The sequence below is a fragment of the Apus apus genome, chromosome Z (genome assembly GCF_020740795.1).
Source record: "Apus apus isolate bApuApu2 chromosome Z, bApuApu2.pri.cur, whole genome shotgun sequence".
In the NCBI taxonomy this organism is placed as follows: Eukaryota; Metazoa; Chordata; class Aves; order Apodiformes; family Apodidae; genus Apus; species Apus apus.
Genome location: NC_067312.1, coordinates 37,635,278 through 37,923,635, shown reverse-complemented (window position 1 = coordinate 37,923,635; position 288,358 = coordinate 37,635,278). Strand labels below are relative to the sequence as shown.

The 288,358-nt window shown below is 38.0% G+C and overlaps 1 protein-coding gene and 1 long non-coding RNA gene across 4 annotated transcripts; one reads left to right on the top strand and one right to left on the bottom strand.

Annotated features, from left to right (window-relative positions):
* Positions 1-137,004: 137,004 nt before the first annotated feature.
* Positions 137,005-145,631, bottom strand: LOC127395532 (uncharacterized). 3 transcript variants are annotated; one of them, XR_007891821.1, is made up of 5 exons: positions 145,492-145,631; positions 145,158-145,208; positions 144,143-144,253; positions 141,050-141,302; positions 137,005-140,015 (listed from the first exon to the last, which is right to left on the bottom strand). It is a non-coding gene; the product is annotated as an uncharacterized LOC127395532 (long non-coding RNA). The 3 variants fall into 3 exon arrangements; XR_007891822.1 differs by lacking the exon at positions 144,143-144,253; XR_007891823.1 differs by lacking the exons at positions 144,143-144,253; positions 145,158-145,208.
* Positions 145,632-145,971: 340 nt separating this feature from the next.
* Positions 145,972-284,487, top strand: RORB (RAR related orphan receptor B). Its single transcript, XM_051643430.1, has 10 exons — positions 145,972-146,305; positions 248,212-248,297; positions 252,667-252,808; positions 255,832-256,233; positions 273,587-273,708; positions 274,962-275,094; positions 277,115-277,222; positions 278,341-278,451; positions 283,414-283,526; positions 283,995-284,487. The coding sequence occupies exons 1-10, from the start codon at positions 146,299-146,301 to the stop codon at positions 284,148-284,150; spliced, it is 1,380 nt and encodes a 459-aa protein (XP_051499390.1). The 5' UTR covers positions 145,972-146,298; the 3' UTR covers positions 284,151-284,487.
* The last annotated feature ends 3,871 nt before the right edge of the window (positions 284,488-288,358 follow it).

Genomic DNA, 288,358 nt, shown 5'->3' with positions numbered 1-288,358 from the left:
TTTCTTTCTTTCTTTCTTTCTTTCTTTCTTTCTTTCTTTCTTTCTTTCTTTCTTTCTTTCTTTCTTTCTTTCTTTCTTTCTTTCTTTCTTTCTTTCTTTCTTTCTTTCTTTCTTTCTTTCTTTCTTTCTTTCTTTCTTTTCTTTTCTTTTCTTTTCTTTTCTTTTCTTTTCTTTTCTTTTCTTTTCTTTTCTTTTCTTTTCTTTTCTTTTCTTTTCTTTTCTTTCTTTCCTACATACACATTCCTGCAAGCGAAAATGAAAAACGAAGTTTAACTCACAAATATGTGTAACTTAAAAATTTGATGGATTTTCACCCATCTTCTCTTTGGACATAACACCTATGCACAGACAAGCAACAAACACAGCTTAAACACTGTATAAACTGGTAGTGGTTACAAACACTCTACAAAAAATGTGTGCTGTAAAACCTGCACTCTCTCTGCATAAAAGTTTCAAATAGCATTTAAGTAAATCTAGAAGAGCTCAAGGGGAAACAGAAATCATCAGATATTTGCCAAGCTTCTCTACAAAGTGATGTTGCAAAATTGCTATAATTGAAACCAAACAAGGCCAGACTTGACAGCAAACTATTAAGGATCAATTAGGAATAATTAAATCATGATTCATGGCAGAGTAGATCAACTCTTCCAACCAGGTGATAATAACATCATTTCCACTTTAGCCCACACAACCAATTTTAGGGCTCTGATACCATTAGGAAAGCAAATTGGTTATATAGACCTGGAATATTCTTTGGTGTAATGAAGTTTATTTGCAGAGAATGCACCTAGTCCTGTTGGTTTGAGCAAAGTAGAAATAAACAATGACAGGCCACTTTCTTGTAAGCAAATCTCCAAGTCTACTGTTTTATCACGTTTCTTTTCCACAAAGCAAGTGAGCACATTTTCCTCCAGCTTGCTTCTATGGGATGACCCACTTACCTTCTGGTTTTCAAATGCTTGAACGCACTCAGATAAACACACTGTCTCTCCTGCATACAGAGTTTGACGGCTATTCCCCACCATGCAACTCCAGACAGCAGCATATCCTTACATCAAACAGCAGCCTACTGTGCAGGGATATTCAAGCTAGTGAGTTCTCATGATGCAGAGCTAAGTGACTGTACACGGACATGCTGACAGCACAGTCATGTTCACTGAACCTTCCAACAGTCCCAGGTTGAGTCTGCATTCAATGCTTTGGCTACTGGGGCCGGGTCATGTAAAACTGACCCTGAAGCATTCACTTGCATAGTACACTTGTAATATTCTGTGTGTGTCTGTCCATGCCTGTGGAGTGCACATGCTGTTCAGATTATTTTAAAAGGGGCTTCAACTTCCTTCAATACACTTGCAACAGGGAGTGTTCATGTGGGTTTTCACACTTTTATCAGCTGTTCATAAAGACCAAAAATTTAATTATGGTAGATATTAATGCCTAGCATAATATTTTTTAAGACATAATAAGAGAAATGCATTGTTAAATAGAAATCATGATCCTTAAACATTGCTTTGTGGGTAGAGAGTAACCTGATATTCTGAAGTTACAGCTTTTGTTTCGGGCTCCAGAATAGACTCCTGCATGGTGATAGTGAATTAACTTAATCTCTCTGAGCCTTAGTGTCTGTAGGTGAAACAACCAGAACTATACCAAATCTTTTTTAGATACTCAAGGTATGGCAGGTTATATTGTGTATGAATCTGATTCAGTACTTAAGGAGGTCAATCAAAATACTTCCATTGATTTACCCAACAAATTAATAATAATTTTATGTGCTTTCTTTTTTCTTTTTTCTTTTTTCTTTTTTCTTTTTTCTTTTTTTTTTTCTGAGAGAGAAGGATAAAGGTTACACTTTCTGCCCAAATAACCCGAGGTAGTAGATTCTCTATAGATCCAGGGAATCAGGGGGGAGGGTAAAAATGGAATGCAAACAAATATATCACCTTTTTAAATTGGCCAAGTTTCCAAATCTTCAGATAGTAAATTGGAGGAGAACCAATGTAAGAAATTTGTTAGGAAGTCTGGCCTAGTGGATAAGTAAACTTTGGGCAAAGAACATCCTTTGTCATTCTTCTTGCCCCTTCCCCTGTCTTCCTCCACTCGTCTCCCCCCTTAAGATTTCTGTTTAAAGTACAAGGCATAATAGGACTCTGTTCTGTACACTTTGAACGATGTGTTTACTTTTGTGCACGTGCATAAAATGCACAGAAGGATTATCACATTCTAAAGAGCTGAGTTTTGTGAATGCTACATAAAATACAAAGAGAACGCACTCTAAAAATTTTAAATTACATTTTCTGTAGTAATGTGTAAAATTCATTATAAAATTAATCCTGTATCTTCTATTCCAAGTAATATTTAAAGATGCTTGTCCAAGCTCTTTTTATATTACACCCAGCCTCCTGCAATTCAGGTGAAACTTGTGAAAACATGCATGCACATTAATAGTTCTATTGCACAACATTCAGTGTGCCTGGACTTACTTTCATGCACAACTGTTTTCTAACTCAGAGCAGGAGAGATGGGTGCAAAACACAAAACATGGGCTACTCAATTGATTGTTCATCTCCTGAAAATCAGCTTTCCTCAAAAAGCTAGGAGTTTTCCTTTCTGCCTTAAAATGTATACAATTTATGTTCTGTCTGAGTTTGAGCTTAATGAGCTCTTACGTTTCTGTAACACAAAAAGAACAAGGTGAAGAAAAATAATGTAGAAAAGTAACGTTTGAATTGAAAGAGAAACAAGAATTGTTACCCATATGCAGGAGGATTATGGATATCAAACATATCAGTAATTCAGTCACTTTTTTATTATTATTTATTAAGTACCTGTTAAATAAATTCCATAGGTCAACAGAGCAACACAAGGTTGCATTAATTCTTTTGGAACTGTAAAATCAGTTTGAAGTTGAGAAGGATGCTGCCTGTCAATGACACAATAGAAAAACTATTGTCAAGAAAAGGCAAATGAAATTGTTACTATTTTCTTCTTTTTAGGGTAACCTGGAGTGCCTAGGGGATATATATTGGTCTGAGTATATTCTCCATCCATGTAAACTTGAGAATGCTTGCCTGTTCAGATTGACAGTGAATATGCATATGAAAAGTAAAAAGAAAATGGAGGTGAACAGAATTTTTTCTCAGATAGCTAGCTTTTATATAAATATTGAACCCATTTCCAAGGTGTAGGTCTATATGCTACTAAAAGAAAAACAAACAAACAAACAAACAAACTGCAAAACCTTTCTGATTCAGGAACACAATGTGCTAGAACCTTGTTGAAATTCCAGTGCCCTATATTGTGCTGGACACATTAGATAAGTGAATTACTCTTATAATGCGTGGAGAAGTGAAGAACTGTTAAGCAACTTTTTAAAAATTCCTAACTTCTCATTTCTGTCCCAGGTATTAACTTCAGTAGCAATATGGCTAGCTTGTTCTCTGGCCTTTCTGTTGGTAAAGTAGAAAGTAAATGTACAATTATTTATTCTAGAGAGAGCTTGTCTTCTGCTGAATACAAGAAGAAGAAAGTAATCACCTGAAACAGATTAACATTACACTCAGATACTCCTGTGATAGTGGTTCTTATTCAAACTGGATTTTTAAAAAGTACCACAAATGTACGGAGTATTAGATAAAATTCGTTTCTGCAAGTCATAACCTCTTTTGTCTCTTAATCTTACCAAGTTTACAATAATTCCAATGCTTGTGAATACATAGTTTGATTTCTACAAAGACTCCTGGCAGATCCCTAGAACATTGATAACTCATCTGCTCCTTTTTTTTTTTTTTTTTCAATTTGAGAAGGAGATCAGAGGAGAAATTTACATGCAGACATTGCTTTTTAACTGTGCAGTCCCAGAGACAGTGAAAACTTAAAGATCATACTCCAAGGAAGGAAAAATCAGTTTGTGACTCATTTTGACTATATTGACATGATCAATAATAGCCATGCCTATCTGCAAGATGCGTGCATATAAGTACTGTATAAACATTGTTAAATAAAACACTGCAGCATTAAATAATATGACCTTGCTACTTTTTAGTTGCAGTCTTAGAGTGCAAACTTGTTTTAATTAGCAGTCAGCAAGCAGACTGTAACTTCACTGAAGGAGCATTGAAGAATCACTGCCTATTAACAACCCAGCGGTAAGTAAGCCAGTACAAATACTTATAACCAAATAGTGTGCATTTCAGGAGTGGAGAGGATTAGCTATTGGGCACACAACACAGTGGAGGAAATTGCTTTATTCCCAGTACTGCTGGGTACCAGGAGGCAATCACTGTGCCTCTAGCCCATTAACAACATTCAGAGTGTTGCTTCCCATAGAAGGGGTTATTGGCTAACCACTGGGTGACCAATTAAATGCTATGAATAAGTCCCAAACCAAACAGCATGGGGCCTGTTTGTGGCACAGTGGTATCATTACTAAAGTGAAAAACTTGATGAGAAAGGAACATATTTAATTATAGAACTATACAAATGGCTAATTAGGACCATAAAGTGAAATGAATTACTTTCCAGTGGATTTTTGAATGTTAGTGATAACTGCACAGCTTCTTTGGAGACCATGAAAGTGATCTACAGTCCTAGCCTGCATGTTATCGCAATGGATGGATCTTCATTACTGGGGACATGTTTGACCTGGTTGCTCAGGTAGCATGGGCAGTCCTTGATTCTTCTCCTGGTAAGGGTTCTCCCAGTGCAGCCCCTGGTCTGCTACGGATTCTGCTTGCTTTCACTCCTCTTCTCCCAGGTTTAAAGGCAAAAGCGTTACCTACAGTAGAAGCCCCATCTCACATTGAAATCTAACATCTCACTAATTTTTCTGCAGCTGAGACACACGCTTAGTTTTGGCCTTTAAAATCACTAATGGGATTGAAAGAAAGCTTTCCCCTTCGTATCCCTCCCCAGGATCTTACAAATTTCTGCACTTGTACTAGTTATTTTAATCTATACCACACAAAACAGAGATTCCTTTAAATTACTTACTCTGCCTTTCAAAAGAGACCCTAGAGCTCAATGATTTCTTAACGAGTAGCAATCTCTCCATTTCTTCGCTACATGTATCTTGAAAATGAGAGGAATGTTTCCACTTCACGAAAACAGAGGGACCTGATTTTTTAACTGAGCTTTTTTTCCAGCTGTGTAGGCACTCTGAGGCCCAGAGAGCATGCTAGTCCTTGTAAATGACCCATCCAGTTATTTATTGACTCGATTAGTGGCAACAGTAAAAGGATAGTCTGAGTGTTGGTTAGTACAGTGTGCAAATTGCACTGCAGTATAAGCATTATGTGTTATGATGTATCCATACCAACACAGAGTAGTAAACACGTAGCAAAGCCCAGTCGTCAGAGCCGTTTAAGGCTGACAAAACTTGTAAGTGACCCGCTTTAGCAGTATCAAGGTTGTGCTGAGATCTGGTTTGATAGTGCCCCTAGATGTAGTGATGACAGACATCTTGCACATTTTGCATACAGGAAGACCAGGAAGGCCTGGGAGCAGAAAATTTTGCTTGTGTACAACCTTTGCCAGAAGCAGAACTAGTTACATCTCTGCTGTTTTACTTTTGGTGAGCTTTGTATGCATTTCTCACTCTCCAAAAGATCACTGTCCCTGCTCCCTGATATTCAGTTTTTCACCATAAATTATCAAAAGTTTTAACATTACTCTTAATGCTTTACAACCTCACCTTTCAGATCATACATCATCATTTAAGTATACACTATTTTATTTTTTTTCTAGTGTGCACAGAAATTACTGTAATTCCTTGTTGACAACTGGAAATACAATAAATATATTCTCATAAAGAGCATTTTCAAGTAGATCAACTTGCTTAAGATAATTTTCTACCCTAATTAAGTGATGTAACTCTGTGGGTCCTATTTTGTAGCTAGACTATGCACCATAGAGGCATAAAATACTACACTGAAGATTAAGTTAAAGTTTGACTAATCATTGTATGAATCTACTTCAAAATGACATTAATTACTTTCTCAGCTTTGACACCTCATCAAATAAAAAAATAGGCTATAATAATGTTGGTTGGGTTTGGGTTTTTGTCGTGTTTTGAAGTTGTTGGGTTTGCTTGTTTGTTTACTTTTTCACCAAGGGGAGGCTTCCAGACAGCTAGATCTGGTGGTTTTGTGAGACTATAAAAGAGTAAACTCAGTAACAGGAGACTTACTGACTTTACCTATAATGTCCAAAGACCTTGGTGCAAGAATTAAGAAACCTTTCAAAAGCAGCAGAAAATTATCAGCAGAATCCACATTCTGTTACAGAAAGCAGCATTCAGAATATATTAGATCCCAAATGCATCCAATGTTTTCCCTGTAAAATCTACCATGTTGCAGTCTGGCAAAACATAAAAAAACATCATTTCCTTGTACACAGTGATTACTATATTTCTTTGTAATTTTTATATGAACCAAATAAAGAAGCTGGTTAGTGATTGTTTAGTACATGATGATATTGGACAGGGAAGCACCAAAAAGAAACTAATTTCTCATGAGCCTTTCTATGGGCTGGAAATAATACTATTCTGAATCTGAAGTTTAGCTATAGATGCTTATATTGCAAGATGAAAAAGCTTCCTTTCATTGAATAAAATTATATTCTCCATGTTTTCCTTCTGAAGGCAAGATAAAGCTGAAAAATAGTTCTTGCACACTAATGCTAATCACTTTCCGTTTCACTAGAAAATCAGGCAAATCAACAATCATGGTGTGAGTTTTTCATCACTGACCTGGAACTGTGGCAAAAGATAGATCTTTGGAGCTGGAATATTGTTTGTAAATATGTCTTGTATTGATTTTATTTATTAATTGATATTTAATGAGAAGCAGACAATAAAACTGTGATGTAACTAAATTTAGTAGAAAGTGTGGGAGTATTTCACCTTACCATTAACACAGGAATCACTGTTCTAATAGTGCTATTGTGAGCAAGGGTAGGTGTGTACAAAATAATAAGTGTTCAGGTATTAAAAAATCAAAATTCTATCTACAGCACAGAGAATAATTGTGTTTATTTTTACATTAAGGAGAAATTATAAATTATGAGTTTTTCTGATTTTTCTTATAAACCTTTCATTTCTAATATGTTATACATGAAGAATAAGGCTGGTAAAGTTTGTTGTCATCTTTATAGAGAGGTTCCTGTTACCCTTTCATAGGAAACTGATATGATTCTATTCTGAAATTAACTGTATCAATGCTTATTTCAGAATATCAGAAATATTTCAGTTATATTATGAGACAAAAAAAGGGTTCTCTTTTTATGCTAAACAACTGTAGTAACAGAACAGATTGTGCAAATGACAAATTCTTAAACAAAATAATGGCAGCAAACATAGTAATGTGATCTGGCATTCTACTTTAATCTGAACATACAGACATAATTTATAGACGTAGTATTGTGCACATGTTAATGCATTACCAAACTAAAGCATGCTATTGTAAGTTCCCAAGCTAACTTTAGATTCTTAAGATTTTTCAGACATTAGGAACACTAATCAGAATTTTTTTTTAATCCTCTTGGATCAGTAACACAATCTCATAATATTTTGTGTTTTGAAACATAATTAGCACACATTAAGTTTATGCTTTTATATGCATTGTTATCACAAATTAGCAATGCCCTAGTTAGACAGTCTCCTGACATTTATGGCCAGGAGTTCTCATGTAGTTTTGTAATCTATGAATGGAATGGAAGAAGTAATATAAAATAGCCAACAAGTACATAAATACTTTAGGAAAATTTTGGCGTTTATTAAAATGATAATTCTTAAAAAATATGTTGTGTACAGCATAAAACCATAGTACAGAAACCATGTAGCACTTATATACTGATTTCATACCTAAGGCTAAAAGGCTTAATACGCTGCTTATATTCTATGCTATATTTGCTCCAAAGCAATACCATGTCTCAGTGAGAAAATACACTAACTTGCATTATCCCAGCATGAAGCTGCCACTGCAGTTTCAGGCCTTAATTTCTGGTGGGATCCACTGATCGAATTGATGTACGAAGTATTTAATTTCCATTATTTTTAAGACACGGGATCTTTAAAGTGACATTTTTTCATTCTTGTAACATTTAATCATGTTTGAGTTAATTTTTGTCAGGTTAAAAAAAACCAACAAAACAAAACATGCTGCCTTCAAGTTGAGAATAAAATCAGAAGACTGCAGGACAGAGAGACCTTGCTTGACAAATCAGAGGCAACTTTGAAACGATCAAAATTGAAACTGATGTTCAATTTTATACAATTATCCTTCGGATTAACATTTAATTAGGAGACGAGAGAAAATCTATTAGGTCCTTGGGGGGGGGAGGGTGGGGAAAGAAAAGTGAGTTTTGTGGATTTATCTTCACTGTTGCAGACATTAACATTTTTCTGAGGGAGCCAAGCAGTTGCTGTACTCCTTGTCACCAGTGGTTTTGACAGGCTTCATGTGATCTTCCATTTATTGTGCTGGTATTTCTTAGGAGGGAAATCACTAGGTAAGAACCAGGTAGCATCAGACCTTGGCAGTTCTTTTTCATCACAGGAACATGCTTTTGCCTTTTACAAAATAATTAATTCTGTATTTTGCAACAATGTAGTGTATTTATAGGCTTTAAATATCAACTGGTGAGACTTCAGATTTCCATCTAGCCTCTTACTAAGTCCTCTTCGTGCAAACACTTATTGTGGTGGAGGCATTAGTAGTGGGGAACAGATAAACAGAGGACTGCACCCAGGATACTGCATCCACGGCCAGTGAAGAGACTGACTTGTCTGCTTTTTATCTCTGTGGGAGTTTTATCTTTGGAAAGAGATATGAGATGCTGATTAATTGGATGCCTGACAACATTTTGAGTGGTGCAATTGGGAAAATGGCATACAGAAGTTTACATAAGCAGAATTCATTCCTGTAGATCAGCTTCCTTTCCTTCTCTTGAGTTTTTTTTCCCTGAAAGAGGATTTTTGGGAAAAGGAGAAATTGCACCATTCATGGGGAAGGATTGCCTTCACCTTCTCATCACCTCAAAGCAAATGGATTTTTGATCCTTTTCTCCTAAAGGGGCCAAAGAGACAATGAACTTCTACTACATGGCCTCATCAGCATGAATTATATAAATGCAGCCATGCTATTTCTTTCTTACTTGTGCAGAGAGTGTCATAGCTGCCGGACAAATCAGTGTTCCTCTTAAGCCAGACAGAAGTTTTGGAAGAACAATCAGGATCCATGTGCATGCATAGTCAATGAGAGGGACTCCTTATTTTCTGTAGGCGAAGAGCTAGGTGTCTGTTCTTCAGTAAAAATAAAGAGCTGGGTGTTTTAATTTACATGCTGAGATGCTGCTAAAGCTTGATGTCTGGCTTTACTTAGAGCACTGCAATCATGTTAAAGGACTGATGACAAGCATGAAACAACTAAATGCTCTAAGTGTACTGTGAGCAGCTATCAACAAAGGAGCCTTGAATTAAATCTGTGCCCCTAGACTTGAGCAGATCTCTCAGTTATCACTGAGGAAGCTTCTCTGCTCTGCTTTTACTCATCCCTTTTGGAACATGTTTTATGAAAGCCAAGAAAAGGGAAGAAAAAGCAAGAAGGGGAGAGAGAGGAAGGATGAGTTTCTACTACTTTATGTATCTCCAGCTACTGTTCTAATAAGCTACTTCCCATTATGTCTTAAAGCCTTCATAAACATCAAAATCACAGTCATTTGATAGAAGCCAAATAGCTGACTATGTGCTTCTGAATGTTTTGTGTGACATCTGGAATTTTGAATATGGTGAATGATAACAAACAAACAAACAAACAAACAAACAAAACCAAAAACCAAACCAAACCAAAACAAACAAACAAAAAAAAAACCCACAAAAAAAAAAGGGCTCCTGCCTGAATGTCATTTCAAAGAGACATGAAAGAACAGTACTAAAGATGCACTGAAAATGTGATGGTATTTTGCTACTTGAACACAGGTTTCAGATAAAAGTCACCGAAATCTTCTTGAAGTGAGGGGAGGGGATATGAAAAGAAAAAATTGCTGAATCAGTCAGTTGGAGAAACCTTTTGAGAGGATAGTGAATCTTTAAAAGGCCACACTTTAGTGTTCGGAGTGGTGTCTCAAGCAATTGGTGTCATTTCTTGGTGGGAATTTGACAAAAATATAACCTGGGCTGAAATCGTCACCACGACTCAGCTTTCACAAAGCTCTCTTACTAGAGGCAGAGCTAGTCATATGTGAACAGAAGGTTGGTATCTGGTTCAAATCCCAACACTCCATCTGTCAGCTTAAATATTAAGAAATTGGTAATGTGAGGTCAGTGGGGGCATTTCATACAAAGCATAAAACAGTGTTGTGTTTCAGGTGATTTCCAGAAGGAAAATGTAAGAGAAGAATTGGAGATCATCTCTAAAAAAGATGTCAGATTTTGTCTGATGAGATTATTTCACAGTCTGTCAGTATTTATTGTGAGTTTGTTTTGTTAAATCTACTTTGTTGTCTTAATATTTGCCGTGAAATAGTGAGGTTAACAGCAGAGTTAGCTGGTTGCCACCGTTTGACTCAAAATTGACAACAACACTCTCAATCCCCTCCCCCTGCCACCCAGGTAAGGAAGGAGAGAGAGAGAAAAAGAGAGAGACTTGGCTGGATTGAAAACTCAACTACACAGCTTTAATTAAACACTAATGGTAAAAGAAAATATATACAATTATATACAAGTGTATTCAGGTATGTGCAGAAGCCTCTTGCCTCCCCTCACCCCCAGCAACTCCCACAGCTCTCCCCTGAGCTGTGAACAGTCCCAAAAAATCCCAGAGCTGCTGCTGGAGAAAGCATAGAGTGATGAGGGCCAGGAGAGCTCGAGCCTGGGGCTCGACGGTAATGGATGGATGGAATCCTCCCAGGATGCTGGCCATGGATGGAAGAGAAGGGAAGAAGAAGCAGGAAGGAAGTTGTCTTCTGTGATCTCTGACCTTCCTCTGAGATTACGTAGATGTATGGAATGGAATATCTCTGGCCAATTTTGCTGCCTGACTCGAGATAGTGTCAAGAACAAGTTGCTCCATCACCTTTCCAGGGATGAGGCTGACCAGTCTATAGTTACCCAGGTCCTCCTTCTTGCCCTTCTTGTAGACCGGAGTGACATTTCCTATCCTCTGGTCCTCAGGCACCTCTCCTGTTGCCCACCACTTCACAAAGATGATGGAGAGTGGCCTAGCAATGACCTCTGCCAGTTCCCTCAGCACCCATGAGTGTATTCCATCCAAACCCATAGATTTATGGATGTCCAGGTTGCTTAACTGATCCCTAACCCAATCCTCATCCACCAAAACAAACTCCTCCTTCACTCTGACTTTTTCTGGGGCTTTAGGGATCTGGGGCTCCTGGGGAGAGTCTGCAGCAGTAAAGACAGAGGCAAAGAAGGCATCGGTACCTCTGCCTTCTTTGTATCGTCTGTCACCAGGGCACCCACCTTGTTCAGCAGTGGGCCTGCATTGCCTCTAGTGTTAGTTCTATCTGCACTGTATTTGAAGAAGACCTTTCTATTGTGTTTGACCTCCCTAGCAAAGTTTAGTTCCATGGAGGTCTTAGCTTTCCTTATTGCCTCCCTACATCCTCTGACAACAGTCCTATATTTCTCCCAACTGACCATCCCCTCCTTCTATGATCCATAGATTCTCTTTTCCACTTGAGTTTGCCCAGCAGTTCTTTGTTTACCCATGTGGGTCTCCTGGCTCCCTTACTTGATTTCCTAGCCTTTGGGATGCTCTGATCCTGAGCTTGCAAGAAGTGGCCCTTGAATGCTGACCAAATATCTTGAGCCCCTCTACCATCTAGTACCCTGTCCCATGGGACTTCTCTTGATAATTGATTGAAGAGGCCAAAGTTGGCTCTGCGGAAGTCCAGGGTTCTGGTCCTGCTGGGTATCCTGTTCCTCCCACACAGGATCCTGAACTCCACCATCTCGTGATCACTGTGGCCAAGGCTGCCATTGACCGTCACTGCTTCAACCAGACCCTCCTTGTTGGTGAGCACAAGATCCAGCAGCACTCCTCTTCTAGTTGTTTCATCCACCATTTGTAACAAGAAGTTATCATCAATGCATTGGAGGAACCTCCTAGACTGTGAATGGCTGGCTGTGTAGGCCTTCCAGCAAATATCTGGGTAGCTAAAATCCCCCATGAGGACTAGGGCCTGTAGTTGTGAGGCTGCTTCCAGTTGCCTGTAGAAAGCCTCATCAGTTTACTCCTCCTGATGAGAAGGTCTGTAATAGACCCTCAAAACTGTATCACCCATGCCAGCCTGCCCCTTAATTTGTACCCACAGACTTTCCACTTGGTTCTCATCAGCCCCTGGACAGAACATCTGTTTCAGTATCTGTTTCTGCTGGTTTTCTTTCAAGGGGACAGTCATCTTGCATGGTTCAATTTCTGACACCAGCCAGAAATAGTCTTCAGTAATCTGAAAGGGAAGGCAACTTCAAAGAGAAGCACAACACCCTTCTCTCCTTGTGTGTACACAAAGCTCTTCAAATGACACTCAGTGATTGACATCTTCCTGTGTGTACCACAGTGCCTTTTCAAAAGTGATGGAAATATACTGTGAATTCTGAATTCTCTTTGAAAATCTAATTTATTACTTTAAGTTCTAAGTAGCACAGTCAACCTACAATATCCCATCTAATACCAATACAGTTCAGCCTGACAGTAGTCACAGTGTCTCTTAAAGTAAGCAGAATACCAAGGTTGAGATAAATGAGATCTTTCATCAGTTCATCACTCACTCAATTTGCACAATTATTACTTCAGAAGTGCTTTTAATTTTGCCTTTGAAATCTATGATTTGGTGTTTATTATTGATAGAGAACTATGAAATGTGTTTCAATATGTAAGGGGTGTTTTTTAATATTTTTTGTATCATTTCATGACAAGCAAATTTTGTCTTTGGTGTTGATACAGTTTTGTTTCATGGCAGACGAGTTCTAACCTATTGTCTTTGACTGCTGGATGGTGATGGTGTTGCTGTTTCATTTCTTGGCACCTCTGATAGGCACATATAATAAAAGGGTTTGTGTTGAAAGTTAAGTCACTGATAATTTAAAGGGAAATTATTGCTGCATCCAAATGTCTCAATCTGCTTGTTCTGGCTCTTATTTCTACGTGAGGGAAGGACTAAGATTTTCATCAAAATATCTGACATTGGACAGTCAGATAAGGTATCGTATTTCTTCCTTAAACTTTCACTGAAGACCTGATATTTCATGCTAAATCTTTATTTAAAACAGCAAATTTAAAGCCTATACAGTGGGTTCCTTTGCATGTCAAGCCATGAAATAGAGTTACTGACTAAATAAAAGGGCTGGTTTTTAGTGCAGCTTTATGGAATTTGGTAGTATAAAACAAAGCAAAATTTACCTCTGAACAAGGAAACACACCTGAAGTTTCAAGCCACTGTGCCTGCTAAAGGAAGCACAATGGTAGCCTGTAACACTTACATTTCACAAGTAACAGATTTAATTATTAATTTTCTGTATCCTCAAATCAAGGCCAAGTGGTAGAGCTTCTGGCATGGAAACTTGAGTTTTTTCTAGTTGTGGAAAAATGCTTTATGCACTGCAATACACTGAGACTTTGCATTATTTCCAAATGAGAAGAGTTACTTTCAATTTAGTGCAGCAGCAGTATCATCAGGAAGCTTCCATGTAGCGAAAACAAGGCAGATCCTACAGAGTAGCACAGTTGTTATGAGTTCTGGTAGTTTCAGGTATGATGAGATTTTTCATTGTCAAACGTTGTGCAGAGTATGGGATATTAATTCAGCAGGTTTATTAAAATTTAGCAAACCTGCAGTTCCTGGCTCCTGCTTTAAAAGGTAAGAAGCCATGAGCCTTGTATCTGTATTGCTTTAAACAAAATTGAAGGACACAGCTGTAGGGCCAGACTAGGGAACCAGGGAGCAACTGTACTATAAATCCCCCTTGTTCTCAAAGTGAACTTAGAAAGACCTCACTTCTTCTGAAAATCCTTTGGTATAAGAGATGCTGAAATACTTCATTTGTATTAACCATTCTGGTACAGATACATACAGACTGCTCTGTAAGATAGTTTTTAGTAACAAATCCCTCAGATGTCTGTAACAGGTGTCAGTAAAGGTGCTGCATTCATTTGAGGCTATGCATTTGGGGGTTAGACAAATTAACAACATCTACGATGTACTGCATATTATGTTAAGGATAGCAGATGGACCCATAATACTTGTTTCAGCCTGAAATGAAGTAGAAATAGCTTTAATTAGCATCAGCTATCAAAGAGACTGATTAAACTCATAGTCAGCGTGCTCTACAAGTCTGATAGCAGCAGGAAGAGACCAACAAAGCACACAGGACAAGGCACAATACCTTCACCAAAGTCATATTTAGAAAATTTGATCAAGGAAAATGCATCAACAGTAATTTTCCACTGTGTTTTGACAATAAGAATTTGTACACAAATAATAAAAGCTGTGCAACAAATAAAAACCAATGGACCAATTTCAGTACATGTCAGTCTTTAGGACTATAGTAGTGGATGATTACTTGGGAAAGAAGTAACACAAACAACACTTGTAGAACTGGATCATCAAGAAGCCAATGCGTTTAGCATTCAAGCATTTAGCATGTGCAGTTAGAGCAGTTAATCACAGCAAATCTGGCATGACTCAGTTCTGAAAGGCATTTATCCCTTGAAAACATACATGAGATGAAGATCTGGAGTAGTAAAACTATATTAAAGTCTTCAGGTGCATCAGGCAAATAATTTCTGGCTAATGCCAAAGTTATGTTACTAGCAATTGTAAGATTGCATCACCATTTGTTATTATTCTGTCCTCATGTTTTCTCCTGACTGCAAATGAAAAATAAATATTAATCAATTCAACTATAAGTTATTTCATGCCTAGCATATTATGTACAAGCAAAATGAAGGTACTTGAAGGGGCTATGTACTCTATCAAAATGAAGAAATATATTACTGCTTAGATGCAGTAGAAAGCATATGAAATACTGTCGTAAATGTGAAATATATGCATAAAATTGCATAAATTATCATCTATACATTAGCATCTATAAAAGTAAAATGAACTCAATTTTTAAAGTTGTGATTTTCATATTAAGAGTTGACATTCTAGTTCTGCACTGAAAATGTCATTGCAGAAGTAGATCCAAAACAGGAAAGGAGAGTGAAAGCTGGAGTCCAAAGAAGTATAGTCAGTCCTATAGGTACACATATCTTTAATATGTTTGTTACGAAGGATATTCTGTTATTTTTCTGAACTGCCTTCTCTTCCTAAGTGAGTTGTGCTGTAGAACTTAGGGGGTTTTTATTTGTTTTATTATGTTAATACCAAGGTACATGCCTAGGAAACAAATACACCAACAAGTGGTATATGCTTGTTCTACCACTCTCCCAGGCTAAGGAATTACAGTTTTATTGTAGCCCTTAACTTCCATTTTGCCTGGGAAAAATGATAACCAGATGGCACATGGCTATTTTTACATATTATGTGGCATGTTTCCAGCTGATAATTATGACGTTACTGCAACAGCCTATGTTTTGTGTTACAAATATTTGGCACTTAGTTTAGTAACCACTCTTTAGAAGTAGTTACTACTCCTGCTCTCTTTCCTCCCCCACCTTTCTCTTCTCTCTTCACCTATTTGCCGCTGTCATGCTCAGATGAGACAGAAACAAACTTAAGGAAGCACTGCCTAAGAAAGCAATAATCTTTTCCTGAGTCTATAATTCAGGTAGGAAAAAACAGACAACATGCAACTAAAAATCCCTTCCATTAACCTATCCTCACTGCCAAAACTTACAATTTTTGATTTTGCATAGTTTTTTTCTGTTTTCCTGCCTTAGATTCTATGAAGGGTAAATCAGAAGAAATCATCTCATTCACTGAACATCAGAAGAGCCATGTACCTCCGCAGTCAATTTGCTGCTGTTGCTTTCAGACCTGTCATATGACATCTATGTTACAGCATTCAGGCATCTATTTTATAAGCTATCTTGCTTTAAAGCCTCCAAGGAGACTGTGTGAGAGAAACAGAAACTGAAAGCAAAGGCAATTTCAGTTACAGTTATTTTATATTATTATAATATAGTAATAAACCTAGAATTGCAAAGTAACACTCCACAGTAGAGTCTTAAAGCGTGCTAGAATTAACAGCTGTATTTTGTTACTGCGCCAACTTCCATACACAGAAACAGCAAATTTCAGAGGTGTGAGTGAAAAACAATATTTTATTCCAAGTGTGGAAGCCAGTCTTGATTACCTTAAGTCTTCCGAGGGTCATAAAATTTACCTTGAATTATTTAGAATCCTGCCTCATTCATCCTTTTAACACTCTTTAAAGCATATTGTATTTTTAAGGAAATGTATTCATAAATGCAACAAAAATGTGAATATATACAGTGGTATGTGTAAGCAAAAGATGGGGAGAGGTAGCAAAATAAGAAAATGGAAAGTGTGCAAGTTTCAGGACTATCATTATAGAATGTTTTTAAAATGGTTAATTAAGATTCATAAATATTTACCAGCTTGTTTCACAGCTTCAGTGATAAAAATAAAATGATATGTGGCTTAAGTGAGAATTAGTCCCTTGTGTATAATGGACTTGGTGGAAAGCTGTGCATTTCCAAATGGTATTTTGCTGCTTAGACCAACTGAATGTGAATCATACATAATTTGTCACAGGTGTTTTGTTATTTATTTGCTTTTAGCACATACTTTGAGCATATTAATCATGGAGTATCCTTCTTTGTTAATCACCCAAATAAATTAACAAATCATTTTCCTGGAGACCAAATGCAGTTATTTTCTCTGAGTGATCTGAAAGTACAAAGGAAAGACAAACAGGAAAAACCTTATTTGAAGACCTGCTTAATTCTGGTTTAACAATAAATTAATAAATACATATATTGAATCCAAGGACTAACACTCTGTGCTTCTCTCAAGTATCTGATCTTCAAGGGGAGAGCAGCAGCCAGTATATGCTCAATCTAATTCATTGGCCAGAGGTAGAGAAATATTCTGAGAGAAATAAGGAGCTCTACTCAAAAAAGAGCTGGAAAAAGCATGTTTCAAAATGAGATAAACTTTTTGAACATTAAACAGAGAAAAATCTGATTAATCATATGAAAAGTCTATGCAGCCAGGTTCCTATTCTCATTAAAATAAAAACAACAACAAAAAAAATCCCCGAACAACCAAAAGCAAATCAAAACTGGTGTCTGCATAAATTGAAGCTACAATGCAAGTATCTGCAGAACACTGAGAGGTTTTTTAACAACTTAGTTAAGTTATAAGAATAAAATGAATATACTGGGAAAATGTAACAACAGAACGATAATTCTAAATTCCTGTGCTAATGCAAATTTGAAAGCAGAAGCAATTACACATAGTAGACATCTCATGTCAATGGACTGTGTTCTGCCTTTAACGATGGATCTCATTACAATTGAATGTGGATTTAATGCTCTTGTCTTTTGCTACACTGATTTTAAAGATTAGCATTCTGGGAGACTGAGTCATCGAGTTATTCTGAACAAGTTTTGCAATCATTGACTTCGAGGAGACTTCTGATCAGTGTAGTACAAGGTTAAGATAATCCCTTGCTCTTCTTGACATTTTGCCTCTCATTTTCTGTCAGGGAGACAATCAGCTGGCTGTGAAAGATTTAACAAGTTAAGGTGTTTTAAAGTATTCTTTAAAATCAAGTTAATGTCACAAAATAATGGGGAACCAACCTATTATAAGGCCTAATTTAAACATACTTTGCCAAATTAAAGTGTAGCCTTTCACCTGTAGTGCTGAACATCCTATCCACATTTGTCTTTTAATTTACCTTCTGCACGACAGCTCAGCTTGAAATGTCTAAATACCTGAGGCTGAAAGTAAGACTGCTGTCAGACTATATTTTTTCTCCAGTAGCATGCTCACATAGTGGATGTGTGTGAAGGAAGTTCATGCAGTTCTCATTTTCCAAGTCTGAGACACTTGTGTGGTGAGGGTTTATGCAATATCTTCTCATTCCTCATGTTTTAAAGTTGAATCTGCTTTTTCACTTTCACAGAAAGAGTGGTTAGACACTGGAACAGGCTGCCCAGGGAGGTGGTTGAGTCACCATCCTTGGATGTGTTTAAGTTTCATTTGGATGTGGTGTTGGTGGCTATGATTTAAGGGAGAACTTTGTAGAGTAGGGATGATGGTTGAACTCAATGATCCCACGGGTCTTTTCCAATCTAAATGGTTCTATGATTCTATGATTCTATGATTCTATGATAAACATCTTAGAAACAATTATTTAACAATTATTTAACAATTGTTTCACTGATTTCAGTGGCTTATTATGTCAGAACACAATCTGTGAACATCAGAATTACAAATATGTATGTCATTACATTCACAGAATCATAGAATCATAGAATGGTTAAGGTTGGAAAGAACCTTATAGATCATCAGGTTCCAACCTCACGCTAGACCAGTTTGCACAAGATCTCATCCAAACGGGCCTTAAACACCTCTAGGGAGGGAGCTTCAACAACCTCCCTGTTAATGCACTTATTATGCTTATTACATTATTACTCTTAATATTCACAAACCTGTTTCAGACAACTTAGCAGAGACAGTAAAGCATCTTCTTTCTTTAATTGCCTTTTTGGATAACTTGAACATATTTGGTAGTACATAATTCAAGACTGAGTTGGAGTAGCAGGGGACATTACAACCTCCCTGGGCAGCCAGTTCCACAGTTTTGTCTCCCTCACCATAAAAAAGTTTTTCCTCATATTTAAATAGAACTTCTGATGTTCCAGACTGTGCCCATTGCCACTCATCCTGTCAGTGGGAACTATGGAAAAGAGTCTGGCTCCATCCTCCTTTCACCCACCCTTTCAGATACTTATAAGCATTAGTAAAGTTAATTAGTAATGCCTAATAAATAAGCCTGCTCTAGGCTAAAAAGTTCAAGCTCTCTCAGCCTTTCCTCATAAAAGAGTGTCACCATTTGACTCAGGATCAACAACAATGCTCTTGATGCCCTCCCCCTCCCACCCAGGTAGGGAAGAAGAGACAGAATGAGAGAGAGACTTCTCTGAATTGAAAACTCAACTACACAACTGTAATTAAACACTAATGATGAATGAAAATATATACAATTATTTACAAATGTGTTCAGGTATGTGCAAACCCCTATTGCCTCCCCCCACCCTCAGCAACTCCCACAGCATCTCCTGAGCTGTGAACAGTCTTGAAAAGTCCCTGAGCTGCTGGAGAAAGCACAGAGTGATGAGGGCCAGGAGAGCTCGAGCCTGGGGCTCGAGGGTGATGGATAGATGGAGTCCTCCCCAGATGCTGGCCATGGATGGAAGAGAAGGGAAGAAGAAGCAGGAAGGAAGTTGTCTTCTGTGATCTCTGACCTTCCTCTGAGCTTACATTGGTATATGGAATGGAATATCTCTGGCCAATTTTGCTGTCCGTCTAGTACATCTCCCTGTAGTACCTGAGCTGGCAGGGCAAAGTTGTGACCTTGAGTTCCTGGTAGTAGCATAAACATTCCAGTGTTATCAGTCCTAGGTGGAGCGTTTTCTGCTAGTTAAAAGAGAGCTTAGTGAAGAAAAAAACAAAACAAAACAAAACAAACCACAAAACAAAACAAAACAAAACAAACAATAAAGGAAAATTGTCTTCATCCTGGCTCAAACCAGGGCAGGGAGATGCTCCAATCCCCCAGATATCTTTGTTGCCCTCTGCTGGACTCTGTCCAGTAGTTCCCTGTCTCTCTTGAACTGGGGAGCCCAAAACTGGGTGCTGTATTCCAGATGTAGCCTCACTAGAGCAGAGTAGAGGGGGAGGATGACCTCTCTCCACCTACTGGCCACACTCTTACTTCTGCAACCCAGGATTCCATTGGACTTCTTGGTGGCAAGGGCACATTGGTGTCTCATGGATAATTTGTTATCTACCAGGACTCCCAAATACTTTTCAGAATTGCTTTCCAGCAGATCCACCCTAACCTATATTAGTGCATGGGGTTTTTCCTCCCCAGGTGCAGGACCCTACACTTGCCCTGGTTGAACCTCATCAGGTTCCTCTCTGCCTAGCTCTCTAGTCTGTCCAGGTCACACTGGATGACAGGACAGCCCTTTGGAGTGTCACCACCCCTCCCAGTTTGGTATCATCAACAAACTTGCTGAGGAAACACTTTGTCCCCTCATCCTGTTCGTTGATAAATATGTTGAACAATACCTGACTGAGTACTGAACCCTGGGGGATACCACTGGTTACAGGCCTCCAACTTGACCCTGCTGCACTGATCCCAACTCACTGAGTTCTGTCACACAGCCAGCTCTCTGTCCGCTTCACTGTCTACTCATGTAGCCCACAGTCTCTCAGTTTCCTAATGAGGATATTATGGGAGAAAATGTCAAAAGCCTTTCTGAAGTTGAGGTAGATGACATCTACTGCTCTCCCTTCATCCAGCCAACCACTAATGTCATCACAGAAGGCTAGCAGATTGGTCAAGTATGATTTGCCCTTGGTAAATCCACATTGATCAGTCCCAATATCTTCCTATTCTTTAATGTGTTTAAAGATGAAATCCAGAATGAGTCACTCCATCACCTTCCCAGGGACAGAGGTGAGACTAACGGGCCTGTAGTTCCCTGGGTCCTCTTTCTTGCTCTTTTTGAAGATGGGAGTGATACTGGCCTTCTTCCAGTCCTCAGGCACCTCTCCTGTTCTCCATGGCCTTTCAAATATGATGGAGAGTGGCCCAGCAATAATACCTGCCAGGTGCATCCCATCAGGGCCCATGGACTTAGGAAATTCCTGTTTGGCCAAGCGGTCTCTAACCCAGTCTTCCTCTACTGAAAGAAAGTCTTCCTCTCTCCAGGTCTTTTCCCTTGCCTCCAGGGTCTGGGATTCATGAGGGACAGCTTTAGCAGTGAAGACTGAAGAAAAGAAGGCATTCAGTACCTACACCTTCTCTGCATCTTCCACTACTAGGGTGCCCACCTTATTCAACAACGGGCCTACATTTTCCCTAACCTTTCTTTTTCTACTGATACACTGAAAAAATGTTTTCTTGTTATCCTTAACTGAGTTCTGCATGAGCTTTGGCCCTTTTAATTTTTCCCCTACATAGCTTCGCTACATCTTGGTATTCCTATTAAGTTGACAACCCACTTTTCCAAAGGCCATAAACTTTCCTTGTGTTCCTGGGGTACAGCCAAAGTTCTCTATTTAGCCAGGCTGGTCTTCTTCCCCCTCAGTTTGTCTTTTGGGACCCGGGGATGGCCTTGTCCTACGCCTGTAAGAGTTCCTCCTCAAAGTATGACCAGCCTTCCTGGGCTACTCTGCTCTTCAGGACTTTCTCCCAAGGGACATTCTCAACCATGCTCCAAAGCAGGCCAAAGTCTGCCCTTCAGAAGTCCAAGGTGGTAGTTCTGCTGGCTTTCCCGCCACTTGCTTCTCCAAGAATCAAAAACTCTATCATTTTATGATCACTCTGCCCAAGATGACCTCCAGCTTTTACATCCCTGTTAACAAGCAGCAGGTCCAGCAGGGCTATGTCCCTAGTTGGCTCCCTCATCAGATGTGTTGGGATGCTGTCTCCCACACACTCCAGGAAACACCAGGACTGTTGCTTTTTTGCTGTGTTACATTTCCAGCAGACATCTGGAAAGCTGAAGTCCTGGACAAGAACAAGAGTGAGCAATAGCGAGACCTCTGCCAATTGCTTATAGGATATTTCATCAGCATCTACATCCTTTTTGGGGGACCTATAATAAACTCCCACCAACTGCCTTACTTGCCTTCCCCTTAAGATATTAGTCATTCCTGATTTATTTCTCAGTGCCATTTCTGTATTCAGATGTTGCACATTTCTTCTTAAAGCTACTTCACAGAAAGACTCTACTTTTGAGGGTCATTTCAGTGCAATAGAGAGAGCTGAACTCCAGTCATGGAGGAAGACAGAACTGCATCTCAACCTGACCATTTGAGTTGTGATAGTTTTGTTTTAAAGGGCACAGATAATGTAGGGGCTTAGAAATTACTGTTGTCAAATATTTTTTTTGTCAATTTCTCATATCTACAGCCATCATAAGAATCTTTCAGCTGAGACTGGCAGAGGGTAAAAGTGAGTATCTGAAGCACACTATTCCAATTAATATGAATGAGAACTAGGTGGCTAAACACCCTATGTATCTTTCTGCATTTCCAGACCCTTTAGCATTTGCCTGTAATACAGACAACATTGATATACCTCATTTCTTGTACAAACATTGCAAGTAATACTGCACAGCATTAGGAAAGACCAAGAGCTGTGAGTGAAATGATGCTAAGTAAACCAAGATAGCTGAATTTATTAGCCACAAACATTATAAAGTATTCAGGATAGATAAAATAAAATTAAATCATTAAGATAAAAAGCACTTTTTTTTCTTTTCTTTTTTTTCTTATAACATCCAGCTGTCTTCCCGTTTAGAACCATGTTATAAGACAAAATTATGTTTGTTTGTTACTTTGTAAGAAAGTTTTATCCTTGACTGGAGACTAAGAAGTTACTTTTGCCTTCATCCAAGATGCTTAGCACTATTTTTCAATTATTAATAGGGCATTTATTTATTCACTTTCTCTTTGCTAGATATCCTTAACCAAATTCCAATATATAGATGGAAAGACATACAGAACTTACAAATAGAGAGAGATGGTGATTTTAAGCTACTTAGTACATAACAATGCAATCTCTGTAAATTGGATCTAAATTCTGAATCTTGTTCACTGTTCTAGAGCTCTCTCTGGACTGAAGTTCACTGGATTTCACAAACATTCTGTCTCTTTGTATCCGTTTTCATAGCGCTCTGCTTACAGTTCCTAGTCAAATCTTCAGAAATCTTTGGCCAACAACTAAGACTGTAAACAGTGACACATTATATTAATGTAAAAAGCCTAACGTTTGGCATTAACACTCATTTCTTTTTTCCTTCTTCTCACAGATTACTCCTTTTCCATCAAAAAGATCTTCTGAAGATCTATGACCAAGTTATGTATTCAGAAAATTAACAGATTTTGGCTTAGGTAAAGTTGATTAACAGCATGTCCCACTAAACCAAAACAGCTACTCCTACTATAAATCCATAGAGCCTTCTTTATTGGTTTTAAAGTGTCAAAAAACTACCTTTGTATAGTCACTCCTGATATAAAAGAAATCTGAAGTACATGTATAACCACCACTGCATGCTAGTGATAATTGATCATTGTAAGATACTACTGCTTCAGCTAAATTTTCCTATGCCTCTTCTCAAGGTGGCACACCAGTCTTCTTCAGATGCACATGTTGAGTGGTTAAGACATAAAATATCCAACCATTTGTTCACCGACTTCAAAAACCTCAGCTTAAAGATTTAGGCCAGACATGAGACATAGATACTGTGTGACAGAGAAGTCAGATACCTCATCCTTCACCAAATAAAAATGAAAACGAAAATGGTTAAATTTACTCACCTACAAATTAGTCTTAAGTAAAACACAAGACAGTATTAACATTACATTAACTATCACTTCACTACTTCAAAACCTCTGTTGAAATCCAACTCTCTTAAGGAAGGGAGCATTAAGTAGTTTCTTTCGCAAAAGAAATGTTTTTCATTTATGCATTTAAATATAGGTATCTTTGTCTAATTATTGATTGCAGTTATGATTGGTAAGATAAGTTGCTGTTTCCTCCATTCTTTCATAACTCCTCCCAAATAATATCACTGGCCAGTCTCTGGAATTTCTGTGTGGATGGATTCCATCCATCTTTTAATAGCACATCCACATAGCTTTTATTGATTGATACTTACAATCAGGGTTATAATTGTAGAAAACGGGCAATTACAGACCTTATAAAAGTTGTCTCACTTCTTTTTTTAACCACAAAATGCAATGACAATTGCATGGTAACAAATTTAAATAAGAACAGATTATAAACTAAGGTATTTCAGATAACTGCATTCTTCCTCTCTCTTCTAGTTTGACAAAATAAAACTTCTTTATGTGTTGACAGGCAGAAAACATAAATTATTTTTTCCTATGACTTCAACTTTGTATATAAAACTGAAATAAAGATCTCCTGGAGTGATGATCCTGTAAGAAGAAGAAATACTAGCCTGATGCACATGACTTTCTGTAAGGTGATTCTTTTCATTCTACATGGCTACTGACGTGGTTGCCAGCAAGAAGATGTTCAAAGCACATAGAGATGGAATATATCAATATTATCAGAAGTGGATCTGAAAGAAAAAGCTGAGATTTGCATATGAATATTAACTCCTTGTGCTTGGAAGTTGTCATGTGTCCTGGTTTGATCTAGAAAAAAATCATCATCCATTTCATAGCCAGACCAACCTTAAACCATGACATCCCATTAAAAAATCCAATAAATGCCCCTTTCAACTACTGCAATGCACAATTTAAAAAAATTAAAATAAAAATATCTTAAGAAAGGAGTATCCTTCAGTACACATAAAGTATTTGTCATTAAAAGAGCATCCTTTGGTATATATGAAGTGTCTGACATTAGAAAATCCTCAGAAAAAGTGGCAAAATACTCTCTAAAAAAATAATTGAAGGTAGCTTTTAGTGCAGCTGTACTTTCTTTGGAATGGTGAGCTAACAAAATTATGAATGGACCACAGTACTGTTTCCATAATCTCACACTCTAACATCAGCAAAAATTGTTAAAGCAGGTTTTCAAAAGAACTCATTCTCCATTTACATATGTAAGAAAATATTCAGATTACAAACAGCAGCCCTTCCAAACAGAATGGGATGGTGATGTTTCATTAACATGCAATGAGACTGTACAATCTATAGGTAGTACCGGTATGGTACTGCCCCACTTGACACAAAAAAGTAAGATTTTCTTCCTTCTCTGCAGGAATTTGATCTCAAAGTTCTTAAGTCCTTTCCAAAATACAATGTTACATTTTGTCCTGTATTTTCCTTCTGGACTACTCTGCTCATCTTTTGTGTGTGCTTCAGTGAGTTGTGCCTGTTTTTTCCAAACTTTTGGTGGAAAAGTTGTTCTGATGTACACTTCTGGATACTGCCTAGCAATTAACTGTAGCCCCAAGATTTCCATTTTCCACATCTGATAGTTCTATCCCTTGGATCCCAGATTAATGTCTCAGCTTCATCACAGAAAGTATGACAGTTGGATACATATGCTACTGTGGAACATAATTCACTGATGTCACCAACTGGGCTGACATAGAAGTTTCCTTTGTTGAAATTTCTGTAGTTGAATGTTTGAGAGAAGAAGAGAACTGAATTTCCATACAGTAAAGTTCCAGTGGTGAAAATGAACTATTACTGCTCTTCAGTGTACAATGGGTTCAGCACAGGCTAAGACTAATGAAGCATCACTCTACTAGGATTTCACTACTCCAGCAAGAAGTGTGCCTACAGCACCCACACAGAGTGATGTCTAGACATACAGCTGCAGGAAAACCACATCTGGAACACAGGGGAGAAGCGTTACTGCCTCTGTTCTTTCTTACCTGTGAAGCACTCAGCTAGATTTCTTCTATTGCCTACACAGGGTGCTTCAACCCATTTCCTTAACAGGAAGGTTTGTTTTATCTCCTGAAACATGAAGGTGCATTTCTTTTCACTGTGCTGAGCTTCTGCATTTTCTTGAACCTTTCTGAGATATGCAGGCAATGCCACCACTACTGCAATGACCCTGGAAGAAAAAATGCTTTCTATATTTTTATCTAAGGGAAAGCAATGAAAAAAAACCTACAAGTCAGGCTTCCATGGCATAAAGACACCACTTTCTCTGTGAAAGAATGCATGTGAATTCAGCTGGGAATGGAAATGCCCTACATAATTGGAAGACTCCTAGAAATTTAGATCTGTGATATCTGAAGGCTAATGTTAACAGCTGTATAGCTGTGTGCTCCTAGTAAGGAGATAATTCTGAAAGGGGCACGGTTCAGTACAAAATCAAAGTAAAATAAATTAGAAAAAAATAAATTTAATCTGCCAGAAAAAAAAAAAAAAATCTAGCTGTTAGCAAATGCTTACCTAAGTATAGCAATTAAGATGGCAGAGTCAAAATTAAATCATTATGTAATTAAAATCTTTGTATGCTGTAAATTAAAATCACATCAGGGAAAATTTATACTTATCTTTCACAAACCATAGTCAACAGCTGTGAAGGGTAAAGATAGCTGTATAGTCATGAAAGGGAAGACGACTCAGATTTAATGAGGGTGAGTGTGAACTCAAAGGCAATTGTGATGTGTATAAGAAAAGCCTTCAGAGAATGCTTTTATCTCTCTGAAGGTAATAACAAATTTCTTATTGACATGCAGTTTCTGACCATGTTTTGGGGAAACAGGGGCTGGATTTCAATTAATTTTTTGCTGTGTTCGTTCCACAGATCCTTCTTTGACTCACCTATTAGTACATCCAGTCTTATTTCCTAGAAATGCACTTTGTTTCTTAACTTTAAGAGCAATCAGGGATAATGGGTTCGACATCACTGGAGTCGGTCACTTTCTTCAGTGACCGACTGACAGAGGTCAGCCATATATGATATAAAGATGCATGTGAAAACAAATAAAAAAGTCACTTAAATTTTTTGCATACGAGTACATGTAAAACACACTGCTATGGAAAAATTACAGAAAAAAAATAATTCATTGATGCTTCACAGTTGAGAAGCATTTCCAAGTTTTTTCTCAGTCATGTTCTTTCATTTGCATGGTACACTCTGTTATGATTTTGATGGGAACTTCAGCCTGTCCCTACAGTTTCTGTGACTTTGTGGCTTCCCTTCTACATATGTCAGAGTAATAGATATAAACACCTGAAGAATCCTAAGGATCTATTGCAAGAGTTCTTGTTCTCTATTTCATTGCAAGGTAGATGAAATTATAGGTACATATTTTGCATAGACGTTATCTGAAATATCTTTTCATAATGAGTTGGCTTTAAAAGATGAAGGAACTTTTTCCCCCAAGATAAAGAAGAACCTTGGAGAATGTTTCATTTTGCTTCTGCTACATTTTTTGTGCTGCTTCTAACACAAGTCCTTAATAAACACAGTGGTTCATAACCACTGGCCAATAAGCACCCCTAGTGTTTGGAGATGCCAACTTCAAAGACCGCCTTGCCTATACCGAGTATGAGATCTTAGAATCAAAGAATCATAGAATTATAGAATTGTCAAGGTTGGAAAAGACTTTCAAGGTAATCAAGTCTAATCATCTACCCTACTACCCCTAACCACTAAACCATCCCATGAAACACTCTGTCTACCCCTTTTTTTAACATCTCCAGGGATGGTGTCTCCACTACCTCACAGGGCATCCTGTTCCAATTCCTTACCACTCTTCTGAGAAGAAATTTTTTCTAATATCCAGCCTGAACCTTCCCTGGCACAGCTTGACCCCAGGCCAAAAAGCAAGATAACAACTTGGAGATTCGGTACAGCAGAATTCAGATTCTTCATGGATCTACTTAAAAGAGTCCCATGGGATAAGGGCCTAGAAGGAAGAGGAGTCTAAGAAAGCTGGTTGATATATAATGACCACCTCCTCCAACTCAAAAGCAGTGCGTACCAATGTGCAAGTTGTCAGGAAAAGTGCTAGGAAGCTTGCATGGATGAACAAGGAAATTGTGACAAAATTCAAACATAAGAAGAGAGTCTACAGAAGGTTGAAGCAAGGACAGGAAATCTGAGAGGAATGTTGAGACAATATTTGAGCACAGAGAAATCTGTTTAGGGAAGGCAGAGTTCATCCTTAGTGTGGGATGTCTAAGGCAACAAGAAAGGCATCTACAAGCACACTCGTATCCAAAGGAAGACTCAGGAAAATGTGGACCTACTGCTGAACTGGGTAGGGGCCCTGCTGATAAAGAACATAAAGAAGACTGATGTACTGAATCCCTTCTTTGCTTTAGTCTTTGCTAGCAAGACCATCTTTCAGGAATACAAGGTCCTGGAAATTGAGGGAAAAGTCTGGAGCAAGGAAGGCTTACTCTTGGTGTAAGATGATCAACTCAGGAAACACTGAAGCAAACTGGACACATGTAAGTCCATGGACCCTCATGGGATGCACTAATGAGAGTCCATGGAGTTCCCTAATGTCATTACAAGCCCACTCTTGGTAATCTTTGAATGAACATGGCAACTGGGAGAGGACTCTGAGGATTGGAAGGAAGCAAATGTCACTTCTGTCTTTAGAAAGGGAAAGAAGGAAGACGCAGGGAAATACGGGCTGGCCAGCCTCACCTTGGTCCCTAGGAAGGTGATGAAAGAGCTGGTCCTGGAAATCGTTCACAGATTCTTGGTGGACATGCAGATGACCAGGAGTAGTCAGTATGGATTCACAACATGGAAGTCATGCCTCACTAACCTGATAACAACCTTCTATGATGGCTGGGTTGGTGGATGAGGAAAGAGCGGACAATATTGTCTGCGTTGATTTCAGCAGGACTGTCGATACTGTCACACAGAAGAACCACATAGAAGAGCTGATGAAGTATGGATTAGAAGAGCAGAGAGTGAGATGGATTGAAAAACCAGTGAATGGTCAGGCCCAGAGGGTGGTGATCAGTGGTACGAAGTCCAGTTGGAGGCCAGTAAGTAGTGTTTTATCCCAGCGATCAATAACGAATTGGATGATGGGACAGAGTTTGCTGATAGTACAAAACTAGGAGAATGGCAACTGGAAGGACAGCCCAGTGAGCACTCACACATGGTACTGCAGCCTTATTTCATCTACTGCAGTGGAAACTATACTATCAGGTTCTGCCCAAGTGAAGCTGGGAGTCCATGATCCTTAATAGTCAAGTGGAACAGAATTATGCCTTCCTAAATGATGCTGTACTGAGAATTTCTTTATTCAAATGTGTTTTCTTTATTCAAATGTGTTTAAACAGCACATTGATAGTATATAAGTACTATTTTAAAGAAGTTCAATTATACCAGCTTTACTTCACTGCTCATTTTGTATCTTAGCTTTTACTTTAATATTCCCGAAAGCAAACAATGATGATGTGCAAAGCATTTGACACTGTTCCGCACCACATTCTTGTCTCCAAACTGACAGGCCATGGATTTGACAGATGGACCACTCAGTGGATAATTAGTTGGGTGAGTGGCCACACCCAGAGAGTTGTGGTCAATGGTTCAGCGTGCAAGAGGAGGCAAATGACAAGCGGTGTTGCTCACTTGTCGGTGTTGGGACCAGTGGTGTTCAACATCTTTGTTGGAAACATAGTCAGTGGGATTGAGTGTATCCTCAGAAGTTTGCTGATGATACTGAGCTGTGTGGAGTAGTTGACACCCTAGAAGGAAGGGATTCCATCCAGAGAGACCCTGACAGGCCAAAGAGGTGGGCCAGTGCCAACCTCATGAAGTTCAACAAGGCCAAGTGCAAGGTCCTGCACCTGGGTCAGCACAACCCCAGGCACAAATACAGGCTGGGGGAAGAATGGCTGGAGAGCAGACCTGAGGAGAAGGACTTGGGGGTGGTAGTTGATAAGAAGCTTGACATGAGCCATCAGTGTGCGCTTGCAGCTCAGAGGGCACATTCTAGGTTGCATCAAAAGCAGTTTGTCCAGCAGTGAGAGGGAGGGGATTCTGCCCCTCTGCTCTGCTCTGGTGAGACCCCATCTGAAGTACTGCATCCAAATCTAGAGTTTTCAGCACAGGAAAGACATAGAGATTGTTGGAGAGGGTCCAGAGAAGGGCTACAAAGGTGATTAAAGGTCTGGAGCACCTCTGTTATGAAGACAGGCTGAGAGAGTTGGAGCTGTTCAGCCTGGAGAAGAGAAGGCTCCAGGAAGACCTTATAGCAGCTTGCCAGTACCTGAAAGGACTACAGGAGAGTTGGAGAGAGTCTTTTCACTGGAGAGGGTAGAAATTGGACAAGGGGTAATGGTTTTAAACCGAAAAAGGGTAGATTTAGGATAGACAACAGGTCTAGTGTGAGGTGTCCTGGCTCACAGCAAGGATGTTGGGACCTGGTGATCTTTACAGTCCCTTCCAACTTCAGACATTTTATTATTATATCATTTTATCATTCTATGATTCTATAAGTATTTAATGTTAATAAAAAAGTATACAATGTTCTGGGCTCCCCAGTTCAAGAGAGACAGGGAACTACTAGACAGAGTCCAGTGGAGAGCAACAAAGATAACTGGGGGATTGGAGCATCTCCTTTATGAGGAAAGGAGGAGAGAGCTGGGACTCTTTAGCTTGGAGAAGAGAAGGCTGGAAGGAGACTTTATTAGTTCTTGCAAGTATCTAAAGGGTGGGTGCAAGGACTCTTTTCAGTAGTTCCCAGTAACAGAATGAGGGGAAAAGGGCAATATAAGGAAAAACTCATTATATATAAGGAACAGGCTGCCCAGGGAGGTTGTGGAGTCTCCTTATTTGGAGACATTCAAGACCCACCTGGATGCAGTCCTGTGGAGTGTTCTCCAGGCAATCTTACTTTAGCAGAGGAGTTGGACTAGATGATCTCTAGAGGTCCCTTCCAACTCTGACAATTCCATGATTCCATTATTCTCATCTCTGTTTGGTAAAATAAAAAAAGTCTAGTAAAAACCAGCATTCCTCAGTTTTTGCAATTGTGTATGTCCCATTATCTGTGTTTGACAACTTCTGAATGTCATTTACATCTCCTAGGCTACTTTTACTTGTTACACACTCATGTGACAACATGACTAACAAGAAAAGCATGCAGATGACAATCAGAATGGATACATATATTTGGGAATGTAAAAGAAACACTGTGACTTTGCATGAGGGTTCCCTGTCAACATTTCACAAATTGTAGATCACTGCTCCTTGAAGGATTAAAAAAATGTTGAAAAGCAGCCTCAAAAGGTTAAATAGCAGGAAACTGATAACTAATCCTGATTGCTGACAGCCCCCAGTGTGCTAGTACTGCACTTCCTGATTCTGGCTATGTTCTCATTTTTCCAACATGGACAGGTAAGAGGAAACCCAAAGCTGTAAGGAAGACTGATCTAGGATTGCTTTGAATGTTGTTTTACATTCCCAGTATGTTTGCAACTTTCCTCTGAGCTATTGATTTTTATGTATTCAGTAGTCATGCATGACTGCGTGCTTAAGCAAAGTAACAGAATACACTGTCATTCCTCTTTCTCTTGTATTTGGTCTCATGCAGCCCCTTTTGATCCTTTCTGCATAGCTTTGTTCTATTTATTTATATATTTATTTCATGTGAATTACAGGGTTCCATTATAGCATTATTCTGGCTCAGTTTCTCTTATGTTATGCATTCTAGTGTAGGACCTGACTTGTCATGTTTTCTTCATTTGGAAGAATTCATCACAGCCATTTTGACTGTTCTCTTTCATCTTTCTTCACAACACTTATATGTGATTATTTTCTGGTCAGAAGTTGTTGAAGATTTACCAATGACATCTCCTTATGAATGCCTGGAATTTAGATGGTAACATTTTGATAAATAACCATTAAAAACTATTACATTAGAATTAAATATACCATTTACTTAGGGTTATGAAAAGATATCTGGCTTTCTCTTTTCAGACATAAACTTCTTTTTTTGCCTAACAATATTGCTGAATTATATTAAATTCTGCCCCTCATCTGTGTCAGTCCAGGATATTGTTTAATGATGTTCTTGCCTGACTGCATGTTCTCACAGTTTTAGCTTAAGCTGTTGTTTCAGATTATTTTTAATCCCATAATTTAAATTAATTCATTTTGGTTCACCTGCCTCTCAAGTATATGTGTTAACCTGTACAGTCTGTGTGGAAGCGTACCATACTCCTCGTAGTTACCCAGTTTCTCTCTTTGATTCATTTAAGTCATTGTGTGCAAAAAGAATGTACTCAGGCTAAGATGCTCTTTTCTGCAATTGCCTGAAATGCAACCAGTCTTATAGAATACATCTTCAGCAGTCTGCAAACCAGCAAATATGTGGCTAAACATAAGATTGGAGTAAAATCTTAACATATCAGTCTGAAGCAACATTGGAATTCAGGGTGTGAGTTTTTATTACTTTGAAAATCTTTATTTCAGAGAAAAGGCTGTTGAGAAAATCTGTGACCATACAGAAGCAGACATACTTCATTGTGCTTCTACCTTTCAAGACAAATTGTCAGCACTTTTCAGAGTTATCTAGACCAGATAGTCTAAACAAGCAACAACAAAACAAAACAAATCTAGAAATAGAGCAGAGTTAAAGCAATGGGATGGACAGGTTAGTGACTTAAATTAACTAGTACTGGTTTACTGAGCAGAACACTTACTATAACACAGAATGTTGGAGAAAGCTCCTTCTAGTGAGCAGAGTGCTTCTTCTCTTTCTAACTTATTGCACCTGAGACGTTAGATTGTACATCAGTGTACTGTACAATGTTGTGCCTCCACCACATAAATTTGTAAGTTGTTGTACCTGACACATTTAGACACAATGCATCAGTTGATGTCTAGGCTAAAGAAGAAAGCTTAAACAGAGATGAAATTACTCAGAACCATCACTAGACACTGTGCTGGCCCTTTGCTTGAAGGTGAACTTCTCGCCATATGTCTTAAAGTACAGTTGATGAACCAAAGAACCGAAGCTTAAGCAAAAGTTCTTCAGCATACACACTTCAATGTTATTCATGGCCTACATTTGTGTGTACATACATTATGCAATGTCTCTCTGTGTGTAGATATATATATGTATAAGTGTCATCTATCTATTTTCTGAGAAGTATCAATCTCAGTCATTTGAATGGTAAAGATAATAGAAAGAAGATTCCTTAATTATTTTTTTTTTCATAAAAGCATTAATCAAAAGATCAAATCAACGTGCAGCCATGGAGAATTTTTTAATGCAATCAGTTTATGTGGTGATTTCTGAGCCAATGGGATACAGTGCAGAGTCGAATCTCTCACCTTTATTTTAATTATCATTATTTGAGCTTCTGAGGGATTTATTTACCCCTTGTTGATCCACACATTGACCTCTAACTTTAGAGAAAGTTGGACAAGGTAAGTCCTCATGGTCTGACATCACCTTGGTTTATCTCACTGCCTGTCCACATCAGGGAACCACCAAGAGGTCAAGAAATTCTACCCTCAATCACAAGGAAGGTGAGACACTCTCCACTACAGAAAGCAGAGGCAAATCTATTTAAATACAAGCAAAATGCAATTACACATCTGGTAATCAGTGTTGGTGCAGGTGTTGCTGGAATAAGATCCAGGCAGATTAATTATTTACACAGATTATGTCTATGATTTGCAATGGACTTAAGGGAGGCTTCCTGGCAAGGATTGGGGGAGGATTGTTTGTGATTAACTTAAAAGCAAGGATAAAGCAATGCCATTATTAAGTAAATACTGCAGTCTGAATCAACATTTACTAACTGCTTGGTAAAGTCTTGCATGCTGATTGGCTTCAGCAAGCAGGCTGGTGAGGAGGAAGACAGTGTAGGGAGGGTTGGAAGGGCAAGGGAGGAATACCTCTGCTGAGTATGCTCAAATTCCATGTTTATGTTTTTTGTATTGTCTAAAAGTGACTGTCTCACAGCAAGAGAGTAGGAATGAATTAAAATTCTCTAAACACTGAGATTCTGTTGCCATAATGTGCTTATAGGCATTATAGTGGAAATGAGTATCTGGAGGCAGATTGAAAGACTTGACCTAATGCCCTTATCTCTCAGTCCTCCAACTCCAATCTAATGAACATACACCCATAATTATTTCTCAAATAGTTTTTATCTAATATAAAAGTGGATAATTTATAGCACTTGTAGAAAAATGCTCAAAGTTTTATTAAAATATGCAGCATTAGGACAACTTTGAGCAGAATAGATTTCCTTACTGATCTACAAAGTCATACATATTCATAATATTAAAAACTCCTCAGTTGCTTTAATAATAGCATTCTGTTCCATAAATCTGAATTCTAATGCTAATATATCGGCTGCATGCACTAGAAGGCTGTGCACAGGATAACATACCTTCTAGACTTCCAATTTTTTGTATTTGTAGTTCTCATTTTCACTACTTTGCCTTAATTAAGATTTGTTTTGTGATAAAAAACATATTGAAAGCAAGAAATAAAAAACATTGGGAAGAAAATCAGTATTTTCACATAGTTCTTTCAGGCCCCACCCTAGTACTGGTCAGCACTTAGAATCATAGAACCATTTAGGTTGGAAAAGACCCTTGAAGTTCATCAAGTCCAGCTGTGAACCTACTACACTGTGAAGTCTAAACTAAACCATGTCTCTAAAGATCACATCTACACATCTTTTAAATACCTCCAAGGGTTATGACTCAGCTACTTCCCTGGTCAGCCTGTTCCAATTCTTGACCACTCTTTTGGTGAAGAAATGTTTCCTAACATCCAATCTAAACCTCCTCTGGCACAACTTGATGCCATTTCCTCTCATCCTATCCCTTGTTACTTGGGAGAAGACACCAACCCCACCTCACTACAAACTCCTTTTAGGTAGCTGCAGAGATCAATAAGGTCTTCCCTCAGCCTCCTTTTCTGCAGGATAAACAACTCCAGTTCTCTCAGCTGCTCCTCATAAAGCTTGTAGTCTAGACTCTTCACCAGCTTTGTTGCTGCATTTTATTATTGTGAAAAGCTGCAAGGCTGAGTGCTGATAGCTGAAGATGCTCTGCACCTTGCAGAATCAGACCTTTGGTTACAAACTGACTTTACTCAGCACAAAGGCAGGACAGTGGCAGTGTGTTTTCATTGAAATCCCCTTCAATTCACTGGGTGTCTATTGGTATGTGTGAACATGTGCTAGAGCCAGTGACTAGGTAGATTGCTTCACCATGTCAAATGGTAAATCTAAAGGCATGAACAAATGCAAAGGCAGAAGTGGACATCTTCAAAGTAGAATCTTTAAAGATATAAAATTGACTAATTTATGTTAGCTTATTTTTACCAAAAAAAGTTAATACTTTCAATTTGCCTCATTTATTTTTGGTTTAGTTTTTTTTCATGAATGTGAATCTATGATCTCTTGGCAATGCTATCGTGAAGCCAACAGTACGAAATCAAAAAGTGAGAAGAACTGGGTAGAAAAATCATTAAGGAAAACAGAGAGTGTTGGAAGAAAAATATGTGTGCAAAGCCAAGTGTTGTTTAGTAATAGGCACAGCAGGAGTAAGAAGACCTGCAATATATTGCTGAATAAGAAGCTTCACAAGGGGATTAAGGGGAACAAATCAGCTTAGCACAAATATAAAATATTAGAGTAGGATGGTGAAAACATAAACATCAAATGAGGGTTTACATAAGTGTATGTCCACCCCTCACCCACCTATCTGTTTATGTAGACATGAACAGGGTACACTATATTTTTTAAAATGCAGGAAATGTTGAAAATATTTTAAATGCAATTAACTGAACAAGAACAGTCAGTAGGAAACCCTGTCACCATTTTGTATACTCAAGCTGTCTACACTTGCAATTTGGCAGCTAGCAGCAACAGGAATGGAGTGGACTGAGGTGGTCAATTCAATAACACTGGCATTTTCTTAATAAAGTAAAAACACTGTGGAATAATTTTGTCATTACATACCATTGGATAAAATTTTAGAAGTAATTGAGAAATTAATTTCAGCTTTTCTTAAGTGAAAAAAGGATTTTATACCTTAGTAATGAATTAAATTTAAAACACTGTATTTCAAATAAAAGCAGTAGAAATATAAATTAACATCTTCTCAAGGGATCAAAAAGGAAAAAAAATATTAAAGGAAATAAAACTGCTTTCTTTCCATGTCCTACATAGTTTTGTGTTTGTTTGTTTGTTTTTTTCTTCTGAAACTCCGTTAATAATAATGTATCTTCTGAACTTAGGATAGAAAGGTTTTAGGATGAAAAATTTGGGGATTTTTTTAGACTCATTGTTCTTCACAGACAAAAATTACTTTTTCATACTTCTAATCTCCACCCACTGCTTTAATGAAAGCAGCTGTTGCTCTAGGTGGTATTTTTAAGTAAGTGAATCACAGACGGAAAAACTGATACAATAACAAATACATCTATGGTGCAAGATAATAATAAAACTCCTGTTATTAAAAGAACTGGTGAGATATTTTTTTGTATTGAGGATTAATTTAATAGAAAATGCACTTGTTGAAAAATCAAATATGAAACATATGATCTGCTTTTTTTGTGAGGGCTGTATTTTGCTGTGGATTTTTCCTTTATTATTCCAGAAACTTTGCAGAAAACACAGCTCTCAAGCAGAAGTGTAGCACTATGGAAAAGTAAAAATTTTAAGGATATGTTAATAAAATAGAACAAACCACAAAAAGTACATTTTGAATGAGACGTGCCAAATCAAATTTTTGATGTCACTTTCTCTTTGCAATTTTAGGAAATTTTCATTTTAACAAAAATAATTCATAGAATCATAGAATGGTTTGTGTTAAGGGACGTTAAAGATCATCTAATTCCAATCCACCTGCATGGGCAGGGACACCTCCTGCTAGATCAGGTTGCTAAAGGACCCGTCCAACCCGGCCTTGAAGACCTCCAGGGAGGCGGCATCCACAACCTCCCTGGGCAACCTGTTCCAGCATCTCACCACCCTCACAGGAAAGAACTTTTTCCTCACGTCCAACTTGAATCTCCCTTCTTTAAGCTTCAGACCATTACCCCTTGTCCTCTCACTATACAGCTGTGTAAAAAGCACTACCCCAGCTTTTCTGTAGGCCCCTTCAGATATTGGAAAGTTGCTATAGGGTCACCATGTAGCCTCCTCTTCTCTAGGCTGAACAACCCCAACTTCCTCAGCCTGCCTTCTCAGGGGAGGTGCTCCAGCCCTCTGATCATATTTGTGGCTCTCCTCTGGACCCACTCAAGGAGTTCTATGTCCTTCTTATGTTGGGGACTACAGAATTGGACACATTAGTCCTAGTGGGGTCTTACCAGAGCAGAGTAGTTTTGTAACCCAAAAATAGAACAAAAATAAATGTCCAATACTAGATTTTACACCAGATTGAAAGTTGTGGTAAGCATAAGGAATATTGACCTCTAGCATCTTTTCCATTTAGTGGAAAAAAAAAAAAAAAGTTAAAGTTTGAGAGCTTTAGCTCAGGTATTCAATAAGGCATGATGACAGCAACAACACAGAGCAAGCCCAAGATAACACAACACCCAGCATAAAGGTTCTCCATGTTACAATGGTCAAGAAAATGATAATTGTAGATAAAAGCATCATAGTCAGAGTTTTATATTTTTTAAATGTAGGACCAACTTCAAGAACTATAACAAGATTGAAGACAGCATCAGCAGAGATTTCTGGCCATGTTTCTTACCTAGAAAGGAAAAGTCAGAAACTGTAACACTGACCTAACCTATACTGAGTACAGTATCAATGTGCAGTGTCTAGTTTTCAAGAAGTACAAAAACTTTGGCTTTATGTAGATCCCTAAGGTCTCGAAATTTATCTCAAAGCAGCTTACAAAATAATGATGAATCAAAACCAATACAATGCAGAAGTTATTTGAATGAATAAAGTCCTTGTGGGAGCAGGAGAAATATATTTATAAATACATTTAGGCAACTCTAAGCAGTCTATTGGGCTAACCAATTAATCCATATTCGTATGGAGTACTTCAATTATTTATTTTTTTTCCCCCACAAGACTCATTGCTTTAACATTTGGATGCAGCACAAAAAAATGTAGCTGTACAAGAAAACAGAGGACTGCTCAGAAAAGGGTGAGCACTAAATTATTTTCTGCTACTACAGAAAGACAAAGAGTCTGCTGTAAAAAAATCTTTAACTGCCCTGTTTATATTAACATAGATGACACCAAGTACCTGCATTTCTGCCAGATCATTAAAGCTGCATACAGGAGAACAGCTGTTGCAGATGAGGAGTGTCTCCCAAATGTCTCTTTTTGTCACGATTGCATTAAGAACAACCAAGGCAAGAAACTCCTGTATGCTGAGCTGTTGTGTCAAGCGAGGGCTTTTTCAGATGTTTTGCATTGCTGAATTGATGTAAAGAAGAATCCATCTCCTATGCTTGTATTGTAACTTTTTACCTGTAAGGCACAAAAAATAAAAGAAACTTGTATTAGTTGATGAAAGAAGTTTAAAATATTTTAAACCAGCGAGAGCACAGATCTAAGCAAAATAGGGCTCTAATTAGGATCGTGTAAAATCCTGATGGAAGAGAAGTGGATTGTAATTAAGGTAGTGTTTGAGATGATAATTTCCTCAAAAACAGACATAATGGATTTATGTTAAAGAAAGGATTAATGTATAAACAGTTCAAGCAGAATTTCTTCATGCAGAGGGTTACTGAATAATGGAACAAATTGTCAAAAGCAGTGATAGAAGCAAGTGTGAATTATTCTGACACATTTCTGGAAGAGAGAATTGGAAAGTGTAGTTGCAAGCTAGATTTCCAAGTTGATAAATGGTGATATATGAATTGATTTAATTTCAAGCTGGGAAAGCTAAGAGTGGGAGAAACTGCATAAAAAAGTCCTAAGGTTAGTTATGAGAAATCTTAATGGACCATGTGCTCCTCCTGGTTCTTTTGTGCTATTATGGGGCAAAGTTTTATATAATTGATTATGAAATGGACTAGCTAGGAAGTAGGAAACCAGCTAGTTCTTGGTAAAGATTTGAAAGATTAAAGGATCACAAAACATTGAGTTGCTTTGCTTTTTTCAGACTCTTTCTACTGAAATACATTTTCAGGTATGATCTGAGAACTTCAAGCATATAAACAGAGAAAAATATGCATAAAAAACCCAACAAACAAACAAAAACAAACAAACAAAAGTAACCAATATTAACACCCAAACCCTAGATAGGTAAAGCACTAAATAGTTCTTTTAAATCCAATATGGATAGCCCTGTAGTCATACTGCCACTTCTGTCGAATCCATTAGCACCATCACTAATTGTTTTGCAAGTGTTCTTAACATTAAAAGAGGCTGTATGCAAAATGGCTTAGAAAGTTTAATTTCAGAAAGAACATATTAATGTTTAAAGCTAAAACAGAAGTTAATCTCTTTCAAAGACAGATTGATGAAGGAGTAGAAAATGGGGCTTTAGTTTGGCTCCTTTACTCTGAAAGCCTGAAAGTCAGCTAAAAATACTTAAAAGTTTTACCAGAAGAAAATAAAACCTGAATGCTTTGCTTGGAAGTAAATAAAAATTTTATATGCACCTTATGGAAAGAATTATATTCTTTTTCAGTTTTCAAGTTAAAAAAATGCTTACTAACAAAGGTTTTGCAAAACCTGAAATAGCACACTGAAGAGCACAAGTGATACATACATTTAGCTGTGGAAGAAAACTCTATCGGAAACACCTTGCTTGTCTATTGTTATTTCTTCTTAAAATATTTATGCTGGTGTTGATTTTTCCTTAGGTTATTTTTGGCATGTAGATCCCATCACTGGGAGAAAGTGTATTAGCATAGACATGTCACTGCTGCAACCTCTGTAAAATCAAATCTGACTGTGTCCCAGAGGACTACCCAAAATCTAATGAAGTCTGAGTGTGAGAATGAATGGCTGTGCAGTCCTTGCCTGAATCATTCTTCTGTTGAATTACATAAAATCCAGAGTGTTCAAATTTGTCAAAGGGAAATTAAATGTGTAACTGTTGAGGATGGTGTGCATTTTGTAGTTCTCATATAAGGTTTACTACAATGTCATTAAATGCTTTTAAATAGACTTAATATGCACAAATTTGCAACCAATCTATGCTCATTCAGAAATAAAACTATTTGTTAAATTTAGCAATGGTAGGTTGGTGGAATGTAGATATTTATCTAAATCTTCAAATTACCATGGGAGGACCCTTTGCTGTTTCAAGAACAATTTTCAGTGATAGTGATCAAAAGGATGGGCTTCAGGACTTCTGCATGGTTCTGTGAGCATTGGAGATATCTCATTAGATCCAATACAGGTTTAATGAGGCAATCTCACAAGCTAGTGCAGCTAAAGAGGCTAGTGATCATTAAATGCCATTCTAAATATATATTTTCTTATTCAATCTACACTTATTCTACTAATAAAATACATGCTTTTTAGTGGTATATAGATTTTTTGTTCTAAACTTCTTCTCATAAGAGGTGCAACTGGATCACCTGCTTCAAGTGAGGTATTCTGGTCTCCCGAAGTTGACAGATCTACTATTCTGCCACACAAAGGGAAATATCTAGAGACTGACTAACCAAACAGATTGTTAGATATCCAAAAGTTATTTGGACAGTCAACTAATAAAATGAAAGCACTCAATAGAAAATGAATAAAATTCAATATTGTGGGGAGGCCTCTTGAATAAATGTCATCAGTGCCTCTTGATTGTACTTGAGCTTTTTCTTCACAAGCATTGAATACATGGAATACCTCCAACATTTTTCCTCTCCATTAGTTTACAAAACAAACCCATCTATTAGGGGCTCCTCTAACTGCAATAATTCTTGGTGAGCTGAGTCAATTGTACATTGTCCCTCGGTCTGACCTAGTGACAGCAACACTGAGGATAAGGGAAAGGAAAACCAGGATGGGGCTGTCCTTTCCCAAGGCCCTTCAGGTTTTTGCTCTCTTTGTGGGATATATTTCCATATCCCAGAGAAGCCTATTATCTAGTCATTATTTATCATATCAAACATCTCTTTTTAAATTCTACTTCAATAGATTTTTTCTTTTTTCTTTTTTTTTTTTTGTTCTGCACCCTCCACCCCTCCCCTCTGTTTTTATCAAGCTACACAACCTTTAGAGAAAAAGGAAGTTGTTTACAACTTGTAATTATGGTACTAAAAAATAAATCAAACCATAAATTGATTGCAGCATTTTGATTCAGTATATTGTTAGAAACATAATTAATAGCTGAAAGCATTTGAAACAACACTCCTTAACTTAGACATTAAACACCCAGTAAAGGCAAGCCTCAAGCTTTTCAAGTTTTAATGTATTGGCATTTGTTTTCCATGTCAGTATTTGAAGAGTTAATTTAGTGCATCATTTTTTTGCTGCTATGGTGGAAAACAGGTAATATTACCACTTTGTAATCTCAAAATACTGTATTTTTTTAAGGGTTGTTAATAGGGAAATTTTTTTTCTTTCACTGAAGGCTCTCATTTTGCAAAACACATATTCGGCTCTTCAGATGGCCTTCAGACCCTGGAAATATAAGCGGAACAAACACTGAACAGAGTTTGAATTATGTGGAAGCAGCACCATTTTTTATGTGGTTCTATGTCTAGTGCTAACCAGTGTAGCTCCATGGATTTGTGCACTACAGGGTAAACTTGGACAGTGGCAGAATATGTTTCTTCACTGTTTCTTTTCAAGTCTGTCTTTGTTGATTTTCATAGTTTTCCAAGGTTTTCTCATGTTTATTATAGCAGATCAGTTCACACTCTGGTACTTTAACTAATTTTTTGTTCTTGTCATTTATTTTGTTTTATTTTGTCTTGAATTTAGACTATATATAGGTGAGTCCATCTTAACAAGCCCCATTAGTTCAGAGGAATTATTTTCTGCTCTTTTACTTTCCTCCTTCTGCCCTTGCTTTCCTTGGTTCATTCACATCACAGTGGTTACATCTTCATGGAAGAGTGTTTCAACGCACAGAAGAAAAGTGTGGTTGAATCATTATCTCCTAGATACAAGTAGCTTAAGTTTGTACCTGTTATGTTTGTGAAGGCATAATGCTGTCAATTGTGTACTGAGGAGGGTGGGACATGTCTGCAGTTGTACAGGTCCACTGCAATACTGAAGAACTGGAGCAGGAAAGAGGCCTGGCACAGTGTCTGGGAACAGAAGCTGAGCTCAATCACTTCAACACGGAATGAGATCTAGAGCAGGTTTCCTAGTGCCCAGATACAATTTTATTCACACTTAAAGTAGAGAATGAGGAAGTTTTTTCCTTCCCTGTTACTCATCCTGTGTAAAACCTACATTCAACCATGTTTTCAAGGTAATGGATACTTTTTAGTATTGATCCACTGCTGCGAGAAGACTGTAGGCGTAACATGCTACCTTTGTGCCTGGTGTTACACGCAGGTATTGCCACAGAAGAGCAGTTTGCTCTCTGCTACTCTGTCCAAGTTTGCCCTGCATGCATGGAAAGTCCATCCTGCTACTGGAGTTGCACATCCTTTCAGAATCCACTACACAGCATAGATTTAATCACAGCACTTACCAGGAATTTTCAAATTTCAAAGTTTTAATTATAAACAGAGAGAAGGAGAAGGAAACTATAAAAATGATGATGTTCTAAAAAAATTTTCTTTCTTCAGTTTTGAAATGTGTTTTTCCATCTTTTTAGCAGCATTCTTGATAACAGTGTTTTGTCACAAAAATCTGTATTGTGATTGGGGTTGCAGGGTTTATTATTTAATTTACAGGGTAGAGATTCTAAGTGATCATCATGTTTCTTACCCATTTCCATTTCAGTTCATCTCAAAATAGCCCATATATTAGGATTAGAAAACTGATGTTATTTAGGATGAGCTTCTGTTAATTAAGTATCTGAAAGTACAATGATTTGAGAATTTCACCTTGTACAAACCAGCTAAACTTTAATCACCTTCTAAGCTCAGCTTGAAAATGCAGATGCTTCTTGCCTTTGTCAGAATGCTTTGTTTCAGAGGATCACCAATAAAGATGACATAAAAGCTCAAACTATAGTTAAAATTCAGTTGCAAGACAAGTTTGCCTACAATGTAAGTACACTAATGATGATCTTGTGTGTGTAAGTTATAATGATTCAAGTGTTCCACTGGGATTTTTTACAAGCATGGCTGAATGGCCTTTTACTGGTGCAGCAACCTGATGAGAAGTGCTCCTGTTTGTTATTAAACACAAGCAGATATTGTTATACAGCTGAGGCAGGAGTTGGGTTACCTTCTGCCTCTGACATTGCCCCACCAGCAAGCAGGAAAACAGTGTGTGCCTCCTAGCTCTCCTGTCTGTTAATCAGAAATCTGGGGTCTAAACATCCTTATGCCTCAGTAAGACACTTAAAGGGGTCTAAACCAATTAGCAGAATCCTCCAGCTGGTGCTTTTACTAATTCTAGTCCACACCCTGGCTGTTTGTACTGGAAAAGAGAGAAAATCCCACAAGCCAGTTAACACGCCTTCTGTGGGTGTCAGCCATACACAGTGGACTTGTCAAATCCTGTGCACATTTGGATGCTCTATTGCAATAGGTAAGAGGCCATGCTGACCAGTGAGGCTGGAATATACATTTCTTGTCCTCCAACCTCCACAGGACAAGAGTGTCAACGAGAGAAGCCTTTTTTTTTTTCCCCCCCCCCCCAATTTTTTATGTCTCTAGTTCTACAGGTGGCTTTAATTACAAGTTGAATAAGACCGTAACTCCTAGCTAGTCTTAGAACGATGATGATCTGTGCCTGGTGAACAACTCTATCCTCTTAGGGAAATGATTAATAAGGTGGTGAAGAGAGCATTTCCATGTCTTTTTTAAAAGGTATTTCTTACAGAGTGAATTATTTTGGATGCCATTTGTATCACAAAATGTATGAGAACTATGAAATGTGGCAAAAGGACTCTTTATTTCCCATTTTTTACTTAATTTAATGACAGTGCTTTATTCTTTCAGAAATGAACCAACAAGCAGGTACTCATGTTGCTGTAATTAGGTGCTCTGTAATAGATACTATCTTTATATCATGGAGTTGAGCTGGATGAAAAATAATTTCTGAATAAAAGTGAACTTTGCCATTCCACCCCAAACTTAGAGAAACAATTCTGCCGCCTTTATCCTTTCTCTATTTTACTTGCTTTCATTTGTAGCTTGTGCATTATTCATGCTGACCTTTCAACCAGAAAGCTTCTGCTATCAGACTTGCAAATAAAACACAAACAATATTCAGTGAGGAACATCTTGGACCAATGATTTTTTACCCAAGAGGTTTGCAAGAAGCTTTATTATGGTCAATATAAAGCTGTTCTGCTGAAGTAGTATCCAGCACGAGGACTAAAGGCTAGCCTTGCAAATCACTGTCTACCTATAACTGCCATTGCCTCTGTCACAACTGAATTATCCTAAGAACACTGCAAAATTTCTATATAAATAACTCTCAAAACTATCTTCTACGAGCTGACTCCATTCCTTATTCCAGCACAAGTTATTTTTCTGTTTTTGACCTGCATGCTCTCACCTCTGTGGGTCCAGTGAGTTGCTTCCCTCATTCGCTACCTAAACTCCATTAAATCTTATGTTAAATCTTCTGTAAAGCAACTGATGGAAACGGCGGGCAGGGAGCAAAGGGAGGGAGCAGGAGTATGGACTAATATGCAAATAGTATGCAAATGATAGGAAGTATGTTTGCTTCCAGTATTTTCTATGAGAAAGTGTAGCTCCTGGAAGTCTTTACTTCAGCTGTTAATGTATTAGGTATAGCTACTCTTCAGTTCTGTAAAAAGAAATGGATTAGTAAGTTGCACTGTGTCTGAAGAAGTTCTTGCAGGACTTTGTTTGGGTATTTATTATCTGGTCATTATTTGCCATATAATTAATATGTGCCCTTAACATAACTCAAGCAAACAACATTATAGGATATTGATCCCCTAAGCAGATGTATGTGTTTAAGAACGTTTTTCTGAAACAGAGTATTTTTTATTAGATTTGATTTATAAGAATTATGTTGATCTCAATCTAAACTGCATGAAAAAATTAATTATATCCTTAGTTTTCTATTTTTAAAAAAATCTTTGTTGCCAAAAACTTTATAAGCTATTTAGACCTTTAACTAAACATAATATTTTTTAATCTATTGGCTTTGAACAGGGATACTATCTCCAAATAATTCTCTCAGCTTTCATTAAAGCATCTTCACAAATAAGTGCCTATCTTAACCACAATTGGGTCTGCTTGTCAGATGCCTCATATTTCACCCAAATCCAGAAGGCATTTTCAGGAAGAAAGAACAGAACATGTAAAGTAAGTGCTTTACTCTGCAGAGAGGTAAATAATTGATGAAAAGGAATGCAGAGTATAGTTCCTCTGTGTCTTAAAAATACGTAAGATCCTAAAGTGACTGATTTCATTGGATAAATTAAAATTAAATTCATGCTTCCATAAATAAATGGCAGGACTGGGCAATGCACAGAACAAATATTCCACTATAATAACCAGGGAAAGAAAGATTCTCAGAATGTGTGGCTGGATTTCAGGAGGGTTATAATATGTTTTCCATCCTATAATGTTTATTCTGGCAAAAATATATTGGCAAAAATAAGAATTTTTTCCCCTTTCTTCTTTTAGCTTACATATCCATGACTATTAAATTCACAGTAGTGCTGGTTAAAAGTGTAGGAAGTCATTCAGTGTATTTAGCTTAAAATTTTATTATGTCTGAACAGCTTAACTGATAACTCTTTATGAAGCAGGTTTTAATAATGCTTTTGTGTTTCTGCTTTATGATGCCATTAAAGTCATCTTTTGTCATAGTAGTAATGGAGATATTCTCAAAATAAACCAAGCAGGAATTTAGTGTATCTTTTAATGTCAGCATAAATTCCTGTATTACTAAACTTACTTGAAATATTAGCAGTGTTGTTTGTATTTCCAAACACATGTTTCATGTTTTTATGGAATGCAAATCCCTTAGGCTAACAAAAATGTCAGTTGTCTGAAAGTCACAGGGAAATTCAGTAATACTTTAGGCACATGATTCTGGGGCAAAATTTACTGAATGAGAAAATTATGGATTTGATGGTTGTGTATAGATCAAGTAGATACTTATATGAAAAAGCTCAGATTTTAAAAATGCAGAGCACCTAACAATTCTTTTGAGAATATTCAAATCAGGTCATGTAGTCTAAACTTGGAGCCAAATGTGTCAATAAACACATTTCTCTGATGCTGGTTTATAATTAATTATGAGGAAAAATAAAAGGCTTAATAGCATAGAATTAAAATTTATTCCATGTTGGTTTATTCTGATAAGCCTATTAAAGGGCCGGTAACTGTATGTGATGTTTGCCTCCTTCCTGTCAAGAAACATGTAGGATCCAAACATTTGTTTTAATTGAATTTATGTATGGTTTCAATATTCTTTCCTCTTTGCTAGACTGCAATCAGAGGGCTGAGGAAAAGTCATACATAACAAGATGATCTAATGCTTAAAGAAAAAACAGGTTTTGAACAGAGTGTACCTTTTATTATCAAAGCTGTTTGCTTCACTGATTTCACAGGGAAAAAAATCCTCCTGCAGAGTGAAAGCAGACTGGATAATACTGTCCTGGCTGGGGGGAAGAAACACAAGCTGCAGAGGTGTGTAAAGTATCAGCTGCAACTTTACAAATCACCGTACTCATTAAATATCAAGATGTCAGCATGAGCCAAATTCTGCCCTTAGTTTGCTTCTGCTGCAAATGATGAGAATTCTGGCCTCAGTCTAACAGGAAGCACACACGTAAGTTTGAGATTGTGAGTAACCCCACTAACTTCAGTGACCTTCTAAAGGGAACTCTTGGTGCATACCCTAGAAAATGAAAAATGGTATCAAAGTGGTCTCCACTAGATAACCATTCCTTGAAAAAAATCTGGCATTTTTTAAAGAAAAATTGTTTTAAAACCTCTCAACTAAGAAAAAGGATATGCATAAACTAGCCACACTTCAGACAATAGAAAGCACTACTTTAAGTCAGTGGAGTTTCCTTAGTGTTGCACATGGCAGGACTTGCTCCAATAAACTAATAAACAGGAAAAAGGATATTCCCCACAAGAAGACAGGACGTCTCCCATTTTCCCCCATTGAATCAGCACATTCTGTTCTTCTTGAAGCTGAGAACTTAAAATAGATGTTCTAAAAAATGCTTATTTTTAAGTGCTAAAATAACTGGATGACAATGGTGGAATAAATTCAACAGTAAAATTATAAGGCTGCTGAATAAATTTTATGAGGAAAAGACCTATATTTTGTGCTTCTCTAGAGCATGATTCCAGTCTTGAAGCAGCAGATGTTTTCACCAGCAACATAAACATGTAGAATTAGAGTTGCTTTAATTAAATGTCACTTGTCAAAAATTTAATAGTATAAAAAGATCATATGATACCAAAGAGGGGAAAAAAACTTTTTGGTTTGTTTTTTTTTTTTTTCTCTTTCTGTATGCATTCTGATATTTAAAATGCATCATATGACCATAGAAAAAGATTTTAAAGTACTATCAAAATACTGTCTTGAACTTGAAGGGAATAGATTCAGCCTATCTATCTTAGTGACATCTGCAATATAATTTATATTAAGAAACTTGCCCTGTATTAGATGAGAAAAGTATAAATAACCAGAGAGTACCATATCCTGTATCTTGCTGCTCTCACTTACACTATGTTACATAATTCAATATTCCATATATATTGATTTTATTAACATTTAAATTCTGTCTGTATTCTCAGTCTTAGAACAGCTGACTTATTTCCAAGATTCATAGTTTTAAATAAATGTTAAAAAAAGACAATCAAATACATTTTAGTCCTCATTTTAAGTTTAAAAGTCTTCAGTGAACAGATGATTGTACTAAATTCCATCAAAACCTCTGAATGGTTGATATTCTGAAGTGTATGTACTACCTTATTTTACAGAATCGTCTTGATCAAGGGAAATCTGTACATAAACCAAGTAGTTATCGTTAATGTTACTGATTATCAGAAGACACTCCTTTGTTTTAAGCATTACTTACATCATTGTATAACACCTCACAAAGTATGACGCCTCTGCAGGACATTATAAACTGTAAAAGGTGTGAATTCTTTGCAACCTTTCATACATCTGAGACCTGTACTACCTTGTTTTCTCTGATTTTGATACATAGTACTTTCTGATGAAGACTTGTCAGCTAGTTTCCATCATGACAGGAATGAACAAAGGCTCAAAAAAAAAAAAATAATGACACTTCATAAATCCATTTTGTATGTGAAATAAAATATGGTATCAGATTTACAATGGAAGATTATTGTCTTCAGAAAAGATACACTATTACAGCTGTCTACAATTATCTTACTCATGTTTTACAAAACTATAGGTGAAAAAAATGCAATAATCTCTATGTATCTTAGGCACTGGTAAACACTATAATGTGAAAAGGGGAATGATTATCTAGGTTAGACAAAACAGAACAGAATTTACACTGTGAGTAAAAGCTTCTGCAGAACAAGCAACAGCTGTTCAACAGGTTCTTTCAGTTCAGGTTTGAAAGAGGATACCAATAGAGTTCATCAAAAACAAATTCTGGAACTGATCTTGCCAAGTTTTTTTAATAGAGATAAAAAGTAGATGTATCCTCATACACAGAAAGAACTGGGTGACCTTGAGTGCCATCGTTTTATATATATATGGATGAACTAATGAGAACTACTGTTGTAAATTGTATGCCCATCATTGGGAATGGCAAAATAAGAGAAAGAGAAAAGTGTAACTGGTGTTAACAAGATTTTACAATTCACCTAAATAATGAAGGTGTGAAAGGTGATCGTAATCAGAAAAGATGCATCACACAGTACACTCCCAGCAGAAAAATAACTTGGTAATACTATTGCAGAGATTGTATTAGGCATCTTTGGAATGCCTATTGTACAACTCAGAGAAAGATCCAAACATCGACAGAGACCAGAAGATGACTGAGGGATTCCCACTAAGAAAAATAAAAGAATCTGGCTATGTTATCCTAGAAACTGAAGACCAATTATTAAATACATTGGCACACTATTAGTGAGTTTATTGTACAGGGGACAATAAGGCAAAATAAATATTTTAGATATTACATATATACGTTTTGTAACAAGAAATATCTATTTTCCACTCTTGAGGTCACCGAGGTGGGCAATTTCCTGCAGGGCATTGCAATCTATGGAGAAGATCCCATGTTTGCTTGAAAACAGAACTGAAGACCTATTGTATCTATGAGCTTCAGGTGGTTTAGGACAGAGTTTCTTCTCTGATGTGGTCTTGAAAACAAGTTTCCAATAGAAAAAAATAACTTTAACAGTTGAAAAGACTTTCAGATAACGATGGTCAAGATACACATTTTAATGTGGTTTTAGCCACCCATTTTAAAATCATAATTATTTTGCAGACATACCACACTAAATTTATGCAAATGTTTCAAGATGCTGAAATTATGAAGTCATGCATGCATAGTCCTTATACATGCTTATGCACACTGTTTCATTTAAATTGAGAATGAAGTGCTTATGCACAAAGATGCATAGTCTTCCCCAAGATTTTTCTGTGGGAGCATGTAATGCACTCCACAACCTGTGAAACCAGTGCATAACACTCCTTGATAAAGATTGTGATTCCTAATGTGTATTGAGTCACGTATACATTCAAGATATTAATTAATCATTAAGAACATCATGTGAAGCTCAGTGAGAGCATTTTACCTCAATTCTTAAAAACTGAAACATTTGAATACAGGAAAAAATACGAATATATGAAGTAAATTTCATTAAACATCAAACTATGAAATTAGGTGATTACAGTAGATCTTGGAAGCTCAAATCTTTGAGCTACCACTGGGACATTACACATTTCTGTTTCAACCGAAAAAACTAGACTAAAAATAAGCTAGCATTGAAGATGCACTGCTGTTATTTATTACGTCTTGTTACTTATTCAATATTTTTTAGCTTTCTTCATGGGAAAAAAAAAATCTTCTGTGATATCTCTGAGGATGTTTTGTTATATTTGGAGAAAATTAATTCAACTGATCCAAGATCTAGACAGTGAGAAAACTTAGCACTTCTGGAGATCACTGTAACCATATTTTAGGAAAACAACATATCCTATATAGTCCTTTTCAAGTGTCATTTCCAAACTGAAAGAGTTATTATGCTTTCTTATTTCTGTTATGCCATAATTTTAATAAATCCTCAAACATACATTCAAGATTCTTTGACTCAACTGTGAAAACAAATAAACATTAAATATAATTTACTGCATGAGGAAAAAGCTACTTCTGCATCATGTAATAATAGATGACAAGAGGATCATTCTTCTATTTTGATAGAGAAAAATAATGAAAATTGCAATACCAAAATGAGAATAGAAAATAAATAAATAAAAATGCTGTTGCTTTGTGGATCACTTCTCACTTGCTTCCTCTCTAATTTTTCCTGTATTCTCTACAGAGATTAGTAATTAATGGGCAATGGAGGGGATGGAAACTTGCAGAAGCTGAAGTCAAACTATAAAAGGAAGGCTAAGAGATACATAGCTATGTAAATGAACAGTGGCTTCAGTGTAGCTTCAACTTTTGATGTCAAATGAGATTGGCAAAAATCTTAAAGGATATATTTTAATTAAAGATGGGACAAGGAAGGTGCACGAGGCTCATTTTAGAGTCTGAGTAATTCTTTCTTATTCATCTGTGGTATAAAAGTCTTTGTTGAGGGATAAGGAAGAAGTTGACTTGTGAAGCAAGAAACAGTGGTCAAGTTGAATTCAGATGCACTTAGTGCATTTTTGTTCTGCATGAAATAAAGAACCATTTCAAAACTACAAAGCTTCTACACTGTTTAAATAAAGTGCTATTCCATTTGCCAGGCTTTAATCAACAAGTTAGTGTCTGGCATAGAAGGTTAAAGGTAAGAATCTACCTTGGGCCATTTATTTACACATAGTACAACCTCAAATTGAACTTTCAAGTCAATGAAAGAGAGCAAGAGATGAATGACAGTCACACATGCATTGTGTCTAAAGACCCTATTTAATCTACCCCCCTGTGAAAGCTATGGGTTAGCAAATCTCTAAACAGCAAAAACAATAAGCTTTCATACCAACTTACGTGATTGTGTTTCCCCTGACTGGGTACAGAATGTTTATTACACTTTATTAGTCAGAGTTAAGAAAAGAGATTGTAGAAAACTCTTTCTGTGGTGAAGACGAATCTTGAAACTATGGGCCAGTTAGATTTCTGTCATGTTAAGTCTTGCTACTGCTCTCTTATTCACAGTATTCAGACGCATTTAAAAATATTCAGCCTGCAGTTTCTTCTGGAAAGGACAGTCCTCAGACCTAGAGCTAAGATGCAGAGCAGAGCTGAGGGGCAGAGAACAGCTGACCTTGGAGAGAAGCTCTTGTCCACAGGAGTGGCTGTACTTCAGCAGAGGTGATGTGTCTCTTGGTGAATTTCAGAACGCAAGTCACCCAGCAGCCCATGAGTTGAAGCAGGGAGGCCCATTCTCAAATTCTAAGACTGTTATTCAGCTTTACTCAAAGCTCCTCAGGTCAAAAGGCTATGACCTCTGCACGTCATTTTATAAACTGTGTAAATAGACCCATGGTGTATTTAATCTTTTAATTTAAAAGGATAATTATTTGTTTAAGTTAATAAAACATCTATTCCCAAAATATCAACATTATGAATGCTGCCAACAATCCTTTTTATTGTCTACTGAGAGTTAATAATGTGTGTGTTCAAAAGCAAATGGGATTATGCACGTCTTCCCTGAGAAGCTTGTGCTTTGTTCCAAATACAAAGTGTTTAAAAGATGGACAGTCCATGGTGTGCCAGTACAAGGTGTTTGGAGGTAAAGTAGGAACTGGCCTATTCTTGTTCTAGCTCTTCTCTGTGTGCTTTCTGATTTCCTCATTAGTGCTGAAAGAGTGCCAAAGCAAAGAGGGATCAGTAGTTCCTCCTTTTTATTAAAAAGGTGTAAGAAGTAGCTGAGGTGCAGGGAGAACTAGAGGTACTGCGGGTCAGAGTGTTACTGTGGGTAGTTACAGAAAACAGCATTGACACATTCATCCCTCTGCAATTTTTTCTTTGTAAAGCCATGCAGTTAATAGTCATGTCAACTTTCTAATTGCAACACTTGAATGAATGGTTTGAAAAATGGGTTCAAAACACGCATGAAGCTCTCAGTTTGGTCTTAGGACTTGTAATATCTCATTAAATTACAAAGAAATGTCTAAGTTAGACAAAAAGTGTGGCAAGTGTGTACAGCACTTGAACACAAAAATGTACCTGATACTCAGAATTTTTTTAAAGATCTTGTCTCATACATCTTTAGTCCAGTCTACTCATAAAGCATCGCTGCTTGTTGGGGACACTTTTTTTTTCAGCAGTTAAACTGGGGCTTATGCATGGGAAAATTCAGCACATCTTACACAGACTCTCTTATCCACAGGTCTCCAAACTGTTTAGCAAAGAAGTATAACCTTCATTAAAGACAACAATAAAAAGAGTCTTTTTCTAAGCTAGCCTAATATTATGGCTGACACTAGGATAGACTTTTTTGTCTGTATCTTCAAAGTGTACTTGTAATGACAAACTGACACTGATGTGACACTGCACAGACCATGACAATCACAATTCATTTTAACACAAACTCTTAAGATCACATTATAAATATTAGCTCTGGTCCTTTTATCACAATAAATGGGAAAAAAAAATACGACAGACATTGTACTGGTTAACACTTTCCCTTATGGTTTATAATAATTATACGTTTCATCTATCTGGGGAGGGGCTTTTCATCAGAGAAGATAGTGATAGGACAAGGGGTAGTGGTTTTAAACTGAGAGAGGGGAGATTTAGGCTAGATGTTAGGAAGAAATTATTCACTATAAGGGTGGTGAGGAACTGGAATGGGCTGCCCAGCCCCAGTTGATGCCCCAATCCCTGGAGGCTTTTAAGACCAAGTTGGATGAGGTTTTGTGCAACCTGATATAGTGGTAGGATTCTGTGCTCATGGCAGGGGCGTTGGAACTAGATGTTCTTCAAGGTCCCTTCCAATCTCATTGATTCTATGATTCTCTTATTCTATGATCTTTTAGGAGGAGGCACATGTAGGCTTTGTAACCCTCTGCACAACTGTACTTTCAGCTGACTCTTGATAGAGTTTGTACTTATTTGTGAATGAATCCTCATGGGGAAAAGAGCAGTTCAGCAGAGCAGACCTGCTCTATTTATAACCAAAAAAAACCCCAACAACACAAAAAAACCCCACACAACCACAAGCAAACCAAAACCAAAACAAGTTAAAAAGTTGCCGTTACATAACATATATTTTTGTCTAAAAGTATGTGAGGTGAGAATGCTGCTTCAATTACAGGCAGTGAAAAAAACTTGGTAAAATCACACAGGAAGTCCTTATTCAACACTTTCCTTTGCTCTTTCCATTTCTTTGAGTAAATCTGACGTTATAAGCATAACTGACTCTCTGAGGACCTCTTAAATAATTTAAAGATGCTGAGCCTCATATTCTACAGGCAAAAGATGCTGACATTATTTTAAATTAGGTTTTTATACTTAAAATATATTGAAGTGCATTTTGGGGAAATGAAGTTTTGCTACCTGTGCTGTTTCTGAGAGCTACTATGTGTATAGCAACACAGGCACTGTGGGACGAATAATGACCACATATATTTTTTGCACAGTTTAAAAAAAAATGTTAAGCACAATGCTCTACTTTTCAGAGATTTGCTAAAAATATCTCTGTCTTTCAGAAATGTACTAGATCTGGGTTTGTTTGTGGTTTGGGGCTTTTTCATGTTTGTTTAGTTGGGTTTTTTTGCAAGTGGTTGTGTCTGATGAAAGTCAGGCAATGTTTAAATCAAGTTTTGTACATTAAAAATGTACACCAGGTAAAACTGTACACTAGCCCTTCTGATGGATGCTTTGACTTCAAAGTTCCTTTAGGCCTTTTCTGCTAGTAGCTTGAGTGCAGTATCCTCACTGTTATTTATGCTTCTAACTCTTGATGCTTTAAGGTATTTGTCACAAGCAGTTGGCCTCTACCTTACTCTCCCACATTGCTCTCAGATGTGCTTCAAATCACAATCCAAGTAAGAACAAATAAAGAAGAGACAAAATTTCATCTTCAAAATATAGGGAAAATTATGAGGAACAGAGTGGAAGAGCTGGCGTTTGTAAGTCTTGTCAAGTTTATTTTCATTTTCTTAAGACTGTTGAATAATACTAGTTTAAAGAACAGATCACAGATAAATTCATATTAATCCTTCTGAAACAAACCAGAGATGAATGTGCCTCCATATTTTTCTGGCTCTGGTGCCCGCTAAAATCTAATGTATTCTAGGATTGGGCATTTGCCAGATAGTTTATTGATCACATCTGATAGTGCATCTCATAGCCAAGAGTTGTGTATCTCCATGTCAAATGCCATTGCTTCATTTGTGAAGTCCTAGAGATGAGAGTAAACCACAAAAACTGTGGTTTACCCTGTGCCTCTTCTCACACATGGAGAGAAGCTCAAAACAAGAAAGCTTCTAAAATCATAGGCAAATCATCACTACTGTATTTGGTGTCTGATTTTAGAGCCATTGGAGTCTACTTGCTCTACATTTTCAAGATTTGTACTGAAATTTGGACAGCTAAAATTAAATTTCCTTTCTTTGCAAGGTGGTGCAACTCTCCTGTACTCATTGCCTCATTAGCAAAGACATAGGAAACACCGCTACAGGACTAGTTTCCATACTGGAGAAAGTGAACCTTCCAGGAGACGAGAACTCATTATTCACCTAAACTCATGTGTTACTTCATGAAATAGTGTAATTAATATCCTATTTGGCCACAGGACTTTGGGAAGTGAAATTCAGATAGTAGTAAAGACACCTCCTGGGCAGTTTAGTCATGCTACACCTCTGGCACCTTGCCAGCAGTCTTCCAGCTACCTTCAATTATGGTCATTCTTGGTGCTAGGTGTGTAAAATAAGTGTGACAGAGAAGGAGGTAGAGACCAACATCATTTTGGAGGCTTTGGTAATATTCTGCCCATATTTAATGTTTAGTCAGTTTACTGAAATCCAGAACTACTTTCCTCTAGGATGGTAGAGCACTCACAAAAAAAGAACTCAGAGCACTGCCCTGTTAATTAAGTTGGCAGAAAAGGCAATGGGAAACTTTTTCCTCTTTTTTCTTCAAACAGAATATCCTAAGAAAAAAAGAGACACTATTTTTTTCCAGCTTTAATGGTGATGGCAGCAAGCTCATAGAAAATATGACATAAACTCTCCTACGGACCAATGGCTTTGTGTTCAGTCAGTTCTAGATTACACTAATGACTGTCGCCCCTTTTTAATGAATTTGAAGAAAATAATTACTTTCATCATAGCAACAAATATGTCGTGCCCACTGCATGCTGGCTAGACTTGGACTAAACAGATTAAAGAAGCACTATGATTGAAGGTTGCAGACTCAGTGACCTGTAAAACACAGCTTTCTGAAGCCATCCAAAATATATTTCCACTGTGGTCAGTGCAGCAGAGCTGCAATAATAATGTCTTGGAAGGAATTCACTTTTTCTTGGTGGGTTGGCTAATACCTCATACACATGCACTCACATAAGCACACACATAAAAACAGCATTACCAGAGGTAGCCATTCATCCTGGATATACCATCTGGCAAACTGGAAAGGAAAGCAATCAGCACTTTTGCACAAGGCTCTGATCTTATGATGGAGACCATCAAATCAAGAGGGCATGCTAAAAATTTCTCTGAAAATCTTGGAAGTCCAGGCAGGGAGGGCAACAAAGAAATTATTGGATCCTTTTGTCATTTATTAAAGTCAGCATTAGAGATGGGAATAAAATAAATGTTTTTGCCCTAGGCATGCTTTCAATGTACTTTTATTATGTTGTTTCTGCTCGGTTCATTGGGGTGGCTTGCTTTTAATGGTTCACTAAGCTTTGACTACTGTAGAAATTATGGTAGTTTACTGTAGTTGTGTCCTACACTGGAGCACCAGTTTGTGCTTTAAAAGCACCAAATTACGTAAATACCCATAATGAAAAAAAGTTTTCTCAGCTGAGACTACCCCTTGGACTACAAAATCACATTTTTAAGTGGCAGGTGCCAGTCCAGGAGGAGAGGACAAGGAATATTATTAATTCAGGAACATATGGACTGTTTTGGATGTCTATTGTTTCAGATAATTTTATTTGGGGTTTAAATGGGTTCTAAAATGCAGAAGATTTTCTGAATCAGGATCAAAATACAACCTTCTGGTCATGCTGAAATCATGGGCTAAGTGACACGCATAATTCTGATAGTCTTATGGCTCTGTCTCATTTCTCATTCTACTCTAACCAATACATATAATTAGTCTTAGGCCCATGTGATTGATGTCGTTAAAAAGATTTAAGTAATTTTATTTCTTATAGTGATTTCTCTGCCTTACAACAAGTAGGACAAATTTTCAAATAAATTTGTTGTTTAATATACATCGTGTGAAGATTTTGGTTGATTTTGCCCTTTCAAATGTTTGACTATTTGCTGCTTGTATCTCATCATTGTAAACAACAAAGATTTTGTTTTTCTTACTTTAAATAATCCTCTGCTTCCTTTTGATCCTTAAATTGCACTGGAATCTGCTGAAGATTTTTAACACTATTTTCAGTGTTTCTTGCTCTCAGACATTACTTGCAGACATTATGAGAGCAATTTCCCTGTTAGCAATTCAGATTTTGGAGTCCTCGCTGAACTTTACAATTCTCGGCTATCTAAGATAATTCATATTGTGTAAAGATTAAGCTTTAGAAAAAATATAATTTAAAAAAAATAAAACATGGGTATCAGCAAAGTGAACAGTTTAGCAAAACTCTGAGGACTGAAATTCTGCTTGAGTTCTGGGAATTCATTCAGTTCAGCTGTCCAAACCTGTTTCTCATTATCATGTCTGTCTTAAGAGTATTGAGTCAAGTTTAAATAGATATTTAAGTTCTGAGCTGAAATGTTTCCAAAAATTTTGTAGAGAGAAGGGAAAAAATTGCATTAGTATCTTATAAGACTGCTTTGCCTTTTTATATAGAACAGGAAGTAAGTGTGGTAAATGACACATTTTTGTGGTGCCTAACCAGGCTGTCCAGTATCCCAGGACTATTGACTGCTTGTAGGTTCCAGTTTTCACAACCCATACATTTTTATTTTTTTTTTTCCCAGAGGTTGTTTAAAGGTGTAATGTCAATTACCAGAATTCCCAGTTTGTTACCAGAATTACCAGAATTCCCATCCTTGCAGAAGTCTGTAGCACATTTTTAACTTACCATAAGTGTTGGAATATATTTCCTCCAAAATTAGTATGATTACTAATATGCTTGATTCTGGTCAATGTGTTTCAAAATATTTATGAGTGATTTGTCCTGAATAAATAAAAAGGTAGCCTTGCAAAAGTAATCTCTAATAAAGCCAACTTCAAAAGAATATTCTAACTGTCTCACAAGCTGCATCAACAATGTGGCTTTGAATATGTGGCATAGCTATCATTGAATATGATTGTATAGCTATTGCACCAAAATACATTTCCTACCTTAATTATACCTTAAGTATAATTGTCCCAAGGAAAAAGTAATAGTGAATCAGTTTTCTTAATCTCAAGATCCCAGGAAATCATGAAAGAATACAGAAATAAATGGAATAAAATTCATATATACTTTTGATGTCTTTTGCCTTTTTCCAGCCCGCTTCATTGCTACCCTTAGAACTCGGTCATGATGGGTTTGGATGGTATAATTGATGCCCTTGTGCCATTTGAAGCCTTTCATTTTATAAAAGAGAAACTACAAACGGGAGGTTACATTCTCTTGTTTTGATTTTAGAAGTAAAAGTTTAGAACAGTGCAATAGGCAGCTGAAATGAGTTTTGAAGCTGCAGTGGTGTTGACACTAGATCTTCAGGAATGATCTTGAAAGATCCTCAAAAATGAGATAAGTTTAGAAGTAGAATCTCTTTCTTCTTCATTTCATTTTCAAGTTTAACTTTTGTTTTGAAGATTTAGCGTTCGTTAATTAAATATTTTATGCACTAATACATCTTTTCTGCTTGAACAGGAGTAGATTTCAATGACTGGTACACCACAATCATGCAAATCTACTGCTTTTCATATTCATAAACTATACATCTCATATATCCAGCTTCACAGCCTCACTAGCACACCTCAAGGGTGTACAACAGAAAAAGGAGGCAGAGTCAGCAACTACTTTACATGATTTATTTTTTTTTTAAGTCTTGGAAAGTTTTTAAAAAATTGAGGAGTGCAAATTATTTCTGCTAAGGGCAGAATCAAAGTTTGTAGATTCTTAAACACTGGAAGAAACAAATTATTAGTGCTTTTCTTCCTGGAGAAGAGTAAGATAAGAGCTTGGCTGGTGCTTTGAAATGGTTTCCAGCACCAGTGCTATACACAAAGATGTTTCTTGCTGTTCTTTCCCTTCTCTGTTTTTTTCTTTATTTAATTGCTGGTTTACACAAAGACAAATCTTGGCCTCAGTGAGTTTCCATAGAGATTTAAATGGGATCAGAATTTTACTCACAGTCTTCCACTACATGCTTTAGAGGAAGAGAATAGCAATTAATCGTCTGCTTAGTAAATGTCTCTGAACCCTATTTGAGCCCATTGAAGCTAATGATCCTATTGACTTCTTCAGGCACTAAAAAAGGACATAGATTGAACTGCATCAGACTCACAGATCATAAAACTATAGATTACAGTCCTAAGGACTCACACAAAATAATGCCAAGCAAAGGGCTCCAAAAGTAGATAGAATAACTAGGAAAAAAAGTAAACAAATTATATCCAATTTTAAAAAAAATATTTATTTCTTTATTTTAAATCAGCCTTTAATTGATGGTAACAATTAACAATCTTAGTAGTTCCTAGACTGAGTCATGACATTTCTGATACACAGCTCTGGTAAGACTTTGAGGCCATGTGTTTGGATTTGTGTCTTCCAGTCTTTACCAGTGAATATTCAAAGTCTGACCATGACCTCAAATAAATCAATGATCTCCTCTTACTAGGCCATTCTCTTTCAATGATACATCCTTCTAGATTAGATGAGATAATATTTCAACTTCCAGGGAATATGAGGAATCATCCTCTGTGGATGTTTCTGTCATGTTTATCAAGCATGGCAGCCCTTGAATTAAAAGCTAAGTGCTATATAGGTTAAATTGTACTTTCACTTTTTTTCAGTAGTGTTCTACCTTCCAAACTTCTGTAAATGCAAAATAGGACTGAAAGTCATGCTCTGGAACAGCAAAGCAGAATCATTCTGCTCATTGTTGTTTTTCTTCTGTGTAGTATTCCAGTTGATATAGCTTTTTAATTTGATTTCCCATCTCCCTGCTTGCCATTCCAAATTGTCAGAAGAAGATTAAATATATATATTATTTTTAAGAAATTACACAACTAGCTCCTGAAGTTTTGATGAGAGCACTTTTCTTGTGTGTGATGAATGTCCAGAACCAACTAAAACGAGTGAAATGTGCTGAATCTTGCTATCAGATGTAATTCTAAAATGTTTTGATAGCAGACAAGGTTTCCATAATGGTTTTCAAAAGCAGCGTTGAACAGTTAGGGAAGAGACTCTCCTTTTATGTTAGACTGAGGTTTGACTCTTAAATCCTGAAAGGAATGTCAGTTTTTCCATATTAGAGCAATGCAAACATGTCTATGTTTATTTTATACTTAAGTGAGTTTAGAGATACTTCAGGTATCTATGCTTTTACTATGTCATACAGGTTCTTCATAAAATTTTGTCAACCACCTCAGCTGGCTGGTCATATAAGAAAATGGAGTTTATAAAATACAGAAAGCCACTGAAATTAAGTCTACAGATACTTCATTTTCTTTTACAAGGATTTAACTTTTTAATATATATAAACGGAAAATGTGAAAACGGGAGAGGGGGAAAAAAAAAAAAAAAGGTCTCCTGCCATCACACCCATCCTCTTTCACCTTTCATATCCTTCTGGACTAAAAAATTGAATAATTAGTCTTCTGACCATTGCTGGTATGGTAATCAGGAGAACTTCTAGCTAGAATTTTCCATTTTACACTATAAAATTATTTTAATACATTCATAGAAAAATGGGTAAAGTGTAGTCTGTTAAATAATAACTCTTTCTAATTTATCTTTTGTATCCTAATGGTGACAGCTCCTGATGTAGTAGGTATAAAGCTCCCTTCCCTCTGCACAAACCCACACACATGGATACATGGATACATGAAGCTGTTAGAGCTATAATTTTTTTAAAAATCCATTTACTCTCCAGCAAAGCGGAACAATTCTTCAAAGGCATCCAGATTTTGGTTTTTTAATCAGAAGTACTGAGTGATAAATTTGTTTGAGATCAAATACATTCAACTACATGAAAAAAACTGTGATAGAAACTTATTAATGCACTACATGAAAGAGGCAGAGAAGTGTTCCAATTCAAAAGAAGACCAGACACAATTCCAGGTAAAGTGGAAGATGTAAATGTCAAGATGAATGTGACAAAATGCTCTGCTTCACTAATGAAATGAATAAGGTGTAGAAAAATCTGGTGCCTTTTGTCTGCTTTAGCATGCGATGAGCTAGTACAACCAAATTGCTCATGGAAGCCAATATTTTTATCATAAGGCATTTCTGACTTACATGGGCCATTTGCTTTCTCTCTCATCACTTATTCTATTACCAGATACCCAGAGCTCTGTACAAGCACATGCATAGCCTGGTAATGAACGTCATATTTATGCAGACAGATATCAAGCGTCTCATGATGGTCTTGACTTATGTGACGGTCAATGTCCTCTCGCATTTCAGTAGCATGCCTTGACATTGGAAAAGGTGAGCCCTTTACTCAGATTACTCAGAGTAAATCACCAGATATTTTAACAGGACCAGTTTGCCACTGCCAGTTCCCATTTAAAATTATCTTCAATAAATTCCATAAATACTTCCCAAATGTTACCAAGTATCACTTCAAGTGACACCCCACATTTCTATGTGGCCTGATTTTAAAAATGTTTGCACAAATATGAAGATACCCATGCTGGCTTGACTCTTAAAACAAAACTAATGAAAATATTGCAAAGTATCATTTGTTTGCACAGATTTTTCTTTGTTGTTTTGTTTGTTTGTTTGTTTGATCAGTAATGTTTTATTATTTTAAGATAACAGTCAGATTTTACTGGTGATAGTAATCTAGTGGATTTCACATACAGCAGTTTCAATAGTCCATTGCTTCATTGCTTAATATATAGAATAAAAAAGGATGGTAATTTTTTTTAATTCTGCGTAGCTTCTTGGTTGTGGAAGCCCATAGTTTTCAGGCAAGTTTTTTCAGCCAAGTTACTTCTGAAGTTGTGCCTTTTTGGGTTTGAAAAACTAGGATAACATGAGAAAGCACGGCCCAATCCTGAGCAACTGATGTCATCTTTCTGGACTTGTACAAGCGTTTAACACTGTCCCGCACAACATCTGTATCTCTAAATTGGAAGGACATTTATTCAATTGATTGATCACATGGTGAATAAGGAATTGGCTGGATGGTCACAATCAAAGAGTGACAGCTTGATGTACAAATAGAGATCAGCTTCTCAGGGGTCAGTAATGAAACCAGTGTTGTTTAACATCTTTCTTAGCAACATGGACAGGGGGATTGAGTGCACCCTCAGCAAGTTTGCTGATGACACCAAGCAGTGTGGTGAAGTTGACACACTGGAGGGAAGGGATGCCATCCAGAGGGACCTTGACAGCCTTGAGAGGTCCGCCATGCCAACCTCATAAAGTTCAATAAGGCCCAGTGCAAGGTCCTGCACCTGGGCCAGAGTAATTCCAAGAACAATTACAGGCTGGCAGGAGAATGGACTGAGAACAGCTCCGAGGAAAAGGACTTGTGGTGTTGTTTGATGAGAAGCTTGACAAAGCCTGACTTGGTGCACTTGCAGCCCAGAAAGCCAACCATGTCCTGGGCTGCATTAAAAGAAGTGTGGCCAACAGGACAAGGGAGGTGATTCTCCCTCTATACTCTGCTCTCATGAGACACCACCTGCAGTACTGTGTCCAGTTTTGCGGCTCCCAACACAACGACATGGAGTTCTTGTAGCAAGTCCAGAGGAGGGCCACGAAGGTGACCAGAGGGCTGGAGCAACTCTCCTATGAAGACAGGCTGAGAAAGTTGGGTTGTTCAGCCTTCTCTCTTTAGAAGGTTCTGGGAAGACCTTATAGCAGCCTTCCAGTACCTGACAGGGGCCTAAAGGAAAGCTGGGGTGGGGCTTTTTATCAAGGCAAGTAGTGATAGGACCAGAGGTAATAGTTCTAAACTGGAAGAAGGCAGACTTAGGTTAGACATGAGGAAGAAATTCTTTAGTGTGAGGGTGGTGGAACAGGAACAGTTTGCCCAAAGAAGTTGTGGATGCCTCAGACTATGAGCAACCTGGTTTAGTGGGAGTTGTCCTTGCCCATGCAGGAGGGTTGGAACTAGATCTTTAAGGTCCCTTCCAACAAAAACCATTCAGTCATATGATTCTACAATTCAGAAAATTTTAACCATAGGCTGGTGAGATACACTGTCCTGCCATAAGTTTTCTGTATCACCTTGGCCAAGTCACTTATGCATGTGAATACAAATTCCCATTTAAAAAAGTCTTTCACTGATTTCAATTGAGAACAGCTGAACACACTTGTGAAATTGCCTTAGTCTTTCTCTGTACCTATTTTTCATCTCTAAATGGGGATTAGCAGCCTATTTCTAACCCTCAACAGGTCTCCTATAGGAGACCTATTTGATTATAGTAACACATGGTTATGCCCAGTTCATTTCATATGCCAGTGTTCCCACATATTCTCCAAAGTGGAGTCAGCTCCAAAGTACCTAAAAGAAAAGGGGAATGAAGTGGCAACTGCATGCACCCTGCCAGGTAAACCTGCCCTTGGATGCTGGTTATATGAGTGAAGATATTCTCATCCAGAGTGGAGGAGCGCAGATTCTTGAAATAGGTTCCTTTTATAAAAATTCAGGGAAGGGAAAATGTTACAGAGAAGGAAGTGTTTGGTGCTTGATGCCTGTTGTAAGTAAGTAACTTGAACAAAATTATCATCAGAGTTCAAAAAAAGGCAGATCTTGTGCAGAGGACTCTCTGGAGGTACTTAGCACTATTCAGTTAAACTATCTCAAATCAGTCAATAAGATTTTTTTTCTCATATTGTTCTTATTTTATAAAATAAAAATGCCATTAAAGTTTTCTGCAGCTGCTCTTTTTCTGTCCTTTACATTGGTGATGTAATTCTGCAGTGTACTCTGAGTTAAAGCTTTCTTCAAAGGTAGGAACATAAGAATTATTACTAACTAATTGTAATCAGATCATAGGTCTACTGTGCATTATAAGGGTATTAAACCAGCTTAACAAAATAATGTAACCAGAGTCTTGCACCTGCTTGATGCCATGGTCAGCTTCCAGGTGCCAAACCTTGCTAGACAGCTGATAGTAAAATTAATAATGTGCAATGCCCCTAAACTCAGGATGCCATACGTATACTCCGTAGTTGCTGGCAAACACAGACAGTTTCATGATCTGAAAGTAAATGAATTAATTTTAAAGAAACACATACCCTTTTCCCACCTTAAAATGGCTGATGAGCTTTTATATTAACATGCCTTCCATTCGCACAGATCTTTCACTGGAAGTTACCAAACTGTGATAGTATTAGGGATAAAAAATAGGGGACAAAAGGAGAACATATTCTGAAAATAAAACCATGATTTCTAAGGGTATTTCTTTTTTGATTCTCATATCTAACAAAATGTTGTACTGCAGCTAGGCTAAAGTTAATCAGATCTCATCATCTGTATTCACAAACCTTAACCACATAGAGTGCAACTTAATTGAGATGTTAAATTGGGAACTGATTATCTATCATACAGAATTAATCTATTATGAATTTCACATCCTTCTCCCATCCAAACCTAGCCCAAAATATCATAATAGATTTTATTAACCCCATGCATTCTATATGTAGGTTCGAGTCAGGGCAGTGGGGAAGGGTTTGCTTTTTGCAGAAGTTCTTATTAAAAGTGGTATAGCAATATGTGAAGTTGATTGTCCCACATGAGTTAGGTTTACTCTTCTAATAAGTATGTGCTGGGTCTAGGGTACATAAAAGGTTGCACAGAGGATTTGGAGATAGAATTATTTTTTCTTAAATTTGGCTGCTTGTATCCTGAGTGAGACAGAACTCAAGGCCTTTGAAATAAAAAACGGAAAGAGGAAAGTATTAATCTTCTTACAGAAATGTATAACTCCCTTTTAAACTAAGTAAAAAAATGACTTTAAATCCTTTTCTGTAAGATCTTCTCTGGCACTTGAAATTCCACATTTGCATGATAACAGTGACAACTATTTCCAAATATAAGAGATACAATCAGGCTGGATCCTGCTAAAGCAAGACTGCTGGGTTTTCCAGTTTTAAGAGTTTGTCAAGTAGAAAATGTCAACTAGTAAAGTCAAGGTATCTGCTTGAGCTGTTGGAGACATGATATCAATTCCTTTAATTCCCACCAAGCAAAAGTAATTCCACAGAGTGTTTTCAAGGATTTATGAATTTCCCTGGGTATTATGTACCTAGAAGAATCAAATACCTTTAGCTACTCTCTGTACAGACCAGTGAACTTCTGACTGCCATATTACATGGTCATTAGGGGATAGAAATACTGAGATTAATCCTCCTTTCAGTTCCTTCAGACTGACTGAGGAATCTTCTTTTGGATGCTACAAACGAAAATATTGTATATAAGGAAGAAATGAAAATGCGTATTTTTTTCTTTCTCTAAAACACGTGTACATGCATAGCCACATGCATATTAAAGTCTAGTATTTATGGGACCAAATCTAGGAGTTTAATTTTTCTGTACTAATGATTATTTCCATCCAATTAATTGGAAGTTTTCACTGGCTTTTCCTTAAGGATAATTTTTTACGTCTTCCTAGTGGTTTGAGAAGAATAAATCATACTGATAATATTGGAAATGGCATACACAAATGACTGAGTAGCAGGAAAACAGAGCTAATTTCATCCCTGGCCCTATCACTGATAGAGTTACACTAAGCACATGTTTGGCATCACACAGAATGATCAAGGAGATGTGATGAAAAAGTAGCTGTTACTAAGTATTTGTACTATTTATCAATATTCAACACCTTTCAAGCGGAGTGCCAATGCTTTTGTGAGTGGCACAGTTTCTCAGCATTCTCAGCAATAAAGCAAAGGTGATTAAAAAAAATAAATAAAAAAATTCTTGTTAACATAGTACCGCTGAAAGCACATTAAGCTCTCCCCTCATTCTTTCACAATAAGCTACTGTTTTGCACTGGGAACAAATCTCTTAAATAGCATTGTCCACCATTTGCTACAAATTTTCTTGCTGTCTCCACATTTTCCAATATTCCATCTAAACATAAATATTTGACAATTGATTACTTAGTATAATAATAATAATATTATACTCCAGTAGGAATAAATGTTGATGGTTATTTGCTTGATCTTTATTAGCAGACTGTGTCTCTTCTCCATAATCATGCTTTTTAATACCATGTTGAGAGACAGCCTCTCTTTCTGAGGAAAGAAAGTGAATAGCTGTGCTATTTTCATTGTTTTCTTTGAATACCATAAATCTTCTAAAGGGTGTCATTGTACACACTTGCCCATAGCACTGTATGTTTATTGCTGACTGTGTCTAGACAGGTAGAATCATAGTTGTAATGCTATGGCTTGGTATTGGCTGAAGACTAGTATGAATGAGAAGGAACCCATACTAAAATGGATGATCGCATAAATAATTCTGAATATGCCTGAGATATCTGTTAAATACATGGCAGACAGCCCTCAGAGTGGTGAGTATAACAGTGACATACACCCTGCAAAAAGCTCCTTTCCAATACTGTCTTCTAAATGTGCAGGAGAAGCTTAACTAAAAATGTGTCCAGAATAGAGAGAAGCTTTAGAAATGGGAGCTCTTTATATTTTGGAAAATCATTCACATTGGATAGGATAGCAGTGGAAAAGCTACAAAATTATTTAAATACTCTCCTTCCCTTAGTCTTCAGAGGAATTTTCCAGTGTTTATTTGAGACAAACTGAGAGAGTTATCTCTCAAGTTGCCTAGTGCTACTGTAGAGAATGTGCTGAATGATGCAGATACCAAAAGTAAAAGCAAGCCCTAGCTATGTAAAGACAGTTTTACTACTTAAGTACCATAATCACTTAGTACAAAGAATAATAGCTAGCAAATAGAAAGTCAGGTCGGACCTGTTCTCACTACTGCTAAGAGAAAGTTGCCAGCCCTGGACTCATTAAACATATTTATTAATTACATCAGAACTGCATTAAAAGAAAATTAAGACAGTAAAGTAAAGCAAGGAAAAGTTAAGAAGTGCCAGAATTAAAGTGGTATGTGCACTCTAAATTCATCCCTCATGTGTGTGGCTTAATTACATGATCACATGCCATATTTTTTCCACTGGACTCCAGTTCCATTCAGTGTTCATGGCTCAGGTGCCAAATCCCTAAGGACTGTCTTCAAACTGAGATTTTAATGGGGAAAAAAAAAAAAAAGGTGTGTTGAGGGGGAAATCTTCTTTAATTGCATGTGTATTTGAAAATGTAAGACTGGCACAAAGGGTATCCCTCTCCATCTGTAACCTTTCTTGACCCATTTTTAAAGATGAGGTTTCCATAATTTTTTCCAATAATTGACAGCCTGCTCTTAACCTCAGTGAAGGTATTCATTTCTCCTGTGATAAATCTTCCAGAAGTAAATATGACTTGCTGCTGAAGAATATACTTCTTTAAAAACCTGGTAAAGACTTCAGCCTGAATTGTTAACATTTGGCAAACTCAAAAGCATTTGCAAACCCATCATGTAATGGGGTGATAAACTTAACAATTGGCAGTATTTCTATCTTTATGATAATTATGACTGCAAAAAAGGTAGAATTAAACACAACTTTTTAACTAAGGCAGTAAACCTATGGAAACTCCTGTCAACAGTATTGTATCAAAAAGTTTACTTGGGTTCCACAGAGAGTGGAAAAATACTTGGAAAATGCATCTTTTAATATTTGTTAAACTGGCAAACTATACAGGGATCAAGAAAAAAATATATAAATAATATCCAGGGAGAGCATTTGTTGTGAGAATATTGTGTTTTCTTGCTCTGTTCTTACCCGTTCCCAGATCTCCACTTCAGGTTCTTGCACTTTGGCCATTTTTCTTCAGACTAGACTAGTCTTTCATTTTTGCCAGCTGTTTGCTTTGTGGATCTGCATTTCTCTTGGTAACAGTATAACCTGAATAGTAGGCAGAGCACACTTCAGAGGGAGAGTGATTTTCACCCAGAGGTTGTTCAGACCGTTACTGGGGATGGTGCCCTTCTTGTCACCAGATGTGTCCCATCCAGCTGGAGGCTATCCATCTTCAAACTCTTAGTCATGGTGGATATGCACACCTGGACACTTCCCACACACATTCCCTATTGTTTGATTTGGATCTTTGTCCTAGCAGAGCAAGAAGTATATCTTGGACAAGGAACTGGAACTGCAACTCTTTAACCTCACTGCATCACAGTGACATGTATCTTGTCATCTGTGCCTTATCTCTTGGAGATGATAACTGTGATATTGGTCTCTGTATTGGTCTGAACAGGGACAATTGCTCTTAGGTTGCTAGTAGTAAAGACTCGCTTAAAAAAACTCCTGTTTGAGAGAAATGGTCATTATAGTACAGCCCCAGCAGAAATTGTGCAGAGAGTGATGACCTGTAGCTAGAAAATGAAAGACAATTAATATTAATGTGTGGACTTTCTGATGTTCCACTGTTCCCTTTCAGATTTCTACCACTATATAGTAAACAAAAGGTTTTCCTAAGATTTGAAGAAAGAGTACAACTATCTAAGTGCCTCACTGCTTTTCTGAATGCCTCTAATCAGTTTTATATATTTTATTTCCAGTAAATTTCAGTGGTGGTACAGAATTCCTGGACCATTGCAGAATAGATTAGATGCTTGGTATGCTTTACCATAAACCTCATCACTGTGCATCACGCCCCACTCTCTCACTCCCACCCATCCTCCTCACCATCCCACCCCCCCAATTTCCCCAAGTATTTTGACCTATACCTACAGGAATAATCATAGAAAAAGCATTCCACATACTTTACAGTGGCACTAGATCTGTAGTTAAAGGCACTTTGAGAGAGGGATTTGCTGTATGAAGGTAATTTTGAGAAGACGAACTTGCAGATCAGCAGAAAAAAAAAATTAAGAGTATTACAAGGAAAATTTGAACTACCAATTTCATATAACTTGACTAAATAAGTGCTAAACAGAGAAAAAAACAAACAAACAAGCCACAATTTAAGACCACTTGATGTTTGTAACTACTGTCACAGAATTGAAGTTGTCCTTTACAGGTGATGAAACATAACTAATTTAAGAGCAGTAGAATACAGATGAGAAAAGGATCAGGAAGTCTGCTCCAGGAGTGATGCCAATTGGACTGCAAGTCTCCCAAAGATGTGGGAGAGGCTTCAACATATAAAGAACTTCATATTGAACTGGAAATATTCTGAAGAATATTCTGTCATCCTGTGTTAGCTCTTAGCAAGATAGGAACACCTTACAGAGATTTTTTCAATATGCTAATGTGAGAATTTTTTTACCTCACATAAGAGTATTCATCAGATACACCTTGAAGCATGTTCCATTAGGAAATGATGGCTATGTGGCCCTTCTTTTGAACCAATCTATTTGCAAAAAAAGTGTCCCTATTTAAATTCCACTGTCCTCCCATATGTATCATTTCACCCCATTAAGTACTATACATATATTGAATATTTCTATTACAGTGTAACAAAATTTATGTTCAATGTATTCTAATAAATTGCAGCTTTCAAGTAAAACTCACGTATCATACAAGACTCTGTGTGTGCTTTCTGAAAGACACTGGTGGAACTATAAAGTGACAGCAAGAAAGACAGAAATGAATGGGATGTTTTCATTAACTTTCAGCTCTGAAAGCAAGAGAAAACTCCAGTTTACAACAGAAGAAATTACTGCTCTTGTCTCTTGTGTAAATAGCCACATTTCGAATTGACCACAAGGTCCGAGCTCAGAACTGACTTGTGATTATCTATGACAAGTTAATAACAGTCAAAATTCACTGCTAAGACACAGCAACCACTTTCCCCTGTACTTACTCGCACATCTTTTTAGGACTTCATTCCCTCAAGTGGCCACTAATTGTTACTGCATCTCTAAGGCAAAAAGTTTGTTGTAAAGGACAGAACAGATTTTGAATGGCCCCTGCACTGTTTTGTAACAGCTTTTTCTGTGAAAAGACTGAACTAGCATAAACCCCCTGAACTGCAGGGTAATTCCAATGCAGTAAGTAAAATTCTCCAATTCTTCTGAGACAGGATTTTAATGTTAAATCATCATTTTATTCAATAAGAAATTGCCTCATCAGAGGTTTTCTCAATTTAGGAAGATTTTAGGTTTTCAATTTTAGTAGTTTGTGAGTAAAAGCTTTAAACACACTGAAAGAGAAATTACAATATAGACATATGTTTTCTTAGCTCCTTTAAAAAGGGGATATAGTGGCCTGGTGTGGATATACTCTTGGGTGAAACTGGCTGTCTTGCTAAGACACTCAAAGCGTTGATCACATATCTATGCTCAACAGTCCACAGATCTCTCAGGTTGAATCAAGTCCAGGTTTCCACATGTGCACTTCTGTCACTGTTTTTTGTTTAACTTTTGACATTTCTTTAAGTTTCATTTTACACCATTCTAACCAGCCTCTAAGAGAATGTGCCTTTCTGTCATGAGTCATAGAAGATGAAAATATCCACAGCATTTTTTATTATAGGGAAAAGTAATAGCATTTGATGCGAAAAGCCAAACTGTTACATTCACCTAAATGCTTAGCAAAATACATGGAATGCACATAGAAAATGATCTTTGATGTTCATACCTTAATCTATGGAGTATAAAAATTTCTTCTGTATTTATCCTAAATTAGTGGTAAATTAATACTTTTTTTCAGTAATATAATATAAAACAAGAAATCTGCAAGTTGCGTGTTACTGGTTTTGTATGTGTGATAAATAACTTAGAATTTCAGATTTGGCTACTTTCTTCAAATACTCTGAATTAAGAATTTGCATGCTGCTATCAATGTGTATGCTCAGCATACACACAATTCATTGCTTCAATGAACATCCCTGGCAGTAAACTCTCTGCCCGGGATATAAATGGCAAGCAATGATACAGTGGTGCTAGTTCAGCCAAACAAAATGTAGTGAGCCATAAGCTCAGTTTGCTCATATGAACATAGCACTATCAGAGGCAATAGAGTTAAGTTAGTTAATACTGGTGTACAATGTGCAAAAGCTTGAGGTGTTCACAAGATTTTAATTAAGATTATGAGAGCTACTATCTAGTAATACCATTTATTATCAACCAACAGGGCTTGGTACCAATATTTGTAAACTGCTTTCCAGTCATGTGGATGTACAGTTTCACCAACTGTGCTGTTTTGTTGTGGTTTTTTTTCCACACAGAAATGTATATTGTATGGCTGCTTTTCTCTCTCAAAGAGTACTTCCAGGCTGAAGCTCTCTTGCAGATGTCAAAGGTAAGTACAAAACCTAAACAGGACTTTATCTGCTGTTCCAGATGGCATAATTCCACTATGAGGTCAGTGCCATCAGCACATTGATTTTGAAGCTAGCAGGCCCCATAAAAGTGGTCAACAACAGCTTGCTTCACAGACTACCAGGCACCTGAAAGCCTGGCACCAAAGAGGTGGATTTTTTTGCAAACATTTCCAATTAATTAGCAAAATCTTCTGCTGCTCATAATGAATAAGACTTGGACCATGAAATGCTCCTTACCAAGTTGGAACTTGTGATTAATGTCTCAAGGTTATTTTTAGAGCCCATGATTCTTTATGTACCATTTTGCTGGACTAATGTCAGACACACAGAGAAGTGGAGTTATTTGTGAAAGGGTATCATCCTTGAGCATGGCTGTATTGCATTTGCAGAGCATGCAGAACTGTATTTTTGCATAGCCATGCACGATTTGCTATAAACAAAGCATTTTATTTCAGAGTGCCTGGGGACATTTCTCCCTGCAACAGCAGGATGTATCATGGACTATTTCAAGTCTCCAGCTTATGTGATCAGGAAAGCTCCATGTGTTTAGCAAAACTATGCCAATTTAGTCAAAACTGAGAACGGAGTCCTAAAAGTTTGGAGGTTTTGCCTTTCTGATTTGGTGTTCAAAGCACTCCCTGATTCTACTCACTAGCTAAAGAAACAAAAACTGCTTTTAAGCACACATTGCATCTTGCATTAGGAACCATTTTATGCCTTTACATGAATACCATTTGGATGAGGTTAAAGCTATTCCAGAGTGTGTAGACTTCCTGAGAAAGGGCATCCCAGTGATGCATAATAATATATAGTCTGGTTCACGTTGAATCAATGAAGTAATTTAACTGTTGTGACCCTGCGGCTAGTGATGCATAAATCAAAAGATGGGGCCTCACAACATCCATGCTCATACTCTGTCAACATGATCGATCACTACTGCATTCCCATTGCTTATTGTCATTGGTTTCAGGACTGAGTGACCATTTGCCTATTATAACTACCCAGAGATTGTTTTTCCTAAAAATAGTCCCCTTCAGACTACAACGCATCACCAGTTTCTGACTGAGAAAATACTGGCATTCATAGGTTACAATTTGTTGATTTTAGACACTCACTGGTAATTCTGCTGGTTTGGCAATTGGTTGTCAGCACTGAAAGGTCTGCGGTGCAGAGGGCTGTGCAACTTTTTCAAGCTGTGTCTTGATGAGATGAATTCTAATGAATTCCTCGTCTACATGCTGGAGCTTAATCCCTATTCAGAAGGGATTAGTATTCAAATTTATCATAGAATCAAGAGTGATTAGTGGTATATCACAGACAGTATGTCATGGAATATTCACTGGAAATCTTGGGATATTTCTTTTTTATTTCTCAATTTTTCTTATATTCCTACATCTAGCAAGGTGGTCTTTCTGGCTGTCATAATTTTCCATTAGAAATTAGTGATTAAACTGTTGCAAGGAGCTGGTAGGGAAAACTTCAAACCCAGCTTCACTAAGTGATAATTCGCAGCTGTATGCAAATGATGAGAAAAGTTGTTCGTTTCCCGGGGGAAGGTCAGTATGAATTCTGATTGGATGCATTGGCTCAGTAGACAGTTTTGATCCTGCGTGACTAAAGAAGTTTCTAATGGACATTTGATCACAAGCATGCACTACAGGCTTGTAATGCAGCATTTGACTGAAGAAGACTTGCAGATGCAGGTCATGGATAAGTCAGCAAAAGCACTCAAAGTTCCTCCCAATAAAATGGAGATAGGTTTCTTCCAAAACTTAGATAAGATTGAATCTTCTGAGGTTTTAGATGAAACTAGTTTGAAGAAAACAGGAAGGGCAGTAGAATTAAGTAAGTGCACCACCAATCATTTCAGACTGGCATTGGCTGTAGCTGTGAATTAAGTAGTTCCTGATTTCAGGATACTACTTAAGTGAAATTTCAGCACAGGATTCTATGTCAACTAATGACTTGATAGTGGGCTGCAAGATCACTTCTGTGCATTTCAAGAGTGCCTTTCGGTCTCCTTCTTTTCCTCCCCAGTCCACATAAGATAAAGAATAGAAAAATATTTCAGATTATCTCATGACAATATGGGTTATGAAGCATAAATAAAACCAATATTTCCTCTCATTTATTTTAAAAATGTAAATGCATCTTATTTTCTGGCATACCTGTTACAAATGTTTCATGTTAGCTCCTGATTTAAAGACCACTGAAATAAATGGAACTGCTTCCTCGATCTCAGTGTAGTGTGGAGTTTTGTTCTTAAGAATGTTGAATGAGAAGCAGAAGAACAGGGAACATTTGCAGGTAAGAAAACATGACAAAGCACCCAATTAGTGTATAATCACTGGATTAAAAAAAGGACAATCATATTGTGGATTTATAAGACAACAGCTCAGTGTTTATTACTTTATTACTATCAAGAGTTGTGTCTCAAACCAGTCTCCTGCAGTACCAGCATGCATATAACCAGCTGGATCATGGAGGAGTCCAGTACCTTATAGATATATGAAACATTGATACTGATATGAATATGAAGTGTGAGCAAGGAGCACTGAGGGAGGGCCTAGAAGCATTAATGGTTGTTTATTCCCACTTCAGCTGGAAGTTGTGTCTGTCTATAATGTGATACTACTTTGCAATATTTCATACATACCTTGGGTGTGTGATGTTTCCTAAACTCAGATGTTAGGCGAATATGACTTCTTATGGCATTCTGTTATGCTGGCATTGTGCTTACAGGAGCAGTAAGGGGTTAGTTGAAAGCTTAAATAATGAAATGTATTACATAAGTACCTTAAAAATTTAGTTTGCACATATATATTTAGCTTTTACTAACTCTTAAATTAGATGTAGGTCATGGTCAAAATGAACTGCTAGTTTATGTACAGGGAGGGAAATCATGTTTTTAGGAGGTGCAAACTGTGCTAAATATTTTTTTTGCAATGAGTTTCATCTGACTTTGTGATCTCTTAATTTAGTATCAATACTCTTAAAGCAACAGAGTACTCAGTGTCAGGCTCTCAAGTTGTGTAAATCAGGTTATATCAGCTGAGCATGCGTATCAATGGCTGGCAATATCACCTTTGCAAACAGCTGATTATACTGAAGGAAGAAGGACAATCAGGCAAATTGGAAGCCATAAAATGGATCAGAAAAGCTCCAGGAGATGTGACATTCCTATTATAGCTAACCATGCTGTATTGGCTCCCCAGGCACACTGAAGCTAAAGCTAAGTATGTGTGGATTAGACATGTCCCCTCCCTCAGCCTGGTCTCCAGTTGCGGCCTCACTCCAAAGCTATGTTTAGTGAAATTAGAAATATTGTACAGTGGGTGATGGATCTGGGGGGCTATTCCCTGCCACTAGCAAGCAGTCATTTCATATCTCAGAGAGTAGAACTGGAACACGTTATCTGCTTAGCTTCTTGCATGTTGGGTTCTAGTTGTGAAAATTCTTCTAAAAATCTACTGAGAGATGGATATTTCAAAATAATTTTTCATTTATGGAAGATTCCTGATGAAAAACATGAGTGATCAAAAATATGAGTATGCACAGGATATGGAGGAGAGAAGACACTAGAGCTACAAATGGCTTGGAGGACACTGTGGCAAGAGATGAAAAAAAAAAAAAAAAAAAAAAGGAATTTTAGTTGGAAATCCTTCCCTTTGAGAGTAAAGACAGTCTGAATAAGCCTCAGGAAAAAAAATAAATAATGGATGCACTGACAACAACTGGTTTCACAGTGGACAAAGACATAGCTCACCTATCCAGTGAGGCTGAGCTTTGTATTTGTCTACTGTAAGGCCATACAGTTCAAAAAGATGATGTTTCTCACTAGTGTTAATTGCCTCCATCTTTATGAACTCTAGCAGGAATAGATATTTTGATCCATCTCAACACACAGGTCAGTGACAAGACTGTGCTCTTCTGTTTCAAGGGAATAGACTAGAAGCTGTAGCAAGTGAAAAGGATGACAACAGGCGTATACCTATAGCAAGAGGTTAGTAGGGAGCTCCTGGTAACTGCTGAGGTATGGTGAACAAAAGATAGAGATCTGATTTTTCACTGAAACCTGCTTTTTGAGCACAGGCTGGCTAAAACTACCACTCCTGACGGCTCAGATCACTCAGCAGCTTCATCCCTCTCACTGGAGGCTTGTACCTGGCAAAACACATTCTTAATGCATGTTGAACTTCTGTTTTGTAAAAACAAAACCAAACAAAACCAAACCAAAAAAACCCACAACAACAAAAAGCACACCACCATACCGGCCTGTCCTGTGTGCCCTCAAAGCATCCTGTTCAGGCACTGTCTCAGAGAATCTCTTATCCTGCACTGCAGTAATTTTATTCTTATTTATAGTGCTTCTGATCATATAAACCTATAACCAAATAATAGGGACTTAGCAAATCCCTTTTCTGAGTAATTATTGATTAATCATGGTAGCCTGAAGTTAGTATAGATAAAAAAGGGAAATGAAAGAAAAAAGTTAATAGTGAGGTGTTTTAATTTCTCTTTTATATCTTAGAATAAGAGAAAACTTCATAACTTTTTAACTCAGTTCAGAGTTAAAACAGTAGCTGCTGTTAAGACAGACTGTAAAGGAGAGATTGTGGTAAGAAATAGCAAAAGCAAAATCTGCAATCCTATTTATCATCCAGTCAGAAAGTTTACCCCAGTATTGTATTCTGTTTTATTTTCATGTGTTTTAAGCAGTAATCTTGTTCCTTGCATAAGGGTTACTGACTGCCTTTCAGGTGCCTCACATTATTTGGAGTACTGTTACCTAAGACTTGGTTATGTTACAGCCTGTTGGCACTGCAGCTGTTTGTGCTACTGCTAGCTGTTATGGATTATCCTTTCTCTATCTCCTGACCAAGTATTAATAGAGTTTCCTCAGTAACCCACATGTGATTAATGAGATGAGAAGATAAAATACTCCACCTGCTGCAACAGCCATGAAAACTGAATTAATGAGTAGGGAAAAAAGGGAAAATGAGTCTCAAGGCTTCAGTTTACTGAACAAGCCAGATCAGCTACTTGTTTGCCTCAGCTCCTAATGATGTTGTTTGCAAATGAGTTGGTGCTTCCTGAATTAGACCACCAGCAGACAGTCAATCCAGCAAAAATTATGTATTACTATAATTACTGTATACCATAAAAAAGCCTATCCATCTTCAAGACTGTAATCTTAGAAAAAAATGCCTTATACCCATTACTCCATTATGTAGTGCTTAAGTACAGTAAATTGTCTATTAAAATATACAATGAAATAAATTCATTGATTAGAGTTTAATGGGATGTAGAGAATGTGCACTGGACAGAACGTGTTTATATATATATATGTTTACTATAACGTGTTTACAAGGTTTTGTTTGTAATATGAAGAAGGAAAATGGTTTATTATAGTAAACAGTTTACTTAACAGCCATGACCTTGTGTTCGAACTGTGTGACTCTGGTAAGTAGAGAAAGATTCTCGATCTTAATTTCAAATGTATTAATAATCTTTTTTTGAAAGATATTATTTTGAAAGACCTAAAATGAGATCCATTAATTTTCCCTGTTACTTTTAAATTCATGTAAAGTTAGCAATCCAAAGCAAAACAGAATCCATAAGTACCTCGCTAAATAAACAAGTAATCCTGTGCCCACTTTACATAGGTAAAGCCTTTTGGCATACTTTGCCAAAGAATATACTCAGACTGTTTGACCAAAAGGAAATCCAGTCATGAAAGATAATGAAATTGTAGTCACCATTCCTGATGCCTATAAAAAGAAATGTGTCTCAGCAGCCAGGTGGATAAAAATGTAAAGACTATCTACATTTTAAAATGTCCCGTTTTAAAACTCATTTATCAACTTCAATTTTTTTTTTTAAGAGCTGCAGACTTTTGAAGACATCATTTGCAGCTGATTTTTTAAACCAACACTTGCAGTTTTCAGCGAACAGTCAGGAACTGACATCTGCAAGCGAGAGTTCTCACACCCAGCTACTGACTGCCAGCAGTCTTTCCACTTTCATTTCCATGGAAACTGGGCAAGGAAAGTTTGCAGAAAGTTTTATTTTATTTTTTTTTAATTCTTATTATATTCACCCAACCACTAAACTTGCAAAGACAGGAATCACCCCACAGCATCCAGGGGAGTTCATATATGACTGGTGATTTTAGCAGGTGGAATCTAAAGATGCCACAAGATCTACAGCTCATTGACTGGTGCTTCCTTTTTTGACATTTTTAACCTTTTTGGTTTTGTTTATTGGTAAGTCTCAAAAGCTTTGGTGTTTCAGTAGCAGTTTTGATCCTTAGATGCATACTAAACAGAAGGCTAATAAAAATATGTAGACTACTTGGTAGAATTTTATATTCAGTCTCTAGACTCCAGCTAGATTACTTGGGTAGAATTTTATATTGTCTCTAGATTCCAGCCACTGACTGGATAGTTCATTGTAAGTGTATGTGTATTAGAGATAGTAGTTATTGAATTCAGAGTTTTCTGTCATCAGAAAGAGAGCCTGCACTTACAGAGACTCTGAATCTCTTCTTGTTCACTTCATGTTATAATTGAGCACAACTGAAGATATGGGTTCTGATTATGAATTTATTTATTTATTATTCAGCTAATACAGTCATACATCTTCACTGAGCTGAATTAATTCATCCTGGGTTTACCTGAAAACCAGATCCACTTTAATTCCATTTAACATGAATGTCAGTGAGTACTTCAGAAATCATAGTAGAACAGCATTTAGTAGTCATCTTTATGAAAATATTGAAACTACCCAAGCATAGTATTTCTGAAAGTTCTAGAAACCTATCTAGTAAAACCAAATTGTTCACTTTGAATCTACTTAGTTCTGTACAACAGGGAACACTGTTTGCAAAACACAAATACATTTTAAAAACTCCTAAAAAAAAAAAAAAAATTGTATTCACTTTCCATAACAGTCCATAAGAGTGCTGGATCTCATTAGTCCACTGTTTTCAGCAGCCTAAGATATCGAAGAATTCCAGAAGTGGTTGGATTTATCAGGTGTCAGTGAGTATCTTAAGATGAATAATGTAGAAAGAAACCAAGAACCTATGATGGCATTCTGATGGCTGGTAATACGATGTTCAGCAATTATTTTATCATATTGCTGAATAATAAAAAAACAAACAAACAAAAAAAAAACAACCAAACAAGCAAACAAAAAACCAGAAATTTATTCAGGAAAAAATGCCAAAATTTGTATTATGAATAATTCACAATGAATGATTCAACCACCTCTGCACTATATAGAAGTGTTCTTGCTATTCTGCACATACATTTATACCATTACTTTAAAGCTTTAGTTCCAGTGGCTTGTGACAGCCCAATTGAAATTCTCAACATGTTAGTCTGATCTGATCCTGGGTGAACAAGAGCTCTCGGACCTTTGCAACGGTCGTTTTTGGAATCTCCAGGAAGAGCTTCAGCCACAACTAGTAACAAGATTTCTGAGGTTACATCCTCTATTCACATGCAGAAACTTTTTAAAGACATACTTCTCCTCTCCAGCTTAGACCGGCACAGCTTTTATTTCCCTCCCCAGAAGCAGTATCTCTCTTTGTATCACAATGAATTGAAATGGCCATTGTTTCCCTCCCTACCATGTGTTCTTTTCTGAGTTTTCTCTGGACACTCACAGACCACAAGTCCACCTGCCATTGTGTAACATCTTGTATGCAGTCTTGTCAAATATGGGTCTTCTACTTGCTACTAAAGTTCAGTACACTCTTGTCAAACATTTTTTTTGGTACAGTAGACTGTGGACCTCATCCTTTAGCTGTACAGTCTTGAAAAAGAAAGTAATACTTCAGAATTGCTTTACAGTTGCTGTTACAGTTTTCACAGTTTCAGTTCTAGGAGAGCTGCAACTCAAATGTCTCCCAGGAAAACAGCTGTAGCTGTAAAGTCCACTGAAATGTTCTGACTTTTGCTCATTTGTCTCATTACTTTAACTAACATACCCATGAAGCCCCATACACGCAGTAGTGTAAAACATGACAAGCATTTTATTTACAAGAGTTAGGTTAGCGCAGGTAGTGCATGCAAGGAATCTTTTCTAGATGCACAACAGCAGACAACAGAAGCCCCCAGGTACTTCCTTTCCACACTGATGTTGATGTTTCAGTGACTATTCAGTGGTCTGGATAATTATATTCTATCAGGTTTAAAGTCTGGCCATTTTCACTTCCTTTTGAAAAAATGTAACCTGTAATTATGGTGTTCTCTGTCAGTATTCCCTTTTATGTAATTTTATACGTTTATTGTGATAGCATTCAAAAGACTGCGCCTGAAAAGTTCTATAACATATGGCATATATTTAACATTGCTTGTGAATTAAAAATAACAGCCTGCCATCTGCCTTTGTGAGCAAATCTTATCAAAGCCTAAATGAAAATCTCAAAGATGTGAATGTTGTCAATTAAAATATGAAACATTCAAGTTCATGACAGGGTGAAAGTGCTCAGACCTACCTTACTTGAACCTGAGTTACCGATGGCTTTGCCATCATGTTTGAGTTGTCACTTTATACAGGAATAAAACATCATATTGAGCATCAAGAATATGTCTTGTTTTGACTAAATGTAATATTAACAGCCTATTGTCTTTTGGTCTATCAAATATGAACTATTAGAAACTTTGTGATATTTGTAATTTTCACTTATGCTAGTTACTTAAATGAGCATTTCTATAAAATCTCATTAAATCTTTTAAGCTGCTGTTAGCTAATGGGTTCATAGTTTTAGCTGCACTAGAGCAATACACTATCAGCAATACCTTCCCCTAGTCTTCCCTTCCGATTGAAGTTAGAGCTATTAATAATAGAAAAATGGTTCCATTTTAGCGTCAAGGGTTTTTTTTTGCCATGTAGATGTTTTTTACTTTCTTAAATGAGGTAAATCTCTAAATGAAAGGCTATTTTAAAATAGAAATGTAAAACATTTCATTTTGAACATTTCAAAATGAATGAGACTTTTAAAAGAAATCTCCCTCTCACTCAATCTCACATATTTCTGTTTTTAAATTACTCACTAACTTGTCAAAAAATATAATGCTAACCAGGCTGACACTGCCTGCCCATGGCATTCTGTATCTTATGACCTTCTGATCTGATTATTGCCATTTTTTACCTGAACTGATTTCAACTGGTGTACACTACATGTCAAGAGAGAGTTGTTCCAGAGTTTTGTCCCCATCACCTGCCAGGACTTGTTGAATCTAGAAAATAACTCAAAATATGCACGGGGACAGTGTGCAACAATAAGACCAACATTTCAACTTAATTCTGCGTGTACTTTCTTTTAGATGTAAATGCTTTTTTCCCAATTTAACACTCACTACTTAAACACGCACTTTTTAAACTGATCAAGTTTTCTTATAAACTAAAGAGGAGAGAGACAAAGCACCCCCTGTTTTTCTATATTGAACATAGAACAGGACTTCAGTCACACTTATGCTGTGCAGCACCTAACAGGGTTTATAACATCCCACAAGGGGTGTCACTGAAAAGACAGAAGCTGTTCAATGTTTTAGTCAATTGATCCATCTTTTGCTCAAGCATGACACCATATCATACAGAAAGCTCCTAATTTCATTTCAAAGAAACTAAAATTGCATCTGTGGATAGTGTGGAACTGAACCTTGTCAGCTTTAGTTGTCCTGAACTGCTAGATGCTCTGAAGAAGAGGGATTCAAGAACAATGTCTGATTGCTCAATAAAGATAACTTAAATTGAGTGCTCAGTTTGCTCTCAGCATTTTTAGTAAAATTTCAGTGACTTCAAAGCATGTTGTGAAATCAGACTAGTATAAAACAAGAGTAAGCAAGATTTTAGCTCATGATTTTTTCACACAGAAAACCCTGAGTTACCCTTTTGAGTACCACCAAGAAGTAGGGAAGTATTGATTTGCAACCAACATATGACCTAGTCCTAGACAATGGTTAACAAGGCAAAATAGATTTTATTGAGATTAAACTAGGGAAGTATTAGAGGAAATTTTATGCCTTATGTACGCAAGGGAAAAGCAAATCTTACAATCTTGTTGTCTATAACATGTAGAGCAAGGATCAATACTCCAAATATGTATCATTAAGGAAAAACACAACTTCTTTATGAAAATTAGTTTTGTCTTTGTGAAGTCGCATTGGCAACAGAAGGTGTCTGGCAATAAAAATCTTTGAATCAGCTACCAGAAGACAGAAAAAAAAAAATTCTTTAAAAATGATGAAGAACTCAAAATTCACCCTCAAAGTAAAGGAAAAAAAATGAGACATTAATAAATAGGATGATGTTATGTTAGGCATTTCACATATATTTTTTTTGCAATACATTTTGATAATACATCGGATCAAATGCATTGTATTTTCAAAGCCCATCAAGTTCGCTCTCAGATACAGTGAATTTGGCTTGTAGCAAACATTTAACAGACCCTCTATAGGATAGCATGAACTTTTGGAGTTTTAGGTTCCTCTGGCTTAGACCTGTTCACTTATTTATCATTGTCTTGCTCTGTTCCACCAGTTAAACAAATAAAAAAAAATCAGAACTAAAATAGAGCTGCGCAAAATTTTTTCAATGATGCAGTGAAGATCTTACATTCTGTGCAAGAGAGGAAACAGCAATTTGAGGCAATGATGGGTTTTGTGGTTAATGCACAGCATTGAGAGTCAGGAGACTGGTTCATTTCCTCCATTGTCACAGATGTCTCATGTGACCCCAAGCCTGGATTCTGCATGTTGATACTAGCATTGACATAGCATTGATTCATATGGAAGTGGAAGCAGGCTTCTAATTGTGCTCTGTTTTACTTGTCATTTGGAAAATGGGCATCATCTTTGATCACATAGAACAGATGGTGATCCTCATAACTGTCCTCAAAGGGCTCTGGGAAGAACAAAAACATCTGTGCTAACAAGTAGGGAGTTGATAAATGTAAGTTTATATAAAGGATTCTTTCATGTATATATAATTTCTAATGCATTCTACACAGGCCTTAAGTAGCTAAACAACTTTTTGAAAAAATGGAACTGCTTTTACCTCCTCAAAATTTTTCCTAAGGATTTCTTCCACATTTGCCTCCAAATATCATGCCTGCTCTGTTTCTATATAAATTTTTATTTAACCATCCAGAAAACACAAGTTAAATTACAAAAAGCAATTGTAATATGTATTTCCCAGGCACTTCTGCCAGAAAAAACCTAGCTGTAAACCAGGAAGTATTTTACTTGGAAGTCCTCTCCTTCCACTCCATATTTCTCACAATTTGCTGGGAAACTGGAAGCCTAATTTTTCACATGTTCTTCATTGCAAAAGTTTGATGTCTCCTTCAGTTGCACACTTGCAACTAAACAAACTCTTTCATATATTCTTAAAACTTCCATATATTCTTAAAGTTTGGATGCTAATTTAAAAAGCCATATCAGCTGGATCAATCCTTTACATTCTGGGCTCCCTGGACAAAGCTGGAGTGGTAAAGGATCTGGAGTAATACTATGGACTTATATAAAGCAGCAGCAACAATTGTGGGCAATTAGAGGTCCTCATAGATGCGAGCTGACACTGGTCCCTTTTCTTAGTTACCCCAAAATGGATCATCAAACATTACAGCATTAAAGTATGGTTTAAATGGAAGGTGTCGGGTTTTTGGTTTATGGGGTTTTTGTGGTTCTTTTTCCAGAATGTTGCAACTTTCAGGAAGTCCTCTGTTACAGTACTGAAAAAGAAACATTCACAAGTGTGTTTTCAAATCACACTGAAATTTGAATATTCTTTATATTAAGTGCTGGTTGCTTTTTTTAATATTATTTAAATAATATTGAAAACATTTTACACAAAGATAATTTAACTACAATGCATCTGTAGGTGAAAGACAAAAGGTTATCAATCTTTAAAATAGTAAAATATCAAAAAGAACCCAAATAACCTGGTGTCGGCAATGAGAAACAAAAGGCTTCATTTTCACCACCAGCGGTTCTTAGGTACACATCTGTCAAAAAAAAAATTAAAAATAAAATAAAAATGAAAAAAAAAATCATATTTAGGTGATCTTGGATCATTAGTAAGAGCATGCTTCAGGCTCCAACAGCTCTCAGACTGCCTGCTAGCATCTCTTTGCTTTTTTCATGTTAAGTATGTCAACTAATTCATGTTATGGAGAAGTGGGCTCTCAGGCGGTCTCTGTTGAAAATTTCAGCCTAACATTTTTTATGCAAACAGATGGTTAAACTAGAAAATACTTTTCAGGTTTATACTGAATTAAATCCTGTTGCCTATTTACAGAAAGATATTGATGTAACTACATTCCCAATAATTCTAAAAGTAAGTGAACAATACTGAAAAAAAGAAAAACCTCAAAGAATGCAGCATTCTGCTGTGTTTGTTCTTACTTTGTCCACAGGCTGCTGACTAATAAAACTGATACACAAATGCTAAATCCCAATTGGTGGATCACCAGCATGTGAGAAATATCATATGATCCCTGTTTCTCAAAGACTCTAGAACCAAGAGATCAAAGAGCATACTACATATAACTGCATATATAATTAAGGATTTAGCTACTCCTGCCAACCTTCCATATGTAAATGTTTGTTCTTCTTTAAAGGAATCATAGAATCATGGAATCATAGAATTGTTTGGGTTGGAAGGGACCTTAAAAACCACCTAGTTCCACCCACCCTTCTTGGTCAGGGACACCTCCTGTTAGAACAGGCTGCCCAAAGCCCCATCCAACCTGGCCTTTGCCTGGGAAAGGATATAAGTTTCACATTAAAAAAACAATAAAATGAAAAATTATGTTCTAATTATGTTCTGAAATGGAAACCTAAGCACCCAGTGATCCTGACTCTTTCTTTACCTAGCTACTGAGAAAGTCAAATGTCAAAATGCAAAATGTCATTTAGCTGGTGCAAGAGCATAAAATCTGCTTCATGAAGCAGCGGATAGAAGAGATGGAGAGCACAACATGTATGTTCTGCTGCTGACGTTAGTTCTCCCACAACAAAAAGCCAATTTGACTGCTGCTAATACTGGGACATAAGCTGGAGATGCCATGCACCAGCAGTCGTCTCCAGTCCCACTCATTCTCTTTCCCTGGTAAAGCCTTGGCTTTCCCTATAGCAAAAGGACCTGCAACCTTGCATCTGCCTCTTTGAGGGGCACCAGCCTTTTCTCCAGAACAGAAAAACCCCAACCTCACCCTGAATCTCAATCATGAAACACTTTACATTCAAGTATTTAAAAGTAGCAGTTAATCACAATTTATTAATATGCTATAAAATAAAAACTATTATTTTGACAATTTTCAAGAAAATTAGGAAAATTATTCACTTTTCTCTCATGGTGTCATTTTTGCAGCAGTCAGCAAAATGTTCCATGTGGGGTTTTTTTATTAAACTGCATTATTTGATGACAAAATGTTTGTTGTCAATTTTTTTTCACAGCATTCTAGTAGTACATAAAGAAAATCTTCGGGTTCAAAAAGAGAAAAAAAACAGCAAAGCCCAACTTCCTATTTATGTAAAAACTACAAGTTTACAAAGTGGAAGAAAATTTCTGTTTAATGCAAGACTATTATGATGATTATTTTCTCTAAGTGAGCCTAATTTCTGCCAGTGCCTATTATTGCCAGCTGTATCTATGTGGTTTCTTTACTGCATTCTTCTTACATAATTGGGAAAATGACAGATATTCTTTTCATCCTATTTTTTTTCCCTTTATAGTGTTAATGAGAACTCTGATACCTTTAATTGAAGAACAGATCTTCCCATGCTTTTCAAAACAGAGAAAAGGGACCTGTTTTCCATTGTGCAGTGAGCTCTGATGCTCCTGGTAGTCTGTACAGGAAGCAGAGGATGCCTGGATCCATGTTCCTCTTGCTGTGCCTAATTAAACTGCCAGCCATCCCACCTCTCAGTACCTTTACAGTGCTGGTGGCCCTGCAATACTTTTCAGTGTAAAGCATTCTGTGACTGAGATTAACTTCTGTAACCATACAGAAAATCTCAGGGTAGTGGGATATGACAGCTATGAGACTTCAAACTGGGAATGGTTTTGGCTAAGGAGAGCTGGGGTGTCAATGCTATAGTCCCCATTGAAGAAGGCCTGAAGAAGCAGAGCAGTGTGACCTGGGACGCAGGCAGGGCTTGGCAGTAGGACAACAGCTAAGCTCTTTCATTTCATCTTTGAAGATGCCTGTGGGGTCCTAGCACATTACTGAAGTGAGTGAGAGCTGCCAGGTGTTGCTGACAAAGCAAGGCTTCAAAAGCTGCAGAACCCTGTGCAGCAACATCCTTGCCACATGCCTAGAGCCACCCCTGCCAAGCAGCTGATAATCCAGCCTCCAAACAAAGCGAATCAAGAGGCCAGAAATGCACAGCTTTACAACCATGGGCAGAAAGCAGGTGCCAGCAATCCAAGAATGATAATAATAAAACATCTGAAGCTCAAGCCTCAAGACAAACTGCATTGAAAAGGAAGGAAAGAGAAAATAATCCCAACAGCACAGTAAATCTATACTGGAAGACAAAGATATCAAGAGATGCCAGAACTCCTACAGAGACAGAGTAGCATAAACCACTCTGTCACCACCTCCTCTTGATGTGGTGTACTATTAGTTACAAGGCAACCGCCTGGCTTTCTTGTGCCTACTTTCTGTAGTTTACCTGGGGAGGTGGGGAGGGGGGTGCTGTGAGGGGGCAGGGATTTTGGGGGTCTGTACACAATGGTATTGCAAAGGGACTTCTGAGACGATGCATGTTGTTTTAAACCCTGCAGCCATTCTGACAAAAAAAGCTTGTGATTAAGAGATCAGTGCCTAGCAATAGCGACAGATTTTATTGGGGTTTGACTGAGTAAAGTGTCCTCTCTCTTTGAAGCAGTTTCCATTAAAAGATAAATCTAGGAATTCATGATTTCTCTTTTGAAATCTACCCGAAAAGCTAGAGGACTAGCATAAGTAATTGCTGTTTCATGAAATTTGCGAAGACTAGTTTGAAGCCACAGAAATAAATGGAAGGCTTTAGCAGGAGCTGTGTAAATCCTTTGCTATATAATTCTGTATACTTCAGCCCTTATTCTCTGCACAGTCTTCTAATTCTACAAGAGCATGCTTGGGCTATGTTAAGACAAAGGGAGAAAAAAGAATAAAGATCTGATGTGGGATTAAGTGAACTGGGATTTCGTATTAGGAACAATATTATAAAAAGATATTAATTTCCCTGTTGTTGCTATATTGCAGATACAGATGCAAGACATGTTAGGGCTTGCCCTGGACACTGAAAATTTCTGGACATGTTACCCGTCTATACAAGGCAGCAGAAACAACTCTTGCCAGCTACATATAAAAGACAGGTAAATTCTTTTAAGAAAAGCACATATTAAGACTTAGTGATGTATTGTTGTAGAGAGACAAACATAACCCATATTGATTATGCTGTGAGAAAAAAGATGATATCTTTAGGTCTCCTTAGCTGTCCTTGTTTAATTTCCTAGAAATATATTTACCTATTTGATGCTGCTAGTGTCCAGAGATAGCCAGAATCTAGCCCACAGAAATTAGTTGATGCATACTGCAGCATGAAATTGTAAAATAACTTTGTGGTGAAAGTACTAATTCCAGCTTCAGTTGCTAGTTTGTTGTACAGGTAATGTTCACTGCATTTCTTTTTCCTTCCTGTAGCTCTGATTCATTTTGTACACACCAGCAAGGGCTAACAGTGACCATTCAGTGTTATCAACACCATTCAAAACACAGGGACATTTAAAATATACTTTGTTTAAAAGAAAACAGATTGAAGCATGTCACCTGTTATTTCATCCCTACTGATGAAAATAAATCAATTGAAAGTTTTTATAGAAATATCCACCATTGGTTTTACTAATGTGACTTAACCACAACAGTAGAGTAACCCTATGCTCTGTGATTGGTATATAACTTCAAGTGCCAAAAGAAATATGTAATTGACAGGACAGGTAAATAGAGTGCATTTCAGTCAAGTCACAATGTAGGATTGATTTCATACATAACACAGAAGAAATGCCAGTAGTTGATGATCAAATAAGATTCATAACAGGACATCTGAGGCTTTTAAATTTGTTTTCATGTGCTAAAGAGCTCCTCTAGGGACAAAGCATAGGTTATGACCTGTGTCTAACTCAAAGAGGAAAAGTGAAAGAGGTCTGTTCTGAGGGTTGTCAAAGTATTTTTCTTTTGTAAGACAATGAAATTTTGGTATTTGCCAAACAAAAGTCACAGGTTGGCTTTCTTGAACCAAACACCTAAGCACACTGATGCACTGGCATACAACGACAGAAGGAAAGTAATGAGGCAGGAGTGCAACGCCCTTTGTACTTACTCCTACCAGCTTGGTTCTTGAGGATAAATATAAAATGGGAATGATATACACATTATCTAGACAGGTCAAACAGCTGCAATGCTTTTTGCAAGCTGCACTGCCAGCTAGTTCATTAAGTCGCACTGAATTTGACTTCAAGAAAGCTATTTGCTCTGAACCTGCTAACTGCATCCAGTGGCACAAGGAAATTATGAAACTACTCGAGTGAAAAGTGGTGGTTCCATAGAAAAACCTGCAATAAAATCCTGTGAAGGGAAATTCATACGTAGCCTGAAGAAATCCTTACAAGAAACTCTTTTAAAAGATGAAATATTAAGATAAAATCTCCCATTCTTCCCCATTCATCCTAGAGACACAACGCAGGCAAACCACTATCTTCCTCCCTATCCTCCTCCATTGTTAGCATGCCAGTCCTCAGTACAGAAGCTTAGGACAGGAAACAGGAAAGTACACAATACTCAGCTGAAATTAGGTGGGGAATTCAGTTAGCAAAATGTGATTATCCAGAAAGGAATTTTGCCAGAACTCTTAATGGATCAATAGTATAAGATATGAATAGCATTTGTATTTTTTTTTAACATTTTGCCTCAAGACAACAGGCCTGTGATCTCCAACAGTGAAAATACAGAGTATAGGCACCACAAGAAAGGTGAGCATTTTTCAGAGACTATAAAATAGTAATATTTTTCATAGCAACTCTCTAAGCATAGTCCTTCCAATGCCTTTCTGATACAGAAAAGAGATTTCTAAACAAGCTGCTACTCCTGCTTTGCATAAGTTTCTGGACACGTCCAGAAACAGTCTTTCTCTCCTTGAAAAAAACGTGCTGCTGATGGGGAACTATTGGGCAGGCATGGGAAAGGAACAAAGACATACAACAAGGACAGACCAACCAGAGAGTGAAGAACTTCTAACATGGGACATCACTGACATTTTAGTTCAGAGATTATCCTAGATAAAGGAAGTCATCAAGTTATCTTACACAGTGTAAAAGTGCATGGTCCAAGCTGATGAAAAGTATATCTTGTCTTTAAGTGTTACAACTCAGGACTTTTGTACAAAGATGAGAGAAATATCCTGTCCCTTACACAAATACTTCCCACCACACACCTCCCAGAGAGATGGCTTTCAGACTTCATCTAGCAGTCTAAGATGTAGCCCAAATGTGTTGCATTTGTTCCCCATTTTGCATCTGGCTTTTAAACTGGACAAAGGAAATTAGGGAACTTTAAAATTTGGTAACTGTTCAGCCCAGAACTGTAAAGCGTCTGTTCATCTTTGGCTCAGAACAGTGCCATCTAAGCAACAAAGACAGTTTCCTCAACTGGTCTCTGTTCTGGTTTGAGCCAGGTTGAAGCCAATTTTCTTTTTCTTTTTCTTTTTCTTTTTTTCCTTTCAGTGAACTCTTTTCTAATGTGGCTGACTTGCTGAAATTAGCAGCAAGTTTTCCAGCTAGTGGCCTGGTAACGCTCAAATGCATATAGTTACTGCTGAGAGGTCAAGGCCACTTTTCTCTGCTTGCTGAATTTGCTGGTTTGGACACTAAAGGAGCAGAAGAGTTGAATCTACAGTGCTCCCATAGGGAGGAGCAGCCTAGACAGACAGCAAAATTGGCCAAAAACATTATTCCATCCCATATACATAATTATGGGTATAAATCCATAGATCACAGAAGTCAAGTCCCTTTTTCCCCCCTTCTGTCCATGGCTGGCATTCATGAAGGACTCTATCTATCTATCTATCTATCTATCTATCTATCTATCTATCTATCTATCTATCTATCTATCTATCTATCTATCTATCTATCTATCTCCTTTGATTCCTAGGCCTGTGCATTCCTGACCCTTTTGTTTCTACCCTCAGCTCCTGTTTGCTCTGCCATTATCTCTAGAAGAGGCCCAGGACCTTCTCAAGACTATGCACAGCTCAGGGGAAGTGTCATGGGAGTTGCTGGGTGGAGAATGAAGTGATAGGGGTTTGCACATTCCTAAGCATACTTGTATATATTCATATCTATTTTATGACTAGTATTTCACTAAATCTGTCTAGTTTAGTTTTCAATCCAGAAACTCACTCTCCTTACTCTCTATCTCCTTTCCCTATCTGGGAGGGGGAAGGAGGGGACAGAGAGCATTGGTGTCATTAGTTTAATTGCCTATCCTTTGTTAAACTGTGACAGTGCCTCAATCAAATAATTGGACAGATTGTTGTACAGTAAATAAGGTGACAGTGGTAACTAATAGAAGCATTAGTCTGAGAGGTTTGCTTCCATGGTTATGGAAGCACTACACAATATCGCCACTGTATTTCAGAGTTTTTGTGCACCCCTGGGAAGATAGCTTCACAATTCATATTTCCAGATTCTTTCTGTAGGAGCAAAGTAGAGATTTGCTGTTCACTGTGCTTAGGGGTAGCTGTATGCTCTGTTCCTCCCTTGTGTTTTGATCTAGAAAATATTAATGTGGATTTTATTCACATGCAACTGGGAGCAATTTTAGTAAGGATAATCATATATTTTTTGCATCATTTCCCCAAAATTCTTTGTTAATTATATTAAACAGCAAATTTCTTCAGTTTCTTCTGCAGTTTCTTATTACTAAATGTGTCCTGAGAAATCTGCAGCTCTAGAATAAAGAAGCTAAAGGATGTCATTTTCCAGGCTGATAGGTGCATACTACTCTGTCCACTGAAAAATGGAAAAAGTTTTCTGTAAAGCATGTTCAGTGGCAATGGAAAGCGTATCAATGAAAGGAATAAACACTGAAGTGACAACCTGTTTTTCATTCAGACCAAATTCTGGTCTATCCCTGGTTCTTTGGCTGCACTTCAAAGGATACATAAAGAAAATATTGATATTACTGAAAAATATACAAATGGCAGTTTGTGGTATAGTAATGATTCACATTTTCCTTCCTTCCTTCCTTCCTTCCTTCCTTCCTTCCTTCCTTCCTTCCTTCCTTCCTTCCTTCCTTCCTTCCTTCCTTCCTTCCTTCCTTCCTTCCCTCCTTCCCTCCTTCCCTCCTTCCCACCTTCCCTCTTTCCTTTTTCAAATACATTTAAAAAAATCTCCTTTAGGAGGTTTCTCTGTTTCCTTTGGAAATTGCAAGAAGTAAATTTGTCATCAAAAGCAGCAGTGTTTCATGTGGTCTTGTTTCATGACATTTTCCTGAGTACTTCTCTGATCCCTTGTTTGCCTAATGCAGACACCTTGACAATGTCAATACAGACAGTAGAGAGGACTAGAAGCAATTTATTTATTTTGTGACAGTAATGTGTTGGTGTTGTAACAATATAATCCTTACAGTAGAGGAAGTAGAGAATAGAGAATGATAGTACATTTGTCATAGTACCATGTGATTTGAAGGGGTATGTATTTGATCTCTAGTAAATCATGACAAGCCTCTGAGACCAAAGTCAGCTGTTTTTTTCCTGTCATGTTCTACTATGTGGCTCTAGATGTATTGTTTACTGTAGCAGAACTTTACTATGGGTTTTTTCCTTTTATCAATTACTTCAGGATTTTTACTGTTGTGTTTTTGGGTTTTGGAGGTTTTCTGATTTATTTTTTTTAATCAGTGACTTTGGGATTTTTTTGTATTGTAGCATACTTTTCCAAGCATTCACAATTCTGTACAACTGGAAAAGCACAACATTAGGCCAAAAAGCTGGAGTGGCTAAGTGCTGAACAGACAAAGAGACTTCAAATCCATTCTTTATAGAAGGGAATTCAGTTTTCTGAATTAGAGTCAAATTCCTGTTTTCTTGTGCTGTCAATAGGCCCACACCTGTTAGCGTCAGTGGTATATCCTGTTCCTGACACAGCACTAGGCTACACTGTGCTCATCCCTTTGTGCAGTGCTCCTGAGTGTCTCACTGGCTGTACTGGGACAGCTTCTCATGAAAGATTATGTGTAAGGGTTCATAATGTGACTTCTAAAAAAATACCACTAAAATTATAAGTGACAGAAGCATGACAGGAATGGGGCGTACTGTGTGTTCAAAACAGTAACAGAATCCTGACAATTTTTTAAGTCAAACATGAAGAAATCAGAGCTCCCCCAGCTCCCTCTGTTCCTAGGCCATTGGAACAGTCACACTGTCATATTTTCCATTTGGTGAAACTAAGTGAGCTTAGAAAACAAGACTGATCATCACACTTCATTTCTGCCTGTTTAGCTGCTAGCGATGGTCCCTCACGTCACTAGTACAACAAAGGAAGGAGATCTTCGCTGAAGTCAAAAGCTAAAGCATGTGATGCTTATAGGAATGGGGGATAGCAATTCAAGTACATTTGTGCTCTTAACAATGCCAAAGTTTTTAGAAACAGACAAGGGACCTATGGTAAGAACAAAGGTGCTCCAGCTCCATGTCTAGTTGTACTAGTAATTTCCTTCACAATGAGATGGCATGCCATAGTGATTCAAGTAAATAAAAGCCAGAGAACACTTCAATTTGTTAATTTCACAGAATCACAGATTCACAGAATCATCACAGTTTGAGAAGACCTCTAAGATAATCATGTCCAAGTGTCAACCCAGAAAAAAACACCATGCCCACTAGAGCATGTCCTGAAGTGCCACATATACATGATTTTTTAGTACTTTCAGTGACGATGACTCCACCACCTTTCTGGGCAGGCTGTTCCAGTGCCTGAACACACTTTCAGTAAAGAAATTCTTCCTAATACCCAGTGTAAACCTTCCCAGCCCTGACTACAGGCCATTTCCTCTGGCCCTGTCATTATGTGTTTGGGAGAGGAGGCCAACACCCACCTCACTACAAACTTCTTTCAGGTAGTTGTAGAGAGCGATTAGGTCTCCCCTCAGCCTCCTTCAAACTAAACGATCCCAGTTCTCTCAGCCTCTCCTCATATGACTTATTCTCTAGACCCTTCACCAGTTTGACTGCTCTTCTCTGGACTCACTCCAGTACCTCAATGTCCTTCAAAAACAAACACAGTACTCAAGGTGGGGCACGATTACTTCTCTGCTCCTGCTGGCAACACCATTGCTGATAGAAGACAGAATGCTGTTGGCCTACTTGGCCACCCGGGCACACTGCCGGCACACATTCAGCTGGTTGTCAACCAACACCACCCAGTTCTTTTTCCACTGGCCAGCTTTCCAGGCAGTCTTCCCCAGGCCTGTAACAGTGCATGGGGTTGCTGTGACCCAGCTGCAGGACCTGGCACTCAGCCGTGTTGAACCTCATACAATTGGGCTTGGCCCATCGATCCATCAGCTTCTTGTGGTGGTCAGAGCTCTCTCTCATGTACACGTTATATGTATCTGCTCGGCTTGATGGATAAACGTTAAGACTTCTTATTTCTTCTGAGGAAGTGGCAAATGGTTCTCTCCTCTGCTTTTTAGTTGCATAAGAAAATTGCTGGACAGAAATGAACCACGGTCCACCTAACTTTCAGGTAAAGCAAGCATCCTGTTGCTTTGAAGCGAGGCGGCATATTTGATTAGCTTGTATGTCAGCCATTTATTTTGTCATTGAGAAAGGTATCAGTTAGTATCAGACTCTTAAGCAAATGACAGTTTTAGTGTTCTGTAACTCGATCTTATCTATGATCATAAAAGATAAGTACAAAGCTCTGGCTAAAGTGCTTTCTATTACTTATAAGGTAGAAAAAAACATCCCTCTGTCCCTCCCACCCAAAAGGTGTCAGCTATGCCACATGCAGGACAACAGAAAGCAAACTGAATGTATTGCCTTAGACATTGAATATATCTGAGCACCATTAAATATTAAATACTTTAAAGAACATAATCAGGATTGAACAGTTCTGCTACATTATAGGCAAAGAAATCTCCATAAATATAGTTGTGTAGCTTCAGAGATATCCAAAGTGTATCTCCAGAGATATTCTTTATTCAATCAAGGAGTCCAGAACTGGACACAGTACTCCAGACGTGGTCTCACTAGAGCAGAATAGAATTGCAGGATAATCTCCCTCAACCTACTCTTCTTAATGCACCCCAGAAGGCCACTGGCCTTCTTGGCCACAAGGGCATATTGACGGTTCATGGTTAACTTCTTGTCCACCAGGAATCCCAGGTCCTGTTCTGTAGATCTGCTTTCCAGCTAGTCACCCCTAAACTGTCCCAGTGTGTGGGGTCGTGCCTCCCTAGGTTTAGGACCCTGCACTTGCCTTTGTTGAACTTTATTAGGTTCTTTTCTGCCCAGCTCTCCAGCCTGTCCAGGTCTCTCCAGATGGCAACACAGCCCTCACGTCTATCAGCCACTCGCCCCAGTTTTCTACATGTGTACGTTTGTCCAGGTAATGGATGAATACGTTGAACAATACCACACCCAGGGCTGGCTCTTGAGGGATCACCACTAGCTACAGGCCTCTAACTAGTCTCCTCACTGCTGATCGCAATCCACTGAGCTCTGCCATTCAGCCAGTTCTCGATTCACCTCACTCTCCAGGCATCTAACCCACACTTCCTGAGCTTACCTATGAGGATATTATGGGAATCGGTGTCAAAATTCTTGCTGAAGTCGAGGTAGACAGCAGCCACTGCTCTCTGTTCATCCACCCAGCCAATACTGCCATCACAGAAGGCTATCAGATTGGTCAAGCATGATTTCCCCTTGGTGAATCTATGTTGACACTCCTGATAGCCTACTTTTCCTCCACATGCTTAGAGATGACCTCCAGAATGAGCTGTTCCATCAACTTTCCAGGCACGGAGCTGAGGCTGACTGGCCTGTAGTTTCCTGGGTCCTCCTTCTTTCCCATTTTGAAGACTGAAGTGACATTGGCTGTCCTTGAATCCTCAGACACCTCTCCTGTTCTCCATGTCCTTTCAAAGATGATAGAGAGTGGCTTAGCAATAATATCTGCCAGCTCCCTCAGTACTCATAGGTGCATCCCAGCGGGGCCCATGGATTTGTGGGCATCCAGTTGGCCTAAATGGTCAATCTCAACCATGCCCAAGGCCTGGGACTTCTGAGGGGCAGCCTTAGCAGTAAAGACAGAAGCAAAGAAGGCATCCAGTAACTCTACCTCCTCTGGATCCTCCATCACCAGCACACACCCCTCATTCTGCAGTGGGCCCACATTTTCCCTAGTCTTCCTTTCGCTCTTCTTGTTGTCCTTGACGTCCCTTGCCAGATTTAATTCCAAGTGGACCTTAGCCTTCCTTGTTGCACCCCTGCATACTCTGACAAGGTTCCTATATTCCTCTCTAGTGGCCAGTGGCCTTTTTCCACATTCTGTAAGCTTCCTTCTTCCATAGGAGTTTTTCTAGGAGCTCCCTGCTCATCCATGCACATCTTCTGCCTCCTTTGGTTGCTTTCTTACTTACAGGGATGCACTGATCTTGAGCTTGAAGGAAGTGGTGCTTGAATATCAACCAGCTCTCTTGCATCCCCTAATTTCTAGAGCTCTAACCATAGAATTCCTCCAAGTAGGTCTTTGAAGAGGCCAAAGTTAGCTCTCCTAAAGTCCAGAGTTGTAATCTTACATAGTGCTCTGCTTCTTCCACTCAGGATCCTGAACTGCCTCCAACCTCCAAATCCCCAACCAGCCCTTCTTTTTTTGTTAGTACAAGGGCCAGCAGCACATCTCTCCTCGTTGGCTCCTCCACCACCTGTGACTAAAAGCTGCCACAGATGCTCTGCAGGAATCCCCTGGACTGCGTGTGCCTGGCTGTGTAGCCTTTTCAGCAAATTTCTGGGTAACTGAAGTCCCCATTGAGAATCAGGGCCTATGATCATGACACTGATTTCAGCTGTCTGAAGAAGGCCTCATCAGCTTCCTCTTCCTGATCAGGTGGCCTGTAGTGAGCACCCACAACAATGGCACCCATATTAGGCTGCAGCTTAATTCTGAACCATAAGCTCTCGATATCCATAAGCTCTCCCCTGACAGAGCTTGATACACTGCAGTTTCTCTCTTATGTAAAGAGCAACTCCCACAGCTTGCCTTGCTGGACTTCCTCTTCTAAAAGGTACGTAGCCGTCCATCACAGCCCACCATGTCCCTGTAATCACCTTGAGCTTAAGACCTTGCGATTGCACTATCACGGTTTAGGCCCAGCCGGTAACAAAGAACTGGGTGTATGCACATTCACCTGTCCCTGCACTGTGGGATGGGCAGGAGAAAATCCAACTAAAAGCTGATGAGCGGAGACAAGGACAGGGAATGTTTCACTCACCAATTATCACTGCAGGCAAAAGAGACTCAACGTGGGGGAAAAACATCAATTTATCTCTCGTCAAAGCAAAACAGGACAAAGACAAAACAAAACAGAGCTTAAATACTTTATCCCACTCCTCCCTTTTTCCTGGGCCCAAATTACTTTTCTCCCAATTTCTCTCCTCCCAGAGGCACAGGGGGACAGAGAATGGGGTTTACAGTCAGTTCATCACATGCCGTTTTCTGGCACTCCTTCCTCATTAGGAAGAGGGATTCCTCACAGTCTTCCTGAACTCCAGAACTGGATCTCTCCCATCGGATAGAGACCTTCATGAACTCCTCAGACATGAGTCCGTCCCACGAGATGCAGTCCATTAGGAACAGACTGCTTCAGCACAGGCTTCCCACAAAGTCACAGGCTGCCTCAGCAGCAGCTGCCTCACCTGGTGCTGGGTCTTCCACAGCTAGAGGTCCACATGTGCTCCACTGTGGTCCTCCATGGCTGCAGGTCTCTTTCTGCTCCACCATCATCCTTCACAGATTGCTCCACAGTGTTTCTCCATGGGCTGTCTTACAGCCTGCAATCTCACCCTGGGCTGCAAGAAAACCTCTGCTTGAGCACCTACCTCCTCCCCATCCTTCCTCACAGACCTTGGTATCTCTGCTCCAGCATTGCTCTCACCTCCCTTTCTCTTGTGCCCTGCAGGTCTTATACAATTATATAATTTCCCTTCCTAGAGTATATTGATTGCAGAGGTGTATCCACCATTGCTGATGGGCTGATCCTTGGCAAGAGGCAGGGCTAGATTTTCTATCTAGGGGAGCTTCAAGAAGCTTTTTTTCAAAACTTCCTCAAATGGCCTAGCTTCTCTTTTTAAATTGTACTTCTCACATACAGACTAGGCTTTTCAGTTTGAATACACCTGGCTTAATAAGGCAACAAACCTGGCAAATACTATCGTGAGTGGCTTTGGGACTTTTTTCCCGTATTTTTCCTGTTTTTCTTGTGCAAGATGTTAAGTAAATATACAGCCATAAATCAAATGTTTGGGGAAGGTATCAGCTCATTATATCTCTGAGTCCATGAGAAACTTCTGGGATTTATTGTAACTGTGGCAGAACAAATTCAGAGCCACTTGCTGTGTTTTAGCACATAAACATCGTATTTTTCTGATCTTAGATTGTATATCCAGCGAAAGGAAATGCCTAAGCTAAATTCAACAAAAAAGCAAGGTGCTGACAATTTGAGAACTTCATGGCCTCCACAGAAACATCAAGAAAGGAAAGAGTTCTCACTGGATAAGAAAATATTGAATACTGGCATTTGAATAGATTACATTGAATTATACAGTAAATGAGCAGGTAAGGAGACAGTTACGTGCTTGTCTCTGGCTAATTCCTTCTACAAACATTTATTACATGCCAGTTCATTCATCAGATAAGACAGAAAATAGGTTTGATGTTCAATTAGGGAGTGATGTTTTACTGTTTTTCCTAAAACCATCAGCTAAGTGACCTGAGCTTCATTACCAATAAGTTTTGAGGGAGCAGTGCAAGGGACAACAGTGATGCTTTTACCTACTTTGCCATACATCAGAAGTGAAGTCCTTCAATGATATACTCAGACTGTAAGAGGCATCTGAAGCCATCTCATTTTGTAACAGTAGCAGAAATGTCACCTTTGTAGAATGAATCTCACATTATTTCCTCAAATTTTTGTTGGCTCCTAAAAATTAAAAACTTACTCCCCCAACACTTTTAAGAAATGTGAAGAGTTTTTGGTCTGAGAACTGGGGGAAAAAAAACAACAAAAAAACAACAAACTTGTAATAATGAAAAACTGTTCCATAGTACATACAAACTTGCAATTGCTTTAATTCCACTGCTTGTATAGATCAGTACTTACAGACAGATTCTATGTTTTTGTAAGATAGGTATGTATTTTTTTTAAGTTCCTAGACATGTCTTCCATGAAGGGGTGTTTGGTTTCTTCCTTAGCTTTTGCTATTACCAATTTTAATTCTGAGAAGATGTGTAAAACAAATGGTTGTAAAAGGCCTAAATTGTAAGTCTGATCTCTTACCTAATGCCTTATTCTGACTACTGCAGTAGTCCTAAGGAGTTGGCAGAACTAGTACTGTGTTGTATGTTTGTGAAGCAGCACAAGCCTCTATGCCATGCTGGCCTAAGGAGCATCACCAAAGCAGGATAAACATGAACTACTGGTGTCATTCGGTACAGCTATGTCGGAAGATGATTTGTTAAGAAATGAAGCATGTAAATATCAAACAGTGAGTTTCAGACACAGAGTTAAGAACCTAAGTTGAAAAGGCAACTGTCATCTCATTGACGTTTGGAATTAGACTGAAAGTAATGATAGAGAAATTCCTGATTTATGCTGTGAAAGTGGGAAGAGGAACAGGCCATATAATTTTCATGCCTTTTCTTATTAACCTGGGTATAAGACAGGAAGTGTTCAGTACTTGTCAGGTTTTCCGCACATCTGTCAATTCTCCTGCCCCATGCTTTTTTGATCCACTAGACTAATGAAAGAGAGGTTCATGGAGGACTCTCTCCCATGGGAGGGACCCCGTGGGGAAGCAGGGAAGGACTGTAAGGAATCCTTCTTCCTGAGGAGGAAGGAGCAGCAGGAACCACCAGCCTGTGAACTGTCTCTAAACCCCATCCCCTGTCCCCCTGTACTGCTGGGGGGAAGGAGGGAGAGAAACTGGGAACAAAGTGATTTGGGCCCAGGAAGAAGGGAGGGGTGGGGTAACATATGCAAGCCCTGCTCTGTGTGTTGTCTGTGTCCTGTGTGTGTTTGATTAGTGTGAAATTAAATTATTATTTTTTCCCCAAGTTGAATCTGTTTTGCCCAGGACCTTAACCAGTGAAGAACCCTCCTCCTCCTTTGTCTCAGCCCAGGAGCTTTGTCCTCCTTATCCCAGAGTGTGTGTGGGGTGGGGGGAGTTGAGTGAGCAGCCATGGGGCTCTTCCTTTGTTGTCTTGTTGGGCCCAAACCATGACAAACAGTAATACAGCAACAATCATATAAAGAAGAAGCAAATACTCATGGTATAAAGTAGATAGCAAATACAGGTTCTTCAGAAGTCTGTACTGTTAGGTTTAGACATGAGCCATTTGACAGTTAAGCAACCAAACATCATCTATTAAATTAAAAAATCAGTAGAAAACCAGGCATTAAATGAGGTGTGAATTTTAAAAAGCACTTTAAAAAAATGTTGAACTTCAAGTCCGCTTATAGCATCCTGATTTAAACTTCTATGAAAAAAAATTACATTTTCTCCATTTCAAAATCATAAACCTTTCAATCACAAATCATCTTTTGTAGAATGGTTTTTCAGCTACTTTACTTACAAGCATAATAATTTTCACTTAATATTCAGAATTCTTGAAATATTCTTCTTCAGTCTTGAGCATACAAATAACTTGTGCTAAAAATTTATTCACAAAAGGTAAGTAAAGTAGTTTGAATGTTGACTAATAGCTATAATTTCTGATTATGTTTTCAGAAAGCATTGTAGACAGTGAAGTTATTTTATGGCTGGATATATAAGCACTGAAAGAGAATACACAAAATTGTTTCCCAACATAATAGCAGTGGAACAAAGCCAGGCAGAAAATACATACAATTATAAAAGACAGTTATTGGGATTTAAATAATATGCACTGCAGGATATTGTAAATATATTGTCAACAATATTGTGACTATGACTTTGAGTGGTAAACATCAGAGCTTGAACTCCCTTAGGTTTCTCTGTGGTCAGAAATACTTCTTCATTTAGATTTAAAATACATCTTCTTAGTCTCTAAATTTTAAGCAACTAAGTTCGCTTAAGTGATTCAACATCAGGACTGATCTTCCTGAATTCTCGACTTACAACCCCAGCTGCTTCCAGGGCCCTGCCACACAATCACTTAAGGAAAACGAATCACTTAAGGTGGATGCTTGTCGCGAGCTGATGCCAGGGGGGCTATCGGCTGTCGGGACGCTTTCGCGACTTTCCCACCCCTAATTTGGAGGGGCTGTTGAATAAGACCGAGGGTCACACGCGGAGTTCGCCTCTCACAGAGGAACGGCCGCTGAGGGACTGTATTTTAGAGTATTTTAGAATACCCCTCCTCACTATGCTCACAGATTGTTATTGAGACCCATGTTTAGTTTACGAAACAACCGGTTTATTAAGGGTTAACACAAACTGTGGGATGAGGTTTAGGGAAAATGTAAAATGGCAAATGGCCACGGGGATATATCTCAGGGAAGTAATGTGTCCTTTAGGGAGGTACTGCAAAAATTACTGTGCCCTTAAGGCATTCTCTCCGAGAGAGGGTTGTGGGCTAAAGGAGAGGGAGGAGCTGAGCCCGGCAGGACAGAGAGAGGGGCGGGGGGTGGGGTGGGTTGTGTTGGGTATGTGTGTGTTTACTCTTGCGCAGCGTGTGGCTCCCGGGGTGCGGCTGCTTCTCCAGCCGGCAGGGCTCGGCTGCAGGTCCGTGGGGGTTCGGCTTCCCGGCAACAGGGCCGACCGCCCAGCAGGAGCGGCAGCAGCGGCAGCAGCGGCAGCCGGACCGGGCAGGCCCCAGTGCCGGGGCAGAGCGGACCGGGCAGGCAGCCCCGGCAGGATCTCGAAACCCTGGTTTCGGGGGGCAGCCCCTCGCGGCGGCAGCGGGTTGGTTTCCCCGGCAACCGGCAGCAAAACATGGGGGGGCTCCGGCCCCGACGGCTGCGGGAAAGCCCCGGTGCTCCAGGGGCCGGATCCCGGCAGGCAGGGGCCGGATCCCGGCAGGCTCACTGCTGAGGCTCAGGCTCGATCCCCGGGCAGGCAGGGCAGGGCAGGGCAGGGCAGGGCAGGCAGGGCAGACCCGCAGGGTCCCAGGGCCAGGCTCCGCAGCAGGGGAGTGTCCCACGCAGGAAGGTCCGAGCAGGCCTTGGTCTCACCTGCTGAACTCGCTGCCTTTTTACACCCCCGTGACCCCCCTGTCCAGCCAGTGTCACTGTCCAGAGCCGATGGGCACCCGTGAGTCCCAAGTTAGGGCAGTAACTAGCAGGGCAATGCATCACTTGTTGCCCGTCCTTCCCGCCTTGTACCGCATTTGTCGTTTGTCCTGGAGCAGCAGGCCTGGGTTTGGTCCCTTAGCTGGGAATAATCAGCAGAAGGCCTTGCTGGCTTCAAAGGCATTTTGTTTAGACTGATGTGGGGAAGAAGAAGAACCATTTCATACAATGCTTTTGTGCTCCAAGTGAGTAGAGGCAGAGGTTGCAATAGCGACCACGAAGTCTCACTCACATTGGCTGTGTGGGCTCTATATCTGTGTAAAGTAAATTGAGATGGGTTAGCTTAAACCAAACCTGAAAGTGGATTATTATGTGCTGAAGTGGGTTAGGATGGCAAAACGAAGGTAGCTTTTTGTGTCATTTTAGTTGGAAACCCAAGATGCCTGGGCAATCACTATTTGTAGGTACACCAGCATCTGGGAGGAAGGCAATGAATTTCAGACCTGTCCTCCAGAAGGTTTGTGTTAGCTTTCTTCTCTCGTATCCTCTGTGTTTCAGTATTACAACCACTGGCAAGTCCATAGTGAAAATGACAAAATCAGAATCGGCTACATGGGAATCTTCCCTCCAAATAACTGACTGTCTTCATTTTGGTTTAGCAAGGCAAGAGTCTTTTTTCCCTTAGAATAATCTTCATGCTGCTATTGCAATATGAAATAAAGCAGACAGAGAACTGAGATCAAAAAGTAGATGAAACAAGTAGAGTACATGAAATTAAATACCTTTTTTGTAATTAATTATTACAATTTTGAGTTTAGACTTATAGCACATACTGATAGTGTTAAGGGAATTAAGTTAGGATCAGGCAGAGCTGGTGAACTGTATTTCTCTTTGAACTTAAAATTCTGCTATTTGAAGATGGTTTGGGGAAAAAAACTTTAGGGAAAAACAATGGGCCATATTGATAGTTGGTATAAATCAGCTCATCTGAAGCCTGTAGAGTATGATGATTTAAACATTTTTTTATTTGCATCACTGTTCCTAAACCATAGTTTCTATCTTGCTTCAGTTGGAAATATATTTGTTTGATGTAGTAAACTATTTTAAAAATTTTACTTATTTGCTAAGTATGGATTGTTATTCCTCTTTTATTTGTGCTTTTCTGTTTTTTCTTTAATATTTCCCATCAGTAATACAAACTATCACAACTTGTATCAGGTTATTGTTAATATGTCAACTCTTACCTGTTCTTTCATATGCTGTGTTTAGGCAGTTGTCAGCTGATGCATTTCCTTTGTAATATGAAGATACTGTTTTGTTAAGGTCCTTGGTGAAAGGGATCTTGATATAGTCCCAGGTCTGCAAAGATGGCAACTGCAAATTTTTTTACCACTATCTAGGCCCAGTGCATTCAGTTGAACTTCTGAGCAGCAGAGTATTACTTATATGTACTTCTGTGTTTTGTGCAGCACTGTCAGTAGCTTGTGGGGTTGTTTTTACAATAGTGACTGATTCTTTACACACGATTTATAGAGTATCGGTCATGCTATTTTATTTTAAGGAATGGGAAAGTCATATGGATCTCAGAGGGGGGTCTCCTAGAATGGTTCCTGCCTTATTTTCTTAGACAGACTCCACAAATTCTCTAAAAGAGTGTAAAATTCTAGTGGCAAAATCTTGGCAGATTTTTAATCTTACTGAACTGCTCAGTCTTAGTACACGGGACTGCCAAGAAGACGGATTATGTCACCACAAGTTGTTAGAAGCAGGAAGGTTAAACAAATGACAATTTATGACAAGGATTCCATTTGTTTTGACAATATCAAAAAGTGTCATTAACTTCAGTCTTCTCATCCAGTGAATGGGTTTTACTGTGTTTTCTTCCATTAAGGAGTCAACTGTGACAGAAAAAAATACAACAGGAGTAGGCTGGACACCAGAGGAAGTAATAATTTAGCAACAATATGTGCAAAATAACAATGTTCTGTTTATACGCAGGTGCCCACACACACAAATACACAGAAATTTTACAGTATGTTCTTATTTTTAGTATTTGATCAATACAGAACAGATTGGTTGTTTTTCCAAAGTTACTTACTTTGACACTGAAAAGAGGAATTTTACAAGCAATGAAAAAAATATCATCACCAGACAAGTGGAAATGTTATACACATTTTATGAATAGAGATAAACATAGACATCTGAAGTTCCTGACTCAATGTGATGTACGAGATACATGAACCTACAGAGGTACAGTTCCCGTTTTAAGTAGTTTCAATCTTGAGAATACCCCAAGGACTAATAAATAATGAATAAAATATCACCAACAGTGATGAGTTATTCATGATGCTGTTTCCTGCCATAAACTCATAAAGTCTTTTCTGCTGAAAAGATATCAGATATTGGAAGTGTAACATTGTTCATGTTTTTGGCACTTCTAGCATGTATGCAGCTAAAAACTCCATTGGAGCTTTATCTCTGCAATAGCAGTATCTTTTCTTGGTAAAGAATGCATGGTAGAAAGAAAACATGTTTTTTCTTTTGCAAAGGTTAATCCAAATAATATTTCAGTATCAATAGGAGATAAATTAATTCTCTCTGTTTCATGCATTTAGGTCTACTGTTCACTCACATTTGCCTTTTCACAGTCAGTTATACAGATTCCTCGGCCCACTAGCTAATAGCTGTTGAAGCATAATGCTCAAAAAAGAAGGTTGCAGGAGGAAATCTTGCCTGTGATAGAATCAGCCAACTTAAGAAACTAAAAAATTTGGAGCTAGGACTTTAAGCCAAGCAAAGTAAAAATCCCAGAGTGTTTAGAAGACTATATTCTGTGGCTAGCAAGTTTACTGTCCTTATATTATACTATTAATAATAGTTAATAATATTACTTTGAAGTTGCCGAAGGCATACGTTTTCAGAATATGAGACAGATGTGAACCCATATTCTTCCACAGACACCTGACAATTGAAGTTTAGTTTCTTTATGTGAGTAAGGTTGAACTTTAGAGCCATTTTGGGGATTGGGCCCATTGTAAGCTAATTATGCTCTCAGAGTTGCAGTGCAGATGCAGGGATTGCTAAGAAGTTTCCACAGCTCTTCTTATGTTAGAGTGTATAATATTTTTTGAGCCTCTCTGACTTTTTCACTTGTCTAATGAGTCTATAGTGGGAAATGGTAAGAGATAGAGACAAGGGAATTATCTGCCATTACATCTTCCTGTGCCTTTGGCTACAGCTCTGATATGCCCATAGTCACATATTATTAATGATTTCTATCTGAAGTTATTCCTGTAGTACCCAAAATGGGTTAGATATTATATGAAGATAAGAGAAGAACACAGTTTCCACCCTGATTATTTTAAAAAAACACAGGATCATAAGATGATTTATGATAGAATCACGACTAAATGTCAACTCTAGTGAACAAGCAACAGTTTGGGTCATACACTGTCCTGGTTTAGTGGTCAGGGTGAACCACAAACCAAAGGGCAGAATTGCTCTCCATTGCCTGCCCTCTACCCCCACCCCAAGCCCTCCCAAGGGAAGGTGAAAGGGCAATAATGAAAAGAGACTTAAGGGTTGGAAATTGAAACTGGACAAAATTTACTGTAACACAGTATATATATACAGATATATACAAAACCAATCTTGATAGCGGGAATAGCTGGGTGAGAGTCCTTTGCAGCCAAGCTACCTCAGGAAAGCATTCCATGGCTCCTCAACGCACCCAGTAGAGTTGGATTTCACAGAGCACGTGAAGAACTGGAGAAGCTCCAAGCAGCAACAGCAGCAAGGAAGGAAGGCACAGGAAAAAGGAACTCATCTTCTGGTTCGCTGGCTTTATTATAAAGTATGGCAGAAAGTGGGAGGGAATACTGACCCCCTCCCTGTTCTGATCCTCTGGAGTCCTTCAGGGTCCTAAAGATCCTCTCTCTCTCTACTTCCTCTTATGTGTCAACAACTTGTTAGGTTCACTTAAACCTTAACATACAGAAGTTTTTTAATGTGTCTGTGAATATTTTGCTGTTTTCCTCCTGTAGTGTAAAAATACTGATAAAATTAATATTTGTGAAGTTATCAAAGGAGATTGAAAAGGTCATGTTAATTTTTCTTTTAAACTATAGAAACTGCTCAGTTTTTGTTGAGTAAACGTGTTCTCTGAGACAGTGTGGAATGAGTAGTTAAGATGACTTTTTTTTTTTCATTAAATAGAAAAAAATGTCCTTGAGCAATTAGAAGAGAAATATTATGAATTTCTAAATTCAGGGTAGCCTCTTTACTATAGTCAGGGAAAAACAAACAAAGAAACAAAAAACACACAAAAAAGCACCCCAGGAAAACATGGCTTTTAATTTTTTTTTCTTTTACTAGTAGGTATTAATTTTTCTCTTTTTCCCTTTCCCTGTCTTTTAGGGATTCTGGTTTTACTCTCATATTAGTCAATTAAAATTTCTTATAAATTACTTAAACCCATTAATGCTAGAGTTTGCATTTACAGTTTTAAGTGGAATGCTCTCAGTTCCAAGTTACAGGATAAACATAGTTCCAAAAATTTTTAAAAGACAACAAAAAACATACAGAGCTTATGTACTAGATTGTCTAGTAAGACAACCCAGTGCTTACTTTGTATCATAGACATAAGCAAAATGCTGCTCATTTTGCAAAATCTACACACAGAGGTGTTTGTTTTTTGTTTATTTGCTTTTTGTTGTGGGTTTTTTTTTAATTGTCTGTCTGGAGGCTATGTTTATCTTTCCTTCAGGATTCACTTGGATCAGAGTTAATTTTCTCAGAGATGGTTGTTTTCTGCCTCTTGTCCTGCATTTCAGGGCAGTAAATCAAATGGGACTGCAGTGCAACTCACATTCTGTGGTTAACAGGCTAGGGCTGTAAGGAGTAAGGAAGACAAAAATGAAACCTGTGGCACACTGTCTCAGTTATCCAGAGGTTGTGGCCCCTGCTAAATATGATCATGGACACACACAGCAATTGTCATTCAGTGCTGAACTCCTGTGATACTCACTTGGCTGGAAAAGGAAAAGGCAGTGAAGTTTGAAAATGCAGACTTCTCTGGGAGTCAAGATGCCAAAATCAAGAGCAGTGAATGTATGACTTGAAGGGAAGAAGGCAACCGTGAAACTTACAGAGCTGTAAATACTTAATTTTATTTTTGTATATGCTTTTTTTCATAGATCAGTCTTTCCCTTATTCTTCAAATTCAGTCCTTTTTTGTCTATCAAAGGCTTCTGACCACAAAATGATAGCTAAACTCTGGGATTAAATGTACTCTGGTCAGAAAAGGGACTCTACTGCCTCTCAAAATACAGTGCTGCTCTCATGATGGCAGTGCGTGAAGGTGGTCACTCTTCCCTGTGGCAGAAACCAGCATCACTGTTGTCCCTTGCACTGCTCCCTCAAAACTTATTGGTAATGAAGCTCAGGTCACTTAGCTGATGGTTTTAGGAAAAACAGTAAAACATCACTCCCTAATTGAACATCAAACCTATTTTCTGTCTTATCTGATGAATGAACTGGCATGTAATAAATGTTTGTAGAAGGAATTAGCCAGAGACAAGCACGTAACTGTCTCCTTACCTGCTCATTTACTGTATAATTCAATGTAATCTATTCAAATGCCAGTATTCAATATTTTCTTATCCAGTGAGAACTCTTTCCTTTCTTGATGTTTCTGTGGAGGCCATGAAGTTCTCAAATTGTCAGCACCTTGCTTTTTTGTTGAATTTAGCTTAGGCATTTCCTTTCGCTGGATATACAATCTAAGATCAGAAAAATACGATGTTTATGTGCTAAAACACAGCAAGTGGCTCTGAATTTGTTCTGCCACAGTTACAATAAATCCCAGAAGTTTCTCATGGACTCAGAGATATAATGAGCTGATACCTTCCCCAAACATTTGATTTATGGCTGTATATTTACTTAACATCTTGCACAAGAAAAACAGGAAAAATACGGGAAAAAAGTCCCAAAGCCACTCACGATAGTATTTGCCAGGTTTGTTGCCTTATTAAGCCAGGTGTATTCAAACTGAAAAGCCTAGTCTGTATGTGAGAAGTACAATTTAAAAAGAGAAGCTAGGCCATTTGAGGAAGTTTTGAAAAAAAGCTTCTTGAAGCTCCCCTAGATAGAAAATCTAGCCCTGCCTCTTGCCAAGGATCAGCCCATCAGCAATGGTGGATACACCTCTGCAATCAATATACTCTAGGAAGGGAAATTATATAATTGTATAAGACCTGCAGGGCACAAGAGAAAGGGAGGTGAGAGCAATGCTGGAGCAGAGATACCAAGGTCTGTGAGGAAGGATGGGGAGGAGGTAGGTGCTCAAGCAGAGGTTTTCTTGCAGCCCAGGGTGAGATTGCAGGCTGTAAGACAGCCCATGGAGAAACACTGTGGAGCAATCTGTGAAGGATGATGGTGGAGCAGAAAGAGACCTGCAGCCATGGAGGACCACAGTGGAGCACATGTGGACCTCTAGCTGTGGAAGACCCAGCACCAGGTGAGGCAACTGCTGCTGAGGCAGCCTGTGACTTTGTGGGAAGCCTGTGCTGAAGCAGTCTGTTCCTAATGGACTGCATCTCGTGGGACGGACTCATGTCTGAGGAGTTCATGAAGGTCTCTATCCGATGGGAGAGATCCAGTTCTGGAGTTCAGGAAGACTGTGAGGAATCCCTCTTCCTAATGAGGAAGGAGTGCCAGAAAACGGCATGTGATGAACTGACTGTAAACCCCATTCTCTGTCCCCCTGTGCCTCTGGGAGGAGAGAAATTGGGAGAAAAGTAATTTGGGCCCAGGAAAAAGGGAGGAGTGGGATAAAGTATTTAAGCTCTGTTTTGTTTTGTCTTTGTCCTGTTTTGCTTTGACGAGAGATAAATTGATGTTTTTCCCCCACGTTGAGTCTCTTTTGCCTGCAGTGATAATTGGTGAGTGAAACATTCCCTGTCCTTGTCTCCGCTCATCAGCTTTTAGTTGGATTTTCTCCTGCCCATCCCACAGTGCAGGGACAGGTGAATGTGCATACACCCAGTTCTTTGTTACCGGCTGGGCCTAAACCGTGATAGTGCAATCGCAAGGTCTTAAGCTCAAGGTGATTACAGGGACATGGTGGGCTGTGATGGACGGCTACGTACCTTTTAGAAGAGGAAGTCCAGCAAGGCAAGCTGTGGGAGTTGCTCTTTACATAAGAGAGAAACTGCAGTGTATCAAGCTCTGTCAGGGGAGAGCTTATGGATATCGAGAGCTTATGGTTCAGAATTAAGCTGCAGCCTAATATGGGTGCCATTGTTGTGGGTGCTCACTACAGGCCACCTGATCAGGAAGAGGAAGCTGATGAGGCCTTCTTCAGACAGCTGAAATCAGTGTCATGATCATAGGCCCTGATTCTCAATGGGGACTTCAGTTACCCAGAAATTTGCTGAAAAGGCTACACAGCCAGGCACACGCAGTCCAGGGGATTCCTGCAGAGCATCTGTGGCAGCTTTTAGTCACAGGTGGTGGAGGAGCCAACGAGGAGAGATGTGCTGCTGGCCCTTGTACTAACAAAAAAAGAAGGGCTGGTTGGGGATTTGGAGGTTGGAGGCAGTTCAGGATCCTGAGTGGAAGAAGCAGAGCACTATGTAAGATTACAACTCTGGACTTTAGGAGAGCTAACTTTGGCCTCTTCAAAGACCTACTTGGAGGAATTCTATGGTTAGAGCTCTAGAAATTAGGGGATGCAAGAGAGCTGGTTGATATTCAAGCACCACTTCCTTCAAGCTCAAGATCAGTGCATCCCTGTAAGTAAGAAAGCAACCAAAGGAGGCAGAAGATGTGCATGGATGAGCAGGGAGCTCCTAGAAAAACTCCTATGGAAGAAGGAAGCTTACAGAATGTGGAAAAAGGCCACTGGCCACTAGAGAGGAATATAGGAACCTTGTCAGAGTATGCAGGGGTGCAACAAGGAAGGCTAAGGTCCACTTGGAATTAAATCTGGCAAGGGACGTCAAGGACAACAAGAAGAGCGAAAGGAAGACTAGGGAAAATGTGGGCCCACTGCAGAATGAGGGGTGTGTGCTGGTGATGGAGGATCCAGAGGAGGTAGAGTTACTGGATGCCTTCTTTGCTTCTGTCTTTACTGCTAAGGCTGCCCCTCAGAAGTCCCAGGCCTTGGGCATGGTTGAGATTGACCATTTAGGCCAACTGGATGCCCACAAATCCATGGGCCCCGCTGGGATGCACCTATGAGTACTGAGGGAGCTGGCAGATATTATTGCTAAGCCACTCTCTATCATCTTTGAAAGGACATGGAGAACAGGAGAGGTGTCTGAGGATTCAAGGACAGCCAATGTCACTTCAGTCTTCAAAATGGGAAAGAAGGAGGACCCAGGAAACTACAGGCCAGTCAGCCTCAGCTCCGTGCCTGGAAAGTTGATGGAACAGCTCATTCTGGAGGTCATCTCTAAGCATGTGGAGGAAAAGTAGGCTATCAGGAGTGTCAACATAGATTCACCAAGGGGAAATCATGCTTGACCAATCTGATAGCCTTCTGTGATGGCAGTATTGGCTGGGTGGATGAACAGAGAGCAGTGGCTGCTGTCTACCTCGACTTCAGCAAGAATTTTGACACCGATTCCCATAATATCCTCATAGGTAAGCTCAGGAAGTGTGGGTTAGATGCCTGGAGAGTGAGGTGAATCGAGAACTGGCTGAATGGCAGAGCTCAGTGGATTGCGATCAGCAGTGAGGAGACTAGTTAGAGGCCTGTAGCTAGTGGTGATCCCTCAAGAGCCAGCCCTGGGTGTGGTATTGTTCAACGTATTCATCCATTACCTGGACAAACGTACACATGTAGAAAACTGGGGCGAGTGGCTGATAGACGTGAGGGCTGTGTTGCCATCTGGAGAGACCTGGACAGGCTGGAGAGCTGGGCAGAAAAGAACCTAATAAAGTTCAACAAAGGCAAGTGCAGGGTCCTAAACCTAGGGAGGCACGACCCCACACACTGGGACAGTTTAGGGGTGACTAGCTGGAAAGCAGATCTACAGAACAGGACCTGGGATTCCTGGTGGACAAGAAGTTAACCATGAACCGTCAATATGCCCTTGTGGCCAAGAAGGCCAGTGGCCTTCTGGGGTGCATTAAGAAGAGTAGGTTGAGGGAGATTATCCTGCAATTCTATTCTGCTCTAGTGAGACCACGTCTGGAGTACTGTGTCCAGTTCTGGACTCCTTGATTGAATAAAGAATATCTCTGGAGATACACTTTGGATATCTCTGAAGCTACACAACTATATTTATGGAGATTTCTTTGCCTATAATGTAGCAGAACTGTTCAATCCTGATTATGTTCTTTAAAGTATTTAATATTTAATGGTGCTCAGATATATTCAATGTCTAAGGCAATACATTCAGTTTGCTTTCTGTTGTCCTGCATGTGGCATAGCTGACACCTTTTGGGTGGGAGGGACAGAGGGATGTTTTTTTCTACCTTATAAGTAATAGAAAGCACTTTAGCCAGAGCTTTGTACTTATCTTTTATGATCATAGATAAGATCGAGTTACAGAACACTAAAACTGTCATTTGCTTAAGAGTCTGATACTAACTGATACCTTTCTCAATGACAAAATAAATGGCTGACATACAAGCTAATCAAATATGCCGCCTCGCTTCAAAGCAACAGGATGCTTGCTTTACCTGAAAGTTAGGTGGACCGTGGTTCATTTCTGTCCAGCAATTTTCTTATGCAACTAAAAAGCAGAGGAGAGAACCATTTGCCACTTCCTCAGAAGAAATAAGAAGTCTTAACGTTTATCCATCAAGCCGAGCAGATACATATAACGTGTACATGAGAGAGAGCTCTGACCACCACAAGAAGCTGATGGATCGATGGGCCAAGCCCAATTGTATGAGGTTCAACACGGCTGAGTGCCAGGTCCTGCAGCTGGGTCACAGCAACCCCATGCACTGTTACAGGCCTGGGGAAGACTGCCTGGAAAGCTGGCCAGTGGAAAAAGAACTGGGTGGTGTTGGTTGACAACCAGCTGAATGTGTGCCGGCAGTGTGCCCGGGTGGCCAAGTAGGCCAACAGCATTCTGTCTTCTATCAGCAATGGTGTTGCCAGCAGGAGCAGAGAAGTAATCGTGCCCCACCTTGAGTACTGTGTTTGTTTTTGAAGGACATTGAGGTACTGGAGTGAGTCCAGAGAAGAGCAGTCAAACTGGTGAAGGGTCTAGAGAATAAGTCATATGAGGAGAGGCTGAGAGAACTGGGATCGTTTAGTTTGAAGGAGGCTGAGGGGAGACCTAATCGCTCTCTACAACTACCTGAAAGAAGTTTGTAGTGAGGTGGGTGTTGGCCTCCTCTCCCAAACACATAATGACAGGGCCAGAGGAAATGGCCTGTAGTCAGGGCTGGGAAGGTTTACACTGGGTATTAGGAAGAATTTCTTTACTGAAAGTGTGTTCAGGCACTGGAACAGCCTGCCCAGAAAGGTGGTGGAGTCATCGTCACTGAAAGTACTAAAAAATCATGTATATGTGGCACTTCAGGACATGCTCTAGTGGGCATGGTGTTTTTTTCTGGGTTGACACTTGGACATGATTATCTTAGAGGTCTTCTCAAACTGTGATGATTCTGTGAATCTGTGATTCTGTGAAATTAACAAATTGAAGTGTTCTCTGGCTTTTATTTACTTGAATCACTATGGCATGCCATCTCATTGTGAAGGAAATTACTAGTACAACTAGACATGGAGCTGGAGCACCTTTGTTCTTACCATAGGTCCCTTGTCTGTTTCTAAAAACTTTGGCATTGTTAAGAGCACAAATGTACTTGAATTGCTATCCCCCATTCCTATAAGCATCACATGCTTTAGCTTTTGACTTCAGCGAAGATCTCCTTCCTTTGTTGTACTAGTGACGTGAGGGACCATCGCTAGCAGCTAAACAGGCAGAAATGAAGTGTGATGATCAGTCTTGTTTTCTAAGCTCACTTAGTTTCACCAAATGGAAAATATGACAGTGTGACTGTTCCAATGGCCTAGGAACAGAGGGAGCTGGGGGAGCTCTGATTTCTTCATGTTTGACTTAAAAAATTGTCAGGATTCTGTTACTGTTTTGAACACACAGTACGCCCCATTCCTGTCATGCTTCTGTCACTTATAATTTTAGTGGTATTTTTTTAGAAGTCACATTATGAACCCTTACACATAATCTTTCATGAGAAGCTGTCCCAGTACAGCCAGTGAGACACTCAGGAGCACTGCACAAAGGGATGAGCACAGTGTAGCCTAGTGCTGTGTCAGGAACAGGATATACCACTGACGCTAACAGGTGTGGGCCTATTGACAGCACAAGAAAACAGGAATTTGACTCTAATTCAGAAAACTGAATTCCCTTCTATAAAGAATAGATTTGAAGTCTCTTTGTCTGTTCAGCACTTAGCCACTCCAGCTTTTTGGCCTAATGTTGTGCTTTTCCAGTTGTACAGAATTGTGAATGCTTGGAAAAGTATGCTACAATACAAAAAAATCCCAAAGTCACTGATTAAAAAAAATAAATCAGAAAACCTCCAAAACCCAAAAACACAACAGTAAAAATCCTGAAGTAATTGATAAAAGGAAAAAACCCATAGTAAAGTTCTGCTACAGTAAACAATACATCTAGAGCCACATAGTAGAACATGACAGGAAAAAAACAGCTGACTTTGGTCTCAGAGGCTTGTCATGATTTACTAGAGATCAAATACATACCCCTTCAAATCACATGGTACTATGACAAATGTACTATCATTCTCTATTCTCTACTTCCTCTACTGTAAGGATTATATTGTTACAACACCAACACATTACTGTCACAAAATAAATAAATTGCTTCTAGTCCTCTCTACTGTCTGTATTGACATTGTCAAGGTGTCTGCATTAGGCAAACAAGGGATCAGAGAAGTACTCAGGAAAATGTCATGAAACAAGACCACATGAAACACTGCTGCTTTTGATGACAAATTTATTTCTTGCAATTTCCAAAGGAAACAGAGAAACCTCCTAAAGGAGATTTTTTTAAATGTATTTGAAAAAGGAAAGAGGGAAGGAGGGAAGGAGGGAAGGAGGGAAGGAGGGAAGGAAGGAAGGAAGGAAGGAAGGAAGGAAGGAAGGAAGGAAGGAAGGAAGGAAGGAAGGAAGGAAGGAAGGAAGGAAGGAAGGAAGGAAGGAAGGAAGGAAGGAAGGAAGGAAGGAAGGAAGGAAGGAAGGAAGGAAGGAAGGAAGGAAGGAAGGAAGGAAGGAAGGAAGGAAGGAAGGAAGGAAGGAAGGAAGGAAGGAAGGAAGGAAGGAAGGAAGGAAGGGGAGACCTAATCGCTCTCTACAACTACCTGAAAGAAGTTTGTAGTGAGGTGGGTGTTGGCCTCCTCTCCCAAACACATAATGACAGGGCCAGAGGAAATGGCCTGTAGTCAGGGCTGGGAAGGTTTACACTGGGTATTAGGAAGAATTTCTTTACTGAAAGTGTGTTCAGGCACTGGAACAAGCTGCTCAGGGAAGTGGTTGACTCACCATCCCTGGAGGTATTCAAAAAATGTGTAGACAGGGAGCTTAATTTAGGATATGTTCTAGTGGGCATGGAGAGTTTTATTTTGTTGGTGGTGGTTTTTCTGGGTTTTTTTCTGATTTTGGATGGACAGTTGGACTTGGTAATCTTCAAGGTCTTTTCTAAACATGATGGTTTTCAGTAGTAAAATTCCTATAGTGCACAAAAGCAATTCTCTGAGAAAGACAGTGTGGGTTACTCCTTTCTTGGGAAACAGCAAAACCATAACTGGGATTGCTTTTTTTCAAGGACCTGGGTACAATTGGTGAATAACACAAAAGGATGGGGAAATCCAATGTGCACATCAAGAACATTTAACTTTGAATGAAAATAACCTATGATCTGAGTTGTATGTTGCCATTGCTGTATCATGTATCATTGATGTATCATGCTATGGCATGATAGACACCCAAATCAGAAGACACCCAAATCAGAAAAACCTTGCAAGGCACTGAGCAAAAGCAGCAAATCCAGCTGTTCAACACAGCATACTATCTTTCTTGTCCTGAATGACCATCACAACAGGTAGAACCCAACTCATGGACTAAATTAACTGAAGGGACATTTGAATGGATGCTTGAATTGAGATGGTACATAGATGAAGGGAATGATATCTCAGTATATGTCAAAGGATAGAGAAGGGAGTGGCAATGGCTAATGAAAATATATTGATAACGTAGTACCTGAGCATGATGCAAAATTTATGGAAAAAGGTAGAGACTGTACCAGGATAGAGATAACTTTCTTCATAGCAGCCCTTATGGTGTTGTGGCTTTTGTGACAGAAACTGTGTTGATAACTCTCTGATATTTTAATTGTTTCTGAACAGTGCTAGCACAGCATCAAGACCTCTCCTATTTCTCACTCTGACCCCCCAGCAAGTAGGCTAGGGCTGTGCAGGAGGCTGGGAGGTGACACAGCCAGAACAGCTGACCTGGATTAACCAGTGAGATATCTCATGCCATATAACATCATACTCAGCAATAAGGACTGGAGAGCGGCAGGAGTTTTTCCACAGTTGGTTTTGCTTGGGAACTGGCTGTGCATCAATCTGCTGGTCTTGAGCAATTGTTTTTGCATAAATTGTGCTTTTTCTTTTTTTCCCCTCACTTACTGAAATGTCTTTATCTCGACCAAGTTTTGCCCTTTGACCAAGATTGTGTCCCCCATCCCTCTCGGGTAGAGTGAGTGAATGAGCAGCTGTGTGGTCTTTAAGTAGCTTGCTGTTGAAGGCACACATCTGAGTGGGAGACCTGTGCTTCAACTACTTATTGTATCATTTTAGAAAAGGATGTAAAGTGAAAACCTATATTATATGGAGAAATTTTACATGCTGTTTGTAGCCATCTATATATTGCATAAGTGTCATTCTCGTTTAAACTGATGGCTGTTCACTGGATAAATATTGAATATTGAGTTCTCTCACTGCAGGAATGGAATTTTCAGAAATGAGATTTTTTAATTGTTCTCTTCTCCTCTACCCCAAGAAAAGCTAATATACTTTATATAACGTATAAGTTTTAGAAAAATAACAAGCTTAGAGTTATAACAAATTAGGGTCAAATCTTCACCAGGAGAAAAGTACATTTGTATTCTGAACACATTTTTTTTTTTGTTAGGACTGCAGAGTTAATGTCTAGAGGGGTAGGTGGCAATAGTGGTGGTGAACATGTTCTCCCTTTCCTTACATAGCACCTTTTATTTTACACACACGGGAATAATTCAGATTCAGCTAAAAAAAGTTGTAATTGCCAGAATGAAAAAAAAACAACAACAACCAACAAAACAAAACAATTTGGGCACTAATCCAAAAAGTCCATTATTTATAAAGGTTTATCTAGAAGGAAATTACTCAAAAGCAGAACACTCTAATGAAGATGTTGTCTCTAATGGATAAAGTAATGCCACACTTACAGGAAAGGAATAATTTGGAGTTTGAAAATTACACTGGAAATAGTTAAATGAATAAATTATTTTTTTAAAAAGTAATTTTGTCCCTCTCAAAGGACCAGTTCACACACAGACCCACACATATATATTCATATATGCATATGAAATTAAGACTGAAAACTTTCCAGGAAGTTATTTTGGACTTGCAGTACCAGGGATTGTTTAAACAAACTTTTCTACCTGATGGAGTTTAACCTGCTGGTGTAAATAGTTTAGCTAAATTAAAGTCAATAGATAACATGTGAGAACCTGGCCCAAGCTCCTTACACTAAAGCTAACAGACAGCGGCTGTGCTTCTAATAGATCATTTTCAGGCTAATTGGCAACTACCTTGAATAAGTAGATTATCTCCATTTATATTATGCTGTGTAGCAACTGGAGGAAGTCCACCATATATTTCAAGCACCAAAGCATCAATGTTGGTTTTTTTTATCTTAAGCTAAAATGGGTCAGATTTTTAAGAATCTCTGTTGCAAATGTTCTTTCAGACTCTGATAGCCCGTTTCTAGAGCTGTAAAATGGATTAAAAACCCTTCTTCCCTACAAAACAGGAGTTGTTTTGTCCTTTTCCAGGAATCAGCAACTTCTAATTGAATTCAATGTAAACATTAGAACATGCAAGAGCAAAGTTCTTTGCCTTCAAATTTGGAAGTGGAAAACTTCCAAGAGAAGAGAGAGACAGATCTCTCACAGCAAATTTTCTTGTGGGTCTTCTGGATAACACATAATAAAATTTTTTTTTAAAGACTGCAGAGAATCTATTGAATATGTTAAATATGAAAAACCTGGGAAGTAAGAATATTCAGTTTGATTGGGAAGACCATGCATAGTTTGATCTCACTGACATACTGCAGTTATGATCTCCCTCATATTTTAGTATTTGTGCTATGTTTTAACTATAAGACTGCCACTTATGGGTCTCTGTAAAGTGGACAGGAGAGTTCTAGGACCAGTCTAGAAGTAGAGGTCTGAAGAAGTGCAACAACTATTACATACAAAGAGAAGAAAGAACCTGAACTATTTCATTTAGCACCTTTAGGAGGATCATAAAAGATAATGTGATGCTCAATGAAATAACAAGCAGAGGTCTGACTGTTCAGAAATCTCCTGGGCTATGGGGGGAGGACAATTCCAATATCCAGAATAGACATGATAGAAGAGTAAGAAATACCATCTTGAGAACCACATAGTTTGAAATAATATCCTCAAAATTTCAAATACAATATTTTTCAAGGAGAATGATTTCATAAAAGCAGAGGCTGTGGTAGGAAAACTGAAATGAAAAACTAATCCAGAAAAGCCAGGTTTGAATTTGAATTGACAGAAGCCTATCAGAGGACCAGCAATGGCCAATCACGTAAACTATACCTCTTCCTTTCTACTGTCTGCTGCCGAGATCAGCAGACAGGCAAAAGACCAAAGCACGCACTTGCATTTTTTCCATCTCCAGCTAGGCCAGCTGCAGATTATCAGTGTGTTCTAGTAGCAGAAGAAGACACAGCGAGGAATGGCCTTTTCTCTCCATTATTAATTTGGGGTTTTTTTGAGGACCATGTGTCCAGAACACTAAGGAAAAAGTATTTCCACTTTCATAAGGTGATGCTGGAGCATCTCTGACATATTGAAGGTGACTGGTTCTGGTGGAACATCAGAATGTAAGAAAAACTGTAGTGATCTAACCCATTGTAAGAACCACTTCCCTTCCACAAACAGGGTTCAATATTTTAATTTTTTTTTTTTAATTATATTATTTGCATTGCCCTAAAATCCAAACACAGAATCACAGAATCTTAGGGGTTGGACGGGACCTCAAATGATCATCTAGTCCAACCTCCCTGCCAGAGCAGGATCACCTGGAGCACATCACACAGGAACGTGTCCAGGTGGGTTTTGAACCTCCCTTGACCTTCTAACCACACCCTTTCTAATACAGCCCAGGATGCCATTGGCGTTCTTGGCCACGAGGACACATGGCTGGCTCATGGTCATCCTCCTGTCCACCAGGACCCCCAGGTCCCTTTCTCCTACACTGCTCTCCAGCAGGTCAGCCCCCAACCTGTACTGGTACATGGGGTTGTTCTTCCCCAGATGCAAGACTCTACACTTGCCCTTGTTGAATTTCATCAAGTTTCTCCCCGCCCAACTCTCCAGCCTATCTAGGTCTCTCTGAATGGCAGCACAGCCTTCTGGTGTGTCAGCCACTCCTCCCAGTTTAGTGTCATCAGCAAACTTGCTGAGGGCACACTCTGTTCCCTCATCCAGGTGGCTGATGAAAATACTGAATAGTACCAGTCCCAGTACTGACCCCTGAGGGACTCCACTAGTCACAGACCTCCAACTAGATTTTATCCCACTGATCACAACTCTCTGACTTCTTCCTTTCAACCAGTTCACGATCCACCTCACTACTTGACCATCAAGACAACACTTCCTCAGTATATCTGCGAGGATGCTGTGGGAGACACCTTCACTCACAGCATCTGGAAGTTAGATTAAGAAGTGGCCTGTATGTTCTTAGACCAAGGAAATTTAGTCATAAGATTGCATATCCTGGCATTACCCTCAATAATCAATAATATCTTCAAGTGTGGGTTTAAATCAGATTTTTTTGTCTTATTTCATAATGGATTCATATGGTCAATGAGAGTCTATAGGCTTTTGAAACTGAAAAATAAAAAGCTCTGATTAACTGGATCTGCCAAAACCAAAACAAACCAGAGAATATGCTGTAGCCACTCAAGACTGTGTATAATTCTGATTATTTAATTGTAATGAATAGTGAGAGGGAGACTGGTTTTTCTTTCTGTTCTACCTTTAGTAGAATGTCATTTTTTCCCCAAGGGCCTTTGAAAGAGCTTAAGATTTAAATCATCATTTTTCTCTGGTGAAAAGACTTTACACCTTCCTCACTGTATTCAGTGACCTCTGTATTCACTATATAATAAATTTATACTTGCTTAAGAGCTTTGATTCAGGTTGAACATAGTAAAGAGGTGTCTTACTCTTAATTGACTTAGGTGTGATATTTCCAGCCCATTCATCCAAAAATGTGCAGAGAAAGGCATTGTTTAGAATAAAAGATACATATTATAACCTCTTACTTAGGTATGGCTTACTTATGTCGCTGTGTTCCCTTTTCTCTTAACTTTGCACATCTTTTTCATTTTGCCTTTTCTTCTCCTCTTTCTCCTCTTTTTTTTCCTTCTTACAATAGCTCTTTCGTTAGCACAGTGTTTCTTCAATTTATATATAATTTATTTTAATGTGCCAAAAACACATACAGCAGAATTCTTGTGCAATACAATCAATAAAATATTCATTGCTCAAAAGCAGTCTAGTTGTATACATTGTATCAGATAGTTGCTCAGATAGTATACTGTTAGAGGAGTACTTTACAATACAAAAAACATGTGACAATAGAAGCTATTTTCTTCATGGTGGACATTTAAGATACCATCATCAAAGTCACCAGAGTTATTTCACATTTATTCAGGTTTTTATGAGAAACGAGTGTGCCAATACTTTAATTTAATTAAGCTTTTGCATGTAAAATCAAGATGTACTACATTTCCTTCCTGTTGTGTTTCAGTCTAGTCAGTGACAGTACACAGGCAATAAATCTGGCACAGTGTGTGTAGAATATAGAAGGCTCCAATGAGAAACTGGCAAAACCAGACATAATTCTATTGATCTTCTGCAAAATTGGAGCCAGGATTTGGAATGTAGCATATGCAAAAAAAGGAGGATCGCATCGATTTCAGAATAACACAACTCCATTTGATCTAATTGTTCACTCATTAACCATGTTTATGGAAGTGTATCCCAGATGAATCCTGCATTTACCCTAATCCGAGCCAGCAGGGAATTTGTGCCAGTGATTTTACCAGAACCCTTACCCATGTAGGCAAGATAATTAACTTCACATCTATATCCAGAGGTTTATTTAAAACAATCAAAATAATATTTTAGAGCAGTTCTTTATTTAAATAGAGTAATTTTAGGAATCTGTACTCAAATTTTAGGGAATAATTGTCTCAAAAATGGTCACCAGCTCATATTCTATTAAATTCCTTATGCTATCTGTGTATTCAGAATAAGTATTTTCTGTCCTGGAGTTCAGTTTTTAAAGGTACTATTCTTTGTAGCTGATACTTACAGAAGTCAAGTTTTAAAAGTATGGTGAATTCCCAGATCTGGCTGTCACACAGGTAATGATATCAGCAGAGTGGCTCTAGGGTAGTTTCTGTTTTGACATTTATGATTTTCCTTCCTGACTTCAGAGATACTGGTCTATTCACCACTTAAATTCACATCAGATAGCTGGTTCTTTTACAATGTGTGTGTACACCCTGCCATTTTTTCTATCACAGCAAAAATAATGTTCAGACGACTGATGAATATGCTGTTAATCATCTACTTGGAGCATTTTTTTACCACAACCTTAAACATCATAGGGATTTAATGATATGTTCAGTTGTCCGTTGCACTAATCTAAACCCAGAATCATTCCTGTGAAAATAACCCAATAGTACATACATGACAGACAAATATTTCCTACAACATCTATTCTTTTAAACACTGTACCTACCAGGCTGGAATTTTGCAGATTACTCCTGCAAATCAAAATTTCAGTGGCATATAAAAATATTCAGCATTGTCACAGTTTGATTGCATACTACTGAATGCTTCTAAAATTTAGCAACATGTCATGACCTCAGAGTGGCAGAATGGTCTGCTCTGGAAATTTATGGTTTCATTACCTAGAAAATCTCTGAAAAACCTGACTCACACTTGCTCTAAGTCAGTCCCTTCTTCCTCTCCAAGATCACAATTTTCAAAGCCTCTACCTACCACTGCTATATGAACAAAATAAAGATATTGCAGGATAGTTTTAGGGCACAAAATTAAATACAGCTCTGGTGCACAAGGCATAATATAGCCCTAGCCAATTCTTACTTCATCTTTTTACCTTCCTGCTGTGCTGTTGACAGTGGGGACAATTACTTAAATTGTGTCATAGGTAATACTACTCTAGAAGGAATAATTTCAAAATGTACTTCTCTTTCTTGGGAAAAAGTTCATTTCTAGAGGTATTTCAAAAAACAACCTTAGGCAGGTCTGTAGGACTGGATAAGACAGACAAATATTCTGCTGATTAAGCTAATTTTGCTCTTTAGTACCTAGTTGCTGAATAGTGTTATGGTGAATAATGTTATGGTCCATGTTATGGTGGATGATAAATGTGGCGCCTTTGTTACATCCTTATTTTAACTGGGTGGAAAAAGATAAAAGTCTGCAGGTGCGTTGGCAAGTTGTTTACAAACATGTAAATAAAATTTTGGTTATCCAAGCTACTTTAAAAATCTCAGCCTGCAGAAATACAGCACAGAAGTCCAGCAGAAGATGTTAATATTGAAGGTTATGAAATGGAATGTGAACAAGCCTATACATTTTTCTCTGTCACACAAAATTTTTTAAATTATAACTAACTGTTTTGCATGGAATGAGAAATGCTGGGGGGAATTACATTTAAATTCAGCTTGGAAAACTGGTTAAAACATTTCTAAGGACCCAAAATAGATGACTGGTCGATATCTGCTGATTGAGTTACTAGTGTTCTTTTCAAAAACTTGTCATCCTTTTGATTGAATTGATAAATCAGAATATTTTATTTTTAAATAGTTTTATGAAGCTGTAAAAATATAAGCCGAGAGGCTACTAGAACTGTGAGAACAGTAATTTTTCAATTATAGGTGGAACCTAAGTAACGCACAGAATAATGTTGAAATGCAGCAGCCATAAGCTATCATTTGTGCCTTTTAGATATAAAATACTTAATGTTAGGCATACAGTGCAGGACTGTGTATTTGGCTGGAAAGAAAACTAATGCTGCCCAGTATCTATGCTGCATGCTGTAACTGTAAAATGCAGAACATTCTTATGTGATGAGAAAGCACTAGTGAAATTTCCAAACAAAGGTGAAAATGAAATAGAATTATATTTCAGTTCCCTGTCAGTTAAGAACTTCTGGGCACAAAATCATCCTTATATTTTAGGTAATCATGTAAATGTATTAGAATATCATTCAGAGTAAGAAAACAGTGTAACAGATATTTAAAACTTATTTACTTCAGTATACATTTTGCTATGAACATTTGCTGACAGAGAATTTCACTATATAGGTGAAATTCAGGTTTTCAGCATAAAACTCCCATTGACTTTCACAGTGAAATATTAAAAATGTTGCCATCCAAGCAGAGGTGCGTTTTTTTTGTTGAGCTGGATTGTGGTGAAGATATAGATGTTGCTAGTAGAAATGCTTTAAAACACCAGCCAAGGTGTAAGGGGGAAATATCCCAATCATAACTATTTCACTTTCCTCAAAACTTTTGTTCAGAAACATAAAAAAGCAAAAGAAGCCCAAAATAAGAAAAAAAATATTTTTAATCTGCTGCATGTTAATATCTAAAGTGTGATTATCTGCCTGTATGCTTCTGTGATGTGTGTGCTGAGGAGCATATAGAGATTTTCTTTAAAAAAAAATGTCTTTTGTGCATAATCTATAAACCTCTACGTTTATATTTGGTGTATTTCAACAGAAGAACCCCTGCAAAGAATATCCCTTAAAAAGGACTGCCTAAAAGTAATGAAAAAAAGTGGTTTTCAGAGAAGAATGAAAAATGAGAAAAAGAATAAGCTGTGGCACAAAAGAGTTTTACTGCTGTTGAAATAAATGCCAATACTGCAGCTCATTCACAAGACATTTTATGAAAAAGCCATGTCACTGTCTAGTAGCCTAATCATTTTTTAACAACAAAATATTTACAAAATAAACTTTCTGAATTTTGTAGCTCATAGTAACTTATTTAATGACTGCGATAAAATTAATAACAAGGGACTGTGAACTATTTGTAACTCTTACACACAATACTTAAAGTCTGTAACATCTGTTCTTAAATTCTGTTTGCTACTCCTAATAGATTTCTCTATCTTAACAAACTAATAAGATGAGACATATTTATCTGCAGTTACCTTGACCAATACTAACTGCCATACCTGTTATATAAGAACTCGTTAATGATTAAATTAACATCACAGTGTCTTGGCATCCATTTTTGTTAAGGCTGGAGCCCTAGATGATATTTAAATGATTATTCTGTTTCCTCATGCAAGTAGTAGAAGTGGATCTATGCTCTTCAGCATCAGTTTTTGGGACACAGAACCTTTAGCAGAATATTATACCTTGTAATTATGTTCATTAAAGTTGTAGCATTTTAAGGAAAAAAAAAATAAAAATCAGAAACCTAGTTTGCACTGGAATGCCAACATGTGTTACAAGGGAGAAATCACAAACCCCACATATAGTGACAGGAACGAGAGACCAACCCAACCGGCCCCCAACAGTGTAGACAGGTGATGTTCATGGGACTAGTTCATGGTGACTGGTTTTCTGCATCCAGGAGGGGACAGACACACAATGGTGCAGGTGGATGAAGAAGAAAGCTTGGTGCAGGGTTGCAGATCTCAGAGAGCCACTGGAAAATTGCTGTAGCTGCATCAGGGAATGATGGTCTTGGCCTGCAAAGACTTGTGATGTCAGGAATGTCCTGGCAAGCGATAAAGCATTCAGTTGTATCCCAGGCAGTGCTATTTTCTACAGTTAATCTCTGTGCATCTTTCTCTTCTCCCATGCCAAAGCATGCAAAAAATTCTGATGTCACACTCACTAAAGTCTTCTCAGGCTTTGGAGAAAATGATGTGATTTTAAAGCCTAAGGTTTTTTTCATTCCTTTCTTCTTTTAACTGTTGATTTTAGTCGGGACACTTGGTTTATGGTCCCATGGGTTTTTAGGCAGCAATCAGGACATCTTTACTTGTATTTTGCATCTGGTTTGTCTTGGAATAAAATCTGGGGGGGAAAAAAAAAAAAAAAATCCAACTAGATCCTAGATTTCTGTTATCCCAGTATTGAAACATGCTTCTCATATTTATAAGTATTTTTTTCCTTTGTGGTAAAAGAGAAAAAATATGTAGTTGTTGCAATATGTAACTACCTATCACCATTATTACTGCTGCTTTCTTAAAATCTCTCCTTTTTTTATAGTCCTCTACCATTACTTGCTAAACGCATTTTGCACAGCTATATTTTTTTCTTAGGGAATGGTGATAGTATCCTGTCAATTTGCTATAGTAATCACTGAAAAATGTCCATCCACCAATGTTCTCAAATAACCCCTGTTTAAAGTATCTTTTGTGATCCTTTCTTGTGTTCATTGCCCTGGGAATTCCTGTAGCAGTGGCTATCCTGAAGGCAAGGGTCTGCTGCCTGTATGAAGAGGTGGCTGTTATTTTCTGAGCTGTTGTTGTTCCCCTAAGAGACCAACTTACTAATGCTATGGTTTGTTAGTCACTTATAATATCTAGCTCTTCCAAACCAGACTCAGACAAATACAAAATAGGCTTTCCATGCAAGCCAAGTTCAGCTTCTGAAGAGTAAACAAACATTTCATTAAAATGGTCTCACTAAAGAAGGGGAGAGAGATCTGAACTGAGCTGTCACCTTTTATTAGTCACAGCCGTAAGTTCTGCCATGTTACAGTGCTCACTTGCTGTATCCCAGAGAGCTTGGAAGAAGTAATTCTTCAGGTTTCCCTCCCTTTGTTTTGGAGTTTTGTCTGGGGGGAGGTTCTCATCTCCTTTGCAATGTCCAGTATGTGTTTGCTTCAGTACTGCCACACTTGCTTTGTGAACATGTACTCAAATACTGACATTGACAGCAATATTTTCTAATAGGCCACTGTGAATAAATATTTTCATTAGCAAGACCACTTTTTCTGTATCAGCACCTCTCCTTTCATGTCTAAGACACAGCATTTCTGATGCTGATGGTTTCCTAGACTTTTGGATTATTTTTTCCCCAATAGCAGTGACAACAAGTTCTGTCCTCACATTCCCTCTGACAGGCTGACAACTGATATCACCAGGCCACAGTTGGAAGTGGTCTATTACTTTTAGTAGGATTTATTTAATTCAGCCTCCCAGCCTAAGGGGGTCGGAGAAGAGATTTAGCTTAAAATTAATCTATTATAGGAGTCCTCTTAATGTAAAAAAAAAGAGAGAGAGGAGGAATATGGAGAGAGGGCAGAAAAGCAATGACTGGAAAAGCATGTTATGTGAACATGATAATTAAATGCAATGAGTTCTGGAAGTGGGCTTGGTAAAACATGTATGAAGCAAAAATAACAGAGGAAAAATAACAGTAACATACTTTGTATCACATGATAAGGTATGAATAAAACCTCTGTGTCTGAGATTTTAATGGAGAACTGGCTGGATTTTTTTTTTATTTTATTTTTTTTTTAAGTATAGCTTTGAAGAAGAGAATTTAAACCGAAGCCTAGACGAATAATTCTTGGAAGTTGTCTTTCCAACAAAAAAAATCCAATAGAAACAGCTTTTTATTAAATAAGTATTACTTTGCTTTCCATGACCCTAACTCCATACTATTTTCCAAATTAATAAGGAAAAAAAAAATAGTGATGTTTTAAAAAAACAGCCATAAAAGTAAAGAAGGATTAAACTGAGTTTGTCATGGTTTACTTCTATGAACCCTTATTAAAGAACATTGTGTAAACAATGAAACTACGAGAGCTGCCTACTGAACTCAAGTACTCCAAATTCAGACACAGTTCTCAGCCCAGCTCTCCTGCCTGATCAGGAATTTTCCTCTCAAACCAGGGCTGTCAGAAGGCAATAATTTCCTCCACACAAACTTCTGAGTGCCAAACAAGGCATTTCTTTGAGGCTGACTTTCACTGCCTGTGGTGAAACTAATTTATTAATTAAAAAAACCCAGAAAACAAATGAGATGGAAATAGGTGAACATAATTAGGAAATTTGCTAATCTCTACCTTTACAAAATTGGCATTGGTGGACTTTTGTGCCTCTTTCCCACCAAAGCTTTTTTTGAAATGGTGAAGGTTTCATCTTAGTACACCACAGATTATCAACTATTTCTTTAACGGTTGTTTCTCATGCACATGGACCATAAAGTCTTTGGGAGAAATACTTTAAACTTCTGCTTCTACCAACTGTAACTTTTTTACTGTATGTCAGCAGGCCATTCATTTTTGAATGACCACATGAAAAGGCAAATTAATCTGATATATTTCTGCAAGAAGCTGTGAGCATAGACTAAGACATGTTAAAAACAACTGCAGATTAAAGGAGACAATCTTGGACATGTTATGAGTTTTCAACACCAGTTTTTAAACTGCTGCTGGAGAAGTAGCAATGACAATGTGAGTACCCTTGCTTTGGCCATTTATTTTTATTGAACATGATCTGTCAGAGAATCAAAATGCTTTAAGACCTCTCATAGTCACCTTCTTTATGGGTGAAACTTCATAGAATCATAGTACCATTCACGTTGGAAAAGACCCTTGGGATCACCAAGTCCAACCATCATCCCTACTCTAAAGTTCTCCCCTAAACCATATCCACCAACACCACATCCAAACAACCCTTAAACACATCCGAGGATGGTGACTCAACCACTTCCTTGGGCAGCCTATTCAAGTGTCTGACCACTCTTTCCGTGAAATTTTTTCCTAATCTCCAGTCTAAACCTATCCTGTTATATCTCAAAGCCATTCTTCATAATTTTGCCTCTCCTCTTAAGAAGAAAATGGCCCATTAATGATCAATAAGTACTTAAACATTAGCATATTGCTCAGAAGCAAACAGAGGGGTCGCCTGGGAAACAAATGACTGAAGAAGAGGAAGCCAATACACAGCAGTTCATCATCTGTGTATTACTGCACAGAGTCTATGTGCTTTAACAATGGTTACATTTAGAGAGTTGAGCAAGAAATCTGCAAGAAATCTGAATAAATCAGGATTCTGTTAAAATTGTATTCAGTATGCACATAAACATCATTAAGAAATCCAGATGTATAACCTAAAAAACACCTTGAGTCAAATAGTGCATGAAAAAGAGCCATCACTGCCACAAATCTGGAAGTCCACTATTCAGACCTTGCAACCCATACATTTATGTACCTTATGCCAGCTTCTTTAAAGCTATTGCCCTCACATACAAAGTCAAAACAAGCTAACTTCAAGCTTTCTGTTGTATATTCACAAATAATGTCAAGACCTCAGGTAATCCTTCTAACTTAAAATACAAAGTTTACAGGCAATACGCCTTCTCACAACAGAAACAGGTGCTTGCAGGGGGTAGAATTCAGGCTTGCAAGTGTAATTTCTGCCTTGTTTGCTTCTCTGGCTTTACAAAAGTCACCACTTATATAATTTCAATGTAACTGTGGTATGGTCTTAGAAAGGTAATTATTTGATTGTGTAAATACTTTAAGCTCAAGTGACTTAATCTGCTACAATAACAAAATGACGTATTTTAAAGGCCATCTTTCTCTGCTGTACATGCATTTCATTTAACTTCAAACATTTCAGAATAAGACAACTTCTCTGAGCTTAGCCAGCACCTGGATTGAGTGTGTTTTGCCAACCCAAATAACTGTTAAATCCACTGCCAGTACCAATCTGGCTTGACCAATAGTTCTCTGAAATTATGATGAATAAAGTTAATAGATGAATAAGCAAAGGAGAGCATGTGGCCCAACTGAGTAAAAGGTATATAGAGCAAGTTGCACCTTTTTTGCATGAGGAAAAAATAAAGATTTTTTGCACCATCAAATCAATTTTTATTTGGAACTCACACCTTCTTACAAGACAAATCAACTCGTGACAGGAAACTCGTCCATAAAATACAACTCTTATCTCCAGGTCTCAGAGAAGTGCTTACAATTTTTCATTTGTTATGCAAAATTAATGGGAGAAAGGACAAGCTCCACAAAGAAAAGAACCTTCAGGCTTACTAAATTGTGCACTTTATTATGCAACAGGTATTTTTGGAGGGGAGGAGAAAAAGCAAGGCACTACTTGAAAAAAAAATTCTCCTTTCATTTCACAAATGACTGGCAGCTTTTTACAATATTGTACAAAATAATTTATCTTAAGACTTTAGCCTCTGAAAGTATATGCTTATAACGGATTCCTTAATTGAGGCATTATGAATACAACTCTTTAATGCCATGTGTGCACAATGTAATTACTGGAGCATTAACTTAGATGCTCTATTCAAGGCTGAAGAACAGTTTCAATGGATCCATGTTTCATGAGCTGGACTAACGACTATGAAAAATCCAACATTTTGTCAAAAATATCTTGTTCTGAGTCACTGAGTAAAGACCATAATTGTATGTCTTAAAGTTGGAGCAAAGTCCCATTGGTTGCACTTAGATACTCTGAGGTTGAAAATAGTCTAAGGTGTAAGAGATATCACAAAAAGAAAAGATTTCTGACATTCACAATAATGGGAGTATTATTTGACCTAATTCCATCAGCTTTTCAACACTTAAGGTAGTTAAATGATACTAGGAGAATCATCACCTACACCCATATCTAGTGCTCTTTCTTAGCCTCACAGTGGACTGTTCTTTACAGCAGAGGTACCTATGTTTGTGTGACTGATGTGTGTTTTTCTCTTCCAGTTATGTAACACGAATAAAAAGTTAACACACTGATAGGAAAGCTGAATAATTTCTAAATATATATCTTTCCTTAACAAATTTTCAGTGTAATTGAGAAATTAAATTACTGCACTGAAATTCAAGAACATTAAGATAAAAGTTTGGCTCACAAGCCATCTTGGAAGATGTTGGATGTGTCACACAGACCAGCATTCGGAAGTACATAAATGCTCCCACACCACTATGAGGAAGGAAGGTGCACAATTCAAGCTTCTGGTTTAGATATTTGGACTTTTTTTTTGCTTATCATCCCTCAGCTAAGATGTTTAAGGACATCCATACTGCTCCATTCTCTCCTATTATTTTTATATATTTATTTTTACATTTAGCTCTCAAAATGAAGTCAACGGCTATTTTGATTAGTGAAAATACTGAGTTAAGTGATTTTCATTAATTTCTCACTGTTAGGTGAGGTAAACATAGTTTTTACTCTCCACTGATCTCTGTCTTTAGCACAGCTTACTTCTTTGCAGTGGTGCTCTCTGGAGCTGACAGTCACCTAGTGCCACGTTGCTGCAGCTAGAGCATGGTGCATCCCACACCTAAGAGAACCCAGAAACTCACCAGGGCAGTGCACAGCATCTGTTGTGGAAGGTGAAAGAGTCATTATTGTATTGACTTTTAGAGCCTGAAATTAATCAGTATCCCCCAAATTGTTTATTCTGTAAGAAGTAAGGGTTGTAATTTTAAAATGTATTTAAAGTTTTTTACCTCAATCAGGAATTAAATAAGCAAGCTGGCATCCTACTTCATGACCTCCATGTGGTTTGTAATATGATGATTCTGATATGCGGAAATCATTGTGGGTTACCGCAGGTCTCCTAAGTTAGAAAAGTGTGGTAATGGAAGACCTCTTCTGAAAGTAATAGATGTGTAGTACAGACTGATAGAGGCCCAAGCCAAATCATAAAGAGGGCAGGTTTGGGAGATTTTAGTTACTAAACTCTGCCAAATATTTACTTAGCCAGGTACCAACAACTAAGATAAATTTGCATGCAGATGGCAAAAGTTAACCCTTGCCAATTGCAAATACTTGTTCTGTAGTGCAGGGACAGTAAAACTTTTTAAAGATATGATCTGTAGAATTTTGCACTGAAAAATTAGTATTTTGCCTCTGTAGTGTTTGAACCAATTTAGGTGAGTATGTAGGTGAGTATAAAGTAACACCTAAAAAGCTTTATGTCTTTAGCAAAATGTTTTAACAAACCTCTATGATGCTGGCTATGACTTCCACAGTCACCTTCCCATATCTGTGAAAAACAAATTCTCTTCTGTGGTTATAGCTTTAATCTACAGGATTACAGCAATTTGTTTATTTTCAGTGGTTTTGGAGCAAGGCTTGATTAAAGAAAGAGGTTGAAAACTCCATAAAATTCTGAAAATTCTGGCTTTTCTTAATTCTGAGTGTATGTTATACCTGAAAAAAAGGAAAAAGTTGTCATCTAGTACATTTCTTCTAGGGCAACTGAAGAACAAAAATAACAAACAAACTACAGCTGATCACATGGCTAATCAGATACAAAATAATAGATTTGGGACCCTATCATTCTTTTTGTCAGAAATATGTTTATGTAAAATTATTAGTAACTGAGGAAGGAAAGCATTACTTAAAAATTAACTCCTTGCAAACAGAGGCAAGTAAGTCGCTGGTAGCAATGCCTGGTTTGACCAGGTCTATTTTTATTGGCTTTGGGTGACATACATTTCTACACTGCACCCAGGGGCATAAACTTATATGTACACACTTAGAACAAATATTTTTAAAAGAAAAGGACAGAGAGAGAAGGAGACAACTCCTCATGATAATATGTCAATAAGTTATTTCACAAACAGATAAAAATGTCACTTCTTCACTTAACTGTTCAAGCCTTTTTTTGTTTTTCTCCTTTACCTGATTATTCTTGTTCCTAGTTCTTCCTGGTTTCCCCTGTTTGATATAAGAAGCTGAAGAAAGGGAAAGAAAAAAAGGAGGTGGAAGAAGACAGACAAATGTATGATTTTGAAATGCTTATTTCATTTGTCTCTCTGTCTAGTGTGATGCCAGGAAATACTGGTTGAGTTTGTAAATGACTGGAACAGAGAAGGAAAGTTAAGAGGACATTTCATCATTCTTCTCAGAGTGTTATACCCCCAGCCTTCTCCCATGAAAAGTGGTCCACCTCAAGGAAGGTCACTGGCCCTACTCAATCTGTGGTTTCACAGTCACGTCTCTGCAGTCAGCTCCACTCCCCAAAAGGGCTGCCTGTTTTGTCCCTACCATTTGCCACTGTTTTTGTGAGGCTAATTGCTAGCCAGGGAGGTAACCTGATCCATCTCACTGTGCAGCTGCAACAGCACATCAAGTAAGAGAAGGGGCGAAATCAACCATTTTACTAGCAATCCAGAAATTTTCTGGCTGGAAGTGCCACTTTGCCCACATTTTCAGTGCAAGCCAAGACTGCAAAATAAGTCCTTCAATGTTTTACAACTGGAAATTCCTTTCCCAACAGAAATCTATCCTTTTTTTTTAACAAACTTGAATTACTTAAATATTGTCATGTCTTTTCTACAGCTGTGAAGCAGTTTATGAGAGATGCCTCAAGCTAACCTGAACGGCAGTGCCAAAGGAAAAGTAATAATTCAAAGGATCCTGTTTTTCAGATCCCTCCCAACTCATTAGATTATGTTACCTTCAAGAGTTCTTTGGTGTCGCTCAACATTAGCAATAATGCTGTAGATATTTTTAAATTTGACTTAATTAAAACTAATATACTGACATACAGCTCTAAAGATCCATTTCACAATGAACAAGGAGCTTTTTAAGAGTATTTGATGCTAAAATTTTTTCATTAAAAATATATATATATTGAGAATTATATTTAAACAAATTTCTGTTCAAGGAAAACGCAAATGTGTATTTTTCATTATACAATAAGCAGCACTTGGTTTTCTATTTAGAATAGATTGCTAAATAAAACATATGGAAATAATTCTAATTAAGATGAAGTCTTGTGTCTGTGCTTCCCCACTTCTGGTGTTTGCTTTTTTTCACGTATTTTTTTTCTCCTCCTCATTGATATTCCAGATTAAAGCAAACATTCTTTACCTAAATCTGAGACCAGGTATGGGTAATAATCTAACCTTTTTGAGAGGACAATGATAGTCTTATTTATCAAAGAAATTCTCCCTAGACATTACAAACACCAGAGTTCAAATTTATTTTTGTAACCTGTGCCAGCAAAGGCACCTTGTTAGTTTTTCATAAAGCAGAGGATTGTATTTGGTTATTGATATATGTAACTTCACTAACAAGACTGAAATTTTAAAATTCTCTTTCATGTAGCATTTCAAGACATTTTTCCAATATTTTATATACAGATTAGCATATAGGTAGCTATAAGAAGCTTACAGTTATGATTTATTACTGTTCTGAATTAACATAAAAATAATCTGAGTAATATCTGATATGTAATTGGCAACATCATTCTGCATAACTTATCTCTCTCTTTTTCCATCATGTGAGTTTCCTAGGCATTGCTAAACTATGAAATTAATTTGGATGCATCTGCTGCTTCTTTGGTTAAATGGCAAAAATTTGTGGAAGAAATCAGTTTAGTTTCCCAACAATTTTCACACCCTCCCCCCCAAAAAAAAAATAATTAAATTTAAAAACTAGTCAATTATAAAATAAAATATTTTATTTCTAGCTGGGGAAGGGGGATGGCAGGGAGATCAAGCTGGTGGAAAGGAACTAACGTGGAGCCTACATTTGGATAGTTAGGCCAACCTAAGCAAGAAGCTTCAGCTGCTGTTCCAACCACTTTGCTTGTGTGTCTGCACTGTGAACTGGATCAGGGAACCAATCTGTCTGGAAAATAAACATTCAAATCAATACCAAATCATGCTGTCTGCCTGAGAAGAGAGATTAGTCAGTTTTCCAACTTTCAGAAGAATACCCTAGCCTATTAGTTTATGCAGTCCTGTTCATTTCCTCTTGTAGAAAAATACTTGTATAGCATAAAATGGAACCAGAACAAGCAAGAGAGTTCCAGGATATCGGTGTGTACCCATTAGATGTTATATCCGCATTGCCCAGTTATCTGAGCCACCTAGAGATGAAAGAGGGGGAGAAGCTGTAGGAGTGAAAATAGTTTATTGGAAAATAATATGAAATTTCATGTTATTAATTCTCCTTGTATGCATTAAGAGCATTTTATTCTTTTATACATACCCATCATAGAACCTTGCTTAAAGTAGATTAAGGCTTTATGAATACTACAGAGGTCTGTGAATAAATCATGTTGATAGGCTTTTACAATCTCCCTCTAAAAAGGAGAGAAATCTGTTGCTGCAAAGTTGTGATGTAGGTATGATAAAGCTTTTGACCTTCTGTGCTTTCTAGTACAAGGATTCCTGCATATTCCTTTGCATTTTCTAGTGGAACGAAGATGTTTTATCTGAAAATAACATAAACATATGTTAAACTCTAGTAGTCTGTGAGGTGTTTTACATAAACAACCTGCCCCAAATCAGTTTTCCCCAGATCTTTTAATTCAGACATTTCAGATGCTAAAAACAGCATGTTGACTTTGAACACAAAGCTGTCAAGCTAGAACTATATACATCTGTATAAGAACTGACGATTAGAAAATAATATTGCGAGTTTCTTTGAAAAGCAACATTGAGATCCAATGTGAGTCAGTTTGTGCTTTTTTTTTTCCTTTTTTTTTTTTTTAAGAATGAGGCATCAGGTGCTAAAAAAAGAAACAAGATTTTATTTCAAATTACAATGAATGGATGGATCAATGAATGAATCAATGAAGGAATGAATGAACAAAACTCACAAAAACTGTTGTGTTTCACTCAAGTCATGTTTTACTGTCATGTCCTTATGAATCTCTAGCCAGTGTCTCTAAGGCCCACTGCAGTTCAAATAATGTGTAAAGAACATCCTTGCATCACATGCTCAGAAGGAACGTGGTGGTGTAACAGGAGGGACGTCACTAGAGATGTTTATTGTACAAAAATCTTAGCGGTGTCTTTCTTGAGACTGGGAGTAGGCAACCCGGCTAACCAGTCTTGTTCGGCAGCCACAGAGAATGTGAATTGTGGGTGGAATTAAAACAACTATACCTCCTATACAGGGAGAAACATGAAGCAAACATTTAAGCCAAAATGCTTACAATTGAGCCATTAGTGATTGTTGTATTTTTTAATATTATTTTTATTGTGACAAATAGTTCTGTAAAGAGAGGAAAATATTTTATCTCAACAACAAAAGCTTTCTCCTTTTTTTTTTTTTTTCTGTTTGGTGGTGGTTTTTTTTTCCCTCTTTGAAGCACAACAAATAACTTACAATTAAAAGGAAAGGTTATGTATGAAAATACCACACATGGTTTTGGGAAGTTCAATATTTTCTTTAAAATATTTGTTTCAAAAGTATCTTTCACAATGTACTGCTAAAACCAGGGAAATGAAATGTGAAGACAACTTCACTGAAGAGTATTTTCCACTGGGGACTCCACTGGCATTCAGTTGTCTCATTTAATTATCACTTTCCTGATTCAACCATTATTCATGAGCTTCCTTGTGTTCTTAAAAAGCTCTGAGCTGTGCTTGCCAATGTTATGGCATATTGTGAAGCACAGTTATGCAGCAAGAAGGAGGGGGTGATAATGCATTGGTCTATACTGCTGGCATGTTTTCTGTTTGAATTCCTCAGCTGCCAGCACAATGCAGAGCTCTTGAATCAAAATCTACTGCCATTTTTTTAAAGCATTGTGCTAGTATTGCATTCCTTTGCATTCCTTCATTAAAGTACAGCAATAGAGACAGAGTGTGAATATTTGCATTAAGTTTACATAGCTTCCATTTGACTGCATTTCTCTTTTGTAACAGTGGTGAAAGAGATGCATGGAGGGAAAAGTTCCTAACAGATGCAGACAGAATACACCCAGCTACGTTTGAGATGAATTTTAATTGGCATCAGTTTTATCCATATGTGAAGCTGGAGTATATTAATTTTCTTTCTTCATGCTCTCTCTGTCTAATTTAAATGCTTAGATTTTTAGCTGAATTATACACTACTAATTTACTACATTTACTAAAAATACATATGTTCAAGGTAATTAGGATAAGAATAAAGATAAAGACAGAAAGGCTAAATTAAAAATAACTGCCCTCCTACATATGCTTGAAATCATATCATAGCTAAATTATGGAGGGGTAAGCGGGGCTGACAGGCAGGAGGAGCAACAGAAATTGTATAATTTCTGTTCTAAACCACTGAATTAAGTTTATTATAGCAATAATCCTGAGGAAATCCGTCATTAATTAATTTAACAGCCAGTTTGCTTGAGTTTTATCTGCCCTTAGTTTCACCCTAGGCCATTAAGTCAAAAAACATAACTTTTTAATAAAGATGGATTTTTGTTGTTGAGTTTTGTTTTATTTTGTTTTTAATAATTACTTAAATACTGAAGTGGCACTTTATAAGCACACACATAAACTTCAGAACACAGTTAAGGTGTAATATTTATTTACTGACTGCATGGAAGCATTGCTAACACTTTTTATTTTCAAATGTGGAAAGCAAAAACAGGAAAAAAGTGCAGCATGTTTCTTAGCTTTCTTGCAATAAATATATATGAGAGTAAAAGCTGATTCTTCCAAATTTATGCTATGGTGAAAGGAAATACAGACCAATTTCTACACAGCCTGCTTGAAAAAATTATTATCCTAATTCCTTTATCAAGCATGCAGATTCTTTTTATTTAAATAAAACTATGAAACAGTTTGAAATGATGTGCAGTTCCAGTAAATTCAGCAGAGTTGCATTCATCTCAGTGCCACCTTCAGTGGCAACCAACTTTGAATTTGGCAGTGAGTTATACACTAATTGAGTATTTACAAAATTCTGATGTCTTCATTTAATCAAACCTTTCATTAATTTCAGTGGGAGCAGTAATTTTACATGAGTGGGAGGCTGCCTGAAGAAACATTATTTTCATATCTACATACATGAACACTAGTATGAGCTATGAATGAATAAAACAGTCTATTCAGAATTACATCAGTGTAACTAAGAGCAGAACTTGGCTCTGTGTGTTTGGCTGGGGCTTTAGTTGCTAAGACTAGTCTATGAACTGAAAAAGCTGCTGCAACCAGTATGTGCCAAATGAGCAAGTGCTGGAGCTGTTGCACATCCTTTGCTTCACAGACCCATGGACAAAACTACTTGCACAAAATCTATATTCCTCCAAGTGAGGACCATCAGGACTGATTTCCACCACATGTGGTCTATATCCTGTGCTGCAGAGCAGGATATTCAGCAAGTCACACTAAGACAGCAAGACAACACTGAAAAGGGTAAGTTTTAAAGACAAAGATCCCAGTAAACTGATATGTTGTGGGTTTAGTTTGGAGACAGTAGCTTAGATTTTTAATATGATGGGTAAATGCTGCTGGAAGAGCTTTAGAAAAGAATGCTAAATTATTCACTGCTGGCAAATTTAATTTTAATGTTGGATGGTTTCCCTAAAAATTATGCCTTAATTCAAACAAGACCTCGCAGAAACACTTTGGACTTCATTGCTAGTAAGTGTTACAATATTTCTTGGTTTATACTTCATTAATATGTTTTTCTGCAGATTTTTTCATCACTTCTAATGAATGCTGCTTCCATTCTTCCTAATTTTTGAAGTGAAAGATTATGATTTATTTTATTTTATTTTTGCTAGCTGTCAACTAGTAAAATGGGGCAACTGCAATTAAATATTTTTCATTATTGTTGTTTTCATTAATAGCTTTTGTTAATGTTTCCAGCAGTATCATGTGGTGTTAAGGCCTATTTTACAGTAAAAAGTTGATCTTTAGGATTTGCTTTTCTATTTCTTAATTTTTAATTTTAAAACTAAAAATAGCAAATCCAAAATTACTCAGTATGACAAACCGGTTATTGTTTCCAAGACTAATTGTCTTTCTAATGTAGGATATGCGGTTCAGGATAACCAGTACATGGCCTTGATTAAATTCAGGTTTGATACTTAAAATAAGTCTTACCAAGTACACCAACCTTCACCTTTTCTGTTAGCTATTTTTAATTTGATCACACATACAAGGTAGTATAATACATGAGTAGTGCAAAAGAGTTCTAGAAGAATTACCTGAGAAAAAACTTTACAAGTTACAAGTATGAAGGTAAACAGAGGTTTTATTGTCTTTCTCGTAGACATTGCATATTCTTTCACTGATCAGCTTAGGTCTTATACACCTTTTCTTCCAAAGTCATTACCTTTTAAGGATTCTTTCTCAGTTTCACCAATAAATATTTGCATAAGGCCTTAATTTGAAGTGTCATCAGAAGAGAAGTCATTCTTCTGGCAAAACTGGATTGAGAGTCCTAGGTGAAAGGATATTTAATTTTAGTTGATTTAATATTGTAATTAATACTTCTTGTCTCGAGTTTAGCATTAGCAAGAACCCAGGAGTACCCATGTGCTGCACACAGACCAATGGTATGCAATAGCAGGACTGCCCATAAGTAACCATTTTATTTTGCTACCTCCAGCTAGGATTCAGCTTTGGCTGGTTTTGACCAGCTCACTTCTTCCTTGCCAGGCTGGCAGCCATAATGCAGCACAGGGCAAGCAGAGCTGAGCAGCGTGGATATGCTGCCAGCATTTACGTCCTCCTTTGCTGGTTTACAGAAATTCCATACAGAACTGGAAGGAAACGAAATTGCCCTTTGTGCAGTGGAAGTTTCTAAGTTAGGTGTCAACTGACAGAGGTGCAGATTTGCAGGTGAAACAGAGATATGATTAATGGTTGCAAAACGCTGCAGAAAGACCTAGCAGAATGAGAAGAGATTTAGTGAACTAAGAGTGTGATGTTCGCGACAAAGCAGTATCTATCAACATTAAGAACTTGCTCTGAAACTAAATAGTTTAAGATCAAAACTGAAACCTAGCCTTTGCCTTCTTCCTGCACGCATATATTTGGAAAAGAAAGGTTTGATTCAGAGTAGAAACTGTTCCAAACGTGTCACATGCAATGTGGCTGGGCAGGGGGTGAGCACAGAGGAGTGGCTTGCTTAGTGTTAGTTCAATTACTGTATATATGACAAAGGAAAGCATGGTTTCTTCCTTAAATGACATCTCTGTTTCAATGGCATTGTTTATAAGAAAAAGGAAGCAGGGGAAAATCTTTTTAATTTTGGCCTTTTTATTTTTCAAGTAAGAAACAAAAAGGAAAGTACCTGTATGATGGTTTCTACAGCTTGCAAGAACAACTTGAAAAAATTGTCATCTGAAGTGTTTTCATTATGCCTTTGACTATTTAAATTATTATTTTTTTTTCTGTAATTTTTAAGTGGTTTGGCAGTGCGTAGGAATTATTTTATTTTACTTCTTGATAATAGACTCCCTTTTTTCTTGGTATTATCTTTCCAATCAAAAAGAAGCACTGAGTATGGCAGTCCAAAAATGTCTATAATGTACATTATCCAATCTATCTTAATAATATCCTACCAAAGTTGTCTAACACAATACTTTTTTTCCTTCTAAAGACAAATCTTTTTAAAATTATTTTGGCATATATTGAGACATACTAGCATAGCACTTGCAGATTCTAGCAAGCCTTGAGGAGTACAGAAACTCTATTGTCTCATATAATGGACTAAGGCAGTATTTATTCTCCAACAATGGTAAGCACTGTATGCTTTATATGCAAATAAATAAAAATCTCAGCAGCTTATAGACTTTTTCAAGAGGTGAAAAACAAATTTTAACTTATTTTCTAAAACTTAACACTTACTGACCTTCAAAAAAAAATTGCCAATTTTATGGATTCCGACTTTCTTCAGTCCAGCCATAGTACTGTCACTGCTCAGGGCAGAAGATACCTCTGTAACATCTGCAAGTTCTTCTACAATGCCAAAGGCTTAGGAGAGCCACTATGCAGCCTTCCACCCTTTCAGTATCCACCTTATCTCAGGTCTCATCACATGGTGTGCTGGGCAAAGTTATGAAAAAACGTGTTATACAAAATGATGTGATACAGTACCAAGTAGGGCTTTGAGGGATTATACAGTGCTTGTATGTCTCTTTCTTAATTTTCTTTTTAATTTTTTTATTATTTTTTTTCCTGTGTCTGTCTACCAGTACTTACCTTCCCACTTACTCTCTAAGCTGTTGTTCTTGTAAATAGGCAATTTTAATGCTTAAGTATTATGTGTGATATGGAGTAATATGATTCTCTCTCCCACTTAAGGTAATTCTCTAGTTTTGTGTGGCTAAGATTGTAGCATTTACAAATCAGCAAACTTTTGGAAAGATAACAGGAATATGAATATTACATTAATTTTATTTTGTGGTGGTAACAAGACAGTTATCTCTGTTTCCATACAGATCTCTTATCTTGGGTTATAATCACTAATTTGCGAATACAGGTGTTTTAGCTTATCTTTTCACTCTTAGTTTTATTGTATTGAAAATTGAGAGCCATCAGTCTGTCTCCCTGCTGTTCTTTCACAAACATTCTCCAAATTTGTGGGGTTTTCCTATATTTTGTCTGCTCACTGAAATTACTATCATGTTTTCACATTCCTTTATAGCTGGACAGTTGTTCCTTGCCCACCTGATAAGAAAGTTAGCATGTTTTGACACATTAGCTACCTCCCTGAGATGCAGTGGCAAGCCACCATAGGCCTGGAGGACAGGGAAGATGTTCTCTGTGACTGGAACTAAAACCTAAGACAGAGAGACTTGCATGTTTTGCAGCTAGTAGAAGCAGCAGAAGTTGTTCACTTCATTTAAGAGTCTTGCAATAATTGTAGGTGTTTGGAGACTTCCATTTGCACACATGTCCCATTAAAAAGAGTGAAGTAGCCATCCTTAGGAAGACTTCATTTCTTTCATGTCCTGTGAATATTTTCTTTCTTGAGAAAGAGAGGATGCATCTTGAGACCAGTCACATTTCACCTGGGAAAGTTCTGGGTAAGAGTGAAGTCATTTCATGAATAGACAAAAATCATTAGAATATTTTGCACGTATTATAGTGCAGTTTAGCTCCAGCACAGTTAACCGCTTTTTGCCACGTGCCTCTGCTCTGCTGGACACATTTTGCATGACAGGTATTATGCAAGACACTGTGTTGCAACTATCTCACAATAACAGCATGGAGTTCAGGACAGGCTGCTAAACTTGCCCATGCAGCAGAATAAACTTCTTATGCAGAGTTAGCTCTCTGCTATCACAGCTTGACTGTTGCCAGTACCCAAAATAATTCATTTAAGCTAGCTCTGGCAGCTTTATGCTACACTGTGTCCTAGTGGGCTTTCACATTTTCCCTATTCTTAGGATTTAAGCAGAAGATACGAGCACAGAACATTTGCAATTTGTCAGGTGCAACTGGCTATCCAGGAAACCTAAGATTTAAAATAATATAAGCTCCTTGGCTTTGCTTATTTGTGTTCAAGCTGCGCATTTATCCGCCCATGAGCCAGCTATGATGGAGGTACCAAGATATTTAATACCTGAATTATGTAAGCATTGCCTGCTTCTATGCTGGAGTGACACAAAGCAACATTAGCACAGGGTGGCATATGTTCCAATAACTCAATTTTACACCAGCATTTACTAGTTTCTTATATATCTTATGAGAATCTTCCTTTGCTCATCTATCCACAAATATGAGGTGTTCAGTGTTTTTGTATCACTGTATCTAGAAAGTGTCTTCTGGACTCAGTCACAGTCAGAATCTTACCAAAATGAGTATAACAAAAATAATTTGAGAATTGAAGCAGGCAATGTTTATTAGCTAATTTATGTCTCTCATATAAATATTTACATATCCTATGTAATATGCCCAAAATGTATAAAGTAAAAGGAACATTTAAAACAATGTCAGGCTCTGTATTAGGTCAGCCAACATGGGAAGATTTTTAGTATCAGAAATGTAGCTAAATAAGCATCCTGACACAGCTTCTAATTCAGAAAAGCACATAACCATGTTTAATCTTAGGCATTTGCATTAGTACTTTCTCAGATCAAGAAATGCTAAATCTGCCTGCTTCATATAAGGGGTTGAGCTGAGGACATTTTTTCCCTCTTGGCTTCTGAACTGGAAAGAAAAATCAACTGCATGAATTAAAGTGGCCCTAATAGCTTTATATGAGAAACAGCTTTTTAAATGAAAGGGGAGCGAGGATAGTCACTTCTGCTTTTGGAGACTGTTTTTGTTATATGACGTAGTTATCATGTTTGCTTTGCACTGACCTGTAAATGGATCATGCCAAAAATAGAGGTAAGCAATCTGTAGGCTCTTTATTATCTTTAAATACCTAGTTTAACATTAAAAACAAAATCTGCTTTTTAGTATGTGTATTCTCAAAAGCTTGATACTACTCTTACCGACTTCAAAAACTAGGGCAACAATTGGCACTTTGAACATCCTTGTCCTTACTATTCAGACAGTGCTTAAGCATACTTTCCCCAACTATCTGAAAATATGTGTCTTTTGGGATATTGTTTTCATATATAGTCACCTTATAGGCTGAAAGCAATTTTAGTTTTCACTATAAAAACAGAAGGTAACCCACTGCATACTCTTCTTGAAGTATATGCAGGATATGCAATGTGAATAGGTTGCACCTGCTCACTAGGGTTATTTTACTGGTTTTTTTTAGTAATACTTTATAACACAGGGGGGGAACAAAAAAAATGTAATAGCTTTGTACATAGGTCTGGAAGTATGGTCATGCAGTAGGCGCATATTCCACGAAGGAGAAGTCTCTTTCTTTCAGGTCATTCTATAAATACCTTCAGTCCTGAAAGGAGAGAAAGAACAAATGTTAAAAAGTTAGAAGAAACTAAAAAGCTGCTTTAGAATAGAAGCCCTTAAGCATTCTTAACTGCAGCTATTGCGATGAGCTACAACTAAAGCTGCAGAGCACAGAGGTAGGCCCAGTGTGCATGGGAGATTAGTCTAAAAGAGAACACCAGATCTGAATACCTCAAAAACCACAAGAAGAGCAAAATACAGAAACTTAAATATTACCCAGGTTTCTGGAAATTTGAGAGAAATAATGTCTTTTTTCAATTCAAAACCAAGAAATACAGCAATTATAAAATGCCTAGTCCAAACTGACTTTTTATGTCAAGGCCATATTTGTTTTGCAGGTGCTAACTGATCGTAACAGAATAATAAATTACCGAATGCTCAAGAGAAGGGTAAAGATGACTCCCTGTCAGTGTTTCATCCTTCTTGTAAACTCCAGGATGTTAGGCCCTCTAAATTTTTTAAAATATTTGTTTCATATCTCTGTCATTCTTTGTATCTCAGATTCCAATTTCAATCCTAACCTTGTTGAAATGAACAAAAAATGTTACTGTTACCCTTAATTTTACCTATTTCAGAACAGAATTACTAATAAGTATGTGATTTTTTATCTTTCTCATAGTGAAGGATTAATTTTTAAAATTATCTAAATAGCTAGTTCATCAAAATGGACTGAAATAAAAACTATTACTTTCTAAATAGTCATTAGCTCAGAAATAATAGTTAAGCATTTTGCATATAATGGGAAAATCAATTAGTATTTTAAAATAAACCCTTTTACATTCTTTGATTTTAAAATGTAAAACTATCATTCAAAATGTGTACAGGAATACTGGGAATGCACCAGAAAATTAATTAAATTCCTGATAAATAAAATATTGGTATTCTGAGTTTTGTTTTTTCCAGTGAAACAACATTAAAAATTTAAAAAATCAGACTGCTTCCATGAGGCAAAAAGAATGTTTAGTTGGAAGGACAGCATTAATTTAAAGTGGAAAATCTTTGGTTAGAATAGATACTCACTTTTTGAAGTGTTGCATGAAATCAACACACATTAGAATGATCTTGTTCCAGACCTATAGTATCTGGTCCCCCAGAGGCTGCTTGTAGGAAGATGTGAAGCACTGATCTGTTGGTTCGTTTTCTACCTCCTGCTTCGTTCCTACAGGATTTTATTTTGCCCGTGTATTTCTTCCAACTCTCATCCTTCTGTCTCCTTTGCTGAAGCCCATTCTTGCTCTTGGGTTGCCTCGAAAGAGCTCAGGAATTCCTGGTCCTGCCAAGGAAGGAGAATGTGGACGCAAATGTCAGAAGGTCAATGCCTCTTGGCACCTTTTTTTCTGCAGGAAGACAGTGTTTTACTGCTGCCTCCTCACTTCATCAAGTTTTATACAAGCTGTAATTTCTCCAGAGCAAACACCAGCTTATTTACGCACAGGTATTAACAAAAAAATTAGCTCTTCCCCTGGGTTTCGTGACCCAAACTATCATATTAAGATTTGTGGTGCTCTAGGGTTAATGCAGCTCTGACCAGCAACTACACGTCTACAGTGAGTCTTTTCAGTTGCTGACTGTTCTAAGTAAATAGGGGAAGGGGCCCAGAATTCTCTCCTAGTATCCATTATTGCCCAAAGGTATATTTAAGTAAGACATTTTACACAATTATCCAATGATTGATGCTGTACCTAAAGCAGGGGTACATCCCTATACAACTACTGCTGTTAGAGCAGGGAAGAATATAAGGAATGAAATGAGGCTTCAGTAGAAGTTAAAAAACAATGCATTTGTACAAAAAAAAATTGTTAAAGAAAAACTACGAACATTTTGTAATAAATTTGAAGTGTTATAGAAAATATCTGTTTTTAAATGTCATTAAGTATTTACAGGACTTGAGATTCCTTATTTGTGGTTAGGGATTGCTTTTCATCTCACAAGACAGAAAAAATAATCAAGTATGGGTTTTCATTTTGATTTTTTTAAGTTTCTGGTTATCCTGTCATGCATAATGCATTACATCCTTAGCTTCTAACACTAAATTGGCATAGTTAAAGAATTTCAATTACTGAATATTGTTTCTGATTTTGTCATGACTTTCTTGGGCTGCTTTTAAAACAATTTTACTAGTTCAGAAAAAAAATACAGAGTTAAATTAAATAATTAAATGATTGATTTAATTAAATAATTGATTAAATAATATTATGTGGAAACAGTTGGAAATTTCATTATGGTTATAAGGCTTTGATAGGAGATAAACATAGTACAGTGTATATACATGCTTTCAGATTGCAGGCATAATGAAATGGGAAAGAAATTAGAAAATTAATCTAAAGCAAAGAATCTATGGGAGAATCTTCCTGACTCTGTTAATAACTTCAAGCAAAAGTTATAAAATGAAAAATGAGAAAGACTTTCTCATGACTTACATAAAGTTAGGAATGTCTGGCACTGAGACCATATCTGCTGGAGCCAGAATAGACAGAGAAAACTGTGACCAATCTCACTCCTATTGAATCTAAGAAAACAACTTTTGGCTATGGGATGTATCTGACTTCCTTTCATGCCAAAATAAATTAGCCACTGATATCCAGGGGAATTAAATGGGGCCAGTAGACCCAGTTTGTTTTGACTGTTTTCTATTCAGTAATTTTTAATGGAGAAACTAATTTAGGCATAACTTGCTACAGCTTTAATGAATATATTACAAATTATTAAAATGATAAAACTATGTGGCCTTAAATATTGTTTTAGAACATTTGTTATCCAAAAAGCCTTGGGAAAGGTTGTAATGCAAGTAAATATTCTGAAAGGCAATTTCTCATTGTTTAGTTTCCACTGAAAATATATTAGCAATTATTTTTATTTTTTTTCCTATAAAATACTTACTTAGATTTTGAAGTAAAGCAACTTATGTGTTATATTTTAACTCTTTAGGGCTGGCTTTTTCTAAACTTTGTCTCTGAAGCACTAATCTGAAATGACAAATACTATTAAAGACTCTTTGAAACCTAAGATAACTACCATATTACAAGAATAGTGAGATGAATTGTACCACTGAGTTTAATTAACTACTAAAGATACATGTTCAGTTTTTAAACATACTAAAATTCCTGTGTCACCTCAGATCATGTGGCTTTCCTGTGTGTCATTTACCTGCTTTGACGTATAACAGTTTCAAGCAGCCACACATTTTGGAATAAAGTATTTATAACTGACCTGGTGCTGCTCACTGAACTTCCCATATGTTTACTATACATAACCATTTTATTGCTATCATTCCTACTGCTTGGTAGACCATGTACCTTAATAAGTATTAGAATAACTTGCAAATTTAACAACTTGCTAGTAAAGAAGTTAGCTCAGACATCATTATACATAGACCTCGTTAGACCAAGATGGATTAATAAACTAAAACTCTAAAAGGACTTCAGAAAATAGATAAATAAAAATGCCATTCCATACAGTAGAGAGAAAAGAAAATTAAATTCAGGGCCAAAATTATTTGGCTTTTGTAAGAAAAACAAACAAACAAAAACCAAACAAATCCAGTTTGTAAACAACAGCACAATCAAATTAAGAAAGAATATTGGCACTTCATTTCTTCTCCATTGTCAAAAGTACCATATAAATTCCAAATAAAGGTGCAACACTATTTAATGCAATAGTGTAAGATACTCTGAATGCACTGCTTAGCAAATAGGCAGCTTGTTATCTACCTATCAGAGTTCTGACTGGTGTTAAGCTTAAAGCTGGCGATGTAACTTTACAACAATTAAATGTAAAAGTCACATTGGATTAGACAAGAACAAGATGACTAGGGTATGAAAAAAGAATCAAATTCACCTAGCTTTTGCTCCCACTGTTAGGTGGACATCCAGGGGAAAAAAACCAAACAACATCTTGGTTGCAATACACCAAGAATGAAGTAGATTAAATTTCTGCCTTCTCCCAGTAGCTTTTCTAAAGCCACATGCACTAGCCAGGAGCTAAGTAGTCCTTCAACCAGTTTAGAAATTAGATACAAGGTAAATTATACCCATTAGAAAGATCAGTGGAAGACCCTATGCTTTCTAACTGGCTTTGCAAAGTGACACATGAAAGCTGTTTTGTTGCAATTACCTCAGAAACTTTTGAATGTGATGAACAGGTTGAAGAGATGGCTGATGGGAAAACCCACAAAAGAGTGTCCCAGAGATGGACCCATCTGCTGCCAACCTCACCTGCTGAAATCTCAATTATAAAGAAAATATGCCACTGTTAATTCCTGTCCTTGTGAAGTGAAAAGATGGCTTGCACGTCAATGATACTGGAAGGTATGCTGATGTAAGTGGAGTAGAGATAAGCAATTTGTAAGGGTTTCTTGAATGGGATCACAAAAAAAATCGTCCTTCATGAGTATTAACAACTTTGCATGCGGAATAGAAATTACATAAATAGTGGTCAAGAATATAAAAACCAACTGATATCTTAGGAATTCAGCATGCATTTTTATTTTTAACTGACTGTGTCTTAAACATACTGACTGCAGTTAAAATCCACCACAAGCAGGTAATTCTAAGCATTTTCAATACTGGCAGAGCTGATTCTCCATGTCTTTCTCATTTTCCCTTTCGACAGGTATTTTGAAAGAGGCTAAGTGCAAAAATTGCTTCCTGTAAACCTGTCACCATATTCTGCAGAAGTAAAGCTTTTCCATTTTCCACCAAGAGTGGAAACTTCACTTTGTCTTTTGTACTGATTCTTAATTTATTCAGAACAAAAGACATCGTACCTATGATCTCTTGCATAACAGTTCTAATAGAACTTCATCAGGTAATTCATACAGGAAAGAACAAATCTACTCAGTTAAATAGAGTTTTCCTTTTTTTGTTTGTTTGCTTTTTGTTGTTTTGTTTTGGTTTAGTTTTGGTTTGTTTTATCCTTGGAGTTAGGAACCGTGATCCTTGGTATTAGGGACTTTTTTTTAAGATGAGATGCCTTGTGGTTGTTTTCCATTATTTACTATATAGAATTAAAAATAAAAATAAAATAGGAAGATGGTGCAGTTGTTTTCTTTTTCATGGGCAAAACATCACTTAATTGGGAGAGGGAGTTACAAGTCAGGAAAAATCCTGCTGCCCGCGAACAAACCCACCTGTTAGTCCTGCACAGGGAAAACAAACTGCTTTCAACGTCCAGATTTGCTCTGTAATGAGAAAATGACTCACCACCAAACTTTCCCACTCTTGTTGGAAAAGGGAATGCAGTTTCCCGATAGCAATCACAGCGGGACAAGCGCTTTAAACCTCCTACGCTGGAGACACCCATTGCCTCCCAGAAAAAAAACAAAACAACAACAAAACAACAACCCACAAAACAAAACAAAACACACCAAAAAACCAAACCAAACCAAAAAACACAAAACAAAACAAACAAACAAACCCAGTTCAATTATTAAGGCAGAGGCGGGGATTTTCTGCGCCTGTTACCTCTCTCCACAAGCTCCAGAGCTCTGCAGACAAGCCTCATTTCTGTGCCACCACACTCAGCCTCGGCTGCCGGGCAGGACCCGCCATCAGCCAGGCGCTCCCAGCAGGAGAAAAATCTCGCCAGGAAAGGCCGGCGTGGAGCGACGCGGCTCCCCGCGCCCCCCGCGCGGCCGGGGCCGGGCTGGCGGCGGCCGCCCCGCTGCCAGCGCCGGCCGCGCGGTTCCGCCCGCGGCCGCGGTGCGAGGGGCGGGCGCCGATTGGCGGCGGCGCTGACAGCGGGCGGGGCCGCGCCGGCGGGGCCGCCCGCCCCCAGCTATAAGCCTCTTTGGCGCTCGCGCCCAGGGTCTCACTCCCGCTTCGCGCGTCCGTGTGGCTGCGCAGTGGAAATCCGCACCGGGGAGCTGCTGAGGGGCGCCGGTGTCATGTGAAAGCGCACATGCTCTGCCATCCACGCAGCGCCCATCTCTCGTCTTCCTCCGCGTGTTTTTCCCGTTTTTTCTAACGTAACTCCTTTCCTTCCCCCTCCCCTGCTTCGCCACTAGCCACTCGCCGCCGCTCCGCGGCCCAGGCGACCCCCGCAGGGGCTCCGCGGCGGGCGGGCGGGCGCGGGGCGGCCGCCAGGGAGGAGCGCGCCTGGCGGCGGGCAGCCCGCGGAGCCGCGCCCGGCGGAGCCGCCTCGGAGGTATGGTTTTCCCGGCGGAGCAGAGCTGCGGCGGCTGCCGCCTCCGCGGGTGCTGAGACGGGATTTTTGTGGTGCAGTTCCCGGGCTCCCAGCTTCATGACTGCGCGGAGCGGGGAGCCAACACCATGCGAGGTAAGCGGGCCGGGGGGCGGCTCTTTTCTGGGAAAACTGCTGGGGAAGCAGCCGGGGAGGAGGAGTCCAGCACGATGGGGAGAGGGTCCAGCACGGAGAAAGTTGATGGGTCCCTCTCACCCGCCGACGTGCATGCTCGCGGCGCGCTTCTCTCATCCGCAGGGGACCAGGGGCCACTGCCGAGTGCCCTCCGCTGCAGGACGGTGGGGGTTGGCGGTGTCTGTGTCCTGCAGTCTCAGCCTCAAATGCCCACGGGACGCATTCGCCCTCGGCAGGTGGCCCGTCCCGCAGGACCCGCCTGCCTCTTGGTCCCGAATCGCTGCCAGCACGGGGAGGGGCTCCCTCCACCCCTCCCCAAAAGTTGTTCCCAGGACTTTTTCCGCTGGCTTCGCCGTGTTCCCCAGCCTCCATGTAGCCTGGGGAGCCCCATTCCCCGGCAGTTGCTCACGGGGTGTGAAGGGTTGCGCTGCTCCTTTCCCCATGCCCACAGCTCCCTTCCGCGATCCCCGGAGGCAGTGTCCTCTGCGCAGCCCTAGGGAGCACCCAAAACCTCTCCCAGGGCTTACAGCCTCACCCAGTGAGAGTCCCGCAGGAGAGCACAGAGCACCCCACCGACAGGACACCCCCGGAGAGAGCTGCCGGAGCGGTTGTCGTGAGGGTGCCGCTGGGGCTGGAGAAGGGCTGAGTGCTGTGGCTAGCACGCTGGACAGACACCTCAGTGCGTGTGGAGAGGTGCGGGAGACGTGTGAACGCATTGTTTCCGCGTGTCCCAGGGCCAGACTCCGCTGGCTTACTTTTCCCGGGCTAGGAGAGCACCGGCACGGGGACGAGAACAACCCTTCCCATCCCCGGACACCCGCGGGGTTGCGCACCTCCCCATCTTCCATACTCCCCTTCACCGCCGTTCTTCCGCCTGGTTGCTTGCTTCACCCAGTGGCATGGTAATGAGGCAAAAAATAATCTTTCCCGGGTACAGAGACAGAGAAGGACATGGGAGGAGCGGAACACGCTCGGGGTTGACAGGCGACATGGCGTGCATATTTCTTGGGTCTCCGTTTTGCTTTAATGAATGGGGACGGACACGCTAGAAATAACTTTTAGCTGAGGTTTCCTCCTGTGGGATAATCGGCTCCTGTAGCTGCGTGTGGTAACAGCATTGACAAGTCACGCGTATGTGTAATTCTCTTTAAAGGAATTGTAACTTTGACATTTTACGCAGAGAAATAAAAAAAATCCTACTTCCCCCTGCGTTCTTAGAAGATAGGGTGTTCGCTTTTGGAGCATCTGGCAAGAACTTGCTGAGCAGTGTTTTGTCTTTCATAAGAGCAATAGGAAACGGAGGCAAAACTCAATTCTGTAAAGTAGCCCCTGTGGCAGCTTTGATGCCTATCGCCTCCTCGGAACCCCTCCAGTGCGAGCAGAGCCGATCAGTGGCTCGGGAGTTATTTTCGAAACGTTTCCATCAGACCCCGCTGGGCAGGAGCTCAGTCTCCCCTTTTACTGGAAGTTTGCCCCCCGTCGCGCCCTCCTTCCCCCCAGCCCCTGAGCCACAACCGCTTCATCCCCGCCTCGAGGCGGCCCGGAGCGCAGTAGCCCCCCAGGGCAAGTGCGAAGCTAAACGTCATCCCTCTCCTCTGACCAATTTCCTTTAAAACAAGATCCAGGGCGCCCGGACCGTCCGGGGCAGGGAGAGGGAGGCGGATCTCTCCGCACACCTGCCGGCATCGCTGGCGGGGTGTGCCCCTGCTCCCTAACCTAAAGCCGTGCCATCAGCTACCGTCCGTGAAGAGGTGCTCCCGTAACCCTGGAATGCAAGTGTTTTTTTTTTTTGTTGTGTTTAGCCTTGCTCAAGAGAGGTTTTATGGGTGGGGGGAAAAGGGCCTGGAATGGAGGGAGGAGAAAAACAGCAAAAGGGCAACTTCTGTCCATGTGCAAAACTCGTGTGCAAGAGGTTACCAAACTGATGCTTAAAATTAAGTGTACATCAGGATGAGAGCAGTACCCAACACCCCCTCAAATGAACAAGAGCACTATACTCTTATAGAGCATCTCTCTGTTGCATTTGTGGCTTTCATGATAAAGGAAAAAAAGCCGTGTATCACAATTAACAAATTGTGAGCTTCCATTAATTATTTTTTTTAGGCAGCTGTAAGCCTTCTTGTGAGGATATAGGTGTTTACTGTTGGTTTTGAAGGAACAAGCTCACTCTCTTGTACATCTGAGCTCTTCCCCCAGACTTTCCCATCTGAGCTGTGATCCTTTCAAACTGCAGTTGATGCACACAGCCCAACATGCCTGGGATGTGCAGGGGTTTCTGTGGTTGCTTATGAGCTCCACACTAGAGATGGACACCAAAGATCTTGTGAAAATATCCAGCCTGTGTCTGCTGCAGCCCAAAGCACTGAGCAGTCACAGGGTCTGTTGGTCATTGAACCCCGTGTAAGCACATCTAGTTTTGGGGCACACCTCAGCTGTTCCACTACGTTATAGTCATTGGTCATGTCCTACACAAAATAATAATTCCTCGTACTTCGAATCTAGTTTTAAATCCCTTTGAAGATGCAAAGCCTTACTTGACTTGTAGCAGAACAATATGCTGTTACAGGAGGCTGAGCACTTGTGCTTTTGCTGCTTTCATTGTCATGGTAGGTTGAAGTATTTCCCTCTGAACTGGGACTGGAAGTTCTGGAAGTTGATTACTTTTATACCTATATTTTATGGAGGCAAACATAGGCATAGAAGACTGACATTTATCATGAGCATTCATCACAGGCTTCCTTCCTTCCACCTGTCCCACCCCTGCCAACATCCCGTGAGGGGGTCAAGAAGATAAAAGGTATTCTTAAGTATATTTTTAAGAAAAAAGAGGACTGAAAATGCACTTTAGTTAGTGTGCTGCTTAACTAAAATAAGTTACAACTTTAATTTCTAATATTCTAATTTTGTTTTTGTTAAACTGATTTATAAAGTTTAAAGCTGTTACAAGTTAGTGAATTCTGCATATTATGTACCTGATAAGCAAACAAACAAACAAAAAAATCAGATGGCAATAAAACAATGTCAAATACCCTAATTTTACTCTGGGCATGTGCTACCTGTACACACACACAAAAACAAGTTTGTGATCACAGTTTTGGAGTTGTGAGAGTGACATTAAAGCAGTCAAAACAGAGTACTCCTTTTATTGAAAAAAAATAGTTGAGCTTTCAGCTGGGAATCTTAACTAAAAGTTTTATCTTTTTTTGTTTTAAAGAAAAGGAACTCCACAAAACCCTGAAGAAAAGGTATTTGAGCAAGATTTTCTGTGTAGTTTTTTCTTGTTGGTGTCAGAACTGAGCAATGGTATATATTACATAATGTTACATAGTTACTCTGTTTTCTTAGCATCACTGAAATATTTGTAAGCAATTAGGAAGGTGTGAATCAAACAAATACTATCTGCGGTATTGCTGAGAGAACTTATGAAAAAGCATACACGAATAGTCTGGGTAACTGAAGATTGTCTCCTTTATTTAATACAAGGGTGCAGAGAATCTTTGTGTGCTCGTGAAGCAAAGGCAACTTTATTTCACAAGTTATTCCAGGAAAAAAACCAACAACACAAAAACGTCCAAATTTAGAATAGTAGCATTAATATCCTAAAATATGTCAGTGAACACATTGACTATTTATAACAAAGATGGTAAGAGAGAAGCAGTACTGTCTTTGACAGACTTAGGACCCTAACCCACCACAGCAAAACCTATTTGCCGTTACAGTGCGGTACACTCAGCTGTTAGTTACCTAAATAATGTTATTTTACTTAATTGAGACCCCCTGATATGTGATGGAACACAGGTTTCTGGTGTTAGGCCTTTGCAGGTAAAATTTTAACAAATGTCATTGCATGCTTAGAAAATCACGAGTCAGTAATAAATTATTACCGTGTTACATAATAAAAAATTTACAAATGTATATAGTTGACACTTCTCTAGAATGAACGAAAATCAAACCTGAAGCATGAGAGCCTATTTGTAACTCTGCAAGACTTTTACTTTGAATTGCACTATATTTACATTCCAAGGCATGTCTTGCATTTATCTTTAATTGTTGTATTATACCACAATATTGGGGGTGGAATGAGAGAGGAGTACGTAATAAAAATTGATGAACAGAAAAGGATGTTTTCATATAATTAGAATGTTTACCATTAAAAATATTTTAATTTTTATTATTTTTCAATAAGAAATTTGGGGTTTCTTTTCACGGATGGAAGTCTGGTAACCTGTAATATGACAGTTAATATAAAACTATGAAAATACCGTGTGCACTGGCTAGGAATAATTTCTCTTTTGTGACATAGAAAATGTCTGACATCCACTATTGGCTTTTTACAAATACGCTGACAATAAATAACTGGATATAATTGACCCATTTGACAGTATAGTCATGATAGCAAGTAAAGATCACATAATTTCTTTCCTGTGATTAAAAACTATACCAACATTTTGGAGGAAAATACACCAGGAGAAAAAAAAAATACATGTTCTGAGTAAACTGAAAGTCAGAATTGTTGTTTAAAATGTACTTGTGCTAACTAGTGGGAAGTCTTTGGGGTGCTGCCATGGGTACTGCTATACATGATATTCACATGTACCTATAAAGAAATGTATGGGTGAAAAATACTTTCAACAGCACTGTGTGTTTTTAAACAGTTCCAGCAACTAGAATCTGCCATAGCATGAGTACTGTTTACCTGATACAAGAAAACAAAATCAAAGGGGTGAAAGATTTCCAAGACATCTAGGAAATAATTTTCCTTTCTCTCAAGCAATGCAATGAATTCACAGAAAACAAGGTCTGTGTTACGAAATTGAAGATTGTATGCTTTGTAGCTGAAGACAAAAGACGCGCACAGGAGTAAATATTGATTGAAGTAATCATCAGTTGGATAAAAATGAGCTTTACCAGTGCACCGGTATAATGGGTTATGTTAACTAGCCCTTTCGTAGTCCATATGCTGCCCTTTCAACCCACGACCCTATCTGTTGAGCTCTTAATGAGGGAAACCACAGGTGTTATAACGGCATTTATGGTAAATCGGGCTAAATTTAGTAGTTGAGTAAATAACCTGCTGTAGTTACATAGGACAAAAGGGAAATTATTTAAAAAAAGAAAAAAAAAAGGTAAAGAAACTTTAAGCGTTACTGCACAATAATGCACATTAGTGGTTGTGTATTGCTTTACACTTCTAAGATAATGTCCTAGATCACTTGCTGTTGAACTTAGTAATAAACCTGTTAAGTCAACTTCAACCAAAGCATAAATTTTAAGAAACCTGGTACATTTGAATTTAAACTCAATTTCTTTAAAGAGCAATTTTAACAGCTTTGAACATTTAGTGCAGTTGGGTCTTTCCATGACGTTTACAGACAAACTGCAGATGTCAAAATGTTGTTCTTTGTGCTTCATGTTTGTAAAGTTCATTGTTGTTCCTTCTGATTCTGTATAAATTCAGGGCAAAGTCTGAAGTGCAGTTTTGAGAATAAGCCATCACACGGTGTCACTGGAGGTGGCAGACAGAAGGTGCCTTTTGGATTGTGCGGTTTTCCTGTTAGTTTCTAATACTGTTGTCTTGAGCATATTAAAAACTGATTTATGCAAAGGATTGAGACTAGAATACAGCTGTGGTAGCTTGGTCCTTGCTTGACTAAGCAACACTTACTAACTTGAGTGGTCCTGTTGGTGGGATATTGGTCCCTCTCTATTTTTGCTGTCTTGGAACTATTTTTTATAAAGCAGAAATGCTCACGCTTAACTTTGCCTGACACATTCTGCTGGAAATTTATACAATCAGAATGACAGCTGTTTCTGCCTCTGCTAGAAGTATATAGTCTAATTTAGTTTGACATAAATGTTGTTATTATGCTGTTAATTATGAGTTATTTTTATGAATTGTCAATTACAATGCACCTACACAATTTTTAAGGAAGGCTGACATTTTTATTGCTGAAAAAAAATGCAATCAATTTAAAAAATAATATGTTTATCTGGTTCTGAATCATGGACATTTAAAACCACATACTCACTAAAGAGTAGATGTCAAGTAATTGTGCTTATTTGACAGACAAACTAATTTTGAAAGAGTTTTCCTTTTATCATGGGCCTTGTTTATGCAAGTAGTTCAGTTATATTTGATGGGACTACTTCTCATGTTAATAAGGCAAACTGAATTTGAGGCTATTTGTTCTATGTCCCTTTGAAACCCAGTGACTTAGGATTGTGAGAAACACGAACGATTATAAAGGCTTACAGGGAATCAACGTCATAAGAAGCATACCATGTTAAAAAATCTTCTTGCCCTAAAATTTCAATAAAATCACCTTCCATGACTAACTACCTGCTTGAATGTAGCTGTTGGTTTGGCTGGAAATTAGAATTTGCTGGAAAGATACTTTGGTAAATATGTTACTTGTTTTCTCAGCTAATGCTGACATACAAGTGTTCAAAAAGATTGTTCTGCCAGTTGTCCATAAATTACGTAGTTGAATTGTTATGCTTATGCTGATTGCTGTGTTGCTGCTGCTAAATAGTGGCCAAATCAGTATTTTAGTAAAGATTAAGAAAATACATATATTTGTAATATAATTAGGCATGAATATGCTACTTAAGGTAATAAACTTTATATAAGTATAATTGTAAGGGTAATTTTGCTGGTTGTTACAAAGTCAGACTTTAAAGCTTTCAGCCTGCTTATAGATGTTCTTGAGGTGGTCTTAAAGTTAGCTGATTACCTTTCGTTATCTATGGCCACTTAGAAGGTCTCCTGAACAGAATAAACACCTTTCACAACAAAATTATTCTTTTTAAGTTTCTTATTTCTGTTTCATTAATCCATGGTAGCCATAATTGAATTTATCCTTCAGAGTAACATTTCCAGACAAGACACACATTCCCGTTGCATTTAATTTTTTCACTCTCTGAAGCAATCCTTTAGACAAAAAATGTCTTTACTCTTACATGTCATAAATATTAGGAGTTTTTTGAGTGAAGGTGTTCATGGAGGGGAAAAAAAAAAAGCCTAGATCAAAAGAAGACAAAGAAGAAATTGTTAAATTGCAATTCAGCCTACTGTCAAAATAATGAGCTGTCAAGAGGGTAGCATATTATGTTTTGGAGCAGGTTGTTGGTGGTCTCAGGTGAAATTATGGTTCTACTAAAATAAAGTGTAAAAAGTGAAGACAAGGCTGTTTATGCATAAGCAACTTGTAAATTACTGTTCCCACTACAACAGGAGGTAAAGTGTGATAGGCTTTATGCAATTTTATAATTTGGGGAGGTTAGATTATTTAGTGTGCGTTACACATTGAAAGCTTACACTTGTTTGAGATTTTTTTAAACTATAGAGTAAATTCTGGAGTTGATGGCATGCTTCTTTTTGCTAGCTATCAGAGTGAAAACTGAAGCAAACCATTCTCCAAAAGACTTACTGGAAATGAGAATCTTTTTTTGGAGGATGATAGCTTAGTGAATTTACTATATATGAACTGTATAAAATGGAGTTTAACAAATTTAAGGATGGCATTTCCATTAAAATGTTGTTTAGAGACATTCATGTATGTTGTCCTCTGTTCTTGGAAAATTTGTGGCTTTACTAGGTGATGATAAACTGTTGCCAGTTAAGGTTTTGATTTAAGAGCCTGCCATACGAGTGCTCTTTGGAAGATGTAACGCTATAGTACTAACACGTTTTTCCTTGGTTGTTTGTACACTTCAATAGTGCGGCACTGATTTTACTTTTCAAAACAAGGTGGAAAAATGAAAGTTAGTGTTATAGTTCAGGTCCTCACTAAGCAGTGAAACAGGTGCTCTGTTGTTTCTTTTCGTATCTGTCTGTCTGGAAGAAGAATGAAGCAGCAAACTAGCTATGAAAAGCATTGCTTACTTCAGTGCTCATTGTTTTGAGGATTTTGTACAATATTTGTACAATGAACTGTATCTAGTATTTAATTGGAATGGACTGAAAGAAAGGAGAGACCATGCACAGGAGCTGAGGCCAGATATTCAAATGCAGTTGGAGCACAAATATGAACAAACGCAGCACAGTCTAGTGGCACAGAGAAGCAATGGCACTAGAGAAGAAATGTATTAATAAGGCACAGTACCATTCAGTGATTGCATATTTGTGAAGAAAAGACATTTTTCTCTTGGAGAAAGTGCCACTGATGATCACTTAACATAAAATTGTAGTTTGTTTAGGAATTTATATTAAAAACTGCTGTCACATTCTTTCAGTGCATTTTTTAAGATTATACAAGTATTGATTATTACTAGTGTCTTAGGAATTTATATTAAAACTGCTGTCACATTCTTTCAGTGCATTTTTTAAGATTATACAAGTGTTGATTATTACTAGTGTCTGTCAGCAAGCCAGACTTCTCCTTTTAATCATACAAGCTATTATCTCTATATCAGTACATATGGAAATGAAAATGTCAGTTTAGTTGTTTGGGGCTTTTTTGTGTATTGAAGCCTACAATGTATGCCATACTATGGACAGCACGTAAGCAGCACTGCAGCAGTAATCATTAGTAGTGCCAGCTAGAGTAGTGGGAGATTTGCATTTAAAATTAACGCTTTATACTGTAAAAAGTGAAAAATAACAACACTGTTACTAAATTTTCTCAATCAAAAATTTTAAGTAATCTTAATTTATCTCTAAAATCATGAGTATTAAATAGTATGAACTACAGCCACACATAGAAAAAACAGTTTTAATTTATTTGAATAGGATGCACTTTACTGAGGAGTCACAATTGCTAACATACACAAGTTTCCTCTTAGCCATAGCCAGTTTTTGTAAATTCAGATGGCATTAATCTCTCAAATTATTAGGTAGGTAGGAAGATTAAAATAGCAATGTCAATAGAGGCAAAGTGTTGTTGATTTGCAACCATTGAGAACAACCCAAACTGCAGATTCTTCTGTAGCTTAAAGAATGTCAACATCATGTTCTACAATTTACAAAGCACTTCTGTATGAAAGTAAATTGCTTATTCCAAAATGGTTGAGAATAAAGGCATTACGAGTGTTGTGGCAGCTGTTGCAACATTAAAGGAGAAACTTTAAAAGTATTGAGTAATTACATAAATTAGCCATAATATAATTAATAGTTAAATGCATTCTTTTTTTAAAAAAAAAAGGAGGAAACTTTGCATGCGGTATCTACTCTAACTTTGAGATGCTGCAATTATCACACAAAGACTTCTGGATAGACTTCATATGTGTCAGTATTTCAAGAAATACATATTAAAGTATATTACATTAACTGAGTGAAATCTGTCTGCAGAGCTATAGTTGATCCAAGCTGTATGTTTAATTTTGAAACAGAATTCCCTATACTCCTGGCTGGAATTTTTTTACTGTAAAACTAATGGTATAATATTGCTCATTGGTTTTTCACAGTCTACTGATTTTCAGAAGATGGGACAGCTAAATAATTCTTACCACTTTGAGTTTAGTGGATAAGTAGAGGGACAACTTGCATTGTCTTAGTTTATGTGTGCCTATGCAGAAGCTGCTTTCTTTATTTATCATTTATTTAAGTTTGCCAAAATTCTAATATTTATTTTTGTAAAAGACCATTTGCCAAGATGTGCTTTAACTCAGCAATTGCTGGAAGCTGTAGTGGGAGTATCATGGAGATCAAGACTCTAAATAAAGACCTTTTGTAGTGAGCCATTATGCAGCTTCAACAGAATTTAGGAGAAAAAGATCATGTCAGCTCCATCATAAAACTGAAGGAGTGACACATGTGCTTTAAACAGGTAATTTAATGAGGTGCAAGAGAAGGCGGGGAGGAAAAAAGGATGATGAGTTTGCCTAAAAAATTAACTAGGAAGGATGCTGTTTTGAAAGAGAGTGATGTGGAAGAAGTATGTGAAAATGTAGAGGAAAATAACAGTATGTAAAAAGGAAGAGTGAGAAGATGGAAAGTTTATTTGATCTGGACAGTCCTGTTCTACGAAGTGTTTGACTTTACAGTTTCCCTCATTGCAGGCAGAGTAAACTACAGTGCGCATGCTGTCAGAAATTACAAAGAAGTTGAAGTAATAGGGGAAAAAAAAGTGAAATAAGGAAAAGAATAAATGTACAATGTGAATGTATTCATTTTTCTATATTCTATTACTGGTTGTTGCATGTAGATTTGTTGTAATGGGATCTCAAGCTACTTGGTATTCAGCTAAACACTAACATTAGATATCCGCTGCCACTCATTTAGCTATGTATATCCAGAGCTCCGTTACTTGGGAGTGCTGCAAGCGGGAGCACCACATATACAGTTATGCAAGCTGTCTGTACAAGCTTGGCATTCACTGCACTTCAGCCAAGTTAGTCACTTGCAAAATTAAAATGTCATTTGCAAAGTAGGTCCAAACCCGATCTTTTTAAACTCTGAATCAAATAAAATTGTTTGTTTTGGTTTTTTTTCTGTCTTTCTGTTATTTTTCTGTCCTCCATTCTTTCTCTTTATTGTTCCATATACTTTTGTTAAAAAGCAGTACATGCAGAAAAGTCATAGATGCTAAACTTTATTTACTTGTTAGGAAATGTGTAATTTGTTCATTAGACCATGCATCATACATGCCTGTGTATTACAGAAAGATGTTTTGTTCTATTCATCCTTTTATTTCTTTTGGTTTATCTTTGGGATATGTTGTAGCGAAGAAATAAACAATTTGTTAGATCTTTGCCTGGCTACATCTCCATCACGTACCTCTATTACATTTGTATGCCTGTAGCCTTGAAGATAGAAAAGGTGCTTGAGAGATGGATCTCTGCTTCTTTAGTACTGCTTGGTTGCCAGCACCTGCTCTTTTCCCTTTCCCGGCAAAAGAATTTTGCTATATCTTTAGATTGTTAAGTTTTTTTATGTGATCTATTGTCTAGGGTTCACCTAATTCCTATAACAGGCTTTTGGAGACTGTGGAAATGTGTACCAGGGAAGAGATAATGTCCTATATGATTGCAGCAAAATATTTTTTTTTGTAAGAGAAATAATGCCTTTAGATCTTTTCTCCATGCTCAGAAAATAAACAAAGAATGCTGCTGCAATGCTCCTGATTTTTCCAAGACCAGGTTGTTTTTTAAACATATAACCTTAGTTAACTTTTCTGTCTGTAGCAGCCTCAAAGAGCTTATTACAGAACCAAATAATCACAGAAGTCTCCCTGAACAAAAAGAAAAAGGAAATCTGAATTTTCAGAAAACTATTCAGGTAGCTTAGGAAGTTCATTTACATGAGTTCTCGGCTTTCCCGCCTCCTGCCTGTAGTTTTCTGTAAGTCCTAAGCATAAAACAGGCAGAGAGCCAAGTTGTCATGCATTAATATCTATTTCATCCTCCTCAGGATCAGCTGAGCTAGAGGAGGGTATATGTCTCAGTGGAAAGTATTTATGCTATTATTGAAATGTTTAGGAATACATCAGTTTTTGACCCAATGTTAGACAACATTATCTTTTGGGCAGAAATGAGCAACTGTTTAAAATAATTTCAGGCAGACAAATGCCATGAAATGCATATTGTGATTTTTCATAATCTACAAAATAGCATTTTTTATATATGCTTCACTGTGGAACAAGTCAAAGGATTAATTTTTAGTTTATTGTCAAGAATAATATAAATGGTTTAGGGATTATTTTTCATCAAAGAAATAAGGCTGTTTCTGTGAAACTGCTGATCACTGTCTAGAGGATGACTATTACAGTGTTAAAAGCAGTACTGAAACATCAGAAGTTTACTTACTGCTCAGGAAGGTAACTTAAAATATTTCATATTGTATGTGTATGTATAGATAGTTTCATGTTTCATGAGGAACTAGGTGATATGTTTATACATTTATGCATGGAATGGTTGAACAGTTCTTCAAAAATCAAATAATGTTATCTTCCCATTGTGTGTTTAAAAATCCATCTATTTGCAATAAAAAATATAGTCACATCCAATCATAAAAACCTGCCTTCCATATCTATGTATTTTTGTAGTTTATGATGAAGAGGGAAAAGATAAAATAATACACCATTTTCCAATCCTGTTTGGATATTAGATTTTGCTCTTAGTGCTAACCAGCCATTCTGGTGTAATTTATTTGTTTTGGTTATTACTGCAGTTGTGTGTTACCTTCAAGATTTTTTTGCGTTGTATTAGTTTAAATCCCCACCTCCACTGGTTGTCAGCTGCTTGTTGCTTCTTGGTGGATTTTATATTCTTGTAATCTTAGTGGTTATTCATTTTGTGAGCAGCTTCTGTCAGTTTTACTGGCAGACTCAATAGAAGAAGGCCCTTACCTAGATTTTAACGATGAACCTGTAGTATAATCCTTCCACACTATTCATTAAATTCATTAGAAAGGCAGGTTTGTAATTGTCCATACCAGAATAAGTTATGCACACTGATTAATGCTTTTGTAGGGACAGAAACAGTTTATCAACTGTTCTTGCATAAGAAAACCAAAAAAGTGTATTTAAGTTATGTAATTTGTTTACTTTCTTCTCCTGCATAACAATTCTGCCTATGTGAGAGATAATAGTTCCCCTTCTATGGCAGATACCAACCGTATTTTTATACAGTAAAGAATAGAAGCAGAAAGTTTTTGTCCAATAAACTTTCAGTAAAGTCAGCTAAATTTGAACTTTCTTAGGAGTTTTGCTATTGAATGCCTTCATATGTGATACATTCTTTACTTGAAGAAGGTGCCAGATTGATTGTTCTGCTGTACCCTGCAGAGATGTAGGACCTGTTCCTGAAGGGTTTTTTGGCATGCAAGTAGTTTCATGGGTGAGGTGACTGATGTGCAGAAGTCCTTGTCAGGTTGATATTGTTAGGTGCAGACCTAGCAGAGGTCCCTGGAGCTGAACTGCCCACAACACTGGGGCTGTCTCTCTCCCATGCCATTTTCCCCATTGTGTCTCAACGCTGACCTTGAAAGACCCTTTCCTGTGGCCGTTACAACCTTGGCCTTGCTGCTGACAGTGCCAACAGGGGTGCCAATTAGTGCTATGTGGTGGGTTTTGTTTTTCCCTTTTTATGAACAAAGTCCATTGAGGCCTGGACTGAGACCACCAGCTTACTTCACGAAGGCCACCAAGTGCCATGGCATTTTTAATTTGCTGCAGTCACTATCGACCTGGTGTTGAACCTTAATCTGTAATCTTTATACAGCCCCTGCGTCTATCATGATTTTAAATTGTTTCACTTGGTAAGAGAAGATATTTGCTTCTGAAGAAAGACACATTAATAAAACATAGTATTATGTAACAAATATGTAAAATACATTAAGTTGCTTCTTGCTGTTAGATGCTTAATTTGAGTTTCCTGTTACAAAGTTCACAAATTTTGTCAGAATTCTGAAGAATTGACCAGGCATACAAAAAAGGGCAGGAATGACAGGAGTATTAGGATTTAATATAAAATAAAGAAAATCTCATGTGTTAAAATAATCTTTGCAGTCTAATATATAAACATGGAGTCTGTGTTCTGATATGGGCTTATCTTATTTGTAGGACATGTCTAGTTACTAGAGCCTTTTTGTCAAAAGTATTTAATCATATCCAGACATATTCTGATTTCAAGGGTTTCAGAGACAGAAAATGGACCTGAAAAATAAGAGTTGTTCTTAAGCATTGCAGGGAGCCCAGGATTAAATCCAGTTGTTCAGAAACATTATTCTGTAATTTTCTGCTTGTCAGCAGAAAAGTTATTTTACAGGAACTTTTATTTCTAATTTTAAATATATATGAAAAAGCTTTTCTCAATGTCCAGTGGAAGTGGTAATCACTAATGCCAAATTTCAAGTAACATACATATATACGTGCATGTACACTAGACTTGTTAGCTGAATACAACATTCTTGATTTTACATTTTTTACACTATTTGTAATATTTTAAACTTCTAAAATTTTTCATTCATTTTCATAATTGAGTAGGAAATACATTGTACAGTTCTGTTTTTGTTTGTGTTTTGGGAATGTTTTTTTTCCCCCCTTCCAGTTGATCCCTCATTGTGAGGCACGCTGTGTCTGCAGTTTTAAATCTTGTGGTGTTAAAGCTAAAGTTGAGAAAATACTAGAACTTTGTTTTTAGCAATAGTACACAGGAAAGCACAGGTAGAGCAGAACTGCCTTGGTATTAAGTCATAATAAGGCTGCAGATTGGACTGTGGATACATCCTCTTAAAATAGCTGTCCTGGTGCTGACAGGAGTAAGTATTCTTATTTATTTTGAATGTATACATCCATGAAGAGGCTGTAGAAGGAATCATGTAAATGTTGGAACACTTACGCCAAAAAATATTTTTATTCCAGTTCAGTTAATTCAGCCGGGTACAAGTCTGAGAAAAAGAGAAAGCCATAAGGAGGAGGGGTGAGTGTATGAGAGTGTGTGAGTGATTCTGTGAAGCCATGTAAAAAAGTCTGTGTTTAAGATTAGAGAATTGGGGGAGGGAGACACTTTAGCCTCTCCTTTAAGTATATCTCCCTCCTGAGTACATTTACTTCCATCACAATGGGCTAGAAGAGATCTTTGTTTAGTGGTGCAGAGCCCCTGAGACCTAATTTAGCTCTTACAGCAAATTCAAAAAGAGACAGAGTGAGCAAGAAAGACCAGAACAAAGATAGGAGTTTGCACCGTGAATATTGATATTTGTGGGTTGCTTCTGCAAATCCTTTGAAAGACGTTCTCCTAGAAATGCTGACTTGGACTTTCTGCTAAAGGAGAGCCGAACTTTAGAGGTGCACATTGTTTCATTTTTCAGCTGTAATAATGAGGAGACAGTATAAATCTGCTTCGTAGGGCAGCAGGGGCTTTTTAACTTTTAAATAACAAGAAGAAAGCCATTAAAGTCAAGCAGGAGTGCATAAAAATTAATTTTGCTTCTGAAAAATGAGTTTTTTTATAAGTTGTACTATTAGAAGCATATATGGGATCTAGTGCTGTGACGCTTACAAAAACTTTCTCAGGAGTCTCAAAACTTAACCTATGATATTTGTTATTCTTGTGTTTAAATTGTTTCCCTTTTGTTTGAGAGTTTGGAATGATTTTGCTTTCTTCTAGCACTTAATTTTGCAAGGGTCATCTTTGGTCCCCTGGACTTAGGGGCCACCTTGATGTTTTTGGATAATTTTTTTCCTGTATTTAACAAATCTGTATTTTCATAAGGAATAGAGTTGTATTGTGTGTGAACACGTGATACATTGCAATAAAACATTGCAATTCATTACTTGAATGTAACCCCATAAATCTTACTTAGTAGGACCCATTTCCAGAGGGTTTTGACATCAAGGCTCTGCTTTGCCACACTACAGATGTGCCATGTGAGTATCACCATTTTAAAAGTACAATATGAAACAAATTCAGATGCAGAGGACATTTGCTTTGGAGTTCAGTTATCAACATGCAAATATTGCTTTGACATCTAGATTTATGGACAGCTGTGGAAATAAAATTTTGATTCAAATGAGATGAGATTAAATGAATCACCTATTAGTTGATTTAACGTGAGGCTTTATGAGTATTTTTGTGGCTGATGCAGTTGTCCTGCAGGTTCATACTTGACTCAAATGTTTCCTTAAAAGAGCATTTGATAATTAAACATAGGCTTGTCAACAACACATGGAAAGCTGATGTGAGTCTACTCAACAGTATACATTTAAAAGTGCATAATTTTGAGGAAGTCATACTTTATTTATCATCTAGTTTTGACTGGCTTCCTGTTCCGTCTCTGAAGAGGGCTCACTAATAAACATCCTACTTCGAGAAACTCGTGCCTAGAGAGGCAGTTGCTAGTTTATGTCACATCGCCTCACTGACACTTGTTGCTGCTGTTGCTAGGCAGCCCGATTTCCGCCAGCCAATAGCACAGTGTAATTCCCCTCAGCAGCAGATTTCAATTAAAGGCCTGGACATATAGCTGGTTTCTTCAGCTGGTCAGCTCCAGGAGTGAAAGAAAGGCTTCAAGAGCTGTGCTGCACAGCTACTTGATTCCTTAAGGTTTTCTGTAATGAAGTCAGGCTGGGTGTCATAGAAAAATATTTAAACAAATAATCGAGCTGTTTCTGTTTTCTCCTGTATAAATCAATTTGGATGGGAAGGAAGTCTTTGCAGTGGTGTTTGTTTCCTTCATTTTCCAAGTAGATTTTATCCCCTGTGTAGTGCATTGAGGAGAAAAAACTGAGCATAAACCAACAGAAAATCCCCTTTTAATCTGCTGTGTGATTAGGAAGCTCTCCAAAAGATCCTGTACCAGTGTTCTTTCCAGCCAAAGAAGGTAGCATACAAGAAATTTGCAGAAACATTTTGGGATCTGCATGCAAATATTACATCTTCAGAAAAAAAAAAGATCTGAGATTAAGCAAAAAAAATGTTGGGATCAACACGTTACTTTTTAAAACATTTTAAAAAATGCTGTTTTGGTATTTTGGGGAGTTAGCTGGGAACTAAAAAAATTCAGGAGAAGGAAATGTTTTGAGCACTATGTCCTGGTATGTTGAGTCCTGGCTGCAGAAACTGATTTTGTGATGCTGTCATTTGTTACAATTGAAGTTAATTCTGTTAACTTGGTTTAAAGCAAGAAATTGAAGAAGCTTTTTTGTAGACATGTAGCTATCTTGCCTCACCAAAATGTAAATACTTCAATTTTGCCTGTCATGTGTGTTGGAAGGAAAGGCAGAATTGAACCATTTAATTAATGTGTAAAAATATTTTCCTTTTTATGTTGCTCAGCACTCTCTTAATATTCATCTTTCTACCAAAGGTAGTGCAGAACTTGCTTCTCAGAATTACACCGATCTCAGCTTTGCTGTTGCTGCAGTAGTTTTTTCATCCAAATTCAGGAAGTAAATAGGACTAACCTAGTCTTTCTGTGACTGAAGAAAGAAGCACTGAGAGTGTACAGAGAGCAGAATATTTTATAAGGTTTTTCCAAAGCGACACAGTGAAATTTATTACGGTTTGTAATCCAGTCTCTGTTGCTGAAGTTTACATCTATTCGTTTCCTTCATGTTCCAAAGTGTTACTGTAGAGATTTCTTGCAGAGTATTTTGTTTTATTGGAAAGATGTTCAGGGCTGTTCTTTCTCACAAAGTTCTGTCCAAATGCAAAGCACACTTCTGTGCTCTAGAAATAAAGGGCTGCCATGTTTCCATTTTTTGTTAATAATTTGATCCTTGAGCTGTGTCCAGGTTGTTTAAGGTCTCTTAAATAATTTCTGGTGTTTATTCCATTTTTCCATTGTTTTCACTTGCCAGAGGTGGTCTCTAGGACATCATCAGGCTGGATACCTAATTCACAATTTCTTAGATCATCTCTAGCAAGACCCTAATAACTCTTCATACCTAAAACTGGTGCTCCATGCAAAACCTCAAATTCTACTTCATATTTTGTCTTTGGTGTCTCATCTAATGCCATTATCCGTCCACTAGGGTGTTGCTCCATCATCTCCTTGGCCTCCTCCTGAGGACTTCAGATCACCTGCTGGAGGTCAACTTAGTTCAGTAGCAGGAAAGAGACTTAGCATGGAGCATTGTGGTGAAGAAGTCAAAATATCTGTGAGTGCATGTATACAGGAGAGGATGAAAATTTGAAGAAAAAGCTTTTCCATAGGACATCAAATCAAGAGAGAAGGATTCCAGGATAATATATGCATTTAACACTCAACCAGGCCCAACAAAGCTTAAAATTGACCAGACCAAGTACTTGGTCTCTTCTCATTCAGGCAGTAGTTAAAAGAACAACTCCTCTCCTCAGAATAAAACAAACAAACAAAAACCTGCTTCTCCTTGAACTTCTTTGTTCTGGTATTTTTTCCACAAAGCTGCTCAAAGCGTCGGATAAAGATTTTCTTCTTGGCCCATCATGTAATGTTGTGTAATTCAGCACTTGTTGATAAATGAGTCTGAAGCAATGAAGACCAGGAATATATGCTATATATCTTAGATTCTTTAAGTTTGCAAAATGAATAGGGCTTGGATTGTCATGGGACACTTGTACAGTTGGCTATGGTTGACAAATGTGTTCTGACCCACTAAATTCAATTAGAGAATGGTGAAGGCACTGTTAGAACCATACTAACACGTGCAGATATTAGTCTAATGGTGGCCTTCACATAGCTGCATGGTGTACATTCTTCTCCTTTTCTTCATGTGAGCAGAACATCAGTCAAGCATTTCTCAAGTTAAAGTAGCAAAATCAGGATTCATACAAAAGGGAACTGCACTGACAAACATCATATTCACCTGCTGAATAAAAGGTAGATGACAAGCAAGGAGGTAGGGAGATAATTCAGTAAGTCTGTGGTCTGTAAGGAATATGCCCTTACTCTTTTTCAGGATTTCAAATCAAGACACATTCCCTCTGGTAATAATGAGTATCATTAGTAGCCTTATCACTTACCATCACTTTATGATATTGTGATATCCCCTCTAAGATGAAAAGGTCGAGAGGAAAAGATAGGTTAAAATTTTCTGAAGTGCATACTTGGAAGGCATAGCATGCAGATAGCCAGGAGGTGCTTGTGCCCCATTTGCACTTACTTTTGTGATTCATCTGAGGATGATGCAGTTTCTGCTGAAGTTGAAGAAGTCGTTAACTTGGACTTATGAGGGTTCCTTCCTGGCACTACTTTGTAGGAGAAGGCTGAAAATGGTAAGTTAGGATCAAAATATTTTCTTGCCCACCTATAGCAACACATTCCATGCTACAGCAAACCCCAGTATGGACCACATGGAATCACAGAATAGTTTGGATTGAAAGGGATCTTAAAGATCATCTTGTTCCAGCTACCCTGCATCACCTCCCTTGTCCTGCAGGTTACACTTATTTTGATGCAGCCCAAGACATAGTTGGCTTTCTGGACTGTTAGTGCACATTGCCAGCTCATGTTAGGATTCTCATCAACCAACACCCACAAGTCCTTTTTCTCAGGACTGTTCTAAATCCATTCTCTGCCCTGTCTGTAATTGTGCTTGGGATTGCCCTGTCCCAGGTGCAGGACATTGCATTTGGCCTTATTGAGCTTCATGAGGTTGGCAAGGGGCCACCTCTCTGCTCTGTCAAGTCCCTCTGGATGGCCTCCCTTCACTCCAGCATGTCAACCACGTTTCACAGGTTAGTGTTGTCAATAAACTTGCTGAGGGTGCACTCAGTGCCACTGACCATGTCTCTGACAAAGATGATAAACAGCAGCGGTCCCAGTACTGACATGTGAGAAATGCCACTCATCACTGGTCTGCATTTGGACATCAAGCCATGGAGCACAACTCTTTGAGTACTTCCATCCAACTAATTCCTTATTTACTGAGTGGTCCATCCATCAAATCCATGTGTTTCTGATTTAGAGACCAGGATGTCATGTGGGGTGGTGTGGAACACTTTGCACAAGTCCAGTTGGATGATGTCAGTTGCCCATCATGTTGATCTAACAGACAGCTTTGCCACAGTAGCTTTCAAACTCACATAGGCAATAAATAATAATAATATTTTCTGGTATTTTCAGCCTCTTACAAGAAAAAATAGATTCTGCATACCTAATTTTAAAAATTATTTTTCATCTTTTCAGATATCTTTCATTACTTGTTTAGCATTTTTGTCCTTTTTATTTTCTTAATTGTTACTATTTTTAGTCTTTTTATGTTTTTAAATTTATTCTAGTTTTCTTTACCTTTTACCTGTATTTCTCTTCTACTTGTGTCATCCTTGCACTGGACTTTTCCACATTCTCTGTGGTTGCAGGTATTTTTTTATTCTTTGTTTAGCAGATGTCACCTTTTCTCACTGAGCAGGAATTGTTCCTCCTCTATTGTAGTAGACCTTGACATTCACAACTTTTAATAGTTACAGGTTTTCGTGGTCAAGTGATGTAGTCTAGGCCCCTCAATCACCAAAGGTCATGGGTGCCTTTAAGACTTTCTAATAAGATTAAGTTAGTTGCTTCTGAGTGTTTTAACAATTGAGGCTGTGCTTGCAAAATTATTCACTGCCTATCCTGGACAGTGTTACCTAGCTCTTTGGTAAGTTTACACAGCTCGTATTGCATCCATGAAGGTTTAACATATTCTATAAATTACTGACTTCACTGTAACATCTCACTGAAACCATTTGTGCACTAGGATCTTTCTGATACCATTAAGACTTAGATTATTATCCACCAAATAATTTTAAATTCAATTTGGCACCTGTGATAGGTGCTCAAATACAAAACTGTGACTCTAAAACCTCTTCTCAGCTGCAGAATACATAATCTCTGTGATCTTACTTGATTTTAACATTTAGGTTTTTCAGAAATAAAATGTTCCTGTTTTTTCCTGCTTTTGTTTGCATTTCCCATATGTACTCACCTACAGTGCAGATAGCATTCCTCTGCCTGTGCTCCTTTGAGGATCAAATCCATAAATATACAATGATATACCTAACAGAGCAGTCTTTATACTGAACACAAGTGGAGCAGGAGATGACTGGGGACTTTTTATCCAGTATGGCAGAGTTAGGAGTACTTCCATATGAGCTTGGTAACTATGCCAGCTAAGAAGAGTACCATTGCTGTGGGCAATTTGTAGCAATAAGGGAGTGGAGATGTTGGTTTTCTTGCTTGTTGGTGCTCCTCAGAATACTTCTAAAGATTCGTTGGGTCAGAAACAGGCCAAGCATGATTCATTAGCCCCACAGAGCAGGAATAAACATCCAAATATCTTATTTTGACCTTGGATCTATTTTCCATATTTTAAACTGAGTAAAAATAGCTATTGAGTCAGGAACTGGAGCAAGAGCTTTCTCTCTAAGTGATTTGGTGACAGTGCTAAAGAACCATGCTCTCTCCCATTCTGTCTTGATTTTCTTGTTAGTTCCCCCTTTTTCTAAAGAACAGATAGTCCAAAATTGAACAGTGCAATGAGAAACTGAGAATATTCACCATCCTTTATAAAGTCTCTGAAACCTGTGTGAATTCCTAAAGGTGAGTCTTATGGTGTCTTCATGCCTCTACATATTTAACCCTTAGTTGCCATACTATGAAGCAGTAAAAAGAACCGTCGTTCTTTTCAACTTGTATGAATCATCACTATTCTGCTGAAAATGCTGAAGTTGTAATAATTTTCTGCAGCTGATAATTTGCATGAATTGGTGAATTGTATCAATGTTTTTAAAGATTATAATTAGAAATGCATTAGGAAATCACTATCAGAGTGAGAAGTCATCATTCACTTTTAATGGAACAATTATGGTGTCTTCTATATTAATAACTTCAAATGCCAAACTGTAAACAAGGATGCTGAAGGATTATCAAAGTCCTAAAGCATGTAGCTATATAAGGATGTTTTGTTTAATTTGACGTGGTTTGTTTCTGCCCTTTTTTTTCCCCATGCTCTGTAAAAGGTAAAATATCTTCTTTCCCAGTTATTTACTGAGTATGCATGCACATTGATCACAAGTTCACAAAGTCAAGCTTAGTACAGATGGTAATGATGAGTGGCATGGATCAGAAACAGCTTCAGTAGCATTGGACAGTGCTATCCCCAGAGGGTCATTCTGCCACCAGCAGCAGGCCTAGCTATGGACAGCAGCTTGGTAGAACAGCAGCAGGGCTGGGATCTCAGTCACTTGTTGTCCTACCACAGCATCAGAGTACTGTCGAACATAATCACCCAGTCAAGCTAATGCGCATGAATTTATTGACCCCCTTGTGTAGCAGATTGTTCTTCAAACAGTCCTCTTGATTTCACTGGAGATAGGATAGACCAAGAATTAGTGAATGCAAGGATTATTTTCATCTCAGTGTGTCTGTTATTTCTGTGCTCAGCTCTGTCTGGTGTGCACAATACAGATATTTCTCAGAAATTCAAGGGGTTTTGTTTTGAATACTTCTAAGCAAGTAGATAGCCAATTGAATAATTTATTCCTTTATACAAGATAAACTTGATCCTCCGGGCTGACAAAGTAAAATCACTCAATCTTTTTCCACCGCTATTTGTTAGACAAAGACAGAGGGTCTCCAAAGAAACACTAATCATTTGAGCTGTGTGTAGCTGTCTTCAGCAGAGATAACTGAAGGTGTTTTGTGGTTTTTTGCTTGTTAAAAAAACCTGTTTCTGCAAGAAATAAGGCCTGGGTCCTAGGAATTAGTTTTGTTCTTTCTTTTTTTCCCCCTTTTAATACTCAGAATACAGGAAAAAGATACGCAGTATAGATTTGGTACTTGCATATTCCTTGTATTTTTTACTTATCTCTGAATATGTCTCCAAAGACTTCTGCTTGTGCCACATTAATGTGTTTTCTCAGTAAGACTCACTATTTCAGGTTCTTTCCTTAAGAATTCTGCTTGTCTTTTCTGCCATTACCTGGGTGTTCCCAGTTGTCTCTGGTGTTTTACTTCCTTGAGGTTTGAAGTAAGCATTTTTCCTCTGTCGGTGAACCTTTCTTATTAAGCATTTACAGCATGTGCAGTGCAGCCTGTGTTTAGACATCACTTCTCTGCTATTTCTAAGGTGCTGGTTGTTGGAGAGGCTCCAGAGAAGGGCCACTAAGATGATCAAAGGCCTGGAACACCTCTGCTATGAAGACAGGCTGAGAGAGTTGGGGTTGTTCAGCCTAGAGAGGAGAAGGGTCTGGGGAGACCTTGTAGCAGCCTTCCAGTACTTGAAAGAGGCCTACAGGAAAGCTGGGGAGGGGCTTTTCACCAGATAAGACAGTGATAGGACAAGGGGTAATGGTTTTAAACTGAGAGAGCAGAGATTTAGGTTAGATATTAGGAAGAAATTCTTCACTGTGAGGGTGGTGAGGAACTGGAATGGGTTGCTCAGGGAGGTTGTTGATCCCCATTCCTGGAGGTTTTTAAAGCCAGGTTGGATGACATTTTGGGCAACCTGGTCTAGTGGTAGGGTTCCCTGTACATGGCAGGGGGGTTGGAACTTGATGATCTTTAAGGTCCCTTCCATGCTTTAGGATTCTATGATTCCGTGCTTAAAGACCGTTGCTCAGATTATAGGTAGCTATCATAACACTGAGGCAATACATGCAAACGTGGCCGTGTATTCTTTGTTGCCCCCATCCCTTCTGGGAGGCCACTATGGCATCCTTCCTCCAATGCCAAGCTTACCCTGGCTGTACACCTGAAGCCTATAACTGTATTATCTTAATTTCTCTTTCCTTGACACACTTCACTTCTCATTTCAGACAAGTCTGTTTCTAACCCCCTAAAACATACCTTCTGGCATGTAACCCTTTAATGACACATGCCCTTCTAGGACTGTAATTTTCTTTCCTTTGATCCTCTATCTAGTTTAGCACCACTTAACTCAGTTTCTTCTCTTATCCCAGACTTGGTTTTATGATGGTCTTTGTGTAAACTGTATCCTAATTTGTCTCCAGCTATGATGATACATCTAACAGGCTAACATCTCTTTCTGTATGTTAGCAACGCTTATTAATTGAATCATGAGACATTTTATAGACTTCATGGCTAGATAGCTGTGCTCTGTTACTGTTCAGCCGATACTCTGTAATGTTGGTTTCCTCTTGGGGAAGTATAGGTAAGCAATCAAAACACAGTCAAACAAAAAAGGTCAAAACACAGACTCTGAATTTTGGATGTACGAACGTCTCAAATTCTGGTGTCACTACATGAAACAATTACATTGTGGTGTCTTTAGTAACATGAAATTTTTGGATGATGATAGGTTTCTGTTCAGTTGCCTTTGTAAGAACTTTGAATATGGAAAACATAAATTTTCCATGGGGTTTTGAAGATTCATACTTCTGCTGCCTCTGTCCTTGATTATATTTCTAAACTTCCTGTTGCTGTTTTGTTCCAATGAATACTCTGCCACTACTTTAATTTCCTTTGTTCACTCATAAGCCTAAACTGCACTAGGCAAGCTGTCCCGAGGCTATGTTTTTTGCTAGTTCTCCACAAAGAAAAGTGAATTTCCCTATAGCTTTCAATGTTCAAGAGTCTCTCTGATAATTGTATGTGTTATTTAATATTGTTGCATCTTATCATGGTCACTTTGCCCATCAACTCCTGTCAAGTGTCAGTGAGTGACTGGCACTGCTGAGCTGGTCAGGTAACTGGGATCAAGAAATAAAATGTGAGCCTTTTCCTGTATTTTGGCACACATTTTTATATGAATTGCCACTTCTTCTCTGAAATTTTCTTGCAAAATGAGAAGTGATGGGCAGTATGTTAAGAAGAGGTACCGGAATCAGCTTTCTAATGCTCTTTTCCCTTCTACATTTCAGCTTTATTTCTTTGTGAGGTAGGCATAACAATTGCTACGCACCTGGGACATTTCAGTGTTCACTTAATACTTACTAAGTTCTGTATGTTATTATATCAATGGCAGGGAATTTTTTTAAGTTTCTGTTACTGTATAATATGTTTTCCTTTGGGACATTCAAAATCAGTGGCTGATATCAGAGGAAACTACTGCTTTTTCTCCACTCCATATTACACACTGATAACACACTAAGAATGACTACAAATAGAAGAGGAAACGTTGTGGGAAGGAAAGAAGGGATAAAAAGCTCCTACTGAAATAAGCAGGGTGGCAATAAGAATTTTCCAAATCAGAAAGATGATGTAATATTTCTGAAAAAAAACAACCCACAAAACAAACAAACAAAAAACCACACAAAAACCACCACCACCACCAAAAAGTTGTCTGGTATCTGATTGCCTGTACTTGCTGTTAGTGTGTAGCTCTAAATAAACTGTCTGGATTTTTCCCAGAATCATGTCTAAAACATTTGGCTCGTAAGACATAAGAGGGCTATGTGTTGGAGTCTCCCTTTGCATTTTTGACACATTGGGTTCTTTTGCCTTCAGTACAGCACTGAGTAAGAACTTTTTGCAGGCTACTGGTCTTTTAAAAGAGAGACATGTGGGAAGGGTATCAAAGTATTTTTATTTTCATTATGGTACATTGCTTGGTTTTGGTTTTTAATTTGTTATTTTAATTTTAATCAAAATATGTGTAATTGTAATTACTAGATTTTTAATACCAAAAACCTGGAGTTTAATTGCATGGGCATTAAATCTCTCATAGCTTTCCTTAAGTATTCTCAATGTATTTAGGGCATTCTCAAAATTTTCACAGAAGTCCATATCTTTTGGCTGATATTTAATAGCTTTGGAGTATTTACTCTGGCACAGAAAATCTGCATATTGGTGATTGTTACCATAATACAGAGTGTTAAGCAGGTACCTTTTATGTTTCTTACCTTACCTCTTAATACCTGACATAAGAAAAGTATTTTATGGAGTAGTAAGTTCAGGCTGGAAATTAATATATATTTTTTTCTCCACTATATTCTCTGCCTGTATATAGGGATTCCTTTTGCAGTTATTTGATTGTGCCAAAATAAACCTTTAAACTTACACTATTTTGTAGATTAGATTGTTTGTTGTTAGTTCTGTTCAGGATGTGAAAATAAGGGAAGATTATGCTGCTAGTTGCCTCTCAGTCACCCACTCACCCACTGTGAACCTTTCTAAATACCTTGTATTTAGAAAACTTCCTGGTCTATACAGGTGCCTAATTTTTCAGAAAAAAAAAACCTGACAGGTGCCAAGTTTCCGTAGGAATTTTATGAATTTGACTAGGCAGGTTTCAACCTTACAGGTTACAGAGGCACTGCTGAGGCAGTAGTCAAGCTCACAAGCCTGATAAAGCATCATATAAAAATATACCTTGAACTTCTCAAGATTATGATTGCCAGTGTTTGGTTTTCATTACTAGTCTTAATTTTAAACTGAGACTCCTCAGTATAGAGATATATCCTCAGACACAGATTGTTAGTAGTAGTGGTAGAAATTTAATTTTGCATTTATTGGCACCGAAAGATATTTTGAACTAAACTGAATATACGGATTTGAAGTAGACATCCATTCCCATTACAGAAAGGCCTTAATTTCAGATTGAAAAATCAGGTGCTTTACAGTGTAAGCCACAGAAACAGTAAAAGCCTCCTTTGAAAATTGTGGCTGTGTGTTGTTATTGCCAGTTTGTAGCTCATCCCTGACACTTGGATATTCCCAAGAGCATTTTTCTGGTAACTTTATTATCTGTATGAGATTATAATTAAAAATTGAACAAATATTGTTTGACTTCCCTTTGAATCAGAGAGCAGCTCTTCTGAGACACTTACTAAACTTTACTCCAGGCATTGTGATTCATATAACAGGAAATTTGACAGTTAGAGAGAAAATTAAAGCAAAACAAAAACCAAAAACCCACCACCACCCCAAAAAACCCAAGCAAGCAAGCAAACAAAAAAACCAAAACAACAAATCCTTCCCCCTCCCCCAAAAAAAACAACAAGCCAAAACCAAACCAAACCAAACCAACAAAACCCCCAAACAAATCCCTAAACTACTGTAAATACTTTTGATTGACTTACAGGAGGATGTTACGGAAGACTTTTAACCTACACGGCACCCAGCTCTGCCAGCTGGAACCAAGTGGCTGAAATTGTGTAGGGAGCGTAATCTAGCACCGCTGGGTCCCTCTCGGGTGAAATACAGGTCCTGACTTGCTCCTTTCAAGGTCCATTCCAGGACAGTCTTGTGTGTCCCCAAAGACATGGTAGAAGGGGAATGAGAGCACAACAAGTGATGAAAGCCACATTGTGCAAGACTGGACTACCAGAGGTCATAGAGGAAGCTTCTTGGTCATGTGCAATAGCTGGAACAAATCCATTAATAAATGTCTGTTCCGTACAGAAGATTCGTCTCATCTTCTGAGCATGGGGGAAAGATTAGGTGTGTATTAGCTAGCTATGTGGAATGTTTTTTCTCCTGCAACTGAAAACTGTTTTTGAGCTCTGTTGAGTTGCTGAGGCAGTGGATGTCAGTTGAATTTTAGTAAGAACTAAAGTGGAAAAAAAAGCCAACAGCAAAACTCTAAACTCTTCCAGAGACCTTACTGGCGGGTCTACATATGTTTAGGTATTGTTTCCTATTTGGACACTCCCCTTTGAAGATTATTGGATTTTGACTTTTCGTTAAGGAGAGGGGATGTAAGCTTATTCAGTGAGTGAATGCCTATCATTCTTCAACTATTCTTACTTTCAGGAAGAGTGCTAATATTAGAATCATAGAATGGTTAAGGTTGGAAGGAACCTTAAAGATCATCAGGTTCCAACCTCCCTGCCATGAGCAGGGACACCTCACGCTAGACCAGGCCGCACAAAGCCTCATCCACTCTGGCCTTAAACAGCTCCAGGGAGGGGGCTTCTACAGCCTCCCTGGGCAACCTATTCCAGGGCCTTGCTACTCTCCTGGTGAAGAGTTTCCTCGTGATGTCTAACCTAAATCTATTCTCTTTAATGGTTTGAAACCATTACCCCTTGTCCCATCAATACCCTCTCTGGTGAAAAGCGCCTCCCCAGCTTTTCTGTACCCCTTTCAGTTACTGGAAGGCCACTGCAATGTCTCCCCGCAGCCTTCTCTTCTCCAGGCTGAACAGCCCCAACTCTCTCAATGTGCAAATTCGTGTTATTGAGATTGGACTTAGCCTATAGAATCTAATTTTGTAGTTCTTTAGCTGAACTTGTCTTGGTGACTAGAGAAGAACAATTTGGTTTTCTCTGGTTCCAGCTGAGCATTGTATTTTATCCTTTAAAAGTATTGTCAATACTTTAAAAAAAATAGTGTTGAATACAGATTTTACTGTCTGCACACACCATGTGCAATGCATATGAAAAAATCAGAGGAAAAATTATATTCTGCCCCTAATGTGCAGAGATTTACATATGTAACACTAGGATGAAAAGTTATTTTACCCACATTAAAAAAACCCTGCTTTAAAGTGCAGAACATGGCCATTTTCCAAATTGAATATTACAATATTAAATATTTGCAATACTTAATATATTATTGTAACATGTGTTCCAATATTTTAACAGTGGCCGTGCTCAAAGACCTGCCCATTGCAGTTAGATAAATTAATTGAGTTATTTCAAAATTGTTTGGTATAACCGTAGCTTCCTTATTCATACTACAGGGAAAATATGGAATAATTACAATGATGCTTTATTATTACCTTTGACATTATTAATCAGTAAAACTGTACTGATTTTGTCATTCTAATGCATCCTTATAGCGAACTACACTAAAAACATGGCTCTTGATGCTTTATTCGAGGGCCTAGATTCTCATAATTTGGTGTTCCCATACAGAGTCACAAAGTGATCGGGGTTAGAAGGGACCCCTGAAGATCAACTAGTCCAACCCCCCTTTTAGAGCAGGATCACCTGCAGTAGTTTACACAGAACTGTGTCCAGACAGGTTTTGAATGTCACCAGAGAAGGAGACTCTTCTGGGCATGCTATTCCAGTGCTCTGTTACCCTCACATTAAAGAATTATCTTTAACTTGAACCTCCTGTGCTCCTATTTGTGCTCATCGCCCCTTGTCCTGTCATTGGACACTGCAGAAAAGCGAGTGGACCCAACCTTTGGATATTTATAAGTGTTTATGAGATCTTCCATCAGTCTCCTCCAGGCTAAACAGGCCCAGCTCCTTCAACCTTTATAATAGGGTAGGTGCTCCATTTCCTTAATCATCTCTATGGCCCTGTGGTGGACTCTTTCCAGTAGTTCATTATCCTTAAAGAGCTGGGTATCTCAGAATTGGACACCAGTATTCCAGATGCAGCCTCACCAAGGCAGAATAAAGGGGGAAGATAACCTCCTTTGACCTACAGGCCACAGCCTTCTTAATGCACCCCAGGATGCCATTGGCCTTTTTGGCCACAATGGCACATTGTTGACTCATGGTCATCCCCCAGAGCTTCTCCCCAGATCTGCTCTCCAGCAGGTCAGTCCCCAGCCTGTATTGAGGTTGTTCCTCCCCAGATACAATACTTCTATACAGGTAGACCTTGAGAATAATGGATCCAGGATGATGCTGCAGAAGGGAGAGGAGAAGTCTAAAAGAAGTATTTTCACAGCTTGATAGTATTTTGACAGCAAGAATCTCCAGGAAGAGTAAAACTCAAAATTGCAAGTGAATAATTAATTGGAAGCTGTGTATGACAAGCATGAAAGATAGATTTTGCTGAAAAAGGAGAGAAGAAGACAGAACAACAACAAAGTAATTTCTAAAGGGGGAGGAGAAAGATTAGTAAATCCTTTTGAAAACATACTGCTCAAAATTATTCATTACCATATGAGAGGCTTAAATGGCTCTATAGCCTTCTCCACAAATCAAATTCTTGCTTTTGCTAGACTGATAACATTTGATAGAAGAAATTTTTTTATATATAAATTCATATTTATTATTTTCATACTAATTCATGGAACAAAATAAAACTTGTGAGGTCCAGCAAAAATGTATCTTGCTGTTATGACTGAGGAGTTTCTGTGAGGTCTGTTCTTGCATTTACAGACTTGTACCCAAAGTTCCTGCAGCTTTTCAGGCTGTATTTAAAGGAAATTCTTTGTGAAAATGTCCGTACAGTATTTTTGTCACAGGGTAGTGCTTCCAGCACTGACAACAGAGCCTGGCTACGGAAGACCCCTGAATAACTTGGGAAAAAGGCAAGATGGCAGATTCACAGCAATGATCATCAATAGCATCTAGATTAGGTGGCACTGAGAAGTGAGAAAGAGGGGCAATTAGATTTGCCTGTTGCGCGAAGTTGAAAAAAGTTTTTATAGTATCAAAGGGAAAAGTCATAAACCTCCCTATTTATTGCTTTGAAGGTAAACCACATAAGAGCAGTTCCTTTCTTAACAGATTGTGTGGACACTTTTTCCTAAGAGTGTCTTACTCCTGTCTAAACTTCTAATACTGAGGTATTTCTAAGCTATTGCATGGACTCTAGGTTTCAAATGCACAGCTAACAGAATAAGGCATGTGTAGTTACTTTTATGTAACATGTCCATCACATTTATATAGAAGGGGATGAGCATTGGTGTCTGGGTGTATAAATCCAGATCCTAGACCTCTCCTCCATCTTGCTCAGACACAAGCACAGACGCAGGCTTACAGTGTGCAGCCTGCAGTACAGAAACCAACATTTGCTTGTAAATCAGACTTCCGCATGGCAGAGTAGTAAGATGCACCATAGGAGCTTATGGTAGTAGTTATTGTCAGCCCTGTTTTAAAATAAGTGTTTTTGCTATCACATTCTTTTTCTTCTGCTGGGATGGAGGCAGTGCATTAGCCAGAGACTGAAGCACTCCTCAGGAACAATCTATAGGAAAGAGTTTTGGCAAATTGCTTCCCTGTATCTTTTACATTCTCATACAATTCAAGGGAGTTTTCCAGTTCTTAATTGGTAGAGGAATGTATCAGAAAGGAAGTTTTAACTGGGACTCTACTCACATTATTACTGTAAATAATTGGATTGTTGCAGCTAACCCATCAGCTATTATGAATATGATATGGCTGTTACAAGCTAACATTGAAATATGTGTTAGAAGATGAGAGGCAGGTAGTAGACCAGAAAACAATGATTTTTTTTTATTTTTTTTTTTAATAATGGCCAGTGGGAATAGCATGGCACAAGTAAAAAGAGCAAGTTTTTCCAACTGGGTCACTTGGTTCAATGGCATCATAATTTTCTTTATTTCCACATTGTCCTTTACAGAATTTTTAACCTTTCTTTTGCAGAAAATAAGGTGGGAAGGATTGGAGAAATAAGTTTTGTAGAAAACAAGACTCTTAGATACCAAGTAATATGGATATTTTGAAAAAAAAAAAGGAATACAAAATTATGTTGAATAACTTTTTAATGAATAGTAAATCCAAATTAAAAGGGTATTACAGTGTTGCAGAAAAGTGTTTATTTTGTATGGCATTAGGAACTTTGTAGTGGTGAAGTCAGTGGAACTAAAGCTCTCATAATAGTCTGTGAAGGCTTTAAGATTCAACCATTTAAACAGCAAAACCTTAACATGAATTAGATCAGACATGATGCTGAACCCTCTGCAGGGTGCTGGTACACACAATGGTTATATTGTGAGAAGTCTGACTCATAAAGAGTGTCTTACATAAAGCATATTATATAAAGTAGCTCTTCACCTGCTGGCATACATTCAGGTCTCCAGAAAGTTCTGCAAATCTCCTGAAGTTTGGATGTGTCACCATGTTTGAGTCTGCCTGTGCATGGAAGTGGCCTCCAATGTTAGATTTTATAAATGCTTACGCATCAATCAAGTATCCAAGTGCAGTTGTAGAGGCAATCAAAGAGAAAAGAGGAGTACTCCTGTTGGAAAATTTCGCAAATACTGCTTTCTGCCAAAAATGTTACTGCAGTTTTACTATCTGCACAGAGCAGGTAAGAATTTAGCCTGTGCATAAAAGATTTTGTGTAGTGAACTGCCTGAAATGGAACAGGCATCTTCTTTCATATGCTAGTATGAAACAGTTAATAATTATATTATGATTGTTGTTGTCATAATAATAATAATTATAATCATTAATATTTTTAAATTATAATATGTTGCAATGTACTGTAGGAATTATATTTTAACCTACGAGCACGTCTCATTCAGGTCAGCTTTTCTTTACAGTTCACAGGCTCTCAGCCCATTAATCACAAGGTGACACTCCTAAGTGGTAAGATGATACATATTAATATTTATGGTTTTCCTGTACTGTGCTCTTGCTTTTGCTATACTGAGAAAGAGCAGTGCTGTCTATCAGTATGGGCTAACACCTCTTTAAAGCTGTAAACTGACAAGCAGCACACTGCCATTTTTACTAATTATTTTACCAAGCTGATGACAACTAATCAAACTGAACTGCCAGGCGGTCTGCCTGTACAGGAACTGGCACTGTTTACTTTCAGTACCTGCTTTGTGGTTTTAGGAATTTTCTTTCTCACCAGTGTCTGCTGGATATGTACTACTTGAGCATAGATTGCTTTACTAATCTTAAAGAAAAAAAACAAAGCAATTGTAAGGTCGGTCCAAAAACTTCCAGCCTTTTTTTCTTTTATTTAATGCAAACAAACATTTTCAGTGGGAGATACTGGGTCATTTGGAAATCAATCCAAGCATCCGGGGGCAGGTTCTGTGTGTGTCTGTAAAACTTTCAATATAATAGTACTTTTCAATATAATATTTCAGTATAATTGTTCTTTGCCTGCAGCTGGGTGCCAGTCCTGCCAGGATTTTGAAGATAAATCTTTTCAAATGTGCATGAAGTTGTGACTCAATTTTGAAGCATGGGGGGTTTCTGTTATGTTTGGTGTTTTTCACAAATTTTACATTTTAGGGAATGGTCTGATTATCTGTGGCTGCTGTAAAAATGAACTGCTAGAAATGACAGGCATTTCACATTAAAAGCTATGACACCATTTGACCTTTAAAAGTTGCAGTGTTTTTCAGTGGTCTGAGGCTCTCCCACTGCCCTCACATACATAGTCCTTGTGGCTTAAATCTGTGAATCATAAACATGGATAGAGCCACTTGTGTGGAACATTCCTATTGAAAATATTCTACCTTGAGAATATTGGCTCAGCTGATGTTTGGGTTCGTGGGTTCAGAGATTTTTGGCAACTCTTAAACTTCTGTAAAGTTAGCACTGCATGAAGAAACGCTGTGATCTTTTTTAGCTCAGCTGACATGTTGTCTCTCTAGCTGAAAATAAACTGATCTGCTGTGCTGAAGCCAGATTCCAAGCTGTGCATTCTGTCAAGGCTACTTTTCCTTAAGCAGCTCTTTCAATCCTTAGTCAAGTCTTTAAAAAATATAATGCTATAGTAGATAATAATGCAGCTACTGGTGTTATTTTGTGCAAATGTTAAATAATTAATTGTGAATGTTCTCTATTACTAGCACCTAATCACTGATAAATGGTAGGTTCAGAGAAAATCTGCCATCAGATACTATAGGGGAATACTTGCAAGCATCTGCAGCTTTTCTGTGCATATATATATGTATATATAAATGAGTATATATGAGTATAATGAGAGTCACACGTGTATTCATAAAGGCACACCTTCTCATGTCATGTTTTGGCCATGTTCCACCAACCTTTTGCTCCCTGTTTGGACCATTCATTATTGATTCATTCTAGAATATTAAAACCAAAATAAACAGAGGTTTTAATTAATCAGAAATACAATATATTTTATCATAATGTTCTTTCCTAAATTGTAGGATAATTATGTTCAGTGTGTATGGAAAACAACATCATGTTCCCTTTGGATGTGTATATATATTTGCACAATTTTTTTTTCTGAACCGATCATTGTATGGTGACCCAGTATGGTCTGGTTAACTGGGACACTGCATGTCAGTTGTAAAATGCAGGAAAAATACATTTCTGTGACAGGTGTTTTACATGTCAAGTACAGTGTTTAGTTGTATACGAAAGAAGATACTGCAACAGCACTAAGAGGGTAAGTTTGTCTTCTTTGATGCACTCTTTTCCTGCCACCTTGTTTCCTCATCATACTGCAGTACACAGAAAGATTATGCCTGCACTGTGTATGGGTTTTGCCCTTGATGAATCCAGTCATTTCAGCTTTCACAAAGAACAAGCCTGTCTAAAACCAGAGTGGATTTGTAAAGTGTTTACTAAGCTTTAAAATCCCGCATAACAGACGTGATTAAATAGACACCAATGACAAACAGTTCTGTAAGAAACTACAGCACATAACTGTTCCACAGGTTTACTGTTTGTTTCTGCTGCTTTCAGGGAAATAAGAAATATGTGACCTTTTTTCTTTTGCAATTTGTTAGGGTACTGGAAGAGCTATGTTTAGTGTTTGTTTTGGGGTTTATGCAATAAACAATTTATTGCAATGAAATTATTTTATTTCCAGTGGAACCCTAAATAAAATTACTCTTGTGAACAGTACAATATTCATAACACTGTCATTCTTCAGGTGTGAAGGCACTGCTGAACAAGGAGCCAGTTTTATCACTGTTGGCAACAAAAAGTTGCATTGCTTTTTATCTGCCCAGTAATGATGAGTGACTTCATCTGTTTCGCGGTCTCCCATGCAAGGAACAAGCCACCTAGCGAACTAGCAGCCAACTTTGTATACTGTCATTGCAGCAAAGACTCTCTTCTTAAGACTAGCAGGGACATTCAAACAAGGGCAAGTATCCCAGCTGTGTTGAATGAGCTCCTGCAGCCCTAACACAGTTATCCATGTGGATGATGGGACAAGTGCTTTGCCCAAGGCCATGCTGCAATTCAGAATCAGGTCTGTAAATATTGTGGAACACTTGTAATTTGTCCCATCTTTACAAACTGCTGCATACCAAGAGTTACCTTCATCTAGACAAATAAAAGCTAATACAGCTACTATTACACTATGTCTGTGGGAATAAAAATGTGAAATACATTCTACTGCTGTTCCCTTGACAAGCAGTTAAGGCATGCAAAATTGTGAGTGGAATCTTCTGTCCATCAGCAATAGAACAGCTGTGAAGCACTATAATTAAATACACATGATAAATTTTATTTTGTCTCCTTAATGACTTCCTAAACTAAATCCTTTAGTTTAAAATTTAATGGCTGTTACTATAAATCACCACTGCAGATAGGAGGCCAGCAGCCACATTGTGCAAGAAGGCATAGACAGCAGTATCAGAAATCTGAAGAGGGGCAGGTGTTGAGCTACATTTATACCAGCAGTATTAGGCATGTGTGTAGCTTTTAGAAAAAGCAGATAGGCTGAAAAAGGCTTCTGTAAATCCTGTGTTCCTGACACTTCACTTTGTCAATTTTATGCCATCCAACTGTATTGAAATATCTCTATCTGTTTGATAATCGTAATTGTTTATGTTCTTTTTTGTTAGAGCAGTTAAGTACTTTTCAGCTTTGGTCTAATCTGCCTATGGTCAAGAGCTCTGACAAAGCACGGCACGTTGGTGAGGTTGTAGTGGAGAGATTTCCCGTTTGGTGAGGTTGTAGTGAAGAGATTCCCTGGGTGGATTGCAAAATGGAGAAGAGGGAGGAGGCACAGTTACTAACTATGCAGGCACCCAGCACGTTCCCCATCATACTGTTTGTACCTTCTTCCATTATTCTGTGTTTTCATTTTTAACTTAAAGTGGATGCTGCATGTGGCTTTCTGTAAGTTGTCACCCTTGTCTCTCCACATAGAGGTGTCACAGCATCTCAGATGAGGAGGGTAGGCATGCAGAGACAAGGGCTCTTATTCTTGCAGATCTCACAAGCTCCTGCTTGGAGTGCCAGATATTTGAATAGGGACTGTGATTTGCTTGCATCCCAGCTCTGTCTGAGCTTCAAACTGGGATAAGCATAAGCCATCTGATTTCACTGAGTTATGTTGGTACATGGCAATCTTCGTACTAAAAAAGCATGTCATCCAAAAATGTTATTGCTGGTAGAGCTCCACACTAACATGACTTCTAGACCAGAGCATTTTCATATGAGAATTAGCGCACTCAGGGCCTACCTCTTTTGGACAAGAGCTCTGCAGTTTTAAAGCCAGCCTGAAAAAAAAAGCAGACCATCATACACTGCTGCAAACAGTGCTTGAGGGTTCTCCTTTTCCCAGTAAGCAGAGGTTCTTCTTTGAAGTGCTGTGCTACTGTTCTATGGAGGGTTTTTGGTAGTGATACATTTAGTGATACAAAATATCTTCATTATTGACAGCCCCAGGAGAGGCAGGTATTACCACATGCTGCACCGTGTTGTGAGAGCCCTGCAGTGACTGGGGAAAGATTATGAAAGAACTGCAGGATCACTGTGGAAGACAGAGCACTGCACCAGAGATGCTATGAATGCTTTTTTCCCCCCACAATGATTGCGCCCCAAAGTGTTTGTGTCAGGACACCAACTACTTCATATTCCTGTTTTTTCAACCACAAAACTAGGCTCAGAATTTGATTTGGCAGCCACTGAGCCACCCTAATATAGCAGCAGGCGAATCTAGGCAAAGAACAGATCTATCACTGTATCTGACTGATCTCTCTGCTTATGCACAGTGACAAATTCTCACCTCTCCATATAGATCAGCAGGCTCCATAACCAGTCAGTCACGCATAAGTTGTGACAGCACATCACAAGATTGGCAATTTGGAACCCCAGAGTAAAAGGTAAAACATGCCGGTTTCTTACACGAAAACAGCAGTCTTTTCCATTCCCGTTCTTTATACCACACGCACCTTCCCCCCATCATCCTTTCACAAGAAAACATAATGTTCTTCCTTCTATCTTCCAATACACAGAAAAGCATGCAAAGCAAGGAAGAAATGAAAACAGGTTTTTCAATATGAGTTTTCTGTAACATTTATTTATTTTTCTGTAATGTATTTTCATCTAACTAGCTCATGACTATTTAAGAAATTCTCATTTGCTATGTTACTCTTAAAATGTAAAGTTGAAAATCTCAGTCTCAGAAACATTTAGGCATGTCAATTGATAGAGAAGGAAAGGTGATGGTCATTAGAAGAACAGCATAGATACGATAATTATGTATAATTAAAAATAATGATAAACCAAAACGTCTGACTTCAGTGAAAATTAGAAAAAAACATGGCTTCATTTTAGAAGCTATTGATGTGGCTAAAAGACTTTTTTTAAGTAACTGTACATGGTATATTGCTTTTCTATAGAATTTGAATTACTAAAATACTTGGGCATGTGAGAAACCCATACCAGTTAAAGGCACTTAGGCAAACATCTTAGAAACAGGGTATTTCCAGGAGCTGCTGACAAACGTGCATTTTGTGTGTTTGTCTGTTGAATGAGGCCATTAGTAGCCACAGAAATAGGGAACTGAAGTTGAAATATGTAAAACTTCAGTTAAAATGCATAAGTAAGAGAATTAAATTAATTTCCAGGCATTTTTATTAAGAAAAGCTGTGGGTCACAAATGAAATTTGCTTATTCTTCATAATATGGGAATATTGACAAGAGTGAAAAAGAGTTGTGTCTGTTTTGTGGTTTCCTCTGCAAATGTCAATTAAAAAATAAAAAAAATAATTTCCAGTTTAGAAAGCTGAGAGGAGACTTACAGAAAGACAAGTTAATAAATAATATTATAGAACTTAAAAGTCTTAACTTCCACGTTAGACTTGGTATTCTGTGTTCTGTTGCGTCATGTGGGTCAAATGGATATCTGCCCATTATGTTGCAAGGTGGGACTATCTGTAAAGTAGGTGCTATTAATGACATCACATTTAATGTCGAGATTCTCAGACTTTTTTTGATCACTGTACCCAATATGTATTCAATTTTTTATGGACCACTATTCGACCCTAGCATTAAACATACAATTTAAAACTCTCGTTAAGATTATAGTAATGAAAATAAAATAGTAGCTTCTCTGGAGCAGCTGAAGGCTGCTGAGCACAGACTCACAGACCACCCACTAATCTATAGACCACAATATGGGAACTGCTGTTCAATGGATTTATCTGGTGATTTTTTTTACAGGTTGCCTATAATTAGCTGGGCTCAGCTTGTTTCCTAGAGTTTTATGCACTTTCTGCAAACCACAGTTTCATTGTTGGGAGAGATCACAAACTCTGAGTTGCACATAAAGCAGACCTATCTTCTCTAGAGGTAGTGGCTGCTTTCTGAAGTGCCAGCATGCAGGATGTCAGAAAATACCAGTCTACTGCAGCAGCCTAGAGAGAATGACTAATAAACGAACATATCATAAAGTAAGGCCTTGGTCACTGAGACCAGTATGGAAGCCTAGCAGTCCTTTGGTGTTACAAAATTCAGGTGTCAGAATAATAGAATCTTTGAAACCATCCAGGATATTAATTATACAGGCTGTATTGTTCTGGATCCCTGGTTTCCTAGGTCTGAAGTGCCATTGGTTATAATGATATGGACTACCATTGTAGCAAGGAGATCATACACTTGCACCGCCTTATTTTCTTTCATGAGAGGTGAAACCTCAAAATTTCAATTTTTTAATGAACATAACAGATGATAGAAATACTTAGTTCATCAACATACTTTGGTATATACCCTAACTTTGGAGCCTTGGTAGAAATGAAATAATATTTTTAATTGAAACATGAATAGAACATCAACTCAGAAATTATTATTGCTGATTTTTCTATTGTGAGAAATAGTGCTTTTGCAACACTGTAAATCCTGGAGTGAAATGGCCAGTGGTCATAATGTTCTGCTTGCTAGTGGTTCCAAGAGGCTATTTGCCAAATAAGGCAGCTCATAAGGTATAACTCTGAAGGCAGTCAAGTTCAGACAGTAGAATTTCCAGACTGTGAGCCACTGGGGATTTGCCTTGCCTTCATAACAGTTTTAAGGCATAGTTTTAAAAATATTTTTCTGGTTTTTTTTTCTTTTTAACTTCAGCTGGCAATAATTAGGTCAATTATTTTTATATGACATAGAGGACCTTGGGGACATCCATTTCAGTCAATGGTGAGAGTATCAGTTAAAAGTAAATAAACGAATTCCAACCTTTGGGTGTGTTACAGGGTATGTGAATATTTACAAAATTATCCATCCTCTTCTCCTCGGGTCATGAGGATGACCTGCTTTGACCAGATGGAGGAGAAAAGAGTCCAAGGTGATGAAAAAAAAGTATGGTTCTAAATGCTTCTACATAAGGCAGAGAAACCATCAGTTAGGAGAGACCTAGAGACATTCATTGCATGCCAGTGCTTACAGAAAGTATATGGGACAGCATGTGAGAGAATGGAGGGACTCTTAAGGACTGCATAGCTCCTTCTGTTCAAAGGTACCATAATATCTCTGCTGTAATTAGGGGTTGGAACTAGATGATCTTTAAGGTCCCTTCCAACCTAACCCATTCTATGATTCTGATTTCACAGTGAAGCTGTTTCCAGAAACACATATTTAATGAAATAAACATAATTTCTTTTATTATAAATAAGCATCAATCCAGCATAGAAAACAAACAAACAAACAAAAGAAACCCAAAACCAAACAAAAAATATTTCCAGTACCACAATGATAATGATATTTACTATAGAATATAGAAATATCAACCTCGTTTCAGTTCTCAACCTTATTTCAGTTCTCCAGAGATAGACTGAAGAGGGAGCAACTTAGTACTTTTGATAACTCTCTTTCTCAGTAGTAGAACCAATCCCTTTGCTAGACTTCATTACCAGAAATACAAACTGTCTTTGGGTGTTCCATAAAAGAAAATAAACTGTCTGTTGAAGTATAGCTTGTTATAAGCCAACAAAATGCTCTCCAGCTGATCCTTAAAAGTGAGTGCATTTCTTTGTTTTGGTGAAGTGGAAGGAATCATTATCTGCCTTAACTGAACAAAGTACTACATTTTTAAGAAAAAAAGAAAAGCAGCATTTTTAGTTCTATATTTAATGCCAACTTTTGGTGTAAACTGAAAATGTAGAGCAGTTACTTTTAAGACAAGGTAATATCACATAGCCTTTAATTTACAAAAGAAAGGACCTTAATTTTCATCTTAACTACCTGTTACTCAGTAAGCATCCCTGTCAAAGATCACCTTTACTCACCCTTCCTAGAAGCATGGCACAATGCAAGACTTTGAAAAACAGTTGTAAATTAATATTCATGGTATATTGCAGTATGTCCTGTTCTATTATATCAAAACACTAGGGAAAGCACATTACACTTTCTCAGTCCCCAAACCTGTCTGTCTAAAAAATTGAGGTAATCCATGAGATAATTTTTCATCAAGTTCTGTTTTCAAAGGTAAAGAGGTAATAAAAGTATTTTTATCTTTAGGTATTCAGGTGGCTGAAACTCTTTTCTAACTAGTGGGAGGTAAAACATTAGCTCCTTCACCCTTAATTTTTGGAGGATGTTGTAAGTTATTCTAAGTTCCTACATTTCACCCAATATGCGTTCTAATTAAATGAGATTTTTGCTGCCATTTTTTATTACATTTATGACTTCTATATCCATTCTTTACTTCAGGAAAGGGTGAGGTTGCTATCACAGTGCTCTCATTTGCATGGAAGACAGCACAAAGAGTGAGAAACACAGAATTATGCCAGCACTTACAAGACCCCCAGGGCAGATGGATACTTTAGCACGTGCTCTGAAGAGCACAAGTTCTGCCTGTTGTCCACAGACAGCTGGTGCCAGCAGAATTTGCTATAGGATAGCAAATGCTAGAGTGGGCAGTAGGGTTCCAGTCTAAAACATGAGCAAGTGAATTGCAAAAATCTGCCTCATAGAGAGATGCCTGGGCAAGACTTGAGTCTTGAACAGTGTGAAATTTTGGGGAAAGAGGCAGTCTTCCTGTTGCCTGTGATAATTTAAGTCATTGTACAAATCTGTGAGAACATTCTACAAAGAAGATAATCACTACACTTTATCATCGCAGGTACACAATCAAACAGTCACTGGATATGTGCTAGGCAGAAAGTAAATTGATTGGTTTATAAAAGACTTCTTTTTCCATGCAACATGCAACATCTATTGTCCTTGCTCCTGTGCTAAAGTATCCATTTCTTGGTAAGCTTTTTCAGAGAACACAAAACTTCACTGAGAATAGTTTCAATTCTTTTCATTTGGCTAAGTCAATGAATAATTGGTAACATAAATCCCTAAGTAAAAAAAGAAACCAAGTCACTAGTGTGCTTAGAAATGCTGTATGGTTTTTAAAGAAAATTCACACACAAAAAATGAAAAAAAAAAGACACACACACACAAAGAGAAGCCAAGGGCCAGTATTCTTGTTCTTTTCATTTCTTAGTAATTCCACTGAAACCACAGGTGGAAATGGATTTGTAAATGGAAGTAAGTGAATGTCTGATTTATGTATGTGCTCCTAAAAAGAGAAAATAGGAAAATGAGCATGTATCCCAATTATCTTTTCCTACATAAAGGAAATTAATTTATATTGGTGTAAAGTGAGCAGGAATCAAGTATTTTGTCTTTATTCTCCTGCAGTGTTACACTTGCTAAATTAAGTTTTGATAAGCTTTAATGAGCTAGAACCTCTCTGTAGCTTTTTTTTGTCTTGCAGTTAAATAACAATAACTTGGGGGAGAGCGGGGGGGAGGGAAGCAGAGAGTCTGAGACCTTTGGGAATCATATAGAGCTGAAACTCATTCCAAGATTAAATATTAAACTTCAGGTAGTCATGCCCAACCAATGAACTGATGTGCAGATACTTTTAATTATATTATATAATGGCAGGAGCTGGAGTATTCTGATGGAGACAGACTGCCTGCCGTTCTTGGATAAAGTGAGAGCTTTGCCTTAATCTGTATTAAGATAGTAATCACAGAATCACACGATCACAGAATTACCTTGGTTGGAAATGTGCATTACAAAAAGGTTATTTTAAGTTTCATGTTCCAGTATTAACTTGTTGATGCTGGAGTCAGGAAGGTACTGTTGAGTTCGCCATTCTAGCAGGAGGTTGGACTAGATGACTCCAGAGCTTCCTTCTGACCCGAATTTTTCTATGATTCTGTGGTTTCCCATTCTGTAGCTAAGCATGGGCAGAGCTGTGTGAAATTCTGGAGGCTTTCACATTTCTCTAAAGAATTAGGACTGACCTATATGGATATCAAGCTTTTTGGTCTCTCTTCTCTTCTCTGATCCTATATGTCATATCCTACTTTCCAAAGTTTAATGCAGCTTCTATCATGCCTGCAGAATTTCCTTTTTTTTTTTTTTTTTTTTTTTTTTTTTCCAGACAGTGCCATGTAATTCAGCCCATGAAATGTGGCTTCAGAAGTTGAAGGCCTTTTTGGTAATTGACCCTAACATTGTCTTAGAGAAAGAGGCTTGGATGTGATCAGAAAAAATAATGTACTATGAAAAGATGTAGGCAGTTTGTCATTAGCAGATAACAGAGGGTGGTTCATCTTTAATATAAATACTTTTAAATAAAAAGTAACATTTCATTTGGGGGTTGGAAATCAACTACTATCCTAAACACTCTAAGCAAAATTTTATGTTAGTTTATGCAAAATGTAGTCATGCATGGATTGAGCATGAACAAAAATGCAAGCTTTTCTGAAATTGCCATTAACTTTTCAAATGTCTACATTTTAGATGTTAAATTGTGACCTCCAAGTGACGAGTTGACCATATGGTAGTTTGACACTATAGAATGCATCACTTTCACTCTAGAAGTCATTAATAGGAGCTAGGTTCATACAAAACCTATAAAAGTTAGTCACATTTGAGTTGAAAATGGTGTGTTTTCTTTAGAATAACCCGTAACTTCTGGCCAACATCCTCATTGCTTGTAGCTGTACCATGAGAAAGACTATATGGGTCAGATTATAGGCCTGAAGTTTTTTGTTTGTTTTCTCATGGCTTACATGCATATAAACATGTTATTTTTTCTTCTGTTTTTGGTCTTCTTTTTCTTGAATATTCAGGATTGTTGCAGCTTCACCTAGGTGGCATAATTTTAAATTGTCTCTCCCCAGCACTCCAACACATTAAATGTGTTGACACATCCTGCTACTACCTGAGATTTAATTTCTTTGAAAATCATGTTTGGATATCTTTAAGGAATAAATGGAGGTCCATTATTCCTTTCACAAAATCCTTATCTGATTGAAACTTGCAGATAAGTTCCTTTTTTTGTTAAAGAATGGATTAGTGCAGATAGTTTCAGAATAAACAGAAGGTAGTTGAAATACTAACCTGACTGCTCTGATGATCCAAAAGCACTTAGGCAACATAGATTTGGTGACATATTCTTCTTCTTCCCCAGACAGTGGGAGTTAAATGGTGTTACACAAAAACTTATTTGTAGCCTGTCATTGCTACTAATGCTAAAGTGAGTAAGTGTCATATAATTGCCCTGGGGAGCATATAAATGGGAAAAAGCTGAAGCTGGGAATACTATGTAGGACAACAAAACAGATTGAACCTTACTTTCTTTCCCTTCTCTTTTCGCTATCCTTTTGACTGCTAGATTTCCTGATGTGCTGAAGATATAACATGGTCTGCCTCTTATGCAAGTCTGAGATCAGAGCTGGCATGTGGTTTCTTTCAGCCTGTCAAAGATGCAGTATGCTATATTCTATTCAGCAATGCTGCTCAATACATCATATGACTGTAAATCTTCTTTTTACGTACACTGCAGTAGAGACCTTTGTCCCTTGTGATTTACCAGGTCTTACTCAGCTGTAAAAGGAATGGCGTTCAAGAGCTGTTTCAGGAGAGACTAGTCCTGAGAGACTGCAGAAAGAAGGTAAATGCTTCTGTTTAAAAAAAAGGGAACAAAGCACAACACCCAAAACCAAACCAACCAAGTGACCGAACAAAATCCCAAAGAACCCACAAAGAAACAGAAATGGATCAAAATTTTTCCTTACTTAATAATTGCTTAGGAAGTCTGTACTCATATGGCTTACAAAATTATAGCTGAGAAGCTAATAACTGAAAATGTAACTCCGCAAGTGTCTGCAGTCAGGAAGGCAGTATTTTGCTTAGTAACTATTCTTTTCAACTCCTGAAAGTTTTACTGTTCAGCTTTTTACTACCACATAATCAAGCTAGGGCTTGGACTCGTTTTTTAAAAAGTAGATGCAAACAAGAGCTAATAATGCTGTGTTTAGCTGCTTTTGTATGTAGATTTGACATGGCACCTTGTGCATGTCAGAAAGACAGAAGGAATAAGTATCAGTAAGCCAGAAGTTTCCAAAGAAGACATACATCAAGCCAACACTGCTGAACAGGCAGTTTAGACACTTCTTCAAAATATATATTTAAGCCTTAAAGTCCTGTCAGTTATTGTGTTTGTGTTGCTAGGATTTAACTAGGCTCCACTAAAATCATGTATTGTATTACTACTAAGTGTCAGCTATCTTCTGCGTGTAAGTCATTTCAACACAGATTTCTGAATAAAGCATTTTTGGAGATTTAAACCATAGAATCAACCCATTCTACTCTGAATTTCTGAGCCATTAAGAAGTTTCATAAAGATTATTTTTAGATCACTGGGCCAAGGTTTTTATCATTCTTAATGCCAATATCTCCCTCGAAGTACAGGGTAGGTTTCCAGATCTTTGCAGAGTGATAAGGCTTAACTGGTCATCAAAACATTTGTCCCTCCTTACAGTAGATACTACAGCAAATTGTAAATACAATCAGTAAAGAAACTGCTGATGTTGCTATTGATCTATAACATAAACCATGCAGAGGCCAATCTATTGTTCTGCAGACAGATAGGATAAACTTGCAGTCCAGCAAGGCTTTCATTTGAACTTGGAGAGTCTGAATATGGAATTAAAGATAGGTATGCATGAAAAAAAAAAAAAATTGTTTTCTTCTTTTGCACATTAGAAGAAGAAAAAAAAAAGAAAAGGCAAAAAAAAGAAAAGCCTTTGGGTGGTTCAAATGCATATAATATCCAAGAAGGCATAGAGTCTAGGACAAGCACATTAATACTTCAAACACAGTGCTTCTATAAGCAGAAAATACAAATGGTTGTGATGAAATACCAATGAATGAAGATGAAAATAAAAAGCTTTATCTCAGTTGTTTATTATTTCTTCTACAAAGATACGAAGATTCCGGGACTGTGTATTTTAGGTACACTTACATATTCATATGCAAGGCAAAAGTCTGGGGGGTTTTTGTGTTGCATATAAAGGAAAAAATGGTGGGAAAGCTGTAGTTAGTGGATGAAGTGAATGAAGCTCTCCCCTTCCTCCTCATCTTGTTATTTGTGCGGGCTTCACACAAAAAGGATAGGAATTACACTAATAGTGGGCTAACTGTAGTAAATTTTCCACAGAAAAATTGTAAAAATATCGTCTGTGCTGCATGCTAGATATTCATGTTGCTTATGTTAAGTCATAGGAACTCTAATTATTATTTTTTTTAATTTAGACTTAAAAAAATTCATCTTCAAATGAGAGTTTAAGCATCATGGATATTAAAATTTACAAGCTTGATGGTGAATTGCCTTCTGTCAGTGAACTTAATGTTCCTCTGTTTCTGTCCAGACAGCCTTCATAAAGCACTAGAGATTATGCAGCTCTGAGGGAAAGCACTATATCTCACTAGTAGTTTTGCATCGCCATATTTAAGATAATGTTGCCCAAGAAGCCCAGCAGTACAGCGGGGGGGCGGGGGGGGGAAAGAAAAAAAAAAAGTAGCATTATTTTAATGGGTATGTAATTTTAAATAAAATATTCTAGATAGTGTCAGCATAATGTATATCTTGACCTAAATTTGCATGTTCAGTTTCAGTTTTTCCTGCAGAAGCTGAAATTTCTTGCCAGTTTATACACTGCAGAACATATCACTGTATCTGGAAAGAAAACCACATTCCTATATATGTATATGTGTGTGTGCGCAGACATTAATATAGAGCAAACCAAAGTATCTCTTCATCGTGGGGATACAGTGATCATGATAGTGATAGCTGAGTTGTACATGCGATTAGCATCCTTGCAGAATTCACTTATTTGTAAAATATTCAGGAAAATATTAATAGCTTTAAAAATCAAAACAAAGAGGAAAAAAAAAATTAAAAAAAAATAGAAAAACCTAGCAAACCTAATTATTATTTTTTTCTCCTCTTTAAACTTGAATACTCCTTTTTATTACCTTGCTTTTTTTTCTTTGAAAGGGGTACTTGATATCCTTGAATTTACCTGCTGCCCACCACCTTGTTTCTAATCCTTAAAAACCTTTAATGGAATCCTTGACAACTTCAAGTTATTAAACATTTTTGTAGGTTTATAATTTCAAGTACATCTGTGGTGACTGTGTAATCAAGTAGTTGTCATAATTGCAGTCAAAATGTATAATCTCAGAAATCTTTAGACCCATGTAAAATTTACTGAATTTAATGAAAGTGATTAGAATGTTAAGAATGATATTTTAAAGTCCTGTAATAGAAGGAAGATTTGAACTACACTTACACATTTTTATACTTAGCTAAACTGTTACATTCTTTCAGATTTTTTGATCAAGGACAAAAAGAAATTTATGGCAATATATCAAAAAAAGGGCTGGCAAAAATTAAATGTAATTTCCAAGCTGCATCTGCAGTTAACTGAAAGTCTTCAGTTCTTCTGAGGATTTCCTTGGGAGTTCAGAGGTTAAAATAATTTTTTTAAAAATTGGGTCTGAATCCCAAATTTAGCTAGAGTCACCAGTTTTAACTAAATGAAGACATTTTAAGACTTTAAACTTGAAAATTATTGTTAAAATCATGCACAGTCGAGCATGCACAGGATTTTTTATATTGGCCAAATCACTGTTGCTTACAGGAATGCAGAAACTGATACTGCTTCCTGATGTGAGAATCGAAGATGTTCAGAGAAAATGTTTCATTTGGTAAAAGGCTCTGAACTTTTAGCAGATCCATTCATGGATTTTTAAATTTTTTTAGTTTTTTTTTTTTTCAGTTCAAGAACTGTATATCTATAGTTGAAGAATACAAAAATCAAAATTTATCACGTATTATAGACCTCAAAACTGTAGTGGCAGGCTTGTTGCTTTTATACGTCTGTTGTGGTTAAGGTTGGAGGATCAGTGTCGGGCATCAGTTCTCCCTCCTACTTAAATCTGGTATGTTCAATTAGCTGATTTTGGTGGGTTATGGTTTTCTGTTTACTTTCCTCCATTTAGATCAGGCCATGTAACATTCTGACTGCCTCACTATTCTGAAAGGTGTGGAACTGCAGGTCATTGGTGTTTCATGCAGAATACGACCATGTTTGTATCCAAAAGTCAAAGACTGAAAGCTCCAGAAAGCAAAATTTTTTGGCTGATCTGTTACAGGGAATGCCTAATTAGGTGTCTGCTAATAAAAGGCTTTTAGAAATTTTTTAACAAGTGATACTCATTTCGGATAACCTAAATTTCTGGAGCTACAATTTACCTGGTAAATTGGAAAACAATTTTTCTGTAGCAAAACATGCTCACCCTTTCTCATATATGTCCATACCATTCCTTATCCTCCTACCTTTGCAGCCAGAAACACATACCAAAATGGAGCCTGCAATTATGTTATTGAATATGTTTAACAGGATAGAATACAAAATTAAATATAATTCAGCACTGGACTGCACTTTTGAAAAGATGAGCAAATCAGGTTTAAAGTGCTTCATTTTTATGTATTGCTGCAGCATTTATTTACATTAATTTTCCAAAAATGAAAGTCAATATGGTGATAATGATGACAATATTTCATAGTTTACCTAGTGATACAGGAAAGTGACAGCATGAATGTGGCTATAAACAGAACTATCACTTCTTCGCCCCAGAAGAACCAATTAGAACATAACAGATTTCTTTTCATAATAAGTAACCTGTAGCTTTCGGTCTTCTGATCATGATTAAAAAAAAAATCAAGTAAATTAGAAATGTTTTTCCGTTTAAAGTACTCAGGCTTTTAAAATACAAAATAGAAATAACTCAAACTCTTGTCAATAAAAATAAATTTATTGCAACCATTTCTAAGCTTCTGATGTTCTGGAATTCATGCTGTGAATCTAAATTATGAAATTCATTATTCTCGACATTGTATATTCATAACTGAAAAATTGAGAAAAAGTCCAAATGCTATGTGATTATGTCCTGTTTATATATGCAATCTGTCATCATCATATACTGAATGCTGCAAAGATGCTTTACAATGAATGTTTGAAGGGTGGGGCTAGGTAGCCATCAAAGCCATTTAGAAAAATTGTGTGTGCATAGCTGACACGCTGTGGGAGTGGTACTATATTAATAAATAATCTAGCTTTTGAATATCAAGCTATTAAATGTACAGGATTATTATATATTCAGATACCTGTGTTCATTGAATGGCATAACTAAACAGTAGTTATGGCATAAACTAAAACTAAACTCACTGCTCATGTCTTGGAAAAACAAGCATTTTTTGACCTGAATATAAAGTGGAGTTCACAAGTAAGTAGTTTAACACGTTACACAATGTTTTGGTAGCACCTTCTGCACCAGTTTTTTTAAAAGAAAGTTGATAAATTACATTTTTAATCTTGTTGTTCTCAAATGTGGAAACATAAAGGTAAGCTTGGCCAGGCTCTGAACTGTAGTAAGTTGGTAGTTATATTAAAGTCAGTGTAGTGCTAATGTGCAACAGCAAAGAATCTGTGGTCTGAAGTTTTGCATAGCATGGATTTCGTAGGTCAGGTACCTCTGGTCAGGTACATACAGTTGGGTGGTGATGGGCTTCGCTGTCACAGGCAAGTACTGGAAGAGACTGGATGTAGGAAAGATTTTACAACAGGCACAGTGTATACTTGAGAAGGCAAAGAGCACCACCTTACTCCTCTTGCCCACTGCAGTAATGCACATCTCTTGCAACTGGACAGCAAGGAATACACATGTGTAAAAGAATGTGTACATAAGTACACACATAGAATCCTATCTTAACTAAATAATCACATAGATTTGCATTGTTTCACGTGTAAAAAGTCTTTGCTTCTTAAATTCCCATAATCCTTTAGTATTGCAATGCAAGCACAAGTATTAAAAACAAGACCTTTACAGAAAATGTTCCTGTTGTTTCATGCCAGTGATGTGCTTGTCACTTGAAATGCATTAATTAGTCACAAAAAATTGTCACTGGGTGGAGTAGGGAACCTGATTCTGCAAAAACTTCCTTTTGTGGAACTAAGTTTAATCTACAGGGACTCTGGGTAATTTTGTTATTATATGCTGTCATGGATGTGGCAAATATTCAGAGATGTTTAGCCTGTTCATAATTATTTATTCTGTTACGGTCAGATATACAAATTACTGTAAAGGTTGGTAATGCTTTATAAGCATTTACATTACAATCAAGTCAAGTGACTTCCACTAGATGGAACCAGATTGGCTCATACATGCTTCTGTATCAATGTAGAATATTTATGCTGCTGTAGGAAACCATGTCATGTGAGCACCATTGGACATTTATCAAGCTATTTATTAATAATAGATGGCCTTTTCTTGCATGGCTTTAGCCTTTTACAAGAGTAATTGGGTAAAATAACTTGACTAATTTTAAGTGGGAGCCAGACAGATTCATAAATGGAATATAAATGTGGTAGAAGCAGCCCAGCAATAATCAAGTTGACTTGTAGTTTTGCAGCAGCCCAAGTTTTGTTTTGCCGCAGTTACTAATGTCAGTGCTTTCACAGAGACATACCTGAGTTCCTTTCCATGTAACAACAGTTGCAGACTCCTCTGTGAACTTTAGCTGCTACATTCTAAAGAAAAAGAGCATTCCACAACTTCAGATCACAAAGGCCCCAAAACTAAACAAAAAAATAATTTTCCATAATGAAGAGTCAAAAAGAATCAGCAAATACCTTGTGTCTATATATGGAAAGACAGAAACTCCAGACAAAACTCAGCCATATTGTAACTCAGTAATAGCCTGGTCACACTGAATTAGCCTGTACATACGTACAGACATACAGACATACATAAATTATATTCAGCTTAGTTTCTGACACATTATTTTATACACTTAATCTTTAGGATTATCTAAATACCCATGGCATCAGATGGCTGCTAACAGTAGGTACAACTATGGAATAGTGGAATAACTCATCAGTACCTTAAAATGGGTGCATTCTGTTATATTTGATGTGATATGGTAATTGTTCCAAATCTGTGGAAAAAAATATTTCTGACTGAGCATTATGATGACTTTTCTCTCTCTTAAGTTTAAAAGTAGGAGGAGTTTTTGACCCAGAGTTTTTCTTTCTTGGAACATCTGTAGAGAGATGGGGAGAGAAAATAAAAGAGGTTTTCAAGACCATGTGAATGACCCACCCTTTTCTTAAGTACTGTACTGCATATTAGCTCACTACAGAAATGCTATCGCCTGAAGAAATCAGAGACATTTTCTGAAAACTGTGATGTTTTATTAATTAAGTAGCTGGATATGTCTGGGCTTGTCTCCAAACTCTCAGACTGCTCAAGGAAAGAGGGCTAGAATCACTGTTGGAAGTAAGCTGAAACCCACCACGACTGGATTCTAGACACCAAAAAAGCTCCTTGTGTTTATAGCAGGAAGTTAGAGCAAATGGAAAATGGAAACTCTTGTGTGCAACAGCGTAGGCATCGAGTAATTTGTGGGGCTATGGCAGCACTCCTAGACAGTGATTAGAAACCATGAGAAGAAACATTGAGTTGGGAGCCAAAGCTTGTTTGTCTCAATGTGCAAATTTACTTATAGCAATATTAGGTATTAATATGAACGTGCTATTAAACTGAAGATTTAAAAAAAAAAAAAAAAGGAGGTAACTTTAAAGGCTGCATGGAAAAAAATAACCTCTGCTATAGGTTCCATTACATTAATTTATTACAACTGCAGCTACTCAGTTTTGTCATATTGTAAAATCACATCTGAGATACCACACTATGAAATAAAGTATTACTTCAGTGAGACAGGATGGACCAAAAAGGGCCTTTCCTGCACCAGTGCTCATATTGATGAAACAAGTTTGACAACTCTATTGAAATGCAATTTATTTCAGTTGGACTGAGATTTCTAAATGTTTTAGTTGATCAGAAGTGTCTCGTGATTTTATTTTTATTTTTTAAACTGAAAATGTTCAGCATTCAAAATTAAAACTGCTTGTGGGAGCAGGTATTCCACATTTACCAGGATGGACTGTTTCGATCGAAACCAAAATTACTGAAGAGGAAAAGAGAGAACCTGCAAAACCTTCTCCTGCTGCAAACACAGTCTTGGCTAGATGCTAAACCAGCCCGATGGGCTGTGGCACAATGTAGTTCAAGTCTCTACTGCAAAAAGTATTTCAGTATCTATTCAAAGTAGGATAACCTTACATGGGACAGAATAGCCAATGGATGGGTGATGAGGAGATCATCGTCATTAGGAGAGGGCAGAGATGCTATCTTTAATTGGAAAAAGCAGGACAGGGGATTAAATTTTGTTCATTCATACAAATGTTTTACCTAAATCCTGAGCTGTGCTAAGGCCAATGTATCTCTGATATACTTTGGTAGAAAACCAGTGAAATACCAAAGATTTTCACAGGGTAGCAGAATACCTTCCCACTATATCTGAAACATCTTCAGCAATTCTTTGCAATAAGTGGATTGCTGTAGATGAAGCCAGGTTGCTGGCCAGGCATGGTTCAGATCAGACTATTCTATGACTTAAATTGTCAGTTCAATTGACAGTTTCAAGATTTCATATGTGGTTTTGGTTTTCTATTCCCCTCTTTAGAAAAGATACATTTATCGGATGCTTTGCCAAATCTACAGAGATGAAGCCATATGTTTTTATTTATGTTTTTTGGGGATTTTTTCAATCTGAGCAGGCATTCCTGTAATTCCATCTGTCATTTTGGACTCTTTTCACTGTATCCTTCCTTCACACATCGCAAGCTATATACCACAGCTTTCATCTGTGTGATGGGCTTGTCATACTGGACAAAAAAGGTACCTTTTTGTGAACTAATTTGTGAGCAGTTCACAACATAAACAGTTTCAGGAATATTTTTAATAGGAGGTTCCTTGTGGTGATGCCAAATTTGTTGACGTGCAAAATTTGAAGAAAGACCACAGCGATTAAGAATATCTAACTTGATATGCAACGAAGTAAAACTTCATCTTGCAGTTCTTTTGATATTTCTGCATTATTAGGTGAATAAATATAGGCCTAAGTGTTTTCCATGATGCTGTCTGATCCTTAGCTTTGGATACAAAAATACATCTTCAATTACTGTGTGATATATTGGCTTTTCAATACAATCCTTTTTGGCCTTTTAGAGAATATCAGAGTAGGTGTGGTTAGGAGGAATAGAGGAAAAGGAAGTTTATTTTCTCTCACACTCATTTGGGAGCCTTTTCTAATGGAAAAATCCAGGCTGTGTACAATTTTCTTCTGTAAATGTAGTACAAAGTACTTTCTCCTTTTAAAATATAGTGCCATACAAATAGCTGTAATCATTTAATGTAGAGCTAATGCTATGATTAGGTTTAAAAATCATAGAACATCAGAAATCATCAAACCAAAATAATGATAAACAGCAGCGTTTTTTCCAAAAGTTACTTTCTCTGTCGTAACCTAACTCTTCTACATTCCTACATTGCCAACAGAATTGGACAACTGGTAATTAATTGTCCCCTGGCCAGATGATGGTGAGAGTGGTACAGAACTTCCATCTGCAAAGCTATATTGTGGAAGTTTGGTTTCCTCCTTGTAATTAGTCATGTCTTATGTAAGTGGTTGGATTTCAGTAGCTTAAAAATGGACATCTTTTCATACTTCATTTGGTTGTTGCTAACTGGAATGACACAAAGTCGCAGAGTTTAAAAATACATACTAGACAACTGAGACGTCGTCTAGTCTGTTTCTTTTACATAAGGACTAGATTTTTTCGCAGAATAGTCTAGACAGTGGCAGAATGAAGGGAGGCAACAGCCCACACACAGTTTGGGGAGCAAATGCTTAAACAGGTTTCTGAGTTCTTCTCCCACCCAGAGATTTTGATAAGGAAAAGACTAAAAAAAATCAGAAGCATCTTGATTCCCTCTGAGCACAGGGTAGGATAGGGACGAAAGTCAGCAAGTGGTTGATCCCATTATTCTGACCTTTGATATTAAGAGCACACTTTTGTGGCCTCAGGGTGGATCATACAGAAAAGGAACAAGGAGAAAGCTGGTTGTTAGTGTCTGCAAGTCAGCCCTGGAGAAGAGGCAGCTCTTTGTCATTAAAATCTTGATAGGACTGCTTGCATAGATGCAGACCCGGGTGTTCACATAGACATGAAGTAAGAACCAGTGTCCTTCATGAGAGGATGAGGAAAATGGCCAGCCTGGGTGAAAACAATCTGTAAACAGCACATATTGCTCTTATTCAAAGTTAAATATTTCCAGCCTGGCTGGTAAGAAAGAAATTTGGAATCTTGTGAACCAGACAGCACACTGTCCAACAAACAAGTCATTGTACTCTTTGTTCAGCTCAAAGCCTGTTTGTAGGGGACGGACTTGAAGACCATCAGTGCATGTGCTTTAGACTGAAGAAGACTAGTGAGGTCCTAGGATCGTTTTGGGTTTTTTTGTGTGGATTGTTTTTTAAGGGGGTTTGTGGGGTTTTTTTGTTGGGATGTTTTTTTATTTGTCCATCAGTAAATAGGATACACATGACATTTTTGTGTTAACCCCTTAAAAAAAAAAAAAAAAAAAAAAAAAAGTGGGCTAATCCTATTGATTTTGAGTTACGAGACAGAAAACCATGCAGATGTCTCAGGTGTTGTTCTGCTTTCTTTTTTTGCAAGGTGTGATATGCATCTCTATTGTGTTGGTCGAGCAGTATTTTCAGACACACCTATGCAGTGCAGCTTTTGAACGGACTGCCCTCTAACTGTCAACATGTTTCTCAATAGTTGGCTGTGCTGTTCTCATGACCAGAGGTTTTGAAAATGTGACACTGCATTTTACCAGAGGTAATTACATATATAATCAAAATTATATAGTGTGTGACACCAGTGAATGGGGGGATTTCATAGAATCATAGAATGATTTGAGTTGGAAGGGACTTTAAAGATCATCTGATTGCAACCCCCCTGCATGGGCAGGGACACCTCCCACTAGATCAGGTTGCTCAGAGCTCCATCCAACCTGGCCTTGAACACTTCCAGAGATGGGGCTTCCACAACTTCCTGGACAAACTGTTCCAGTGTCTCATCACCCTCACACTAAAGAATTTCTTCCTAATGCCTAATCTAAATCTCCCCTCTACCAGTTTTGATCCATTACCTCTGGTCCTCTCTCTACAAGATCTTGTAAAATCCCTTCCCAGCTTTTCTGTAGGCCCCCTTCAGGCACTGAAAAATTGCTATAAGGTCTCCCTGGATCCTTCTCCTCTCCAGGCTTAACAGCCCCAACTGTCTCAGCTTGTCTTCGTAGGAACGGTGCTCCAGCCCTCAGATCTTCTTCATGGCCCTTCTCCGTTTTTTCTCCATGAACTCCATGTCCTTCTTCTGTTGGCTGCTCCAGAATTGGACACAGTACTCCAGATGAGATCTCATGACAGCTGAGAAAAGGGGGCGAATAACCTCCCTGGCCCTGCTGGCTGTGCTTCTTTCCAAAAGAAAGCAAGCCAGGCATGACAGACCTCCCGAAGTTTCAGTTTATGTCATCATCCAGTTGCCCTTTCATAGTGTAAAGACACACAAGATATGTCCACGCTGCATAGGACAGTGCTCCATGGGAGCTCATCATAAGCTCAGCTCAAGGCCAGGTACCCATACCTAGTGGCACAGTGCAGCAGTGGGGAGGTCTTTCATGCCTGGTTTGCTTCCACATCTTCACAGATAGCTTTCTGTAATGCCTGAAAATGTACACTTGTGATACAAACATTTCCTTGAGATCATTCTGGATTTATAAAATTAATTTGAAATATTTGATAAGAATCATTCCAAACATAAGGAGAGAATATGCAGGCAGTTATAAGTGAAGAAGTTGGGTTAATATGGGATATGAAATTTCCTTTATTTCATCTCAGGCTTTTAGGATTAAACATAAGAGAAAGTGAAGTATGTACTGCTGATAGGGATATGCAATAATGGACCAAACAGAATTATTTTTCTAGTGAAGCTCCTCAGGCATCATTTTATGTGCTGATCTTATTTAATATTTCCATTAATGACCATGGCGTGATTATTAGGGATGTACTGACATCACAACATTGAGAGGCTTTCTTAATCTGGAGAAGGTTTAGGATCTACTACAGGGAAAACTGTACAGATGGCCAGAAGGCGAGGAGTAGAAGTGGGGTGGAATTCTGTAATACAAATTTCACAGTGTATACTTGTGGATTAATAACTGAACTCCTGTAATAAGGGAGCTTAGCTGTGGAAAATTACATGAGAAGGATCAAGTGGTCACTGGATAACTATCAATCATCGTATCTCAGTATTTTATTTTTTGTGGGTTTTATAGTTTTGTTTTTGTTGGGTTTTTGTTTTGTTTTGTTTTTTAATTTTCAGGTGAGATTCCTGAGGAGATTTAAAATAACTTCTCAGTATTGACTGATATCAATAAGGACCCTCCTGTGGGACTAGTGCTTCCCAGTTACCCAGTCTTCTGGTAATTAGGGCAGTCTCCTGTCATCTGTGAGGCAGACATTAAAGCATTCCACTGCTCAGGTAGAGTAGAGAACCTGCTCACCCCCACCCCCCTGCCACTTTGGTGGTGGTGGGTTTGTACCCATGTATGCCTGTGTGTAAAACACTAAAATAAAGATTTGATGCAGTATCATGAACTAGAGCTTCATGAACTTCTCCCTGAGCAAACAGAAGCATCTCTACTTTGTGTAAGTAACTAAATACTCTCTGTTCTTTAAACGGAAGAGTGTGTCTCCTTAGCCTGTCCTCAGCTTGGACAGTCGATCCAGTGAATGATTCTTTATGATTGTGAATAGAACCTTCAGCCTTTGAATATTTACTTTCTGGTTTCACTTAATTCTCAAAACCTAAACAATATTTTTTTCCCAAGGTTTTTGTTTCCTTTTATTTTGTGTTATTACTAGTAGTAGTAGTATTTAGCAAAATCCCCCAGGTCAGAGTATTTGAAACAATGTTTTGCTATTTATTATCTCTCTGATGTGGTCAAAGAGCTAAAAAAGAAATAAATCGAGCCTAACTCTGAGAGCAAGCTTGGTGTATAAAAATCTGTAATCAGTGACATACTTTGAATCCACCTTTTTGCTCCATATTTTTGTTTAGCTTATTTGAAAGGAGATTGTATTGAAAAAAATCTAGTCATTTCTGTAGCACAGTCGCTCTTTGGTATCTGTTGGTCTATGAGGTTTTGTGTTTTGAAGAGTATAACTGAGATCAGAAACCCAAAAAACCTGCCAATAGCAGCATTTATGCATGTCCTGTGAACTAATGAATTTCTCCATTAATCTTACATTTTAAGTGGTAGCTTTGGCACTTCTTATTTATGGTGTGTAGCAACTGAAATGCAGAACCCCTGTGAGTTCGATCTGACAACCTTCACCACAAAGGCAGAGCTCCTGTTGTTAGACAACTGGACTTAATGATCACAGCAAGCAGGATTGAAATTTTATTGGTATGCTTCTGTGTGACTGTGACAATGTTGACACTAAATCAAATTCAATTAGCAAGGGCTTGCTAATGAGTTATACTGCTTTGCAAAGTAGGAACGACAAAGCATTTTGCAATCTCCAGCCTGCAGACTGGTTACTCTCAGTGTTAGCAGAGCAATAGCTTAAGGAACCACTGTAGGATTTTCTCCCTAGATTAATGTTAAATAATGCTTTGCTAATGAATCCCTGAACAAATGTGTTGTGTGTTGCTGGAGAAGGGGGTGGCAGGAGAGAAAATACCAGCAGCATTTTTGTCCTCAAGTGCTCTTGAAGTGATTTATAAAACCACTGCGGAGCACAGAGAGCAGCAGAAACTGTATCAGCAGATGACAACATGGCTGAACAGAGTATTACATGGGGAAAGTGCCCTGTGATCCCTCGGACTTAATGCCACTGCCTCTCATGCAGTGCTGGTAGGTATTGCACATCCCAGGAGTATGCAGCGGGCAGCTGCCTGTATGCTCAGTCACGCAGTGGGCTGCATGTCTGTCCACTCCCAGCACAGCACTCCGGCAGCCCTGAAGGCTGAGGGCATGTGCCACAGAGCCTCAGAGACTAGGGGCCTTTAAGGGAAAAAGCACACACAGGTGCTTGGCCAAGGCTGCAGCACTCAGCTTCTGGTCAGGCTGGGGTCTGTCAAGTGAGCAGATAAATAAGCATGGCAGCTTTCCTCACGCAGCACCTGCCAGCGCCAGGTGGGACATGTGCACCCTGTGCCACAGGGGCTGCTGGACCCCTGGCTGCCTGTGTTCCACTTACTGTTCAGCTCATAAACTCATCTGTGCAAGTGAGTTATCTCCCAAGTAAAGAGCATGTAAAAACCTATTTCATAATACATGAATGAGGCTGTCCCCTTTTGAATTACAGAAAAGTGATAACAATAATAATTTCCTCTTAAAGGTCTGCTGACAAGCCCAACGCTGAATTATTGAGCAAGTTAAATATGCATGATTCAAACTGAATTGTCTCCCTTGTAGTCCTCTATCAATATATCAGTATTAACTTGCAGTGATATTTTAATTTGATGTTTTGTAATATTTGAATTCCTAGTGCATGTGGCATCTCTCTGATTTGCATACATCAATTTTACATTAATGTGTATGCATAAAATCAATGCTACATACTGTTACCATATGACTCCAGTTTCAACTTAGGATAGCTTTGTAAAATTTAAGTAATTTGGACTGATATTTTTCCCCAAAACTGATGATCTCCCTTTCAATAAATGTTCCTGGAAAATTTTAACTGAAATATCCCAGTTGCTTCCCAAATGAAGGTTTGAGAACAGTGCTTCATGTTGTCCAACCCAAAGCCATGACCAAAACTAAACTGTGTATTTCTGTATAATCAAGCTCTTCCAATTTGCTCTAGCATGCCTTTGAGTATACATTCATATTCCTGTTGTGTTAGCAAGTGTGCATAACACGTTGTTCATGGCAGCTTATAGGGGGTTCCAAAGTAAATCTGGAACAAAATCCAGTAATTTATTTTTTCAGTCTTCTCCACTAACATTTTCTTCTAAATCAAGCCGTTCGAGAAACCTGTGCCCCTGCACTGCAGTTCACCTTGTCCTGACTTTGCTTAGTGGGGACTGTGATGTACACTGAGTTATCCAAATCATCAAACATATTTAACACAAATCTAGGGGCAAGGGCAATAAAATATAACCGTCTAGCATCACCTATGAGAGCAAACTACACTGCACTGGTGTCCCCACCCCAACTACTGTGTGCAATATTGGGCACCTCAATATCAGAAGGACATAAGACTTCTACAGTATGTTCAGAGGAGGATGAACAAAATGGTGAAAGGTCTCAAGGGCGAAACTTAGGAGGAGCAGCGGAGGTCACTTGGTTTGTTCAAATTGGAGAAGAGAAGCTGAGGAGTAACCTCATGGTGGTCTCCAAGTGCCTTATGGGGAGCAGCGGAGGAGAGGTGCTGTTGTCCTCTCTCTCTGGTGATCAGTGACGGAACACAAGGAAATGGAATAAAGCTGTGTCAGCGGAATTTCAGATTGGACATTATAAAAAGGCTCTTCATTGGGAGGATAGTTAATTCCTGGAACAGGCTCCCCAGGGGAGTGGTCATGGCACCAAGCCTGTCAGAGCTCAAGGAGCACCTAGATGATGCTCTTAGTCATATGGTTTAGTTTTAGGCAAGGAGCAAGGAGTTGGATTTGATGATGCTTGTGAGTGCCTTCCAACTTGAAATAGTCAAGGTGGTTCAGTAGGAGCTGCCTGGTTCTCATATCTACATATCGTCTCATTACCATGGAAGTTCATGTTGGGGCAAATATGTTTTGCACATGCTCTGCAAAGATGCTCCAGGGCTTTTGAGCTGCCTTCCCAGTAACTTCTGTTTATACTGGTCCAACGGCATGCTTGGAGAAAGCAGGATTTCCCCCTGGAATTAGTTGAAGCTGAGACTGGAGGTGAGATCAAGGAGTCACAGTGCTATGACCCTTACTGAAATAGTTATCTTCAAATTGTGGCCCTCAATGGTGGGATCATCTCAAAGATGATGCTGCCTGAACCAAAGGAAGACTGTCTTCCTTGGTCCTTTCAAGTTCTGGAGGTTTAACTCTGGCAGTTTCAGAAATTCCCTTTTAATGTATCAGAATGAATAATTTGAGGTCTCTCACGTGTGCACAGATATTCTTCTGTATGTGAAGATGAGGGGTGAAGGCTTGAACTGCTTGGTGGCTGATTTCCTGAGATTTTTGTTCACTGGGCAGTTTTGCTGTCCTACCTGCCTGGGGTCTGCCAGAGACTTGAAACAGTCTTCTCTTTTCATTGCAGTAGAATATCTTTCTTATCTGACAGCTAGCTTTTCTATAGCTTTTGGAGGTCGGGAAGCAGCAAACATCTTAAAATTAAGAAACCCTGCCTGGGAAACATTTCACCAAAACTGTTTTCATAAACAGCTGACAAATCATCATCTTAGGTTATAAACTATTGAATTAAGAAAGCTTCTGAAGAAGTTTATGGTTTTATTTTAGTCTCAGTATTCCTCAGCTGCTGCTTTATAAACTTGACACATGCATATTTGGTTAAGATGTTGTAGAAATAAATGCATTAATATTTTTTAAGCTTTTAGATACTAATGAACATTTAAAAAAAAAAAAAAAGCTTTTGAGAAAATTAAGAATTCTGTATTTAGAGTGGTGTTGTATAGTAAATAGAACCCCAGGCCAAACACTGAACAACTAACAGAAAACAAGCTATTGACTGCTTGTTTTTTCAATGAACATCATCCATCCTATGTATTAAGTGAGGCAGAGTTCTATGGAGAACACATTATTGAATCTTGTAATTCACAGTTGTATCATAATGCATACTCACCAAAGGGAAAAGCTATTTCTGTTTTTTTCTAATTTTAGATAGCTTGAACCCACTGCCTTAATAAGAATCTTTTAACTTTGATTCTGTGTGTGTTATACACATTGTGTAGCAAGAATGATGACACTGTCAGACCAAGAGATGGTTCAGTGTTGTCCAAGGATTCAGTCAGAAACACTTGGAAAATACAGTATTTTGCTTCATTAGTGAATGAGATAATAGTCTGGATTTTCCATTGCTGAAAATGACCAATATGAGAGGAAACTGGACCTCCAAAGCTTTAATTTCTAAACTGGGGATTGCCTTTGGGCAAATCATTTAATCAAACCCTGGTCTTGGAGATGCTGGTGATCCTGAAGTAATTCAGTTGAAAACAAAGGAATTTAACTGAATTTATATGACCACAACAGATCAAAATCTGTATCTAAAAGTGCAATTTAAGAACTAAAGGAGGGTATAACTGTTCTTTATTGTTTTATTTAAACATCAAATTTTACAGTCCTCACACAGAGTTTGTGTAATTCTTTTAAAGTTTTAACATTCATTCATTCATTCATTCATTCATTCATTCATTCATTCATTCATTCATTCATGCATGCATGCATTCATTCATGCATTTGTTTGTTTGTCTGTTTGTTTACTAAGGATGCTTCCTGTCCCCTTTTCATTACAGTTTTGGAGGAGAAGAGAGTATTTTCTTTCCTGTTGCGACAATTTTTCAAAACATATGATGCTATTTTAAATATGTTTTGTTTTGTTTTACTGAGATAATTGTTTGGGCTAAATATGTGGAACTGATGTTCTGATAACAATTAAACCATAGCATCTTACCATCGTTATGTATTTTGCATTGTAACCTAAGTGCTGCATTTCTACAGTGATTACTTTAGGGTTCTTCTTTAAACTTTATGAAAAGCTATGTGTGGGAGTTACGCTTTGCATGCAGTAGTGCCTAAAGCCTCAGAATTGTCCTGAAGGAAGAAAATGATAGTTGATAATTCACATGTTAAATGACATAGCAATTCAAATGCAGAGCCAGGAACTGAACCTCTGTTTAGATCTTGTATCCAGATCTAGCTACATCACTGCCTCGTGAAGATAAAAGCTCCAGAGAACAGCTTTAATTAAATCATGAATTATGAATCTGTTTTACCCCTCTTCTTAGAACACTGGCAGGTAAATAAAAAGTGAATGATCCTGCAGAACATTTTAATTGCAGTAAAAAGACCTAGGTGAGTCTAAAGCCGTAATAATGCATGAGAAGGCAAAAAAAACCCCACAACATGGAGCCATTGATGCGATAGCAAGCAAAATCATGTTTGGGAGGTGGAAGTTCCTTGTTGGATGAGCATATTGGAGCCATTTATAGAGGTAGGAGAATTACAGAGGATTTTTTCTCAAGGTGAAATCCTGTTGTATTGAAGTATGTTGCTGTAGTTAACCTGATTTTAGGTAGGCAACCCTGTGAGTACCATTGATAAAGCAATTTTGCATCCAAAACTAAAATGGTACTGTGCTATAGTTCCATGACTAGGTGCAAGCCAAGTAATCCTCCTTCCTTCTCTGCTTTGCTTCTTGCTACCTAAAATGTAGGTAATAAGTAGACAACTACTGTGAAACAAATTCAAGATAATACATTTTTTCATAATGAGGTAGAAGGGAGAAGCTATCTGTAATTTCATGTTTAACTGAAATTGCTTTTGAAATGTTTCTTTCTTATAACCAGTCCTCTGAGGAAAATCACCAATTTAGACTTGGTCCATATTCCAAAATGGAATTTTAAATTGCTGACTCCACTGTTAAATATTTTAGGATCTTAGTTTGTTCATGTTAGCTACATGACCTACTCTTCTGTGGAAGAAAGGCTGCTTTGGAAGAAAAGCTTTTGGTATGAGAACACTGTGACTGGGGAGCTGTGGTGTCATTTTGAATGTATTGGTCAATACATTTATTTTATTAGTACTGCTGATGGCAGCAACTCAAATTTTACTTTTCATGTTTGAATACATGCAAGACTGCAAGAAAGCAAGGGGATGTGTCCCACTCTCCACTCAGACTGCAAGCCTCAAGGCCATTAGTGCATGGAATCTGGAAGGAAGCTAGGGCAGGAGACCTTGTCCAGGCAGTTGAAGCTGAAGAAACATGCTGAAATGTAGAAAAAAATAGGTAGGCAAAGTAGGATTTGACCACCATTGTTAGAGGGCGGGTGCAACAGCACGTGTCCTTGGCACATCAATGCATGATGATTGCACTAGAGCTACAGGGTGGGCCAGATTAGAACTCACCTCTCACTTACCAAGCTCTGCCATGTGTTTCAGCCAAACTTACTATCTTGTATTCAGAATTGCTGCTGGAATGACAGACGGATTTTAGGTGCTGCCTCTTCTACAGTTTTGTCCATTTATTCAGTTGATGTTAGTAAGAACACAATGGCTCGTGGCTTCTCTGAAGCTTGAAAGCATGATGCACCAGATTTCTGAAAACTTTGCCCAAAAATTGACAATTTAGCTTTACTAGCCTTTTTAAATTCAGACATCTGGAGATGTATGAAAACTGAATCCAAGAGTTGAGGAAGCCTAAAGTGATTAAATCTGGAATGGCAGCTTGACCCCATTTATCTAGTAGTGTAGGCATAACTGAGCCCACCCTTGCATAAGTAAGTGTTCAGTGACATTGTTTCTTTAGGAGTTATTAAAATTTATCACCATTAAAATATTAATTATACCAATACTATGAATCCTCAAAGTTCACTCTGTCTTAGACAGTGGGTCTGGGTGTATTTATTTTCCAAAATGGCAGAAAGCCCTAAATATTCAAGAATGTCATCTTAAAGGCCCAGCAGCAGGCTGTTCCCATGTGTCTTAAGATGAAAGGGTGGGGAAGACGGCCAGCTTGGTTGAACAGGGAGCTTTTGCTGAGACTTAGGAAAAAAAAGGAGGATTTACGACCTTTGGAAGAAGGGACAGGCAAGTAGGCTCAAGAGGCTGGCTCAGGAGGAGTACTCAGATCTCCTTAGGTCACACAGAGATAAAATTAGGAAGGCAAAAGCCCAGCTGGAGCTCAACTTTGCCACTGACATAAGGGACAACAACAAAAGTTTTCACAAATTGACCAACAATAAAAAAAGAGCTAGGGAGAGTCTCCATCCCTTATTGGATGAGGGGGGAGCATTGCAACGAAGGATGAGGAAAAGGCTGAGATACTTAATGCCTTCTTTGCCTCCATCTTTAATAGTCAGACCAGCTCCCCCTGGAGTATCCAGCCTCCTGAGCTGGAAGATGAGGACGGAGAGCAGAACAAAACCCCCACAATCCAGGAGGAAGTAGTTAATGATCTGCTTCCACACCTGGATGCCCATAAGTCTATGGGACCTGATGGGATCCACCCTAGAGTACTGAGGGAGCTGGGGTGGGAAGCTCACTAAGCCTCTCTCCATCATTTATCAATGATCTTGGTCAACAGAGGAGGTCCCAGATGACTGAAGGGTGGCTAATATGACACCCATCTACAAGAAGGGCCGGAGGGAGGATCTGGGGAACTACTGGCCTGTGAGCCTGGCCTCGGTACCGGGAAAGCTCATGGAGAGGCTCATCTTGAGTGAACTCACATGGCAAGTGCGGGGCAGCCAGAAGATCAGGGCCAGCCAGCATGGATTTATGAAAGGGAGGTCTTGCTTGAACAACCTGAGCTCTTTCTATGACCATGTGACCTGCCTTTTGGATGAGGGAAGGGCTGTGGACATTGTCTACCTGGACTTTGGTAAGGCCTTTGACACCATCTACCACAACATTCTCCTGGAGAAGCTGGGGAATCATGGCATGGAAGTGTACTCTTCACTGGGTAAAAAACTGGCTGGATGGCCGGGCCCAGAGTTGCGGTAAACGGCATCAAATCCAGCTGGTGACCTGTCACCAGTGGTGTCCCTCAGGGCACCTCAGGGCATCTGCTCAGGCTTTGGGCCAGTCTTGTTCAGTATCTTTATCAATGATCTGGGTGAAGGGACTGAGTGCACCGTCAGTAAGTTTTCAGATGACAACATATTGGATGGGAGTTTCGATCTGCTTGAGGATAGGAAGGCTCTACTGAGGGACCCGGACAGGCTGGATTGATGGGCTTAAGCAAATTGTATGAGGTTCAATATGGCCAAGTGTTGGGTCCAGCATTTCAGTCACAACAATCCCAGGCAATGCTGCAGGCTTGGGGAGGAGTGGCTGGAAGGTTGCCCAGCTAAAAAGGACCTGGGGTTGCTGGTTGGCAGCCAGCTGAACACGAGCGAGCAGTGTGCCCAGGTGGCCAAGAAGGCCAACACCATCCTGGCCTGCATCAGGAATAGTGTGGCCAGCAGCAGTAGGGAATTGATTATGCCCCTGTACTCGGCACTGGTGAGGCCACACCTCAAGTACTGAGTGTATTTCTGGGCCCCTCACTGTAAGATAGGCATTGAGGTGCTGGAGCAAGTCCAGAGAAGGGCATGAGGCTGATGAAGGGTCTAGATAACAAGTCATATGAGGAGTGGCAGAGGGAACTGGGGTTCTTCAGTTTGGAGAAGAGGAGGCTGAGGGGAGACCTCATTGCTCTCTGCAGTTACCTGAAAGTAGGTTATAGAGAGGTGGGTGGTGGCTTCTTCTCCAAAGTAAATAATGACAGGACCAGAGGAAATGGCCTGAAGTTGTGGCAGGAGAGGTTTAGATTGGATATTAGAAAGAATTTCTATACTGAAGGAGTGGTCAGGCACTGCAAAAGCCTGCCTAGGGAGGTGGTTTAGTCACCATTGTTGGAGGTGTTCTAGAAATGTGTAAATGTGGCACTACAGGGCATTCTCTAGTGGCTGAGGTTGTGGGGATGGGGTGGGTTGTGGATGTTTTTTGGTGGAATATGTGTGGTTGTGTTTGCTTGGGGTTTTTTGTGTTGATGGTTGGGCTTGGTGATTTCAGAGGTCCTTTCCCATGATGATGGTTCCGTGTGTGATTCTGTATATGTTTTGAGCTCATCTTAAATATATCTGTGCTAGTCCCTGACTTGATCTTAAATCTTTCTTTTTGTGAGATAATAAAAATGTAGTGAGATCTGTTCAAAAGTGAACTGAGTAGTCCCCTGTTCTTTCTGAAATGCAGGCTTTGAATCTTTCCAATATATTATATAAATGATCAATACTCATAAACAATATTGGACGGATTCTGTTGCAGATTGTTTTATTTTCTTGACTTCTTCCAATATCACCAAGAACTTGTAACATACTAAATCATTACTGTCCCTTCCTCCTCTGCTTTCTTAAATCTCTTTCTTGTTTGGATGACTTTTGTTTGTTTACTTCTTTGTATATAGGTCAGCTCTCAATGCAACCAATTTATTAAAGTGTTAGGTAGAGCTGGGTTACTAGATCAGTTTAGAATAAAATATGTTATTATACAGAGTTGATTTTGGTTTTGGTTTTTGGTGTTTTTTTATATTACCTGACACCAACTTAGAGAATTTCTAAAGGAATCTGTTTTGTATGTGAGACTGTCCTTCAGAAGGTGAAGTGTGTACCTGAGGGGCCAAAGGTCAGGATGCTGTCAGACAGATGAAGATCCTTTTGCTTCCCACTACCCTTTTATTTTATTTAATATAAACAAGCCTCCTTTTTATGACATTTCACCGAAAACTTCTCAGACCTTTGGTAATATACATCTAATGAATCTATAGGAGTCTACCTAACACGCAAGCAAGAATTTGGTCTGCTGCCTAATTTCATTGTAGATATTCTCTCAAAGTGCATGGTGACATAAATAAAACCTATGCTAAGAAATAACCATTGGATGGTTACCAGATTTGAATATGTGGTCACAGTGATTCACAGACAAATTGGTGTGTATTTACACTTTCATGTGTACAAATACAGTTTTTATGGAGGGACCCATGACTACAAGTGGGAATCAAACACACTGGCTGTCTTTTGCGTCACTGGAGATTGATACTCTGACTGATATGAGTAGTTGTCATGGATTGTACCTTTTGCTATATATGTCAATCTTTTACAACTTTATGGCACATATAACTGGTTACAAGAAATAAAAATGCATACATGTGGTTGTACAGCTGGTGGTCTACTATTTAGTTGAATGACTTTTGCTTTTAACATATAATTAGCTGTTTTTCTGTGATAGACAAAAGAGAACAGTTTTTTCTCAGATATTTGTCCCATCTCAGAAGCAAATAAATAAAAAGGAGCTACCTTTGAAATGTATTTTTAAATACTCAATAGGATCTGTCAGTAGAAGAAGACAAGTATTTTTTATCTTCTAGTGTTTGGGTGAGTACTTATTGTGATATATTTTTGACAATTAAAACAAAATTATGCCCACCAAGCTGGAGTCTTCTGCTATTCACTGTAAACTTTAATGAGGTGTCTACTCATCACAGACCCAGGGACAAACTGGAAAAAAATAATCATCTAGCAAGGGCTGAGGACATGTAGAAGAGGCTGTTCTGGTTCTCACTTTTGTTGCTGAATTTCAGAGCTCCACAATTCATTTTTTTCACTGTTCGAAAGCAAAGCATGTTGTTAACATTCAGTGCTGTTGTGGATATATTTTTTAACAAACAAACAAACAAAATTCTTAATGTGTTTAATTTTGATAGCTTCCCAGACTAAGCATGAACAGATTTGCTTACCTAGTTCTAGTGTCATTTCAGTAATCTGAGTGAAAAGTGTGTAATATAAAGCAACTGATGCTTATATTTTTTGTATCAAAAACTTCACTGCAGGTGAAGACTGCAATTGCTCTCAGGAAAAAGGAGAACTAGGTATGGCTGATTCTGGCACCTGAAGTACAGATAATTGATATCTGTGTGTCACCTACGTAAAAACTGAGAACTTCACGTTGGGAATGAAACAGGACGGGAGGGGGACAGGACACATGACATGACATTGTAAGAGAGGATATCACTAGGGCTTTAAAAACTCCCCAATGGGACGCAGTGGGTATTTGAGTTTACAAAGCCATCAGTGACAAATGAACTCTCTCCTTTTACTTTTACACAGAGTGCATTTAGAGTGGTAATTATTGAGAGAAGAAGTGCAAGTGGAGCTTCACCGTGCTATTTTTAGGGAGATTTTGCAGGGAAATGCTGAACTTCAGCGAACTTTTGTATATTAGCACTGGCAAGTGTAGCCAATGCTGCTAAGATTTTTTGTGTACAGAGGATTAAGGATGGCAGGAGCTACCCAGTAGCAACGGAAAGCATGCTAAATAGTAGAGTATCTATAGATTGCTTCTTATTTCAGCACTTGGCACACATTTATGAGGAGAGGGGTGGATAAGGTAGCTCACCATTAACCTTGTGCAGAATAAGAAATTCTCCATCTTCTGTGCATCTGCCTTGAAATAGTTGTACCACAGGCAATAAAGATTGGCTGCATTTTGCTGTCCAGCTGATTTTTGTATCTGCTGTTGTGCAGCCTAAGCCAGCCAGTTGAAATTCTTTAATAAGGTATTTTAATTATTCCACCAAACTTCATACCTCTTAGGTGGGCTCCACTTAATAGCAATGACTTAAAATATGGGCAATTTTTAGACATTTGTATTTATACCATCAGAAGTGATGCTCCCTTGCTACCCAGCCTGACAGCAGTAATCATTTACTGCACTGGGAAAACAAAATCTTTGTGGTTGCTAAGCAGAATTTCACTCACAAAAATATTAAAAGTAGCTTCAGATTCACACTGTAGTTATAAAGAAAATATTTACATCCTGTGAAGAAGCAGTGATTATTTTCACTGGAAGAAAATATAAAGGAGAAAATGTTACTTTAAATATATGAGAATGACATTTATCCATGAATGAATAACATAGCTGAGAGCTGAGTTCATAACAGAAAAACACTGTGGGCAGATCTGCCATGTGGAGCAAAGAAAAAATATCTTGTAAAACAAGAAAAATTAAATAAAAAATAATTTGTACTGACAAATGTAAGAAAAAGGAAAGCACAATTTTTAAATTAAGAAATTACAGTACTTTGTCAATCAAAGGAAGCATTTCAATCCACATCTGGAAAAAATATTTCTGTTTTGGAACTTCCTAAGTAACACTAGAAGTAAATAAGGTGAAATGATGCATTTTGGTGCTTCAAAAACATTTTTAATTTTTGAAAAAAAAAAAAACAAACCACAAAAGTATCTTAGGCTGAAACAGTTTTGGTGATACTCTGGTTCAGGTACCAAGCCAAAAATCAATTACTTACCCTTTTCTTGGAATGGCAAAGCTGAAGAAGTATCTTTCTCTCCACCCACAGGAATGTGTGCAGGAAATAATTTGGTTATTGTTGTTACCTTCAGGAATCTGTCTTCGTATTATTAAGTTAAAAGGCTCTGGACCTTTTGTGAAATATATGGATTTTTTATATATTAATATATCACTTTGTTATCATTTGTTTGTTTGTTTAATATAACCTATTTTGAAGTAATTGTTTTTAAATTGCTATTTTCCCTTTTGCAGCTTATTTATACTGGCCATCAGACGAAGAAAATAATGTGTCAAATCTCATTTGACCCTGTGGGTATTTCATAGTCTAACAATGAGGCATGAAATGTTTCTTAGACCTGTGCTTCTCTTCCCATTGCTTGTATATTTGGAGTTTGGAGATACTGATTCTATATTTGGGAATGCTGGGGACAGCCCTAAGAAAGCCTATGTAAGTGCTCAGGGTAGGCATGGTATGAGGTATCAACCTGTTCTCAGTCCCTACTTTTCTGCCTCTTCTGCCAGATTGAAATATGAAAATAGAAAGCAGAACATGAAATCAAGGCACCAAAAATTATCCAAATTAGTCCTCTTAATGTCTAGATCACTAGTTATGATGTGTATACCTCTGGCGATGAGCATACGGATACTCTTTCAAAAAATCCTTGATGCAATTAGGATTTGTGTTTATTCTTGCAAACTGCTTATAGTTGCTAAAATATTGTGGGGAATGGCAGCTACATACTGCCTGGAAGGACCTCATAAAGGTCACCTTGGATGTGACTACAGTTGTGGGACAGTATACACATTAACAAAGTCTGAATGTTAATGAACATGGTACTTTATACATTAACAGAGACCATTTGACCAACAAACTCCTGTAAGGTTATCTAAATCTGTTGAAATACAAGGCTAGTCAATAATGTATTTCACTGTCATTTTAATTTCATTCACATTTGCTATATTTCTTTCCCTGGAGTTCTTGCACTTTGAAGAAAATTTTAAAATACCTAACATTGTTCAGCTCTGCTTACTTGTGACTTATGTTTGATTTCCATTACCACTTTACACTGAGGTAAACAAATACCATGCTGCCAAGCCATACTGTTGTCAATGGACAAGATTTTTCATTGCTACATCTAAAACTTATTATGCATTTTTTACTTTATTAAACAGTAAAATATGCCAAAAGGACAGCTTTGACTCTGACGTTTAAAATCTGAAGCTTTGCTTGTAAGCTGAGGTCTCTGGAGAAGGGTGTATGTAACTGTAAGTTTGACTACATTTCTCATCTATAAATATATACTCCAACAGTAAGCCTTGTCTTAGCTATGTTTTTAGGCCATCACAGCTAACCAATACCGTTACACTGAAGTAGAATCATAGAGTATCTCATGTTGGAATGGACCCACAAGGATTATGGCATCCAACACCCTATAAAACATATGACTAAAAGTATCTTCCGGGCTCTTCTTGGACTCTGATAGGCCTGTTCTAGTGAATGACCACTCTCCCAATGAAGGATGCTTTCCTAATATCCAATTTGAGCTTCCTCTGGTGCAGCTCTGTTCCATTCCTCCTGTCCTGTAGCTGGTCAGCAGAGAGGGGAGATCACCATCTCCTGCTCCGCTGCCCACCATGAAGAAGTTGTAGGCCACCATGTGGTCACTCCTCAGCTTCTGTTTTCCAAGCTGGATAAACCAAGTGACCTCAGCTGCTTCTCTGAAGTTTTGCCCTCAAGGCCTTTCATCATCTGGGTCTCCCTTCTCTGGGCACGCCCTAGTGGTTTGATATTATTATACTGAGGCACCTCAAACTGCACAAAGACTTGAGGTGGGGCAGCTCCAGTGCAGTGCAGAGTGGGACAGTCACCTCCCTTCATTGGCTGGTGATGCTGTCCTTGATGTACCCCAGTACATGGTTGGCCCTCTTGAATGCCAGAACACACCTGTTGACTTAACTTGACACCAACCCAAACCCCAAGATCCCTTTCTGCACTGCTGCTTTCCAGCCTCTCATCCCCTAATTAGTTTATGTAACCAGGATTAGCCCATCCCAGGTGGAGAATTTGTCACTTGCTCTTGTTAAATTTTATAATGTTGATGATTGCCCAGCTCTCTAGTCTGTCAAAACCTGTCTATAAGGCCTCTGTATGTTTGAGGGACTCCACAGTTCCTCCTAGTTGAGTACCATCAGCAATCTTACTTAATGTACATTTGATTCTTGCACCTAGATAATTTATAAAAACATGGAAGGGAACACCCTGAGGAACCCCATTGGTAACTGGTCACTGGTCTGATGTGACTCTGTTTACTATAGCTCTTTGAGCCCAGCCAGTTGCTCACCCAATGTATTATGGACAGATGTGTGCTAGACATTTTGTCCAGAAGGATACTATGAGAGACAGTAACAAAAGCTTTGCTCAAATAAATAAATAAATAAATAAACCCAACAAAAAACACATCTACTGGCTTCCTTGGCCAGTTAGATGGGTGACCTTGTAATAAAAGGAAGCTGAGTTGGGTAAGCAGGACTTTCCCTGTATGCACCCATATTGCCTATGACCAGTGACTGTGTTGTCTCTCAAATGTTTTTCAGTAACCCCCAGAATGACCTTCTCCATAATTTTACTAGGCACTGATAATACACATCCTAATATAATACATATTCTAAGACAATAATCCAATATCTACACTGAAATACTTATTTTTATCTACTTAGTACTGAAATACGTGTCCTCTAACCCTTTGAGAAAGTGGTTGTCACATATTTTTATTCTTAAGATTTAATATAAATAGGTGCATTTGTTCCTACTTGCAACTTCTGTAAAGGCCCCATTTTTCACAGGAGTCATTTGACTAAACAATACTTGTAGTTTGTATCAAACTAGAATAAATTGTTTGAGCCTTTTCTCAAATCTGTTCTTTTCCTGAGTCTTTATGTTTCAGTGAAAGAAAGCCTCTGGTAGACACAGCAATCTCACAGACCATAGATACTGTATTTTTTAAATTATGGGTATTTTTAATTATTTTTTGTACAAATTGCAGGAAAAGTTTTTTTAAAATATTGTTCTTTATCATATTTATCTCCCCCTGTAGATTTTGTACAATTTCTTCCTCATCTACTGGATTATTCTTCAAAACTTGCGTAACTCTTAAGCTCCTTTCCACAAGGATGAAATATGTATGCAACGTGCATTTTATTCAAAATAAGATTTTATACAAAAATCATGCATAACTAAACAATGATTTGATTATTTATATATAATTGCAAAGTAATTTACAACAGATTGTTCTGGAGAAGCATCCACTATCAATGAACTATTTTAAGAGGTTCTTTGAAAAAGAGGGTACAAAAACTTTTTATAGAGAAGTATTTCACATAATTCCTCTGCTGTTCAGCTGCTATGAATTCCTGGTTCTTCCCAAGTTTCTAAATAGAGTGCCTAAATACTACCAGGAAGACTTTTCTTGCTGCTCTTCTAGCTATAGATAAAGTGAATTAATATATCTCATGTGAGCCTTTTCCTAACACAATGTGAACAAACTGTGGCCCATGTTAGGGTCATAATTAACACAAACCTGTCAGTCCATCACTAACCTATGAGCTGATTTCATTCACTGATTGTTTTAATTACCATTTTCCTCCTATTTGCTCTTTCAGATCAATCTCTTTATTTCCCGTTGGGCCAGGTACTGCTTATGAATACTGTGGAATCTGTGCAGTTACTGTTACTACTCTGTATAAATATGTTGTGGGATTTTTGTTTGGTTTTGGTTTTGGCTTGGTTTTTATAATGAAATACTACATAGTTTCTTTTTCCATTTTTGAACAAAAACAATTCTAAGTAAGGAAGACTGCTTTTCAATACTAGAGAGGGAATAAGGAAATGTCTGAACCCACTCACCAGTTCAAGTTCTGTTGTGGTATCCTAATCACGTTGAATCACAGAATCACAGAATCGCAGAATGGTAGGGATTGGAAGGGACCTCTGGAGATTATCTATTCCAATTGCCCTTGCTGGAGCAGGATCCCCGAGAGCAGATTACACAGGAACACATCCACGTGGGTTCTGAATGTGTCCAGGGATGGAGACTCTACAGCCTCTGTTGGCAGTTACCCTCAGAGTAAAGAAGTATTTTCTTATATTTAGGTCAAACCTCCTGTGTACCAGTTTGTGGCCATTACCCCTTGTTGAAAGGCCCATTACTTCATACATACTCACTTCAAATCAAGTTTCTACATTAGTCACCACTTCCGATTTCTTTCAAAGTATCTTTAAGGGTGGAGATTGTAATAAGGCATGCAGGACCAAGTAAGCAACTGACACTGCAGAAAGCATTGGTGTTGTATCAAACTGGAAGCAAAATTATTTCATGCCACCTGTCTTTTTATTGGTAGCTATATATACATATTTCTAAAACTTTCTCTTGCCAGATTAGCGTAACATTAACCCCAGTTACACAATCCAATCTCACATAAATGAAGAGCGTCTCTGTGGATTTGTTCCGTCAGGGTCAATTTTCTGTATTAGTCCATTGCCAGATAATTCATTGTAAACACTGGGCACACATTCCTTGTGATAAAGCTGTTCATTTACACTTCATTTAAGTATCCTGGTGTTGAGCAGACCACTCCAGCTCAATTTCATTTTTGTTTGCAATTACTTTTAGCATTTCCCCATTTCCCTTTGCTCTGTTGTTTTGGCTGAGAAAAACTCAAGTAAATGTCTGAAGCCCTTCCTATAGGAGGTGCCTTTCCTATTTTTCTCTTGATCACTGTCCACCAGCAATTCTGTGTAACAATCTGTGCCTAAAAAAAAATGAATTGGCAGAGACATAGTTATTTCTTTGCACGGGATGCTTACATTTATCATCCAGTACCACTGGGTGATGAATTTGCCTCATCCACTAACAACATTGATGGCGATTGTCCAAACCCACTACATTTCTATTTCAGAATGTTCAAAAAAACCCCATACTTATTTCTTTGTTCTCTTACGTATAGATGTAAGATTATGAACATAGTTGTGTTTTGTAATTTCTCAGTTTATGCAAACAGTCCCTAAGCTGTCAACGTGTGTCATTTGAGTTCATTCTGTCATACAGGTTTGATAAATCTTCGGTTAGCAAAGTGGATAGTTAGGTTTAAGTAGAAATAAATTATGTTAGTATGACATCACAAGCTTCAAACAATGTGACTAGTATGTGTTCCCAGCTCATACATAATATATGCTTTACCTCCATTGCTTGTGTTCTTTTTATGAATTCTGTACTCAAAAATTACTATGCATTAAGCTTGATGTTTATCTAATTGAGAGTTTTACACTTAGGATGTCCAGAGAAACATGAGTTGTACTCCTTGATGCAGAGTTAAGGTACATCAGAAGCTGAAATTTCTTTTGTTCCAAGCTAGCAAGGCATAATGTGTCTAATTTACATAAGTTGCCTACATTGCACATTAGTAGAATTACCCCTTTAGCTGCCCATACTGTATCTGTCAGCAATTATAACCTGTTTATAGATGTGATTGTAAGGGATTCATTAATTTATAGGTCCAAAATACTTTGGATACTCACAAACCAGCATTATGTCTTGGAGCACTGACTTTTACATTTGAATCTCCAAGATGAATGAAAAATGCATACAATTGCATGTATGCTGACAGCTTATTAGCTTTTAATTTTAAGAAATAACTAGTTCATATATATAATACTCAAAGCACATAAATGTGTTTTTGAGGAATTATTAGGCAAATAGAAGAGGCATTGTTAAATTGAACTTATATGAGTGCTGACAAATTAGTTGTGTGCGAATATCATCATAAGCTTAAAACAGACCAGCTGTTATGTCTCCATATGTAATAGCACTCAAAAGTATCCTCTGGATCTGAAGCTCTAGAAACAGGAGAAGATGAAACAGTAGTGGAAAACTAACCTGTCATGAGAACTGTCCAGTCTTACAAATCATTTGTATTTTATCAGCTAATATCAGCTTTCAATTGTATTTCCCAAAGTGATACAGTGTAAACTGTTAACAAGGGTGTATGCTGAAATGAAGTATGGGTCTGAAACTCAATGTGTGATTCAGGAACTTAAATAGATCTTGAATGCTCCACAAGGGGAAGGGACAACACAATAAAAATGAAAAAAAACCCCACTGGGTAACTACCATCAGCTGCTACTGATCAAAATAATCATCAATTCTTTTCAGCACTGTTAATCATAGTATTAATGGAGGAATATAGTTTTATAAAACAATTAGGTGAACATGGGTTTTGATATTTCAGAACAGTATATTTTTAAATTATCAGCTTCTCCCTAAAACAAAAAAAACTAGACTTTTTAAATTGTTGTTAAATAAATTAGTTCCTAGCTGTATCAAGATTAACATAGAAGATTTATTTACTTAGCAGGCTAATTCTGGAGAAAACTTCCCTTCAGTTCATTGTAGATAAAAAAAGAATAGCACAGGTTCAAGAAAGTTCATATATGTAGGTAGGTAAGCTTTTTAAAAACTGGAGAGAAACCTGTTTGCATTCTGAGTTTTCATTATTAATTCTTGTAATAAATGCTTCACTCTTAGGTTTTTTGCCTGTTTAAAATACCGTTACATTGGAATATTTCTAATGAAACTTTCTGAAATTTGTGTTTTCTAATTTTGTAGTACCTTTAGTCAAAAAGGAAGATTTAATTGGATTTATTTTAATCCTTAATACTGTTGGTGCACTTGCAAGATCCAGACCAACAGAGAGAGGGTGAACTGTGTTCTGTTTGGTTTTGTGCATCAGCAGGTTGATTGTTAAATTTCAGATAGTTATAGCAACCCAAAGAAGGACTTTGCACTCCACATTTCACTAAAGACTAACCCTGAGACAGTGAAGACAGAAAAAAAGGTCATTTTTCTGGATAACGCTTATTGCCTTATCTATAGAATAAGAAAGAATCTAATCTGCTTGATTCTCTGGCCTCACACGGAGCTTTCAGAGCCTGCAATTAGAAGAAATGGCAATTAAGTCTTCTGGGGAAGAAAAAAACAAACCAAAATACAACATTAAAAAAGCAAACATGGAATTTTTAATACATTTTTTTCTGCAGGATTTCAGACCCCCTTCAAGAGGTGTATAAAGTACCAAGTTTTAATATTCCCAGCATCTTAGGACAAATCCTGCTTCTAGATTTCAACTGGATGGGATGTGGCTTGGAACATTATACTGGTTCTGATCTTTTGTCTATCACTTAATATATTTCATAAATCTGTTATCTTTCTGAAATTACCTTCTGTGGAAGAAAAAAACAGAAATAGCAGCAAAGGACTTCTGTTGTTAGTTTTCTATGCAGACCTGTATACCGAAGCTGCCATAGCTTTGCACACACAAGTAAAGCTGTTGCCAGCATTGCACAAAAGGATTTCTCAGGGTTGTTGCTACTAGTTTTGGTAAACTATTCAGTTTAGTCAGGGATACCTGGCCAGCAAAGGAGGGATAGAGCTCACATAGAGCTAAAACAGCTGATAAGCTTACCTGTAAATCAAGAAGCTCAAAGATGTCTCTATTAATGGAATGTAAAAGAAACAACCCAGGGCTTCATCTGGAGATTAATGGAAATGTAGTCCAGAAGGATTATGTGGAAGAACATGGTATTTTCTCAGGAGATATCTGGCGTGAGATCTTCATTCTTGTGAATTAACATCATCCCTAAAATAAAAACTAGTTCTCCCTCTACCACCTACCTTCTTTCTATTCTGCAGATACTTTATCCTTCTTCCCTATTTTTCTGAATATTTGTGTCAAAAAGAGCTCAAAGCTGCCTGAGATTTCTCTAGCGCCCTGTTTAATTACAACAGAGGCAATTTGGATCCTTATTTATTTGCTTAAATCTCTGATTGTGCTGGTTCTTTGTTAACCTCAATAGTTAAATTTTAAAATGTCCTTTTCCAACAAAAAGGTTATTTTGCTAAACATTGAAAACTAAAAAGAAGAACTTCCTGAATGTAAGTTGCAATTTTCTCTCTTCTAAGCTGAGTTGTGGAGATAGGAATGACTCAGGCACACGATTTCTCTTCTGCCCACACTGAATGGCTTACAGAGGCACTCTGCCCGCAGGGTCAGTCAGATACTTAACATTAGAATCTTTACTTTTAATAGAATAATAGAATCATAGAATCATTAAGGTTTGAAGGGACCTTAAAGATCAAAACCTCGTCCAACCTGGTCTTAAAAACCTACAGGGATGGGGCATCAACAACCTCCCTGGGCAACCCATTCCAGTTCCTCACCACCCTTACAGTGAAGAATTTCTTCCTAATATCTAACCTAAATCTCCCCTCTCTCAGTTTAAAACCATTACCCCTTGTCCTGTTACTATCTTCTCTGATGAAAAGACTCTCCCCAGCTTTCCTGTAGGCCCCTTTCAAGTACTGGAAGGCTGCTATGAAGTCTTCCCAGAGCCTTTTCTTCTCTAGGCTGAATAGCCCAAACTTTCTCAGCCTGTCTTCATAGCCGAGGTGCTCCAGGCCTTTGATCATCTTGGTGGCCCTTCTCTGAACCCTCTCCAGCAGGTCCACATCTTTCTTGTGCTAAGGGCACCAGAACTCTACACAGTACTCCAGGTGGGGTGTCACCAGAGTAGAGTAGAGGGGCAGAATCACCTCCCTGGCCCTGCTGGCCACACTACTTTTGATGCAGTCCAGAATGGGGTTGGCTCTCTGGGCTCCAGCACACACTGGTGGCTCATGTTGAGCTTCTCATCAACTACCACCCCCAAATTCTTCTCAGGACTGCTCTCCAGCAATTCTTCCCCCAGCCTGTATTTGTGCCTGGGCTTGTGCTGACCCATGTGCAGGACCTTGTACTTGGCCTTGTTGAACTTCAGGAGGTTGGCACTAGCCCACCTCTCCAGCCTGTCAAGGTCCCTCTGGATGGCATCCCTTCCCTCTTGGGTGTCAACCACACCACACAGCTTGGTATCATCAGCAAACTTGCTTTGGATACACTCAATCCCACTGTCCACATCTCCAGGAAAGATGTTGAACAGCACTGATCCCAGTATTGACCCCGGAGGGACACCACTCGTCACCTGCCTCCATTTGGACATTGAGCCAGTGACCACAACTCTCTGGGTGTGGCCATCCAGCCAATCTCTTATCCACCAAGTTGTCCATCTGTCAAATCCATCTCTTGTCAGTTTGGAGACCAGGATGTCATGTGGGACAGTGTCAAACACCTTGCACAAATCCAGGTAGATAATATCATTTGGTCTGCCACCATCCACCATCTCTGTAGCCTTGTTTTAGAAGGCCACCAGATTGGTCAGGTGCAACTTGCCCTTCGTCAAGCCATGTTGGCTGTCACCAGTTACCTCTTATTTTCGATGTGCCGTAGCAAACTTTCCTGGAGGATTTTCTACATGATCTTGCTGAGCACAGAGGTGAGACTGACCAGCCGGTATTTCTGTGGGTTTTCCTTTTTCCTCTTTTTAAAAATAGGGGCTATGTTCCCTGTTTTCCAATTAGCAGGAACCTCATCAGACCTCCACGACCTCTCAGATGTGATAGACAGAGGCTTAGCAATCGCCTCATGCAGGTTGCTGAATACAAATGGCTGCATCCAGTATTTTGGGGCACATGAAACATCTAATATACAGTAAAATTCTGGTGTCCTGGATTATAAGAAAGCTTTTCCAGCTCCAAAAATTTAAGCTCTGAGTGAGACTGAAATCCCATTTTAGACTTTTCTGGAGCATGTTAAGCAATTTACAAAAGATATGTGCCTTTAAATACCTTAGGCAAGAAGAAATACTTATCCTTAAAGTGTGCATACTCATTAGCCTATCTGTTGGGTAAAAGGGACTGTCAGTATCTCCATTTCCTTCCTGATTCTGCATTCAGATCCATAAACATTTAAACTTTTTCATATGGATAAATTATTGTTTCTGACTCCAGAACAGGTATCCTTATAGTAAACAAACACCCTGAAGCAGGGAAGATAATCACTTTTTTTTTTTTCATTTCCCTGAAAGACTAATACTAATACTTATATAGTTTTTATTGTGTACAGAGAAAGTAATCTATCTGACAGTCTTAGTTTGCTTAGACCTCTATTCCAGGTGTCCAAGTTCTCTTCCATCTGTAACAGGCCAATACAGATAGAACTGCAGAAAGAATTATACAGGTGTCTTTACAGACATGGTTTTCAAGTAGGTAAGGGATGAAGATATTCCAGCTCTGGGTGCCATTTTCAGAAGTTATTTGGGAAAGTGAAGCTTTAAATGTCATCAACTTCCAAAAAAAGAGTTGAGCTTGTCCACTCAAATGCTTAAAAGTATTTTTTAAGTGTTTTTTAGTACTAGAAACTGAAAACTAGTCTGTACCACCAAACCAAAAACTACATGGCCCCACCACATCTTTATTAACTACTGCCTACTGAAATGATAGGTAGATCTTCCACAGGCTTTCAGAAGCTCTATGTCACTAGAAAGCAAGGCTTCTAAAATTACTAAGAAGTTACTAACACTTTATCGTGCACTACCAATTTGTTTCATCTGCATGCTAAACTAAGGTACAATTAAGCAGCCTCAGGAATAAAAGTTAATAAATAAATATAATTCAGTGTATTTTGTATTGGTTGGTATCTATGGCAAATATCAAAGTGCAAGTAATTCTTTGAAAGAATAAGGACATCTCAGTGGCTGAAAAGTAAATATGGATATTTGACTTTGGTTATGCACAACTTTATAGTTCTGAATTTCCAGCTATCAGAAGGCTTTTAGTGTATGTGTGTTTGCCTACAGTCCAAATGTCTTTATCAGAAGAAATATATGCATGTTTTATATTACATCAACACACTTCAAAACCTCTAGAGACCTACAAAATTGAAATGCCTTTAGTCATTACATGGCAGTTTCAGCTACATAGCAGTCAGGATATTTTTCTTGAGTATATCAGTAACTACTCTTTAAACACCACATAAATGTAGTTCTGTTGTAGAAAGGTTACTGCGTTGATTGATTCACATTGTTTTGAAGTTTCTGTAAAGAAAGGCTTAACTAATATATCAGCTTTGAAAAAGAAACCCTTTTAAGTACTTACAGACAACAAAAACATAATTAGCACATGTGGCATGATTGTTGCTTCAAAATCCCTAGTTAACTCTTCAGCTAAGACTGTGCAACAGATACTCACTTCCCGTGATAGGTGAAAATTGTCTTTCACAACATTTGGCATTTAGATCTTTACTGCTCACTTTATATGTGATTTTCAATAACAATTTTAATTCAAAATAAAATTATATTTAGAGTCGAAAGGAATTCTGTTAGAGAGTGTTATATTGTGAGCCTCTCTAATACATTTTGACTGCTAAAGCACAGCAGGCGGATGCTAAAGTCCTCACAATTCTGACCTCTTCCAATAGCCTATAAGTCTCCTGACTGCTCATTGCCTGTAAATCAAATTTAATTTGAAAGTCTTTACCAAGGACTTTGTTTTGGTAGCAGTTCCACATGCTAAGAACTGAACTACAGTTAATTGCTCTGAACAACAGAATAATTGCAATTTGTGTAAATTTCTGAAAGGTTTGGAAAAAAATGCTGTAAAAATCTCAGCATGCAAGGTAGCATACTTGAAATGAGTGACCAGCATATAAAGCAAGTGAGCAAGTATAAGTCATTGGCACAGTGGTGAATAGACAGTCAGCTGGTCCCTGCAGTAAAAGCCATCCACTTTCAAAATTCTACATGGTATATTGAGTCAGAGGTGGCAGTAACAAAGCAAATTCAGAGGGTCTACCATTTTTTTTGTTCAGATTGTAGGGAAGAAAGAGAACTTTGAAAAAAGCAGGACTTTGAAAGAAACAATTCATGGATTCAGCTTCTACTGGAAAGAAGGCAGGGGAAATACATTATTATGTTTGTATAAAATCCATGAGAACTTTAAGGAAAGGACATGGCAAGTAGAATTTGAGCATGAGTAGTTTTAAGTGTTGGGAGGCTAGCAGAAAGGCATCTTCAGCTGGCTTTTGTGAAAGGAGACTGAGCAGCAAGCAACAGTGCTGAATTACTTTGCTCTGGAATCAGAAAGAAAGAGAAGACAAAAAAAAAAAAAAAGACCCAAACATTGTCATCTAGCTGCCTGTAGGCACCCTGACGTACAAAAAGATTCAAATTCACCATGGACCTGAACTGGAGAAACATACAATCTGCCCGTTTCTCTTGAGATGCCTAGCACCATACCATAACTTAACTGCATGCACCATTTTAAGAGTGACAGGCATATAATTAAATAAAATCATTATTGTAATAGCTGTTCTTTATTCATTATTTATCAGCTCAATATTTGTGATTCTGTTGAGAATATATTTAGGTGCATTACTTACAAAAAGGATTCTGAGATCATGTCTTCACACATAATGAAAATTTGCTCAAGTAGATATACCAGTGTGGACTAGGATCGTCTTCTCTTTCCTATGTAGAAGAGGGAGGAGTGATTGCTGTTGGGTAGTCCTTATACCTGGCACAAGCTAGAAGTAAAAGTTTGTGAATGCAGAATACTTGTTTAAACTATTAGGTATTATTTCCTGGAAACCTCGCAGTATCACATGACATCTTGAATAGAAAAAGTACCTGACCTAAGTCTGGCCTCCTGTCAGTTCTTACCCCTTTTCTAGACACCTTCTCTGCTGTTGAGTCTATTGAGTGACATCCTGCTGAGGAAATATATATGGCATAAGGATGAGCAATGGTGCAAACACGGCAGATAGAGGCAACTGAGGCACAGAATTAGTGAAGAACCAATTCATAAGCCATCTAGAACTCCCCACTTTTGTTTATTTTCAGTGATTAATGCATCTTTAACTTTACGACTGATTGTTGTTCAGGTTTTTTTCTGAGATAACAGAAATTCTTTCTGCAGAGAGGGTAATTTTGAAGGATGCCCAGTGAGGACTTATACTCTCATAGCTAGTGACTGACATTTGGATTTGTCAAGAGGGACAGAAGATTTTGAATAGTCAAAAGATAACTGTTAACATTAGCCACGTTTAAGAAACCCTTAAGAGCTTGCTGTTACATGTAATAGCCCTAACTTATTGGAAAAAGAGCACGAGTCACTTGAAGCAAGGAGATTCATATTTTCTTCCAGACATGTCTTTTCTTTGCATGCTTTTTAGAGACTGAACTGTATAAAACAGGATTGACATTATGTAATTACTTGCCTCTTACACTGTGCTAACTCAATTTGCTTTTCATTCCCAGGTATTTAAAAGACCATTATTTTCCCATCAGACTTTATTGTCTGCCAATTAAAGCTTTAGATCAATGATGTGGAGAGAGAATTTTGTTGTAAAAGGTTTCAGGTACACATATTGAAAACATCTGCTTTGAATTGGTTTTGTTTCCTTTTTTTAATGTCTATGATTTTTACCAGATATAACAATTTTCCTGACATTTTTAATAGCATTTTTCCAGCGTTTTTCTGAAAAGCAAAACATTTGTGTCTGAAATCCAGATTTGCTTGGCAATAATTGCTAATAGAGTAAGAGGAAGAGCTCTGAATATTGCAGAATTTTATGTTTCTTCAGACTTCTTGGCTCTAACTGCCAAAACTACACTGAACAATTTGTTAGCATGGGCTGCAGTTATGGCATATATCCCTAGCGCATTGTTTTCCCCTTACCTAGTCAGGTAATTCCCAGTGAGATCAATATTGCAGTTTTGCTGAGATCTCCTGAGTCACATGATCAGAAATCATTAGTGTCCAAGGAAACATGAGTTAAGGCTGGTTAATAATCGAATGTAGAACCACCTGAATTGAAAATACTAATGCTATCTGTAGTTACTGTCATCTCAAGTAACAAGAGCTATGTTAGTAAGGTCTGTCTCTTGTACAGTAATTTGAATTTGGGTAATTTTCGTTCTGTGTAGTTATGGGAAATAGCTGCACTTTTGAGGTGCAGAAAATCATAGTAATTGCACTATGTGTGAGAACTGTGCAAAGGGGCAGATGATACACACTCTTCTCCCCTTAGAAAGAGCATTTGTAGAAACAAGAAAAATGGATTAAAAGGTCATTAGAAGCAGACCTGAGTGTACTATACCATTAAAACATTTGTAATAGCAATGCCATTTCTTACAGCTGTAGTATGACTGTAGTTCCATATTTAAGAATACAACAGACAGTATCTTAGTACTTAACCTTGATAAATATGATTTTTCTGCTGTACACTTCATTTAACTTTTTAAAGCAAATTAAGTTCTCAGTCTCAGCACCTAAAGTGGGAAGTCATTCAGTTAAACAAGTAGACGTGTCTTGTCTAAGTAAGTATCAGAATTAAAAATTCCAGTAAACATGATTTTGCTTGTACTTTTTTTACTGGATTCCTGGATTTCATCAGCTATCCTATCTCATTAGGACATAACAAAGTTGATTCTAATAATTTCAGTGTCTTCTTCAAAGTTATATCTTTCATTTTTTTCAAGAACAATCAAAATGTACTAGTGAAGAAGGGTTATATTTCCTGGCCTAGAAAAACAGAATCCACTAGCCATATGTTTTTATGTTTTATTAAGATTTGGGTTTTGTTCCCAGTTTTGTTTATTTTGAGGGTTTTGGTTTTGGTTTGGTTTATTTAAGAGGTAGATGATGAAGTGTTATATTTCAGTTATCTAAATTCTTTGACAGGTCCTGGAAGGGAAAGCCTGAAAAAGCATACCCAACCTAATAACAGAGCAGTGTGACAGTGACAAAAAAAAACGACAGTAACACCACTGTTCTAGTGGTGATCTCTTCTCTCCTTACAACTTGTTCTCATTTCTTTTAAAATGGCCATATGAAAGGCTTCTGAGAAGGATGTATTATTTCACTAGCGTGGCAGGAAGCTGTACTTGTGATTCATTTGGTATTGCTCTTTCTTTTTATCCCGTATATGGTGGTAGGCTTTATCAGTTGCTCAAAGAGGTGGGGGGCTCTCACTAAGGGTACTCGCCATGTCTTATGAAAGTGTTCTGACACATTGTTCCAAGAACACCAGGCACATTTCCCTAATTAACTCAATGTCCCTGAACATGGCTAGAACATTTTGCATTTCTTGGTCTGTGTTGCTGTTTGATGCTTATAAGCTATTGTGCTTTGTCTCAGATGTGGCCACATCCCAGATACTGTTGGGCATGGACTTACAAACAGGTTCTTCTTTACCCTGTAGCTTTAATGAAACAAACCAACCAAACTAACAAAACCCTTATCTGTTTTATACAGCTAGAATGACAAAGCTGTGTTCTGTTTAGTGTTAATGAAGTTAAAGCTATGTTCATTAAAACTTTGTCAGAAAAAGAGTTGGGTACTTGGGGCAGAGGGGAAAAAACATTACTAGAAGCAGATGTTTCTATTTGGTGTGTCTGATGATTGATTGTATAAGAAAAACTCTCCCACTACTTCCTGTATATTCTGATGCCACTAGTATAATTTTGTTGGTCAGTTGCTGTTGAGATGGAAATTAGGTAAATTTTCAAAATTAAGCCTCTCTTAATAGATTACTAAGGCACCTAAGATACTTCCTTTTCTTCTTCAGCATTTGTGTGTGACCAGTCTGCAGACTGCCAGATGCAGGCAAATTACTGGACTGTCTCTGTAGAAGCATTTAAGCACTTCATACAGCTTTACTAACCCCTCTTTGAATCAAAATCCTCTCAAAAGATAGGTGTCTCAACACCAAAGTCTTAGGAGTCTCTGTTCTTTGAGATTTTTTTGATCTGACCCTAATCTGTCTTGGTGTGTATTAATATCTTTTTCATGTCACCAATCAGAGTGAAGCTGTCATACTGATTGCAGTTTCTCTCCACTCCATTTCATGCCTTCCTGGAGGACTTTCAAGGACAGTACCACAAGCTCTGTCGTATTTTCGGATATACTGTTAAAACAATAGCTAAAATAGCAGCACAAGACATTGGGTGGGTCATTCTCATCCTCAGCTACTCGTCTCCTGCCTGCAACAGATAACAGTCTTTAGTTAGGAATTTTTTTCTATTATTTCTAAATTTGTCGACCTCTGCATCTATTATTCACATGCTGCGCTTCAAAACAGAAGTCTGTGGTGGAATTCAGAAGAGTGACTTAAAAACACTCGCTCTTTCTGTCAAAAGCACAATCCATGTCTAGAGGAGCACAAGGGAGAAGTGCCAACAGAGGTATTAAAGCAAATTTCTTGTCTTGTTGTTTTAGAAAGATTTGGTGTTCTGTTGTGTATTATTAACAAGCACGAGATTCAAGGTTAGAAACCCAGCAGTGATGTTTCTTTGTGGCTGACCACATAATGTGGTAGCCAGTGTTCCCATTTGTGAAAGCCTATTTGACTTTGATGTAAGATGCAAAATCCCCATTCTCCCCCAAGCTGGGTGTAGCACAAATTCATGAGGTTCAAGATCCCCACTAAAATAATTCTGCTGTGTTTATCATTTCACCCTACTGTTCCCAATATTTGGGCTTGGAGAACTGAAGGGTTGTGATACAAACACAGTTCAGAAGAATGATCGCTGTCAATCAAATGCCATTTGCTGATACATACAATGCAGAGGTGCCAGAGACATTATATTGTTTCCTTACATTAAAGTGGAAATATTGAGGGCTCCATCTGAACAATGTATAGTTACTCTGGCCTGTCTAACTTACTAAAGGTGATTGTAGTCATTGGTATATAAATTGTCCCATCATATTAAGTTTCCAACTAGACACTATAGAGTGTAATCCAGGGAGTTTAAAGTAGGAAGCAGAGTGTAGTCACCGTAATTTATGAAGACTTAGGCAAGAGAATGAGGCTTTGTAAGCTTAGGAGACCCATGAAGAGAAAATCTAGATTCTTGTCAAGTCTGTTGAACTTCAATAGCAAAGGCACAAAATATGGCTAAATCATCCCTCTCCCAATCCCATGTTCATATGGAAGTTCAACTGACAACTTTTTTGTGAAGCTTTCATGCACATATTGTCAGTGAGTCAACTTTAAGAAGAGTCCAGAAGAGCCTGGACTCTTCCTTTATGATATTCATCAGCCCCCAGAATCCTGGAAAAAATCAAGGTCAGTCTGATAGGTAAGTCTAGGGGAAGAAGAGATACAGGCAAACAACTCACGGGCTTATTAGAGTCACAGTGGATGTCAAAGGAGGAACAATAATATATACATTTAAACACAGAATTATGCTTTGGTTCATGGGAGGAAGCACAGTGAGGATTTTTATGGAGCCATCATAATAAAACAATTTGTGTAAATTGCCAAAATTTGGGACATTAAACTATTTATCCTATTTATCCTATGCAGGCAAATAAATCTACCTTTAAACAGCTAAACTATGTCATTCATATTTAGACCATCAAGTAAAATCAATGGTTTCAACATGAAAGCAGCCAAGTAAGTATTCCTGCTTCTCAGAAAGTGGCTCTGAATTAAGAGAACATTTGCTGGCTATTTTAATCATAGTTAAAACATCAATAAATTTGGCAACCAGTGAAGATTGGAGCCTAGCATGTTGGATGAGACTGTCCAGTGCTTCAAATCTTTGGAAGTGTGTCTGAATGCAGAGTGAGTCAGCTCCTGGTGCAAAAGTACTGCGATTTATTATATATGGATCGTAGGGCAGAAGAGAATGCTCTGTTTATGTCCAAGTAATAAGAATTTTGATGGTGGTTCTGATGATCTACAGGCATACCAAAAATATGCCTTATTGTTCTACTGCTACAGATAGCCACTCTGCTTCCAAAAGAGCTAAGCTAAGTACATCTTCATAGTACTGATGGTTGTGATCATGCTAAAGAAAGTATGTGAACCTACAGAAACAATCAGTAGTTCCACAGGCAATAGCCAATGACAAACCTTTCTGTCCATTGCTAAAATCCAACAGCAGGAGATTGGCACATGAGACATATGACACATGAGGTCTGAAAGAATGGAAACAGTGATAATTCTTCTGGAAAATCAGTGCTTTCCTTCAGGAAAAGTTTGATAGTCTGATTAAGTGGTGTGTGAACATCTGGACTATAGAAGTCTATAATACCTGACTTACTTCTGAATAGATTTAACTGTAAATTCCTCTTTACATGTGCCAAGGAAATGCAGCACCCACTTTAGGGAAGATACTTTTTTTATTGGGAGGGGTGTGTCTCTCTATGAAAGGTGAAAAAAGAAGTGATGAGACAAAAAGGTCACTGAGAACAAATTTCCCAGGTACTGCAAGTTTCTACAGGCAAGTATAATAATACACCAGGTAAAAATCTGAGGTCAGCACTTTCAGTTTGGTTCAGAAATGCTATTTCCTACATGTCCATGATTTTCTTCAAATTTTCTCTGGGTAATAATCTAGTTCTTAGTTCTTAAAACTCATTCAGTGTTTTTCAAAGCCATTAGAGGTCATAGCAATGGGGGAAGTCTATCACCTTAATGTTACAAAGTTCTCCAAAGATCCTTCTTTTCTGCACATAAAGGTATAGCCTCTCTTATCATTTCTAAAGTCTTTGAACTTAAAATGCACTGCACAGTGGACTAATACACCTTTAGAATGTGCTGTCTCTCATTGATGGCTCTGCTTCACCCTTTACCAGGAAAAAAATAAAAATAATGTATATATATATATGCCCTGATTAAAGAAGCTGGATTCTCAATAACGTTTGTATTGATTTTTCTTTAAACCAGGAGGTAGCATTACCATTTTTGTATCTTTAGCCTGCAAATGGAATAGCTCTTTCTTCCCATTGTTGAAATGTCCCCAGGGCTGCAGAGACTTAGCTTTACAGATCACAAGATTTGAGGATGCAGCAAGACTTTTCTTTCTGTTCTCTATCCACAAGGGAGGAAGGCCAACATCTAAGAGGACATTTGCAAGGTGGAACAGAGCTTGCATGGCTGAAGAATATACAGAGCAAAAGAGAGCAAGGTTCATCTCATCACATTCCCAAAGGACAATACCTGCTTCCTAAAATGAAAGAACAGAAGCACCTTCTTTGAAATTGTGCAGGGCCACAACCTAGAAGCTGCTGCTCAATTTCCTGTAGTTTTGGCAGTTAAGACTAGGGGAATGTGTCATACACAGCCTTCAGGAGCAGAGTGATACAGTTACCTATAGCCTCTTTAATAACACACTGTTCCTTTATTTTCAACTGTCACGTAATGCAGGAATAAATCAGAAGAGGACCTGACCTGCAGTTAATATAATTTGGCACAGCTTCACTGACTTCAGCAGCCCTGCACCAGTTCACACCAAATGAGATTCTGAACCAGTACAGTCTTGCCCACATGCATACGCACACGCGCACACATAAAGACATGTATTCTTTTAATTCTCTTACTCTCCAGACTGCTGGATGCTTTTTGAAAAAAACAGCAATAACAGCAAGAGAAAGAAAAAGTTCCTGCCTGTGGAGGCATCTGGTGCCTGCTCCTAACAAGAGTGATGTGACTGGATGGAATTGAATCCTTCTGTGCCTTATCTTGTAATCTCCACATCTTTGGTCTCTAAAACAATGGCCAGATTGTCTTTGGTTTAGCCCAATAATTTTTACCAGAACTATCACCTAGGACAGATTTGACCTGCAACAGTTGAAAGACTCCCTGGGTTATCAAAGTGCATGGAGTGGCTCCAGCAGACCAGGACCTCAATTATATGTAGTTTCTACAAAACAATGTACCAATCAATCGACTACTTTTTTTCAATTTTAATAACTTGTTTGGGGGTTTCTTGGGGGAGTTGATTTGTTGTTTTGGTGGGGTTTTTTTGTTTTTTTATTTGGTGGGTTGGTTTGGTTTTTTACCATAGTGCAAAAACCAGTTTCTGTGTAACAATTTTATACATTATTTTCTTTCTAAATTACTGGGATAAACTGTTTACATTCTCACTTTCCACAGTTAATCCTGTCACTGTGTGTGCTATAAAATACTATAGACTGCTGAGCAAATTAGACTAATGAGAGTATTAACTATCAGGACATTAAGGACTAAGGCTGTATTCCATAGCATTCGCTGGCATCAAAATTATTCCTCTTGATCTTAAAAATATTTATCACGTTTAAAAAAATCTCTTTTCTGTTGAACATCATCAGGCAGAAACTAACACAGACAACACTTTTTTGTGAAGGTGCAAATAGGACTATTTCATGTTCATTTCAGGGGGGTTGGACTAGGTGGCCTTTAAAGGTCCCTTCCAATCCAAACTGTTCTATGATTCCTTTGTGTTGAAACAGTTAAAAAGAAAGTACATGACAGTCCCTTTTCTTCAGATTGTCTGTTGATTCAGGCTATTAAGCCAACTCCTAAGACAGATTCCTTGTCAAAAGGCAGGTAGCAATCCATGTGTCAAAATTTAGTCTAGGCTATATGGTAGTGGACTTTTCATTTTATATTTGTTCAGCTCTTGTAACTGTTCCTCAAAGTTTTTTTTAGCTGAAAGTCAATATGCTACATTTCTAGACATATGAACCTAGAACTGAAAACAATTGGCATATCATTACATTTTTGTAAGTGTTTCAATATTGCCATTTTCTGAGTTATTGCCATTAACTGAGTTATTACAATACACAAACATTGCCTAAGACTTCTGTGTCCACATCCTGCCTGCCCTGATGCCTGTAGAGGCAGATCGCACCTAACAGGACATGCAGGGTGATTTATTAGTCTGCTAGTCAAGTGATAATTCTCTGTGTGAAAACCAGTACATGTGGAATCATTGCTCAGTACCAGTTTGGTACTAATTACTGTATCAGAAGTGTCTGTAATATTCGGCAACAATCTATTGATTTCCTTCTGATTCATGCAGAACTAATTTTCAGTTACACGAATTAGAGAGGGAGAAAAGAGAAAAAGACCCCTGGAATATTGGTTGTTGTTTTTTTTTAAATAATTTCTTTGATCCATGTTTTTTTTTATCTGAGAGGGAAGTGATGTGTCTAATACAGTACCATGTACTGTAATATATTATGAAACACTGAGACTTAAAAATCTTGCTAGGCAATCACTGCTTCAGCAGAATGAAATGCTGTTGCAACAGGAGGAAAATTATACACCAATTATTTATCCAGTCAAAAAAAACTATGCCCCATAACATCAAAGGATTCAATTTATGAAATAATAGAGGGCAATTCCTATTCTTTTAGCAAGCCAAGGAATTTTTGTTAATCGGAAGTGCAGCAGGCCAGGAGTTTGGAACCTTATTTAAGATTATAATCCGACAGCATCATGTGTAGCCTATGTGACTACTTCTAGGAACAGTCATGAAAAAAAATAGCTGTGTAATGTTTATGCAGATCTAAATGAGTTATTACAAGTAATTAACTCATCCTGTTTCTTATTATCCTTCAAATAATGTTTTCCTCTTATTGGAAAAATATTTTTTCAGACAGCCTATTCCCAATTCATGTATTTGTTTGTTTTCCATAGTTTTCCTAATCTTCAGTAATTCTCCTTATTTTCATAAACTTTGGAACTCTACCCTAAGATTTCCTCTTACATTTGTTTGGTTTTTTGAAAATTCCTCAGCTGTTGTATCTAACAAGAATGAGCATTCAAAGCAATGTAACTGAGATAGGTATTTTGAATATATTTTTTTTAGTATTATGTAGGATTAGCAGTCTTCCATATGTACCACATTTATTGATTATAGCAAATGAAGTCCTGTCTTTTTTATTATTGGAAAAATTCCAGTGAATAGGTTAGCAGGGCAGGCTGTTAAAATCTGAATGAACTTTTATTCCAACAAGTACTTTATGCAAAAGGTTAGGACATGAGAAAATGGTTTAACAAGGAAATTAAGTAATCTTGCAGAGCTCTTCCAGCAAAAAAAAGCCTGGGAATGAATAATGGGGAGGTGAGGGAAATTCTTTCCAAGCACAGAAAACCCACAAAGACTCCCAAGGGAAAAATAAATTAGCAAGAAGCACTACATTTAGTGTATTGCTGTCTTGTAAAAGTGCTCTCATATCTTGTTTTGCTTTGCGCTTTTTTTTTTTTTGACGGAAAGTCTGTATAAACCTTGCAGTGCTTTGTGTTTGTCTGTACCATGTTTAGGGCATGACAGCAACTGCATGCCCTTGCAAGTACAACCTGTGACCAGGATCCAATTCTAGCCAATGTGGGAGCATAGGGGAAAAAAAAAAAAATAAAAAAAAAATTCCAGGACTGCGCTCTGTTAGAGATTCATAGTGAGAGCTTACACCTAAAAATTCCCCATGGCCCTACAAACAAATGGCAACTGCAATTCAGTTGATATTCCTTTAATATAATGGGTATCCAACTCTGATGGTTCATACAGGTCTGTCACATGGGATCTAAAAACACTTTAAGCAAACTAACATTTTACCTATCAGTGTAGGTAGGTAGGATATAGGTGCGATTTTACAAGATCTATAATAATTTGGCATCTGCCATTCTAATCCTTCATTTCTTAGATATGTCTGGAACAAAACAACTATTGGTAAAGGAAGGATGAGATTTCCTTTCAAAATGTTCATAAAGGAATTCTTATTTTTAAATTATTGGGGTGTAATAAGCATTCTACATCAAAGTAGTATCAAAAGGAAATGTTGATTTATTACTTTGTTCCTCCAGGATTCTTCCTCCCTTCCTTAATGAAATGGAACAGTCTATGCCTTGATCACTTCTTCCATTTAATCTTGTTAATGTAACCTGTTAAGACTCTACCTTTGCAACAGCACAAGTGTAACTGTGAACAAGTAGGGTAGTAGAAAGAACACTGTTGTGCTTCTACAAATCTCATTTATTGATGACAAAATGTGTGATATTCAATCGAGAATAAAAACTGAAGCAACAGGTGAGTTGAAGCATTTTTTGTTCCTTAATAATATGAGGGACTCCAATTAAAGGATAAATAGGGGAAAATTAATTATGCTGAACCAGATTTATCCTTGAGACAACTTGGAGTTGTACTAAAGGTTCATTCTTCCTACTGTGTTAAAAGATGGCAGATTAAATTGGTAAGTAGATGGCTGGGAAGTATAGCATTTTTCAGACAGCAACAGATGCAAATCCAAGAATATCTCCAGCTGATTTGATTGCTTTTCAAAAGATAGGGCAAAGATTTGAAATAAAAATGTGCAAAAGTGAAAATCCATAGTGATGATCAAAACTATGAACAAATTTTAAAAAGCTTTAGAAAGGGAATATCAGAAGGATTTCAGAGGCCTTTCAGACTGAAACCACTTTTATTATTTGTCAGTTGTTGCCTGTGTCTCTTGTCATTCTGCCTTGTAGGAGTTATATTGTGCCTAATATACAAGGGAAGGTATTTTAAGAAGGCTTTTGCTACTGAATCATGGTCATTAACAAAATACCTATGTTTATGTATTCTTCCTTCTCAACTTTTCCTTGAACATTACAGTTAGCTATTTTGGCAAGAAGCTTTAAGCTGTAAAACATTAAACACCAAAAACTGCATTAAATAGCGGTTTATCAGGCCTCCAAATATGCAATATATTTAACTCGCTAAAATGCTTTGGGTTTTTGAGTTGCATTATGCCCTGTGATTCACCAAAATATTGTTGGTTGAAGTATATGATTGTCACAGTCAAATCAGCTAAAATTTTCTTGAAGGTGCCTTGTATAAGGCAGTCAGAAAACAGTATGTTCAATCATTTTTAATTGTAGTGGACAAACAGATTTACAGAGATTACAGGAATGAGAAACCTTCAACGAAATAGGAGTGCTGAGGGTCAGGGGTTTAAAAAGCAGGGATTCTGACAAGATATTATGTGTGGAGGAGATTCTGAAGGTCCCTTGGGTTTTTTGAAATTAAATTACATGTTCAGGTGACTTACTGTATGTACTTTTTCACTGGTTAGTACTGGCGTATCTTTTGCGCTTAATTGTCAGTATTAGACATAAGACCACTACCCAGACTAAATTTCCAGAAAGTCAACTATTATATCTTTTTGCTTTCTATAGGTAGTCATGCAACTATCAGAATTCATGCTAGGGATGTATGGGGGAAATTGGGCATATGACCAACTAATGTAATGAAATGTTCAAACAATCTTGCAGGCATGAATATTCAAATTTAAAAAGGCTGTTTTGCTAATAACAGTGCTGTAGTATAGGCAATCAGTTATCTTAATTGGACAAATAAGGTAACAGGCTAATTGATAAAGCAAAGTAAACATAATTTTATATGTTATTTCTACACAGAGTACTTACCACATGAAACATATCCTTGTTAGGAATCATTGTTACATGTGATAGGAGGTTTTTTCTTTATCTTCTCTGTAATAGTTGGAAAATAATGTTTTTCAGTTTTAAAAAGTCATTAGTAACCACATGTTTGCTTTAATGTTTTCTATAAGTAATTTTAAGTCACATTTTCGTAACTGGTAATGTAAAATGCCATCTTTCAGTACCTAAGAGGTAATGTTTAAGTTATCTGTAACAATAGTTACAAAAGAAAATTTAAATTATTTTTTAAACGTGCACATAGGATACAAAATTACTGGACTTTTTACCTTTTTACGTGCAGAATCTTAAAAGTGGCACTAGTTATTCCAGTAGAGTGTATATCAAGTTCAGAAGCTTTCAATCTGAACCTCCTTTCTTTTTGCAACATTTTGTTTCTAAAAAGTAGAAACAGTATTGATTTCCACAGAAATAGAATAATATGAAATGTAAATAGTGAGGGTTTTTAATGGTGTGCTCACCTACTTGTATGAAGGTACTTTTCCATTCTAAGTATCACTTCCTGATCTGTCTATACATCTTGTAATTGTACTTATTTCTGTAATTTACTAATTTTCAGAAGTAAAGATTTAGATGGTTTGATTCTTCTCTGTTATCTTGTGTGTTTCCTAAAGAAGAAAGCCTTTTAAACTCTCTTGAGTATTTCACAATTTGCAGACAACTTTTGCATGAAGTGTAAATATTGAAAAAAAAACATGTATTTTTGAGGGGTGGGACAGTAGAGGGTTCTGACAGAGTTGTTACTTTCTCTGAAGATTCATTCTTTGTAGGTCCAGCAATTCTATTGTGTGTATGTGCCAACTGAACAAACCTCCTAAATCCTTAATCATTCACAGTACACTGTTATATTTCACTACTAACACCTATCCCACATGATGATGCCATTTCTTGTAGCTGTCCATCCCAGGTATTGGTGCAGCCTTTCTTCCCTTTAGCAGAGCAAGTGCTTGAGAAGCAGTTCAGAAAATAAACAGTTTTAGAAGCGGAATTAAATAGGATTATACTTGAAGCCTCTGGTTATACAGAGGCTGGCTTCAGGCTCCATTTAGTGGCAACTGAGTCATGAATACTCAAACTGCTGAGTGTCAGCGTGTTCTGCATGACGACTTGAACTGCGCAACAGACTTTATTTCCCTTGATGATTTTGCATGGTACCAAATTCTGTCTTTTGATTTTACTGGAAGTATAGGAATCTGGGGACATTCGAAAAAACAACTGAAGTAGGAGGGGAGGAGAGAGAGAATGTGAGGATCATGAGTGTGCTGCAGCTGCAGTTCAGTAGCAAAGAGCTGGAAAAGAGGGTGTTACCAAAGGCAGAGGTAAGAATAAGCACTACACCTGCCTTCCCCTGCAAGCTGTTTTAAGCTTCAAGTTCATTTCCACGCCACTCCACCAAGCAGTAACACGGGCGGGATATGAGGAAAGATAAGGTCATGAGTGATCTCACAGCCTTAAAAACAAAAGTTCTTCAGAGCTTGTTCTTGCAACATCTCTCTTTGTGCTACTAAGCTTTGTAACTGTACAGCAGATACCTATAACCATCTAGCATAAAGAATTCCCACTAAGGTACTGAGTACTATAAAATAATTTCAGCCAGCTCTCAACACACATAGATGGACTTAGCCCATTTATTCAGAAGATTGAAATAAATAACACGAAAAGAAAACAGTAATGCATTGCTATCCATCAGGAAACAGTAATTCAAAAACACTTGGGTATACTGCGCGTAAAGATAAGGAGGGAAAATCATTTGTGCTGTTAAATGCCTGTCATATTGTACACCATTTAAATGAAACATCCTCAAATTATGACACATAGGTTGGCAGAGGAAACACAAAGTGTTCTTCTCCTAGGAATGAACTTTGTAATGTACTTTCTATGTAGGCTGTTGGGGTGGGTTTTTTTGCTTTTTTTTTTTTAATTAGGTACGCATTTATTGTGCAGAGAATTGCATAGGAAACATGGTCATCACTGCTTAAATGCCATCCTTAACAGCTTATATAAACACTAGCTAAAGCTGCTAGAGATTATTTGCAGAACATTGGGTCTGATGAGCTCAAATATAAGATAGCTTGGGTAGTATAATATTTGGGATTACCATAATAATCTCTTTAGGGAAAGTGTGCAGTATCAGCAGAACCATTGCTTGAGTCTTTGAGGGAAGTAGAAACTGTACATTAATAATTCTGCATTTATTATTTGCTTAAATCTTTTCCTGTGAATAAGGCAAGTTGCTGAGCTCTTTATGGGGCCCAGGATAAGGCTTTGAGAATTTAATTAAATATGTCTGATTTTTAACTCACCTATAGAGCCCAAATAGTTGGTTTGGCATCTTGTTTTTGTTATGTGGTAACTTGTTTTACTGTAGCACCATCCTCTGAAGTTACACATATAATTTCTATGCGTATGAGTTACAAGGGAAAAGACTTAATAAAATAATATGGAGAAGGCCATGTTAAGAAGCAATGGAAATATGTAATGATTTACAGAGTGCTAGGTGAGTTGTCAAAGTTTACTGATCCTTTGACCATTTCTGACCTCTTTGAGCACAGCCTTTCAGGAGTCAAGCTTTGAGCCACAGCTCCTGGCAAGGGAGTTGATTTTCATCTCTTTTGGATCTGGACACTGGGCTGTGCTTGTCTGTGTTAACCATCACCACCCTGCGGAGGATGCAGGCAGTTCCCCTTCTCTTCTGCTGCCTTCCCTGCCTGCCATTCCACCGAAGTCCAGGACAGCCTTAAACACTTGTGCTTATGTACTTCAGACACTGTGTCTGGTCCAAAATAAAAAAACAAACTTGCTAGGTAGCCATTTCTGTGCCTTTGGCATCTTCCTAACCTTTTGGTGTTTCATTGAGTGTTGGGCTGCCATTCTTGCCAAAAAGCTGCATAGTTTTTATTTGGAGTCCAGGAAACAGCATTGCTGCTTCTGTCATATAATAACCCAATGGAAATCCAGATTTTCTCTTGACTTAAAACTGTTTTTAACTCATTAAAGTCATCACTTCTGAACAGGAAAGAAAGAAGAAAGAAAGAGAAAGAAAGAAAGAAAGAAAGAAAGAAAGAAAGAAAGAAAGAAAGAAAGAAAGAAAGAAAGAAAGAAAGAAAGAAAGAAAGAAAGAAAGAAAGAAAGAAAGAAAGAAAGAAAGAAAGAAAGAAAGAAAGAAAGAAAGAAAGAAAGAAAGAAAGAAAGAAAGAAAGAGAAAGAAAGAAAGAGAAAAGAAAAGAAAGAGAAAAGGAGAGAAAGAAAGAAAGAAAGAAAGAAAGAAAGAAAGAAAGAAAGAAAGAAAGAAAGAAAGAAAGAAAGAAAGAAAGAAAGAAAGAAAGAAAGAAAGAAAGAAAGAAAGAAAGAAAAGAAAGAAAGAAAGAAAGAAAGAAAGAAAGAAAGAAAGAAAGAAAGAAAGAAAGAAGAAAGAAAGAAAGAAAGAAAGAAAGAAAGAAAGAAAGAAAGAAGAAAGAAAGAAAGAAAGAAAGAAAGAAAGAAAGAAAGAAAGAAAGAAAGAAAGAAAGAAAGAATGAGAAAGAAAGACTAATAGTACAAAATAAGTAATTAGTAATTATCTCACAACATCATGTCACTGCTCTTAAGACTCCTATGGTTCTCTTGCTCAAAACTACCTTTTACTCCATGAAGAATCATTTGACATTCGAAATCTTGTAGCTTTTCTAATTGATTAGAATAATGAAATTCATCTCTGAGCCATTGTCCTGTTTTAAGATTGGAGTCTTTTGCTCCTATCTAAGTTGTAATAAGCTAGGAGTGTAAAAGCATTTCTTTTTAAAAGAATGTGTCTCTTGGTCTGAAAAAAGATACTGCATCTATCTGAATCTATCTATCTGTCTGTCTATCTATCTATCTATCTATCTATCTATCTATCTATCTATCTATCTGTCTGTCTGTCTGTCTGTCTGTCTATCTATACCCTTGGACCATCAGGAGTGTAGTAACTTTTCCCTATTCCTAGTTTATTAACTAACACTTCTAGAACTATGATAGTTTCAGACAGGAAAGGAAAGAAAAGGCTTTTGAACAGACTTTTTGTCGTATTTCTGTTCATATTGCTGACTATAAAGGCAAGGAACCTGTGCAGATCATTCTTTCCAAACTTGTTCCAAAATTAGTATGTAACAATAAGATACAAAATCACCTATGAATAGTTTGGAAATCACCTTTGGCTCTGAGGCTGCCATAATAATTTAAACCTTTATTACTTACTATTTCAAAGCATTTTACAATGGTCTGTAAACACTATTATGGCCTTGAAACTGATGCAGAAAGTCTTCCAAAGTATATAGCTATGCAGATATAAATATTTCTTTTGTATGCAAAACCTGCAAAAAGTCCAATATACAGCATGTAGCTTTGAACCTTTTAATCAGTCTACATATATTGTCAAGCATATTTTTAAGTTTTACTCTTACCTTTTCTTTTAAAAAATATATTTTAAATCCACACTGGGTAACTATATAAAGACATCTTTTTTCATTAAAAAACCTTGAATTTTAAAAGGTTGTTTCCAATAGTCTTTAGAATAGCCATGCAATAAAGGGCAGAGCTGATTTGTAAGAAGAACTGTGTAAAATTCAGTGCTTTTCCTTTTTTTTTTTTTTTTTTTTTCCACTGGAAAACTCATAAAAGAGGAAAAGAAAATGTGTCACCAAAAGACCTTCCTAGTGACATTGATTATAAGCTAAAAAGAACTTCAGCTAAGAGCATGGGACCACGAAGGAAATCAGACTTGACAACTGCATGGATATATGGGAAAAACAATCTTTTTAGCAGTAATCTATTGCTCTTCTATTTCAAACTATGATCTATAATATTGAATTTTAATTCTCAATATCCAGCTTAGCTGACTACTTCTTACCTTGAAATCCATTATACATTTTTATGCATGATATACAGATCAAATCTACTGTGTGCACTCAGTGAGACATGAAGATATACAACAACTTTTGTTTCTGGGGAATTTGTATGTTTCTGCACACGAGCTGTAGGACTAGCAGTTTTGGGAATCATCAATCTTGTAGCACATGCAGAGAGAGCCCTGGGCAGAGTGGACTTGACTATCTTCACATCTCTAACAAAGTCCAGGGTTCAGACTCACAGTCTGAATTGTGTGTATCACTGTGTGAAAATGCTAAGATTTTATTAAAAATGTTGTTTTCCTTGGTGAATTCCACCATATCCGCTTAGTCTAATGGCTTGTTTTGGGTATGGCAAAGAGCAAATGTGACTACAGGCATGTAGCTCTCAATGCATGAGGTATGACAGAGACTGAAAATATACCTAGTATCCTCATCTGCATATTTTCAGATTATTAAATACAAATACAAATCACCTGAAGTCTTGCTGTGAAGCCAAAGAATGTCTAATCCAGTGCCAAGGGGATGCCAAGATCTAGATGGCAGCCTATTTATGGGGGAAAATTCTGGCAATGATAGCATACAAAGAAAAAAGCCTGTCTCATTCACAGAGGTCAGGATTGAAAAAGCAGAGTTGGCAACTAGATGAAAATGCTGAATATATTTAATTTGAAACGGCTTAGGGAAACAAACATTAAAGTGATCTAGACCAAAATACTAGCATTTTTCAAAGAACTCTAGCGAAAGGATGGTGGATGGTGATTCGTGGAAGGTGAAGGAGCTGCATTTCTTGCTATTGTTTCTCCTGTTAGCCTTGATGTTTCCAAGTGCAATGCCTCCTGGATCAACAAATTAGAGGACTTCCTCTTCAAAGTTCATGCCCAGCATGTTTAGTATCCTCTTTTGATCAAGATCTAAATATTAAAAGCTCAAGACTTCTTTCCCCTTGGAACCAAAGCTACAGGTCTGGGAGATTATAGTCCTGTCTCTCCCGAATGATGTTCCTCAAATGTTAAACTGATATTATATAAAACATGAGTTTTGCTTTTTTCTTGTTTGATAGCATGCACATACAAGTGGCAGTGTTCACAACAGAAACATTAGCTGCATTGTAGACTCTTACCTTCTTTTCAAGATAATACAGCAAATCAAATCTAGATCCTTCCAGATTTGTGCCTCATTTCACCAATAAACAATTCTTGAAACCTGATCATTGCTCTGTCTTTAGGGTAACGAATTTTCTATGAGTAATTTTTTGCTGGTTAAAAAAAAAAAAAAAGAAAAAAGAAAAAAAAACAAAGAAGACAGAAAAAAAGCAACTCAGTGTGTTTTTTTATTTCTCTTGGGGCAGCATTTGAGAAAATAGTTAATGTTGGTTTGAAGATGGGTTTAAGTACTTACCGTTTTTATCCAAGTTTTTTTTTCTAATGTGTGAGGTTATTTTGTATTTGCTGCCATATATATTATTCCACCCTTGTTCCTGTTGTCCTGAGAAAATTAATTAGGATCCAGTTATCCAGTTGGTAAACAAAGCATCTGTGTATTGTTGTTGTTGTTGTTATTGTTATTAATGTTGTTATTGTTATATAATTAATTATTTCCATTGTGCCACAATAATTTGTAGGGTGCTAAATAAAATTAGAGGTAGTTACCAACCCCAAAGAAATGTAAACACAAGTATAAAATAAGAGGTTAATACTGCAGAGAGCTGGGATGACCCTGTGGCACTGATAAGAAAAGCTGCAGTTGGTGTTAGGGAGCAGTCACAATGCAGTTTGTATTTAAAGATTATAAATGTTTTGTTGGACCTCAGGGTGATAGTGGTTTTGCAGGCTTTCACCGAGTGATATGTTTCAAGACAGGATGAAAACTGAATGTGCTTGTTGAAAAATTGGGTAAATGGACAGTCAGGACCTGTGTTACAGCTTCAAAGGGGGCAGAAGCCATTTTTTTTATTCACATTATTAAAGCTGACGAGGAATAAGGAAAGTGGAGATAAGTAGTTTTGCTCTTGTTCCTTCCTCATGTCTACTACATTGGGACAAAATAAGTCCTTTTCCTGTGCTGCTGCAACTTTTTGTTGCATCAATTCCACTATTATTAGTTCATCTTTTTTACCTCAATATTCAGGAAGTATTGATTTAATATTTTTTTTACTTGTAAGGAAATCAGAAGTGAGCTGCTTATTTTATAATAGCTATTAAGGTAGGATATAGAAATCCCTAAACTGTTTATTGGTCGAAGAGAGGAAAGGAAGAAGAAAAACAATAGAAGATTATGCGCAACTCAACAAAGATACAATGTGAAAAAGGTGTAGTAGCCTCTGACAATCATTAAATCTGCAAAAGAAACCTGGTACACTGGGTGTTAATTACAGTAATTCAAGAGGCTACTGGGAATAAAGTGGCTTCTTTTTCATCTGCCTGTACAATTAATGACTCAAGTTTTCTGTTACAAATCCTTAAATTGTTCTGCTGTTTTATGAACAAAAAGAAATGCTAGGAGACAGTAGCAGATTCTTCTTTTCCAAACTTCTTCAAATGCCTTCTTTGTCCTAAAGATGCTGCCTTTGACGTGAGCTCTCTAAGGAACCGTGGTAGCAATGTCCTAGACATTCTGTATTTACTAATTTATAGAATGGCTAGTTTTGAATAAGGGTTTGAATTAACTGATGAGTCACAAGTCTGAAGTATTTATTTCATATTACTGAAACCCAGAACCTTAGTGTTTAGTGACCTGGCAAAAAAAAATATTTACCATCATCATAGTACTTGTAATTGACAGTCATGAATGGAATTATTGATTGCTCATAGTAACAAGCACTGTGCTGAATGCAGCAATTGTCACAGGATCAATTCTTCTGCCTTTGTTCCTATCGCAGATGCAAACTGTATCTGCAAGTCACATTAAAAGTACCTTCATACTGTTTGGGGGCTGGTTTTTTCCTTCCTTTTCCTGGAGATCTTTTCACATTCTTACTGTGGTTCCTGCCTCAGACATTGACATATGTCTTCAATGCTTGTCAACATAAAACAGTGTGTGTTCCCAGAGCTGATCATTGCTCCCTCCATGTGACTCTCAAGCAGAGACCTGTGAGCAATTACTCAAACTGCAGTACCTGGAGGTGCATGTTTAAATGCTTTAGTTATCTCAGTGGGGATAAGGCATAGGAATTTTTGAGCTGGATCATCCTTGCAGATTTCTGAAGGAGCTGCACATGCTTTTCTGTAAGGAATTGCTTTCCTTTTTAAATGTCTGTCATGCCAGGGTGCATAATGCATATTAGTTTCTTAAAAAAGGGAAGGAAACTACCACCATTTAGTTAATTGAAACAAAATGGGATACAGAAGCTAACCCAAAAATTGTGAATGACATAGATAATTTTATTTCTAGGTACAAACTTTCTTAAATACAAGGACAAGAAAGATTTTGGTTCCGGGTTGTCTTCACCCAGAACGTATTAACAATTTGCTATTTTCTACAACAAAATTAATTCTATACATCCTGGATTGGGAGCAGTTTAAAAACTGGTTTGCCTGCCTGGCCCTTTCCTAAAAAAGTGCTTGGTCAGAGACAAGGAAACTGTGCTCACAGGTGAGGAACTAAAGTATCTTTTAGCCATCCATGAACACCCCTCTTTCCTGGTTCGTTTGGGATACAGTGTCTCAAGGGAGTAGTTACTTCCCAGAGAAGAGGGTTTGCTAGCCTTCACCTTGTGGAATTTACATTGGTAAGCCTCTGCCCTAAGTAGGGGGCTAGGAGAGTAGGGAATGCAATGTACCTTTCAGTGAGAAGTGTGGTGATTCTGCAGTAAATGGTTCTGAGTTTTGGTTGTTTAACCACATGGCGGTAGGAAGGTAACTCTTAGGAAGCTCTGGCTTCTGGTAAGAGTAATAAATTATAACAGTTGGTAGAAATGGGGCAAAATCCAGACTAATAATTTCATGATGACAGCATCCACTGTACAGGTGTACATAGTGCCTATCTTACAATGTGCAATCATTTTTTAGTATGTTTTTTTTTCCAGCATTCATAACCTTTTTTGAATATCCACAGTTTTGATGTGGGATGCTCTTCTTAGGATGAGCATCTGAACAGCAATTGGTTTTTTTTTCCCATCTCCCAGTCCATTTTGGAGTTGAACATGTCCAGTTGAAGTGCTAACAGTTAGCAATCCCTGTGCTCAGGGTAGCCTCACTGTGCAAGAGCTCAGCTTTGCTACCGAAGGATTTAATAAGTGACTTGCAGAGTTGCTGGTATTGTTGCCCTGGGCATGGAAAAAAGACATCTACCAGGAGTAGTGATCCTTACCAAGTATGATGTTACTTCCGAGTAGCAGCAGAATTGCAGGGAGGCACGTATCCGACATAGGAAAGCAAATGAAAGGGAAAGAAGATAGGTTTTCCATTTCTTCTCAATGCCTCTGAATAGAATAAATGAGTAATCCTTCCCTACATTTCAGAGTATGCACTCTAGTAGCATGGTCAAAGGGAACACACACACAGAATTCAGAGTAGTTGAGGGAAGCAAATGGCTATGTTAGCAAAAAAGTAATGTTTGAAATATGTTTTCTTTTTCTGAATTAAATGACCATTAATTTTACAAAATTATCTGAAGCGTATCCATATTCAGACACTTTCAGATAGTACCTGCTTCTCCCAGGATGCAGCTACCAGCTGCCTAAGGTCAGTCTGTGGGCCTGGTGCTGAAACAAATAGCATAAAGAGAAGAGGTGAAGCAATCATTTGCAAACTCATCTCTGCCAGTGAGATTGGTATCTTTCTGTGTCTTGAAGCCATAATCTGAAGGATGTGAAAACTTCATCATTTCCACTGCTTTGATAAATGCATCAAAATATACCATGAAATTCTACCTCAGCAAAATGAAAACTTATGAATATTTGAATTATGTGAGTAAGAACAACCTAGATAATTATTTAGGACCCCTAATGACTGTCATTAGCAATAACGATGATGAAATTTACAAGTAAAAACAAAATAGGAGTATATGAGGTAAACCTTGCTAATAATGAGATGTCTTAAATTGTAGAATAGTTTTGTGGTGTATGGTAGAAACTACATACTGTCAAGCAATTAAAATTTGCCATATCAAAGCATCCAGAAACACACAGTACATACAAAGCAATTTTTTATTGTCAGGGGGCGAACAGGCTATCTGCTGTCTGGTTCTAGTCTTTAAGATCTCAATTTGAGAAATAAAGAAATTAAATAGAATTTTGTACTCAAAATATTTGTCTTGTTTTCTTTTTCAGCACAAATTGAAGTGATACCATGCAAAATTTGTGGTGATAAGTCCTCTGGAATACACTATGGAGTCATCACATGTGAAGGCTGCAAGGTATGAGATTTTAATGCAGCACAGTCAACAGCATGTGCATTAGCCTCGGGCATCTGTGTGCAACAATGCATTCTTACATGCTTTCAAGCAAGTGGTGCCAAAGGCTGTAAAGCCTGCTGCTGATACAGATGCATTTCATGCCTAATTTTACTAGTTGCTTTCTTTTTCATCAAACAGTCTTAAGAATTACCTCCTCATTTGAAACATGAATTAGTCACATCTGATGCAGTATAAGTGCTGATACTGAGGCTGGCAACTGTGAGTCACACCTGTTCTAACTTAAATCAGCTTAAGAGGTGAATTTCTTATCTTGTTTCCTACACAATCCATGTAGCATTAAAAGTTGGCACAGTATCACAGTTCAACATCTTAAAAGCTTACAGGTGTCAGTTTAGTCCTGTTCTGTCCCCTTTATATTCCCTGCAGACCAAACCGTAATCTCCAAAAGAATAAATGCCATACATTATGAGTAATGTAAAAGGATCCTATCTCTTCTTCCATATAGGCTCCACCACAGGGCAATTCTTTTCAATTGAAGGTTAAAGAAAAAAGGGGCAGAGGAAAAAAACACTTCCATGCTGCTTAGTCATGTTAACGTATTATGCCATCCCAGACATTAGTCCATAAACACAAATCAAGCCCCAAGCCAGAAGAAGAAAGGCTTTGATTTTCAACTTGTTTGTTTGTTATCTAAGGAATTGTATCATTACTCATAGAAAACCAGTATTTCATACGACATGTTGGTATTTCAACTTCTGACTGTAAATGTGGAGTTGTAGAGATGGAGAGGCAGCATCTCTGATTTCTTCTCTGTGGAAATAAACAAACTGGTACATTTGAAAATTAATCTGTATTTGTAGACTGAAATGGTAAGTCGGTATTTACGTAGTGCTTTACAAAGCTTTTGAGCATCTGAAAAGGCTGAAAATTTGGGTACACTCATTTCCAAAAGAAAGCTTTTAATGCCAACACAGTGAGAAGCAATATCTTGTCAAAGATCAGATTTCTTTCAGAAGTTTCAACAATTGTAACCAGAACAATTTGCAGTGTGTCACTGTCTTACTGTGACACTGGACTAGAAATAAGCATCTTCTTAAGATGATCCTATGAAACAGGATTAGACTAAGTGATCTGATACTTCAAAACTGGCACAAAAGATATGGAGAAAAATGCTTACAGCAGAAAAACAGCATCTTGTGTCAACACTCAATGCCCAGAGAGCAGTTAGGAGCAGTGTCTCCTGTGATTTGGGGTAATGCTGGACCTTGTGTGTGCCTCAAGAGGAGGCGATACCCCTCAGCTCTGTGTGCAGATTGTTTATTGAGATGAAGGACTTCTCTTCCAGTTACAATGGTCTTAACCCTATTGTTTTTGTGCCAGTTTTGCAGTATAAAATCTATTAGCCTAAGCTTGTTTTGTGAGCCTGTTGTGAAAAAGAGATGTCAGTTTTCACCTTGGGTGTGACGGGGGACATCTTTGTCAGAGCTCTCTGTGTCGGAGACAGTAAGCACTGTCTCAGGTAGTGCAACTGCTCTTCATTGCCCAGCAATTAAATAATTATTTGCTCAGCCTGTGTACTAATAACTGGTCATTTATGGCTCCTTTGGTCTGAATGCATTTGAAATCTGAATTAATTAAGAGGGGGACCATGTGTGAAAGAAATAGAACAGCCCCACAGGTATACACATATGTTGAGCCAGGCAGAAGACAGCAGCAGCATTTCAGGGCACAGCACCCAAGGACTCAACTGCCCATGGCGATGCTACAGACTTCAAGGGACAGAAAATCCTTTAACTCTGTGTCCCTGCATTAGCTATGCCACTGCAAATGCATATTATAGGTGCTTCAGGGGCCTCATAAATATTACTGCTCTGTCGTGTGCTTGCGGGCATATGCTGAATAATCTGCTGGAGCCACTGAAGAAAATGGTGGGTCTGCCACTATTGTCACTGAAAGGGTTAAACCTGAAGGCAGTTTTCCATCCCCTCTGTTGTCTCTGACTCCATCCTTTGCTGGGAAACTTACCATCTCTTCTGCCTACCCCCAGAGCAAGGTATTTGCTGCCACACTTTTATTATGATTTAGACAGTAGCTCACATGACCACTTCCCTTCTCAGACTGACTGTTGGCAATGGATAAAGTGATTGTTCAAGGTGCAGAAAGAGGTTTTGTCAGTGTTGGGAATATTAGGAAACCTGTGTTTAAGTCTGTAGCTCCTCAGTAATGAACTTCCACCTCTTTCCCCAAAATTGAATTATTCTCAGTAAGTATAGACAATAGTATTTAACAATCCCCTACAAGCCACAGAAAAGGCTTATCTGTAATTTGTAAGAAAACATTAAGGTCTTACAGAGGAGAAAGAGAGTACAAAAGTCTCCTCAGAAAAATAAATTACCTGTTGTAGATTAATTTTATTATGTAACTCTTGATTATTTCCTAAGAGGGGCAAAAGAAGGACAGAACTAATGAATTCTTCTGAGATTAGATAAGCCTTAATGGGCAAAAATAGCACTACAGGTTAAGGCATAGTCAATGTTAGATGGTTGTGTGGGGCTTTTTAATATTAATTAATTAATTAATTAGTTATCTGAAATCCATAGCTGCATAGGAGCTGCTAAAATCTAAACCTTTAAACCTGAAAATCTATTGCCTGTCAAAAGCAAAACTAGCAGTAAAAGTCCAGCAAATGGAGTAGAAATATCTGCGATTAGCATCCATTTAGCCTACAGTTAAAATCACCTCCAACAATTTCAGGGATGTTTTGGTTAGCCAGGATCATCTAAGTCCCCACCAGTATTTTTTAATGAGAGTTCCCCTAAAGGACATCTATATTCTCAAAAGTTTGTATCTTAAAACTTAATTTAGTTTTTAGTTATGCTATAATCACTCATAAGGGCAGCACAGGACAGATGAAGTGAGTCTCTTCATGCTCAACATCAGGAAGTAGCAGTCACCTTGCCTGCCACCTGTTCTTACTTAAATTCCACACAGTCCTCATTAGGTTCACCAGGACTTGGGTGAGAAATCAGACCCTACCTGAAGCATGTGAATTGAGCCCTGTGACACTGTTGTGTTGTTGCTTCCTGACTCTCATTCCCCCAACATGCACGGCTCCCACAATTTCCATTGCTTAGCCTATGAGGAGATAACACTGGTTTTGCCTGATAAACGAAGTCAGCTCTTGCTTTCTGACTTCACTCAAGAGCTGTTTGCAAACCAACCCAGAAAGGTACAACCACTTTGGTATCACTTCTGGTGACTGGTGTAGTGGCAGCAATTATGCTTTCTGCCCTTTTTCTCCTCATGGCTTCCTGTGGTGGCTAGGCTGTCCTTCAGCTCTCCCACCACAGAGCCCTGCACCTGTCTCTGTCTAAAGATGCAGAAGTGGAAAGGACCCTCTCTTCTTTATTTCCCTCTGTCTGGACTTCGCTGTTCATCCTCTCCTTTATTTGTCAGGAAATAAAATAATGTAATAAAATGCTTTTGCCCTTTCTCTTTCTCTCTCTAATCCTGTCCCCCTGTTTTAATTCCTCTTGTCACCTCTGCCATTTCATGTCACTGCTACCATCATGGTACCTCTCAGTTGTTCATAGCAGCTAGGAGCTTGCAAGGGCTAAGGTATGGGTTAGTACTCCCCACCTAGCCCTCTGATATTTAGCCAAATAGCCTACAGCTGGCCAGAGAAGCCTTCTAGGAGATACAGTAGCTACAAATTTTTACATAGATAAAATGGACAATGTTGTATTCCATTGAAATGGAAAATGTCGTTGCTTTCTCATGGTGGTGTCTAAAGGTGTTGCTTTCTCCTTTGTGTGTTGGCTTTACTTGATACAGTCATTAAATCCTAGTGCTTTTGTGATGCTTGAATTTGAATTACTTTGCACTCTTAGAGGGTATGGTCCCTCTAGATCAGATCAACATTTGCCAGGTTAAATTGAACAGCAAACTTCAGCTGCTAATGCTATGTGTAGCCAGCACCTGTTATTACCAGTCTCTTTCATTAAAGGAAGAAAATAGTCAGAACAAGTACTTTAAAGTCATCTGTTTACAAATGCTGACAAGCTTTTCCTCTACTACAAGCAAGTGTTAGATGATACATGGTCTTTATTGCACAGTAAGAATGCATGCTGTAACATTATTGTTTGTGTTTTAACAAAGCAGAATTACAGCCTTCACAGAATAAAGCACAATTCTCTTTATTATAAGTAAATGCATTTTAATTCCAGTATACAAGGCCAACACATCTGCAAAGCCATAGTGTATATAGCTTTGCACTAAATAAGACTTTATTGTAGTTGCTTGCATGGTTCTCCGTGTGTGTGCACATACATGCACATGGTAATACTCTCTTTTGCTCTCTTGCCCCTAGGGATTCTTTCGGAGGAGTCAGCAGAACAATGCCTCCTACTCCTGCCCAAGGCAGAGAAACTGTTTAATTGACAGAACCAACAGAAATCGTTGCCAACACTGCCGACTGCAGAAATGTCTTGCCCTGGGAATGTCTCGAGATGGTAAGGAGTCAGATTCCTGCTTCATGCCTAAACCCTTTGAAACCCTTCTTCACTGCTCACTCCCTTAAACTCCCTGTAGATTTCTGGAAAAAGAGAAAGGAGAAGCTTCTTCCTTTGTAATGTACACACTGGGAGACACAGATCTTTGCCATTCAGTTAACAAAGGAGGCTATTTTCATGGGGAGGGTGGGGAAATCACAGAATAGAGAGAAGTATAAGTTTGGAACATAAAGTGTCAGAAGTGAAATACGTTGTTCTGCTCAAAAGCACAAAAAAGGTCACCGCTCAAGAGGTGTATTTATATTCCATTTTAGATAACCTTTTATATTAAACATTATCATTTATCTTAACATGAAGCATTGATGTCTGAAAGCATTCCTGTCCTTGAGATGTCTAAAAGTCTGTGACAGTAAAAAGACAGTTAAGAAGAAATTTACATTTCATTGTATTAAGGGTTTCTGTTTGTTTTATCCAGAGCACTTCACCAAATACTTTGCATTGCTAAAAATACTTTTCGTTTACCTGTGCATTTTCCCCTGTCCCTGTCTGAGTCTATAGAAGAAGTGTTTCATAGTTTGGCACTGAAAATGGACACTATGCCAGAGGAAAGCTCCATAGTATAACTGACAGCAGGATCCTTTCATCCTTGCAGAGCCCTGGTCAATGTTCCAAGCAATGGTGTGACAACCTGTGATGGGCAGGCTGAGAAAATATACCTCACCAGTGCTGCGGGCATTAGGATACTTGGGCAAGGCTGCCCACTGCCCACCTGCCCCAGCCACCCGTACTCATGCAGTGGGTTTCCAGATTACATAGTCAGGAAGCATGAGAAGTATTCTGTTTTTGAAGGCGGGTTATATCAATTTTTATTGCCTGGCAGCAGTTTTCTGTCTTAGAAAGTTTACACCAAAAAAATTCATTTGAAATTAACAGTCATTGACAGAAAAGTTATTTAAAGAACTATTTGTTTAGATGGTCCACAGATTATAAAGTTGTTTTAAATTTGGACTGCAATAGGTCTTTTCCTGCCTTAGGGTGTCTGAAGCAAAATGCTTACCAGTCCCACCAGTCTGGCAGGTGCCTTGCATCCTAGCCTTTAATCAGTGTACTTTTTTTGGTCCTAGCATGCATCTTACTTGATGCCTTAGCTCCCTATTCTTCCTGGAGGAGATGAAAGTAGTAAGATTTCAGTAATTTAACAGCACACACTTTCCTCCTAAAAGTAATATCTTCCAATGATTCGAGGTGTCACAAGGGCATTTTAATGTGACTGACAGCACTGTCTTCTCAACCTATAATTCAGGGACCACTGCGTACAAAGGCAGTGATTCTTCTGACAGCATCCCTTTCTTCTCTCATTGTTTATGTAAGAGTGTTTGCACTTAACAATATTAAGAGCTCTTGCAAGTTTAAAATAGGGTGTATGGATTTTTTTTTAATGGAGAAATTGAATGTGAGTTTTACCTCTCAGCCATGTAACAGCTTCATTTTTATCATGCAGAGGCAGGATGCTAATCGACAGCAGCTTGAGAATCCAATTAATTAATACATAATGTCAATAAACAGTGGGTGTTTGTTTTTATTACTGAGGCCCTAAATTTGAAGAAAATACAGAGTTGCATTTTTCAAAATACAGTCATTGTATATTGTCCGTAAGGGTGTGCAGTGTACCGTGGACTGATTCCAGCGCCAGGCTTTGTTTGCGTGAGGTAGCTTGCAGCCTGTGTGAAGGGCTGCAAGTAAGCCAAGGCTGGCAGTAAGAACAAAACCTCTTAATGTAAAAAAGTACAAGTAAATTGAAGAGGCTGCCACCTCCTTGGTGTTCTGGCCTTTTCATATTACACTCTTCTTTTCCTTGACTAAAGATTTTCACAGCCATCCACAAGGGTTGCCTCAGACTATTCCTGTGGGCTATGGGTGAACTGTGGGGTAGCAAAAATGAGAGACAAGCCTATTCAGTGCTAATAAATGTGATGACTATAAATTGATTACAATTACAGATGGACTGGAAATACTCAGCATTGGAAAACACACCTCATAATTGATAGAACTTAGTATTACTAGAGAAATGTCTGCTTATCTGTGCCCTGATAAATTCTGTTGAATGTCTCCCCCATATGTGTTAGAGAACAATTAACAACTGCCTCCACACTAAGATCCCTAGATCTAGCACAGTAAAAAGCCAGAATTTAAAGAGAGATGGGCTAGAAGGGGTGAGGAAGATAATCAGCTATGTCCCACTGTATATGCAGGCTGTAGGTTCAGCCCTCCCAGTTACACAGCCATTAGCTTGTCATTTGTTAATATTTCAATCTCAGTGTAATGAACCCTGTTCGTGGGGAGAGTGATTTGCATTCTGTTCTCCTCCCTTTCTCATCAGAAGGAATGCATGGATTTGTGCAGGAAGATTATGTAAATTGATGGTGTAAATCGCTGAGACTTCCCTCTGTGGAAAAGATGACATTTGTTTGTGCTGTTTACCTTCAAATCTATTATTTTCCTCTAGGTTCTAACTCCAACTTGTAAGATTTATTATTTTTTTAAGTGTGAAGATAACATCCCATTGAAAGGATGTGATAGTAAGGCTTTAGGGCTTGTTTTCATCCAGAGTATTAATCCTGTTAGTGCACTATTTAAAGGGTTGTGGAAAAGTGGTAAATCACATGGGATATGAATGTACAGACTGTACATTTCCTACAGCTCTGGGTTGCTGTTCAGTGAACACAGATATAAAAGGTTACATGGTCTTTTTAACATTCACAGTGGCAAGTGAATTGCTTGACTGAGGCCTTCCTATCAAATAGGAGTCATTGCCACCACCTTGTAAATCCAAACACGTAATACGTTTCCCTTTGTGAGATGCATATGATGTAAAGCTTTGCATCCTCTCTCATTTCCACAGAAACAGGAAATTTCTACAGTGGAAGTAACACTGAAAGTAAATATCAAATGAGCGGTGGGGTTGAGGGGAATCAAGAAAAAACAAAAGACACCAATGATTTGTACTGTGCTTTGCTTTTCAGCTGTGAAGTTTGGAAGAATGTCCAAAAAGCAGAGGGATAGCTTATATGCTGAGGTGCAGAAGCACCAGCAACGACTGCAGGAGCAACGACAGCAGCAGAGTGGTGAGGCAGAAGCCCTTGCCAGAGTTTACAGCAACAGCATCAGCAATGGCTTGAGCAACCTGAATAATGAAACTGGCAGCACCTACTCAAATGGGCACGTCATCGACCTGCCGAAGTCTGAGGGTTACTATAACGTGGATTCTGCCCAACCTTCCCCAGACCAGTCTGGGTTAGACATGACTGGAATCAAACAGATAAAGCAGGAACCTATCTATGACCTCACCTCTGTACCAAACTTGTTTACCTATAGCTCTTTCAACAATGGGCAGTTAGCTCCGGGGATATCCATGACTGAAATAGGTAAGCAAAATTCTTATTCACCTAGTGTAATGTGTGCATATATAAACTAGATTGCAATATTGCCTTTATTAAAATATTGTGTAGGCATTCCATACACAGGTGTACAATAATTACATCTTCACACGTGTATACAGGCACACACATACAGGGAGGAAAGAAAATCAGTGTGACAGTAATTGACACAATATGAAGGCAGTTCTGTTTTTACCAAAATCTGCAAATTATGCAGTTTCTTAAACTCGGCAATTCATGTTCTGTTAATGAAATAGGAGCACAAAAGCAGGTGATTAATCAATCAGAACCAAGTGATAATTAGTAGCAGGGAGCTTGTTTCAAATGAGCTCATTACTAGCAGGGTTAAATGTTCTCTTCAGCCAGCCATCCGTATTCTTGTCAACATCCAGCATCCCCATGGCAGCTAATTCTAGGGTATTTATTGTCAAAAAGCACCAGCTTGCTACTTCTGGTCTGTGGATGCGTATGCAGAGCAAGTTCACTGAATTCCTGAGATGCAAAAACTCTGACCATAGTTGCATGGATACCCCTGCTCCTCTCCTTGAATGCATTGGAGAACCTTGATTTCTTCTTTTAAAAGTAGCAAAGAGACTTCTCTGTGAGATTTTGATGTTTGAAAGGCAACGGCTAATGTTGATTCCTCTCTAAGGAGGATTTCTGTTCATTTAATGCCTGTAGTCATACCTCTCAAACACAACTGGAAGTACTACTTCTAGTATAAAGACATAACATGAAAGAAGATTGGCATCTTAATTAGGTACCTCCCACCTCAACAAGTGAAGTATGCTGAGTCAGTTGTGGTTGAGAATATAATCAAAGGGTAACACTTTGTTAGTGGAATTTAATTTAAAAAGAAAGAAGAAGGGAAAAATACTATATTCAGGAGTATCTATTACAATTTAATTAATGGCATATCTTAAAAACCCTCTCTAGTTCTGGCCTTGCCTTGCTGCCTTATGGAGGTACACTGAAATGTGTAAATTTATGTGTGTCCTGCTGAGGGCCCTGGGGATGTGGCATGCACTCAATACATACTACAGGAAATGTGTATTTAGCAGTTTCTGTCTGATAAAAAATAAATGAAGGCATAGCTGCAATCTGTAGCATGTTTCATTCTCATGGGTGCTTGTGTGCAGGAAGCTGTGCAACAAATTGTGGGCTTTAGTTGTAAATTGTGCAGGAGAAAATTATATTTTTCTTCCATATGTTTAGTGGGATATGTTTTGTTATCACACCTGGCCTAGGCTGCTGACCAGTGAAGTCCTACACTCACCACATAGCACATAACAGAGGATTAGTGAGGAACTTCTGCTCTAGCTTCCTTCTTGGCTCACCTGGCTGCATGAAGATTACACACATGTGGTTTGTGCAAATCTCAGTCCTGCAACAGTGGTTTGTAGTACTCTGAACCAGCTGAGACACAATTTAAACAGTCATAAAAGCTGTTTCTCTGCAGCAGCCTGTACCAAAGGGAAATATTTCCAGAGAGACTAAGAGGAGTTACCAGAACTATGATGATTCTGATGATCCATGTGTTAGGGTTTGTGCTCAGTTACAGAATCACAGAATCAGCCAGGTTGGAAAAGATCTTCAAGATCATCAAGTCCAACCATCCACCCTACCAACCCCAAAGTGAGACCAAAGAATGAATATGTTTAGTGGAATCCTATGTTTAGTGGCTAAAGGATCCCACTGAAGTCAACGGGACTCATGGATCTTCAGAGAATCATTTAACTTTTACCTCTTGAAGGATCACTTAGAAATAATTAATCAGTCTTAAATTTTCACCCTTTTTTTTTGCTCTCCTAGCCTTGAACCATCCAGCCCTCAAACCTAGCCCACATTTCCCAGTCTTTCATCCTCTGTGTCATCTGGCCAGTGTTGCCCTTCTAGAGCACACAAGGTGAGGAAAACTCCAGAGCGCAGGGAGCAAGACATAGCAAAGAGCCTGTCTCCTTCACAGCAATATTCAAGTGCTGGGATTTACTTAATCTTTGAAATTGTAGCTGAGGTTCCTAAATTGCTAGGATTTTACCCAAGTACTGCTGTGTGTCATTTGTGGCACCTACAACAAGAGAGGTAATGGTGTTAGTGAGAGATACTGTAGTATAAAGGATCAGCTGATACAACTGAAAAAAATGGAAAAGATGTACCATATAACATTGGGATTAGTGTACAGAGGAATTAAATTTTTAGTGTTTAAAAACAAACAGAAACTGCCTTTTAATGCTGCAGTGGATTGTCGGACCATCTGTAAAGCTGCAGTCTTGCGCTCAAAGCAGGAAAACTCTTAAGCACTGGGATGCATTGACTTTATATTACAGTACACTTACATTTCGCAGCAGCATTGTGTTTTTACTCACTGCTGTGAGATTTAGGTATGAGCTTAATTAATGATTAATAGAAGTTACTGCCTTAAGAAATCATAAAGAATATATAGAAGATGGAAAAGCTGTACTGCACTGATCCTCATGCCTGATAGAAATTTCTTTATGCTACCTCGTCTAGTGATAAACTGAACTGTTGCTTTAATTATCCCAGATGACATGAGTTATTTTCCTTATTGAAGACTTTCTACCAGATTCAAATTTCTTGTCTTAAGTTTTCTTCTGGTCTTTATATTCTTCAAATGCATGTATTTTTTCAAGCATGAGCTCATTGCCACTTGTCTGATCTTGAGTGCAACACTTAATTTTTTCCTCAATAATAAATGTGTGGGACTCCTTCCACCCTTTAGCTCCTAAAAGTTGCTGAAAGCTCTGCAAAGGACAGACTTCTTCACAGGCAGCCCACAATCAAAGTAGTCTTTGCAGGTTCTGCATCACATAGCAACCAATATCCAGTTCACTTATTCATTCAGTGTCATTGCTCTGTTTGTTTCTTGGTCACTTCTCTCCTGTATAAGGCAGGAGTTTTTATTAAGATACCTCTTAAAATTCCAAGTTGGAATCTTTTTTCCTCTTCCTTCTTTTTCTAACTTTTTCAATCCTGTTACACTATGTCTCAATCCTCAATGATGCTTTGTGACTTCTTTAAAATGGGAATTATCTCTTCATTTAATCAACATGCTCAGAACCGTCTCTTTCAGATTATTAACGGAAATGTTAAGTGTTTGCAAAACAAGTTCTAACAATGGGTGCTTCTGCACCTAACTAAACAATTTGCTGCAATTGTATAAATTACTTTAGTATTTACTTTTTGCTTTCTCTCCAACAGTAAGGTTCTCTGAAAAATCCAAATACCAGGTCTTCATTTTTCTGTCATTTTGATCCTACTGTTTTCTAAGATTGTCTATGACATAATTTACACATCATATACTCTCTTCTTCACATGTTAATTTTCTAATTCCACCAAAACAGAATACTCTAATTTGAATGTGAAAGTGCTCTTTTTCCTGAACATACCTTCATCTACAGTAGAAATGGAAATTGTTCAACCTAACAGTTTTGAAATTCAAAATTTTTGCACAGCAAATGTTTCAATGGATAGTATTAGAGTGGCACAGCAAGCAAAATATAAGCACTGCATGCTTACTTGTATCTCTAAACACTGTACCAGTCAATAGGTGTAGAAGAAAGAGGTGCTGAGAAATCAAAGTTATGTAGAGCTCCTTTACACATATATATTACTAGTATATTCCTCTAAATTAGTTGAAGAAACCAGGGTACAACTGCATGTTATCTGATCACTATGAGAAACAGGATAATGTCTCCAATAGAAGAGAGGGCTAAATGTAAGAAAGAGCCATTTCACATGCAAACACAAATTTATCATGTAACTGTCAGAGCTTACAGTGGAGAAAAGCTGGATAAAATCAGGTAGTTCCCGGTTAGGGAGAACGATGCGTTAGTCTCAGCCCCAGTGAGTGTTCCAATAAACTCAAGTATAATGAAACAAGTCCAAAGCTTGTAAATAAGCATACAGGAGCAGAGCCTCAACATGGCATGAGCTGTGTTTCCTGGCCACCTCCTTTATCTTTCAAGGGAGGAATTTTTGTCCTTGACTCAAGGTATCTTATTGGAGACTTGATCTGGATTTTTAACATGATGAACAGAGCAAAACACAGGTCAGGAGCAGTGACCAAGTAAGTTGGGAAGGCTCTTTCTTCACGTGTACTGCTGTCCACGCATAGAATCTTAGAATCATGGATTCAAGGTTGGAAAAGACCTTCAAGATTATCAAGTCCAACTATTCACCCTACAACCCCTCACCACTAAACCATGTCGCGAAACACCATGTCCACCCGTTTCTTGAGTACCTCCAGGGAGGCTGGCTCTACCACTTCCCTGGGCAGCCTGTTCCAATGCCTCATCACTCTTTCTTTGAAGAAATTTTTTTCCTAATGTCCAACCTGGACCTCCCCTGGTGCACCTTGACTGCACCCATGTTCTGAGGCTGCATGATGCCAGGGGCCCAATGGCACACTTGTTTTTTTTCCCTGTCCACTGTGCCATCTGCATATTTGGAAGACAGAAATTAGTCATGCTGCGGTGGGAGCTTAAATCACGGGGTGAAATCTGCTCATCACCTTGAAAGTGAGAATTTGGTCATTTGCAGAATGGCTTTCTCCTCACAGGGAGAGTTGCAAAGGTTAGCTGGTGTGTGGGAAACCCTAAAGGCAGAAGGGAACTCTGTTTCTTGACCCTGGTGGCCTCATAGAGAGATGGCAATGCTTGCTCCTAAGTGTCATTTAAAATTAGAAGGTATTGAAGTCTTACTTTTAAACTTGGTAAAATTAAACACCATCTTGTTTGAATATATGTGCATAATATCATCTGTCACTGACCGGAGCATTGCATTTTCCTCACAAATACATGGCTCAGGTCTTGGTCTGTAAAAGTTGATGGAAATGTTGCCCTGTGTTAACTGCAGCTGAGAGTACCAGCTTATGATTTCTTAAAGATGAGAAAACAATTCTTATCACACACTGTTGTGAAGAAAGGTTAAGGGTTCATTCCAGGTCAAATTGAAAGAATGCCATATAACTGTGCACAATAAGGCAATATTGTTGTTGTCAATAAGGCAACACTAGAGTGTATGGGTGGCTACGTAGTCCAGCCTCCATAATTAAAGGAAGAAGTAATGTTTATGTATATTTACATGGCATTGCTTCAACATCAGGTCTATTTGAAAGTACTCAATGGCTTTGAGAGCTTACATTTCCAGCAAAACTGAAGTCAAATAGCAAACAAGGTTGACAGGTTCGGGCTTGATCTTTCCTCCCCCCAGCCCCTCTGACTCTTCTCCTCCATGTGTATCTTAAGGTGGGCAATACCTCACTAGGGCAGCCACACAGTGAGAACTGGAGAAGGCATCACCTTCCCTACTCTACCAAATCCACCATAATACACAGTTTTTTCAACACAGACCCATTGACTAGAAAATTACTGTAAAACAAAATCTGAAAAATGTTTTAAAGCCTGGCTCAGGAACGGTAGGTAAGAGAAGAGTCCCTTTGGATGTAAGCCTTAATTTAGCTGGGTTCATGCATTCATCTCAGGACCTCCAGTGAATGACTTTGTACACTAGCATGTTATTACATTTCAATTGCTGCAATATAATACAGGCAGGAGCTTAGCATTTAGTTAATTCTCTGTCCCATCCTGAGACGAGACCAGAGGGAAACATTCTCAGCTAATCTGCTGAAGATATATATGATAGCAAGTCTCACATCTTTCTCCTTTCAGTAGAAAGCTTCCCATTAACTTCAAAGAATTTAGTTTATTCTTCCATGTTTATGGATAAATGTTCATGTATATCCACAGCATTGTGTATTGCATATGCAATATATATATCAGCAGCAGACTGATGTCTTAAGAAGTATGCTGTGCCTTGCTGTTGAAGGTTTCTGAAGCACTTCTCCAAAGTGATAAGCAGTTTTTATTATTATTAACTGCTTTCTCTGTCTCCAGGATTTGTTCCCTGATACTAGTCAAGCACTAATGGACAGTTTACTGAACACATATTTCTCAGTTAGATGTTTTTTGAAGAAACACTGGAGGAACCCTCACACTCAGAATGTAATGAGCTCTCCAAGTGAAACCCATACCTAATACGACATGAACACCTAGGTTGATGTTTCCTTTACAAGGCCACGGCCCACCACACAGTGAAAGAGAAATTATGGTTTTCTGACCACATTCCCGTGTAATGTTTCTTTCCCTTTTTTTCTAAGACATAATTTAACATTCCTCCTACCATGGTGATAGTCAAATTTTGCAGAGCAGGTGCCTACAACCTTACAGCTGTATTTCAGCAGAGCAATGTTGCCATCTAGTGAGAAACTAAAAATGAGCAGGATGTCCTTCCGCGCGGACACCTTCAGGCACTGTATTTTATCGTCCTTTACGTATTTAAAGCTGGCAATCGGAATAAACTGGTATTTCAGTTTTGTACTCATTTCAGTTCATGCGACAAAACTTAGAACTTCTGCTATTTTTTTAAAGCTAATTGATTTTTTTTTTCCTCTTTGAACACTCAAGAAAATATAAAAGAATGGCAAGATTTAAAACTAAATTTGACAGTGTTGCTCAGTTAGGAAGCACTTCTACTTCATAAAGATGGACAGAAAATTGAGGGGATGCATTAGAGCATTACGATGCTGAAGCATTCTAGCTGAACTGATGCTGAAGGGTAGTGTTTCTGTAATTCTAGATTCTAATATTTTCAAGCATATAAATAAGAAATAAATGTAAACAATAAAATCAACAAATAATTTGGCAGAAATGTCAGGGAGAATGTAAGATTTCTGAAAGCTTGTAAAATTTTCATGTTTTATCTTTTCCCACTCCAAATTAGTAATCTCTACTTGTAATTTTAGACCAAAGCCAGCCTAATTACAGATTTACATAAATGCTTTAATAAGTTTATGTTGCCCAACTCAGGAGTTTATGTGATCCAAATATTCATAAATAACTATGTTGTTATCTTTAACTAAGTGTATATTTCAGCACTTACTGATTTAAGACGACTTACGGAAGTCAGGATTTGTGTTACAACTCGATGTAGATTTAGAAAATAAATACTGTTTTCTAGAAGGTAGTATATTTCAGCACCAGCTTATTTTCTCTCTGTGATTTTCAAATCATGGAGCATCCACAGCCTCACAGTAACTGCAGTGGACTTAAGATGAGTCGCATATTTGTTCTGGCAGTCCTGCTTGACTACACTTAACACAAGTTACAGCAGTTCAGTAGACACAACACAAAGTGACTTTTTAATAGCTCTAGTTCAAATTTATACAGTAAAGAAACTCATCGAAAACTATTTGAAAACGTAGTAGACAGCCTAAAAGTATATGTCATATGGGGGTTTCCTGCAAATTATTAAGCTTTTTGGCAATTTCTGAAAGCAATCTGACTTCTCTTTCAGTTGGTATGTTAAATGCAGGCCAACTAGTAACATCACAATAATTTTGCAGATGATGGCCACTGCCAGCATTCCTAGCTGGGGTTGGTCACACTTCAGACCATGCATTATAGATGTTGCAGACAAAGCCATTTTAAATATTGCCCTTTACATTTATTGTGGGGTTAAGTGTTGCAAGTGGAAATGCAGTCAAGAGTTCTGTTTACAGAGAGGTAAAGTTTAAGTACTTTGGCATATGATGTGTGTTTTCAAGGAACAAAAATTTTCTGTTATTTTTCTGCAACACTCAAGACAATGAAGTCTGCTCTTAGCTGTGGTTACGATGCTTTGAACAGTATAAGCAGCTGGATTATGCAATGAAATTAATAAAAGCAGTGACCTCTTTTAACTGTTTTACTTAGTTTAATTTTATATTAATAAATTAATTTAAAAGATGCATTAAACAGCTTTAAAACAGACTTATCTGTAGCTTACATTTCTAAAGCATGATAATATAGTTCTTCTAAGTGCATACATTTGTAATTCATTAAAGCACGTATGTAAAATTCCTCCTTTCCTCAAATAACATTTTCTTGCATAACCAAATTTGACAAAACATGTTCATTCTATTGAGAATCCAAAAAGCAGAAAGCAACCATTTGTAGCAGTCACAATATGCAAAATACCATATAATACATCCCATATATTACCATATATCATGACAATCTTCTCAGAAATAGCACTGTGCTGTGAATATTGGCAGATACTAACACAAAAATCACACAAAAAGATCAATGTAAAGTGAATGGTTTAACACGTACTGAGCTGTGCTGTTGTTGCCAGTTAAAGGAATAATAATTTATCTGATTCCCTATCACATGCTTCAGAGCAGCAGTATCTTTCTGGAAGAAATCCTCAAAAAGAAAAAGCCAAAGCAGATACCAGGGCATGGAGGGCCTGGGAGATGGAAATTGTGTTGTCTTGCAGGGTTGTGTCTCAAACACAATCTATGAGGAGACAAACACAGCACTGCAGAAGAGAATCAAGAGGGCAAGGCAGTGATGATTAGGAATTGCTGTAGTACATGAAAGTGACATACTATCTGCAAAAATTGATTTGGTTTGAATTAGCAATGATACATTACTTTGTTCTGTATCTGAGCAACCCCTTTAGCTCAGTGTCAATGTGGCCTGTTCTTAATATTTATGTTGCTTCTGGGCAGTCAGCCTTTCTGAAAGCTTAGTCTGGGGTCCATACTATGTTTCTTTGTTATCTTAATCAAGATACCTTGATTTTTCTTTAATCCTCAAACATAAGGAAGCCAATGTAAGTTTGATCTTACAATTATTTTTTTTCCCAGTATACATGCAACATCCTGTTTCACTTTCCGAGGCCATAGTTCACTTTTTCACACTGCATGCCGTCTGTCTGACAGATTTCTTCACTAACTTCATGCTTTTCACTACTTTCAGCCTTATTCTTGGGAACAATGTAATTCTGCTTGTTATGCAGTTTGTGATGTTCACAGCTCTATCAATAATGATGTCTTTCTTCAGTCCATTCAGTTCTGATACTTTATTTCACAGAACAGCACAATTCTTTTATACAAGGCTGTGAAGGTACAAAAAAAAAGTTGGAGGGAAATACATGGGAGACGAACATCAATGTGTTTGGTAGAAAATACAATGCAACAAGATGTAGAGCAGTAGACTTGCATGGATGAAATCCACATGGACATTGGAATAGATATAACAAGACATTAAGGCGTGGAGCATTGTCTTGTGTTCCTTTTTGACTGCATGGACATTTTTTTTCTTGATTAGTGAAATGTCTGGCATTGCTTATGATAACCAAGTTGTTTCACTTTCTGACACAATATGCTGACACCATTTTGATGCAACTTAGTTGCGACGCTACAGGAAAATATAAACATCATAGAATATTTTGTCAGTAATTTTTAAAGAATTTCTATAACCAAATTGCTTAAAATTTTCATTAAATGCTAAATGTAAGCCTGTGACAGTGAAAAAAGAACTAAAATGTATGTCTAACCTCTCTCAGCCTTTGCAGACTGTGACAGGGCAAACCCTTCCAAACCTAATTTAAAATGCATAATATTCCAATTGTTCCAGGCATATTCTAGGCTTCATAGTGAACAATGTCCACTCCAAACAGTCTTTACTTTATTGTAATTAATAAAACTTTTTTTTTTCTTTCAGAACAGTCCAAATTTTAATATAAACATCTCTTTGTGTAAGATATGCTGGAAGAATTTAAGAAATAGTTTGTCTCAATAAATTTGTGATAATTATATGGTGCCTGTAGAGTCCATGTCCCGTAAGCTCTACCTATTGCCTTGGTTAGAGCTTTTGCTGCCAGCTAAATTATTGCTAATTAGTACAAAATATATGTTTTTTACTAAATTGGCTGAGACCCAGGAAAGTATTATTAAGTGGAGACCTTTAAGCATTTATTAAGATCCTCTAGGATTTAACAGAATTCTGGGTCCATCCTCTAGGTTCCTCTAGGTTAGGACTTCATTCAATTGTATTGTCATTTCTTGTAATTTATTAGCATTATTTTGAAAGGCAAATGAAACACAATTTATTTCAAAGGGAAAGAGAGGAAATACAGAATTCACACACATAACATTGCCTCAGTGTGCAATCTGTTCCTGACAGTGAGCATTCAATAACTTGAACACAAGGGAGTGTTATCCCTGAACTAAATTCAAGTGCTTCTAGTCACATATGAGTGTTTTAATGATTCATATCATCCTCCTAGGCTGCGTATTGTGTAGCGTTACAAATTCATTAAACAAATGGGGGTTATGAAACTTGCTAGTCTATCTTGCAGTACCTATAGCTGTTTTATGACATTGAGGATTCCAGGGACAGATGAACTTTTTTAGTGTTCCTGCTTTTCCATGAAAATGTTCAGACTTTTCAGCCAGTTAATTTAAGAAAAAAAAAAAATGGGACCCACTATTCCTGTTTAACAGCAACCAGAATTCATACCTTTGCTTTATTCCATACATCACTACCTCTGCTACTGTTTTTAAGAATTTCTTGAGGCAATCTGTGTAATGAAACCAGTTTACAAAACTTTTCGTTTTACAGTCATAGTACCCTTGAATCAGGGTACAAAAGATTGTTTATCTGATACCAGATTGGCATTATTTTGTGTCTTAGAACAGAGATTTTATTTTAAAAGTCTGCTTGGGGTTTTGATAGTTGCACAAACTGATAGGCATACTTGCAGCAGCCAGCCAAAGCTGTCATGTTATTGCAGCATTAATTCAAAGTGGATCCCTGCGAGAGCTCAACTTAGGATATAAGCTGAGATGAGCTCTTAGCTACTCAAGTGCATCCTAAGGGTAAGTGGCAAATTAAAAATTCATTATTCATTTTAATTGAGGATGATTATCAGTGTTTTAGGAGACACACTTCAAAGTTCTTCAGTTCCCAGTGCAAAGGAAGGCAATGCTGAGAAAAACTAGAGTCTCTCCTGAGAAAAGAGAGACAAATGAAAGAACTAAAGAGTCTGTAAGAAGCAGACACTGCTGAGCACTGTGGATAATTTCCACTCAGCAGGCCAAATTCACAGCTGGTGAATGTTGAGCACAGTGCATGGAGTTTTTAGACCCAACCCTACCAGCATTGAACTTGACCCTAAGTAAGAGGTTTTTGTCAGTATTGTAGTTTGAGAACTCCAAATATTACATGGAAATATCTGAAAAAGGCAGGACTGACTCATCAGCTGATGATAGACCCCTGCAGGTCTGTGCTATGCTGATTTTTACTATCTAGGTTGCAATGTTCAGTTTTCTGTATCCAGTTATGATTTAAGCAGCTCCTAACCCACTGGTACAGTACATGTTTAAACTACCAGAACCTTTGGAGAGTGCCTCTTGTGAGGTGTCTACTGAAGTCTAAAATAAGAAATTACAGTAAGGGGAAAAAAAGAAAGGGTGATTAGGAGGTAAGAGGGAAAAAATAATAATAAAAAAATTGAGAAGCCCAGCAGAGTAGCTAAAACTATAAACAGAAAACAGAAAAGATAATTTGCTGTTCTGAAAGTTGTGAGTTGAAGTCCCAAGTTTATGAGAGAGGTGTATAGTTTACACACTGTTGCTCTTCCTTTCCCAGCCTGTTTTGCTGATGGAAAAGGGCTTCTGCAGCCTTGCTGTCTGCCCACTCCTTCTGTCAGGACTGTCCAGTTCTTCTTTAGCTACTGTCCAACTTCAGTGAAAGGAAACAGGCACCTCAGACACTTGGGTTCCCACAAGCTTTGGAAAAGAGGCTGCTCAGCAGGTGAAGGAGACAAACAACCTCAGGGAATGGCAGAAGCCATAATCAGGGCCCACCACCAAAAGGTGGTGTCTGTTGGCCAATCACCCTGAACAGACCAGACCCTCATACACATTCACAGTGCCTCTTACCCAGCCAACCAGGGGCAGTGAGAGGTCAGAGGCAAGTGGTATTTGACATGTCTGTAGGAAACCAGGATGTATTTGTTGCCCTAACTGTGGTATACCTTACTTCACTGTTCACTGGATCATTCACACAGAATCAAGTGTTTTTATTCTCTGTAATTTTAGGTAAGCCAAGTTTAAAAGTAATTTCTTCTGCTAAAAGAGCACAGATCTCTCATGGTCCTCCTCATCCCTATCTTTTCTATATCCTATATTCCACATCGCACCTTGCAGCTGCTATTTTTCAGTGATGGCTTCATTTAATTCTGTCAGCAATAGTGAAATCCCTCGTTACACTTCAGGAAAGTTCCCACCAATATTTGCACGTGGCCTCAACAGTATAATTTATAACCATCAAGCCACAAGCCCAGGAGCACGTTCTATAGATTTGGAGGGGTCGGAGGGCCCAGGGGGTTGATTTTACGTCCCTTCCAACCCAAACCATTCTATGATTCTAATTTTACTTCTCTGTTACCATGCCCCCTTGCATGTTGTACAGCCTCCATTTCACCCACAGTACCTGTACGCCTTTATGTTATGTTTTTGTTGCCAACTTGTCTGAGAAGCTGTGTCGCAGACCATAAAAATACATACTCAGTATTTCTTTCAAGAAACCCTCAATTTTTTCGCTAAATGAGAACAAATCTTTTTGACAGACAGTTCTTCAGCTTCCTGATGTACCATTTTTTGGCTTCTTCTGGTCACCTCCAACTACACATTTGACTAATTTTTTTGCACTGCTGCACAGCAAAATCTCAAGTAATTTATCTCCCATCTAGCTGGCACCTTTCAGGCCCCACGAGTAGGGGTGGGGGTCACCTTTCAGGCACCAACAGCAGCTGTAGCAGGAAAGGCAGTGTTCTCACCTGCTTCAAGGCATGGAGGCCAGCCCAACCTCTCTGGTTTCTGCTCTCCAGCCACACCAACCAACAGTATCTATGTTTCCTTTTCACCCCTAGGAATGGACAAGACTTCACAGCTAGAATAGTTGAGAGTTATAGAAAACCAGACAGATATATGCAGGAAAGAAATTAAATATAAGTAGTCATTACAGCGTATGACTTGTTTGAATATTTCTGATTTTTCAAGACTTCATCTTCGTTATAATTATTGGCTATTTTCTTGATTGAGTGTTATTTCTCGTTTCTCTCTGTGGAAGTAATTTATTTATATTTTTTTTTAATGAAATACAGCATTGGTACCAGAAGTTTCTGCTTTCCGGAAACTTTTCAAGGTACCAATACTGGAAACGTTCAAATTTAGGAATAAACTATCTAATGTAAATGCCTTCATGCCACAGTGAATGCTGGAGTTCAGACACTGGGATATATTATTTTCTGTGGGCCATGTTTCCTAGACAGAGGCAATCTGCCAGGATGTGCCGTGGCTTTCAGATTCCCTGTGGCATCAGGTCATCATCGTGTGTGGTAGGAGGTAGACCTCTAATATAATAAACCCAGTATATGGACAAAAGGGGAGCAGCAAAGCACCTAGTCTACATTTGTATTTACATACTGTGGCAGATAATCTTCACAAATCCTGCAGTTTACAGCTGTAGTTATTATAATGATGGTGGTGTAGTATCATGAAGGCTTAGTAATTCTTTCAGTTTGAATTACTAATTTTTATTCAACAGTTCAGTAGTTAGTAGTTGTAAATAAAATGTAGCAGACTTTGATTCTTACACCTGAGTAAGCAACATCATCTCTTTTGTTTTCCTTTTCATAAAGCAAACCTTCCAAACCTGCTTTAGCTTGCATAAAATGGAGGCTGACAACATTTCAAGCAGAAATGCAGTTCACATTGCGGTCACAAAAAATGAATTGTCTTTTATAGTCCTTGCAGCCCATCCAAACAGGATTCCTAGCTGTGTCTGTGCAGCTTCCCAGTGTGAGGGGACCCTTGAAATCTCTGATACAGGATTTTTGAAAATGAAATGAACAAAAGTCAAAACTTCATTCATAGAGGAACTGTGGTGGCCTCTTGTAGCCTGGAGAACAGGAGAGACGTGCTGAGCATCGTCCCAGCAGGATACCTCCATAGGGTTGAGGCCACAGCCTCTGCATCAAGGACATAGGTCTCCTCCTACTGTATGTAACTGTTTGCTTTTTTTCCTCCTTATCCGTTTCTTTCTGTTCTACTAAAAGAATTAATCTGTTGAATTTGGTTGCCAGCAGTGCTTCAGAGCTGGTGAGTCTCACAGAAATGCAGCATATTTTGGGTACAGCACAATACCTGTGCCATATGACAGGACAGATTTATATGAGAAGTCAGTACCTTATTCCCAGTGGTTTAAGAACTTACTGCATAGGATTTGCTGAGGTCTGTACTGATTTTAACTTCATTAGTGAAAAGATGCTAAAATCTGAAAATGTTAGAAAAAAAGGCTATGTCTTTTAAACCCTTTCATTGTGATGTTCTTTGCCTGCATTGGATCTTCTGTTTCTGGACTACATGAGAATCCAAGACAAGCTCATGCTTATTTTCCTTTCTGCATCATGTCAGCTCTGCCCACCCAGTGTATGCTAAACTGGCATAAAGCTCCTGCCAGGGACTCCAGCATTGAGTATAAGAAAACAGCCTCCTCTGCTGTTTATGCTAAATGAGCAGTCCCCTTCTCCCCTGAGACCCAGTGTATCCTTTCCATCACACACTCAGCCTTGCCTGGCCTGCTGTGCAGTGTTTCACATCTGTTTTGCACCTGATTCCTCTTTGGGTGTCAGCCTTCAGAGCAGCTGCTTGCTGTGATTGCCCTGGGCCTTCACACATCTAGATGGGATTTAATGTCAGCTCAGCATAAGCACAAGTAAATAAGGAAAAGATGTATGAGGGTAAAACACAGGATGCCATCCCTCCAAAGTCCTGAAGAGTTTACCAGCCCTTCAGTCCTGCGGTAAATATATACATGGTAGGAAAAGGAGTGGAGCATAGGAGCTTTGCAGTCATATCAAGTGTATTTTGAGGTCAGTGAAATAAAAACGTCTTATTTTCAGATTGTTGGCATCACATCACCTTATCTGATTCAAAATATGTCTATGCAGAAATACTAAAGTTTTTGAGGTATTTATTGTAAACATGTTTTTTATGGCAAGAATGTGAATACTTCCAGCTTTAGTAACAAAGAGTAAGGCTAGGAGAGCTGGCCTAGGAAGCATAAGAAAGAAGAAGTCCAACCAATGGATGCAGAGAGCAAAATCCTTCCCCATTCAGGCTGTAGAATTGTAAATGAAGTTACACTGCAGTTTTGGATATGAGACTTAAATGTTCCTCTGACCACATCTCAGTTCTTTCTGGTTAAATCCTTCCAGGAACATAAATGAGAAAACTATAGCTTAAGCCTAATATCTGTTGTCAGGTTTATCATGACTAAGGATGTTTCCAGAAAGATGACGTTGCTAAAACTGTACTTTAAATAGAGCAACATTAGAGTATGCACCTGAAATTTGATCTTCCAAATAAAGCTGAGGTTTACTGGCTATTCTTGGCTAAAGAAATGCAAATAAACCTTTGTTGATTCTTTAAAAAAATATATCTGTTTGAATTCATCAACCCTTTATTCCAACATGCCCATTTATCTGTAAGGTTTTTGCTATAAATTCAACAGCTTACCATGATGGGTTAAGAATTACATCCAGCCTTCCATAAAAAAATAATTAATAGATCCTTTACTCACTAATATCCACTGTTAGTTATCTTTGTGCCTGAGTCAACTCTTCCATCTGGGAACCTAGAGATAATGTGGACCTTAAAAGAGATACCTGTAAAGATTAAATTGAGAAAGTTATATTGTTTCTAAAATGTGAGGTAAAACCTGGCACTCTTTGTGTTTTTTCCAGTGCCTTTGCACTCGTTCTCAGCCTATTAACTGTGAAAGCAGCACAGGTATCTTTCCTTTAAATAACTCTCCTATAGCAGTAATTTCAGGGAGCATATACGTGTTTACATTTATTTTTCAGCTTTTCTGCTTGCTGGTGTTTTGAAATTCAGTCAATATTTGACCAAAGAAACAGTCTTATTTGGGACTCCAAGCACCAGGTCCACCCTCCGTATGCAAACTATTGAGAATATGAATGAGTAAATGATGACATTCCTAGTTCTTTCTACTTCCCAGGCTCACATTTGACCGATGCATTGTCACTGTCCTTTCCTTTTTCAACAAGCATTTTCTGCAAAATGCTAGTTCTGCCACAAGGGCTTCAGTTCAGTTCTGTGACTTTGACTTTGTTCCACTGTTTAAAAGGTGTTCACCTTAAGCAATGTCTTCAGGCTGAAGCACTGAGCTTCATTAGACATATAGGTCTCAGAGCTGCAAAATAAGAAATCATCACATTTCTATAGCAAGTTTTATTAAGCATTTCAACTTACTGCACTAATGAGTTCATGCTTAAGGGACAAAGATCTACTTTTAAATGCTTCCCTGAGAAGTTTACTTCTGGGGCTCTAAAGCCAGCACTGAGTGCTTCCCTTTCCCCTTGCATCCTGCATGCCATGTTATGCAGTAGTTTCTAAGGTGGGGGTCAGGCTCTTCTCTCAGGCAACAAGTGAAAGGACTAGAGGGCATGGCCTGAAGCTGCACCAGGTGAGGTTTAGATTGGATATTAGGAAACACTTGCTCACAAAAAGGGTGATCAGACATTGGCATGGACTTACCAGGGAAGTGGTGGAGTCACCATCCCTGGAGGTGTTTAAGGAAAGGCTGCATGTGGCACTTAGTGCCATGGTCTAGCTGACTTGGTGGTGTTGGTCATAGGCTGGACTTGATGATCTCAGAGGTCTTTTCCAGCCTCAATAAGTCTGTGATTCTGTGATTTTGTAATTTCAGAGTAACCTTGAAGTAAATAAATCCTGTATGTGAAATTTCCCCCCATCTTTTCTTCTAAACCCAGGATACTGACTCTATCTTTCACCTCTTGCTAGCATCAGTCTCTGTGTTTGTGTTCATCAAGCTAAATCAGAAATCAATCCAGCTGAAAACTAACTTGAGAAAAAAGAGACCTGTTCCCTGTTTCTCTGATATGACTCACTCCAAGGTAATGCAAATGCCCATGACAGGATTGAGCAGTCAGATTTGAGCAGCTGCACAGGCGTAGGGCAGACTGAAGTGATCAGGTATCCAGGGGCTACAAATGACAGTTATTTAAACACAACCCAAAACAAAACAAAACAACAAAACAACAAAAAACCCAAGCAAACAACAACAAAAAAAAAAACAAAACCAAAAACAAACCCCACAAAATTTCCACAATGAAATATTCTGAATAGTTCCACAAGATTAATTGTTCTTTTCATGTGCAGATCCACTGTTTATCAAGCATCATTTTGACTGAATACTGAAACATTTTGCAACAGTCATCTTCAGAAATAAATTTTAAAAAAATGAGAAAGGGAGCATTGCAAAGAAAATATTATTATTTTTTAAACCCACATTTTCCAAAAACTTTATGTTTTCAACATTTTGCTATTGCAAATCACAGTTTACTGTTTCATGCAAGCTATTTTTTATTCTTCTCTTTGCAGATCGAATTGCACAGAACATCATTAAATCTCATTTGGAGACATGTCAGTATACAATGGAGGAACTACACCAGCTAGCGTGGCAGACCCACACATATGAAGAAATTAAGGTTTACCAGAGCAAGGTACAATCCTGTAATACTATTTTTCTTCAGCTTCCTATAGTTTGAAATTGTTAATTCTGTAAAGTACTTGGCAAGTATATGCTGATGAGTTTCCTATAGGTCAAAATAGGCTTTTAAATGTCTTTGAGGAGCTGGTTACTTAAAGTAAAAGAGAAACACTTCATAAAAAGAAGCAGCAGCCTTCCAGCAAGGTGGGATTTTTGCTAAAGTTGAAGCTTAGGCATTGCTATGGAATCCAGCTTTCCTTGTTCTGCATGTCTTCACTTTATCCGGAAATTCAGTTGAATTCACATGATCAGGATTGGAGCCTCTGTTTTAAGGATTTTAAGAAAATAAGACAACCTAACTTCGTTTCCTTGTAAGTTTGAAAACACATCCCCTTTTTATGTGAATAACAAATATCTGTCACTTACAGATAATGACAAACTGAAAATACTCCTTAAACTGAAATTGTTTAAAACTGGTTAGAAAAATTATCTCATTGCAGTACATTATTTTTCTCCCTCTGTGATTCTCAGATCAAATTCAGACTATTTCCTACTGGCATCTCTTCAGATATAGTCCAGTCAACAGAAGTCTTTGTGCCTCTTGGGCTGGCATCACTAGCAATGATTCTTCAGTCAGATTTCAATTGCCATATTAGCTGATCACGCAAGAGACAGAAGAGACTCCAGAGCTTTCTCTGAAAGCTGAGGGGCTATGCAGTACTAGCAAGAATAAAAACAAAGCACAGCTTACAGAGCTGTGACGTGCAAACCAAGAGTATCCCTTTACATTTGCACTCTTGTGTGTGCAAGAAAAATTACCAAGGAGACAAAATTCTCATGCAATTAGTGTTCAGATTGCAATGATAATATAACTTTATGTTAAGTTTCAAACTAGCAAAAATGTTCTGTTGGATGACTTAATAGCACTGTGCCACTTCTTCCCTGAGAGTACTCTGGGATGTTTACATTGTTTGTGCCACTGTTTATTTTGCACAAAAGCCGACATTAGTGTAATATTTTAAGACTGGATGATGCATTCTCCCCCTTTGAAGAGACAATGTCAGAGTTCAGATTATTGGGACAATTGGCTTGTGAAAACAGGTCTCTAATGAAAAGAGTCAGGTACCTTGAGAAGCAGAGATGCTGCTAGCTCTGGGGGCAGAGTCTGAGGAGAGTGCCTTTACTGCAAGGCCAACTGAACAACTTCACACATTGGTGAACCCACCTACTCACTGCCTTGTTTTACTGTGTGTGTTTTCCCGGAAGACCCGAGAAGCTCTGTGGCAGCAGTGTGCCATTCAGATCACCCATGCTATCCAATACGTGGTAGAGTTTGCAAAGCGCATAACAGGCTTCATGGAGCTGTGCCAGAATGACCAAATTCTTCTCCTTAAGTCAGGTGGGTAAATGCCAGAGGCTTGAGACTGGTTTAGCACCCAGCACATTAGAAATGTGTTCTGCTGTCTTGTTCTTTAAATCATTTTAATTTTGAAGGAGCTCTAACTTCAGTCTGTTTCATTAGCTACATTAACCCTTCTGTATTTTTCCACATTAATCATGTTACTGCCTTCTGATCCTCTTCCCCCTACAGTTGGTAGTGGTTATTAAGTACACGCACACAATCACTGCAGGAGCTGCGGTCTCCAACATGACATGTGGTGGAAGGACCCTGCGAGCTGAGCTGGTCGAATCAGTCATCTGCCACCTGTAAAATCCCCACTTGTCATTAGTGAAACGAATGCAGGCCCACTGGGGCCTGCCTCTGTGGTCATCTCTAATCTTTTTAATGAGACTGCAGAAATACCCTCCAGCCAGTGCACAGGAGGGAAAATCCCTGCTGGCGCCAGTTGGGTTCAGAATAAATGAAAGCGGATTACGGCAGCATGCTCTGGCCGTGCTCTCTGTGCGTACCTGGGTGTGCACATGTGTGCATAAGGGCAAGGGGGTAAAAGCTTTCTTTCCCCATCATGGGACTCAATTGTTTCTGTTCTACAGAAGAATCATTACAAGATTTATCATCATTATGTAGTAACACTGACAAACTCAGGAGGAGAAAATGGCATGATCAAGTGAATCGTGACTGGTAGTTAACTGCATTTACCCTGTCATATCAGTTTCTTCCTCCCTCTGTGTGTAAAAGGCAGGATGCTGTGTAAGGCAGCTCATTAAACCATAAGAAGTGCTTCCTATTTCAAGACAGAGCTCTTCATTAAGGCTGAAAACTAGTGTGATTCAGGGTTCTGTACACAGAGGGCTCTGGCTCATTGGGGCTGGACAGAGATGGTGGACACAGGCACAAAGGGAAGGGATATGTTTGAAACAGACAGGCAACCTGAAAAAAAACAGAGTCATAAAATCAGAACTATTTTTTTAAAGCTCATACTAATTTTGAAAATTCTGCAGATGCCAGAGCATCCCAGGTAGCTTCTTTCATTTGGCTAGCAAAGCTGACAATACAGAATCACAGAGTCACGTAATAGTCATGCTTGGGAAGGACATCTGAGATCACTGAGTCCAACCATCAACACAAAAAAGCCCAAGCAAACACAGACAATCACACACACTCAACCTGCTTCTTCAGCAAAAGTTATAGCTGTATTCAACAGTATTGTCAGACAACTCTGTTTAGCTTCAGCACATAGATGTATGTCAGATTTTATTTTCTGTTTTGCTGGTAATGCTGAACAGGAGTTAGAAAATCAGGACTTTTCACTCAAAAGCATGTCTGGAAAATAATCTTCATATTCAGAATTCCTCTCACAGGAAACGTGAATAGTTGGATAATTTTTTTTTCCTTCATTTTCCCAAACTGTACATTTTTGCAGTTAGGAAATATTAAGGAACAGTAAGGAGAAAAAAAGAAGTATTCCTTGGGTTATACCCCAACTTGAAAGAAAAACAAGGGAATAAAAACTAAAATTCATTTTAGGGCTGTTTTTGACAGTACCTTAACTATATTTTCTCTGAAAACACTGTGATTTTCACCTGCTCCAGCCAAATTAAGCTTGGATTTATATACGTGTTGAATTAACCTGTTTTGTTGGGGGTTTATTTAATAGAAAAAGTTTAAATATTAATAAGAAGTTTCAGTAAATGCCTCATTTGCAGGATAAAGTATTTCCAATTGAAAATACTTGCCCAGGTCCAAATTCAGATTAAGTCCAGGCTAGCAATTTCCTGCACTGGGAGAAAAATCAACCGAAAAAAAGGTAGTTTGGCTGGACCAGGTGTTATCCCTTTTTATACTCAAAGCAGACAGAATTTTTTTTTTGCTCATTCAGAGTCATATCATCAAATAGTATCCATCCATGTTTATGTTTCTAATGTCTGATGCCTTCCTAAACATTTTCTTGAAATTTCCTGTATTCTGATGTTTTGCAGTAATGTGTGGTACTTTTGCTCTTTTTCATGTCTGATAGGCTGCTTGGAAGTGGTTTTGGTGAGAATGTGCCGTGCCTTCAACCCACTCAACAATACTGTTCTGTTTGAAGGAAAGTATGGAGGGATGCAAATGTTTAAAGCCTTGGGTATGTTGATCTTATTTTCAACCAGTTACATTGAGCCACACAGTGATAGATTTGTCTTTCTGAAAATAGTGGCCCACAACAAAAATCTCCAGTAAATGCTGAATCCCCAAAACTCAAAATCTCTAGACTGGAACTGAAGAAGAAGGAGGGTGACTCTTTCACCTTCTTCCTGCTGCTAGCAGTGATAGGGGATCTTCTCCAATAAAAAAGAGCAGCATGAAGGTTTTTCAAATAAATATTTTACTCTGCCATCTGAAGTTTTGATAAAATGTGAGTATATGGCACAAGCCAAGCAGTTTATCTTCACAGTTCAGATGCCCATGAAATATCAAATCACTCCTTCTGCTGTGTACTGCAGAAGGCAATTATAGTCCCAGCAATGAGGGAGCTAAAATGATAAAACTGTTACAAAATATATACAAGGACTTAACTAAAATACTGTTTTGCCTAAAACTTTCAAGCTTGTTTAGTTTCATGTATTGACACAATTGCTTCATTTCTTGACATGATGCTGAGTGCTATCTGATATGTTAATAGCTACATAGATGTCTTTTGCTTATCCATGAAACTGATACGCTATCAGAAATATGTTCAGGACCAAACTCAAAGAGAGGTATTTGGGTATTTGCTTCAAATACATATATTATATAAGCAATTCTTTTTCTGATTTGCATATGGGTAAATGTAACACTACTTTAGCAGTGTAAAGCATTTCTGAATATGTATTTTTTTTTTGGTCTTTCATTTTTTTCCACACATTTTCATAAATATTTGTGCTGTTAATTAATTAAATTATATATGTGAAAGTTATTTAGGACTCCTCATTAATACATCTCAGATTCAATGTCTGTGTAGAATTTTTTTCAACATTAAGAAAACTCTCTTCTAAGATGTCTATGTGATTTTTGCATAGGTCATGCCTCTAATTCTTGATATTTTTTGTGCTTCAATGGGAGTTTTAATAAAACATTTTCAGGATAGGTGGACTTTTAATAGCTGATGAAAGCACTTGTTTTTGAAGTACAAACATTCACTCATAACTTCTTACACCAAAACAATCCACTTTTCACAGCAGGTTAAAGAGCTGGTAAATTGATTTTATCCTCTGTGTTCTGCAGGTTCTGATGATCTGGTGAATGAAGCGTTTGACTTTGCAAAGAATTTATGTTCCTTACAGTTAACTGAAGAGGAGATTGCCTTGTTTTCATCTGCCGTTCTGATATCACCAGGTAATTTTTTAATCCAAACACCACAATGGTATTTTTTGCTTCATCCATGTCCACCTCTATTCCTACCCACTTAAACTGTTGTTTAAGCTGTATTAAGCAATATTATACATGTATATACCTCACTGTCTTTCTGACAGACTGTCAGCAATTACACATACCAGAAACAGATCCACGGTGTGGGGGTAACAGCCTCGAACAGGGTTATGGAGACAAGCAGTGCAGTCTGATATTTCTCCAGACCATGCACAGAGAAGCATGACACTCAGAGATGCATATTTCTTCTAGCATTTTCAGGGAGCTAAAGCCTCACGTTCTTAAGCAGGTTGTATAGTGTGTAACTATGATGGGCTTTTTCTGTAGGGATAAGCACATGAGCAGTACAAATCTGTATGAGGTCCTTTCTGAATTTAGCTCCAGATGAGAGGTGTTGATTCCAGGGGCAACATACTCTTTTTCATTTATTCATATGTTGTAACTCTCCACAGGCAAGCATACATTCAGTGAGTGCTAGATGTCTGACCAAAGAAAAGACATTTTGTGATTGAATTGACTCAGAAGGTGGACCTAGTAGATAAGCTCACAGTTTAGTGTGGGATTTTTAAACATGCCCAGTTCTGACCAAGAGTAACCTCCTGAAAGGCCTTTACAAAAAATCCCACCATGAGTTATTTTTCCAACCAGTTCTGCTAAAGACTTCCTCTAGGTCACTTTGCCCTTAAGCACATGTGTGGTGGAGATTATGTTATGCAGAATTAGACTAGCACAGATGGTGTCAACATGTTCATTCTCATTGTTAATGACACCTAATAAAAAGACTTTGCTCCGTCTATTTTCCCTTTGAGTAGTTCTTGCAGTCATCTCCTCCATGGTGAAATGGTTGAGTTGGTGGCTCTTCGTTGTGTTAGACTAGGATGTTCCAGAGACAACCCTCCAAACAGCCACTATTTCCACCTCAGAGGTGTCCCAGCTGTGCACAGGGATGAGAGCTGCATGTGCACTATCCCTGAGATGCCCCAGTTTCCTCTGGGACAGAGAATTTACAGTGTCCTGATGTGTCCATCAGCCCTCCCTTAGTCTGAAACGACCAAAGCTGCAAGCATGACAGAGATGTGCAGCCAGTGCTTGCTCTTGGTTATAATTAGTAGCTGGTTCAGCAGACTAACTCAGTGCAAAGCTGAAGACAACCTGTAAATTTGTTTGGGGTCTTGGCTGAGGAGTTCTTCTATAAGATGTTAATGGAGACTGCAGAAGATGATTTCCATGTTTTCAGCTGACTGCACATTATGAAGCCAAGTGAGGCAGGAAAGGGAGGTGGGATCCTTGTTTCTCCTTTGTAACAGCTGGGTATTTTTTTACTCTTCAGTTTATTTTCTAACAGTTAGGAACAGTAAAAGTAGCAGTTAGCTGACAGAAACAATAAGATAATTTTGAAGCTGATTTCAAAGCACTTTGGATCAGGTGAGAGCATCTTATCTGTAGTGAGAAAGAGAATTCAGTAATGCAATTTGTGAAGAGAAGGGATGTTTTTTACCCAGACTGTTTTTTACCCAGCAAAGCATACACCCATGCAAGTCATGAGCAGCCAGTTTCTCCAAGAAAGTACTGAAAATATCATTGTCAAAGGCTGTACTGAAGTCCATCTAAACAACATCCACACCCTTCCCTCATCCATTAAGCTTGTCAACTTGTCATTAAGGAGACCATATTAGTCAAGCACAGCCTGCCCAGTTCTAGCTGAGCTTTGGCCCTTCTAATTTTCTCCATAACCTCATGACATCTTTGTAGTCCTCCTGAGTGGCCTGCATCTTCTTTCAAAGGCCATAAACTTTGGGTTTTTTTCCCTAAGTTCCAGCCAAAGCTTTCTGTTCACCAAGCCAATCTTCTTCCCTTCTAGTTCATCTTTCAGCATAGGGGTATGGCCTGCTCCTGTTTCTTTAAGATTTCCTTCTTGAAGACTGTCCAGACTTCCTGGACTCCTTTTCCCTTCAGGACTGCCTCCTAAAGGATTCTGTCAACCAGTCTTCTAAACAGGCCAAAGTCTGCTCTCTAGAAGTCCAACGTGGCAGTTTTGCTAATCCCCCTCCTTACTTCTCCAACAATCAAAAACTCCCATCACTTTGTGATTGCAATGACAAGATTGCTTCCAATTGCCACATCACCCCTGAGTCTTTCTCTGTTTGTCAGCAGCAGGTCCAGCAGACCCTAGTTGGCTCACTCAGCATCTGTGTCAGGAAGTTATTTTCCACATATTCCAGGAACCTCATAGACTGTTTCTTCTCTGCCGTATTGTATTTGCAGCAGACTCCTGGGAAGTTGAAGTCCCCCATGAGAACAAGGGCAAGCAATTGAGAGACTTCTACCAGCTGCATAGAGACTATTTTGTCTGCCTCTTCATACTGGTTGGGTGGTCTCTAACAGACTCCTGGCATGATATCTGCCTTGTCAGCCTTCCCCTGATTCTTACCCATAAACATTCAACCATATCATCATTATCTTTAAGCTCTAGACAATCAAAATATTCCCTAACATACAGGACCACTCCACTGCATCTCCTTCCTGGCCTGTTTCTTCTGAAGAGTCTGTAGCCATTGATTGCAGCACTCCAGCTGTGTGAGTCACCCTACCATGTTTCTGTGACAGTAACTATATCATAGTTTCCTGCTGCACAGTGGCTTCCAGCTCCTCTCTTCAATTGCCCATGCTCTGTGCATTTGTGTAAATGCACTTCAGCTGGCCTATTGATCCCACCACCTTTCTGAGGGAAGAAGCCCTAACTCCTACCTGATGATTCTCAGGTGCCTCCATAGTTTTTAACCCATCAATATCCCCGGTGTCCTTGCTGTTGGATGGCTTTCCATCTTCGGCCTCCACTGAGATGGCAGACCAAAGGACCTCTCTAACACACCACCCCACAAACACTTGTGTGCCAGCCCCAGGCTTATCTCAAGTGAGCCTGGTTTTATTCCCTTCCCCCTTCAAATCTATTTTAAAGCCCAGTCTATGAGCCCTGCTAACTCCTGTGCAGAAATCCTCTTCCCCCTTTAAGACGGGTATCTCATCTGTCGCCAGCAGGCCTGGTGTCACATAAACTGAGCCACGACCAAAAAACCCAAAATCCTGCCGGTGATACCAGGCTCGGAGCCAGATACTGATGTGCCAGCTCTTCCTGTTTCTTCTCTCATCATTCCCTGCAACTGGAGGAACAGAGAACACTGCTTGTGCTCCTGATCCCCCAGTTGTTCCAAGGCCTTAAAGCCTTTCTTGATTGTCATCAGACTTCTCATAGCAACTTCATCACTGCCTACTTGAAAAACCAACTCTGGATAATAATCTCAGGGCAGTACCAGGGCAGGAAGCTCTTTTAGGTCTAAGAATGCTTCTGTAACACTGCAGCATGCTCCATGACGGATAAGTGATTAAACCTGTCCTCCAAGAGCCTAAGCCTATTTATAAGTTTATTCTTGTGAAAGAAAGATAAATTTTTAGGGGTTGCTTTCTATGATAGATATGTTTAGCTCAGTCTGCTGCAATAGGCCTTGACTTAACACGATTGAAAGGCATATTTTTGCAATAGCATAAAATTTGGCACCTAACCTGTGAAGTCTGAATGTTTATTTGCATAGGTGCTGTGTGTGCTCTGAGCTAATTCTGTTTCTGTGACCACTGATGGCACTGGATCTATTGGCTTACTTTCCGGGAGCATGATTCTCTAACCTTTGCAAAAACCTTTATTTCTTTTCCTGATCATCTGTTAAATAGCTAAAGGTGTGGTTTTGTCTCTTTTCACGGTACTTGGTGATGGACACTTTTCATACACTCCTCTCCACACACAGACAAATAACAGAATCCTGCTCCTCCTGTGATGAAATACTATTCAGCTCCAGCTTCTGTGGCATGTGTGCTCACTGGAATGGTCGATTTACATTATTTCCATGGATTATTTTAGTTACTGGGAGTAGGCTAAAGAGCTCTGAAAGGGATTTTTCTGCACTTCTCAATTTGTACATGAAGATTCGTGTCTTATAATAGATGTTTTTATTTCCTGTTTGAAAGCTAAAATCTATATCCAAGAATTGGCCTAGATTGAGGGAGAAAACAGGGAAGAAATAAGTTTACAGCATAGGAAAAAAAAAGTTTAATGGTGCTTTAAACACACCATATTAATGGTTTTGGGATTGTCTTGGTGTCTGCTACTTCTCTTTCTGTGTGTTAGTCTCCAGAAACTATGACCTGTGAGAACAGATATCTTGAGGAAGACCTCCTGCACTTGGGGTTTGAGTTCAGCAGAAGCCATATAGGTTTCCAACAACTGTGTCTATAACTGTTATTCTCCCAGATAATCTTTTATTTTGTGTTGTTTAAAAAGATAACATTTTTAAATAATGAGAAATTTGCACTTCAAGACACTGCAACAGCTCATAATTCTTTTGAATTATTAAGGAAATTCTTTTGAAGAAAGCCATTTTTTTTTTATTCAGGATATGATATTTGGTCTCAAAATGTTAGCCTAGTAAATAATGAGACATAGTTAATTTTTAAATAATTATGTTCTTTTATTTTCAAGGAGCTGTTTTGATCTATATGTTTATTACTTATGTATTAAGACACTGAGGTACCATTACATGCTTTTCACCTAGCCACTACGAAGTTAGAACACTGATTGTACCAGCACAGAATAATAAAATGGCTGGGCTTCGTGTCATTTCTTCTCCCATCTTTAATTCTAACATCCTTGTTTAAATAAAGAGATGCAGAATCGACATGGTGTTCCCGTGCACTTTGTAACTCTGAAGAGATTAAGATACATTGTCTCTGAAACCATGTATTAATTATCATGCAGTCTTTCCTCGTGGGAATTATGATTGCTGTGAATGTTTGCCAGCATGGGACCCTGTGTTCATCCATGAGAATGCCCCACATCTCTGTGTTCTTGACTTTAGCTCTTGCTTTCCTTTTCCTCAGATCGAGCCTGGCTAATAGAGCCAAGGAAAGTCCAGAAGCTTCAGGAGAAGATTTACTTTGCACTTCAACATGTGATCCAGAAGAACCACCTCGATGATGAGATTTTGACGAAGGTAAACTGTTAAAATAAAGAGCCAAACACTCCTTGGTTGTGATTTTTTTTCAGCAATTTCTCCATGTGCTGTTGCATTAATGTACATTAAAAGAAGCACACTTTGTTGTTGCAATGTATAGGAGGAGTAAGGCTGTTTTTACTCTTGCCCTTAGTCCATTTGTTGTTCAATCCACTAATCTTCAACTGGTAAACTAGGAAGAATGATATTGCCTTTAAAAATACATCTCTGGAGGCAGTACCGTGTTAAATGCCTTTTTGACACTTGCCCAAAATTTCCAGGACAATTTTTTTCAGCCTCTTACAGTAAGAACAATATTTGGTCCTTTCAATGGGTAGTTTTGATGGAGTTCAGAGTATTGTGTTCACTTACCCGACAACATGCTAGCAAAATTCATTTTGGAAACTGGAATTTATACTAAATTTGCCTTATCCCACTTTCTTTTCCTTTTATTTTAATGTCTCACAGTTGATAGCCAAGATACCAACCATAACTGCACTTTGCAACTTGCACGGAGAGAAACTACAGGTATTTAAGCAATCCCATCCAGACATAGTGAACACACTGTTTCCTCCATTATACAAGGAGCTGTTCAATCCAGACTCAACCACTGGCTGCAAATGAAGGGGATAATAGAATTTTCGCGTAGTCATGGAATGCATCACTATTAAGACAAAAAGAAATGTTTTCATGAAGAACTTATTAAAAATGTCACTACTGCAACTCTAGGAATGTCCTGCACTTAATAGAATTACTTTTCACCGCTACAGTTTGAAGAATGTAAATATGCAACTCTGAGTGGGGATGTCTTTTTCTCTTTTCTTTGTTTACTTTTTTGGTTTGGTTTGGTTTGGTTTTATAACTGACAGTTAATATAAAAATATATGACACTGGGTGTAATTTTTTTTTTCATTTTTTTCTTTTTTTTTTTAATTGGGGAATGTTTTGGGAGTCAATTGTTCCTAGAATTTTATTGTAGATATACATGAGAATAGAGCAGTACTTTGCAGTATTACTCTTGCTGTTTATTGTTCAAATATAATTTAAGAAAATTCCACTTATTAGACTTGCCTATTTCTATGTTTTTAGATAGTTTAATGCATGTGGAGATTTGTAGCTGTCTTGGAAAATATGGTGCATGTATGGAATACATATATATATATATATATATGTGTGCTATATACTTTTTATATATATATATGTAGGTATTATTTGCATACATGCTGTAGCTTAAAAATCCCATGCCTACTTTTAAAGGATGCTCAGCCCAACTGTCATGCATTTCTTATGCTCCAAGTAATGGATTAGATTTACCTTGGACAATCAAGATTTGCTTTGCCAGTCAAAGTTAAATTATCAGCTGCCAATGTGTAATGACAGGATCACTTCTGAGATATGTGTAATGTAGTGCATGTGTGCAGTCTGTAAATGAAACACTAGGAATGTATCAATGGTGCAAAAGCCTTGTCTGGATAATTTTAGTGGAGAAAGGAAAAGTTTTCTGGGGAATTTTCTCCCAGTTACAGGGATAGAGCATATTTGAAAGTGAACACTGTGGGACCTGATGTCAGTAAAGTATCTGAAACACCGACTAAAATGTAGACTATCCCACATGTACACTTTTTTTTTATTCTATACATTATTTTATTTTTCAAATACTGCTTGGAAAAGTAGTTGCAAGGCTTAGGTTGGCTTGATTTTAACTCAATGGAAAGACATGTGGTGAACTCCGTGAAACAACAGGAAACCTAAAATGTAGCTCTGAATAGTAATGGCAGAAGAAGAAAGGGAGGGAAGGAGGAGGAAAGTCAAAGCAAGTCATGTCCATGGTTACAACAGCAAATATAACTATCCCTGTTTCTCACATAGCCACCGTCTAGATGGGACTGAAGTTTTTCATTACACACATACCTATATGTATGTTACATACACAGGCATGTATATGCCTGTATGTAGAGAACTGTAGATACATACATATATAGGATTTATTTTAGATGCACTTCAGCAGGGGAGAAAGCGATTGGGACTTTCTTTTTGTCTGTCTCTGACTTGACTTTGTGTGCATTTGCTTGCAAAACCAAAGGCAAACACAGAAGGGAGTGGAAGATTGCTATGGACTTAATCTTGTGCATTAATGAAGTTTAATTAGCAGTATTTGGATTCTGCCAGAGATACAAAACTTAGACTTTTTAGCTAAGGAAGAGAAGTTCAGTTTCTGCTATATCTCTGTTCTTACCATCACTTTCACCCATTGTGAACTTTGTCAGTGAAGTCTCTTCTGGGGACATCACTGGAGGGAGTGTAAGCAGACAGTAAAGAAATTAAATGAAGGCAAGATCATGAGCAGAAACATTTCTTTATTTCAAATCCCACAGAAGTCAGTAGAATCTGAGGGATGGTGAGAAAGAGCATGCTGGCAGGGGCGCCAAAGAACCCTCCATCTGCCAGGCTGTGCAGCAGAGTGGTGTCTCAGGGAGCCCACAGGGACACAGCTGGGCCCCAGGGTGGGTCCAGAAACTTGGTTTATTGCATTGATAACTTCATGCCTCCAGCTTTGCAGCAGATTCACATAGCTCTGTTGACAATATTCTGCATCCTTTTCTGCATGACCAAGTGATTCACAGGCTATTCCAAGTACTTTCAGGAGTTTTTTCTTGCCCTCCCTTAGCTGGTTTGCAAGTTTACATATATGTTTTATGGAAGAATACAGCATAGACAACATCAACAGTTGTTCATGCTGTTTTAGCCAAGACAGATGAGGTACAAGAGCAGTTTCAAACTCTCAGCTAAAAAGTGTTTCTCTGTAGATCCATTACAACTTCAAAAACAAAAAAGAAAAAGCCTGCACAGTAAATTCAGTTGTGCTGATAGTTTTGTTGCAAACATGACATGCTCTTCAAAATTACTTAGTCCTATAGAACAGCAATTTCTAAAACACCTTTTTTTGTTCCAAATTCAGATCATATTTTCTGATCTCTACTTATTACATTAAAATGTCTTCAATTAACATAATAAAGCATTGCTCCTGATGCTTCTTCATATCACTTAAACCCTAAGACTAGCATTCCTTTATAAGGTAATTTATCTGTTTGCAGCTCTCCTTATATGGCAAATTCATGAGAAGGACCCCAAACCCCAACTAATATAAAATATATATATATATGTACTGCTTGTGTGAGTTTATTTGGGAAAAAACTCAAGTCAAACTGAACCCTAGAAGTGCTCAGTTCTAGCTGCAGGGGATTCGTTTTCTTTGTATTTTTAAACACAAGAATATACACATATACATTTTGTTTAAATCCTTTTAAAATTTGTTTTCAGTACATCAAAAGTAACATATTTAGCCAATCCACAGAAATAAAGAATATGTGCTAAATAATACTGTTCTTAATGCTGATAAATGAAGACGTTTTTCGTGTTCATGAATAGTCCTTCACAGTTATGTGTTACATCTTGAAAATGTTTTGTTCTTTTCAAATAAGCTAATCAGTCCTTGGTTTTCTTGACTTGTGTCTTAGGCAAGATAACCAAATGGAGATCACCAGTCAAAAAAAGACATTATTTAATAATTATCTGCAGGGCATTTAATCCTTAAAGCACTTGTTAAATCGCTGCAACCTCATGACCTCTTCACTCAGTAAGGTTTACTAATACATTTTAAAGGTGCAGAAATGAAGGAAAATAAGCTAAATGACTTGCCAGAGACCACAGAGGTAGCAATATCCAGTGCTGGAATAAATGTGAATTCTTGTCTTTTGTCCTAAAAATATTAAGATGCTGGTATACAAGATCTTCATTGCCATTGATAGGCAATAGGCTGTACGAAAATTTAAAATATTACTATACAAATTCTTACCTTTAAATGAAGTTAAGTATAAACAGCTTGCTCTATTTTTATTACTGCTTTTAAAGAATTTGACCAAATAACTTTGTTGTTATTTGGAAAATAAAAATGCATTGTCATACATTCTTTATTTGTGGTAATTAAAGCTAGTAATTTTTATTTCATCTTCTGTGATTTGGGATTGTACACATAGGTAAAGTAGTACCTCTTTTTCCCTCCACTGACTGAAAAACAAATAATGATCACATACTGCAAGCTGAATTTTTGTTGTTGGTTTTGATACATAGTTACATATATCCAAAATATCAAATTCTTGATACTGGATTTCATATATCCAAGTAATCCATAGACTTTAAATAATAAAATAGCATTAATTCAAGTAAATAACTCCATAATCCACTTCAAAAATGCATTTCAGAAAATATTCGTGCTGCACTTTACTTCTTTGTTTTCATTAGTCCACAGTAGTATCTGAAGCCCCTCAATCAAATCTCTAAAACCAGGATTTTTCATCTCTGCTTTCTCTAGTAATTGGTTATGTTTGTTGATTTTTTTTAGTGACAAGCTTTTTAAATGGGACACATTTTTTAATTATTTATTAATCCAGGATCTTTAACGAAAGGGTATTTAAAGTATATATTGAATCTTCTAGCATTGCTTTCAGAGAATTCAGCCACATTGATCTAAATTATCTTTGGAATCAAGGAAGCAGATGTAGGATGTTTGTTACACTACCACAGGGTCTTAATTTTGGTGTAAATATTACCCCTGCCAGCTCTTTGTATAACTAATTAATTCCAAGAGTCATGTATTCTCCTAATGGAAAGTTTGCTTTAGTGATTGATAGAAAAAAAACAGGGTAATAGAAAGCACTCGGTTGAGACAACAGGTTTCCAAAAGTAGTGCTTATTTTTTTTATTGTTTTGTGATAGGCAGCATCTAGCAACTGATTATGTAAGTTGTCAGGCTCCCTTAGGTCTAACTACAG

Coding starts and splice junctions, on each gene's coding strand:
- RORB (XM_051643430.1), top strand. Junction 252,809..255,831: donor CCTGGGAATGTCTCGAGATG/GTAAGGAGTCAG, acceptor TTTGCTTTTCAG/CTGTGAAGTTTGGAAGAATG. Junction 256,234..273,586: donor GATATCCATGACTGAAATAG/GTAAGCAAAATT, acceptor TTCTCTTTGCAG/ATCGAATTGCACAGAACATC.